A 258,546-nucleotide genomic window follows, 5' to 3' on the forward strand; every position below is an offset into this window, starting at 1 on the left:
GTATAAAAATGTTATATCTCGCAATTTATATCCCACAATTCTGACTTTTTCTTCTCAAAATTATGAGTTTACCTCTCAATTCTGAGAAAAGAAATTTTATTAATTGTATTGAATTGAATAACCTTGGAATTGCAAGAAAAAAGCAATAAATTCATTACATTTGTTAAAAACCTTCAACAACACAAACACTTTCCAAATCAATGCAGATAACAGATGAGACTCTGTGTGTGCGCATTTAATCTGAATGTAAACGTGTTGATGATCATGTTGCTATCAGTGCATGACAGGCTGCCAGTGTCTGCAGGTAAACCGGGAGTGTGTGTGTGTGTGTGGGTGTGTGTGTTTCTCTCCTCCCATAGCGAGGTGCATGTCAGGTGGACACGTGCGGCTGGCTGCCAACATACTTTTGGTTTGGAGGGAGGGCTGGGTGGGTGTGAACTTTTGTTTAGTGTCTCTCTCTCTCTCTTTCTCTCTCCCTGATTCACGACACACCTTCTGTGCAAAACGCAACTCCTCGGCTTATCTCTCTCCCCCTGTCGCTCTCTCTCTCTCGTCTGTGTTCACTTTCACATGTTTGAGTCGGAGGATAGCAGTCTGTTTCCTGACAAGCAGAGACTTCTCTCCAAGACGCAACTCCACCAGCAACACCTAAAGGTCAGCAACCACTACTGTCTCTCTCTCTCTCTCTCAGTAAGTTTGTTTCTATCGCTGCCTGTCTGACTGCTCCATCACTGTCTGTGGTGAAATGTAAAGGGTTGGCATTTGATGGCATTTGTTCACTTGTCTTGTGCATCTGTCACTTCTCAGAGTGCATGTAAAATACACTAGATAGCGCGGGACACCCCCACCCCCTCGTTCTCATCGTCACTTTAATTAGAAAGTCTAATACAGTAAAATGAGCTGACAGGTCAGGGACGGGAGTCTGATGCTATCGCAGCATCACTCAGTGCTGCCCTGCAAGAGAACTCGCGTTTTAGACACATCGGGCTTTGGCGAATCTCGCGACAAACATTAGCGATTACGCCATTATAGCAACTAGACAAAAAATGGATGAGAACAAAAATAAAACTGAAAGGTAAAGTTTATATAATAAGTCAAAAAATATTCACATTTGTTTTCGGTTTCGAGAGTGATTACTTTCAAATTTAATGTTTAAAACTTGAGAGTCTGATCATAGTCAATATATAACTACAAAATTAGTAAAGAATTGATGGTATTACCACAGTACTGTTTTGTAAAGGGACATATTATTGCATATTTATAAGGAAAAATATAAACATACATCAAAAACTGACTATATATATAAGTTACAGTAACTATAAAAGGCTTTATATCAATTTTAAAAAACACTCAATAAATATATGGATCATTATAAATGTAAAACTATTTCTATTTACTAGATAGATAAAAAAAAAAAAAAAAGTATGTTCCTGTTTGACCTGCAAATTAATTTAAATATAATAATATATTATTTACATTATATAATAAATATAATGTTTCCATATTTTAATGTTGCAATTATCTTTAAACATAGTATTTTCTACCTAAAATCAGCTGTAGGTAATTGGCTTATATTTGACCATAATCTGATTCAGAAACATTATTTGTGATGCTTTATAGGATATTAGAATGACTTGCACTGTTTCAGAATTGAAAAGATTCTTCAGAAACATTTCAGTTGAATTAAAAAAATTCTAAATTCTAAAAATGTAAATGTAAAGTAAACATTCTAATGAATTTTTTTTTAACTGCTTTGAAGCCTGATCAGCATGTTTTCACTATCTGCTGTGACTTTTAGTTTGCGTGAACTGTACATTCGGTGAGACTGTGAGCGGCGCCGGTCATGTCTAAGATGGAATACAGGAAACATCATTCATCTGTTCTCTTTGTGATCATAAGCCGAGACTCTATCACTTCAGCTAAACGCAGAATGAATCTGAGGGCTTAAAGACTGAAATATTCAAGCGTGTACATTCAATGCACTCGGGTAAACTGTGTGACTAATGTATAGACTTCTCATTAAAACAACACAGAGGGAGAGCTTTGTTCGGTGTGGTCAGGGACACAGTATATCAGGTGAATGGGCAGATGACCGCCCGTCTCAATTATTCATTCATTTTAATTGTGGCTGTGGCGGGTACCAGATTTCCTTTCAATGCCAAGCAGCTGCTTTCAGATCCATCACGGCATGTTGGAGCAGCACTGATTAACCCCACGCCAACAGGCCGTGATTACATAAAACTCCTGCGTCCAAAACTCACCATCACTCTTACATACTCGATAGAGCGGGAAAGAGCGGAGAGCAGAGCGAGGGAGTGAGGTTATGCCGGGATACGCACCACGCCTTTGTCTGTCGAGTCACTAGGACAAGGTTTATCAAAGTTGAACCTGATCCGAAGAGCTCTTTTGTTACACGCTGGATACTTTTACACTGCCGTGTTCTCAAACACTGGAGAGTGCGCTGTGCTCTGTGCGCTCTCACCGCGGGAGGGTGTGGGAACGAGGGAACCAGAACAATGATCTGGATCTCAGCGTGGTTCTAGATCACTGCTGGGTACGTTACCGTATGTCCTGCACACACACATGCTCAGAGAGACTCCTCCTACAGACACACACACACACAACTCAGAACAACATTTAGTGTTTAAAGTAACTTAACTACACATTTCCATAACAGTAGGACATTTAAAGGGTCAACATACACACACAGTGGTGAGAATGTATGTACACTACTGTTCAAAGAGTGAGATTTTTTTTTATGTTCTTGAAGAAGTCTCTTCTGCTCACTGAGGCTGCATATATTCAATATAAATATGGTAAAATCAGCAATATCTGGAAATAGTATTATTATTGAAAATAACTGTTTTCTATTTGAATACATTTTAAGATGTAATTTATTCCTGTGATGCAAAGCTGAATTCTCAGCATCATTACTCCAGTCTTCAGTGTCACATGATCCTTCAGAAATCATTCTAATATACTGATTTGCTGCTCAAAAAAACATAATCAACGTTTCTGCTTAATATTTTTGTTTAAACTGTAAAAAAATTTTTTTTCAGGATTCTTTGATGAATAGAAAATTCAACATCAAAAAATTACAAATTACTTTACTGACATTTTTGATCAATTTAATGAATCCTTGCTGAATAAAATATACATATAATTTATAATATATGAGACAATGTGGTGTCAAATAGAGACTCTTTACATCTTTAGCAGCTAATATTTTATAAAGTAATCTTTTGATTATTTTATTATTGTACAAAAGTAATTTGGACCCAAAGAAACCAAGTACTAATAATGATCAGAATGGTCAAATAAAGAGGAAAACTGTTCAGAATAAACAGAACGACTATGTGAGGTTAAAAAAGAAAGATAGAAAGAAAGAAATACAAGAGAATTTATCTGGCTTGCAATGTTTTAGAGATCAGAACTAAAATGTCAAAAAGAACAAATAAAAAAGAAAAAAACTAAACTATTAAGGTCAATTAATCATGACCTAACAATTCACTTCTGCTTTTTATATGCATTTCATATTTAACATTTAACCCAAGCAATTGATGTCCTACATATATGTGCTAGTTTCATTATTGCAAAAAAAGAGCCCCAAAAGTGCGATTATTTAATCACATCTATGCACCATCTCTATCGGTGCTAGTTTCATTATCACAAAATAACCCCCCTCCGGCAGATATAAACCCTCACATCCGGGTCTGGGTTAATTTTGTGATGATGATCATTGACCAGCCGATAAGCACTCACAAAAGAAAAGTATTTTAGTTCAGATGGACAAATCAGTTAATTTAATTCAGTTAGTGAGAGAAAAACAAACATGTGGTTTGTTACTAAATCATTTCCCTTCCAGAAGTATAACTTGGAGACACGCAAACCCAGCCTCTTCTATGAATGTGTGCATGTAAGTGTGTTAATAAGCAACCTAATAAGAAGCATTTGACCAGTTCACAACCCAAAGAGAAACTTAGGGGATTCACATCCGCTCACACAACTTGTTTCTGATGACAAAGATGCCCTACACACTCAAACAGAGAATCAAATACTGCCTGTCTATATGTCATTTTCCTTCCTCTCTCTTCATCTTCAAAAAAGCCTGTGTGGTGATTTGGGTAAAGCTCATGTTTCAAAGCCTGACTAATGTCCTGACCTCACCTTTAAACACACGGAGACAGTTAACACTCACTCTGACAACGTTCTGACATGAAAAACCAGCTATTAAACACCTCACATCTGATGGATTCAACAGTTAACAATGGATATTCACAGCCATCCACCACCTTACCTAATGTTAATGTCATAGCATGCTAATTTTAATAGCAATTCAGCAGGTCACATGGTCATGTCATTTCTAAAGTCCATCACTATGGCCACGGCGAGTGAGCCGAGCTGCTATTTATAAACTCTGAGCTCTGCGATTATAGGAACTTTCTTTAAGAATTCAACAGGTGTTTTTCTTTAGCTGCTCCTACACATCACATGACTAATCGCCCATCAAAAACAGGAAATTAATCACAAACTTGGGTCAAAGGCTTCAGAAAGAGAAAACGTTTTATGCTCATACAATGACTCCATACAGCTCATCCGTTCCATATAAACAAAACTGATGATCGGTTTGTCAGAATCATAATCTGAACTACAATTACTATGTTTAACTAAACTTTACTGTTCTATAACTAGACTTTACTTTACAAAAATATAACCAGACTTATTGTAATAATACTTTACTGTTCTATCACTAGACTGTACTTTATTATAACCAAGCTTGATGAGTGACTTGATTAGACTTACCAATAATTAGACCAATAACTATCAAATTTTATTAGATTATTACTAAACATGACTGGATTCTACCAGAACCATACTGTGCTGTCTACAATCATGCCTGATTATTTACTATACTATAAACTTTTATATATCAAGACTAATAAATACCTAGACTATAGCCATTTTTATTAGACTTACTATAACCAAATTTACTGTTCTATCACTAGATTAGACTATAGCTGTATTATACTTCAAGTTAATACTATAAACTATACAACTGTGCTATAACTACTCTAATAAGACATAATATAACTAAACTTTCTATTCTACCACTAGACTAAAACTAGACACACTTTACCAAAACTGATTTGAGTTTATTATACTATAAATGTTATGGTTCCATAACTATTACACCATCGTTTACTCAAACTTTATTCGATTCTATTATACTAAATTTAACTTTAGTGTAACTATGTAACTCTTTATTTTATATGGTAGCACTTTATTTTACAGTCCTGTTCTGCATGTGCATACTATGTACTTAGTATAGTAATTACAACAACTGGGTAATAACTAGGTACTAACCTTCAACCTAATCCTAAACCTAACCCATATATTTAGCATAAATTATCCAGTACTTTCTAACAGTAGAGGTAAGTGCACAACACTGCACTGTAAAATAAAGCGCAACCTTTTATCATAATATACAATACTATACTCAAACTTTATTAGGCTTCACACACTATAACAAAACTTTACTGTTCTATAGTTAGACTACACAACTAAGCATTACTATCTTGCACTGTCGTGTCAACTTTACTTTACTATGACTGTACATCTTTGTACGGTAACAGTTTATTTTCTTTTAGCTGACACATCTTTCTTTTCATTTAAGCCTGATCTGATGTGATTTCATCTGAACGCTTTGGGCCTGTGTGTGTGTGTGTTTGAGTGATTTCCTCTGGTCTTCTATGAAATGTGAGAGCAGCTGATTGGGGAGCATCTAAACTCCTGTAGGTGTTTCCTGTGTGAGAAGAGTCACTGTAACCAGTGGCAACTCCCAGACTCTCTCCTCTCTCTGTTGTTCAGGGTAAATTACAGAAACACACACACACACATGTTTGACATGTTCACACACACAGTACTGAGGGCGATGCACCACAACACACGTTTACGTAGAAAGACCGAGCTCAGTAAAACACACACACACACACACACACAGAGACAGAGGGAAAGCGGGCCGTTTTGTAATGTTGCTGTAAGATTTTGGTTTTGAAACTGGGTCCACCCACTGGTGTGAGAAAAGAGGAGAGGCACAGAGGAGGGGTGTAGGGAGAGAAAGACAGAGAGAGAAATTAGTGTGTGGGCTATCACTCACTCACTCTCTCAGTTTAAAATAAGGACACATTGATCCACCCACCCCAACATCACACACACACACACACACACTCAGACCGGAGCAGATACCTCAGCAGAAGAGTTTAGGTATCACAGCGGCCTGATGGACTGACAGTGTGGTTGTAATGTGTGACAGCAGGAAGTGCACATGATTGAGGAATCATCTCAGAGTTTGGTAGCTGCAGGTTACAGTGTTGTATCTGGATATTGTTGACTTTCAGTGGCTGATCCGATAGCTTTAGAGAAGTCTGGCTGATAAACAGCTAATAGACGATGACAAAAGTTAATATTAAATATATTAAAATTAAATAAGCACATTTTACACAATATTTATTCCAAAACAGAAGGAAATGTCTTGGCCTGATGGATAGTACACAGGCTGAGCAACCCAAATTAGTTCCAGCTTGGGCAATTTTTCAATACAGTTCCCCATTTTTGTCAATTTCTGTCTTATTTCAGTCTGACACCATCAATGAAATACAATGAAATGTATTAATGCATTTATAAATGATAAAATATATAAAATATTAAAATGATATATGTATTCATATTATATATATATACTCTCTGTATATATACACTCACCTAAAGGATTATTAGGAACACCATACTAATACTGTGTTTGACCCCCTTTCGCCTTCAGAACTGCCTTAATTCTACGTGGCATTGATTCAACAAGGTGCTGAAAGTATTCTTTAGAAATGTTGGCCCATATTGATAGGATAGCATCTTGCAGTTGATGGAGATTTGTGGGATGCACATCCAGGGCACGAAGCTCCCGTTCCACCACATCCCAAAGATGCTCTATTGGGTTGAGATCTGGTGACTGTGGGGGCCATTTTCTTAGCACACTTTGGGCCCCTTAGTACCAATTGAGCATCGTTTAAACGCCACAGCCTACCTGAGTATTGTTGCTGACCATGTCCATCCCTTTATGACTACAGTGTACCCATCTTCTGATGGCTACTTCCAGCAGGATAATGCACCATGTCACAAAGCTCAAATCATCTCAGACTGGTTTCTTGAACATGGCAATGAGTTCACTTTACTCAAATGGCCTCCACAATAATATTCTTGGTTTATTTTTATTTCTGGTCTCAAATTTTCTTCTTGTTCTTAATTTGGTGTATTAATATTTTGTTTATTTTTTCTTCCTGCCCTTAACATCAACCTGCCAAAAAGGACTACGGATGAAAATTAGCCAGTGTTGGCTAAATCTGGTGCATTTTACATATTGTTTGTGTTATTAATGTGCATTGTCCCTGATTAAATAAATGAAATTAAATGAAATGAAAGTCACCAGATCTCAATCCAATAGAGCACCTTTGGGATGTGGTGGAACGGGAGATTTGCATCATGGATGTGCAGCCGACAAATCTGCAGCAACTGCGTGATGCTATCATGTCAGTATGGACCAAAATCTCTGAGGAATGTTTCCAACACCTTGTTGAATCTATGCCATGAAGAATTAAGGCAGTTCTGAAGGCAAAAGGGGGTCCAACCCGGTACTAGCAAGGTGTACATAATAAAGTGGCCAGTGGGTGTATATATACATTAACACAAACACATATACATTTTTTTTTATAAAAATAAAAATAATTCTATAAATGTATTTTTATATATATATATATATATATATATATGTATGTATGTATGTATATACATGTTTTTATAAATATAAAAAAAATTGTTAAAAACTGTTAAAAAAATGTAAAAACTGTTTTTCCTGTTAAATATATTAATTGTCCTGTTATTTGTCTGCATTCCCTGGTAAGGAAAATTAATCAGACAATATTTTGATATTTTTACATTTTATGATTTATTAACAGCTTTCCTCCTTAAGTCTACATTGCTCTCTTTTTTAGTAAAAACAAAAAAACAAAAACAAATATATATATAACTACGCATATCATGGTTCTGTTCTCATGAGGACTTCACAGACTTCTATGAACCGTGTGTGAGAACACGTCTGTGATATGTGCTTGAAATTTTTGCATGAAGCGACATATGTGCATACAGTGTGTGACTGATCACTATGAAAGCTTGCATCTTGTGTGTGTCTGTGTGTGTGTGTGTGCGTGTGTGCGCGCGTGTGTGTGAGTGCGCTTTGACAGACATCTGTCTCCTGTGCCCTGCAGCCTGGTTGGTTTTAATTAGGTAGAGCCAGAGGGCCCGAGGGCAGACAGGGGCTAGTCATAATCACTCACACACACACACACACACAGGCCAGCCTCCCCCTCACAATCCTCCACAAAAAATGTCCTTTCAGAAGGAGCATCTCAAAAAACACAAAACACACACCCTCACACACACTCCATCTGTCTCAAACACAAGTGTGAGATGTGTGTTTTACATGCATGATTAGTTTGATTAATGACATGTACATTTTGGTCAATTTGAGCACTTAACTGCCTTCAATGCCAGTATTCACACATGAACGCCAGCACAATGCCATAACCATGAGTCCTGACTGTCTGTTGAAGGTGTGTCAATTACTGAATCACTGTGGAAGTTAATTGGTTTCGATGATGCTAATTTGTAATTCCTGCAGCTCAGACAGCCGGGCATGGGTATGATTTCCAGGGAATGCATGAAGTAATAAAATGTTTACCTTGAATGCAATGGATAAATGCATCTGCTGAACTGCACAAATGTACATTTTAATTGTACAATTTAGCTTTTTTTACATTTTGACAGGCTTGCAGAATGAAACTACATTTCCCATCATGCTCTGAGGAATGATAAAGTGTGTTTGTTTTATACTTATTATCTAATTATGACTTGTAAATATGAATAAAATAGTTTAATTTTAAAATGTGTAAACTTTTACACACACACTAGCACTAGCACAAACATCACAAATCTTGTTTGATATGAAAAATAAAAATAAATTGTTAAACGTATTCTAATTACATAATTACGAAAGAGAAATAAATTGCACGTTTGCTTTATTTTAATTACATAATTAAGACTTCAGCTCAATCATACACAAATATATTCACTTCAACTGCACTAATGCACATTATTTGCACTCTATTTTGTTGTCCAAAAATCTCAAATCTTTGCTGAGATATGAAAAAGAGCAAGATTTTGTATTTACTTTATTCTAATTACGTAATTACAACTAGTAAACATTAACAAAATAGTTCAACTTTTGAATATGTAAACTTAAATATCAGCTGCACTAATGCACATTGTGCTTCCCTTTGTTGCACAAAAATGTCAAATCTTTGAGATATGAAAAAGAAAAATGCATGCTTATTTTATTTTAATTACGTAATTAATACTCCTAAATATACACAAAACAGTTCAACTTTTAAATATGCAAGCTTTAAACGTATTTTAACCCAATAAAGCATGTGTATGCATGTGGACATCCCACAATTCTCTCTTTAAGTTGCTGCTAAATCACTAAAAAAAATCACACAAATAAAAATAAGGTGGCATTTTGACACATTGGTGTTGTTTTTGGACTTTGATCGGCATGAAGTGTAAAAAAAAGTCTCAAAATTAAAGTCATTATCGATATACAGTCCACCACACACACACAGACTCACCGAATCAAAATCACAGATAAAGCACCTTTTTCAAAAACGTCCACTATATATGTGTGCGTGTGTGTGTAGAAGATAGCACAGAAACACAGATGAAACTGTCCAAAAGACACAACACTTCCAGTAAAAACAGGAGTTGGAGTGTGGAGGGGTTCACTGATGACCTTGTCGCATATTTTGGGCTCTCTATGTGTGTGTGTGTCGTCCTTGGACGACTGTTTCCCACCCTAGTGGGTGGGTTTGTCTGTAAGTGGGCAGAGATGACAAATTTTTCCCACAAGCCCACACCCTGGAACACCAAAGCCCCCACTCCCAGAATACATCTGTGCATGGCATCCCACACTGCAGATCCTAAGGCTAAGAAAACGGAATATAAAACTGACGAATGCATGCATCAGATTTGATCACCGTATCAAGAGTTAAAAGGAATTAAAGTTTTTGGTGCTTGACTATGCAAAAGTAGTTGCGAGTTGTGAGTGCTTGCCAGATTGTTGCTATGCAGTTGATAGGATGTTTGTGTGGCTGCTCAGTGAAATATCACTTAATCATTTATTTAGTACAAAGCACGCCTCTCCTCAACAATCACTGACGACACAAACGCTGTAGCACTTTGTGATAGAGGTTTGAATTCATCTATACATCTATGAGCAACAGTACTAGATATGCTTGACTTGGCAAACTAGAAAGAAAGAAAAGAAGAAAGAAAGAAACATCTGACCGTACTTGAAATGAGACATCACATGGTCACCAAACACACAAGTCGAGGTTCTGAATGTGTCTCGTCTTCGTCTGGATCCTGCTGTAAAATAAATACATAAATAAATAATTCTAAATGCATTTTAACTGCAAAAGATTTCTGATGAATTTGGTCTTCATGCTAAACAGGGTTATTATAGTTAACCAAAACGATGAAAAAAAATAACATTTTGGTTCAATTTGATAACTTCAACATATTTTAGCAAACTAAAAACGAACGAAAACTAATGACACAAATAAAAATGACAAAAACTACAATTAAATGAAAGCAGAAGATATAAAAAATAAAAACTCAAAATATGAATAACTCATCTCAATTATACTAAAATATAGAACATAAAATAACAATTAAAAAAATCATAAAAATATTTTTAATTTGTAGTTATTTTGAAAATTATCAGTTTACTATTGTTTTAAAGATCCCACATACCAAAACACCACAACGACAACTTTATTAATGTCCAAAGCTAAAAATGGTATTTAACCTTAAATCCTACTGTGTCATATTTGATATGCAAGTTTCTAAATGAACAACATGATCAAAACTTTGCACACAATCTACTCCATGCCTTCTGTTGTCTATCGATCGTTTATCAAGTGAAAGCTCTTTCTGGTGCTTCACGTGTCTTTTTGATTTCAAATCTTTACTGATTTTTATCAAGTAAACATAAGAATAGCTTTAATATTGTTAGTAATATTTCAAGTTGAACACTTAATCATTTTCAGACTAATCATGTTCAAATGTGACAATATGATCATCAGGCATTTATTTGTTCATCTCTCAATCAGCATTGGATTGCATTGCATTGGAGATTTAGAGCATTTCATTCATTTACATCACAATCAGAATTTCATCACTTTTTGGCCAAATTGCATATTTTTGCTTGAGTCTGAGCTCCATATTCTCATTATATCAGACTATATGAGCCATAAAAGCCTATGATACTCAACATAAAACAAACATGCAAACTTTTTGTCTGAAGGTTCATTAAAGTGTTCCATTTTAAACAAATGAGATTTTTTGGACTATTATTTCATATGTCAGGCTTTACAGGATTAAAAGAAGGTTCTTAGCTGAAGCACTGAAGAACATTTATTAAGAATATTTCGGCTTGGTCTGAAACGTTTTATGTGTGTCTAATACAGGAATCTGTTTTAGGTACAGGCAGAATCACCTGTCTGAGGTTTCTATGACAACTAACCGAGAATACCTACAAATAATGTTGCATGTGTGTATTTAACTTAATAACAGACACGTCCAGCTAACTCTTCATCTTCGTCATGTTCACAGCAGGACAAAGAAGTCCATCGAAATCACATGTTACCCAGAATCCCCCAGGAAAACGCTGGCGTTGGTATTAAGTAACTGTGCTGGTTGAAAAGCAGGTCATGATGAATCTGTCATAAATTGCATAACTAGGTGGATTCTTGATGTTGTCATTTAGGATATCCTGTCCGTGTTAAAGCGTCGAGTCATGATTTAAAGAGACAGACACGGCGGAAAAATGTCACAGTGCCAAAAAACACAAACGAGGCAGAGAGAGACTGTATTCGTTTTATGGATTCTGAAACAATAGATTTTAAGGAAACACACTCCCTCTCTCTTTTTTTCGCACAAAGACGAACTGTTTTTGTGAAAAGGTACCATTTCTGAGAGTACAATCTCTCTGTCTGCTTACAGAAATGCAGACAACATTTGCAGTGAATTGATTGGCTGATTGAACGTTTTGATTTTGATTGTGGCATAATTTGAAAAATCTTTGATTATTCACATCGTTTTGAATTTTTAGTTCATTTCTGACCGGACGCAAGTAGCAAATCAGACATTTTTACTGTTATTATTAAAGTAAAATTGTCTCATTTCAAGAAATCTGAAAGGTTTTACATTAAACTACAAATATAAACTAAATGAAGCATGTTGAGAATTGAGTGTATTATAGAATGAGGCTGTTCATCTCCATGTCCAGCTGTAAAAAAGAAAGATAAGAAACATTCATTAGTAGGATAAATGCATGAGAAATGCCAACTTTGACAGCTAAAAGGTTTTGTGTCAAAAACTACAACACTGTCAGATGCGTCAAATCACACCAATCACAAAAAAAATTATACACTACTTTCTATTAATTGCATCTTTCTAGCTCTTTTTAAGAGTATAAAAATTATTTGTTTTACCTAGACATAATTGCTTTAATTATTAGCTTTTATGACTTTGATGATATTCAATAAAAATTGTATTTATATTTTAATATAATATATAAATTAATATAATTATATATATATATATATATATATATATAACTTTTAAGAAAATACTAATATAATATTAAATATATTTTTTCCAAATTACAATATTTAAATTACATTCAGAATAATTTTGTTACCCCCCAGTCTCTGGAAATTGAAGTGTCTCAAATGGATTATTATTTTTTTTAATGTACCTGTATTCACCAATAAATAGTTTTTTGGCTTTCTCCAGCAAGTGCATGAAACACAATATAGCATGTAGAAAACCACATTAAACCGTAATCTTTCATCTTTCCCTTTTACCACATTAAATGACAGTAAATAAAAAGTGGGAATCAGATGAACGAATGTACTCGTCACACAACTGAATATAAGTTTACACATTAACTAACTGATTAGCCGTCAACCTCTGGTTTCAGTTTCAACGAAGGGAAATTGAACAGTCTGAGCTGCAATATGGGTCAAACCGCACGTGTAAAACAATCAACTTCTAATTAACTAGAAAGTCTCCATTCTGGCATTATATAACATATTGTTTAATTAAACTGACACATATGAAAAATATAAGCAGCAAATCTGCACGGTGTGCCACATAAACAATTCAAAATACTGCATACTACTCTTACTCAAGCATGCTTTTGCACTGCAGTGCTATTTTAGAATCATTGATGTACTATTATAACCTTTGTTAATATTTTGAATTAGAATTTAGGTTTATATTTTCTTAGTTTTAACTTTAGTTTCAGTAATTTTGTGGCATTTATTATTTCGTTTTTTAATGTTTTTCAATATTAGTTGCAACTGTTATTTTAGTATATACATATATGATATGATTTATTATATGATCAGAATGCCACATGCATACATGAATATAAAAGAAGTTATTGTAATTTGTTTTATTCAGTTTAAGATGCCAACTGGACCCCACTAACTGAATTAAATGCGTTGAAATCATGTGAAAATGTTTTTTTTTTTTTATTATTGCCATGCAGTGTTTAGTAATAATTTTAATTTTTCTATATACATTATTTTAATTTTCTATATTTTAATACATATATATATATATATATAAGTTCTAAAGAGATTATTACATTACATTTTACAAGAAAACACTACTTCAGTCTTTCTACTTCAATATTTTTCGAGAGTTTCTTGCAGTTGCTGTGTAGTTCATTGTGAAACTGACTGGTTTCTACACTAAATTCTGAACTTCAGGTCTTCCACCTTGTTCCTTCGTCTAACTCATCTTCTGAAGTCACAGCACACACTTATATAGAACTGGTACTTTTCTCTCTCTTCCTTCATTTGTGCCCAAGTTCCGAGTTGCAAATCCTTCACGAATAAAACTAAAAATTCATTTTGTCTGACCCCAAATCAGAGGGTTTGTGCACCATGGGCTTTATTACATACTGAGCTTAAACTGTGTTGTGGAGGAGGATGGGTATTATTATCCTGAGCTTCCCACCCAGCTATAAAAACTACATCGCTGCTCTAGAGTAGATCCACCTCCTCTCTCTCTCTCTCTCTCTCTCTCCTCCTTCCTGTCAGCGTCCACACAAACCTCTCCGTCTGTCCGTGTGTGCCGTTGTTTGGGGCTTGTAGTTGGATGCTCGGCTGTGTTTTTTGTGAATGGAGAGGAGACGCTGGGGCAGACGGAATGGACAGACGTCTTTGCGTCCCTCAGAGACGGAGATGAGACAGGCTCGGATCTGAAACGACACTTAGACCTGGAATAAATCACACGTTCAGTAACACACACACCTGAGGATCTGGACGGGTGAGTGCGTTACAGCCCAGTTCACCTGTTTTCAAGAGTTGTGCATGTGGGAAAGTGTGCGTTTGAGTGGGACGTTTGCATCCGAGGTCTGTTTATGTTTGTTTGTGTGCATCTCAGGTATAGAGCAGCACGTCTGTGGGCAGCAATTTGATGACTCACGTAATTATTTGGGCCATTCTTTAGATGTCGTCTCCAGAAAATGAGCGTGTGGAGTTTTGGCCCGCTGTAAACGCAAACTAACACAAACAAGTAATGACACAACAAATCGACAATTACACCAGACGCCGCTGGCTCTGATGTGTGTGAAAGCAAAGTGTTATCCAAAGAGTTTCTAAAAAACAATTGGACGCTCACACTCTGCAAGAAAGTGGCAATTCATTTTTTGAGAGGTTGTTCTCATGACCTTTTTAATGCGGCCCACTGATCTAAAGAGGCGATTGACCCACATAGTCACACATAGTCATCTTCACAAACAGTTTTCATAATACCATTAAATATATCATCACATTTTTATGTTTTATGAAATTAGAAGAAGCCTGGGGTTCCATCTATGGACTTACATCTCTATTTTAAGCTAAACATTTTAACTGCTACTGTGATTGTTTTAAATAAGTGTCATTAATGTTATATAAAATATTTATAATATTAATATATATATTTATTTTCACATTGTGTTATTTATAAACTATGATTTATGAATAGTGTAAATCGATTACGGTCACTTTTGGGATGGAAGTTAAAAAAAAATCCACATTGACGTCACATCGCAAAAATCAGATTTATTTCCACACAAATCAGATATGAAAATGTCAGATTGTGATTTTTATAATCAAAAACAGATCTGTGTAACAACTGTGATGGGAACGCCACCTTACTTTATCTACATCCACCAAAAACACAAAAGCAAATGCAGCTAAATTCATTAGAATTGTTCATTTTTAGACAGTCATTAGATTACCGTTATGTTTTTAAAGGTTTTAAAGGGTGTCATAAGGTGACAGGTGAATGTGTGTGTGTGTGTGTGTGTGTGAAGAGAGCTGAACGCAGATTAAAAACAGTGTAAATTACTGTTTATAGCAGCTGAAGTGTGTGATGCAGGTGTCTGTAGAATCTTGCTTCATATATTTACCAAACAGATGAATTACAGCAGACGTTACACAACGGCCTAACGAGGCTCTTTAAGTGTCATTTATGTTTGTTCTGATCTGTCGCTGGGTGAATCAGTCTACGGGTAAAAAGCAGCTCAAATATACTATGCCGCACTTTATTATGTTTTCTTAAAACTTTGTTGAACAAGGTCCTGGTTTGAGTCTGCGGTCTGTCCTCAATTTGTATTAGGCTACTTGACAACTAACTAAAGTTCATATAAAGTAAAGTAAACAAAGTTTTTTTTTTCTCTGAAATCATAAATATACATACAGACACATAGATACATGCATATAGAATAAATGTAAAATAGATATCAAATTAGATATAATAGATATTAAAAACACTAAAAATAGATATAGAATATTTAAAATATATTTTACATAAAAAATAAAAATAAATAAGGTTTTATGATATTTATAATAAAATAATATATAATTATAACTATAATATATAATAAATAATATAAAATCAACACTAAGATAGATGATGTATATATATAAAATATATAATATATTTTATATAATTACAAAATAATGTTTTATGATATTATAATAAAATAATAACAATAATATTAAATAATTCTATTATATATATATATATATATATAAAATAAAATATTAAATAATTCTATTATATATATATATATATATATATATATATATATATATATATATATATATATATACACACATAATAGGAAATAATTCTAAATTGCTGCATATATCTATGTATACTTATGTATTTATTTTGTGTGTGTGTATATATAGCTTTGTTCATATATATATATATATATATATATATATATATATATATATATACACACATAATAGGAAATAATTCTAAATTGCTGCATATATCTATGTATACTTATGTATTTATTTTGTGTGTGTGTATATATTGCTTTGTTCATATATATATATATATATATATATATATATATATATAAATTGTTCAAACACTTAGAAACAAAAAACATTAACAAAAAACAACAACTAATAAATCTGAAAAAATTTAATTGATAAAACTATTAACATGACAAAATGCTTGCTGTGTCACTTCAGCTACCAGTTAAAAAAACTAACAACAAATTTCTAATATTTCCACTCAAAACTTGTTTTGATGTTTAAACCCGATGCCAGTATCTCCAAATGTATAACTCAGACTGTCAAAACAACACATGTATGTCTGAAAAATTCTAAACTGAAATGGAAATCAGGTTCACAGTAACCAAAACCACCATTAAACCGTTTACTGTGTGTTATATGCAAATCAGGCCTTCAGCTGTTCACATGCAGAGCGTTTATCATCTACAGCACCGAGACGAACCGTATTTAAATCCGCAGCCTTCTATTGGCTGATGGCTCGAGCGCACGGGCAGGAGGCACTTCTGTCTGTAAACAGGGCTGTGAGTCTCAGCGAAGCGCTAATAGACTAAAACCTACAGGTGCCCCTGCAGGTGAGGCCCCTAAATGATCTCCCTCAGGACCCACGAACCCACGGCTGGATTTAGCCAATTTAGCAGCAGTCTGAGTCGCCGTGAGTCTAAGCAGCGTGACACGCGCTCGCTCCTGTCTGAGACTCCAGCCCTGCCTCCCTGAAGAGGCCATGATGAAATATCTCTCACAAATGTGAACTGTTTTAACTTTTTGGAGAAGATGTTGTAACTTTACCCTATCAAGAGTTGGTCATCTTTGCATCACAAAGTCAGACGAGGCATCCGGCGTGCACCAAATGCATGCATTTAACCTGCAAAGCACAGAGTCAGTGCGCTCCGACTTCACGTTAACGAACAATCGCTATTAATTGACGAGACTTAAAGTCTTTGTCCCAGTTAAGACGATCATCAAAGCTTGTGTGTGTGTATGCATTTAGTTCAAACATCAAACACAGGTGTGTTATTTTGAATGATCAAAGGACTGAGGGGGTAGTTTGGGTTTTTACTCACAGCGTCATTTAAGTTTTAAGTTATGACACATTATGATTGATGTTGAACTATGAATTAGTAATGCAAAGAAGAAAATAGGAAAAAAGGTTATTATTCATGGCACTTAAATAACACCACATGCATTCATTTCTGAAAGATGCTCAATTCAGTCCAACTGATTCATTTAAGTCAAGCGATTTTGTGAATCAAAACATGTGAATTTTTGCATGCCGGCATTGAGGATGACGCAATATCAAAGCAACACATTTAGCTAACTTTTTGTTGTTGTTGTTGTTTGTTGCAGTGCTGCTCCTGAATAGCGGAAGCACTGATACGCACACGCATGCATCTTTTTTCAAATGGCAAACACGTCTCTGTGCTGAAATGAGTGTGTGTGGTATTTTTTTCACCTCTTTACACAAACTGTAGACACCAGAACAAACGCTCAGCATCATTTTCAGATCCTCAGATTATCTCTAAACATCCTTTACAATCAAACATGACATTTGATACTGCCGACAATGATCTGGCATGAAGCAAAATGCACCTTTTTTTTTAAAGCAACTTTTATTAATTGTATCAATTATTTTCATTAAATGCTTTACTTTTATATATAATTTAATGTCCTTAAAATAATCATTTGTTTATTTCAAATTGTTCAGAGCCTCCAAAAATGCTTCTTCAGGACATTTACTGAATAAAATTAAATTAAAATATACATTTTTATTATATATATTTAAAAAAAAAATTTTAAACTAAATTTGGCTACATGAATCTGTACTTGTAAAAAAATCTGGATTTGATTCTTCATGTCATTAACAGTCAAACTAATCGGATTTACTGAAACATTAATGAATGTCTGACTGCCAAAATTTGTTGACAGCAGCACGTGAACATTACGATTAAATATTTCTCAGTGGAAAATGACGTCTTCCTATCATTACAAACAACAAGCAGACCACAAAAGCAACCTAATACACATCTGCAGAAAACTCTACTGCATTCCAACTGATTATCAAATCACTTCACATAGAAAAGTGCAAACACGGATGTTCCACCTAGAGATGGACAAACTGAGCTGCGGTCCAGCCGAAGATACCCATCTGAAGCATTACTGCTTTACTAGCAGAGCCACATCAACAGTTTAGACAGGATTTCAGATAGCATCTATCACTGAGGCGTGTGTGAGTCAGTTTTTGCCTATATACTGGGAACAACATCTTAATAATCTCAATGAAAATGGCAAAATGCCAAAAAAAAAAAAATAGCATAAAAGTTTCACTGCAAAAACTGATCTAAAAATTCTTAAATCAAGATACATTTACTTGACTTAAGATATTAAGTCGCTTCCTAAATTATCAAAATTAAGCTTAAAAAAAGAAAAAAATATATTGTTTCAAGATGCATTTACTTTAGAAGGAAAATGACTTAGGATATGATGTTTTTTGAAAAAAAAAAAATTAAAACCAGATTATTTTACTGACCCCACTGACAGATATTATTCTTGTTTTAGGCATAAACTCACTTAATTGTTTTCCTAGAAAATAAAACTTAATATCTTACGTCATTTTCCTTCTCAAGTAAATTTATCTTGATTTAATCATTTTTAGATACTTGTATTAGAAAATAAGACAAAAATCCTCCAGATATGAACTGAAAAATCATTCAAATTAAGTGATTTTATGCTTAAAACAAGAACAAATATCTGTCAATGGGATCAGAAAAGCACACTTACTTCAAAGGAAAACAAGATTATTTTTATGACCTCATTAATAGATATTTTTCTTGTATTAAGAATAAACTCACTTAAATAAAAAGACTTATCGGTAACACTTATTCGCTATTAACTACGACTATTTCGTCAATAAATTCATAATTTGCTGCTTATTAATAGTTAGCAAGGTAGTTGTTAAGTTTAGGTATTTGGTAGGATTGGGGATGTAGAATAAGGCATTAAAATGAGCTTAATTACTACTAATAAATGGCTAATAATCTAGTAACATGCATGCTAATAAGCAACTAGTTAAGAGACCCTAAAATATTGATATAGTCATTTTGCTTCTCAAGTAAATGTAAATTCTTATTATATATATAAAAAAATAATCTGACAAAAATCAAAAACGCAAAAGAATTTCTTATAGATTTGCAGGTAGAATAATCAGTAGTATTAATAATTAGCTTTAAACAGAACCAGCAGAAGTCTGTGGTATGCATGTAGATTGCATCATATGGAGGGAGTATATTGTGAAGGTCTGACGGAGTTATTCAGTGTTAAGCGAGTGCGGAGGGGCCAGTGGGCCCTCAAACACACACACACACTGTAATTATGGGAGTGAGTGAGGTGTGGGGGCCGGCCGGAGAAGCGCATGTGCTCCCAGGGTGGGTGGGAGACCTCACTGTGTCTCTCTTCCTTCTTTTTCACTCCCTCCCTAGTGTTGTTTTTAGCTCCGAACGCCTATTTAACTTGGCTGGATTTTCCAGGGTGGGGCACCACTTTATTTTTTTCCTTTTTTTTTGAGTTTTGCCCAACCTGTCAGGGAACTTCTGGGGACATGAGATCTCATCCTTCCCTCTTCCTCTGTCTTTCTCTTTTTATTTTTTTGCGAAAAGTTTGCAATTAAATTGAAGTGTTTGTGTTGTTTATACACATTTTTTTTAAAAAGGATAAAATGTCACACATACCATTGTTTAGTATTATTGATATACTTACTTTTAGTCATTTAGCAGACGCAATAAAAAATATACTATACTATATATATTATATTAAATATAATATACTATTATAGTTTTAAACATTTTGAATCTGAATTTAAAAATTTTTTTTCTTATATTTTGTTATCATCTTAATTTTAGTTAAACTTGTGTGTTTTTGTCATTTTTAGTAGTTTTTCTCTCTATAGTTTTATACATGCCTATTTAGTTTTATTAAAAATATCATACATTTTCTACTAAACTTTAAGATAAACTTCTGTGTAATATAATCTTTAAAAACTCTCTCTCTCTATATATATATATATATATAATTTTTTATCCATTTTTGTTTTAGTTTTTTTTAATACATCAAGTTATTCTAATTTAAAATGAGAAATGTTGCTTTGGCAACTAGCTGAAATAATTTTTTTTTTTAATTCTATTTAATTTCAGTTTACATTTTTTCAAATAATGAAAAGTTTTCTAATGGTTTTTAATTTTAGTCTCAGTTTTAATTAACTATAATAACCCTGACACATACAAGGTTTAATATTATCAAAGAACAAACTAATCATGCATTTTATAAATATATATATTTATATATACACACACATCACAAATATATATCTTTACCTGAAGGGTAACATTGTTTGATAAACAAGGTTCTTAATTTAAAAGATACATTCCTTGTTAGTGGACTATATGTTCAAACTGTAATTATAGCAACCGTCTCCTAGCAACAGTAGAAGGGACATAAAAATGTTGATTGGTAAGCGCTGAGCTCAATATTATAGAGAATAAAGACAGACAATGGACAAGAAGTAAAACCCGAAAACACCAGTAGCTCATTTACTTTGGCGCACAGGCCATTTTTTGACCATTGAACGCCAGTCGACAGCTCCGGTGGCGGCAGGACGTATGAAAGCATCCATCCACATGCCTGCAGTGACCACGGGGACGAGACACACTGAGATTAAACTCTATTCATAGCCATGAATGAAGGACAATGCTGCCAAAACGCCTCTTAAAAAGTCACTATAAACATTTCAGGGAATCCGCAGGTACAATTCAGGCTCCATTCATGTAGGCCTGTAGTTTAAGAGCATCTGAACGGAGATCTGCAAAATACAGCTTTATTAGTTTTGGACAGTGTTCTGTAGAAGTACACTTCTAAACTAGACTTAAGCAAATTATAACAATAAGAAAAAAAAAGGAATTTCATGCATGTCAATTAAAGTAGCTGCAATTAAACCGCATCGGCCTCTCATGAAACACGAGTAAATCTGGGGGCGATGGGTGCCGTTTACTCATGCCCTGACACCTTTTTCCCGTGGAAAGCAGAAACTAGAGCCTGACCCCTTTTGTCTTCCTGTGCTGTGCTTTTTTCCGAATGTGACAAAGATAAGTGTCAGCTTTTCTCACAATGCAAACCATCAGATTTAATTCGCTATCTTTTGAGGCCTTCACGACAAAATAGCCTCTGCTATCAATGCATACGGCGTGAAAAGCAGAAACCAGTGGAGTTGTTGTTTGATCGCAATCACAGAGAGAACCAGAAACAGAGATTTGCTCCTCAGATGCTCGACGGGAGCTAATTAATTATCTGATTGTGCGACGCGTCTTCTTTAACCGCAAAGCGCACAGAGAAATGCACTTTTGCAGAAACAACCATCTTTAACTCAAATACCACTTTCTGTCAATTATTGTGGGGCTGGCCAAAAATATCTTTTGCTATCGATATTTATCATGATATTAATTTTAATGGGAAAGGAAATGCATTCCACATGTCTGTTAGAGATTGAAAAAGAATGAATACATCATTTGTTTGTTTATAAGGAAACTTCACAGAGTAAATCAATCCTTTATGCTGTGCTTTCTATTTTATATTTTCTGGATTCTGTTTTTTATGATTTCATATAAATTTATATTTAGAATCAATGAAATGAAAATATAATTAAACATCATTTTAATTTTTTCCGTTTTCTGTATTTTTCCGTTTTAAGATTTATTACAAATGTCTAATCAAAAACGGTGTCTAATTAAATTAATTTAATATTTTTTTTAACAATGAACATATAATTAATTTAAAACAAACTTTGCATTTTAGTTTTTTTTTTGTCAATTAAAATGCTGCCAAACACAACTTTTAAAACTTTTAAAAATATCTTGGTTGCATGATATCCCCTAAATAATAATAATAATAATATTAATAATTGGAGAAGCACACTGTAAAAAAAATTTTTTCAAAGTTATAATTAAAAAATATTGAAGTATGTTTTACAAAAATATTTCAGTTTTAAAAATTTCACATTTAATTCAATGTGTTACTAGCCGTTTCGTTGTATTTGTGAAATGCTCTAGCAATTTCTGAGTGAGAATTGTTTTAAACTCATTTTTTTCAGTATATATTTTACAATAGTAATACATTTCTGTCAAGTTAAAAGGCAACTTTTATTTTACCGGTTTGTAGTGAAGAGCTAGATGATCGTCTAGATGTAAGCTAAATATTTTACTTAAATTACTTTATTAATAAATCTATTCTTAATATTATAGAATTATTTTTCAATATTCATTTACAATTACATTTATTAATTTAACAGATGCTTAAGCATTTAGCAAACGCGACTTCATCCATGTTTCGATAAATGTGACCCTGGAGCACAAAACCAGGCTTAAGTCGCTCGGGTATATTTATAGCAACAGCCAACAATACATTGTAGGAGCAAAAATTATAGATTTTTCTTTTATGCCAAAAATCATTAGGATATTAAGTAAAGATCATGTTCCATGAAGATATTTTGTAAATTTTCTACCGTAAATATATAAAAATGTAATGTTTGATTAGTAATATGCATTGCTAAGAACTTCATTTAGACAACTTTAAAGGCGATTTTATCAATATTTAGATTTTTTTTACTCTCAGATTCCAGATTTTCAAATAGTTGTATCTCGGTCAACTATTTTCCTATCATAACAGACCATACATCAATGGAAAACTTATTTATTTAACTTTCATATTATGTATAATAGCATAAAAAAAACTGACCCTTATGACTGGTTTTGTGGTCTAGGGTCACAAATATCTATTTATTGCCCAGCCTTATTTTAATGCATGACAGCTCTGACCGATTTCACTTTTTTTTACCTGCACACAGATTCCTCGGAGAGGATGGCGCACACAGACGAGGACCTGATTGGAATCCCGTTCCCGAACCACAGCAATGACATCCTGTGCAGTCTTAACGAGCAGCGGCGGGATGGCCTGCTTTGCGACGTCATCCTAGTGGTCCGGGACCAGGAGTACCGCACCCATCGCTCCGTCCTGGCCGCCTGCAGCCAGTACTTCAAAAAACTCTTCACGGTGGCCACCGGCTCCAGCCAGGACTCCAACATGCACGCTGTCTACGAGCTGGACTTTGTGGCGCCGGAATCGCTGACGGCCATTCTGGAGTTTGCGTACACGTCGACGCTGACGGTCACGGCATCCAACGTCAAGGAGATCCTGAGAGCCGCCAGGCTCCTGGAAATTCCCTGCATTATAAACGTGTGTCTGGAAATCATGGACACGGGAGGAGGTGGAGAACAAGGAGGAGACGGACCTCCGGAAGGAGAGGAGTTTGAGGGGGATGACGAGGAAGACGAGGATGAAGAGGACGAGGAGGAAATGGAGGAGGAGGTCGACTCCAAAGATGGAGAATTTGAGGACAACAATAGCGAGAAATCCACACAAGGGGTTGATAACCAAGAGAAACTCAAAGTTTGGGAGAATGGGAGGACAGTCAGCCCACCTTGTAGCTCCCAACAAGGAGCACCGAACCCAGATGGCCAAGAATCCCAAAGACGCCAATCGGACACTCCGGAAGCCCAGAAGCCCAGAGGGCCGGAGGGATTGGAGGGCCGGGCGCTGAAGGACTTCTCGATAGAGTCTTTACTTCAAGAGGGACTCTATCCGAAAGTGCCAGGCCTGGAAAGAGGCACCGGATTCTCGCACCTTCTCCCAGGATTCTATCCTCCCATGTGGGCAGCAGAATTCCCAGGCTACCCTCAGATTCTGCAGCCCCAACGCCCTTCCCACCCTTTATCCAATGCTTCGCTAGAAAACGGCCCTTTGGACCTTGCGGTCAAGAAAGAAGTCATCAAAGAAGAGCTGAAGGATGAGCCCACAAACCCTATCCTGCACAGAAACTTCCTCAAAGACTTCATGAGTCCAGGGTTGGGAATAACCTCTGACCCCAGCCTCGGTCCGATCAAAGAAGGAGCGGAGCTGCGGTCCTACCTGAGTTTTCTTTCCACCTCGCATCTCGGGACGCTGTTTCCTCCGTGGCAGCTGGAAGAGGAGAGGAAGATGAAGCCCAAGGCGTCACAGCAGTGCCCCATCTGCAACAAGGTGATTCAAGGAGCGGGAAAGCTGCCACGGCACATGCGAACACACACCGGAGAGAAGCCCTACATGTGCACCATCTGCGAGGTCCGCTTCACCAGGTGAGTCGGGTTAAGGTCACACAAACTTAAGCCCTCGATCCTAGGTAAAGAGCACACAGTGACACTAGTCAAGTATACTTTACTACTTAGTAGTTTGTATTTTTTTCATAAAATAATTATTAAATAAAATTTTTGTTTTATTTGATTATTTTTAGTATATTAATTTTAAAAGTATTATTAAATTATACAATGATTGTATTATTATTATAACAATTAAATTAATAAGTACTTAACATTTAAATTGATTTACAATTTTGTTTTATTATTTATAATTGCATTTCATTTAAATTCTTATTAAATAACTATTAAAACTTTTCCTTATAGTGATAGTTGATATTGTATATTTTTATATACTTCTAAGTATTAAAATTATTATTTACCATTTCATTTTATTATTTACAATTTAATTGTTATTTTTCTTACATTTTATTAAAATTACTACTAAATTCCTATTTATTTTTGCCACTTTTAATTATAGTGATAGTGGCTATATTTTATATCTTTCTTTATATACACTTCTAATTATTAAAATTCACGTTTAGCACTTAATTTCACTATTTTTATTATTTAATATTTTCAATTGTATGATTTATGATTTTATTTCTTTATATTTGTATTAAATTACTATTATGAATACATCTGAACTTTTATTTAAAGTGATAGTTGATGGGAATGATGGGATGAAAAGGAGATTTGCATTAAAACAAAATGTAAATATTGTCATAATTTACTCCATAATTTTCCTTCCAAAAACGTTATGACTTTCCTTTATCTGTAGAACACAGAAGCAGATATTTTGAAAACTGTTTTTGTCCGTACAATGGAAGTCAATGGGTTCCAAAGCCACATCAGAATGTAAATTTTGGGGCGAACTATTCCTTTAACATTTCAGGACTGTTTTTAACATCAATTCAAGTAGAGTATAAGAGTATAAGAATAACCATTTAAAATGAACAGTCACTAAAAAAGGAGCAGACATACTGAAGAAGGCAAAGAATGTTTTACACAAGAAAGAATTCTGACTTGCTGTCATGTAAGCCTGCAAACTTTTCCCCTCAAACAAATTACACTGACTGTCTACTAGAATAAATAGCCTCTTTGAAGCTGAAGAGCTAAGCTTCAGTATTACAACAATGAAACAGCACATGAAAACTAGATCAGCATCATAAGGACAAACCTGCTGTGAAACACTTTATGCATCACTGTGGTCGGAGCCGCATGAGGTTTCCACACTGTAATAAAAGCCAAAGCATAGTGATGTTAATATAAGACCTACATTTCACTTTTGGGCTCAAACGCTCTGTAGAGGAATGAAATTTCGATGAGTGAGATCTAGACTGAGAAATAGATCAAACGAAGGCTTCTGGATAACTCATCTGGATACCACATAACAGGAACACTAAATCCGGTTTTCGTGTTTTTTGGGTTTTTCTGTTGAGCAACTTGCAGCTGTCTGCTTTTCAAGTACGAAGGCGTACACCTGCTTGTGTGTTTTTCTGCATGCATGTACGCTTTTCTGCGTGCATGGTGTGCCTTGAGGTTTTGCAGGGATTTTTACAGGTATGCAGAATAACCTCAAAACCCAAACTCAGACAAATAGTTCGCTCTAAAATGAAAATTTGCTGAAAATGTAATTGCAATCAGGCCATCCAAGACGTAGATGAGTTTGTCTCAACGTCAGATGCGGATAAATTTAGATATCACTTGCTCACCAATGGATCCTCTGCAGTGAATGGGTGCCGTCAGAATGAGAGTCTAAACAGCTGATCACAGTAATCCACACCACTCCAGTCCATCAATTAACGTCTTGTGAAGCGAAAAGCTGCATAAGAAACAAATACATCAAGATGTTTTTAACTTCAAATCATTATTGCTGTCCATAATCCATAACATTGCTTTCCCTATAGTGAGAAAGTCTGAATCAGGAGAGAAATCTGCACAGATCAAGTCTGTCTTTTGATGTGATAGACAACAGGAGATGGACTTTTTCCACTGGAGGAAGAGTTATTATGGATTATGGAAGCACATTTTGGCCAGAAGTGAGGCTTTGAAGTTAAAAACATCTTAATTATGGATTTGTTTCTTACAAACATGCAGCTTTCGTCTTCTCAAGATGTTAACTGATGGACTGGAGTGGTGTTGATTACTTGTGATGTTTTTATCAGCTGTTTGGACTCTCATTCTGACGGCACCCATTCACTGCAGAGCATCCATTGGTGAGCAAACATTAAAATTTTGGGGTGAACTGTTCCTTTAATTGCTGTTTTCTCTTTCTCAGGCAAGACAAATTGAAGATTCACATGCGCAAGCACACTGGTGAGAGGCCGTACATCTGCCTGCACTGCAACTCTAAATTTGTTCACAACTACGACCTGAAGAACCACTTGCGCATCCACACCGGCGTGCGACCGTACCAATGCGAGCACTGCTACAAGAGCTTCACACGCTCCGACCACCTTCACCGGCACATTAAACGGCAGAGCTGCCGCGTCTCGCGCCCGCGACGGGGCCGAAAGCCCTCCGCCTGGAGGTCCACCAACTTCCTCTTCCCTCCAGATCCCAACGCCCTCCAAGCGGACAGGACCATGCGGATTCCCGCCGCCGGTGGCGCCCCCTTGCTGGCGAAACAGCAGCCTACGGGAGGAACAACGCTGGAGGATATCGACGGTGACAGCCGAGAGACTGACAGGAAGCTCATCTCAGAGGATGTGAACAGAAAGCGGGGCGTGTTTGCTTTCACAGTGGCGACGGAGGACGCTCTGCCACACCCGCCTTTCTATTCGGCGACCTCTGACCCCTGGGCCATGACACTGCAACGAGCTCCACCCATTCCCGAGGCCGCAAAGTGACTTGTTAATTCCTTGAAACAGCTGCTCGCTTCGGACGCCACACAGTCTTTACGAACCGGGTTCAGACTCTATAATATTAAATGAGAATTACATTCTTTTTGTTTGTTTGTTTCATAAGTAAGCTTCCATATGGGATGACAGGGATTTTAAATGCTTTTTAAATGACTAGATTTGTTAATATCTTGGATGTGCATTTGTTAAAGCTGTTTTTGATGCTTCAGCGTTTGCTAACAAGGGTGATGCGCTCATGGACTGTTCAGTGCAATGGAGTATGTGAAAATCGAATGCAAAAATTTGACAATCAGGTATAGAGAAAGAAAAAAAAAAGTCCTGCTGAATAAGCTAGAAGCTTTGATGTTTGCATTATATTATCTGACAGGTTTTCTAATTAAACAGTTTTCAGTGAAGCTAAATTTACAAATTTACACATCGTAATCCACTATGCAAAATACAAAAGTGGTTCAGTTTTTTTAAATTGCCACAGAAACCACAAAGACAAAATAAATAAAAAAAACTCAGGATTACAAATCTTACAAATTTTTTACAGCTAAAATATCACGTGTGTTACACATAATAAGATGTCGAATCAATCTAATCATGCAATTAGACAAAAATTGAAATCCTGCAAGATATTTTTTTCTTAGAATTATTTATATTGTGCATTTCAAATTGATCCTTGATTAAATCGAATGCTGTTTAAAATAATCATTTGTATAGATGGCTTTCAGGTTCTACAGTGGAATGGTTTATTATTGTAAGTGTTTCTATTGTAAAACATCCAAAGATGTGTTGTTAAAGAACAAACTTGAAATCCAATCTGTTTGCAAAGCAGTCTTTTTCCCATATGAGGTGCTTGTCGAGTACAGGAATATGAAAACGTCCACTGTTCCTCATCTGAATGGCTAGAGTAATTCAGCGTTTAAACTGAAACTAAACATATTTTCATGCTATTTATGCATATTTAAATAAGCCTTGGCTATATTTTACTAAGATGTTTTATAAAGACACTAACGCATTTATGTTCCGGTTTATGTTTTTCAAGAGAGAATGTGTCAATGTACGATATTTGACATCAAACGCTCTGAAATCAAAACAATACGGTAATAAAAAAAGCATAAAATACCCCCTTCGAGATTTTAACTTCTAAAACACCCACAAAATACACAAGTACTCCAAATAATCATCTGAAATTTGAAGTTTCAGCACTTCACACAAGACATTTAAGATGTTTTTATCTTGGTGTGCAAAATGCAAAGATGTTTCAATAGCCATGTACAATGAAGGTGCTTAAAGATGTGTGTGTGTATATATATGAAGCCCTTCTGTGGCGACTGGTGGGAACTTACTTGCACTATTTGTTTGATGATGTTTTAATATTGGCTATGATATATTGATATTTCTTAAAGATTTAAAAACATACAAAAATCAAAAGAACGTGTCTGAGATATGCACTTTACTCCTCTTTAACACAAGAACAATTTCAAGTCATTTTTATAAATGTGTGTGGTATTTGTATATTAGATTAATCCCTGGTAAACAGAATCAAAGAACTGGAATAACAATAAAACAACAAAAAAAGCTTTTTTCAAGAACCCTGTGTCTTTTTATGGCTCATTTGTTTCTTGGAAATCTGACAAAGGCAGGTCATTTAATGAGGCTTTAATGTACAGTGATGAGGTCAAGTGCATTAAAGGTCTCTTTAGAGTATTTTAATGTTAAATGCCATACTCGAGGGTACAGCGAAGGCAGATTCATTCTCCCTCCTAAACGTCCAGCTTTCTGGATGATGGAGCAGATCCTTAACAGCTAGCTCACCTCAACCTAAAATTACTCTGAAATCATAGCATGTGGTAGTTTGTTATGACACAAGGAGTGAGGATCCAACACACAGCCCTCTCTGTGAGTAATCTAAACCCACACGCTTCAGTTTGAGCCAGTTTCCCAAACACATACTAATGCTGTTTTGGATTGTGAAGAATGTTTAAAGTAGGATTGCTATTAGATTCATTTACTCATTTAAATTAGAGTCTTTCTGAGAAGTTGATTTCCTGGCAATTAGTTTTAATGACTGCATATTAGTTTTGGATGAGCATCTCAAACTGACTGATCAAATGAAACCAGAAGGATGAGAACAAACTTATCTTAAATGACATTCTCTGAATGTATTGAATAATTAAAAGATTTTAAATTATGATTACTTCAACACAACTAGATTTGCATCATTGTTCAAAGTTAAAAATAAAAAACGGGGCATTAAAAATTACAAAAAATACAGCCCTAAAATTAAAACTGTTCATTTAAATACAATATGTATTTTATATACCACTTTAATATATGCCAGCTCTTTTATTGCTATGTAGCGCCCTCTACTGTAAACCAAGGTAAAATACACATAACAAAAAGTTCAAAAGTTTAACACATTTCTCCCACATAAATATATAATTAAAATGATTTAACATTTCTCACTTCACAAATAAACAAACGTATATCAATCAGTCCCATGCTAGTTAATTGACTCTTTAATGTATATCGCAATTATTTCATTATGACAGCGTATTGAACACGTGTTCTGAACTGTATTTTCCCATTATTTTACCTCACCTGTTCGTTAAGCTCACCTTTCTTTGGCGAAATTGAGTCATACACATCCTAAACCTCCTCTGGTCTCCATCCATAAACTTTCTGCTCTTGTAATTGTTATTTCTCTTCATGCAACTCAACTGAATCCAATGCCAAACTGATTCATTTGAACCGATTCTTTAGATGATTCGAGCGAACTGATTCACATTTCACCGGCACGAGCTTTGTTCAGGAGTAAAACTGTGATGTGCATGGTGTACAACGCAACATTTGATTTAACCGAAAACAGCCATTTGCAGCATTTAAAACGTGAATAAATAGCACGTAAAATGTAGACTTCTTGGAACTCTATTAAGAGATTGCTCAAATGAATCGATTCGCTCAAACGATTCTGACTAACTCTTACTACGTACTAAATACTGCATAGTGTACACTAAAAACAGTAAGTTGCATATTTTTCATCATTACGCTTTTAAAATAGTGATATGCTATATTAGGTCGTTTTTCCAGTGCAAATAGAGCAAATGATTCGTTTGAGAATAAAAATGACAAAATTAAAGTCTTGTTTTTTTGAGAAAATGGTCCAAATAAAATTTGATTGAAACAAACATCAGCCAATAGGGTCAGAAAAATCTACTTAATTCAAAAAGATTATATACTCCATTGACAGACTTGCTTTTGTCTCAAGCATAAACTTCTTGGAAAACAAGACTGCTCCTCTTTATTTTCCATCTCAAGTATTATATTTCAACTAGAGACAAAAATAGTAATTCTTTTGCAGTTCATGCAACATACCAGGACTTCATGAAGATTTAAGAAGGCCTTAAATTGTGGAAGGGCAAATTAAGACATTAACACCTACAGAATTCTTATAGCAGTATGAAATCCTGTTTGCACTGCAATTATTCCACTTTAAAAATCATACATTTGTTGCAGTTATACTGTATTTTGCAAGTTATTCCCTTGCAGCAGCTAATAAATCAGTCTCTCAGTCACAGAATATATAAAGCTTACTTTTGGACTTAATTGTGGACTAAGACCTTCAGACAATGTAAGCATCTGTCGTTTAACAAAGTAGTTAAGGCAAAGTTATCAGGGTTTTGAAATCAAAGGCGTTTTGGCAAAATCACCATAACTCAAAATTGGTCACAGCAAGAGTCACCATTTAAACCATCAAGATTGACAAATTAACATTAAATGTTAGCCAGTAAACGAGAACACTTCCAAAAACTTACAAATCATTTATTTCTACCAAAAACACTATAGGAATGAGACTTCAATGAGCAACACTGCTGGTAGCTAGCAAATATCCTAATTGACAAAAGATTCAACTTAAGCATTATAACAGAGAAAGAAAGTTAAAAACAAAGCAACAAAAGTGGAAGTGTCTAGTCACTATTCGATGCATTACCCAAAACGCTGACATTCACGGGACTCCGGTGTTTGAAACGGCCCTCCTACGCTACGCAACAGGAAGCAGAACAAGCATCTGGAAACATTGAGAAAAATTCTCAAAATTGTTTTATTTCAAAAGCTCTGGCAGCTCCCGAACCTCATGTGGCAAATCCAGTAGACATGTAAAATACAACCATACAATACATTATTCAAAAAAGGTACCAAAAAGTACAGTAAAAATAACACTTCCATCTCTGGAAATGTGGACAAAGGAAAATAAAATTAAAATAAAAGTGTGGAAGTGTGACACTGCTTCCCCTATTCATCAGTCCTGTACAAATGGGTCATGATCTCATAAAAGGAAAGAGCCCGCAGGTGTGTGAACTGCTGTCATCGTCACGGTCAGACTCCTGGTTTTTGGGAATACTTTAGTCCTGATGAGAAACAGATATGGTCAGTCGGCGGTTGGAAAACGTTGAGACAAATGCAAAGCAGAGTTCTGCATGCATTTTGAACAGATTAAAAGTAAAGCGAAATATTCCATCAATCATTTAAACCTTTTACAAGGATTTGTAAACAAATTCAAAATGTTACAAAAAAAAAAAAAAAAAAAAAAAAAAAAAAAAAAAAAAAAAACACGAACTTCTTAAAGGGAAAATGAGCTTTCATACCGCATTGAAAAGATTTTACCTCGTTTCAAGAATAAACTAATTTAACCGTTTCAGAACAAGACATCATATCTTCAATTTGCACCTCAAGTAAACGCATCTTAAGGATGTTCAGATATTTGTACTAAAAAAAAAAAAAAAAAAAAAAAAAAAAAACACTTTTGGCAATGTATGCCACATTTAATGCCAAGACTATGAACTTAAAACTATAATTTAAAGCTATAAGGCTATAAGATCTGCAGAAATCAGCTCTGAATAAAAGTGTCATCAAGCTCAACTCAAGTTCTTTCCTCATTTGATAGTGTCAGTGCAGTCAAATCAATATTTCTAAGTAGAGTTTCTTAAACCCCAAGCAAGCAAGAATAAGGAAACAAACACGTTTATCCATTGATAGTCACGCACTACCTGTTCTGCATGATCAGTACGGCTTATAACTCTGGTGGCCTCCACGTCTTGGTGTTTTCCCATAGCTTGCACCGCCCTGGTCTGGAGAAAATAAAGTGTGTAAATAAGAGAACATGGAAGTGATACCAGAATGATCAGAAGAGCATCTGGAAGCTGTCGACTTACTGTAGTCATAACCACCACCACCATATCCATAGTAGCCAGAGGAATAGTCGTAGTTGCCATAGCCTCCGTAACCGCCATAGCCCTGCTGGCCACCGTAGCCTGGGTTCCCATAGCCCTGGTTATAGTAGCTGTTATAGCCCTGGTTCCAGTTCTGGCCTGGGGCTGAGGAAATGGATGCCATTAGGTCAATGACGGAGACTGGGGTTTACAGTCATGTAATAAACTAAAGCACGCCGCTTACCCCCGCGACCCCTGCCACGACCTCCAAAGCCGCCGCGGGTGCCATACTGCTGCTGCTGGTAAATTTCCTTGGGCTGGGCGATTTTGATCTCGCACTGAAATCAAATCAGAGACAAACAGATGAGAGCAAGGCCAAAATTTAGCAGTATTAAAAAAACTCATTTAATTCTACACAAATCTAAAAAAAAAAAAAAGTTATGGTAATTGCCCTTTGGGGCATTACATGGACCAAATTGCGAGTATATCTAAACGTTTTAAATTTAGTGGACAAAAATCAGGGCTCGCAAAATCGCTAGCCCGACGTCCCGGGGCTTTCCAGTCGGGCTACCTTAAATACAGGGCTCCCGCAGGTCATTCAAAACTCAAACTTAAGGCCATAAGTTTTAAATGAATTAAATGGTATAAGAAATGTCAATTAAAATTTCACGCAGTCTTACAGTTGGGGGCGGAAAGACAAGAATGGCGATACGGCTGGATTAAACTTTAAAGCAATGATGTCATTGCAGCGTTTATGAGCGCGGACGGTGCTGCATTGTGTACTGGAAACCGCCATATTAAGCTGCTCCTAAAGCACCACCTGAATTTGCACTTCCAATAAGCCTCTCTTGTATGGTCAGATCAATGCAAATATCGATCCATGTTTTTAAGCAGCGCAAACAGTTGTAAATGAGAAATTTAATGTGCCTTCTAAAATCTAAACAATTAGACAGTAATTTATTAGTTTTAATTTAATATACTACTTTATATATGCTTGATTTATCCCCTTTTCATAACAATGGTCCAAGGCTGAAATGCTGTTGTATAAGATTTGTGAAAACCTGTATCTGAACCGCAAATCAAGAATTTTATGGCTTACTGTATGTTAACAGATATCGTCCAACCCGCTCATACTGGGTTCATTTTACTTGTGCAGCTCTTAAAATGGGTCATAAATCTGCAGATACCTTGTAAAGTGACATCAAATTCCTTCCTCTATATTTGTTGATGTGTATTGAAAATATTTTTGATTGACGATTAGACTTATCCAATTTTCTATATTATTTGGGCTAGTTAAATTCATTTCCGGGCTACTGTAATCTGAAGAGTACCTGCCCGAAGGGCTACCAGGGATTTAGAAATTTTGCGATCCCTGAAGAGAAATAAAATTCTACATTTAGAACATAAATTGAAAATGGAGAATTGTGAATTCATTAAGGAACAATAATTGTGTTTCCACCACAAAACAAGTAATGGGTAACTGCATCTCGTTCACAATTCTGACTTTTCCTTAATTCTGCATTCATACATTGCAATTCTGAAGAAAGGTCAGAACTGTGAGATGCTGCAATTACTACCCCCCCCCCCCCCCCCCCCCCCATTATACACGCACACACACACAACACACAGTAACTATGCATCTATTGCAAAAACAGAAAAGCACGTACAAGGTCTTCCTTTCCGCTTGTTACCTTGCTTCCACAAACGTTATGGTATTTCTTCTCCAGGATCTTTTTGACGGTAGAGTCATCCTTGAACGTGATAAAGACAAAGCCCCTCCTTTTGCTCGTTTTTGGATCCATTGGAAGTTCAATAGTTTCGATCTGCAAGCATCATAATCGTTACAGCATTAACACAAATCAGAAGACAAAAACAAATGTTTTCATGCTCAATGGATTTAAAACTCACCTCTCCGAAGGCCTCGAAGTATTCACGAATCTTCTCTTCTGTGGTTTCAGGGTTAAGGCCACCGACGAAGATCTTCCTGACGGGCTCTTTCTTTATGGCCATGGCTCTCTTGGGATCGATCTGTCGGCCGTCTAGCCGGTGTTCCTTTTGCTCCAGCACCTTTCAAAGAAAGAGACGTGAACGTCTGCCACCAAGAAAGCGTTTGGATTGAAGGGAAGCAAAAGCATACGTACCTTGTCCACACTTTCTGCATCTTTGAACAAGATGAAGCCAAACCCTCGTGACCGGCCGGTGTTTGAATCCATCTTTATGGTGCAGTCCGTCACTTCACCGAACTTTGAGAAGTAGTCCTTTAAGTCGTTCTTACTGGTGTCCCAGCTGAGTCCTCCAACAAACATTTTACTGCACAAAAGAATAACAAGTTGATGAGAGCCGGTATTGAACCACTAACTAAAAGCAACACCACAGACAAAAAGACTGTAACAGTTGAATTAAGTAAACTTTTAAAGCACCTGAAACAGAGTCCCAAAGAGCTGTACAATAACATAAAACATAATACAAAGATAAAAATGACAAATCCAATCACTTTCTCCATAATGGAATAAATATCTTATAAACTGTTAAAAACAGACCTACAAGGTTGCTATTCAGGGATGCACTCATTAAAGCCATCAGCACACATTTCAACTTATTTCACCGAGCAGTCAAAGAATTCCCTTGAATAACTACACTACCCATAAATCTGCAGAGATGCGCCCACCAAACTGAAAATCAAGCAAATATTTTGCAATCAACATTGACTACATAAACAAAAATAACCTCATTAAATCAAGTTTAACTCAATTGTTCTTAATGAGTTAATGAGTTCTTCCCCTCATTAAAAGCTGCCAAATAGACATGGTCAGATTTTACTTTATTTACATGACTCACAATTCAAAGCTGGTTGGTATGATTTATTGCCTGTAAGACTATTCCAAAATCCCTATGGAAAAATATTATTGAACCATTTGAAAAGTGGGCGGGGACTATTACGCGCTACAGGTCCGATTCTAAAATCTGATTGGACGAGCTCGTGTCAAATCAACTATAGTAGCTTGGCAACCATAAACAGGCTATCGGCTAATGTTAATGATGCGGGTGAAAAGGGTTTCCATTGTTGGGTTCAATAAAGCGACTTCACCGCTGTAAGGTCAGTTAATGCGCAGATCTGCTGCCACCCGCCAGCGACAGATTCAACCTCATTTCCAACAATGAGCACAACAACCGAACCAGAAACCCACCCCACCCCCCTCTATTGGCGCCAACAGAGACGCCTTAAAACAAAACGTCTACATGAAGCATGAAAACGTAATAAAGTGCTCAATCTTCTCACCCGGCATCTTCCTCGCCTTTGCTGGCGTCGATCTGTCCTCCGTTCTCCTCCTCAGCGAGTTCTGCTCCGTCCAGACTCTCCTCATTCCCGTTCTCAGAGGTCTCCATGAACTGATGCTCTGCGTCGGCCATTTTAGTAGCTTTAGGTTACCTTGGGATCAGAAGTGATTTAATTTAGTTTCACAATGCGAGATACTACCGTTGATGCTAGAATAATAGAGTAACGGCATGGCTACGCCATTGGATTCAACGCAAACGCTCAATTTCAGTCTTAGCCAACCAAAAAAAGCGAAATCAGGCTTAAAAGGGTGTTCGAAACGTATAAAACGCATGTGGCTCAAAACAAACAAACAAGAACTCATTCATGCCGCGTAAAGAAAGCTAAGGCAGCATGCGATGCTAAACTAGCTAAGCGATCGCGTTTGCATTCTTTCAGCTACGACGAACGCACAAAACAGGCTTTTTCTAAAACGGTGTTTTACAGGTATTCTCGTAAAACATAAACTAGCACAACACAACTAACCACTCGAATTAAATTCAAAATAACCGGCTTACTGTAAAATATTGGCGCTGAAAAGCCGCTTTCCAAGATGGGCTCTCGCTTACAGTAGCAACTCGTGGCCACCTTTATAGTACCAGAGGAGTCCGGTGGAATAAAACAAGCTGTGATTGGTCAACACTTTTTGACCGGGCAATGATAGCGTTCTTCCATTGGCCAGAGACGGTGAAGCACCGCCCACTATGGTTTCCTCCTGCGTACTTCTTTTCTGTTGTACGCTCGAGCGGTTTAGTACGAGATTTTCTAGAGCGCGTGATGATAAAGGTGCTGTGCAATTAAACACAACGAATATGTGTATAAAACGATATAATATCCAATTATGCTTTAAAAAAAATTGAACTTGTTAGGCTTCCCAGTCGTCGTTGAAGGACTGCACTCAGAGGAAATTCTAACAGAGCTGAGGATAACAAGAACATGATGCATTTATCTTCCGTGACCCTTAAACAATTTTCATGATCATTTTAGGCTTTTTTTAGTATCACCGTCTTGTTTTTTGTACATCATTACTATAACATAAATGCCACCCAAATTTGTTAATAAAACTAAATCTGCATCAATTGTTCATGTTTTTTCTCGAAAACAAGATACTGTAACAGTTTTTAATGGTTTGCAGACCAAAACCAGTTATTGCTTAATCCTAGACATAATATAAGAGCATATCAACAGACATTTTCATGAACAGATTCATCCCATGCATCATAAATACATTATTTAATATTCCCAAGTGAAAGGTAAATTATGTTATTATAACAAAACACTCCAAACTGAGGGTGAAACAAACATTCCTGGACCTCAGGTTGCTGAAATAGTAATATTAACGTGACAAATGGTTGGCTATCATATATTTAACTCAAAATCAGCAACATTTCATGTCACAAACATAATCAGGCAGCAGGTATATAAATGTGTCAAAGCTTTGCTCATTCACACATAAACTGATAAATAATTGCTACAGGATTCACAGAATCCAGCTTTTTCTTTCTACCTAACTGATGCAAAACCTCATGTACTGTGTATTTATTTTAGTCATTTAGCAGACGCTTTTATCCAAAGCAAATTACAAATGAAGACATAAGCAATCAAAACCTACAAAAGAGCAACAACGTGCAAGTGCTATATATATATATATATTTTAAATAAAAAGTAATAAAATTAAAATAGAGAGTGCTAGAGTTAGAGGGTCAAGTAAAGATGGAACCGATGAGTTTTTAGCCGTTTCTGGAAGATGGTTAAGGATTCGGCTGCTCGGATTGAGTTGGGCAGGTCATCCACCAGCAAGAAATGTCTATATATACATCAAGTAGATCATGATATTAAATCTTGAGTAATATAACACGTAAATTAACATATGACAGATTTTTATTAGATAAAGAATAATCAAAAGAATAGCTGTGTGATGAATTGATGTAGTACAAATTGGCATCAATACAAGAGAAAAATACTAACAAGGACAAAATCAATTTAATTGTATTATCTTTTTTCCATATTTTGCATTCTGTTCTTGGAAATGTACATCTTTATCGGGTTCCGATGGTCACCTGCCAAACTCTGATCAGGTTGTCTGTGTATCCAGCAAAGAGAGTCTGAGAAAAATAAATAGTGTGATTAATAGTGTAATAAACACCACTCTTTTTGTTTGTCCAATTGCTTTATATTTAAGATTATACATAGCACACAATGCCACCGATCACCCAGAGATCAAGCATCTGACGCTGATTATCTGCAGAATAAGCTCATCTCCCACACACACACACACACACACACACACACACACATGTTGGTTTTTGTGGTTTATGGGGACTCTCCATAGGCGTAATGGTTTTTATACTGAACAAACTGTGTGTGCTATTGCCCTACACCAACCCTACACCTAAACTTAGCCCTCACAGGAGACTTTGTGCATTTTTAGATTCAAAAAAACACCATTTAGTATGTTTTTTAAGATTTTTGAATTACGGGGACATAGTGTCCTCATAAACCACCTTCATATTGTAATACCTCTGTCATACCCATGTCATTATACAAATTTGTGTCCTCATAAACCACATAAACATGCACACACACACAGGTGACTGTGGCCCGTGGGAAGCTCTCACCTGTCCGTCTGCAGACCAGGCCAGAGACGTGCACTGGGGCGGCTCAGCCTTGCTGTTAGTGGTGATGACTTCCTGTCTGAGCTCATCAACGATGATCTTTCCCTCCAGATCCTGTGGAGAGACACGACAGTAATGAGAGAGAAGAGTGACTGGGGTGCAAATAAACACCAAATCAAACCCTCCGAAAGCCAAATATGCATATTCATCCAAATAGATTCCAAATGCAAGTAAAAATCTAGTTCAAAATCAGTGTTTCCACAGTTATTCACTAAATGATCAAGGCACTGATATACTTCAATCGAAGCTCGTTTTCATTGTTCGTTTGGGGGCAAAAAGTTTGAAAAGGCTGAGCGACGGTCCAAAACCCGCGCCTACGCTCTAAACACAACAACAATGCAATGATGAAATGTATCTAGGTGTGAGACAGATACCAATGGTCAGAATATTATAGACAAAAGAATAATGATTAGCAGCAATTCAGAGTCAAGTATCATGTTTGCAAAACAAAAGAAGCATCCATTTCCATAATCAGTCCTTTAAGTGTGAATGGATCAGTCTGAAAACTTTAGCATGATGTGGAAAAAAAATCTCAATAACACAAACCTGTTGGTTACTTTATTAAGGTAGTGTTCATTTATTTTTTTTAAACTGGATAAAATATTACACCTTTTTATATTTTATGTGGTGTCATGATTGGATAAAAACAAAGGTTTTAATTTTTTTTTAAATTTAGGTTTAAATACTAGCTGAACGTCCAGCAGTTCACAAACTACATATATAATTGAAACAGAGTTGTGATATATGAGGTAAAAAGAGCACAATAAATTAGAGCACGACCAAACAGACAGCATCCTGCCAATGTGTAAATCCAGTCATACATGGTGTGTTTAGGACTAGGGCTGGGTATCCGATTCAAATTCTTATCGATTCCTAGTTCGATTCCAATAAGATAAAGAAATCTGATAACAAAAAGGGAAATATTTAGATGTCAAACATACTTATTCTGTCTTTTTACAGTTTATGATGATATACTGATGTATCATAAACAGTGCTCAAGTTCTTTCCCTTCCTGTGCGTAAATGGTTTAAAATCACATAAAAAGTGTTAAGCGGAATCGAATTGCACGTGTGTTATCGAGTACCCGATTCTTGGATTCTTCTCCATACCCGACCCTATTTAGGACAGAGAGCTGATGTGTACCCAGATCTTGATGCTAGGTCCTGTGGCGGCACACAGCCAGTATCTGTTGGGACTGAAGCTGAGCGCGTTGATGGCATCGCCGCTGTCCAGCGTGTACAGATGCTTGCCTTCGTTCAGATCCCAGAGCATGGCCTGTCCGTCCTGAACACAGACACACAGAGAATGCAAAAATTCAACATCAGTTACTGGCAATGGAACTGTCCTTTATCACTATTCAAACTTTCAGATGCCACAGATCAGTATTATATTAGTATTACTGATATACCATTATGACTTTTGTTAACATATTGAATTAGATTATATTTATATTTTTACAAATATGATTAGAATTTTGTTGTTTTTGCCATTTTTATTTTATTTTTTTATATACACGTCTGTATTGTTTTTTATTAAGTTGTAGTTATAATTAATTCGGTTGAATTTTTTTTAACACCCCGACTTTAAATAAACAGAAATGAGTGTTGCAAAGTAAGTTTTAGGAGCTCATTTAAAAAATTTCCTGCCAGATTCTGGAAGATCAATTCTTCAAACAGTGGTACAAAAGCATTCAAGAGTCACTCTCACCTTATCTGTGCATTAAAAATTAGTCTTAATGTATTTCACAACACCTCAGCATGTTATTCTTATTAAGTGAGGATCATGTTTTAGGATTTTCTACCCAAGCAAAGTCTCTGAGAACCTGACACCTTGTAATTCTGGAGACTCCAGGAAGGTTCCAGTTCTGGAAAATGGTGACGCTAAATGTTTTCTGATGGTTTTGCACCTAATTGATTTTTCTTCTCCACCTGTTTTTTTTTTCTGACCCAGTGAGCATTTTACTGTCCAATGGTCATGTCTTAAATTTGCATTTTCTGTATTGCATTAGTTTTGAATATATCTCATGGGGATTTAATCATTTTTTACTTTCAGTCCGAGTTGAATCTCTTTTTTGGCTGTTCTATTTTATCTGTAATAGAAAACCTGCCTAAAAATTCCTGAATATAAGGAGTTTTTCACTTCCAGCCTTCATGGACAATTATATATCACTTATAAATAATTAAATATAAAATTAGTAGTAGTTATTAAGATTGATGTGGTTTGGAATTCGTAAAATGTGCTTGACAAAATATCAACATGCCTAATAATAACCATAATGGTTTTAGTTTGATCTAATAAGGGATACCCATCCTAAAATTTAAAAAGCAGTTATATATTTTCATGTATAAAGACCCAGAAGAATTCATTTATTTTTTTCTATGAACTTTTTTCATTGACTCCATAGTACTCCCTTCCGGGCCCCAGTCTAAAAAAACCTGGTCTATATGACTTTCTGCAAGAAACGTGTCTTAGGTTCAGATTTTGACCCTAAAACAATGAAACCGACCTTTCCACCAGAGGCACAGAGGGATCCATCAGGGGAGACGGTGACGGTGTTCAGGAACCCGGTGTGTCCGATGTGATTGGTCTTCAGCTTACAGTTGGCCAGATTCCACACCTGAAAGAGACAAAACACTACGAGTGAAAAGATCGCCCACGCTTACGTTCCTCAAGAACCTATGAAAACATGTTGATTTTAAGGCTGATGTTTGCATGCTTGAGTTTGATGTTGTAGGAAAAAAAACTAAACTGCATTTATATGTATGTGTGTCTGACCTCAGAATCTATCTTGATTTCAGAAGCTAAACATTAGGTGCATTCTGACCAATCAGAGGACAGTTTACTCATATGACTTGAATACAGACATTTTTGGAACACTTTGAAATGTTACCAAGGAGAAAACGAAACACTGTAACAATTTAAGTCATTGTTTCAGAACCAAGCAAAAAAAAAAACGCCCTTAAGCTCTCACCTTGACCATCTTATCCCAGCCGCAGGAGACGATGATGGGGTTACTGCTGTTGGGAGAGAAACGCACGCAGGAAACCCACTCAGTGTGACTCTCGTCCTGAGGAACAACACAAACATCTCAGACAGCAACTAACAACCCTGTAAAGCCTGACATATCAAATAATTGTCTGTTTTTGGAATAATTTATTGAAACTTTAGACAAAATATAAAAAAAGTCTGCATGTGTGTTTTTGTTGAGTATCATATTTGAAACATCAGGCTTTTATGGCTCATATAGCAGGATTTAATGAGAATATGGAGGAAAGAACAGCTCAGTTTTATTCATAGGCCCAAACTGAGCAAAAATATGCAATTTGGTGAAGATGATATTTATAATGTGATGAAAAACCGACAGGTTTAACAGCAAAGTTTTGATCATTCAGAAACTTACATATTAAATATGACACAGTAGGATTTATACGTTTAATTACTTTAAAACAAGATCAGACCTAAATATCACTGCTAAAACAAGCTCATTTTGAACAAACCCCAGCTCTCACCTGAATGGTGTACTTGCAGACGCCCAGCGTGTTCCACAGCTTGATGGTTTTGTCCCGAGAGCCGGACACAATCTGCCGGTTATCAGCGGAGAAGGCCACGCTCAGCACGTCTTTGGTGTGGCCCACAAACTGACGGGTCGTGGTTCCTCTACAAACGACATTTGAAGAGCAAAGTGAGTCTGTGCTCATAAACCCTGGCATTAAGGGAGTAGTATATTTGTATTTAACGCCATGTCAGCATCTTAGGCTATTTTCATCGCAAAAACTATTCAAAAAATACAAGTAAAAAAAATACAAAAACAAACAAACACAAGTTATATTACATTAATATGTGACCCTGGAGCACAAAAGCAGTCTTAAGTCGCTGGGGTATATTTATAGCAGTAGCCAACAGTACATTGTATGGGTCAAAATTATCCATTTTTCCTTTATGCCAAAAATCATTAGGAAGATATTGCTCCATGAAGATATTGTGTAAATTTCCTACCGTAAATATAATAAAACTTCATTTCTGATTAGTAATATGCATTGCTAAGAACTTCATTTGAACAACTTTAACGGTGATTTTCTCAATATTTAGATTTTTTTGCTCCCACAGATTTTCAAATAATTGTATCTCGGCTAAATATTGTCAGATTCTAATAAACCATACATCAACGGAAAGCATATTTATTCAGCTTTCACTTGACGTATAATCAAAACACTGACCCTTATGACTGGTTTTGTGGTCCAGGGTCGCATATGATAAAAATTCAAAACTTTTTCTGGCAAAATTATGCTAAATAACTCTTTCACTGAGTTCCCACAGCCTCCGTCCCGCACTCACGTGGTGAGGTCCCACAGACGCAGGGTCCCGTCCCACGAGCCCGACAGAGCGAACTGACCGTCCGATGAGATGACCACGTCGCTCACGAAGTGTGAGTGTCCACGCAGGGCTCGCTGAGGAATGCCGTAGTTGGTCTCATCGCGGGTGAGTTTCCACATGATGACGGTCTTATCTACACAAACAAGAGCACACTGTAGAGCAAGTGACAAACTACCAGTTAGTAGCCGTTTTATCCACCAAAACATCCCTCAAAATTCAAAAAGCATCATTAAAAGTCATTTCATAATCAACTAAAGCCAGAAAACATGCATTTAAAGTGACACCTGGCTAGGGGTTAATAGTTAATATTAAATAGTAAAGGAAGAACTGAATAGAATAATAGCCGTTTTTGATTTCTCAGTAAAATGAAGCATGAAAATTATTTTTAAATACTTATAAAATATACAACATATGAATGAATTCTGATGCCACATTTTTTAAATAATTATATATTGGTGTGTTTATATATATATATATATAATTTTTTTTATATTATTATTTGTAAAGTCAACATATGAATGAATTTTGAAGCTGCCATTTGTTAAATAATAATTACAATCATGAATATGAATAACTACAAAATAAAGAGTCACTATATAAAGACTTAAATATAAAAAAATTATTAAAATATAAAGATTTTCTGTATAAAGACTTAAAATATATTAAAAAATTAAAGTTTCATTGATTGCAGTTCAAAATCATCCGAAAACTTTGTACATTTAGTGAGGAAGGGACTTTAATCTTTATTAGATTAAAATTTAATTTATTACCAAGAACATGGTATTTCTTAAAGTGCCTTGGACTGCCACGGAAACCCATGGTAAATGATCTGTTTCTCGTGGTGTTATTATGGGATAGCGGCGCCGGACAGCTGCAGTAGCCGCGCGGGATAAACTGTATCATCTGTCACCTCGGGACGCGGACAGAATCATGTCCGGAAACTGCGGCGTCGTGGCGATCTGGGTCACCCAGCCGTTGTGGCCCTTCAGGGTCCCTCTCACGGTCATCTGCTCGGTCATCTCGGCGGTCGGTCCTGGTCGATGGCTGTAGATTGAGTCGGATGGGCAGAAGACACGCTTTACTCAAGTTTACAGCGCTGGAAAAGGACCGGATCCACTCCGGAAGTACATATTCGTGACTGAGCGACGGCGCAATGCATTGTGGGAGTTGTAGTCCTGGTGCAGCCGCTTGACGTTGTGTTTTTTTTTGTTTTTTTAAGCAGTTTTGGATTAGGATTTTAAAATAATAATTATAACAATAACATTTATATGTTACATTTATATTTGTCATCATGACAATTTTTTTGTTTTTGTTGACCGCAGTCAAAATCATCAGAAAACAAAGTACATGCATTTCTACTATTATATGACATATAAAACACTTTGGTAATGTTTCGTGTGGGTCCATATTTTATCGACTCTTATTTTCGTGTTTTCCGTTTAAGTGAGAAAAACGGACAGAAAAATATTGTCCGATGTTTCCGCCCGGTTTCGAACCGGGGACCTTTCGCGTGTGAGGCGAACGTGATAACCACTACACTACGGAAACCTGGGTGGAGGCGTTACATGGACTGCTGAGCTTTGAAATGCATTTGTGGGGAAATGGTGCCATCAAGTGGTGATTCTATGTCATTAATAAGTACTGATTATCGTCTGACATTTTTTTTTTTTAATAATTGTAAAAATCATATTTATAGTTTATTTTATTTCCTTTATTTTATTTATACAGTATCATTTCTGTTTCTTAAAAATAAAAAAAGTCAATAAGGAAATTCACATTTATAACAAATGTCCACAAGGTGTCGCTGAAGATCAACAGCGGCTCCAAAAATTATTTGGACGCTTCATTCACATAAAAAATGTCTGAATGTAATTGGATTAGCTACAAAATGTAATTCATTTTGAGGAAACGAAACATAATCATATTTTGTCAAGCAAAAAAAAAAAAAAACAGTTTGAAGTGATATGTAGTGTCGAAGACAAAAAAATATATAGTGGCACTTAATTTTATTTATTTTATTATATTCAAGAAATTGGATGAAAATATACAACCACCTTCAGGAGAACATTAACAAAGAAAAGAAGATAGAAGTAAGAAAAGAGGAGAAATAAAATACAATGAGGGGGTATGTAGCTTACAATAAAGGATAAATAATAATATCACAATCAGAATGAGCTTTATTGCCAGGTATGTTTGCACATAAGAGGAATTTGTTTTGGTGACAGAAGCTCCACAGTGCGACAGAGAGACAGCGACAGGACAGGACACAGACAGCCAGCTCCTTAACCTCCTGTCTGTAAGCAGACTCGTCACCGTCCTGGATGAGGCCGATCAGTGTGGTGTCGTCTGCAAACTTCAGGAGCTTCACATGTGACATTGGATGTGAATTTTCCCAGCCTCACTAGCTGCTGCCTGTCTGTCAGGAAGCTGTTGATCCACTGACAGACGGAGGTGGGCACGGAAAGCTGAGTTAGTTTGGGCAGGAGGAGGTCTGGAAGGATAGTGTTAAAGGCTGAGCTGAAGTCCACAAACAGGATCCTCACATAAGTCCCTGGTCTGTCCAGGTGTTGTAATATTATTAATAATAAAAAGAGCAATGAAGGAAAGCTATCTAAACTCAGTCAACAGAAACATATGTTTCATATAGTTCCAAAAACCTGACACATTTTTGATTGCAGGTCAAACAAAAAGATGTGAGCAGTGAGTCAAACTCAATCATAAAATGTGAAAAAGTAGGAATTGAGTCCATAATTTTTTGTTTATGGATGGCACTTAATTTGACTTCTTTTCCCCTTTTAGTTGAAATCCGTCATAACCCCTCCTTCCAGAGCTTTTTATACCCAGTCAGCCCTAATATAATTATACGTGTTTCTGGTGAGGCGCTTTTGTCTTTGCCCACGAAACAAAGCAGTCAGCAGCAGGCAGGAGCGCCAGCACATCTGCGTTGAGAGGGAGAGTTTGGGGCTCATGGAAACCACATCACTTTCATGTGCTGCTCTCTGCCTCGGAGACCGACCGCATCTCTAATATACCGCGGCCGCAGGCTTTCTCTAACGCTCAAAGAGATGTTCTCCTCCTCTTCCTGGCTTTCTATTTTGATTCATACCAGAAAACCTCAAAGGCAGGCTGGGCTTTACCTCAAACTCTCAGTGACTGGGACATCTGGGAGCTTGCTGAGTTCTCAACAAACGTTACATGTAAAGTTGTAATGAATTGCATTGTTTTTGATGATTAAAATCAAGTTGTTCTGCTGATTTATGCAAAAAAGGCCTAATATTACCTAATTTGTTAAGTAGTTATGAAAACGTTAATGTTCTGTGAGCGTCCAAAAGTTCAAACCGTTTTTATCTACACTGTAAAAAAAAAAGAAAAGTTGAGCCAACTTAAAATTTTAAGGCAACCAGCTTCAGCAGAGTTTTGAGTTTTCTCTGTTTTTTGGACTCGGCAGCTCAAAATTAGTAAGAAACACGTTGGATTTCATTCAAATAAGATGCAGGGTGGTGTTATGTCCCATGATGCATGACAGAAAGCATTTCACAGAGTTTTGAAATCTGGTTAGTTTTTATTTCTGGAACCAAAGAAACACGAGCGTAGACACTAGCAACAAAATGCATGGATGTTGATGCAGTGGCATGTGTTTTGACATAAAATTAGCTCTCAAAAGTAAAGCCAATACAGTCACATTCAAAATTCAGAAATGAAATCTTTTGTTGGGTTCAGGTGAGGTTGATTCTGGAGTTCTAGCCGCTGTGGTCTCCACCCGTTCTTTGGACCACACAGACCGTCCCAGTGTTTGTACCACAGTGGAAAACTGCACCGTTTCTCTCCCAGCTGACAGACCTCCACTTCTGCACGACTCGTTTTAAGTCCAGCTGAGATGCATGAAATCAAACCAGTGGCTATGTCTGGATTAGTACTGCAATATATTATATGCATGCTGTGCACAGTATGCAAATTTGTAAGAACAGGACTACCACAAAAGCACCGTATGCAACAGTATGCTGTGTTGATTAATATATCCCAGAATACAATGCACTTGACCTTGCATTTCCAATATAATGAAGGACAGCAATCATGACAATGACTCGTTATTTGATTTGACTGCAAAAATACATTTTTAAACATTGGATTAAAAATGCAAAACACATTTTCTAATGAAATTCTGTTTGAATTTTTATTTTCCCGTCAAAAGTCTAAAAGGAGACCACAGCTGATTTTACTTCCGGTTCATTCATCATGATGGAAATATAAGGTCAGGTTGAGCTAATAAGATCTCTTTATGTTTTTGGAAGTCTCTTCTGCTCACCAAGGCTGCATTTATTTGATCAAAAAACAGTAAAAATTGTGAAATATTATTACAATTTAAAATTACTTTTTGTTATGTGAATATTTTGTAAAAATGTAATTTATTTCTGTGATGCAAAGCTGAATTTTCAGCATCATTACTCCAGTCTTCAGTGTCACATGCTATTCTGAACTCTGTCTTCTAGCTTCCACTCACAAGCGCTCAAAACCTTCCTCTGTCCCTCATTACTCATCTCTATTGTGTTTGTGAAACACGCTGAGACAGTGAGTGAAAGTCAAACACGCTCTCTGAAAACATGACGCTTCTGATACAGCAGGTGCAATAGAGTTAACAAGCGAGAGGAAACTGATCTGACTATGAAATCAGCAAAACTACAGGTATGTCCAAAACCCCCAATCATCACATAAACCTCAAACCCACATAAAACATGCAACAGAAGGGTGATATTTCACTTGTCATAAATGTCATAAGATTTTTATCCAATCACTTGTGAGAGTGTTCTCTTTTAGATGTTCTTTGGCAGTAGAGCTGCTGTGAACAGCAGCAAGACTTCTGACCAATCAGATTTCTCTAAGTAAAAAAAAATTTCCTGACATTGCTCGCATCCTCTGAGGAAACCGAAGAAACAATGTAGAGCTCTGTGGGCTGCAGCCCATTGTGACATCATCAGTCGGGGACATTGTCGTCATGGGGACGCTGGTCTGAAGAAACCCCACACAGGAAGTTTCCTAACTATGACCTTTGTAATCTTATCAACTCCACCATATACACTCAGACCTTGAGTCACGAATCTTTTTAAAGTCTGCTCCCGAGCGTTTTCTCATTCTGTTGGGCAGGGAAGGGCTGGAAGAGAAGATCCCTGTGGGGTTAATTATTAGTTTGGATCTGACAGCACATTTCCTGAGTCAACTCAGGACAGAAAATATTCAACACCCTCTATTGTTTCACAACATAATGATAACAAATCAGCCTCAAGGTTCCTCACACATGAGCGTGTTGCTCAAGTGCTGATTTTCAGTGTCACAGACTGCGAATATATATCAATCACATCCAAATAAAACAAATGAGCATCAAAAGTGCTAAGATTTTAAAAGAAGAGAAATGCAGAAAAAATACAAATCTTTTCACCATGTTTGTGTGGTTGTCTGACATTGCACAGCCAAGAAAACTGACAAAAACATTCCACCACGATCAAAAAAAAAAAATTATAATAATAAACTTTATTTTATACAGTGCCTTTAAAGAATAGCTTCTCAAGGGGGAGAGTCACGTGACGTGCTCATGAACCTAGTCGCACTTGAGTAGAGCTCCATACGTTTGGCCTATTTTTGCTGATTTTTTCATTTTGTTTTAAGTTTTATTCATTGGTGCTGCTTTACCTGATGGCATGCAGTCGTAAACAGCAGGAGTTGTCTCTGTCGGCTTCTCTGATTAATAAGAAATCCAAGCCACCGACCGCGAGCGATATGATGGACAAGATGGCGAACACTGTTACACACTTTGAGGACAATCTAAGATTCTGTCAGTTGTTCAGTCGCTATGCTCTAAACCGGATTTTCTTACAGGGGAGACGAGAGAACAAAAGAAAGTTGTTGCAGATCACGATAGGTGAGTAGCTGTGCTCGAGCAACAGGTTGTGGACTTACAGGATCGCAATAGGCGCAGCAATCTGTGTCTGGTCGGATTGCCTGAAGGTTCAGAAAAGGACAACCCTATGGGCTTTTTGAAAAGATCGCTACCGACGTGGCTCCCGTCTCTGGCGGGCAAAGAGATTGAAGTGGAGCGAGTGCATCGCGTGTACACAAGGCTCTCCTCAGATCGCGCTAAACCACGGGTTTTCATCTTTAAACTGCTGCGGTACACGGACAGGGAGCTCATTCTGCGGGCCGCCAGACTTCATGCCCCGGTGAAAACTTCCGACAGAGCAACGCTGTCTTTCTTTCCAGATTTTTCTCCGGTCACCGCAAAAAGAAGAAGTGCATCTGCACCAATTAGGAAGGAGATGAGAGATGCTGGCATCCAGAATTTTCTTCTTTATCCTGCAACGCTGAAGGTAATTCTCAATCAAGGTGAACTTAAAATGTTATATTCCTCAGAAGAAGCAAGAGTTTTTCTCAGATCCCATTCATCCACCAACTCTCAGTGAACTTCAGCTGGACATTTGCTGTCTAATCGGAGAAGAGATGCTCTAAATGGAGAAGAGATGCTCGGGGAAGTCATGACCTAATGGTTAGAGAGTCTGACTTGTAATCCAAAGGTTGCGGGTTTGAGTCTCAGGCTGGCAGGGATTGTAGGTGGGGGGAGTGAATGTACAGCGCTCTCGCCCACCTTCAATACCACGACTTGAGCAAGGCACCGAACCCCCAACTGCTCCGTGTGTATTTTCACTGCTGTGTGTGTGCACTTTGGATGGGTTAAATGCAGAGCACAAATTCTGATTATCCTCGAACACTTTGGAATGCAGTTAAAGGATTTATAAGGAATAACTCAATTTCATATGCCTCTTTCCTTCAGAAAAACCGACACAAAAACGTTGAACTGGATTCACAGCTCCAGAATCTGACTAGAGATAATCAGCGTTGTTTGTCAGACAATACACTCAGTAAAATCATGGCGGTTAGGTCCGAACTCATTACTGAGATCCAGGGCAGAATTATTATTTTCAAGGGAGTAGACCAAGCCACCTTTTAGCCCTAAGATTACGCAACAGTGAAAAGTTTGCTAATATTTCAGCAGTGAAATCCCAATCTGGGCTCATTATGACAGACCCAAAAGACCTTAATATCGCCTTTCACTCTTTTTACTCTAACCTCTATACTTCTTCTGCTGATGGTGACCCTGATTCTTTTGCATCGTTTCTGTCCAACCTTGATTTACCTAGGCTGTCAGATTCAGATTCTGAATACCTGGCTGAACTGATCACTCTTCAGGAGCTGGAGTCAGTTTATATACTACTTTTTGGTCGGATTTAGGCCCCCTCATGTTAGATATGATAAAATTTTCAGTTACTCAAGGCTCATTTCACCCATCTATTAATATAGCTGTTATTTCTCTCTTGTTAAAAAAAAATAGTTAAAAAAGTATTTCAGTCACAGGAAATGTCTAGTACTGGTTCTGAGATTAAAAAAGTCTGAACAGGATGTTGAACGTGTGGCTCAAAAGTCAAATTTGAGCCAAATATAACTCTAAAATTTTTTTGTTTAGTTTGAAACTCCAAAACATTAAATATTTAACATTTTGAGCCATCAAAATTTTTGATCTCAGATATACAGTGTGAGAGAAAAGACACATCCACATTTAGACCAGGCTAAGAATGAATATAAATTATCTGCATAAAAGTGATAATTAAGCCAGAGTGACCAAAATACCAATCCAAGTGGAAATATATAAATAGGAAAAAGTAAAGGGCCTACAATAGAACCCTGGGGGACACCAGTAGGGACACAGCCAATCTCAGACCTGCAGCCACTCATGAAAACAAACTGGCAAAGGATCAGAGAGATAAGATCTAAACCAGGCTAAAACAGTGTCAGAAACACCAAAAGCCATTTCAAGACAATTGAGTAAAAGGTTGTGACTGACTGTATCAAAAGGAGCCTTAAGATCAATTAGAATAAGGATGGAAAGAGAGCCAGATTCTGAAGCTATCAGCAGATCATTGGTGACCCTGACCATAGCTGTTTCTGTACTGTGAAGTTTTCGAAACCAGGCCAAAGGGGCTCAAAGAGATTATTAACAGTGAGGGGATTGTGCAGCTGCAAAGCCACAACACATTCTAAAATGTTGGCCAGAAAAGGAAGATTTGAAATAGGGCTCTAATTGTTTAAATTTTCTAAATAAATGTTATTCTTTTTTGTAACAGCGGCAGTTTTCAGTGAGTGCGCAAAGAGTCATTTATAATACTGAAAATAGCCAGATTTAAATGAGCTTTTAGGGATGGGATTTAGTGTGCAAATGGTGACTTTCATATGTGAGACCATACCTACTTACTAAGTAGGTCAAAGTCAATTTGAGAAAAACTGAAAAAGATGTCACTTTCATGTTTTCGTAAGCTTCAAGCTTCAACAATGATACTTAACAAGTTTGCATTCCTTAACTTGATGCTGTAGCTTAACATTAGATGTTGACAGCCTCTTAAGGGATTTAAAAGTGCATTTAGACCCCATTAATGTGGGTCTATATGCAAAAGCACTAAACGTACTGTGCTTTCAAGGGTCAGTGTAATTGAACACTCACAGGATCTCATCACTGCCTTTACTTCAGGCCGTTTCAGACTCTGCGTCTGTTTGCCTGACACCAGACGGCAGCTGTACTCATGCCCGACATCTGAAAAACCCCCCCACAAAACAGACAGGTAACATAGATGCAGTGAAGATAATGGGAAATGTAACGTAATGTAGGTAACATGCCATCACAGGACTACGTGCATTACAAAATAATACTTGTATGATTTATTTATGCCTCTGCCAGTTTTGCCTCTTACATTTGTTGATGTATATAAATGAAAAATTGATGATCTGCATCTGATAACCAGCTTGAGTTGTTTGATTTTTTTTTATTGATGCACTCATATAGATCCACATATATGAAATAATAAATCACAACACACTAAAGCATTATGAATATCATAAACGTCACATACAATCGATTGGAAGAAAACAGATAGAGTTGAACAGATAGCTGATTGAAAAAAACCAAAAATCAGTGGAGAAAATAACATACATTATGAAAGATCAATATATGGCTTTTGAAGGCATTTGAAATTAATTTATGATCTTTCGGAGAAGTGAAGCTTGTGCTTGAAATAACAGATGAGTGCCGGAGGTACAAAGCAAATGTAAAGTGGAGGTGTGCCTCTCTTAAAACATTTTAAATGGTGTGTTTATGTGATAATGTTTGGCAAGATGGTTTAAAACCCATGTTTAAAATCAAGAAAACATCATTTATAATATACAATTATTAATATAAATGTATATATTGTTTAAATGAATACATTATTTATAAATACATTATAATAATAAATTATTTTAAAACCAAACAATACTGGTTAAAAGATTATGTATAATAAAACATATTTAAAATGCTAGTTAATACAATTATATATAAAATAATTATAATACTTTTGTAATTAAAATATATTTTTAATATAATATAAATATAATATAAAATAATGTATAATACAAATATTTTAAATACCGTGAATCAATCAATGAACTTATTTAATAAAATTTATCAATAAAATTATTTATAAAAATACTTTTAAATAAATTAACAAAATGGTTAAAAACAATAAAATAGGCATAAAATACATATTAAATAAATAAACTTGGCTAAAATCAATATATTTATATATATATATATTTTTTTTTAAATATAATAAATCAATAATTATTAAATAAATCTCTAGGTAGTAGCGGGAAATAACCTGTCAGAGAGAGGCTGGTCTTAACAGGAACACTAGTGTTAACCTCTGAGCTCCTGGTCACATTTCGTCATGTCTTAAACAGAGAAACAGAGAGAGCGGGAGAGAGAACATCTATATACGTAAACTTATTCTTTCAGTATCTCTACAAGGTCATGTCAGCCCTGACTCGCTTAGTTTGGCTCCAACTCAAGGACATGGACGTTACAATTATAGTGCGTCCAGGGAGTTAAGAGACAGAGACAGAGAGACAGTGAGAGAGAGAGAGAGAGAGAGAGAGACAACATCAGAATCAATCAGATTACTGCACAAATCAAACAGAGTTACATCACTCATTGGCAAACCCAAACACAACAACAGAGTAAAATGCAATGCTATTCGGCCCTAAAGAGAGAGTACAGTATGGCAGAGTATCTGTACACAGTGTCAGATAAGAAGCTGAGAAGCACATTGACCAGATACAGACTCAGCGGACACAAGCTGATGATAGAGACGGGCTGCCCCCGGAGCAGAGATTGTGTTCACACTGTGATCTGAATCAGACGGAAACAGAACTGCACTTCCTAACAGAATGCTCCAAATACACAGATATACGGACAGTGTTCTCTGATCAAATACAGCAGATCCATCCAACATTTAAAACTCTTTCAAACCAGGAGAAGCTACCCTATCTGTTAGGAGAACACAAGAACTGCTGTGTGTTTGTCTGCCTGTCACCACAGAAGAGAAAACACTCGATCTGCCCTGATCTGATGTTTCCAGCACATCTAGATTACATTAAACCATATTCCTCTATTATATTACTTAGATGCACATTTTGCCTCTGTAAATCTGTCTAAAAATTATTTTAAACTCTGCAGTAGTATTTTATATGAAGTAGACCAGCATGCACAAACAGGAAGTTGAGACATGAGAGCATGATCAATATGCATTTACAGGATATTAAACTCATGCAGGGGAGCGATGTACACTTACACTGAGTGCCATTACAACTAAATAACTAACGGACAAAATGTGACACAAATGTCTCTCAGTGATCTTCAGCTCTTAGATCACTTATTAACAAGATTTGAGGAGTCAAGCACAAATGCTGCAGGAAACACAGCAATACATGCAATTCATTTTAGCTCAGCTCTTTTAAAACTGGTGTTTGCATGTGGTCTGATGCAATGACATCTGCTCTATATGAGACGTGTCTGTTGCACATTCAAACACCTCTGTGCTACAACCAGCTTTACAATAAAAACCTCAGTATCACATTAATAGCTCAAACCTTCCGTTCCTGTGGTCATCAAATGTCTGACGTCGTTTCTGTGAACACAATAAGCGTTAAGTGTGGATTATTGCTCAAGATGTTAGTCTTTAGCTCAGCTGGTTTAACTGACTTATCCGCTTTGTATCATCTTAGTTTCAGATGTTTGGAAATGCCTAATTTTCTCAAGAATAAACCGATCTTCTGTTCAGAGCCAATGAGGCGTTTAAACCAGGAATCATTTGGCTAACGAACACTTGGCATGAAACAGTCTTCAGTCGGCACTGTTAAGAGCCAGTGCCCTGATTTGTGGCACCAAAGAATGAACAAAATGAAATTGTCATTATTGGATGAACTATGCCTTTAAGTTGGCCGACTTTATATAAAGTGTACACACAACTAACATGCAGTGTTGTGCAAGTTACTTCCAAACTGTAATACGTTACAGATTACTTGTTACTGTTATTTAAAAGTAATTCCTTACCCTACAATATTACTCTCTCAGAATTGTAATGCGTTACATGACTCCTGTATTACTTTTGAGTTTCTTTCACCAAAATAACTACAGAAGTAGAACTTAACTTTCTAAAATGTCTAAATGTACTAGAGCCCCCACATTTTGGGCTTAAAGTGTGTTGTAACGCAAGCGTTACTGAACATGTACCGAGTAAAATATTACTGAAAATTGATTAGTAATGCCTTACACTACTGTGTTACAGCAAAAAAGTAATCCATTACTGTAATGCATTACACTGCTAACATGACAACAGACCTCAGATAAAATTTCTGTTTTGTGTTTATATTGTGGTTTATCATTTGCACAACCAACCTGACCACATCTCACGACATTAGACTTTAAACCACCTTCAGAGAAAAGTGACTTACCAACAAGAGTGACGTTCACTTCCCAAAAATATAACCATGCCATTCATTTCATTTAATAAAAACGAACAAGTTGCATAATAATGAAACAAAACAACATATTTTCCTTTGCATATTTTTTTTTAAAAATTGACATGAGTTTAACTGAACTAACCTGGATATTAAAAGGAAAATAAATATCTTTTAGACTAAAGCCTTAATGACCTTGACAGGCAGGCCTCTCTGTGATGTCATTTCCTGTTTCATAGCTTTTTTGTAACATGACAACAACAGTCTTCCTGCTGAACATCCTCCCTCCCTGAATATGATTTAACAGACAATGTTTAGAAATATTAATTAAATATAAAATCAAAACTATTCCACTCATTTTTTAAATAAAGGCATTTTGCCAAACACAGATGCAAAGTGGGAAAAGTTGGAGTGAGTTAATGTGCGAGAGAGAGAGAGAGAGAGAGAGAGAGAGTAAATGAAAGGCTTTGGCTAACTGTAATTGCTCATGAGTTTCTCTCATAAGTAAATGAGGGGTTTTCATCTGAACTCCCCCAGATCTTGCTTTCTGAGGCCTGCAGTGAACCGATCCAACAAGTTTGGCACAGAGACAGACTGCTGCATCAGAAAAACCAGCAAAGACACAAGATTCAATGACCTTTAATAATGCTGCTCCTAAAATTCCTTATAGGAGAAATTAAAAACAGACAGAAATGAGCCAATAGTTATAAAATCACTTTTTTATTGTAGAAATCAGAACCTTGGCAAATCTGAGCACAGTTTGAGACATTCGCTCTAAGAAAAGTCCAGATAAAAATTTATGCATTTATTATTACTATACATTTTTTATCGTTTTACTTGTATTTTAAATTATGCATTGCATTGTGCTGTATTTTAAGGTAAAAGGAAATGTTCCTAAACTTTACAACAGAAACTACAAGTACCTTTTCCGTTTTGATACAGTTTTTCAGTTACTTGTGAGACTACAGAGGTCGTTTTCTGAGGAGCAGAAGCTGGATTCTCGAAACACTCTTAAGTGCTACAGTATTTTCACTCTTATGGATAAAAGTTAAGAGTATTTTGTATTCACAAAAGTACTTCTAAAGAATGTTCTTATCTTGTTCTTAAAACATAACTAAAGAAATCAAATTCTTCAAAAGAATCTTCTTAAAATCATTGTAAATAGAATAATTTTCTTCTTAAAAAAAATAAGATTCAGAATTTTTTTACTATTTATTTTAAGAACTTATTTTGCATTAAGTGGATTTTCGTGACCCTAGGAGACGTATGTAAAAGTCGCCATGTAAACTGCTATAAACAACACAACAGTTTCAAACAATTAAGGAAGTGAAAAACCACAAATACATTAGTGACGCAGCATGAACTTCAGAAGTCATGGCATGTCATGATGACTGAGAAAAACCCCCACAGATGCTGATATTTATACACTCAATGATTCAAATGATCTGAGTTGCATTCCATTTTAAATCAGGTTAAATTTAAGTTTAAATTTATTCATATTATATGACAATTACTGACTCATCTGTGACTACTTCAATAAAACGTAACGGATATCTCAATTAAACCTCAGAAATGAACATTTGCTGAAAATGTGCTAACCCCCAGGCCATCCAAGATGTCGATGAGTTTGTTTCTTCATCAGATTTGGAGAAATGTAACATCAGTGTCTCAGCAATGGATGCTCTGCAGTGAATGGGTGCCGTCAGAATGAGAGTCCAAACAGCTGATAAAAAGATCACAATAATCCACACCACTCCAGTCCAGTCCATAACATCTTGTGAAGCCAAAATCTGTGTGTTTGTAAAAATAAATCTATTTTTACTTTAAACCGTCGCTTCTAGCCAAACTGCAAGTCCATAATAACATTATTCGCTAGATACTGCTCTTTAAATATCTTTAAGTCTCTCTGAGCAATAACATTTCCTTCCAGGGAGCTCTTGAATCCTGGCTTTGTGGTTTTGCTGGAAGCAGCAACCTAAACTCAGATTAGTAATCCATGATGAGGATTTCTGTACAAATACACCTGCTGTCCAGGTGGGAACTGTGCAGACAGCGGTATAAACACCAGTGTGTCTGTGTGTATGTTGAGCTCTGAGGCTGTAATGAGAGGTTGTTTCTAACCTGATTCACAACAGCTCAGAAATCCCTCTATTTCCCCCTAAACTTTTGCCTGTATAATCTTTAGGAAATTATGTTTAAACTCAATGTATTTGGCTTGCTGTCCACTGATGAGGGGCTCGAGGAAGCAGCTTCAACTCGAACTTCGATATACCCCCACAGAGACTTAATACAGGTACATCTAACAATTAGAATATTGTGAAAAAGGTCAATATTTTTTGTCACTCATTTCAAAAAGTGAAAACCATATATTATATAGATTCATTACACATAGAGGGAAATATTTCAAGCCTTTATTTCTTGAAATTTTGATGATTATGGCTTACAGATAATGAAAACCCAAAATTCAGTGTCTCAGAAAATTTGAATATTACATAAGATCAATAAAAAAAAGGATACTTTAAACAGAAATGTCAGGCTTCTGAAAAGTATGTTCATTTCTATGCACTCAATACTTGGTTGGGCCTCCTTTTGCATGAATTACTGCATCAATGCGGCGTGGCATGGAGGTGATCAGCCTGTGGCACTGCTCAGGTGTAATGGAAGCCCAGGTTGCTTTGATAGCGGCCTTCAGGTCATCTGCATTGTTGGGTCTGGTGTCTCTCATCTTCCTCTTGACAATACCCCATAGATTCTCTATAGGGTTCAGGTCAGGCGAGTTTGCTGGCCAATCAAGCACAGTAACACCATGGTCACTGAACCAGCTTTTGGTACCTTTGGCAGTGTGGGCAGGTGCCAAGTCCTGCTGGAAAATGAAATCAGCATCTCCATAAAGCTTGTCAGCAGAAGGAAGCATGAAGTGCTCTAAAATTTCCTGGTAGATGGCTGCGTTGACTTCAGACTTCAGACTTCAGAAAACACAGTGGACCAACACCAGTAGATGACATGGCAGCCCAAATCATCACTGACTGTGGAAACTTCACACTGGACTTCAAGCAACATGGATTCTGTGCCTCTCCACTCTTCCTCCAGACTCTGGGACCTTGATTTCCAAAAGAAATGTAACTTTTACTTTCATCTGAAAAGAGGACTTTGGACCACCGAGCAACAGTCCAGTTCTTTTTCTCCACAGCTCAGGTAAGACGCTTCTGACGTTGTCTCTGGTTCAGAAGTGGCTTGGTAGCTCTTTTCCTGAAGACGTCTGAGCGTGGAGACTCTTGATGCACAGCTTCAGTCCACTCCTTGTGAAGCTCTCACAAGTGTTTGAATCAGCTTTGCTTGACAGTATTCTCAAGCTTGCGGTCATCCCTGTTGCTTGTGCACCTTTTCCTACCCAAATTCTTCCTTCCAGTCAACTTTGCATTTAATATGCTTTGATACAGCACTCTGTGAACAGCCACAGCTTTCAGTAATGAACATCTGTGACTTACCCTCTTTGTGGAGGGCATCAATGATAGTCTTCCCCATTATTGTGGTTTCAAAGAACAAGAGATACCCAGAATTTATACTGTAGGGATGATCATTAATTGAAACGCAAATGTAAATATTCTAATATTTTGAGATACAGATTTTTGATACATCTCTAATCATCAAAATTAAAACAAACAAAAAAAACCTTTGAAATGTTTTACTTTACATTTAATGAATCTAAAATATATGACAGTTTTACTTTTTGAAATAAGTTACAAGAATTTTTTTTTCACAATATTCTAATTCTTTGAGATGTAGGATAATTACAAAGAGCTAGGTGCCTAAGATGAAGGTGGAGATTTGGGGAGGTGGAGTGATGCTGGACCAGCTGAGACTGGAGAGAGGTAAGCAGCTGTTTATATACTCTGGCTGTTGACTGAAAGGTTAGATGGGCTCGCTCCTCCCTAACTTACGTTTAGGAATATGTTTAACATTTGAGCAAACAGAGTGACAGCATGAACATAAACCTTGAATCTCAAGAAAATCACCTCACAATATAAAATGGGCAATTCTAATTATTTTAATATATTATTTATATTGCATTAAAAATGACAAAATATTTATTACATTAAAACACTGAAGTAATTAAGATATATTATTAAATTGTAAAGTATTTCTGCATCATGGTAGCATTAGTTACTAGAATTACAGAAATTACATCTGAATAGTACTTAAATCGAGCCTAATGTTTTTGTTTCTATTGATTTTTCAAGTCATTATATATATATCATAGCTCTTTTGTTGATTTTAATTGCTTCCATTGTCCTCATTTGTAAGTCGCTTTGGATAAAAGCATCTGCTAAATGACTTATTACATATTTCTGCCTCATCATTTGACCAAAATCCACATTGGATCACAGTCAGAAGTTATTACAAACACTCAATAGTGAATGATAGTGACATTCAAGTAGAAATCTTGCATTAATCTCATTAATTGTCATGTGTAGCTTGAAGCTAATTGTAATTTCTCCGTTACCCATATATGATTATATTTCATTATGTATTTTATCAAATCACATATGTTTGTAAAAAACTGTTTAATTTTCCATAAAGATTTTTAATTATAGTAATATAATGTGCCATATGCTGATCAGAGGGATGTGGGTGGGATGTAATACCAGAGTAAAGTAAAGCCACAACTTACACAACAGTATTCAGATCATCTTTTTTTCCTGACATAATCAATATAATGCAATATTTCCATCTGCTGAATGTAAGCTTTTCCCTATTCCAAGCTTGCCTGCTGCACTGGAGACATCAAATGCATCACATCACATCGAGTCGTGAAAATTATGAAAATACATCTAGGAATTATTTGATTTTAACTAAGTTACTAAGCTGTTTTATGGACGGTAACTGTAATATTATTACTGAAATCTTATTAGTAATTATAGTTACACTACTAGTTACTGCAAAAAGTAATATTATTACAGTAACTAAGTTACTAGTAACTAGCTACTGCCCAACACTGTTAATATATATATTAGGGCTGTCAACGTTAATGTGTTAACGCATGCGATTAATCAAAAAAATTTATCACGTTAATATTTTATAACGCAAATGAATCGTTTGATAAGGTTTGACCACAACTTCTTGCCGTCATCGCAGCGCGGAAAGGTCTTCATTGCCTGCGTCCCAATATACACACTAGCCATCCTAAATTCTATGTGATATTAGTCATTTTCAATACTATTTAGAGCAGATAGGGTGGATAGTATGCACTTTGGGACGCAGGGATTGTGTGATTATGAGGGCTAGACAAAAGTGAAGCGAATGCAGAGAGAGAGAGAGAGAGAGAGCGAGTGTGTCCGAGAGAGAGAAAGAGAGAGAGCGCGGCAGTGCACGAGAGATATATATAGAGTCTGGGAATGTGTCGTCACAGCGGCAATGCATTCTGGGAATTTAGGTCACAGGAGCTACAGTGGAGACTGGAAAATATGTGAATAAATGCTAAACACACACACGTCAGCAGCCATCAGGCCTTCACCGCAGCACTGAACCAAACATCTTCATTTGAATGTCAGCTCACTGTATGTTTATTGCTCTGGTCTGCTGGCTGGTCATGGCAACGTCTCCCTCTCTCTCTTTTCTGGGATGTTTCCCTCTCCACGGTTCCATTACTCACCTCTGAAATCTGCCCGCTAAGTGCTGTGAGCTCCAGTTTAAATCTGATGTGGGCTGCCAGTCGCTTCTGTGATAAGATGGAAAATCTGGTTATGCACTGTAGAGTTTGCAGTTATTTTTAAATGTTTTATTTGTTTCTCATCAAGTCTAACATACCTCAGTCATCATGAGAGCTTTTCTAACTTGACTTGCTTTTTCTTGGATTTTCTTGTAAGAAACACTTGATTTGAGCAGTGATCCAAGAAAGCTTGTTGCTTTGGCTTATTTTCATTGGTGGATAAAAAAACTAAAAAAACTAGAGTAATTTTATTTGAAACATAACTATTGTTACGTTCCCAGTTAGTCTAGTGTTAGAGGAACAAGTAACAGAGTAAAAAAGGTGATGTGTGGAGGCAGCAAGGTTCAATTCCCAACCCTGGTGCTTTAACAAATGCAAACAATCAAATCAATGTCAAGAAACAAGTTCTTTTATTTTAAAGATATGGGAGGATGTCAAAGCGTCAAGAGGGGGCAACTAGCCATTTGGAGTCTTGTTGATCCAAATCTTGTTGATTACCACAGTAAATATTTAAATATCATCCCTCAGTATGACAACTTGAATTAAAACCCGTATTTACAGTAATAGTCTTGCAAAACTACTAAATAAAAATACATATATCAAACTTGTCAAAAGTTTAAAACAGATAAACCAAGGCCATAACCATGAACACTGGTTAAATGTTTGTTTAAAATAAAGAATTTATATGGATTTAGGGGAATAAAGAACAGTACAAGAAAGTGATTTTTCGTAATATATTTCAGTTATTTGCAAATAATATTTTTTTAATTTAAATTACAAATAAGACAATGTGTGTATAATATGCTGAAAAAAACGGCTAAATGTTTTTGTCTCGTCACGTTATGAAATGCATGAATTAAATGGTTCATCCTATTTGAAATTTGACCAAAAAGTCGAGATGTTTGCATCACATTCTATCGTCAAATGTGAAATATTGAGCGACGCCTTCTTAAGCCCCGCCTTCTTTGATTTGATTGGCTCGTTCATTTTTAAGTCTGAAAATGTTACTTTTTTAAATTTGTGTCATTCTAACAACAAATAGAGAAACTGTTCAAACTACAGTTGAAACATTTGTGGATCATTTTAACATTTTATTTTACAATTAATGGCTTCTTTAGCGGTGAAATAACAGGCCTCTAAATAAGCCATGATAATTCAAAATATAGAATATTGAATATAGTCTATCAGAAGTGCAGTCTCCTCCAGACAGTGGGAGGTGTGTCGTGGGCTGGACTGTCTGTGTATTGCACCGCAGGAAAACAGCAGCAGACTGTGAGAAAGGTCTTTCTTCCACTGCGCAGTCAGATTGCTTTCTTGAGGTCTGAACTTCTGCACATTAAAGATGGAAATATAACAGTTCCTATTTAAACAAAACTCGACACGAATGGGTCTCAGTGAAGAAACTCTGCGGTTCGTGATATCTGATGGTGAGTAATCAAAGACGAGATCTTGTCAGATGCATGTCAGATATTAAAAAATAAATAAATAAAAATCTATGCGATAGCCTAACTTTTATGGAGACTAAACTATATTTTGTTGTGCTGGTTTTTAAATGATTTCAAACGACAAAGTAAGTTTTGTGCATCGAATTATTCTGGATCATAGTAGGCTATATTAAATGTTGCATGCAATGCATGTTATATTACTCTAACAAAAAAAAAAAAAAAATAGGCTGTTAAAAATTCAGATGGTGTTTAATGTGTGAATATAAAGCATAATAGCTGGTTAATGGTTGCTGGTTGACCACCCACCCATTTAAACCAGCTACTATGTTATAAGAAGCTACTGCAAGTTTAAGATGGACTTTCTAAGAGAGTAGTACCATGTTTTCCTTTGAAATACAAAACCAGTATCAGTAAGATTAGTTTTTGGAAGAAATTAATACTTGTATTCAGCAAGGATGCATTAAATTAATCAAAAGTTACAGTAAAGACTTTTATAATGTTAAAAAAAAGATTTACATATATTTCAAATATTAGAATGATTTCTGAAGGATCATGTGACACTGAGTAATTATGCAGAAAAATCAGCTGCACATCACAGAAATAAATTACATTTTACAATATATTCACATAAAAACAGGTATTTTAAATTGTAATAATATTTAAAAAATATTTACAGTACTTTTAATCAAACAAACGCTGCCTTGGTGAGCATAAAGAGACTCAAAAACATTAAAAATACAGACCTCAGACTTTTGAACAGTATTGTACAGTACCTTGAAGTGCCATATACTTACCGTATACATTTTGAGGCACTATATTTTTTGTACTACTACAAAGATAATTTATTCTTGATAGTCATCTTAATTCTTTATTGTGACTTTAAGCATATTGGAAAGGTATCTCAGATGTTCCAGCTGTGTTCAAGTCAAGTTTACATGAAACACATTGGTGTGGATCTGACTGGATCATGGTGTCATTACAGTAGCTGTCTGGTTGACTCCACAGGCAGATGTGTGCCACCGACATGGCAGTCCAGGGTGATGATTGACAGATAAACCCTGAAGAAAGCAGTCGACCCGCTCGCCAACCCCCATCCGTGACCCATCTTACCTGTACGATCCGCTCCTGTCCGGAAGATCCAGTCCAAATCATCCCGCAATGATCAACCAACACATTTTCCTGCATTACAACTACACGGGGAAACTAAAAAATCGCAATGACACCGAAGGCACCCCGTTGGACCCCAAAACCATGGTGTTTTTGGTCGTCTGCAGCCTCATCGTCCTGGAGAACCTAATAGTGCTGCTGGCCATCTGGCAAAACCACAAATTCCATAACCGGATGTACTTTTTCATCGCCAACCTGGCTCTGTGCGACTTGTTAGCTGGTGGGACTTATATAGTCAACCTGCAAATGTCAGGACAGTGGACGTTACACTTGTCTCCAGCCGAGTGGTTTGTTCGCGAAGGGAGTATGTTTGTAGCATTAGGTGCTTCTATTTTCAGCTTACTTGCGATTGCAATCGAACGCCACCTTACTATGATCAAAATGAGGCCTTACGACGCAAGCAAAAAATACCGGGTGTTTCTGCTCATAGGAACCTGCTGGCTGATCGCGATCACGCTGGGGGCGCTGCCTATTTTAGGCTGGAATTGTTTAGAAGATCTTCCTCAGTGCTCGACCATCTTACCTCTGTACAGCAAGAGCTACGTTGCATTCTGCATCACCATCTTCATCTCACTCCTGCTGGCCATCTCCGTCCTCTACGGCCGCATTTACGCCCTGGTCAAGAGCAGCAGCCGCAAAGTCACCAAGCACAGCAACTGCGAGCACTCCATGGCGCTCCTGCGCACCGTCAGCATCGTGGTGGGCGTCTTCATCGCCTGCTGGACGCCCATCTTCGTGCTGCTGCTCGTCGACGTGGCCTGCGGGAGCAAAAAGTGCCCGTTTCTGCTCTATGCCGATTGGTTCGTGGCGCTGGCCGTCTTGAATTCCGCCATGAACCCAGTCATCTACACGCTGGCCAGCAAGGAGATGCGCCGGGCGTTTTACAGGCTCGTGTGTGGGTGTCTGCTGCGGGACGGCATGATGGGGTGCAAGCAGAATATGGACCCCAGCCGGAGCAAATCCAGCTCCAACTGCCCTCGGGCGGCCGAACAGGAAAACCCAGACGCCAACGCACAGAATCAGACTAACACAAGCTGAAGCACTCACTGTGTTTGCTGAAATGCACATTACAGCATTAGTGCATGCTATAGAATTTTAGTGTGCACTTTTTAAGTGCATACTAAAGTGCACAATAAAGCATCAGCACATGCTAAGTGCATATTGAGCAGCGGGAAAAATGTCCTGATCCCAAGTTCTTACACTGCAAAAAATGCAGTACTTACTCAGTATTTTTGTCATTTGTCAGTGCAAATAAACATTCTTAAATCAAAACACATTTACTTGAGAAAAAAGAAAAGAAGTCATGTTTTCTGAAAAATTTTGATGAAGTTTTTGGTTTAAACATGAAAAAAATAATCTGCCTATGGGGTCAGAAAAAATCATTTTCTCATTCAATCAGGGTTATTAAAGTCAGCTAAAATTAAAATAAGTAAAAACATTTTTGTTATTTGAAATAAAATGAACATTAACTGAAATAAAATATTTAACTTTTTATTTAAATTAGGCAACACTTCGCATTTTAATGTAGTTTAACTTGTACTAAAATAACTGAAATTAAAATTAATAGATCTATATATATATATATATATATATATATAGATCTATATATATAGATCTATATATATATATATATATATACACAAAAACACAAAAAATGCTAAAACTAACCAAACTAAAATGAAAACAGCAAATATAAAAAATAAAAGATTCAGAGTAAAAACACTATAATAGTATCTCAATGATACTAAAATAACACCGTTTTGAATTAAGTTTATTTTACTTGACGGATATTTTTATTTTCTTATTTTAAGCAAAAACTCACTTGAATTGGATGTTTTTCAGAAAACAAGACTTCATATCTTTAGCCCTGTTCCTCCTCAAGAAAATGTGTCTTGATTTAAGAATGTTTACAAAACAAGACAAAAAAATAATTTTTTGATTCAGTGTAGCAGAACTGTACAGACAGGGCATACAAAAGACTAATTTGCCAATATTGACAGTATTTATATAGTGCACGATGTACTGATATGTATACCTAAAGCCTTTTATGCCAGGTGTTGATATATTATACTAGCATGTTTGACACTTCAGTCTGTATGATACGTTGTATATAGGTTAATTTTTCTTGAAATAACTTATCAAACTTTTACCAAGATAAGCCTGTATGGAGTACATATACGCTGCTGGAAATATATTGTAAGAATACAATCTTAATGATTTAAACCAATGCAGCTGTTTATGGTACAGCATATAATTCTGAGTAAGTAAATATTAATAGAGCACTTGCGCCACCTGCTGGACATATACAAGCAGCACAAACTAAACTGGAATGCTCACGTTTATTTAATATTTTTGGATATATATATATAGAATTAATTTCCTTCATGCAAAACATAATTTCTTATTGCTTTCCTTTGAATTTGGGGTGAAATAAGACCTGAACGTGTTCAGATTCAGCCAAATAACCAGCATAATCAAAGAGTAATACACATGATTCTTTATTGCCACCAATCTTAAAGAATAGGAATAATTCATACAAGCAGAGACTGGACTTTCGTAGGTTGAATTCTGGCACCTGTTTTATGGCCTGCATGTGAACCGCTGTGATCAGTGCTTCGACTACTGCACTTTCAAGAGAAAAGCACAATAGTGCAAATAAAAGGCACGTTTTCCTGAACACAACTTGGGATGGCAAAGCAACACTTGTTTGCAAATCAGCTATATTTTAGTAAAGAATAATTCAGATTTGGGATTGTTTTGTTGCAGCATTACAAAAACGGTTAAACCATCACTGATTTTTTGGAGTCCGTTTAATGAGAGTAATATAATACAACATCTTTCCCTAACATTAGATAAACAAAGCTCTGTGAAATTACTCTGGGATTTGGCAGTTTACATTTGGGGGAATATGACCATCACTGGAAAAATCCTTCATTAATTTTACAAACTAGAAATTTGTGAAAAATGATGTAAAGATTTTCAAAGCTGTCTGTTGATTCATCATGAACTGAGATATAGTTTTAGCTAGAATAATGAAACTTTGACTCGCAAAACAGATGGTGATATAATATTTAGCAACAAAAATGTATATGCACATGTAAAAGTACTGATTTCATCTTGTGCTGTACATTTTGCAGTGAAAATATGAAGTATGAGATTATTTTCTTGTATTTAGTATTTAATAAATTAAATTGAAATAAAATCTCAAATTAAAATTATTTAAAACCAAATATACATTTTTTCATTCATCCTGTGCCTCCAAATCAATATTTCCACAGTTTAATATCACAAACTTCAGTACATAAATTTCACGTATTGTGTTTGTGTGAGAAAGACAATATTCATAGTGATGCAATAATGCAAAAGATATATTAAACGATCATATTGAAATTTAGAGAAAGAGATCCACATTTGAGGAAATATGAAACTGCACATGTCTTCATTCTAGACTACAAAACTTATTTCACATTAATGCAAATGACAATTTATGGATCGATCTCCCTAAGAATTCTGCCCCAAAAAATGAAGAAAATTATTTATATTAAGCATAAAGAAAATGAAGCCTGTTTTTAGGGACATTAATATTTCTTGGATTATTTGAATGACAATAAGCTTCACTGACAACTATAATATTTTGTTAATTTTTAGGTCAATTTCTTCACTTTTTTATGAGATTCCCTTTATTTATGCTGGATTATTTTACAAGTTTATATCTTTTTGCAATTTTCCAAACAGTAATTACATTGGATGAAAAAATGAATAATATAATAATATTCAGCATAAAGCCTGTTTGTTGGAAAATATTTTTTTCATGACATTTTGTCTATATCTTGGTGCTATTTTCCAAACAGTAATTGCATCAGATTGCCAAAAAAATAAAAAAAATAAACCTGTTTGTATGAACATGAATATTTTTGCATCATTTTCATGACAATTAAGCTTCAATGTCTTTATGAGAAAAATATAATTGTCTGTTGATTTTGGGGTCAGTTTCTTGAATATTCCTTATGCATGAGTTCATATCGTAGTGCAATTTCCTAAACCGTAATCATATATAAATAAAAAAAGAAGAAAATAAATTTTAACCAGCATAAAGACAATGCAACCTGTTTGTAGAAACATTAGCATTTTGTTGCATGACAATTAAGCTTCAATGTCTTTAAGAGAAAAATATGATTTTATGTTGGGTCAATTTTTATGAGATTCACCCTTATGCATGAACTTTATAATAATGTTAATATCTTCATATCAAATGCAAGTTTCATTTATCTAAAATGTGGATTTAAAAGGAAAACGCAACAGAAACATGTGACTCGTGGCTAAAATGGTGAAGAATTCAGTAATATTCCAGTTTGTCCAGTAATTAGACATCTCTCACACAGAAAAGCGTTGATTGTGCTATTCATTTAGAACCGTTTAATTGAAAATAATCATCATCAGAAGAATCATAATACCAGTGTGTGTGTGTTTGTGAAGCCCACAGTCAAACCATGAAAGTCAGAACCGATAGAAACATCCAAGGTATAAAGTAAAGGCCCGAGCCGAGCGACTACACACCTCTGACACGTTTAAAGAAGGAGCTAAACTCAAGGAATACTGGGAAAGCATAAATATTTTACATTGTGAGCACACAAAAGCACCTCCGCAGGGGCTCTGGATGCTACCAACAATGACCACAAGTACAATTAAGGTTTTAAGTCATGCGGGTGCCACAGGTTTCAACGTCATAGAAAAGTGAAGGTACTTTAAAGCCGTGTGTGTGTGTGTGTGTGTGTGTGTGTGTGTATGTGTGTGTGTGTGTGTGTGTGTGTTCGTGCAGCATGTCGGAGCGTGATTTCTGTTAAAGCAAACACATTCACGTCATCTTCCCTCTGAAAAGCAGTGAAGCTACCAAATGACCTCGCACACTAGCTGCAGTGAAGGACCAACTCCTAAAATAGGTCGATATAAACAGCTTTGTTTTTTTTGTTTTTTTTTCTCAAATATTAGTTTTCCTTCTATCTCTTACCAACGAACATGAAAATCCGGTTGTGCTTGATAGACAAAACTAAAACTTTTTTATTCTAAAATACTCTTTATCTAGTTTTCGTCGCATCCCTCTTGGAGACCGAGTTCGTCCAAACTCCCGTTTCGAGCGAAAATCCACCGCCGTCTTCTTCAAAAATAGAGATTCTCAACCAGCGCAATAAAATAACGGTGTCAGTTCTAGAAATCGGCTTTCGGTGAGAGCGCCGTCCCGCGTCGTCACGGTCAAGCAGTCGGACAAGCGTCACGTGTTCTCCGACGGAGATCAGTCATCTGAGCGTGTTTGTTTTCGTGAAAGAGCGGCGCCGTGAGCCTCCTGCAGGATTTCAGCCATCGTCACTGTTTTCTTTCCACCGGCTGCTTCAAACACAGTTCGCTTCCCGCCGACACGATCGGGAGGTTGTTGTCACGGTGATGGCCAATCAGGTGGCTTATGCTCTCGAATATGTGATCTTTCGTCCGGACCTTGAGGAGACATAGATTTGATTCGAAAGTTTAAGCACACGCGACAGAAAGATGCTTGCATATACACTACCGTTTAAAAAATTGGGGTCAGTAAGATTTTCTTTTTAAAAGAAATTAATACTCTGCAAGGATGCATTAAATTGATCAAAAGTGACGCTAAAGAATTTTTAATGTTACAAATTATTTATATTTTAAATAAATGCTTTTGAACATTCTATTCATCAAAGAATTCTGAAAAACGTATAATTTTCCACAAAAATATGAAGAGGCACAACTGTTTTCAACTGATATATATAAGAAATGGTTATTGAGCACCAGTGTTATTTAAGTATTTTTTCATATTTTGAGTTTTTATTTTAGTTAAAGTTCTAGTAATTTTGTGATGTTTTATTAGTTTTTTTTAATGTCTATATAGTTTTTATTAAGTTTTAAACTAAATGACAACTAGCTGAAATAATAATCATTATTTAATCATTTTCAGTTTAATTTTAGTTACTGATAATAAACTCTTTTGAGCAGCAAATCAGCATATTACAATGATTTCTGAAGGATCGTGTGACTAAAGACTGGAATAATGATGCTGAAAATTCTGAAATAAATTACATTTTACAATATATTCATATAGAAAACACTTACTTGAATTTGCAATAATATTTCACAATATTACTGTTTTTACTGTCTTTTTGATCAAATAAATGCAGCTTTGGTGAGCAGAAGAGACTTCTTTCAAAAATATAAAAGAATCTTTCTGACCCCAAACTTGAGGCAACTAAACGGTTTTAGGATTTGGAAATGTTTTAATAAAATGATCAAATGATCTATTTCAGATTCTGCAGTATCTCTACGTGACTAATCAAATATATCATGTGACTCTGTACAGACACAGATGTGACTTCGACAGATCTTCTTTTCCACTGAAGCTCAAGATGCTCTTTTCAACATCTCAAATCATGCTGGAGAACATGATCAAGTTTCTCAAATTCATGTTCAACTTTTGACTCCAATTGTTTTACTTTAAACTACAAAAGAACCTAAAATAGAAGCATTTTCTCAAGAGTTTGAATCCCACTATATTTACTTCAATACTTCAAAAACAGCTTTCAAAAAAAAAAAAACTGAAGTACGTTTTACAAGAAAATGCGATTTCAGTCTTTCTACTTCAAAATTTCATGTTTAATTCAATGTGCCATTTCTCTGTAATTATTTGTGAAATTTACAAGCAATGTTTGAGTCAAAAACCAGTGTCATTAATAAAAAGACTATGGGTGAAGGTGGCTCTCACCGTTCCCTCCGGATCGACCAGCAGCAGGTGTTTGGCCAGGCCGTTGTGCATCCCCGTCAGGACGTACGAGCCTGGGTTTGTGGTGCTCTTCCGCACCAGGAAGTCTCCGTCGTGGAGCAGCAGTTTCTCGGCCTGGCGGCGGCTCATCTCTCCGTGGTACCACATCTGGTCCTCCAGCTCCTCCTGAGCTCTCAGGGCGGCCGCACGCATCAGCAGAGGACTGGAGTTATCCACGGACGCCGCTTTATGCAGTTCTGAGGCTGAAGGAGCCGGAGTCTGGGTCATGATGGCGTCCTCAAACGGCTCTGATGGCACGAGAAAACAATGTGCTGATTGTTTATATCGTCACAAACTGTAACTATATCATCGCCCAGCTCTTCATATACAGTCAGTTGTTTGGTGTTTCAATGCCATGCCAGCTTCCCTGGCTATTTTCATTTGCGAGTAAATTGTTGAAATACTATAAATAAATTATCGAACACTTTTGAAGAAATGTTATAGGTTTTTTAATTGCACTTTTATTTTTAGTTCCTAAGAGAACTTAAACCAGCACAATTTAATAAAACATGTTTAAGAGATTGATATAAAGCTGGTATGGCCATCCACATACAAAGAGTATATATGCTAAATGCGACTATGAGGTGTGAAGATATTAAGATGTTATAAATATTAACATCATGATGAAACAATGCATATTGTGTAAAACGCTAAATTTGACTTGTGACAAAAGGGATTCATTATTGAAATTTTTTTGACTAAATTAAAGTGCTTTTGTCATTTTTTCCTCACATTTATGCTCTTTCTACAGTAAAACTGCTGATAGTCAGAAGTTATTTAATATTCAAATGAAGGGTGTTATTTTGGACCAATGAGATTTGACTGTGGGCGGAGCTAACACAGAAACAGAAGCAAAATGTTCAGCTTGTATATATTTTTGTTGCTTCATCACAATGTGTGTATTTAACCGTTTGAGCACAATTGCATATTGAAACCAACTGCATTTTTATGCACCACCTATTGATGGCGCTGTAAAACAGGTACATTATATAGTCCTACAGCATTGTTAGGAAAGAATTGCCTCTAAACTCTTACTCATGTCAAAGAGGTCCTTCCTCGGGCTGTCTTTAGCTGTCCCGCTCATGCCCGATTCAGACAGCATCTCTGACTCTCCCTGGAGGGCGGCCAACACCTGCGTGTCAATGTGCTGCGTGTTCACATATGTGGGCACTTCTCCTGCCTTAGCGGCTTGACCTTTGATCTCAGGGAGACTGTATATGTCACAGGACCCTATACGAAAGGCACAGACAGAAAGATGATGATATTTTGAAGAATTGTTTTTTGCATTGACATGAGGTGTTTTGGGCGATCTGTCCATCTAAATGTGAACTGTACCTTGTTGGATGAACATGGGTCGGCCCTGGTAGTACGTCTGGTCGACTCCAGCGGCCTGTGTGGACAGCAGTAAACAACATGTGAGTCATCAACAACAGTAATGAAACACCTCCTCATCATCACTGACCTGATGGAGTCCATACTGAGTCCACACTACAGGAAGTCATCTAAACAAATCATTTAATGCCACAGTTCTAAAATGCCAACATTTATACAAGCTGTTAAGAAGTAGATCATGCAGAATGTTTTTAAACAACTAAATATTGTTCTTTTCAATATTATCTATCTATCCATCCATCCTAAATTTAATTATATATGTTGGGATGGGAAAGTTGGAATTGTAAATTTTTTGTGTTGTTTCAACATGATAAATAAATATTACTTTTAAATATATTATTTATTTTAATCATTATATACATTGTGGGAAAGTTGTTTTGTATTGTTTCGATACTGTAACAAAATATAATATTAATCTCGCATTTTAATTTAATTCTTATGTATATTGGAGTGGGAAAGGTGTTTGTTTCAATATTATATCAAAACATAATTTTACATTAATTATTATATGTTGGAGTGAGAAAACTGGAATTGTTCTGTATTTTGTGTTATTCGTTTTGATATAACAAAATTTAATTTAATATGTAACATATCATTTTTTAAATATTATATGTTGGAGTGGGAAAAATTTAGTTGTGTGGTATTTTGTGTTGTCTTTTGATATTAAAACAAAATATAATGTAATATTTATTTAATTTCTTTTACACATTAAATGTTGGAGTGGAAAAATTGGAATTGTGTTGCATTGTGTTTTCGATATTATAAGAAAATGCAATATTTATTTGATTATTATTTTAATTTATACTGTATGTTGAGGTGGAAATATTGGAATTGTTTTTTTTTGTGTGTTATTAGTTTTGAGATTATAACAAAATATAATAAAAATACAATTGTAACAAAATGTATGCAAACATTACCATTAATAGCAGATTTATTTTGTTCCCTCAGTTTGACATATTCTCTCGATTCATTTCAGGGACCTGATTTCCAGTATCTACAGAGGTAGATACTATGTTTTATGAAAACTTCAGAATAATAGCATAATCTTTACTATCATTATTTACCAAAAACACCATTCATAAAGAGATATTGACAGAAACACATGAGTTGCATTTGCAGAAGCAGCTGAGCTGGAGTGATTATCGATCAGCGGTCGGGTTACTTCAAGAGTGTGGGCGGGTGATTAGCAGACCTGGCTGCTGTCTTGCATCTGATTGGTCAATCTAGCATCAATGAATCCTCCTGGTGGCGGCATCTTTCCGGGAATACTGTTGTAGTAGTGATGATCGGCAGACTCCTCTCCTTCCTCGGTCCACGGGGGCTCGTCTGTACTCATAACCCTAAAGACAGGACACAATGAGAGGCAGAAGTGGTCTCAGATCAGAATCCTGAAGGTGTAGATGAGGACTCACCTGTCGTGCATGGACGAGGGTTTGCTGGACGGACACTGCAAATAGAGCTGAAAGCGCAGGTCAAACGCCTGACCGATCGTACTGATCACATCCTGAGCCAGACCGTCAGAGCACTCCAGAATATGACATGCTAGAAAACACAGGACACGTCAGGATCAATCTGACAAAACCTGTCCACGTAATATTTCAACCCAAAATCAAAAGATAGAAGAAAATTTTAGGAATTGTCATTAACTGTAAGACAATTAATTGTATAGACACGCACGCATGCTGAAGTATTAGATATCAGCAAATGGGGAACGGATGCCGATTTGCTGTCTCACTCTGCTATAAAGTGTTCATTATGAGATCTTTCCTCTGACAACATCAAAAATGCATTAGAAAGTACAGCGAGAGTTTTAATACGTGGCCTCTGCGCTGACAGGAAGTTAAAAGAGACAGCGATACAACAGCAACAGAAATTGATTTTTTGATGCTAAATGCAGCTGTGGTGGACTGATCAATCACGCTTGTTTTTTGAATGCGTGTTACAGGACAGCCCAGCGTGGTAAACGCAATGAAATGGCCCTCAGGAGCCGTACAGCTAAAACTGTGGTTGACCAACAAGAACATCATGTTATGTAATTGTTATGGTTAGTTCTGCAGAGAAAATAGTTACAGGCCCTGTAATGTTTTCATAGTCACTGTGCTAGTCTCTTGAAGGAATAGTTCACCCAAAACTAAAAACAAATCCATCATTAAGGCGTTTTTAACTTCAAACTGTTGTTTTTGGCTAAAATACAAGTTCTCTATCCATAATATTGCTTTCTCCAGTGAAAAAGTAATCTCATCTGAATCAGGGGAGAAATCTGCACAGATCAAGCTCTGTTTACAAGCAAAAACAGTCCAAAACAGTTCTAAACAAATATGTGTGGATTTTGATGTGAGAGACAACAGGACATGGATTTATTTTGGCCAAAGTGAAGTTAAAAAGGTAAGGCAAGACAAGGCAAAGTTTGGACTGGAGTGGTGTGTAAAAACATTATTGTGATGTTTTTATCAGCTGTTTGGACTCTCATTCTGACGGCACCCATTCACTGTAGAGGATCCATTGGTGAACAAGTGATGTAATGCTACATTTCTCCAAATCTGATGAAGAAACAAACTCATCTAGATCTCGGATGGCCTGAGGGTGAGGACATATTAGCAAATGTTCATTTTTGGGTGAACTATTCCTTTAAGAAGTCAACCTAAGAAAGGATTACTTCTAGTTGGAAAGTATTTTAACATCCAAAAAATGACACACAAATCATCCGAGCATGCAGGAGAGGAAAAGACAGGAGTAATACCTCTCCGGTTAACAGGATCTTTCGCCACATAAGCGACGTAATCAGTCGTGTCCTGTTGACAGAAGACACAGAGAGTGATTCAAAGCTAAACTGAGCTAATTCCACTTCTACATGCTTTTATGAGCATGTTTCTTTAAAGCTGTCATTTCATGGCAAACAGGATATTTCTTGCTCTTTTGAAATGAGTTTGATGTATTACGTAGTTTGAAATGCACAACTCTTCCTCTATTTATTGAAATTGGACTACAAAAATGACTCATTTGTCAACGATGACATCACATCTATGAGCTCATTAACATATGACCATCCATACTTGAAAGACCAGAACATGTCATGATTATGACATTTACACAAAAAACTGACTCATTCCTGAAATCACAATCAAAACAATACATGAAATTGTTATTATGAAGACATCACCTCTATGAGCTCATTAACATATGACCGCCCACATTTACACATCAAAAACTGCAAATATAACTTAAGGTGTGTTCACGCCATATCGGAATTCCAGTAATTACGAGATTCCAACTTGTAAAAAGCGTTCACGTCCTCGTAGAACTCGTAATTACAACTAGTGAACTGGGAGTTTTCTAAGAGCTACGACTTGTACCATATGACCGCTGTACCACCTGACCACCGCCCAGGCTGTGTTTAGGCGTTGATAGTGTTACCATAGAAACGCATATTTCTAAGTCACGTGTCGTCATCTCAAAATTACGGTAATTGCGATATGGCGTGAAGGCAGCATTATTCATGAAATTGACATATTTTACACCACAACCATGAGCTCATTAACAGATGACCACCCATATTTACATATTAAAAGCCCAGAACATGAAGATTTACAGAGCCTTCCACTAATATTGGCACCCTTGATAAATATGAGCAAAGGCGGATGTGAAAATAGATCTGTATTGATTATTCTTTTAATCTTTTATTCAAAGAAATAAAAAAAATCTAACCTTTCATTGAAGTAAAACAATTGAAAGTGTGTGTGTGTGGGGGGGGGTCTCATTATGAAATAATGTTTTTTCCCAATGCATGTTGGCCACAATTATTGGCACCCCTAGAAATTCTTATGAATAAAATATCTCTGAAATATATTCCCATTCATATTTACATTTTTTTTGCACACCAGCATGAAATTATCCAGGCATGACTTCCTGTTCCACAGCATTATAAATATGAGGAACACAAAGGCCAAATTCCCTTAATCATCCATCACAAGGAGTAAAACCAAAGAATATAGTTCTGATGTGGAGAAAAAGATTGTCGAGCTTCACAAAATAGAAAGTGGCTTTGAGAAAACAGCTAAATTATTGAAAATCTTGGGGTCAGAAAGCCTAAAAAAAAATCAAACAGCACTTACATCACCACATGTTGTTGGGGAAGGTTTCAGGAAAAATTCTCCTAGCTCATCCAAAAACAAACTCCAGCATATTCAGTTGTCAGACACGACTGGAACTTCAAAATGGACTGACCTCTATGGTCAGATGAAACTAAAAAATGAGCTTTTTAGCAGCAAACACTCAAGATGGGTTTGGTGAACACAGGGATAAAAAGTACCCCATGTGTACAATGAAATATACTGCTGTATTTTTGATGTTGTGGGCCTATATTTCTGCTGGAGGTCCTGGACATCTTGTTCAGACACATGGCATCATGGATTCTATCAAATACCAACAGATAAAAAATCAATAAGTGACTGATTCTGTCTTATAAAGGGCCATGTTTTTATCTTCCATCAGGACAATGATCCAAAACAAACAACACAAAAATGTGTCACTGAGCACAAAACCAAGCTTCTGCTGGCCATTCCAGTCCTCTGACCTGAACCCTGTAGAAAATGAGTGAGGTGAACTGAAGAGAAGAAGCACCGTCATGGAGCTGTGAATCTAAAGGATCTGGAGTGATTCTGGATGAAGGAATGGTCTCTGATCTCATGTCAGGTGTTCTTCAAAATCATCAAACATTACAGGAGAAAACTCAGAGCTGTTATCTTGGGAAAAGGACTTTGCAATAATTGGGTGCCAATAATTGTCATGATTATGAAATTACATCTGTGAGCTCATTATCATATGACCACCCAAATTTAGACATTACAAACAGCAAAAATTACTAATTTGTGAAATTGAGATGATTATGACATCACATCTATGAGCTTATTAACATATGACCGCCCACAATTTTTTTTTTATGACAATACTACTATGAGGTCATTAAATATTAAATACTAAAAAAAGACCAATTCATGAAATGATCGTGATTATGACATGACAACTATAATCTCATTAACATGACTGCCTACATTTACATATTAAAAACTGCAAAAAGGCTTCAGTTCAGCCTACAGCTTTTTCGGGTAGATATTTAAAATTACGTATAATTAATTTGGAACAACTGAATTACTAATTTGTGAAACTGTCATGACTGTTTCATGCACCTATGAGCTCTTAAGCATATGACCAACCATATTTACATATAAACATCCATTTATTTTTCAGCAACCTGATAAAAAACGAGTATGCAGAAACTAGCCAATAATAAAGTAATTTATGAACACCCGCCTTAAAGGTACAGTAGCTTATTTAGTGAAAAATAATCGCTAAACGCTAACTTGCACTGCTTTTGGGGTAAAAAACATTACAAATAAGATAAAATACCACTAAAACATATTTATTATGGCCCCGTCCTTTATTAACAGAAACACTAAAGTTGTTCAACTGGATATGCCATTAAACAGCTTTGTTTTTTGGAGCGCTCTGAGATTTGCCATGAAGTGTGGTGAGACTGAACGTCAGCTGAAGAATGAATCACGGGTGTGATGTTGTAAAGCCTTACCGGATCTCCACCGGAGGCAAAGGATATGGACTGCATGTGATGATTGGCGATTATCTGTGGAAACAGGAAGGAGCATCATTCATCTGCAATAGAACACTGCATCCTGAGAATGAGAGAGGAGAGAAGAGTGTTTCTGGACCTGTTTGGAGTCCGGTGTCATCAGGTTTAAACTGCTGGTGGAGATGTTGAGGTTGATACTCATACCAGCAAACTGTAGGTTACTTTTGCCCAGAATACTGGAGAGGAGTTTCGAGGGAGGCTGAAAGAGAGCAACACAGGCTCATGTTTTCATCTTCAGCCTTTCTTAATTGCTTCTTAAATGTAATAAAGTTTGCAATACTTGATGATTGCTCATTTATTAGACTGCTTGATAATTATTAGTTTGGCATCGACACCGTAGCTTCATCCACACAAAATCATGTTCCACAAATTAAGATTAAATATCTTCTAATGACTTGACTTTTGTAATCTTTGTTTTTTTTTTCACTAATTCTTATTATATTATTGCAGTACTGCTATTTTAATTCATTATTATTTTTATTTTTTTCATCGAATTTTAGCTTCATCCACAGTGAAATCTCCAAAAACATGGTCCGCAAATAAAGATGAAATATGCAATTTGCAATTTTATTTTCTCTTATTTTTTATATTTTATTTAATATTTTGTTAATTCTTATTATAATGATGTTTAATTTGTAGTATTGCCATATTATTTATTTTACAATTTTTTGTCCTGCATTGAATAGTAGCTTCATCCACAGTGAAATCTTACTGGTCCAAAAATCACGTTCCACAAATATAGATTAAATACGTTCTAAATTATTTTATTTTAACTATACTGAGATTTCATTTGTAGTATTATTATCTTAATTTATTTGACTAATTTATTTTACTGTAAACGCTTTGCCAATTAAAATGCAGTGTTTTGCCAAACACATCAACATTAAACTGAAATTCAATTCAAATCACTCCAGTCAGTCTTCATTCATATATCAAAATGGAAGAACATTCATAAAATAAAAATCACGCATACAATGCATCATTCTGTGTTTGTTTGCTAAATCGATCCAATGTTGCGTCATTAAATCAGGACATACGGCATGGCACGGCACGCTTTAAAGCTTTCTTAAAATCCGCACGCACACGTCCCTTTCCACGGCTGCAAACGTGCATCACACACACACAGACACACACATGCACACGCACACACACACACACACACACACATGCACACACACACAGCAGGAGGGCTGATTACTGCTGCTCAGTACAGAATGAGTCACCGTGCTAACAGTATGCCCACACACACACACACACACACACACTGCAGAACGCCATTTCTCTTTCTCCAGCCTTTATTTAATCTCTAACTGTCTTCATCTCACTCCAAGCATTCTGATGCTCCTCTTTTAGTTTTTTCCTTATTTATTCCTTCCTTTCCGTCTTATATTTCTCCATCTGCATCAATAACCTCCACCTCTGACCACTTCCTGTTGTCATATGCAATAATTTATAACGGTCTCTCTCTACTCGTCTCTGGTGTTTTTTAATTAAATTCAATGTCATTTAATTTGCGTCATTCACGTTGTCTTAGAAAACTGTCAGTTTTCATGGAAAATAATAATTTTCCAGGCTTAAAAAAATCTGCACTTTTTCACATTTTCTGTGCTGATTTGTTAGGGAAAATATGTAGAAGTATGTGGATTGGATTTAAAAATGGTAAAATGTATGAGATCAGAGTACTACACTCTTACTGGTAGCTGAAAGCCATTTTAGTATCATTTATATTCCATTATAGTTTTTATTAATATTTAAAATTAGTTTTTATTTTTATATTGGAGGCATTTTCATAAATCTTTTTTTTTTTAAGTTTTAGTAATTTTGCTGTGAATTTTTATGAATTTTATTTTATTTGTATTAAATTTTTTGAATATAGTTTTTATTCATTTTATTTTCAGTTTTAGGTTTAGTTATTTTAGTAGTTAGAGTCAAACTCAAAAATGAGAAACACTGGCTTGTTGGCAACAAATAAATAATTTTATTTTAAATCACTTAAGAAATTTTATATTAAGATTGAATGCCATTTTACATTTTAATATTTTATTTCACACTTATTATATTTATATTTAATTTGTAGCAGTGTTATTTCACTCATTTTTGTCCTGAACTGAATGGCTTTTTCCACAGTGAAATCTCACCGGTCCAAAATCATGTTCCTCAAATAAAGATTAAGTATGTTCTGAATTATTATTTTATTCTGCAACTATAAGTATATAATTTTATATTAAATCACTTAATGTTAATTTTATTTCAAGGCTGAAAGCATTATCAAATTGGCCTAAATGCTTAATAACAAAGACACACAATCATCTCATAAAATCACTTGTGTAGTTTTTGGTTTCCAAGTGGGAAGTCCAACTTTACAAGGCTTTCTATTGTAGACTTTAAGACTTTTTCAAAGCTAGATGCATTGCAATATAACAAGTTTATGTTCAAATGCATTTATTATTTGCTTTAAGATATTTGCACGCATTCTCTGACTGTACCTTTCTCTTGCGCAGAGCTCCTTTGGCACCAGGGATGACTTCACACACCAGACTGATCGCCTCCCTGCCGAAGAGAAATTACAAAAATATGAAGACATGAGTAATTCTGAAGTATGTGTGAAAACAGTGGCACTCTGGAAACAAAGCAAAACTCTTCAGTCAGGGATACATTTGATCAGTTTCTATGAATCTGGCCCAAAGATCTTTCGCATATGAATCTAGAATGTTTTATTGTTCATGATGATATCCAGAGAACAGGGTTGCCGAAGGTTGATATTAATAAATATAAACAATAACAAATATACTAATACTATACACAAAATAGAAAAATATGATATAAATGGAATTAAGAAAAATGAGTGCAGATCATTATATTTTTCATATACATATATATAGTGGCCAAAATGATTAGAACACTAGTATTTTCAGCAGCTAAAAATGGTTTTAAGTCTGTTATTTCTATCTTTTGCTGTAGTGTGTCAGTAGGAAATATATACATACATATATAGTGGAAAGTATATTTTAATACTAAAAATGTTATTTTGCACTATGACTTCCTTTTCATAGCAATAAAGCACATCTTCCCCATTTTCTTTTCATGTGTAGTACATTATTGATTTAAGTAAGCATAATTAAACAAGCATAAATGCAATCAAATCAATTCTACCCTACTGAAAAAAATCTTTTTTTTATATTACAGTAATAATATTGGGAATTTAAAAAAATAACAGTACTGAAAAATGTAATTAAAATCATTTTGCAATGAAATAAATACGAATGCTCCTAAAAGCAGGATAAAATATAATTCTTTATTTTTGACAGATTCTTGACGCACTGATTTTGATCGACTTTTAATGTTTTGCACAATAAATAAAAACTATGTCTGAGGTGTAATATAGATAAACCTGTTGATCGTTCAACGTTCACGCTTTGTGTCCAGAGAGCAGTCGGGAACGGCTGGTGTGTTCCTGTGAACACTACAGCAGGAAGTGAGGCAGAAAAGAGGATATGACATGTCATCTCCAGCGCTGCTAATGCTAGCGGCCCACACAGCCCAGCGTTCAATAAACAAGCGGCGTCCGCTGGGACCCGATCTGCTGCCTCTACACTGATGTTACGCAATGACTCATCAGCACACATTCACATCTCACGCGCTCGTTTTAGCAACAATAAATGAGTGTTTGGCTGCGGATTCAACTCAAGAAAAAACATAAAAATGCCATGAAAGAGCAGTCATATAACGCCACACGGGGCCATGTGATAACTGTGATGTAACCATAAAGCAGTGTACAAAAGCCATTAACTGTGATTTAGCAGCAAAACAACAGACAAACAGAAATATTTTGAAATATATAAACATAAGAGTAACATATAATAGAGAAAACAACATCCGATTAGAAAGACCGATTCATTTTAGTGAATTTCTTCACAAAAACAAGTAACCAAATCAAGTCCTTAGGCTGTGTTTTATAGTCACAAAAAACAAACAAACAAATAAAAATGAATACAAATTAAATATAAATCAATATATATACAATTATCTGTGCCCTTTTTTATTTTATATAAATAATTTTATTTAAAAAAAAAAAAAAAAAAGAATTATCTGTCCCCTTTTTGTAAATGTTTTTCATTTTCAAATTTATAAATTGTTAAATAAAATAAAATCTAGGAAAATTAGGGCAGATAATTCAATGTTTTTCTTTTGTGATTATTAATAACATTAATCTATATATGCACTCAGAGTTGGTAAAACAGTAATTTTATCTAAATTTTACAATTATTTTAAATAAAATATATTTAGCAACAGACTAAATACCCTACTATTTATTTAAAATGTATTAATAATATACATAATAATATGTATGCACAAAATAATAAATAATATTAAATGTATATAAATAAAATTAAAAAATATACCTAATATAATAAATAACTTTAAATTTAGATAAGATATTATCATTTATTTCACTAACAGTGGAAACTTTATAAATGATCTTTTTTCGTATTAGATGGAAAGCATAACTGAATCCCAATTCACATAAAACTGTAATTTGAGATTCACAATACATTACAATGTTACCAAATTAACCATTATGATGAGAACTGTGCATGCTATTTCGGCTAATATTACCCACAATTCCTTGCACAAAATAAAATGAAGAAATTTGTGACTGTTTTAATTTGTAAAAAGACAGAGAGTTGTATTACCGTGTGATTTGTGATCGTGTGGTGAAGTCCAGGGATCTCATGGACCGGAGAACTTCAATGCAGCCCAAATACTGAAAAAGAAGGGCAGAAATGTGATTAGAACAGCTCATAATCATCTTTTCTTCAAAACTAGATAATGTTATTGCTCATTGTGTGATAAAAAAATATATAATTTTCAATCCAAATTCAACTGCTTACTTTAAAGTCAACATGATATCAAAATTAAGCCTAATTTCTTTATACAAGTCCGTAATCTTGTATTTTTCCAGGTGAAATATTGTGCTGTGTGAGTGTGTGATGTGTTGAACAGCACTGACTGCAACACAGCAACATACACTACACATTCATTCATCCATAAACAGGAACATTGTGTCCATTTTGGCCTTGTGTCTGTGCTAACATTGCACATCAGCAGGTGGTTTTGGTCCTTTAGGCAGCTTGACATGCTGTGGTTATAATGAACGGTCATTGTACAAACAATAATAATAAACACAGGTTGTGAACCACATGACGGTGTTTCATTAATGAAAGTGTCATTATTTTTTGGGTGAACTATTTAGTTAATACTTTAATCTGCTTGTCTACAGTCCCACACTATTAAACACACACACACACACACACACACAGACACACACCACCTCTGACTAATGTCACACACTGACACACCTGTTAAGCTCACATATATGCAGACATACAATTAAACATTTCTTCTGAAAAACAACAAAGTAATTCTAAATCATAGAGTGTCATTTCAGGTGTGATTTGGTCTAAACCACAGTATTATCGTGTCTGATCTGATCAAATGTCTTCACATAAACTCCCCTTTTTTGGTAAGAGTTAAAGGATGTTGTTATTTATTTTATTTATGCTATACATTTATGCTATAAATAAATAAAATTAACTACAAAAGCAAAAAAAAAATAAAAGAAAAATTGACACTGAAAAAATTCAGTTTTAAGGATTAATCTTGTATAGTATCTTTTAAAAAAAAGCTCAAAACACTTACCCTACACGAACTATGTAAGAAAGTATTAATTTAAATAATTAAAAATATATAAAATAAAAATTATTAATTATATTCATATATCATATTCATCTCATATTAATCTATAAAAGGCTCAAAATCCTAACCCTTCATGACCTAAAGTATTAATTACAATAAAATAAAAATATTAAATAAACTACAAAAGCCAAAAAAGGACACTGAAAAAATTACAAGCTTCAGCTTTAAGGATTATTCTCATATTATTTCATCTATAAAAATCTCAAACCCTAACTCTAAATGAACCAAATAAGAAAGTATTAAATTAAATAGACAAAAAGAAAAAAAGAGATTAACTACAAATGCAAAAAAATGGATTAATCTCATATTCTTTAATCTATCCACTATTCTATTCTAGCTGTAATTCTACTTTTAGCTGTACAAAATCACTCGTTTTGCTGCTTGATACTGCAAATTGGTGTGTCTTACCATATTATTTTGTGTTTATCTTAATTACCGTTTACTGCACGTTGTAATTCTTCTCGTTATTTCCCTACAGAGACTAATTAACCGGAAGTCTCGCCCATAAGGCTTACTTCTGCATTGAAGAATAAGATGGATAAAAAGCTCAAAATCCTAACCCTACATGAACTAAATATAAGAAAGTATCAAGTATTAAAGTAATAAATAAAATAAAAAAAGAATAACAACAAAATAAAAAAAAATGTGAGAGAAGACATTGAAGAAATGTATACTCCATCTTAAAGGATTCATCTCAAATTTTTAAATCTCAAAACCCTAATCCTACATGAACTACAGTGGTGTGAAAAAGTATTGGCCCCCTTCCTGATGTTGTTTTTTTTTTTTTTTTGCATGTTTGTCACACTTTAATGTTTCAGAACATCAAACAAATTTAAATATGAATCAAAGATAACACAAGTAAACGCAACATGCAGTTTTTGAATGACGTTTTTTATTATGAAGGGAAAACAAAATCCAAACCCACATGGCCCTGTGTGAAAAAGTGCTTGGCCCCTAAACCTAATAACTGGTTGGGCCACCCTTAGCAGCAACAACTGCAATCAAGCGTTTGCGATAACTTGCAGTGAGTCTGTTACAGCGCTGTGGAGGAATTCTGGCCACTCATCTTGGCAGAATTGTTGTAATTCAGCCACATCGGAGGGTTTTCGAGCACGAACCGCCTTTTTAAGGTCATGCCACAGCATCTCAATAGGATTCAGGTCAGGACTTTGACTAGGCCACTCCTAAGTCTTCATTTTGTTTTTCTTCAGCCATTCAGAGGTGGATTTGCTGGTGTGTTTTGGATCATTGTCCTGCTGCAGAACCCAAGTTCGCTTCAGCTTGAGGTCACGAACAGATGGCTGGACATTGTCCTTCAGGATTTTTTGGTAGACAGCTGAATTCATGGTTCATTTATCACAGCAAGTCTCCCAGGTCCTGAAGCAGCAAAACAGCCCCAGACCATCACACTACCACCACCATATTTTACTGTTGGTATGATGTTCTTTTTCTGAAATGCTGTGTTACTTTTACACCAGATGTAATGGGACACACACACCTTACAAAAAGTTCAGCTTTTGTCCCGTCAGTCCGCAGAGTATTTTCCCAAAAGTCTTGGGGATCATCAAGATGTTTTCTGGCAAATCTGAGACGAGCCTTTATGTTATTTTTGCTCAGCAGCGGTTTTGGTCTTGGAGCTCTGCCATGCAGGCTATTTTTGCCCAGTCTCTTTCTTATGGTGGAGTCATGAACACTGACCTTAACTGAGGCAAGTGAGGCCTGCAGTTCTTTAGATGTTGTTGTGGGGTCTTTTGTGACCTCTTGGATGAGTCGTCGCTGTGCTCTTGGGGTTATTTTGGTCAGCCGGACACTCCTGGGAAGGTTCACCACTGTTCCATGTTTTCTCCATTTGTGGATAATGGCTCTCACTGTGGTTCGCTGGAGTCCCAAAGCTTTAGAAATAGCTTTATAACCTTTTCCAGATTGATAGATCTCAATTACTTTCTTTCTCATTTGTTCCTGAATTTCTTTGGATCTCAACATGATGTGTAGCTTTTGAGGATCTTTTGGTCTACTTCACCTTGTCAGGCAGGTCCTATTTAAGTGATTTCTTGATTGTGAACAGGTGTGGCAGTAATCAGGCCTGGGTGTGGCTGGAGAAACTGAACTCAGGTGTGATAAACCACAGTTATGTTTTAACACGGGGAGGGGGGCAAACACTTTTTCACACAGGGCCATGTGGGTTTGGATTTTGTTTTTCCTTCATAAAAATACCCTGCATGTTGTGTTTACTTGTGTTATCTTTGATTAATATTTAAATTTGTTTGATGATCTGAAACATTAAAGTGTGACAAACATGCAAAAAAATATAAAATCAGGAAGGGGGCCAACACTTTTTCACACCACTGTATATATGAACTATATTTCTTGAATAAAAGACAATAAAATATAATAAAATGACAATAAAAAATGCATGCTCTAACTTACAGGATTCATCTCATATTCTTTTATCTTAAATTCAAAATCCTTCAAATAAAATCCAAAATCCAAATAAATAAAATACAAAAATCATTTTAGAAAAACAGCCAGCAGCAAACACACGTGGAGAACAGTGGTGATGACATCATCCATAGACCGTGACATCACCCATCAACACATCTCTGCTTTATTTAGCCTCTCACCTCACTGATCTCTCAATGCTGCATGACTCACTCATTCAGAGTCTCACTATAACTTTCCTTGACTAAATGAATGAGTCACCTGCAGTAACCCACCTGAGGACCGACGAACCCACCATCCGCGTCACATTCTTCCAGGAACACTGCTTAAGTTTCCTCGAGTGCTTTATGGAAAATTATCTCCTCACTGCCTCATTTTTATAGCCCAAATTAACTCTGGTGTACGACTCAAAACGAGGCCGGAAGCGGACGATGAGTCACTGCAATGTTTCGGCAAATAGTATTTGGCTGAAAACAATGACGGAGGCTTTGAGCTTATTGACTGATTGTATCAGACGAAATAAAGTTTGTTTCTGTGTGTAGGCATAATGTAACAATAATAATAATAATAATATTGCTAATGACATTAAATAAATATAGGTTTTCAGCAACATTTTTTTCAAGTGTGCATATCAACACATAGTAAAACGTCAAATCAAAAATGACAGAAAAGTAAATTATTTAATATATTTTAACATTAAATGCATATCGCAATATTTTTTGGCACCTATAGCTTTTCAGCAACATACAGTAAAATGTCAAGTTAATCAAAACACAGTAAAATGGCCAGAAAAGTAAATAACTTCAAATAAATGACAGAAAAGTTCAATAATTTAATATACGTTTTAACATTATACATATTTTGGAACTTTTATTTTTTTAATGTATGGGTTTTCATACTCTTGTCATGTTTTTGTAACTGCAATGTACATGCAAAATGTCATGATAATCAAAGAAACTTAAATAATTTTAAATAAATGACAGAAATTTAAAAATCAAACTCAATGCAAAGGTTTTTCAGGCTCATTTTCTCATGTCACCACGTTTTGAAATATATAAGTACGTGTTCTATTCTCAGCAATGCCAACAGAGGGCTTTTGCATAAACTGTCTTCTACGATCAGTTTCTACGCTCAGATACCGTCATGAAGTTAAGAAATGTTAAAGTTAGTTCAACAGCTGACATAATGCTATACACAAAAATAACAGCAATTTACTTTACATTCAAATTCACACTTGAGAACGACAACGGATCTTAAATGTGTTAACAACTACACAGAACAGCACAAAACACACATAGATAAATTGGCAAAAATATGAAATGTGCGGTATATATTCACAATACAGCATGACCTAAGTACATTATTGCGTTTAATAAAAATAGCATATATTAAGTGTACAAATTTTCACTTTAACCTAATCAAGCAAGGGCTGGATCTGTCTGTAGTCTGTCTGAATGCTGGTCGCGTGTGTTTGAAAAGCCGTCAATGTCAGCAGCTGTCCTTTTAGTGAAATGGAGCATAGTGTGTGTGTGTGTGTGTGTGTGTGTTCATGCACAGGTCACTCAATAAATGAACTGTAAAGAATAACACACATTCAGCCCTGCAAAGGGACGCCAAATGGGTTTAGTACGGACTTTTACCAACCAACTCTTACCAAAACACATCAAACTCAAACAAGGGAATAGAAATACTGTCCTTTTCTTTCTCCGACACTCTCTGTATGTTAAATGCTTAGAGAGACCTTCGTCACAGATAATAAAACACTTCAATTTAGTTCCCATCCATTGCACGCCGGTTTGGACGATCTAATTCAGTTGTGTTGGCGCTTTGTGTTTTGCCTCTACAGCAACTGACTATTCAGAAGGAAAAAAAAGCTAGAAAGGAATAATGTATGATTCATGCAGCACGAATCCGAGTCACCTTTAGCTCAATAGGGCCGAGAACATACTTATACGATCGTAAACACACTAGACGATACACTTAAAATACATGATACTGCAATATCAATCTCAATGTGCATTGTCTGTTATACAAATATGTTTGTTCAACGGAACTAAAATTCCCTTATTAAAGCACAAACTTCTCAAAAATGTCCACAAACGACCCTAAAAGGAAACAATGATGTTGGTATTTATATAGTGCATGTATAGAAAACAAATGTACATGCACAACAGAGTTTTCTGGAAATCCTTAATGAACGATATAGATATATATATTTATGCACAGAAAGCAGGTGCTACATGCATGCTAAACATGCATACAAGCACATATTTGCACGAATCAAAGCTGATCTTTTGACTGTTGAAGTTATCATGTTTGTCTATGCATATAGATGTGGACAAGAATAACTACTCTGTCCTGCACACGTCATGATCCCCGGAGACCATACAGTAACAGAACTGTAGCCGGAACAACATCCCCCTGGTCTGGTAACCGGTCGCCGTGGTTACGCGATTTGCATGCACTTCCCTTTTGATGTGATAAACTTGCAGTTAATTTGAATAGATCAAATCTGCAGAGGTAAAACATAAGTGGTCGCACGGACAACTGAACCACTATGTCTGTGATATTTAAGGAAAGCAGAGAATATATCGCAATAACAATGTACATAGAGAAGATGGATAACTGAACTTGTGTTCTATTACAAGGACAGTCAAAGTCTCTGAAATACACATGCGTGTAAGGCTGTGTTATGGTAAAAACATGCTATACTGTATATAATGAATTATATAAAGCTATGGTTGTACAGGACGGTTTTATTTGATTTATGTACAACATTGACACTTATTGAACTGAATAATTATACTGTTATCTTCTTTAGAGCTGCTTTACAGCCATTTTACAACATTCTAACATTATTTTCCTGTTTATTAATGTGAAGCAATTTTGAAACAATCTGTATTGTATAAAGCGCTATAGAAATAAATGTGATTTGATTTTAACGATGAGGAATATGAAAAATGTAGATTGAGACAAGTTTGATCAATTTAACTGATGTTTTCTTTCACTATCACTGGGATACTATTCATATTTCAAATTCGTTTTCTGTATTTGTTTTAAATTTAATTAAGTTGTGTGTTTTTGCCAATTTTATTTTTTTAATGTGTCTATATAGTTTTTCATTTTTATAGTTTATATTAGTTATCATATAGTTTATACTGGTTTTTATTTCAGTTTTATTTTTAGATATTGTAGTACATCAAGTTAAACTAAATGAAAATGTGGTGCCTTGCCAACTAGATGCTTTTTTTTTTTTTTTTTTTAAGTTTAATATTTTATTTCAAGTAATGAAGATGTTTGGTTATGGTTGGTTATAGTACTATAATAACCCTGGTTGAATCACAGGTGCTTATGATATTAATTTCACTTTTTTTGTCTTTAACTCGTGTTATAAAATATCAAACATTGGTTATGCATAATCATCCTTTTGATTGGTTTCGATCAAGTTCCAACAAAGAAAACAAATCCAATGAGATGAAGTATCCTCACTTGTTCTAAATTTGGTCGTTTATTCAAACAAGCATGATTATTTAGTTCATACTGTATGAATTAATTTCCACCTATTTTTTTAAATTAAATATAAAATCTGATTCGCCTTATACCACCCACCTCCACATGCATGTAAGACTCAGAGGAAAAAGACGGCATGTAAACATGGTACTGTATGTGGCGGAACATTCTGTACTTTTATGGTCACTTGTGAACATAACGGTGCCGTTTCAAGTCACTGGCGACCTGCATTATTCCAAACTGTACACATAATCCCTCTATACCGGCACATGGATGGAAAACAACAAGGGAAACGTAGAAGACAGAAAGCATTTGGATCTTACCTTAACGACGTAAGTCACTCCAGGTCCGGAAATCTTTTCGCTGGAGTGCAGCCATCCACGAGAGGGCTTATTCACCAGCCCGTCACAGCCCGTGGCACCCGTCCCTCCTAGGCCCCAGCCCTCTCCACCGGGCTGAGACTCTTCCATCCTGCCCTTCTTCCCCGAGCTGGCCGAGGCGGGCTCAAGCAGGGTGTGAGGTGCTCCAGAGGCCGCAGGGAGGGCAGACGAGCCTGGGCTGCCGGATCCGCCTCCTGTCGCTCCTCCCTGGAGCTTGGACACGGCCAGGTCCTTGACGGCGGACGGCAGGCCCTTGATGCCCAGCAGTCCGGAGGAGTTGGCGAATTTGAGGTTGGAGACTCTGTTGATGAGGGTGCACAAGGTGCCGGACTCTTCGGCGGGGTCGGGCGGCAAGACCTCGGCTGGCGGGGCGTACGGAGGGTCGCCCACGGGCGGCGACGGCGGGACGGCCGAGACCTTGGCGTTCATGGAGAGACCGTGCAGAAGCTCATCGACGGATGTCACTGACTCATTCCGGAATCGGTTGTATTTAGCACGGTGAAGCATTCCCCTCAGTGTGCCAGTCTACACGCGAACGGACACATCCAACTCCCAGCTGACCGTCCACTTCTTTAGCATGCTGGAGCCGAGAAAGCGTCCTCGAGGGTTCGAAGAAATGGAGCGAGCGGCCGTCAGGAAAATCCGACGCCGTACAGCAGCGGCAGCAGCAGCTCGGGGACCAAAAATAAACCACAAAACACAGAATCCATGGAGACAGAGGACGACGAGAGAGAAAAGCAGCGAGAGGTCGCTCCTCTACAGAGATGGAGGGCCAGAGATGGCAGAGAGAGAGAGACAGAGCTCTAGTGAAGAGATGTCTCTCTCTCCCCCCGCATCCTGGCAGATCCCTGAACATGCATGACTCACTCTGAGAGAGAGAGAGGGAGAGGGAGAGAGAGAGAGAGAGAGAGAGAGAGAGAGAGAGAGAGAGAGAGAGAGAAAGAGACTCTTCTCAACAAAAGACTCACTCAACACTGCAGAGCATTTTCCGTAAAAAAAAGCTCCCACTTACAGCTCGGTAGAACCAATCAATTCTCAAAATTCGCCCCTGTCCATAGGAACGCCTCTTGCTTTGATTCAGTCCGGATAAACAGAACAGAAAAGATGTGATAAACAGATCACTGTAGGGAAATCCGAGCTCCGTCAGAATGAACTATAATCAAAATCAGTCCACTGACATAATTCAATGCATAAACCACACAGGAGTACCGTGCGTGTTGTTGGATCACATGTACGCCACACAGAATGAAACTTGAGTCGGCGTGCACGGCGATCGCTAATTTTCCTCACATGCAATCGCAGTTTTACTTTAATTCAGAAGCAAGCCTCTCTACTGAAAAGGTGTGCTGCATAACCTGCTGTTGATTGAGAAATGATAATCTACCAAAATGACATGAAATATTTGAAAGCGTTCACCTTTCGCCTGCAACTGCATCAATCTGGTTAGTTCTACCTCACTTATGCATCGCCATTGTTAATGGCAAGTTTAAAACGTGCTTGAATTTAAACCACAAGACCGATATGGCTTTATCTATTTGTCACATTAATTTTTCCTGACGTACTACGAAACGTCGGCATAATTCCATCCACGCCAGCACTCGAATATCCCCCCCTACAGAAGGCAAAACAAGCTGAGCTTTGCTCCTCAATGAGCTTTGTTGAATAATTAAACATGCCTTTCAAACACAACGTCGAGATTCGATCTCACTAAAACGCCATCCAGATTTGGTGGGGATACGACCGTGAATAGTGATGTCAGATCTCCCGGCCCCATTAAAAAGCAGTCGACGGGATCAAGCCCGAGACATTAAGGCAGCAAAAAAACAGCCATTCATGTAAAATGTCCAGAAGAGCTCGTGACAGGGAAGCGGCAGTCATTCACAAGCTTCCTGTACCGCTGCGGCTAACGCACTGCAGTCCCTCCCAGCGTCTCGCTTTCCTGCCTGCCTGCAAATTGAAAAAAAAGAAGAAAAGACAGAGAGAGAGAGAGAGAGAGAGAGAGAAAGAGAGAGAGAGAAGGATTTGTCTTCTCTGCTGAGACAAAGCGTTAAAAGTGCTCCTCGCTCGTTGTTGTCACAGAGATGCGGAAAAGAGATGCTGAGGAGAGGACGAGAGGATGCTGGGCAAAAATGATTCGGGTTGGCTGTGAATGGAAAGGCAGACGGGCATACCAACGTTTCTGTGAATGAAGTCAGGCCTCGGCAGCTTTCTGCACGGCAATCCCTCAGGATGGATCCCGACTGCCCAATCAGGTAAGAGCAGGATGACTCATTCAGGGTAGGCTGGCTGAATAGTGGGGCAAACCACTTGAAGCACAGGTGATGGGAGAAACCATTCTCACCCGACAGCACTGCGTACTGCTGGCTGCATCGCTTCTAAACTCCTGAAAGCACGCAACCCGCTTCTAAAACATGTCTTGGCGAGATGCATGGCCTTTTTCAGAAGAGAACAGCGATGCTCAATTGTACTATCTGATAAACTGGCCCCTCCTGAGTGCACATTTTGCGCATTCATATGAATGAAGGCTGATCAAAGAACATAGACTGAACTGAATCGACTGAATTATATGATGCGGCCGGCACAGCTGAGCCGTTTGCTTGCAGTATGTTGATCTGGAAATTAAAAACAGGCAGCAAAAACAAATAAAAGGAACTAGATTTGTGCATTTCTTGAGGAAAATTTCAGTGGTGATTCTTGGGGAAAAAAGTCACCACCAGGATGCACGGTTTGGCTGTCAGTAGTTGCTATACAGTTGCTAAGGTGTTCTGAGTGATATTTATTGTGATGCTATGTGGTTGCTAGGGTGTTCTGAGTGGTTTTTATTGTGATGCTGTGTAGTTGCTAGGGTATTAGGATGGTTGCCAGAATATTTATTTGCAGTTGCCAAGGTGTTCTGAGTGTTTTTTTTATTGTTTCTTAGCTGTTACGAGTTGTTTTTATTGTAATGATATGCAGTTGGTAGGGTATTGGTTGCTATGCAGTTGCTAAGATGTTCTAAGTGATATTTACTGTGATGTTATGCAGTTGCTAGGGTATTTGGACAGTTACAAGAATGTTGCAGTGTGGTTGCTAAGGTATTAGAGTGGTTGTCAGACTGTTTATATGCAGTTGCTAAGGTGTTCCGAGTAATATTTATTGTGATGCTACAAAGTTGCTAGGGTATTTGGATAGTTACAAGAATGTTGCTAGGGTGTTCTGGGTGGTTTTTAACTGTTGCTAGGGTGTTCTGAGTGGTTTTTATTGTGATGTTGTGCTGTTGTTAGAGTACTTGTATGGTATCCATGATGTTGTTATGCAGTTGCTAAGGTGTTCTAAGTGGTTTTTATTTGTTGCTAAGGTGTTCTGTGTTTTTTACTGTGATGCTGTGCAGTTGCTAGGGTAATAGAACGGTTGTCAGAAGGTTTATTTGCGGGTGCTAAGGTGTTTTGAGTGGCTTTTATTGTAATGCTATGCAGTTTTGTTGTAATAACATGCACTAATAAAAAATAAATAAAGTTAACAGGGTCAAATTACTTCACACTGACTTTTAAAATTCAATATATTCAATATAAAAATCTGATCAATAACCTTCAATAATGAATAAGCTTCAGTGGTGTGCATCTGGATCAGGATTTCTCTTTCTCTATGAACACTACAGCTCTTCTCAGGCAGTTTACTCACCGTGAAAAAGAGATCATCAGGTTCATCTTCCTTTCATAATACACCTAAAACAAGAAAAACACAGAAAATCTGTTACAAACATATAAGAAATCAAACTGTTTCACTGTAAATGTATGCATTACACATTATGCACTCTATATGTATATATTTATATGCATAGAGAGAGTAGAGTTAGTGGGTGGCGGACTATGTGTGTGTGTATATGTGTGTGTGATTTTCATAGTCGTGACTGAAGTGTGTCAGTTCACTCCTACACACATGCTCATTAAAACAGCAGGAAGTATAGAAACTGAGAGAGAGAGAGAGAGAGAGAGAAATAACACAGAAGTCTTTCCTTTTCAAAGTCCAAAAATCACATCACATGATCACATGTCTGTTGGGACACATATGAGGTAGGGCTGCACAATTATAACAAAAATCATAATAGTTGATTATTCCCTTTAAATTGTAATTGCAATTATTAATTACGCTTATTACAATTTACTTTGAATTACGTTTAAACCATTGTTTGAAGCAACTGCATGCCATATTTTTAGATGAAAATAAACAAGCTGAAAAAACTTTTATTGCTTTTCTACTAAGCCTCAAATATGAACTATACAGTGGATTGGTTTCTTATTTAAATAAAAAAGTAAAAATAATATGCACGGTATTATAATGTTATACTAAAAATAAAACCATGGAAATACCCTTAAGATAACCTGTAGGAAAAAAAACATGCAGAATAACATGCGTGAATTTTGAACGACTAATTGCTGCTTTGAACGATTACGTAATTTTGGCATCTGTAATTGTGATCACGATTAGAAATTTAGAAATTTTATTAATTGTGCAGCTGTAGGTATGTCACTCTTAAATGGCAGGCTAAAACAAGACCAATTTTATTCCAGTGACTAATAGTGAGGTTTAGCGTCCTAAAAGCATTTTTTTAACTAAACTGCAGATTTACAATAGACTATTTTTGTGATGTGGAACTTAAGGACCCTAAAAGATTTGAATGAATGTCTACATACAGTATAAAACATGTAAATACAGAAGAAATAAGTAATATTCACAACATATAGATTACATTTCATTGCAGCACTGCATTTAGCAGAGTAAACGTTCCGACTGCATCCAGACACATGCGGTAAGAGAGAGAGATGCTGCCTACAGGAACCTTTACTGTAACCATAGTTTCAAAGACAGCATAGCAACAGGAATGAGGTGAGGGGGCCGGCTTTAATGATTGGCAGCTCACATCCAGCGGATGCCATTGGCTGCTGCCAGTGAGTGTAGCACGGCATATTCGAGTGTAGTACACTACATGCCACTACATGCATTTGCAGGATGTTCTATTTGTATCCCAAATAAGGACCAGAAAACATCTAATTCACATTCCTAATTTTCATAAGAAGCTGCAATATATTCGCCCTCACCTCTGAGATCAGGAAATGTGATTAGAAGATATGAAATCCTTCCCCGGTGTCCGAATCTGCTCTTTCAGTTTCAGAATAATAGGTTACCAAAATAAATTACTCAGAGACTTGTTTTAATAAACGTTTAACGCATCAACATTTGTAATGGTTTCGCTTTATTAGTAAACAATAACTCATAAGCAATAAAATGAAAGTAACAGCGAGTAAGTCTTCACCATCGGAGTGCTGCCCCGTCTAGAGCTCTCCTTTAGCTTTTATAGCCTTGCATACAATTTGCATTAATTTCATAAAATCCTCCCTGCATTCTTCCTTAGTAATCCTTTTTACACACACACACACACACACACACACACACACACGACCTTTATCCTACTTAGTACAGAGTGCCAAAAGTTCAAATGGAAGAATTGCAAGGGCTCTAAATACAACATGAATATCTTCATCTCTGTTTAAGCCTACAAAAATATATGTAACACCTCTAAAAGCATGGTCTAAGTATACATGTCTTAGCCACAAAAGTAACACCCATATACAGATATAAAAATTGTACGGTTAGAAAGAGATTTCATCTCACATCTTTAATGTAAGATGCAGTCCATCGTCTTAAAAAGCCAACAAAGCATATAGCAACCAAACCACCAGCCTTCAACACTTATAGATTTGGGAACAAAATGTATAACCAGACATATTTCTATAATTTTAGAGATGGAGCTTTGAGTTTCAATGATTCAATATCACTAGCTAAGGTTTGTAACTCAAGATTAAAATGATTGCATTCAACCATTTCCCTTAACAGTTTCATTATTTTCTTATTCAATGTTTCTTGTTTTCACATCAGTCCTCATCTTAAAATGTATGTTCCTCAGGTCTTTTCTAGGTCTGGCGGTGCCGCTCCGCTTTCTTCCAACTGCAACCCTTAAATGATCAAATCATCAATATTCACCTTACTTGGGTCATACTGTTTCCACTAGAGAATTGATCAGGGAATTGTGTATTTATAGGCCCTTCTCTCACAAGGAAAATGAAACACTAGACACTTTCTATAAACACTCCCTGCTACAAAGACTCAATAAGATAATGTTTACTTGAGCATTGCACTACAAATCTTTTTGCACTATGCGCTGCTTCCCACAAAATCTCTCTTTAATCTGCACAACAATTTAATGTACAAATATCTCTTTTGCATAATTTCATGTACAGTATTTATGTAAAGTTCTTGTACAGTCTCAGTTTGCGTATGTCTAGGCAACTAGGTATAGTAGTTATAGTATTTATGGTATATATATAGTCAGAAGCTCTATTGTTTTTCTCTCTTATACTTGCATTGTTGTATGTTTATCTTATGTTTAACTAGTATGTAGCACCGTGACCATGCGACCATGTTCCACTATATGTCCACACATGAAGCAGAATGACAATAAAGCTCAACTTGAACTTGAATTCAGGTGCTACTAGGATACCACTACATAAGATCCACATTTGTTTTCGTGCAAACAATCTCTGATGCAAATACCCGAGGACAAGTCACTATAATTGACTCATGAACAATATTGATTGTGATGGCTGGTGTTTTTTGTGTGTGTTTTAAATTCTGATGCATTTAGGACGATGAAGATTAAATATTATGCATCAGTTCACAACTCAAACAAATGCATATTTAATGTGTAAATCTTTTGGTAGTTTAGTAGTTTGAGTTTATTCAGGTAGTTGAAATAATAAGGATGCATAAAGATTTTTATTTTTATTTTTGAAGCTAAAATTACTGATTATAATTTTTGACAATACTTTTTAAAAGTGTTTCTTGTGAGTTCATGAAAACTGCTTGCATAATATAAAATTAGAAATTGTTGTTAGAAAGTTTTAGATGATTGAAAGACACAATTTTGTTTATTTCTGTTTTTAAAACATTTCAGAAGATTTTATTTATTTTAGTTTGGGAAAACGTCAAGCGCTGACAAAGTTTCATGTAATAAAAAAAATGCTCTAATCACTAAAAAAATAAAAACAAAAAGCTAAACATTGTTTTCTTTCGGTTATAACTTACTTTTTTAAAGGGTTAAAGTTACTAAGCTCTCAAACGATGAACAAACCGTCGAGCATGGATCAAAACAGCATGACAATGCAGTAGTAATATTTCACACTTTACCTTGAGCAGATTTCTGAGGCAAAAATACATTATTTTTATATTTACAGACGCATATTCTTAATAATATTCACATTCTGTTGACACACGACTCGTCTCTGACCGGTTTCCACAGCAACCGCGCTTTCCTCCGCCTTTCCGACGTGCTCACGCTGCCTCCAGTCACATGACCTCTGTCAACCAATCAGAAGCGGCGGCTCCGGTTCAAAACTGTATCGGCTAAAGTTGCGAGAGCGAGTTTGATCGAATCCTTCTTTCACGGATCAATACATCTGAATATTGTCAATCTAGAATGGCTCATAAACAGATCTACTACTCGGATAAATACACGGATGATCTTTATGAATACCGGTAAGATGAAAAACGAGGAGGATTGAGGCCTCGATGCGGCGTGTTTGTTTGTTGAGTCGTAACGTTACATCAAAGCTCTATTAATTGCTTAGTATGTTAGTTATTAATGTTTTTGACCATTCTAGAGGCATGTTTGGACGTGAATTCAAAACTAATGGTTGGAGTTTCCCCCATGTGCTTGTAGTGGAGTGACGTCATCTTCAAGCGTCACATTCATATCTGATTGAAATGCAATTAAATATTGTTTGGTTGTCATTTGTGATGCAGACACGTGGTCTTACCGCGAGAACTGGCCAAACAAGTGCCCAAATCCCACCTGATGACCGAGGACGAGTGGAGGAGGCTGGGCGTGCAGCAGTCTCTCGGCTGGGTGCATTATATGATCCATGAGCCAGGTCTGTATACAAAACCACACCATCATCTGCTCTCTGACCATGGCATTTACAAACTGTCCTGAATAGTAGTCATGACTTGGTGTTTTATTTTTTCAGAACCTCATATTCTGCTGTTTAGGAGACCTCTACCAAAACAATGACAGTCAGGGACACCTGTCTCTTCCGGAAGATTCCTGTGGTTCTCAGTGAATACTGGAGAACTTAACCAAGTCTCTGGACTCCTGTGACCATGATGATCATGCTCCAACAGAATCAAGGGATTGTGGGAAATGTATTTTCAGTGAAAATCAAACAAAACCATGTGACTCAAGTGCCTCTCTGAGTGAAGCTAAAGATTTGTGTTGAATAAAAGTCTGTGCTGCATCATCATCATCATCAGTGTTTAGAAACCTAAATCAGTGTTGAAGTGAGAGCTAGATTAATTTGGGGGATAAATGATGTACTGTATGCTAAAGGGAGATCATGTAGTTCATGCATTGGCCATTCTCAGTTTGAAATTCTTCATTTGCATTAATTCTTCAGGGAAGGTGATTGTAATACTGTACAGATGCTTTATAATGTGCATATATCACGTATAAGACTTTGTTAATAAGGTAGTTGTAGACGAAGAGCCATCATGAAAGCACTATCAGCAACTGTGCTACTTAAGTTTATATATGGAGAAAAAAGGCTTTGACCCTTTATCACAGATTACTTTTGAAAGAATAAAATGATGACTGTAAACTTATTTTATCCTTGCTGCTCTTTATAATAAAAAATATTAAAATGCCATCTCATATCTGCTTTGTGTATTGATTTTCTATCAACACTTCAAAACTTTCAACACATGATGGAGCCACATTGCAACTAATGCTATGGTTCCGTTTGAAAAACAGTTTCGGTGTAACTGGACTTCATTTTTAAAGGGATACTTTACGGCTGGTAGATAGGGTTTTAATAAAATCGGTTGTCTGTGCAGTAGAAACGCGGTTTGAAAATCTGCTACACGACTAGAGAAAAAAAAAACGAGAAAAAAAAAAAAAAAAGGTAGGAAAACTTCAACACCCATAATGCATTGGGCTCGCTCAGACTATCCGTGAGCGGGGATACAAAAAGGCGGAAGTACGATCTGTAGTTTTCACAAACATTGTTAATTTATTTGCTCTAGAATGGAATATGCTGGTTGAAAATCGGCGAACTTACCATTTAAAGCAAAACTATTTAAAGAATATATATATTTACAACACTTTCATGTTATATCCCTCATATGTTAAATTGGATAAATACAGAATATTTTACGTGCTTTATCAGATTTCTATTGTCGTCGTTTTTATAAATTTACGTAAATTACGTTTTATTGTTTGCAATACAAGTCCTGTTTGGTTTCTGCAAACAATACAGATATAAAATATTTGATGCAATGCTTAACATCCAGGCATCTTTCCTGATCTTACTTAATATATAAATTAGACGAAAATCACAGCATTTGCTTGTTGTATGACTTCGATAGCTGTCAAAATGACAAAAGCCACTAGCTTTGCCTTGTTTGGACAGTGAAACATTAAACAGGCCTGTTCAGTGATCATAAATGTGCCTGGCCTTTGCTGGATCAGGACCAAATCTACTTACAAATGCTTATTTATTAAGTCTTTTTTATGAAAGTGTGTTTTAATTCAATTAACTTTGCATTACATTGACTCACCTGTGGCTGGATCTCGATCATTTCCTGTTTCTGAAGGAACCACATCCAATGAATAGAGGTGGTGAAAGTCTCCAACCACAATATAAAACCACAGGGATTTCATTTGCTCATATGTACAACCATTGATGTAAGAATCTTGTGGAAACATGTACTGAACGTGCATTGTGTGACAGCTATGCTGCATTATACTGTTGCATATGCATACAAAAATGCATGCTAGTTTTCAGAACACTGGTTGCTGATCTATAAAAGCTTAAATGAAACACTTGTATGTACTATATCTGTCCACTTTTGGTTTTATGCAGAAGGATGAATGTTTTCTAAAGCAATAAAGACTGAGAGGTCACCTACCCTTATTTAGAGGTTTATGACTTGAATAGGTTTGCAAGAGTCTGTCTGTGTGTGTGTGTTTTATAGAGGTCTGGATCAACTGGTAAAGCAGCAGGACTTGATATACAAGTCTTTTTTTGGCAGTCGATTGTGAGGGTTAGTTACAGTTGTCACACTGTCTCAAAGTTCATATGGTCGTCTCACAGGTCAGAGGTCTCAGGGAAGTGCGCGCTGATCTTTGGATAAGGATAAGCGACGACAGCATTGACCTTGGTTATTATCATTAAAACTAAAACGAATTAAAAATTAATCAACTATATCTATATATATCTATACACATACAAACACTAGTACAAATGCTTCAGATGTTTAGAAAACATGGTTAAAGTCTCTCACAAATGATAGAAATATTATTTATTGTGGTTGCAACCTCTATTTTGGAGGACAAAAAATATTCTAGCAACTTCCTTGAAATAGATCTGCTCAGATATACACACGATTATTTAAATAACTCAGAAGGACTATTATAAGCACAAATCTTGCTTTCACTAACATGAGCCGGTGTCATTTGCTCTCGAGGATGGAGGGAGTATAAATAGAAGTGTGCGGACGGTCGAGGAAAAGCAGTTGTTATGAGCCTGAGAGGCCCGTCTCTCTGCACTCGTCCTTCACAGATCTCTCAAACAGCCTGGAATCCTGACGGGATCCACGGATCAGGAACAGACTCGGAGCGCCTGTGAGCGAAGAAACCACCACACACCACCAGTGTGACATGAGCTGTGTGTGCTCTCGTCCAAGCGTCTGTCCCTGGAGTCAGAAAATGATGCCACGATGAGCGATAATGAGCCGCTTCAGAGAACACCCTGTCCATCACAGCTCTCCTACAGGACAACAATGAGAAACGACAGATATCAGCATCATCACAAACATATGATGAGCTCTTCAGCCCACACAAAACTATAGAGAGCATATAAAACATACAAAATACATCTAAAATAAAAAACTAACTAAATAAATATTGAATTAAAACAAATCTAAAAAATAAAATGCAAATAAAAAATAAAATAAATATAAAATATAAGTCAATTAAATAAAATATACAACTTAAAATAAAATATTTGAAATATAAAATAAATATAAAAAATAAACTAAAACAAAATAAGTACAAATATAAAGTAAATAAATATAAAAGTAAATTAAAATAAAATATATGAAACATAAAAAATAAGTATAAAATAAATTAAAATTAAATAAAATTAAAAATACAATTAAATTAAATTCAATCCAAAATATAAAATTTTTCAATAAAAGGACATTTTTATTTGTTCAGTATTTACTGGAACTATTTTAAAGAAGCTTTTCTATGTTTAACTGACCTTACTACCAACCTGACGAGGCGGCATTTTAAATGTGGAAATGCATTATAAATAAATAATGCATATGTTTTTGCGTAAGCTGTTGTAAATACTGAATGAAGGCACTTTCACCTTTAACTAATATGTGCTGTGAGCCCAAATGCATCTGAAATCAAACATTCAAAAGTTTGGGATCAGTCTCTCATGGTCACCAATGCTGCATTTATTGCAACAAAAACACAGTAAAAATTGTGAAATATTATTAGAATTTAAAATAGATGTTTTGTATATTAATATCTTGTAAAATGTCATTTATTTCTGAGATCAAAGCTGTATTTTCAGCATCATTACAGTCTTCAGTGTCACATGATCCTTCAGAAATTATTCTAATATACTGATTTGTTGCTCAAGAAATATTTCTGATTGTTATCAATGTTGAAAACAGTTGTGCAACTGTGAAATATCTCCTGATGATTCACATATTTTAATTTCATTCAGGAAATGTGTTATAAAATCTCTTGTGTTTGTTTGTGTGTGTCCCTCACCCATGCTTTCTTCCACTGCTGCAGGAGTGTGTTGTGGTCGGTCAGAGCAGTTCTCCAGCGCTCCACGGCCTCGTCTGAGAACACACAGAGACACGTTACACCACCACGGCACAGGTCAGAGTCAGACTAACACAGCAGTGCAATGACACGCTTTACCTCTGCTGTCGAGCCGAAGCTCCACTCTGGATGCATCGCTTCCTGCTGCAGACACCGCCGTACACTCGTACTGGACGTCTGCACTCAAAGCCTCCTCCCTCAGCCAGCTGCTCACCAGCACGGCATCATGGGAAACCACGTGTCTGTATTCAGTGACGGGAGTCTCGAGCTTCTGCCCGTTTATGTGCCACTCAACACTTACATCTCTAGGACCTGAAGGAAAACTGCACTTACATATGGATCCTACAGGGTATTTAGCACTCACTCAGTGTGAACAAGACACGTCCAATCATCTTCATCCACAGCTGCAAGCAGCATCATGCTGTTTGTGTTGTCACACTCTCATACTACATGCATAAACTGTAGCTTCAGATCAGAAACTGACAATAATCACATACATGTTTTTGCTTAGGCTGGATGATCACTTCAGAAACATCTCCAATAAAAAAGCATTCCCATATTATACAACAATCTTTAACAAATTGCAATTTTTCTCTCTCTGTATTCCCACACTTGTTTTTGTTCTCAAATGTTGTATTTTTAAGTTTGAAATTTAAGTTTTGCAAAAAAAATAAGATTTTAAAAATGCATTAATTAATAAAAATAAAATGTTTTTTCCCTCATGTTTTGATCCAGTCATTGTGACCTTTTTACATTTTATTTTGATGAAAATGCTAGTTAAATATTATTGTATTGGACTAAAAACAACTTAAAACTACTATTTACAAAAAAAAAAAAAAAAGTGCTTTTTTGGGGATTTTTTTCTCATTTTATTACACTTATGTTGTTCCTGGTCAAAATGACTGGCACACAAAATCGCTTATAAATTTCTAATGAACATATTGCCAAATACTGGATCTTTTTATCAATTTGTTTTGTTTCAAGTAACACTGAAAAAGCTGATAAAATTATTAGATCCAAGTTTTGGTGATAATATAGCATAAAGAAAGACAAGCCATTTTTAAAAGTCTGGTTATTTTTGACTAGAAAACCAAATGTGGTAAAGGATTTTCAGCAGCACAAGGGTTAAATGAGTGTTTCCAGCATCAGTCAAATACTGTTGATCACCACAAGAAACTTTGACATCCCTCAGTTTGTAAAAACTAAAACATTGCACAAAAAAATACATGCTTTAACACACACATAAGAAAAAAAATCACTTGTGCAAAGTTATATCCAATATTTCACACTATTACTCTGTAAAAGCAGTAACTTTCATCAGTACTTGGGAGTACATGAAGAATGCACATGGTGACAAATAACACGAAGTTCATCCACCAAGAAATGAGTTGATCTCACATGCTGCAGTTTTCAGAAGACCGACAGATCTCTCTCTCACGGTTAATGCCACCACAAATGACTGATATACTGTCCTCTCCTGATGAGAATGGACTAGTGTAGATTCAAAGATGATAAACATTCATTATCCATTAGTACATGACCATTCAAAGGTTTGGGGTCAGTAAGTTTTTTTTTTTAAAGAAATTAATATTTTTATTCAACAAGGATGCATTAAAATGATCAGCAGTGAAAATAAAGATTTATAATGTCGCAAAAGATTTCTATTTCAAATAAATGCTGTTCTTTTGAACTTTCTATTCATTCATTAAAATGTGTCACGGTTTGCACAAAATTATTGGACGGCACAACTGTTTTCAACATTGATAATAATCAGAAATGTTACTTGAGCATCAAATCAGTATATTACTATGATTTCTGAAGATCATGTGACACTGAAGACTGGAGTAATGATGCTGAAAATTCAGATTTGATCACAGGACTAAATTACATTTTGCAATAGTCTCATGGAAAACATGAGAAATTTTAATTTTTACATTTTTTTTTTTTATCAAATAAATGCAGCCTTGAGGAGCGGGAGACTCTTTCAAAAACATTACGAACAGCAAACGTTCAAATAATAGCATAAATAACACTTTAAACTATTTTTGCAAATAAAAAGATATGTAATTCCTCACTAAGATTCTGTGTGTCATGAGTTTGCATGTTAAAACGAGTTATAATATACAGCTACAACACAATAAACAGTGTTTCAGATGTTTTGCCATTCAAAAATTTATTCAGGCTCTCTACCTAAAACAAATCTGAAGAAACTTTGTACATCTTTTTCATATGTACATATACTGTATTTACACTGTACACGACTGGAACGTCCATCAGTCCTTCAGCCAATCACCTTCATTTACAAGAGTCCACGACTCACATCAGCAGGTAAGACAAAAGCAAAGCCATAATCATAAATTAGGATCTGAAGAGAATTTTGAAATAAAAATAAAAAAGGAAATTCTAATTCTATTCAGTGTAAAAATAAAATTCAAAAACATTTTAGGCATCAGACGGTGTGCAGAAGATCTGGATCATGCAGACACACAAACACTGTCTAAATACTCTTCAGTGACTTCCTCTTTCTCTCCTCTACTTCCTGTCTGAGTTCTAGCTCCTCGGCCAATCAGAACACTTAGCAGTGCAGGAGGAGCGAAAGGAAGTCACACTTCAGAGTACTGAGACGAGACTGATGAGTGAGAGAGAAAGGTCAGAGGTCAGAGGCAGCACTCACCCAAGGCCAGGCAGAAGAGCAGAAAGGCCTGGTGAGGGTGAACGCTCCAGGACTGCTCCCTCAGCAGAGGAGGAATCAGACGAGCCCCGGTCAGAGACCAGGAGGAAGATGAGGAGGAAGAGGAGGAGGAGGAGCCGGGCAGGGGCGGAGGGGAAGGAGGAACAGCCAAGGAAGCTGAGCAGGACACAGGAAGTGGAAGGAGGAAATGGAGGGAGAGAGACAAACACAAGAGTGTGCTGAGAGTCAGAGGAGGACAGGAGATTCAGAAACGCCACGCGGGAAAACAACCACCAAACAGACAACGGCCAGCTCACATGTCACCCCAAATTCAAAAGAAAAATGTGTATTTTTTTCATGAGATTTAAGCACATTTTTTCTTAACATTATAATTTCCATAATGCCAAAAAATGCTTTATATGTAATACAGTCATGAATATTATCCTGTCAGGATGCAATTTATCATCATCTTAATCTTTATTATTATAATTTATATTAAAATCACTGTCATAAAGTACTGTCAAAATGCCAAACAAAAGTCCTAAAAAATATTTTTTACATTACAGCCCAAAATCAAAAGTTATTCTTCTATATAGCATAAACATATAGCATAAAGAAAAAAACTGTTTTTGTGACATTTAGGGGCAGATGTCTTCTTAATGTAGTAATTAACACAATGCCAAAAAAAATTATGTATTATGTATGTGAGTTATTACACAATTTAATCTATTTTTGTATTAAAATCAATGCAAAAAAGGTCCTAAAAATGGTCCTTTTATGCAAAAACAAATAATAATAATAGTTTTGCACCAAAAAATAGCTTTTATGTACTACAATCATGAAAATTACCCTGTCAGGATGCAATTTATTATTTTTGTGTAGTAGTATCACTGAAATAGATGTCAAAATATGAAATGCACAATGCCAAAAACAAAACAAAAAACTCAGTTCTCTTTAAAATCAGTCATGACATACTGTCAAAACGGAGAAATTTACATTTTGGGGTTTCTTGACATTTTTTTGTGATATTTACACTATTATTGCTGACATACTATTAAATAATATAATATCTTTAAAAATATCTGATACATAAAGCTCACGTTTATGGACTAGAGTTGAAAAGTCTCACGGATCAAATGCATTGTTATGTGAGACAGCGGCCCTTTCTCAGGTTAAGTGTGTTAGAACAACCACAGGAAGCTGTGCAAGAGACACATCACAGTGTTTTTGGTCTGATTTATATATTCAGTCTGGCTCCATGTTTGAGCTCTTCCAGAGCAGTTCTTCATCACGAGATCCTGCGTGTGTGACACTGAAAGCATCCCTGAGATTCAGACAGAGCAGAACACCTTCAATCCCGACTTCAGCTCAGACCCAACACTGCAAGAATGATTTACTCAGAATATCAGTCCTTTTCCATTGTGAATATCTAAACATTCTTTAAGAAGGAAAATTAAGATATAAAGTCTTGCCTTCTGGAAAAAATCTCAAAATCTCAAGTTTATGCTTAAAATGTCAATATATACATGCATGCATGCATACATACATGCGTGTGCGTGTGTGTGTGTATATATATATTGTGTGTGTGTAAATGTGTTATGAAATTACGTCAAAATGCAAAAATAAATAAAAAGAAAAGGAGACGTTTTATGCAAAAAAAGATAAATAATATTAATTAAAAAAACAATTTGGGGCTTCACCTAAAAAAAAAAAAAAAAAATAAAGAAAAAAAAAATAATTATAATTTGCTAAAAGAAAACGACAGATTTTTTTAATTTTAAGCAAAAGCTTTAAATGAAAATTTTAAATAAAATGTAGAAATAAGAATATTTAGAATAAGAAAATGTAGAATAAGAATATTTAGATATTTTTAATAGAAAACATAAAAAAATTCTAACCAAGAAATACATTTTTGCAGTGCGAGAACACGCCCCACAAATATTCAAAAACAGTCCGGTGCTCCAATTTGGAAAACATCACGAAACTTACCAATTTGGTAAACAATGTTTCCAATTTGGAATCTTATTTGGAATTCTGCGTTTGTTCTTGCAGAGCTACGGTGATTCTGCAAATGCGAGTGAAAAACGGCACATCAGTTCGGCGCGTCGGCATCTGCGTATTCAATCGGCTGCGATGTGCAGTCGACGTCGAAGGGCTGCTCTTTCGAGGGACTGTCGTCGGCGTCCTCGTCGCTGCCGGAAGGAACTCTGCCGTTCCCGCATTCTGGTTCTGTCTCGTAACCGGTGTCTCTGAGCGCGCGCAACGGATGCGCTCCGTTCTGATTGGCCAGATCCGGTTTTTCCTGCATTGGCTCCATCAGGCCGGCCTCGCATGCTGCATACTCTGGCTGTGGCTTTTTGCTGGAGCCGAGCAGTGCAGATCGCAGGCGGAGACACGGCGCCGGCAGGTACTGCATGTAACAGTTGTACACCAGAGCGGCGAGGAAGAGCAGGAAAAAGAGCAGGAAGAGCAACAGCAGGGCGACGCTGTTGTCGTACTGAATGTATTTAGCCGAGGGGTCGAGCGTCTCGGTGCGTGTGGGTAAGTTGCTGACCTCCAGAGGGATGTAGGGTTTGGATTTAATGGCGTTGCTGGGAGGGGTTGTTAGTGAGGGCGGGTCCGTGTGAGTCGGTGTTAGTCCCAAGCCGTTACTGGTATTACCTTCCTCCGGCGGGACCGTAGACGCGGCACTGGACGGACGCTGAACGGATATTGATGGCGCGCTCTCAGGAAGCTCCAGTCGAATCGCGTATCCCGCCACCAGACGGGTGAAGTTCTGTCCCGCGGACGCTTCGACGGACCAGCACTCGTAGCGGCCGGCGTCCTCCGGCGTCACACTGTAGATCAGCAGCCCGTTCTCGCTCAGCAGGAGGAAGCGTGAGGCTTCGGTCAGGACGCGGCCGTTGAGCTTCCACAACACCTGAGCCAGGTTTGAGCGCACCTGACACGGCAGATCGGCAGAGCCGCCCGGCTTCACCAGCACCCGCTGATAGTCGCCCACTGCCAGAGGAGCGACTGCAACACAGAGACAATTAGGGGTCAGCTGCTACATCAATACAGTCACAATATAGTTTAACAAGGAGAAGTATGACTAGGGTTTGGAATCGAAAATCAATTCCAATTCCAGAATCTGATACTTAAGGTCAGGAATCGGATACTTTCAATTCCACCTATCAATTCCTGTGCATGCATCTTTTATTTGGGTGGCAAAAAGGGGCTGATAAAAATGTATTTGTCTTTGAATGATTCAATCAAGAGATTCATTCAAAAACACTGATTCATCCAGTAATGAAACAAGTAAATCCTGAGTATTTGAATCATTCCATTCATAAATTCCATGAGATTTTTGTTAGCTAATTTTTTCATCAGAATTAAGAGAGAACTATAACCATTTATCCAGAATCTTGCAGCACTATTTTGCACAAACAGCTCCTAATCGAGTCCAGTTTTTATGTAGCCTGCTCATTTTTGTTCATGGTATTAATACTGATGACATTTCTGACACACCTGTAGGGCATATCCCAGCATCCCCTTTGAGACTCTGAATCAACTTCCTGCAAAAACACACACAAAACACACAGATCAGAGTAAATACAGACACCTGGCCATCTGGCAAACATAATCCAGAAAATACATTCAAAAGAGTCTTTAAAAGACTTACACTCTCAAATTAAGAAATATAAAGTAGTGAAAAAATACTTGCAGAAATGAAAACCAAAATGGATAAATTATGATTCCTCCAAAATTTCAAAATAAACATGCAAATATTGTTTTATAAAGCATATTATAAATATTAAGTATTAAGAAGATAGATATTATATATATATATTATATTAGAAAGTTATATCAATACAAAAAAATACAATAATAAAATACATGAGTCCTCTGACTCTGATGTTATTTCAGAACAAATACGGAAGTATAGATACTTTACTATAAAAATTATGAATTACAAAATAAAAATAAAAATCTATTTAAATAAATTATGATGCTTGACCTGACTCTAAAATGAAAAAGTACATATACTGAGAAATACTTGCAGAAATTGAAACTATACATAAATATGCAAATATTGATTTTTATAATAAAATCACATTAATTAAAAATATATAATAAATTCTAAAAGAAATACATAAATGATGATGATGATTCCTAAAAGTTATAAAGCTTATTATATAAGCATATATTATAAAAGTATTAAGAAATACTTGCAGAAATTAAATGTAAAAATATACAATAATAAATGCTAAAAACAAAACACAGCTAAGAGTAAATAAAAGTCATCTGGCTTACAGAAAATATATTTAAAAATATTGATAAAAATCTTTACTAAACGGACTGCACAACAAAATTACACAATGATCTGACTAACAAATAAGATGTATACTGAACGAGAGCCGTGTTCCTGTTAAAGCGCAGTGTGGAGACGCAGTGTCTGCTAATATTGGAGAAGTTCTGACTAAAATCCTCCATGTGACAGAGACGGACGTGCTGTCAGTCACACTGGCCACGGACACACTGTTAGTTTCAGGAGTGACTACCGCATTTAAATGCAGGAGTGCATCCCCTAAATTATCGTTACATGTATGGAACAACTCACTCTCGAAACTGCGATGATTGACAACTTGGAAACCATAGCAACGTTATGGCATCTTGTGCGTTTAGTATCCGTAATTGTGACCAAAGTAATATCGCAGAGACAAAACGCTCGTTATTTTCAGCAGTTTAACTGAACAACAGTGGACGGAGGCATTGTGTTTTGTTTATGCTTGTACAGGCTGCTTCACATGCTGTCCGTGTTGCCATGATCATAAATGCTTTTGGCTTGTACTGCTCTGGTACTGCTTTCCCTGTGATTCACAGCACATACAGAAGAGAGACACATCTACAGTATGCACGTTAAAACCCTCATTAACAACTAGCTGTTCAGTTCAGTACACACTACATATAATTTCTGCAAATGTGGTTATCACTAAATGTATTTTTCAGGAGTTCATTTGGTTGATGAATGCGGTTGTCACTCCCGTATTTTAGCGAATTATGTGTGTACAGAACGCAATTAAGGAGTAAAAGGTGAACTGACGAGCGAATTTAGCTGCAGTGTGAACGCAAGTTGTCATTTCTCACCGTGGATCAGCATCGTGCTGGAAAATATTGACGCAGGAGGCCAAGTGCGAGTCCCAGGCGCAGTACGGGTCCCGTGCCAGAACACAGTCCACACAGGACAGGTACTTCTCACAGAAAGCTGTGGGAGACTGAACCACACCGGAGTCCGCTCCAGCGTACAGGAACTGGCCCTGAGACGGTCAAAACACACAACACATGAGAAACCAGAGAGTCTCCAGCACACAGAAACTTCCTCCCTGCTGACAAATCATACAAATGTGTTTGAGGATTTTATTCCTCATGATTCATGGCTCAAAGGTCACGGCGATGATGAGATGAGTCTCGGCTCACTGTTCTTACCACTTGTGAGGAGAGCAGAAGTGTTTTAATTGGCTCTGCGTTCTTCAGCAGCTGGACTTCCTCCACCGTGTGAACCTCGCCCTCCAACACCAGCGATTTGTGCAGCAAACCTTTATCTAGAAACACATTCACAGATTAATATAGCAGCAAGATGAGATCTAAATTACCTTCATGACACTTCAGTGTGAAGAAACAAATCAAAGCCAGACTTTCACATCCTGTGGTTTAGCGCATCCTTTCACACATTTCACCGCATACACTCACCGGTGCCGGTGAAAAATATATATCATGAAAACATAAAAGGTAAATATTGCTGTTTATTCAATTGTACTGCTACACTGGTGGTTTTCACTAGACAAACACGTCATGATTATTTATAACCAGATATGTACTGTATTTCATTTCCTGCTTTATGGAACGTTATACTGTTATATTATAGTAAAATTGTATTTAAAAAGTTATATAAAAATAAATAAAATTACACATTACACTAAAATGATAAAATTATATTAAAGTACATTAGAAAGTTTTGAGAAATACTTGCAGAAAAATACCTAAACAATATGTATGTATGTGTATATATATATATATATATATATATATATATATATATATATATATATACACACACACACATACATACACACACACACACATACATTACATATACAGGTGCATCTAAAGAAAATTACAATATCGAGAAGTTCATATTTTTTGGTAACTTATTTCAAAAAGTGAAACGTTCATATATTCTAGATTAATTACATGGAAAGTAAAACATTTCAAAATGTTCTCAATTTTCTCTTGAAAATATCCCATAGATTCCATATGGGGTTCAGGTCAGGCATGCTGGCCGATCAAGCACAGTAATATCATGGTCAGCAAAGCACTTGGAAGTGGTTTTGGCAATGTGTGCAGGTGCTAAAGTCCTGCTGGAAAAGCAAATCAGCATCTCCATAAAGCTTGTCAGCAGATGGAAGCAGAAAGTGCTCCAAAATCTCCTGGTAGACGGCTGCATTGACTTGATAAAACACAGTGGACCAACACCAGCAGATGACATGGCAGCCCAAATCATCACTGACTGAGGAAACTTCACACTGGACTTCAAGCAGCTTGGGTTCTGTGCCTCTCCGCTCTTCCTCCAGACTCGACATTGATTTCCAAATGAAATGCAAAATTTACTTTTATCTGAAAAGAGGACTTTGGACCACCGAGCAACAGTCCAGTTCTTTTTCTCCACGGCCCAGGTAAGATGCTTCTGAGGTTGTCTCTGGTTCAGAAGTGGCTTGGTAGCTCTTTTCCTGAAGACGTCTGAGCGTGGAGACTCTTGATGCACTGACTCCAGCTTCAGTCCACTCCTTGTGAAGCTCTCCCAAGTGTTTGAATCAGCTTTGCTTGACAGTATTCTCAAGCTTGCGGTCATCCCTGTTGCTTGTGCACCTTTTCCTACCCAAATTCTTCCTTCCAGTCAACTTTGCATTTAATATGCTTTGATACAGCACTCTGTGAACAGCCACAGCTTTCAGTAATGACCCTCTGTGACTTACCCTCTTTGTGGAGGGAGTCAATGATTGTCTTCTGGATCATTGCCAAGTCAGCAGTCTTCCCCATTATTGTGGTTTCAAAGAACAAGAGATACCCTGAATTTATACTGTAGAGATGGTCATTAACTGAAACTCAAATGTAAATATTCTAATATTTTGAGATACTGGATTTATGAGATTTATTTAGAGCTGTAAGCTCTAATCATCAAAATTAAAACAATAAAACATTTGAAACGTTTTACTTTACATGTAATGAATCAGGAATATATGAAATTCACTTTTTGAAATAAGTTACCACAAAAAAAAACAAAAAAACACGATATTCTTATTTTTTGAGATGCACACATATATATATATATATATATATATATACACATATATAAAAATTGTAAACTATATAAATAAAAATGTACACATTTTTCCTTGAGTTGATGTAATGAAAACAATGAGGAAAACATGCTGTGATTATGGCAGTGGCTGTTTTTTATTTTATTTGTACAGCATTATGGTCAACTGCTGTTTGTTTATCGGTGCTTAATAAATAAATGAATGAAATACATGAATGGATATTATAAAGAATCAAGAAATCCTAGCAGAAATAAATTGAATAGACTCTATGCTTTGGCACTTGTCAGACTCACCGGTGCCGGTGAAAATGACGTCGTGGATGTTCCCGTCGAGGGCCTGCACTCTCTGGACGGCGATCTGTGTGTAGTTGATGTCTTTGGTGATGAGGCACGGGCCGTTTCCGATGGGCAGCACAGGGTCCTCCAGCAGCGGATGGTCCTTCACAAACTGCAGTGTCTTATCGGGCAGCTGGAGGGACGAGTTGATGTTCTGCATGCGGTTCAGGTTGTTGATGCACTGAAATATATAAATCAACACATCATGATAGAGCAATTGATCTGTGATATTATTAGCATCAACTCTGAATAACAAATATAAGTCTCCCGATATGTCAATCTAGCAGCACATTTTGTTTTATACAAATATTTATGTAAATTAACTTTGAGTTATATTGTGAAAATAAATACATTTTATATGTATAAAATGTATTTATTTTATTTTATTTTTTTCCATTACAAAACTGCTCGTCCTGTGTAGGGTCACAGGCTATTTTTATTGTAAAAATGTATTTATTTTAATACAAGTTTTAAATTAGTTTTTTATTTTATTATTTTTATTTCATTATTTAGATTTTATTTACAATGATTTTTATTTCAGATCTATGTACTTTAATATACCATTTTTATTTTGGTATTTAGTTTATTTTCATGTTATTTGTTTTTATTTATTTTTTTAATATTATTTATTATTTATTTTTATTTCAATCTAATAAATATGTTTTTATTTTATTTCACATCCATATATTTTCCTATGTTTTAATTATTTCTATTTGTTATTTAGTTTATTATTTTATTATTATTTTGTTTATTTCATTCTAATATTTTTATTTATTTATTTTTTAATATTATTTGGTTTCTTTTTATTTCAATCTAATATATTAATTTTTTGTATTTTATTTCACATCCATATATTTTCCTATGTTTTAATTATTTCTATTTGTTATTTAGTTTATTATTTTTATTTTATTATTATTTTGGTTTATTTCATTCTAATATTTTTATTTATTTATTTTTTAATATTATTTGGTTTCTTTTTATTTCAATCTAATATATGTATTTTTTTATTTTATTTCACATCCATATATTTTCCTATGTTTTAATTATTTCTATTTGTTATTTATTTTATTTATTTTCTTTCATTCTAATATTTTTATTTATTTATTTTCATTTTATTTCACATCTACTCATTTTCCAAAGTGCTTGTCCTACATAGGGTCACATGCTTATTTTTCAGGTATTTATTTATTTGATTTAGTTTAATATTTGATTATTTTTAGTTTATTTTGTTTTATAAATACTCTCATTAACATGAGTAATTCCCTTCCCAGCACCCTCTGATGTGAAGGATCCTGTAAGCACATATATACCACTGAGTTCCATGTTTTGTGGAAATACTAACCGCTCCGGGTCTGGGACTCGGGGTGATGCCATTAAATCGGACCCACTTAGTGTGGGACTGTTCCACCGTGGCCTTCTGCATGTACTTCCCTTTGGAGAAAACCTCATGCACCGAACTCATGTTATACGCACAGACGGCGGACAGACCCACATTCCCCCTGAAACACACAGAAACATTTCTGAAGAAAAATCCCTTATGCATAAAAAAATAATCCAGTTGTGCCACTTCTTTTGATTTGCACCAAGTCCAGTTCCTCACATGCAGGCGATTCTCTGACTCACAGACCGTCATGAACCCATGAATCAAGACAAACTGGAACAAGTGGTTTCAAATAGCACAAAAGCTTTTATTCTCGTTCTTCCACACACACACACACACTCACCACTGAGATGTGAAAACCCCATAGATGACAGTGTCTCTCCAGTGCGGTGCTTTCAGAATAAACACGTCATGAACCACATTGAACACAAAGTTGAGCTCCGGCATTGAGCAAACCAGCTTAGCCTTCAGAAACGACGTCCACTTCTTCTGCAGCGTCCGCTGACCTCCCAGATCCCCCTGTTACAGTGAGAGATACAGTCATGTACTTTAGAGAAAAACAGTCACAATATATTACATCTGCATGCTGTCATTTACATATTTTATGTATTTAAATATATCTGGAACAAAAACCAACCACAGTTTCAAACGAAAAACCAAAACCAGAAGTTGTGTGGTTTTCAAACTATTGTATGAAAGTTCAATAACTTTCATCATATCATACACTTTGTGCAGAGGTGAGGTTTTATTCAGTTAGTTCATCAGGGGTTTTGTTGATAACAGGACGGTAAAATTAGGAATAATAGTGATATTAAATATAATAAAACAATTATTAATGTCAGACTCAAAGCCAGGTTCTTATCATAAACTCTGAAATTTCATTTATTTTTATTTTCAGAGTTATGTCTCTTAATTATTTAGCACTATAGTACAATTTAATACCAATATTATTAATTATTAATTTTGTTATGTGCTTAATTTTTTCATTATTATTTTTTTGTATTATTTCTACATTTATTTATATTTTTTTATATTAAGATTTATTTTTATTTATTTAACTTTTTATTTACTTTTTAAAAAAAAATTATATTTTTATTTTCATTTTAATATTAGGTTTATTAATGCTAATAATAAATACTAATATGTCTGGAAATTTTGTTGCGTGTAATATTTTTAAAGTTTTTGTTGATTAAATAGTCAATATTAATATTTTAGTATTATTTACAAGTATTTTTATTAATATTTTGAATTAGCTTATATATTTATATTTAGGGCTTTAATTTTAGGTTTATTAAATATTAATATTTTTAATTATGTGCTTTTGTAATTTTATTAGTTTTTGTTTTTTAAACATCAATATTTTTGTGATTAATACAGTTTTTAACATTTTCAGAAAGCTTTTATTTTTTATATTTTCAGTTCTCATTTCAATACTAGGTTTATTAATACGTTTTAAAGTAATTTTGTTAGTTTTTTTAAATATTTTAATATTAAATATTAATATTATTTTAACATGAATAGTTTAGAATTATTTATACACCAATATATATTTATAAATATATTGAATTAGCTTTTATTTTTATAAAAGCTTCTAGACTGTCCCAGAATAAAGATCAGTATGATTGCATGGTCACATTCGCACCCTGATTATACATGATCTAAAAATGTTGACTCTCTAGCAGTAAACTAAAAGCAAGATGTTGAAAGATAAAGCAGGAAGGAAAAACAGAAAGGGAGAGAGATTAATCAGATATAGATGAGAGCTTAGAGAAACATCTGTCAAAGGTGACGAACAGGGAAGTTAATAGTTTTTTACTGGAGAAAAAAAAAAACCCAACCACGAGGAAACAAATTACCAGGAACAAGATCATTTTTCTGCCCTTAAAAATCTCACCTTACAAACGCGAGCGATTCTGGGGATCAGCAGCTTCCCGAAGAACTCGTACTCCACCGACACCTCCGTGAAGAAGTAGTAGATCTTATCGTCATCTCCTTCCGGGCTGTTCTGCCCTTCTCGGATCACATCAGCGAAGACGAAACTGGGCTCTGAACACAGAACAGAGTCACAACTGAGCTGCATTTTTATAGAATTATTTATATGAGATTAGGGTTTATATTACAACTTTTATTTTTTGTTTTAGTTTTAATATGTTTCGTGCTTTCATCATTTTATTAGTTATTTATACACTTTTACAGTTGTATTGACATTCTGAATTAGCTTTCATATTTCGTTTCATATTTCCAGTTTTCATTTTTCAAGTAGTAGTATATATATTTATTTAATGCCATGTCAGCATCTTAGGCTATTTTCATGGCAAAAACATACAAGTATAACAAATACAATAAAAACCAGCAAACAAACACAAGTAATTACACAAGATTTTTTACTTATTAATATTAGTAAAATAAATTCAGTCATTTTATGTGCTTCAGTTATTTTTATTATTAAATATAATAATATTTTACACTATATATATAAATAAATTAATAAATAAATATTATTATACACTATTTCAGTTTTTATAAAGGTTTTGAATTAGCTTTTAATTTAATATTTTCACAGTTTTTGTTTTAATAGTTTTATTAATACTAATATTAATAAAAACTGTTTACATTACAGTAATGTGCTTTTGTCATATTTAAAAAAATCATATGCAAATAATATTTATGCATTATTTACACACTATCATAGTGTTTACTAATATTTTGAATTAGCTTTTATTTCTATATTTTGTTTAATATTAGGTTTAGACTAATATTAATACATTTTTGTGATTTATGCAATTTTGTTGTTAATGATATGAATATCTTAGTACTAATATATATATATATATATATATATATATATATATATATATATATATATATATATATATATATATATATATATATATATATATATATATATATATATATATATATATATATATATATATATATATATATATATATATATATATACACACATACAAATAGTTTTTATTGATATTTTGAATTAGCTTTTATTTTTAGCTTTTCAGTTTTTCACTTTAATATTAGTTTTTTTTATAAAAAAAACCTTTTTTTATTGATTTTGTGCTTTTGCCATTTTATTAGTTGTATTAGTTTTCAGTATTTTTTTAATATTATTATTTACGTAATTATTTCAATTTAGTAATTCCAGTGTATCCACAAACATATTTCAATTTTCAACATTTTTTACTTTTTCATCTAATAGTCACCCCCCCCCCATCTTTATTTTAATTAACAAAATAATGTTTTAATAGTTTTGGTTTTCAATAACAATAACTGAATTCATAATGCTGATGATTTTGATGTTTTTGCTTTATTAAATGGTCTGGATGGACTTGTAAATGTGTGTCGACATCAAACTGTTCTCGCTCCATACTTAAATATTCATATGTGCACTGTGTTGTTTTATACCGCGGTGGACTCATTAGCGTCGTACCGTTGAGCCAGGACGTTGAATACTCTGTGCGCAGTAAACTCTGAGACGGAGAAGATCTGGAGATGATCGGCTCGCTGCCCAGGAAGTTATACGCCGTTCCCGAGTATAACTCACCATCTAAACAACAAACAGCCAGTAAGTACTACTGGAAACACAGCAGACAAACACTGAGACTGTCCTGCAGAAGTGCTTTAATTCGTTAACTCACCAACCATCACGGTGGTGAAGCTCTGGGCCGGGTCGAAGGAGCATTTCCCCCGGCCGTCCTCTGCTCTGTCCTGCAAACGGAAACTCTGCAGCGACTGAAGAGAAACGAGACTGTGAGAGATGAAGACACGTCTCAAAGACTTTTGAGTTTTATTATAACTTAAAAGCAAAGAAAGACATATAGTAGATATAAAGTTCAGATTACAGAGTCACATGATCACGCAATCCGACTTTGTGGCGACAGAAAGAGGAAATTATTGCATTAATAATATCCAGAAAGGTAGTAACAGAGCCACTGTTATCAAACTATCAGGGGAAGTTTTAACAATATAGAGACAAACCAAAATGTCACATTGTTTGAAATTGCTAACAAAGCATGTGTGTTGCGGAACAACTAGTTCCTAAAAGTAAAAACCCAGGCAGTGTTGTTATTGTCAACTAATGCTGGGTACACACTAAAAGATTTTTTAAATCTTCAAAATGTGAAAGACCAAACATGAGGGAAAAAAAATCTCCAATAGTGTGTGGTGTCCTCGGGGTTCCCCACCACACCGAGCAGATTCAGTCACTCTTAACACACCTCACACCACGGGAAAATCTGATAAGATAATCTTTAGAACCACTAAGATAATCGGGACATTACCTCGGATTGCCGGAAGTGGAAAAATCGGCCCAAAATCAGCCCGATTATCTTGTGGTGTGTACCCAGCATAAAAGCAGAACTTAAAAATTGTTTAAAAAAATATTTAAATGAAATATTTACTATAACGAACCAACTAAATAAAAAGAACTTGTAAAAAATAATAAATTTAAAATACTGCCAATGCAAATAATTGAAACAAGTGTAAGTTAAAGTACTAACATTTCTCAAATAAAACATACAAATATTTGGAAAAAAATAGTAATAAAAATAACAAAAGCCTATAACAAAACAACAAACTTAAAAACTAAAATTATATATAAATATAAAAAAAAAAAATGCAAAATATTTAATAATAAATATAATAGCATATAATGTTAAAATAGCACTGGATCATACAGAAAGTGGGTTTTTTTTAGCTCAGATGTTAAATGATTATATATTCTTCTGCAGAAGTCATGAATCAGAAAACTTCATAAAAAACTATTTAACAGCTGAATTTTCAGTGTTATTGTTGTGGCTGATTTGACTGTTATTCGGGCTTTATGCAAAAAGTTCAAAAATGGTCTTTTTCAATACTTATTGCATCAAATGTTATTCAAAATGTTATAATGTAATTTATCTAGGAGCTGGTTGCTTCAGTTCAGGATTTAAAATCACTGAAAAATGTATGGAAAATGCTTCCCAAACTGAAGCAGCTGAAACAGTGAACGCAGTCTTATAAAGATGAGTGTTTGTTGGCGAGTTTGGGTGACACTTGAAATGATTTAAAGGTTTATGAAGTCAATACTAATGCTTGTACACACCAGATAATCACAGAGGGGTTGAAACGCGTGAGTCCCACAAACATACAGAGTGTCTTCATCCAGCACTTGCAAAACTCGAATGTAGTTTCGACAGTCCGTCTGTCACGTGCACAAAAACTGATTTCAGTTACAGATAAAAACACAAATATTTACAAAGAATCCACAGTCAGTGACAGAATAAGCAGATTAAGGTCACACTGAGTATTTTTCCACATTACCTCTTTAGATTTCCCCTTTAAAATACACATGGACATGTCGTTCTCTGGAACTTTCCACAGCAGCTGAGAGACCAATACAACATCACATGAGGGGAAAACATCGCTGTGTGAGAGTCTTTAAAAGACGCTTCAGCTGTATTAGGAATCAGATGGCTGGAATCATTCTCACCTGGTTGCTCTTGACTGAGACGTTGCTCATGTTGAGCTGGTAGACGGCCTCTCGAGCTCCGACATACAGCACGCCGCGCTCCTCGTTCAGAAGGAGAGTCGTGTAGTTAAACACGTCCGGCTCCCAGAACTCCAGCACATTCACATCTACACAAACACACACATCAGCGCACATCAGACGGGCTTTGTGGGTAAATCAGACATAACTGAAAATCCTAAGAGAAAAATATCCGGAAAAGAAATATGAAGCATATAGTCTTATCTGCTCACCAAGGCTGCATTTATTTGATCCGAAATACAGTAAAAATTGTGAATATATGTTAAAATGTAATTCATTGCTGAGATCAAAGCTGAATTTTCAGCATCATTACTCCAATCTTCAGTGTCCCATGATCTTCAGAAATCAGTTGAATCTGCTGATTTGCTGCTCAAGAAACATTGATTCACATTGGTTATTATCAGCTGTGCTGCATTTGAAGTGAGATTTAAAAAGATTTATTCAACAAGGATGCTTTAAATTGATCAAAAGGGACAAAAACCGGTAACACTTTACAATAAGGTTCATTAGTTAACAACATTAGTAAACATGAACTAAGAATGAACAATACTTCAACAGCATTTATTAATCTTAATGTTAATTTCAGCATTTACATATGCATCATTAAAATCACAAGTTAACATTAGTTAATGCACTGTGAACTAACATGAATAAACAAACAATGAACAACTGTATTTTCATTAACATTAACAAAGATTAATAAATAAATGACACCTTATTGTAAAGTGTTACCCAAAAACCTTTATGTTGTTACAAAATATTTATATTTCAAGTAAATGCTGTTCTTTTGAACTTTCTTTTAATCAACGACCCCCCCCCCAAAAAAGTTCCTACAAAAAATATTGTGCAGCACAACTGTTTTCAACATTGATAATAATCAGAAATGTTTCCTGAGCAGCAAATCAGCATATTATTATGATTTCTGAAGGATCATGTGACTGAATACTGGAGTAATGATGCTGAAAATACAGCTTTGATCACAGGAATAAATTACATTTTAAAATATATTCACATAGAAACCAGCTATTTTAAATTGCAATAATATTTCACAGTTTTTACTGTATTTTGAGTCAAATAAATGCAGCTTTGGTGAGCAGAAAATACTTATTTTAAAACATTAAATAATCTTAATTATTCCAAATTTTGATTCCAAATCTTTCCATATTTATAGAGATGTGGAACATTTTCTGAAGAAGCAAAAAGTTAATTTATAGATCTGGAATATTTGCTTCTCTTTCTGTCTGCTGAATGAATACATGAAATGAAATTGAGCTGTAAAAATAGAAATCTCCAGCTGGTTGTGGTCGAATCTCTTCCAGAGGAGATCCTGAACTCTATGAAGGCAGCAGATGATTTACTGCTCCGAATAAAGCAGCGGTCAAACTCATGAGTCATTCATTTCATCTTCAGCACAATAAAACTAACGTCTTCATCCAAACTGGGTTTGTCTTTCAGGCTCAGCAAAAGACGTTTATAGAATGACATTACAGCATTGCCACATACGCCAATGTTACTGCTTCTTTTTAAATCCTTTTCTGTTATTATTGCCATTAAATTAACATTAATTAACATTAAATATCATGTATTAAGAAAGTACCACACATGACTTCCTGTGCTGCTGAAACATGCTTCTGAACTGTACTATATACTGTACAAAAGTCTAGGGTTGTCAGTTTTATAAATGTTTTTGAAAGAAGATTTTTACGCTCATCAAGGCTGCATTTAACAAAAATACAGTAAAAACAGTAATAATGTGATATATTATTACAACTTAAAAGTGTTTTCTATGTGAATATGTTAAACTGTATTTTATTCCTGTGATCAAAGCTGAATTTACTCCAGTCTTCAGTGTCACATGATCCTTCAGAAATCATTCTAATATACTGATCTGCTGCTCAAGAAACATTTCTGATTATTATTATTGAAAACAGTCGTGCTGCTGGATATTTTGCGGAAACCATGGTCAAAAGTAGAGCCCTGCACGGGCCTCAAATTTAGGCCCTAGCCCGGCCCGTGTCCGACAGCTTATCAGAATTAACGGCCCGAGTCCGACCCGAGCCCGTCTTCCCCCCCTAAATATTTAAACGTTAAACCTAGATAAATGTGTGCTGTATCCAACAGTTTGTGTGTGATTTATTATCAATGTTAAAAAATAATATATTTCATCCCAAATAGCATCAGCAAACACGTGACACCTGCAGAGGTTTCATTTTTGACGAGAAACTTTAACCCTTCACTCACCATCATGCCTCCATGAACTTCTGGGAACGCTGGAGGGTCCGTGTGTAGAAACTTCCAGAAGCAATCCCAGAAACACGCCTAACACGCTCAGAGCCATGTTAGACTCTGGGATCTTCGGCAGCGTGATGTTTCCTCTGTGAGAGCGACAGACAGAAAGAAAGAGAAGACGGCTGTCAGTCGATCTAGAGCTCCGCTGACACATTCTGATACAACAAACCACAACTGAACATGAAGCTGACCGCATGAAGAAATCATGCATGATCACACTGACACGTGTCGTTTAGTCATCCAACTGGCTTTTATTAAATGACATCTCAGTTCACTTTTTACACAACAAAAGATTGTCATATCATATTCATACTGCTCATTTCCACACAATGAACGTGAATGACGATACCTTGGTGCTTTATAATTACCATATGCATGCACTATGGTATTAATATGGTTCTTCAGAGTATTAAAATATTGTATTAAAAAACTTAAATCATTATTGATCCAAAGATGACAGAATTTGGGCTGCAATATGATTATCAAATTGCAAAGGCTGTGATGTAAGTACTTCGTGAGTGAAGTGCAGCACTGTGTTCATTTATTTACATTTATTTGATCAATGGAAAACCGCCAAAATAAAAACGCCATTACTTAACACATGAAAACAAATAAATTAATATAAATCATTAGCATTTTAATTTGCATATAATATAACATATTAGTCTTTACAGTGTGTGTGTGCGTATTAATCTTTATTTTTGCTTTTCATAACAGAAAACCATTGATAACAATAAACAATAAGTATTAATATTACATGTAACAGAAATTAATCCTCAATATGGAAGGTACACTCTTAAAAATAAAGGTGCTTCACGATACCTTTTGTCTAAATGGTTCCATAAAGAACCTTTAACATCTGAAGAACCAAGAGGATCTTTGTAGCGAAAGAAGGTTCTTCAGATTATAAAAAGATATGAAAAAGATGGTTCTTTAAAAGAACCTTTGACTGGATGGTTCTTTGTGAAACCAAAAATGGTTCTTCTATGGCATCGCTGTGAAGAACCTTTTGAAGCACCTTTATTTTTAAGAGTGTACAAAATGAACCCAATTAATATTTAAGATTGAAAATTATAATAAGAATCAGATAATCAGACAGTATCACTGATAGACACTGATTTACGATTTAATAAATAAATTAAAAATATTAAATTATTTTCTTATTTTGATTAATATTTTATTCAGGCTAATAATAATCAAAGTTAACATCATAATTATTTTAATCATATTGAATGCGTCAGAAACTGCGAGAATGTGAATTGACTTTTTTTTTTTAAAACTCCGTTCACTTGATTTACTGAAATAGTTTTAGTCAAAAATAACTTATAAATATAACTATATGTTGTTTTCAATTGTTCAGCCCTAAAAGAATGGACTGCAGAGTAAATTATTAAAAATTATTTTCTATTTATATTTAGGTCAAAATTTCAGTTTTATTTTTTTTTCAGAAGTTTTTCCAATACTGTGTCTTTCTGAGTAAACTGTAGTATTTGTATTCATTCATAGTACTTTGCTGTGAGTAAAGAGCAGTTAAGCGGTGTTTACGTAACGCTCATATCGAATGACCACAGCTTCAGGCCAAACAGCCTCTCTTGGAAGGAGAGAAGAGAAACGCGATGACAAGCGACCAACATTAGCATCGGTGAGCGAGAGAAAGCCCAAACATCCTCTATCAGCAACAGAGGCGGCCTGTTAGCAGAGCTTGAGATTACTGTCCCGTGTGCTAAAAACACTTCAGATTCAGGTGCTCGAGAAACACAGAAACCACCAGTAATTAGTGACATCAGTGCCTGACGATGACTGAAAACTGGTTTGGGACCTGCTGGTTTTGCAGAAATTCCCCTGATCTGATATCTGCACCCACGGGGAAGTGAAACCGGGACGGGTAATATAGAGGCATCATGAGCTCAACGAACCACAGCGAACTCTCGGGACAGAAAAATGACACCTGACATAATGGTTTCCATGACAACTCAGATTTAGAGTCTGGAGATTCACCATTCCGATCCGTCACATTAGATGCATGGTCTGTATCTGCTTACAGAGACGCGGAAAACTGGATTTTGGCTTCTTTTTTTTTTTTTTAACACGTGAGCGACTTTTGCCTGTGCAAATCTTCCCACCATTATGCTCGGGTGTTGCTGTGCAGTTGCTAGGGTGTTTGTTTATAAGAGGTTGCTGAGGAGTTATGGACCAGTTCAATACTATATTATTAGACTGCTGAAATCAACTGAGTGTGAGAAATAGTAATAGTGATGCTTGACAAATCATGCTGCAATGTGTCATTTCAATTCAAAATCAGTCAATAAGGAATCACTGGTTGACAAAAGCAGCTCTGAAATATCATTTAAGCTGGATTTTGTGGATCTTGTATTTATTAATTTTTTTTTAAATGCCTTTCCTTTTTTATTCAATACATATGTATTTTAAACTCATTTTACTTGACTTTGTGAATATTGAACTTTATATTTAAAAAAATATATTTTATTATCTATTTATTTTTATTGATATGCATTTTATTTTAATTTGATTATTTTTCAATATATTTGTTTAATTTCAAAAAGTTTTACTTGACTGCGTGAATCTTGAACCTTACACATTTAAAAATATATTTATATTTAAAAAAATATATATTGTATATATTTATTTGTTTATGTATTTTATTCACATTTTATAATTTTTTATTTACATTGTTATTTTAAACACATTGTACTTGACTGAGTATCTTGAACTTCACACATTTAAAAAAATATATATATATATTTATTTTTTTAATTTTATATATTTATTTTTTACTGTATTTTATTTTCATTTTAAATATTTTAAGACATCTATTTTTAAAAACATTTAACACCTTTTGAATCTTGAACTTTACACATTTAAAAAAATATATTTATTTGATATATTTTGTATTTATGTTTAACACTTTTAAAATATATTATATCATTTTGTGATTCTTACACACACACACACACACACACAGTGCTTTGTATATAGTATTTGTTATTTTTGCAAACATTTTACACAAACATATAGGCCTATATAAAAATTAAAACCATAAAAGCAGGATAACACTTCTCTCTGATCTTAAATATATTAAAATGAAATGCATTAGTATTGGTAGCTGATATGTTCATATGCTCGGCAGGTGTTCAGCAAAAGCTTTTTTTCAGATTCCTAGAAATGATTTCCATACATGCTGCACTTTATTGTTCTGTGGAGTAAAAGTGCAGAGAGATTCAAAGACGGAAAGAGAACAAATGGAGGAAAGAGAGCGGAATGTAATAATAAGACACAGGAAACTCAACGGAACATCATTTCAACATGTGAAGATCACAGGAAACACTAAACGGCCCCAAGCAAAGACAGACTGCAAACTTCAATGTGCAGCTTATATCAGCTCTTCAGATACATCGGTTTCATTTCATTCGTTCTGATCGGAGAGAGAAAAACTTATAACATGAGAGAGGAAACTTATCGTATCCTTAGAACATAGATTTAACAAGAAACCAAAAAAAATACACACAGTACTTTTAAAAGTGGAACATCACTGGAAAACAGACTGTTCTTCTGACTGATAATTTTAAATAAAAAGAAAATCACTGTTCAATATAAATAACCTAGATAACTTATGAAAACACTGCCTGATGATAACTGTTCAATAATAAAATTAAATAAAAAATATTAATAAACCAAAATAAAATAAAATGTTTCTTTGCATTGCATTTATTCTATATTTAAATAACTTTTATATTTAGAAATCAAAATCAAAACGCAGTGTTTATAGGTTCTGGCCTTCATTGTCTATTTCTAACCATATTATATGCAGTTGTAGCAGTACTAACTGTGTATTATTATTATTATTATTTTACATTCATAAAATTTTTATATATTTCCATTCAAAATATCAATGAATTTCTGCAGGAAAAGTATTTAATTTCAACTGATTTTATCTTAATTTTACTGTTGCAGTGAATGAGCATCGACAACATAACACATGACATGATGGAAGGGTCAGATAGAAGGTGGAAACTGATCATGACTAATTAAATCCTGACTGTTTTTGGTGCCAAAAACCATCAGATATCTACAGAAAAGTTTGTTTGGACAGAAACCCAAATGAAATCAAAGCGGCATGACTGACCCTTCAGGACATCAACACCAGTGAATGATGCACTGGAAATGTAATGTAAATAACAATCACTGATCAACAGGCAGATGATATTTTACAGCCTCAGGGTTAAAACAAACACACACACACACAACCAATGATCCTTAATGTACAGAAATGTGCTGTCGAAGCCAAAGTCACCAACTCGAGGGTCTGCTGAAGGAGCTCACGCAAACACAAAGAGCCTGTTGTGTGTGTGTGAGGAGAGAATTACACACACAGTAAACAATCAACAAAGACTGGGCCTGAGTGTGTGTGTGTGTGTGTGTGTTACGTGGCCTCTCACACACTGCACTTTCCCAGAAAGCTTCATTCACATGTCAGACCTGATTAGTTGAGCACTGATTCGGTTCTACCCTGATCCCAATCCATCAAAATGAGTGAGTGACTAAACACTGTGCAGGGAAAAACAACAAACTAATACATCTGCACTATCCAGTATGCATACTATAACAGCATGCACATTTAAATGCATGACATTTTCTAAAATGAGGAAAATGAATGTGGATGTGAACATAAAATGACAACACATACTAAATAACAAAAAATAGAAAATTATATATACACACACACACACACACACACACACACTCACTGGCCACTTTATTAGATAGACCTTGCTATTACCGGGTTGGACCCCCTTTTGCCTTCAGAACTGCCTTAATTCTTCGTGGCATAGATTCAACAAGGTGTTGGAAACATTCCTCAGAGATTTTGGTCCATATTGACATGATAGCATCACGCAGTTGCTGCAGATTTGTCGGCTGCACATCCATGATGCAAATCTCCCGTTCCACCACATCCCAAAGGTGCTCTATTGGATTGAGATCTGGTGACTGTGGAGGCCATTTGAGTAAAGTGAACTCAATGTCATGTTCAAGAAACCAGTCTGAGATGATTTGAGCTTTGTGACATGGTGCATTATCCTGCTGGAAGTAGCCATCAGAAGATGGGTACACTGTAGTCATAAAGGGATGGACATGGTCAGCAACAATACTCAGGTAGGCTGTGGTGTTTAAACGATGCTCAATTGGTACTAAGGGGCCCAAAGTGTGCCAAGAAAATATCCCCCACACCATTACACCACCACCACCAGCCTGAACCGTTGAGACAAGGCAGGATGGATCCATGCTTTCATGTTCTTTACACCAAGTTCTGACCCTACCATCTGAATGTCGCAGCAGAAATTGAGACTCATCAGACCAGGCAACGTTTTTCCAATCTTCTATTGTCCAATTTTGGTGAGCCTGTGCGAATTGTAGCCTCTGTTTCCTGTTCTTAGCTGACAGGAGCGGCACCCGGTGTGGTCTTCTGCTGCTGTAGCTCATCTGCTTCAGGGTTTGACGTGTTGTGCGTTCAGAGATGGTCTTCTGCATACCTTGGTTGTAACGAGTGGTTATTTGAGTTACTGTTGCCTTTCTATAATCTCTAACCAGTCTGCCCATTCTCCTCTGACCTCTGACATCAACAAGGCATTTTCGGCCACACAACTGCCGCTCACTGGATATTTTCTCTTTTTCGGACCATTCTCTGTAAACCCTAGAGATGTGCGTGAAAAAGTTTTTGAAATACTCAGACCAGCCCGTCTGGCACCAACAACCATTCCACATTCAAAGTCACTTAAATCCCCTTTCTTCCCCATTCTGATGCTTGGTTTGAACTTCAGCAAGGCGTCTTCACCACATCTAGATGCCTAAATGCATTGAGTTGCTGCCATGTGATTGGCTGATTAGCAATTTGTGTTACCAAGCAATTGAACAGGTGTACCTAATAAAGTGAGTATGTATGCATGTATGTATATAAATACTAGTGCTGTAAAAATTAGCACGTTAAATGCAGGCGATTAATTTTTTCAGATTAACACGTAAAAATTATTTAACGCCGTTAACGCAGGGGCGGAGCCTAGGGTTGGCCACCCCACTCATAACTGCTGTTTCTGTCTGTTTTTTTCTTGACAAGAAGTGCATTTATTAAGTCGCAGAACATCTTTACGATCACATCAATCCGGAGACGTTTCAGACGCACGCTCCAACTTCACTTCAGCGCCAGACGCGAATCAAACGAGTGCGGAAACCGAGGTGCGCTGTAGCCCGTCTCTCATATCAAAGTGTGAAATAAATTACGTGCATGCAATGTTGTGATCAGTTAAGGCATGAAGTTACCAAAAAGGTGATTAAAACTACATGCCTTAAAACTGTGCGTGCATGTAATATTTTATATGAGTTACATTAAGAACATGCCTCTGAAATGGTTTTCAAAACTGTCCTGGAGCAGCCCAGCACTGTCTCCCTCATCTAACACACCCAATTCAACTCATCAGCTGATTAGAAGAGACTGAAATGGGTCCGACCTGAAAAGGGTCAGAAAAAGTGATGAGAGTTTAAGAAAATACAGTGGGTGTCAGATCTGCATCACGTTTAGCAGCGGCAGCTCTTAAAGCAATAGCAGCCAAAAACCAGCTGCTGTGATGTCTGTTCAACAATAAAAGAAAAATGAGGAAATCAATCACTTTTATATAGCTGTAAGCATTGTACTGTATTTAGTTTAAAATTAAGTGTTTGATAACTTTATTCATATATATTTCTGCTGAAGGGCACAGGTAGCCTAGCTAAACATAACATTTATTATAATGGGTTTATGTGAAGATTGTTTTAAGTTCACTTAAATTAGAAGTTATTTTTAGTCTAATAATTGTTAAAATTGATAGCTCTTAATTATAATGTAATGTTTAATGGGTATCTGGCTCTGCATTTAACCCATCCAACGTTCACACACACACACACACCGTGAACACACACCCGGAGCAGTGGGCAGCCATTTATGCTGCGGCGCCCAGGGAGCAATGCAGTGATTGCACATGCAGCGTAGGGAGGTGATTAGATACAGGGACACAGTATTTGATGAGCAGTACGGCAGCATGCTACTTCAAACACAGCCTTCTTTTCCTGTATTAATGCTCTTGATGCCTGCAGTATGTGCAGCAACTGTTTGGCGTCCGCCGCACGCACAGCCTCAGAAACTCAGGGTGGGTTTAAAGGGTGGCGTCCTGCCAACTAGGCAAGCATGTGTCCGCTCTCAAACATTCAGCGTCTGCCAACTGTGTCCCTCCTCTCGCTCTGGCACAGCCATCGATGCCACTCACTGCCGACCCACAACACTTTTCTGCCAGAATCAGCTTTCCCACTATGCCCGCTCACAGCTCCGACAATCCCTTTCTTTCTCTGCAGCCTCTCATGCTTCAAGAGCCCGTGTGTGTGTGTGACTCTTTAGGTATATGTGTATATATATATGTGTGTGTATATGACTTGTCAATGACATGACCTCACTATGTTGCATATGTAATTGTGGCATCTATTATTTACAAAAAGTTTTTTTCCATATTTTTGGTAACAAATTTCTTTAGGCATTCAGATGAAATAATGTGATGTATACAATGCATTTAAGCCCAGTAAGGTGATGCATTTCTGAGCAAAACTATAAAAATATGCAAGGGAAAAAGTAGGACAGGGACTAGTTTTATGCTGTATCAGGATTTGATTGGATCTAAAATGCATTCACATTACTGAAGTAAAACGGGTTGCAAATGCACTTGCATTTTGCGTGCAATTGTATGTTGAGTTTAAATCACACAGAAACATGTCTACTACCAATCTGCACATGAACAGTCCTGTAACCGCAGCAGCATACGGTTACTGACAGAACTCCCCAGAAATACTGCGGTGGTTTGGCATCAGACGTGATGAATCTTTCATGACATCACGGCCCTGCGGAGCGGCAGCGTGCAATTAATGCCCACATACAACCAAACTACAAAAAACACTTGTTAAACTATCTAACAGTTCACATAAATAACAGGAAGAACCAATGATAAATGCATTAACATTTTAAGACATTTCAAGCATCTAAATAATAGTTTTTGAGGCCACATATGTATTGCATATGAAGCTGCAAAAGGCTTTAGAATATCCTTCTAAATAAAACTAGCTGCAGCACCGCTACGGTCATGCCTTAAATAACTTCAGGACAGAAACTGTAGGTAATAGAAACCCAATGCAAAGGACAGAAAATAGCAGCTTCACATGTAATTACAGCCGTCCATCTGTGCAGCGCTGACGCGACCACACCAAAACCCGATGAAGGGTCAGTCCCTGTAAAAACTTATATTTAGGCAGAGCTACGGAGACCTTTATAATACACACGCTCTTCATGAGCTGCAGGACCGAGCACAAATGACATGTGAGGAAAGTGAGGTGCATTTAAGAGGATAAACACACACACACACACACTCATGTCACTGCGCTATAAAATATAATGACTACCTCTGCTGCTCCATCAAAAGAGTCAAATGAAAAACTTCATTTTCAACATCTGCGTGTCTAAACTCTTAAAAATAAAGCTTCCAAAAAGGGTTTTACACACTGATGACATAAGAGAAGCTTTCTAAAAGAACCTTTTTAATGCTTTAAGAAAACATAAGTTCCTACAATGATAAAGAAACTAAGTTCCTACAATGTTATAAATGAAGCTGTATTGCCATAAAATAATATTTAATGCCATGAAAGAACACTTAAGCTCCTAAAATGCCATAAAAGAAACTTTAAGTTACTAATTAAGTTCCTAAAATTCCATAAAATAATCATTAAGTTCCTTTAATTCCATAATGGAATCTTTGAGATCCTGAAACGCCATAAAATACCCTTTAAGTTCCTAAAAATCCATAAGAACCTTTAAGTTCCTAAAATTCCATAAAAGAACCTTTAAGTTCCTAATTAAGTTCCTACAATTCCATAAAATAACCAATAAGTTCCTAAAATTCCATAAAAGAATCTTTAAGATCCTATGATATCATTAAAAACCTTTAAATTCCTATGATACTACAAAATAACTTTTAAGTTCCTCTGATGTCATAATGTAATTTTAAAAAGTTTTCATGATGCTATAAAATAACCTTAAACTTCATATTATTCCACAAAAGAATCTTAAAGTTCATATGCTATAATCTTTCAGTTCCGATGATGTTATAAAACATTAACATTTTATTCAGCAAAATTTAAAGTTAATTTTAAAAACTTTAAGTTATTATGATGCCATGAGAGATAAGTCGTCGTTTTGGTTTATAATGCAATGATATTAAGATATGAAGTGTGACTAAGTGGGGAAATGAGGGTTTTTGTGTGTTGATTAGCTGACTGGACTCTAATCTACATAACTTTGACTGTTCAGGAGCTACTAATGACTGAAATACAGCATGAAAGTTCTTCAGAAGAGGAACACTATCTGTAAAACAGAGCAGAGTGAGAATAAGGGAGGAACTGATCTTAGATATTCACAGGCTATAAATATTCCCCAGCGGCAGAGATCAGAGGCAGGAGTCTGGACTGTGATGTCCAAACGCAGGTGCTGTGAGAAAGCCTTTAACCTTGACAAGACTGGATTGTTTTCAGTGAGTGGTGGTCATCATCCGTGTGTGTGGTCGAGTGTGTGCCGTCATGGGCATCATTAACACTGTGTGTGTGCGCGCACATAAGCAGGAATCTTCAGTTTCTCTCGGAATATAAATAAATCTCACACACAGTGGTGCGATCAGGTTTAGGGGTGGCTTATATTACAGCCCGTCCTTCCTCACGACACGAGCAGAGTTTCAGATGAACAGCAATAAACCAGACTGACAAAACCTGAAACCAGCAAAAAGATTCGGTTTCCGTCAACATTTCTGGATTCAGTATCTATCTGTCGAGCAAAACAGGGTTTTTCTTACCGTTTTATAACAAAAGAGCCTCATTTACTGTGACATAATCTTACATTCACAACTCTCTACCCAGTCCACACAGACTATTTACTGAAAATTAACTACAGCAATTACATATATACACACACATATACACACACACACAATTTGAATATAATAATAATAATAAATGTATATTTATATATAGTCTAATTCAAAGAGTAAATGATGATGAAAAATGGTCACAAAAACTAAATTGATTGCTATTTAAATTGAATGTTATTTATAACAACAACATTATATATCGAAAAAACAAATGCCACAAATGTTTAGAATGACCCTTTTTAAAATAACAAGACTTAAAATGAACTCAAACCCCATTGCAGACAATTAAAGAAAAACAAAAGTCTCAATAAAACAAAACCAGTCTCTCACAGAGAGCTGACAGTGAATAAAGCCGCTCACGGCGGGCCGCGCTGAAGCAGCTCCACAAACACAGCGGTTTTATTGTACAATACATCAGTCTGTTTCCTGTTAATTAAGGTGCCTTTTTCTGCCCTGACGAGTCTTAAAAACAAGAGTAAAACCCCATGACGCTCCTCACTGTGACACTCCATGCTCAGTATTGTAACACGGCACCATCTTTAGCATGGCAGCGATTTCACGCTCGGATTTAAGGTTCAGGATGGACAAAAAGCCCTTCTGGGCTCTTTTGTGAAAACTCCCAGCATCCTCCGGCTCTTCCAGCACCTCCGCAGTGTTCGCCTGGGACTTGGCAAACATGAGAGTAAATGCTCATTTTGACAGCCAGACAGTGATACGTTTCATTCCAGATTTCTGACGACCCACAATGCAATGAATTTTGGCCAAGAACTGCTCTTCAGTTTAAATGCTCACGTCCCACTAACAATAAACTACCACATGATCACAGCTCGCTCTGATGAACACAACGGCTCTCATCGCATCTCTGAACTCTGGATCGAGTTCCACTGAAGAATGTGCTGCAAATCTCTCTTGACTCAAATCCAGAACATAAACTGGGCGAGACAGTCCAAACCTGCTGATTGTGTTGATCTGATGTGAGCTGGTGCTTTACTTTAAGTCATCAGATGCACTGTTTTCAGCTGTTGGACCAAAAAATTAAAAAATTATTATATATATATATATATATATATATATATATATATATATATATATATATATATATATATATATATATATATATATATATATATATATATATAAATAAAAAATCTCACCAAAGTACATTGAAGGACCCGAGCCATAGGCTATCTAGAGACCAGAAGATCTCAAAGGTGAAGGACTCATTTCATGCTAGACAGGAAGAAAATACCTAGCAACCATTCAGAACACCCTATCACTGTGGAGATGAGTTTTGCATGGGCAATACAACTCATATGTTCTTTAAAAGATGTAAATAAAAGATAAATAAAATAAATGCATATAAATAAATAAACAAAAGTAAAAAAACAATCAAATAAAATAGATACATATAAAAATTTCATAAACATTATATAAATATGAAATACATTTATATTTAATTAAAATAAATACAAATAAATTAAATATAAATTTGGAACGTACATAATTAAATATAAATAAACAAAATAATAACAAATAAAAGTAAATAAAATAATTAAAATAATCCATAGTTAAATTAAATTCAATAACTATAAACAAATAAATAGATAGCTATTTTTCACAAGAAAAAAAAAAAAAAAAAAACTTTGACCACTTTGTCAAAGCAACATTTTTTTACCCCCCCCCCCGTTTAGTTTAACTTAATGTATTAAATTAACTAAAACTGAAATAAATAAATAAAACTTTAAAAACAATAGATATTAAAAACAATTAGTAAAACCAAAATTAAAATGAAAAAAAGAGATAAGAATAAGGAAATTATAAAAATAAAAACATTCAAAATAAGGAAATTACTGATACTAAAATAAGATTGCTGTCAAGCACATGCATGATATATGAGAGCGAGAGAGAGAGAGAGAGAGAGAGAGAGAGAGAGAGAGAGAGAGAGAGAGAGAGAGACAGAGAGAGAGAGAGAGAGAAACTGAGGACTCACAAAAACAAACTCAAACACACATCATGGAATCAAAGGCAAAGAACAATGAAGAAAAAAAAAAAAAGATTAAACAAACACACTTTGTGGACTTTTGCAAATGAAGAAAAGAAGGTAAACTGCAGGAAAAGTGAGGGAAAAATCTCAACACAACCAAGGAGAAAAAAAAAATCACTTGGGATGGACAAGCAGGATTTCCAACTCAAGCAAAAGATCAAGATGAGGAAAAACAAACATGCAGGTTTAAAGCGACAGGGGGTCTGTCCATCGGGTTCATGCAGTGATGTCATCGCATACAGCTCAGCCAATGAGAGCGAGTGAATGCCCCAAAGCACATGGGACAGAGGAGGGATTTCTGACCTGTAACTCTCCCACGATGCTCGACTACACCTGAAGATCCGTCCTTCAGAGAGAATTACAAAATCCGCCGGCTGAAGAGAGACACAGAGATGAGGAGAGGGTTATCATGGAGTCACACACTGACGTACAGACGGATGAATGTTAAAGAGTGAAAACACAGAAGTTGTGGAAATACACAGAGACAGCACACATGAGAGCATATAAATATCAGCATAGAAACGGAGATCATTATTTCTCAAGATGCACAACCTATGAAACACTAGCAATCATTTTTAACCGATATGATGCTAAATATTAATGGCATTGGTCAGATAATAAATCATAAATTCTAAACTGTATTTCCAAACCATTAAGCAGTTATCCATCTTTATCTACTTAAGAAACAATATAACACTGTCCAGATTGTCAACTGAAACAAAAACAAAAAGCACAACAAAAATGAATCAAAAAAAGCAAAATGTCACATTTATCATACATAGATTAGATGACAGGTCAGCGTGGCGCGAACTCTGTAACATCGCGCTGTTACGTCCCACTTTCAGTGCATTTGGCTCCCCATATCTACGGCTAAACATCGGTTCTCCCGCTCTCAGTTATGTTGCTTCTGCCGGCTGTTTATTGCTGTAGATATGCAATGCAGAGAGACATATACGCAACACCCTCTTCTGGAGACGGGGCGGGAATATGCAGCTCATTTGCATTCAAAGTGATACACTCCAAAACAGCTCTTTTTTTTAGACACACCCCAATATCTTTGGGGTATTTTGGGCTGAAACTTCATAGACACATTCTGGGGACACCCAAGACCAATATTACATCTTGTAAAAAGACTTAACATCTTAACCGTTATAAAACACTCAAGCGGACATTAAAGCGTGTCTCGGTTTGGACTGAACTGCAGTGAATCTGTCTCTGTTCACACAATCAACAGAGGAAACAATGTGTCAAATTTGAAGCAAAGCAATCATAGAGATGTGAGAATAGATGTGGATAGATGCAAGATCAGACATAAGATGCTGTATGCTCTTCAATAGCTTGACATGTTTATAGCAGTAAAACAAATCCATTACAAAATTACAGTTTAAAAAAAAAAACAGTACCATAGTACTGTAGCATTTTTTTTTAACAGCATGGGTGTGAAAGCAAATGTCATGATACCATCCACAGATACAGGTCATGATTCACTTCCGTTCACTTAAAGTCACAGGAAGATGGGTTCAGCAGCTTTACACATTAATTTAAATTTAGATTTGATAACCTGCAGCAATTTCCTTCAGCACTGCAAATACTTATCATCCAGTCAATGAGGCATGCAATTTCTGGACTGTTTCTGACTGTAAAACACTTACAATATAAAAGAGCCATTAAAGCATAAGCGGTAGAGAATTAGAGATTGACCGATACTATCTTTTTTTTTACAGATACCGATTATTTATATATGTCTGATAACTGTCCGAACTGACTGCACTGTATTTTATGTATAATAATTTTCTATTTTTAACTGTTTTAAATTAATTTTAAACCAATTTCTAAATCATTTTAAAAGTTTTATTGTTTTACTTCATTTTATGTAAAGCACTTTCAATTACCATTGTGTATGAAATGTGTTATATAAATAAACTTGCCTAGCCTTGCCTTGGTGGTCGACCGATATGGGTTTTTTGACAGCCGATGTTGATATCTTGGAAAGCAGGGTGGCCGATAATTTTATTTTAATTAATATTTAAGAAATTTGAAATCATTTGAAAATAAATAAATAAAATAATAAAAAATGTAAAATATAATACAAAATTAATAATTCATATTTTTTCACTTCAGTTCTTTAAATTTTCTTATTTCTTATTAATTATTTCTTATTTCTATATGGCACCCTATGAAGCACTTTGAGTTGCATTTTATGCATAAAAGGTGCTATACAAATAAAAGTATGTTATTATAAGAATATATTATTATTAGTATAAATTACGATTGTTATTATTACTACTACTACTATTAATAATAAATGTATACCTATTATTATTATTATCATCATCATCATCATCGATATATAAATCACTAAACATTTTCACCACATTTTGCAGCCCTACAAACAATTGTAATATCAGTAAAACCGATTATCGGTCAATCTTTATTGGGAATAAATTGAATTGTCCATTTATTTCTGATGTGTGGTCAGTTTCCCCCTCCATGTGCTTTTAATCACCAGATAAAACCACCACAGAGACAGACAAGCCTTTAACAAACTACTACATGCTTCAAAATCAAACTAACACAAGCTGAAAACCAACAAGTAGCTACTGTGTTCTAGATTAGTTCTGGTTCTAGTTAATATCACCGAGATCATTAACCTTTGCAGAAGAAACAATCAGCAATACACTTTAATGTAGGTCAGAGAGAAAGCGCTCAAGCGTCTGTTAACGGGACTTAGTCGAGGGGTGAATAAACCAGCCAGAGACAATCATAGCAAGTCATGCGGACGTAACGCCAGCGCACACAAACACACAGAGCCCGTCCCAATTACCCATTATGCTGCATGCTAATTTCTTCCTGATGTCAGTCTAAATTAGATTCAGCACTTCGTTTGAGTGATGCATCCTCACAAACGTCTGTTTATCTGGTCTGAGAAGAGTCACATATATCAGCATTAACCTCAGATGGATCAGTAGGAACACAACAACCGGAGAAACTTGTGGTTTAGATATGAGTGATGATATTTAGGTGTAATGAACTCAGACCTCATTAGCTGAGCATCAGAGCTACTAAAAAGCTACTTCTTCCAGTTTAGAGAAACACAATTTACATCACAGTTTATATATAATCACAATGAAGTCATCGAGAACACTCTCCTAGTATGTGGCATGTAGGGCTGACTAATTTAGTTTTTAGCAAATTTGTTTTTATTTTATTTTTTTTTTCACAAATTTTTCAAATAATCAATTCACTTCAAAGGCTTCTCAAAAGTATATTTTACATTTTTTGTAACAAACGAATCTTCATTTAAATACTGCTGTTTATCATTATTTCAATTCAGTTATATTAATATGCGGCAACAACAACAATAATGGCTATAATTATGATTATTATAATTAATAATAATAATAATAATTATTATTATTATTCCAGAAAAGCATTTAAAAGAGAAAAATAGGAATTAGCAAGAAAAGTCATAGAAAATAAGGTAAAAAAATAATATTTTTGAATAAATACATTTAGAATTCATTAAAATAAGTAAATAAATAAATAAATAAATAAATAGTATAGCTCCTTTTGTACATAAAATAAAAGTAATTCACAGGTAGGCACATAAAAAAAGACTGAAAAATAGCAATAAACAATATAAATAAATATAGAAAATAAATATGAAATATATAAAGAAACTATTTTTTAATGAAGAAAAAAAAATTATATAACACTTAGGCCTGGTTTCACAAACAGGGGTTAAACTAAGCCAGGGTTAGCCATAGTTCAATTAGAACATTTAAGTATTTTTTATAAACGTGCATTAGAAAAAAAACCATTACTGGTGTCCATCTTGAGACAAAACAACGGCAAAATAGAAACATTATAAATAAAACAAATAATTTTTTTAAAGAAATTAAGAAAAAAAAGGAATAAAATTAAGAAACTAAAAAATAAATTACTCAAATAATAATAAAATAATTTATAATAATAACCTTTCTAAATTATAATTATTATAATAGTAACAATTCTACATTATAACAATATACAAAAGAATAAAAATATCCATTAAAAGCTAACTTTAAATGACATTCAGAGCGTCCTTCCGCTGGTGTTTCTCGTCCCGCTGTGGCAGGTGTCGGGATCTCCTGTCAGATCACTGACAGCAGCCTAAAATTGATGAGCTATGAGTCAAAGGTCACGTCTCTTTACAGCGAGAGGAAACGGCCGCACGCCGCGTCACACACAACATCCGGCGATAGAGCCGTCAGTCACGCTCAAACAGAGCCGGAGGAAGTGAAGATGTCACGGGTTGCCCTCTTCATAATGGGGGACTGCTATTATTCAACACTGCCACGACTATTCGATTGTTAGCGAGCAGATCGGAGAACAAACGCGTGTGATTGATGAGAAGACAACTGTGGCACTACAAAACAAGAGCATGATATTGTTATATTTCAATATCTCACGCAAAGAGCAGACAGAGATGAGTTAATAATCAACTTGAGTTTCCTCGTCCATGAGAAAAGTCTGAAGAGTTTGCTCACCCTCATTTGAAGACTTCCTTCTATTTTAAATTAATATTTCTGCTGAAAATCTTCCCTTCCAGCATAAATCTCAAAGTTTGCACATGATTTCATTAAAAAAACTCAAACATGTCGTGTCTATTGACATCAAACCTGGTCATTATACCTGTTTTCATGACATGAACCAGATTTGAGGGCTGTAGTTGAGGGTAGAGCTGCACGATTAATCAAAATATTACCAAATGGCTTGGGGTTTATTTCATTTTCGGCCAAAAAATAAATACATAAGTATTTCCCACCAGAATAAAAACTTTGTTTCAGCATTTAAAAATGAAGACATTGACTATTAGTATTGTAATACATTTATCATAATGATTATATTTTTGTCTTATGAATAGTCTATATTTTACAGTGAAATTACAATACACTTCTTTAGTTTAATATTTTTATGCTATTATTATTATTATTTCAATTAATGTTTTAAATATCATTATTATAATTAATTTTAACTATGTTTTTTATTTTTTACTTTCTTAGTACTCGCTTTCTATATTTTTCATATGCCACCCCACACTTTTGAGCAGCATTTTATTTATAATGATTTTTTATAATTATAATTATATTATTAAATATTCTATATTTTACAGTGAATTATCACAATATGAATAATCTTAAGATTATTTTATATATAATTTATTATTATTATTATTTTACTATTTTTCATATGCCACCCTGTGAAACACTTCGAGCTGCATTTTATTGTACTATACAAATACAATTATTTTGGACATAATAACATATTGTATATAATCATAAGTTTTTGGCTAAATTGTGCAACCCCAAACAAGAAAGTGTATTATTTTTATTTTATTTTAAATTGCTATTTCAAGAAATCATGCAGTCCTAGTGGATGGCACAGATTTTCAGTGAGCAACTTAAATTTAACTCCGCTTCTCATACAAAGTAATCATGTGACACTGAAGACAAGTCATGTAAACTACTCTTTTTGGTCTTTTTTAAAGCTAAACGTCAGCCAAAGTCCCCATTTATCTCCATTACACAGATAAAAGCAGCATGAACGATCTGTCTAAAACCTCCTTTTGTTGTTCCACAGAGGAAGAAGTGATTCAATAAAGCAACAAATGACATTTATTATCTTCCTCTCGAGCAACTCCAGATTTCCTGAAGAATTCAGGCAACAATTCATATCTGTAAATGATTCAGTCTCACGTCGCAGCTGCTTGCCGTTTGTTTGCACTGAATCAGAGATGTTACGGTAGACTGGAGCTGATGGGTCAGAAGAGCTTGACCTTTGACCTACGCCCAAATCAGGGTCACATGATCTCGACTGTTCATGTGCTGATCAGAACCATCCAATAAATCCTTTAATAACTCTCTTTTGAATGCAGATCTGGATTATTTTATGATCTTTGATGGACACTGATGAGAAAGTCTAAATCTAAGCTCCCAAAACAACTTTTTGCATAGTGATGGGATTTATGTTTACTGCGAACAAGAAGCCAAATCTGGATTTACAGACAAACACAACCAAACCCTCATCCACTTCCTCACAACACACATAAAAACCATATGATCCATCACAAAACAACACGCTCAAACAGCAGTGTGTGTTTAATAAGAGAAGAGGGCCATCTGAACTCATCAACCCTTGACCTTTTATCATGATTTTGTATAGTAAACAACTAGTATTTGTAGAAATATCAGCAGATAATTCTCTTCCCTTTCTAGTAAACACTGAAGTGTCAAGACCTTGAGCACAAAGGCTTGTAATGACTAAATCACCTCTTAAAGTGTCAACCCTATTACTGCTCTTCTGTTCAAATATGACCATTACACAATATTTTTATATAGATTTTAGATTTTTTTATATTATTTATATTTATTTAAATTTTATTTTGATATTTATCTTTACTTAGATTTTCAAAATAAAAATGATTTTGAGATGCAAAATACAGTTTAGTTTTTTTTTTGGTGACACTTGCTGTTCCTTTAATTTTGCATTCAAATATCGATTCATTTTTTTAAATAATATTATAATTTTTTGAGATAGCATAATGTAATTAAATTTTATTCAATTAAATTTTAATTTTATTAATTAAATATAGATTTTTTTTATATATATTAAATAGCACCATGCAATTTAATTTTTATTAAATTAATTGTAATTTAATATTTATCAATCAAAATTTTATTAATTTAATATACAATTTAATTATTTATATATATTTTTTTTAAATTCAAAGTTCAATCTTTTTGAGACTACACATTGCAATTTAATGTTTATTCATTTTCAAATATTACATTTTTCTGAACTACATTTTTATTAATTTGTGAAATATGCATTCATCACATTTCTAATCATTTTAGAAATTTGATACCATTTAATAACTCTTACTGTCTTTAAGAGAATATATTTACAAAAAACAAAACAACTCTAAAATCACCTTTTTGAAATACAAAATGTTTAATTACATATAAATTATTTTCTGAATTTAACAGTCTTGTCAAATCCAGGCAGACAAAGTGTGTGCTGACTAGTATCTGGGTTTATTTTGTATAAATTATAGACATGCATGATTTATCTTCTTTCTTGGTACACAAAAGCAGAATCTCCAACATATTTTTGTTGTTTCTCACACCTTAGAAGACATGGAGCGTTTATTGTACACTTATTATGGTTTCCTGTCCTTTAGGATCTTGACAGCCCATGCTCACTACACTACATCACATCTGTATTTGGAGAAGTTCAACTTGTGCTGGAAATGTGCTTGACTGAACAAATTAGTCACACAGGTTTAGAACAAAACAAACTAACCCGACAATCCTCCTTGTTTTACAACTCACATTCAATAACTGAACTGTCTAAACTAGTACGAGTAGAAGAAAATTACTGTCTTCTGAAAAATCCCTGTCAATATTAACTCAGAAACAAGACAGAGAGAGAGAGAACGAGAGAACGAGAGAGAGAGAGAGAGAAAATGGGAGGAAGACAGAGACACATTCAGACAGACACGAATCTCAAGTAGTTTTGTGTAGAGCGTCTTTGTTCCGGAGCCGGTGACAGCGAGCATCTCTCATTCTCGTACTCTGTGTTTTCTTCACTTCTTTTTGACAGCACATTTATCATTCCTCCACACAAACAATTGTGCTGAAAAACCCACGAGCGCAGGCAATACAAAGGACGGCTGGATCGGGGGTCTCCGATCAGACGCCTGCGCCGGTTGCTAGGTTACCTTAGATCTTTTTCAACAACTCGTCAACAAGTTTGGCGCTTTCAGAATCTCAGAGGAAGGCATGATAAAACTTCTGCATCTAGAGCAGTCTTGACACCTCAATTCTTTTCATTGTAAAGTGTGAAGTAATTACACAATATATAATAGTCATTAAAACATATAGAAGTCATTAAAATAATACTACATTTGTTTAATAAATAATATAATCATAATAATACTGCTAAATATTATTTTAGTTAATGATACTCAATAATGCTAATAATATGGTAAATAATATGAATAATAATTAATATTAATAAAATTTATATTGTGATTTGTAATATTAATCATTGTTAATACTATTCTATGAATATATTAACTTTTTGATAATAATAAAAAAATAAAAAATAGGAATAAAAATCTATAAACATGAAAAACTACCTAAAAAGACAAAACACAACAAAATTACAATTTTAAAATCAAATTACAAATTTTAATATAAAAATTAAATATCAAAATATATATATATTTTTCAAAATATTAATAAATACAATTATAACAGTATCTCACTAATACTAAAATAACACTGGAATTTACCCCAATATCTAATAATAATAAATAGATTTAAAAAATTTGTCGAGAGAGAGAGAGAGAGAGAGAGAGAGAGAGAGAGAGAGAGAGAGAGAGAGAGAGAGAGAGAGAGAGAGAGAGAGAGAGAGAGAGAGAGAGAGAGAGAGAGAGAGAGAGAGAGAGAGAGAGATAGAGAGATAGAGAGATAGAGAGATAGAGAGATAGAGAGATAGATAGATGCTAAGGACCTCAGAGTGGTGTCTAGGGTATTCTAGGTTGTTGCTAGGGTGTTGATAAGTGGTAGCTAAGGTGCTCTGGATTGTTGCTAGGGTGTTGCTATGATGGTTGCTAGGCTAACCGGGTGGTTGCTAGGGTGTTGCTAGGGTAATTGGGGTGGTTACTAGGGTACCTGGGGCGGTTCCTAGAATGTTGCTATGCGGTTGCTAGGGTACCCGGGGTGGTTGCCGATGCAACACTTTCCACAGAAAGGAAACAGCTGTGAAAGTCTGACATTAAGAGCCACTCTGCACTTTTACGAGAGACTCTAAAATCAGCATGTTTGAGAAGCACTTGAGCTGCATGTTTCAGTGAAATACAGCATAGTGTTCATTTACACACGAGCAGCTCATGATACAGTGTTTCAGCATCTTAGTTTAAAGTTTGAAAATGAAGAAATTCTAGCAAATTTTAGTTGCACAAAAAATAATAAAATTATTACATTTACATTTACATTTATTCATTTAGCTGACACTTTTATCCAAAGCGACTTACAATTGCTATATATGTCAGAGGTCGCACGCCTCTGGAGCAACTAGGGGTTAAGTGTCTTGCTCAGGGACACACTGGTGTCTCACAGTGGATTCGAACCCGGGTCTCTCACACCAACGGCATGTGTCTTATCCACTGCGCCATTTAACATTATTTAACAAAAATTACAATAAAAAAAATCATAAAAATCTAACTGTTCAACCCTGAAAGCATGGGTTATTTTATGGTTTATTATTTTTTAGTTGATATACAAGAAAAATAATAAAAAATATAAACATATGAAAACACGACTTAAAATTACAAAATTAACTAAAATCTAACTTTTAACTAAAATTAAAATAAAACAGAAAATACCAAAAAAAAAAAAAAAAAGTTTAAATTTTTTATTTAACAAAACTCACAATAAAACAAAATCATAAAAATCAAATAGCTAAAAGTATGGAAAGTTTTTGATTTTTTTTTTATAGCTTTTTTTTTTCAATATTTTTATTTTCTATGCAGATACACTCTCTTAAAAAAAAAAAAAAAAAAAAAAAAGTATTTTTATATTTTATAATTATTAATTAAATGTAGCTATTTAACTAAACTGTTGAAAATTCCTGTATGCAAAAATATACATGTGATATCATGAATTCAGCCCTACTTGATTCCACTGCACTCCTTTGCGCAGAAACAAACCAAGCTTATACTTGCACAGCATTATGAATTGTGGTTCCGACACATTTCTGAATGCACCAATAGAGAATGCATAGAGAACATTTCAGCCCATAGACTACAGTGCATTGTCAAAAAGGCTCTATTTGAGTGTCAAACTCTTTCAAAACAGCCTCATCTGACTAACACCTTCTGAAAACAATCATCTTTTCCATTCCTTATTGTCTTCTAACTGGCAAAGTCAAGCAGGAAAGAGAGAAAAAGAGAAATAAAGAAAGAAAACAGGAATTTGGGCCAAACAAGTGAGAAAAACAAGAGAGCAGCCAGCAAGCATCCAGCGTCAGAATACTCGACTCCGCCAAGATGGAATGCAAATCAGCTTCCAAGCGAATGCCAAACATCTCCGAGGGGCCCTCGGAGAAAAGACCCTTTTATATGCCAACGCTTTCCATGCATTCGCCTGAAGACGTAACCCCGCATCCCTGCTAACCTGATGATAGGGACTGAGATCATACAGGACGACAGAGGATGTATTCAACAGATAGATGCAGAAAACAAAACTACTCACTTGAACGCCATGGCATCGAGCGGCGAATACTGATTCATTAAGAGTCTTTCTGGGGTTCACGTCTCAGGCAGCTGAAGATGGAGCGGAGAGCTCTTCACGGATCTGTGGAGAGGACACAAGGACTTTCACATTAGGAGGGGGAGATATTTGAACTTGCACACACAAAGGCACAGAATACAATCCTAACATCCTGCTTACTGCACAGTATGTACTTCACACTGCATGCTATTGCACATAAAACAGTATGCAACGCTTTCAAACAGTAGTATGCTGCATTGTCTCATGAACTCATTATGTTTAATTCAATAAGTAGTGTCTAGTTAACTTAGAAACATGGTTATTTTGTCATTTAAATGCCATTTGTCTCTCAACTTTTGGCAGGCTGGTCAAATAATGAGTCTATAAAGAAATAATAAAGAGATGGTAATATTACTTCTGGTTCATTCACCTCACTTGAAATGGAAGGTCAAGTTCAGTGCATTGCATTGTGGGAAACTAGTTCTGTAGTCTTGAGTGCATTTCATTCACTTCAAATGATTCAGTGCATCAACATTCAGAATGATTCAGTTGGCTTTGCTTACTCGTTTGGCTCTACAGATTCCAACACAACTCCCAAAGGGCAATTCAACCCTACTACCAAAGAGCAATTCAATCCGACTCCCAAAGAGCGATTAAATCCATATCCCAAAGAGTGACTCAACACAATCCCCAAAGGGGAATTAAACCGTACTACCAAAGAGCAATTCTATCCGAATCCCAAAGAGCGATTCAACAAGACTCCCAAAGAACGATTCAAATCCAATTATCAGGAGCGATTCAAACCGACTCTCAAAGAGAGATTCAACAAGACTCCCAAAGAGCAATTTAACCCGGCACCCAAAGAATGACTTAAATCGAGTCTCAAAGAACAATTCAAATCCAAGTTCCAAAGAGCAATTCAGCATGACTCCCAAAGAGCGATTCTACAAGCGATTCAAATCTGACTATCATGAGCGATTCAACATGTCTCCCAAAGAGTGATTCATACCGACTTAATTCGACTCACAAGAGCAATTCAAACTGGCTCCCAAAAGCAATACAACCAGACACACAACAGCAATTCATTAAATTAAATTTATTTACTGAATACTTCACAGCACAACTCTATTCTCGCAACATATTTCGTATAACACTTATTTAACCCCCACTCCCAAGAGTAATTCATTCATGAATCACGCATCACTAATTCAGATTCAGCACAGCCAATAGACACCCATGAAACCCAAAACTTGATTGCTGAAATATTGCCAGTGAAAAGTAACATTGAGTTCGTCATTACTAACCTGCTTTTAACAAATATATTAGCCTTTGTACTAAAAAGCATCAAGCAGTTACACTGAGAAATGTAGTTAAACAGATCCCTTTGTAGACCAATATTTACAAGTACAAAGCTATTTATAGCAACAACAATTAATATTGTATTATGGTAGATATTATGATTATGACGGTAAATTGTAAAGAAAATAAATTTAGAACTGCTATGAGTTCTCCGGCTGTTCTTGCCAACAAAAGGCGCTCGGAGCGAGCGACACAGGGCCGATACACACAACCACGGCTGACTCGCTCTCAATTAGCCTCAGCTGAAGGACAGAGGGGTTTCCGCCAGCTTGGTGGGGGATTCCGTCGCCATGGCAACGGCGGAACCCCGGAGAACAAATAGAACACGTTCAGGAATCCAGAGAGAACAGGAGAATCCGATCTCATTAACGACAGGAATATCAGGCACATTCACCAGCACAACGGGACGAGCATTTCATTAGCAAAATATAGATTAATAGAGACCCTAAAGCAGAGAACCCGAAGAGAAAAACAAACAAACAAACAAACTGTTGAATAAATCATTGGTGCTAAAAATAGAGCCATATCTTACAGGGCTTACATATCTGTTTTTCCCCTTCATATGATTATATTGGAACAGATATGAGTGCAACAGGATGATTTTACAAAACAGATTAAAACTACAGCATGCTGCCAGCTTCATAAATTATTCAGTATATCAACATCAAGCCTATAAAAGAGAGTAATTTCACCAGGTACAGGAAGAAAACTAGATTATTACACTACCATTAAAAGTTTGGTGATTTCTTAATATTTTTGATATTCATTTATTTGATCAAAAATAGAGTTTTTTTTATTATTATTACTATTTAAATAACTATTTTCTATGTGAATATATTTAAAAATCGAATTCTAAAAATCGAATTACCGAGAATTAGATTTTAAAATATATCCACATAGAAAATAGTTATTTAAATAGTAATAATAATAAAAAATTGTATATTCTATTTTTGATCAAATAAATAAAACTAATTTTAGCATCATTACTCCAGTCTTCAGTGTCACATGAACCTTCTCAAGAAACATTTCTGATTATTATCAATGTTAAAACTAGTTGCACTGCTTCATAGTTTTCTGGAAACTGTGATGCAGTTTATTTTTCAGGATTCTTTGAGAAGTAGAAAGTTCAAAAGAACAGTTTATATTTGAAATACAAATCTTTTGTCACATTATAAATGTCTTTGATGTCACTTTTGATCGATTTAATGCATCCTTACTGAAAAAAATATTGATTTCTTTAAATAAATAAAAAGTGTGTGTGATTTTATTAACCAGCATATGAAAAATCATAACTCTGATCACTTCGTGAAGTAACAAATACCACTAATAAAAAGCCACTAATTAATTGCATCACTTTTCTAATTGGTTCTTGGTGGCTCTAGAGGATGCATCCGAGTGTTTTGATGTGGTTTTGTCTCCAGACCGCCTTAAGGCTTGAGTCTGAGACGTCGCTGAAGTCCTCTGGGAGACAAACGTATGGCAGGCGTCTGGCCCACTTCTCCTCATTAGGGTTTATGCCTGTCTGCACTCTGAAACCCACAACACAACCACACATGATGCTAAATACCCTGTCATAAATCATATCAAGTCACGGTTTAACATACAGGTACAAAGAATGACCATCAGGGATTGAGACATTTTGACAATTATGCATAGCAGCATTACTGCTCATTTGCATGTGTCAAACATCTCTGCTTTGAACCACTGGATTGGAAACAACGCTGGATTTCCATACAGACAGATTCCTTCTCACCTCAGAACAATGGCAGCTAATAACCCAAACGTTCATTGATCCCTGCAGGGCTCTCCCAGAATGCAATGGGCCACTAAAGGTCAAATGCTTTTTTCCTTCATTACACTGCTTCAGGAATGAGGAGACGCTCGGAATGGAACATTTACAACACGCAAACATTCCAGTTCTGTGGATTTCCGCAATATGGTCAACGACCCGATTGTTATATTTCCAAAGGTTTCCAATGAGGGTATGAAATTCCTCAACGATTCCAAGAACCTGAGGTGCTTCGACTGGGATATAAATCTGCAAGCAGACGGAAAACACAAGCCATAATCAAATTCTCCCAATACATCCCATATGAATCACAAAGGTATTCATTTATCATATATATTATTCACATTTAAAACTTGAGATTAAATTCCATTAGGAAAAGGTTACAACCAGGGTTTCTACAAAAAAGCAATTTGCAAACACTTAAGAAGTGCACAAACTCAAAAATATTCATAAAGCATTTAACATTTTTATGATTTTATTCAAAAGGATTTGATTGCATCTTGAATGCTTGACCATGAAATTATTATTGCGGTTTGCAACAATAAGCATGACTATTATGCGAGCAAATCTCTAAGTATTAAAGTTCAGCACGTGCTTTGATTCCTCAAATCAAATGTTTTGTTGAGGTTTTTCCATATCAACAGTGCAAACACACATATGCTGCATCTACGATCCCATGTGCACTTTGAAGTTGGACAGATTGGGTCCTGAACGCGTGTGTGCTTTGATCTCGGCCCTCACACACACTCTCAACTGAAGGGAGTAAACGCTGATTACAGTGGAGGATCACGGCTGAAGGAAACTACATCCTACTAAGTCTGACAGGAGGATTTCACAGACAATGCAAGACAGGATCTTTTCTGGTGTATTTTGAGCAATGCTTGCTTTATGTTGCAAATGTCCTTGATTTGATGTATCATGCATGTATGAACATTAGTAACAGTGATGCTTGACTTGCAAAACAAAACCAAGAAACACACACAAATCAGACTTAAGCAATTAACAGAATCTGTAAAATGTGAACGGTTCTAAACTAATCTACTGTCTGTATGTTATTAAAATTAGCAATATGCATCCAATAATATCCAAAAACAAGAAATATTACTTAAACGGACCAAATTTTTTCAAACAATCAACAGAACCTATAAAATGTGCAACTAATCTATTGCTTATTGAAATGTGCAAAATGCACCCAAAAACATCACAGAAACATTATTTAAACTCATCAAATGCCTTCAATCATCCAACAGAATCTATAAAATGTGCAATTAATGTTAAATTCGCAATATGCATCCAACAACATCCCAAAAAAACATTACCTAAACTCGCCAAATGCCCTAAAAGAAATAACTAAAAGACCCCCAAAAATGTGCAAGTTCTCAACTAATCTGTTGCCAATGTGTTAAATTAGCAAAATGCTTCCAATAACATTAAAAAAAAGCAAGAAACATTAAACTCACCAAATACCTTCAAACATCCAATTAATCTACTGTCTATATAAGATCACAATATGCATTTGGTGAAAAAACAAAAAGGCATTACTTAAACTTACCAAGTGCCAGTAAAGACGCTCTGAACCTCAAAGACGACGACCACAAAATCCACAAAGATGCAAAAAAACAAGTGAGAATCATTTCAGAGTCTGCTGGTCTCCTACGTGTCTGTTAGCTTCCAGACGCGTGTATAATTTAGAGTAAATCTGCAATTTTCTGGGTGTCATAAAGGTTGATGGTTGTGTCTGGCTGTGGAGGTCTGACTCTGAACTGCAATGAGAAGACATTCAGACCTCCTCCTTCCCCTTTCGTTCTCTCCCCCACTCTCTCTGAGAAAAGCATGTGCCAAACATCACAGTCGTGCAGAAACGGCTCTCAAATCAAGACGGTTTAACCTCAACGTTCACTCTCAGTCAAAGCAACAATTAAATATGAATGTCAGATAATAACATGCTCACACACACACCGTTTGAAGCCTCTGTGACAGGTGCAAAACAATAACGGCAGATCAGCTGGTGAGCTTGCATGCGTGCGTGTGCATCGTCGTGCACTCTTGAGACGGCTGACAGCAGAATTTAATCAATGCACATGCAGCACAGAGGGGGCTGGGTCAGTGTTTGCTGTGTTTCTATTGTTTACAGGGTCATGTTGTGTCCTCAATGCACTGAGATGGACCGGTCGGCTCTCTAACCAGGGCTGGGCAGAGTTCTGGTTTCAAGCTGATCCACTCTTTTTGCATTTCTCTCCTAAATTGAACCACTACACAAGGGACGACAACACAGACTCCTGAACAGAACGCAAAACTTGAGCTGATCTCACAAACTGCTCTGTGTGGATTTAGCAATTAAAATGAGTCTGGAAACACACAGAAAAGAAGAGAAAAATTCAGATTAGCAGAGCACAGTATAGATATTTCAGTGGTGTTTTGATTAGATATGCGCAATCTCATTATCAAACTAATTATTTACATCTGAAGCAGATAAATGCACTTTTTTCCTCTCAGTTCAAATTCGTTTTTAATGCCAAGTTTTAGAAAATAACATTGAACAATGAATAGAAAAGTATCAAATGTTAAATTATTTTGAGCTCAGTTTTAATTGAAGCATGAAAAGTTCAATGTAAATATCATCATGAATATCTTTACAGAATTTAAAAAAATATAATAATTTTATGTTAAAAATGATAATACAGATTTATAAAATCGGTCATCTACACTTTTAAAATTATTTTCTAAAGTTGTAAATAAAATAATATTCCAGTCATTTTCTTTCAATGTGATAGTGCCCATTTCTTTGTAATTTCTATAATGGCACATGCCTAGATTGAATAAAATTAAGACTTTTTAATAAACAAAAATGTTCATGTTATTTCACAATAGATCATTTGAGGGCGTTATGAAAGAATGACAAACAGTCTTTGCACTAAAAAAAATTCAAAAAAATCGTTTAACTGTCTCTCATCTACACGCCTGTCTTTCCTTATACCTGCTGGCTCGGTCTGAATTAATAACTTCTCTCTCCGAAACCGCTGTTCTGGAAGAATGGATACAGATTGTGACTCCTTGTTTTGATTTTAAAGGGAGGTGTACCTGTGAAATTACATCAGTTCTGCAATTCACAAGCCCTCAGACAACAGACTTTTGATTGAGGAGTGTAAAGCCACAAGCTACAGATATGTGATGTGTGTCTGAATGGACTGGGAAGCTTTGAGTTGTGAATGGGACAGTGTGTCTACAGCACACTCTTCAAACACAAACATTACAAAACAGCAAGAAAAATCCTGTTTTTATTGCAAGTGCAAGCGCAAATATGCATAAACATGTTGATATTAATGTTTTGATGAACAATGTTGCACTCAACATTCTAAAATGCTGGATAATGTTACAATGTAACACTTAAGAACACACTGGGCCCTAAACAGCCTGAGTGACCATGAGTCAGTGTACTAGAGTAGTTGTTGTTTGTGATTGGGTCCCATGTGTCTTTCTGGTAACATCACCACACATGGTTTAACCGTTCGTCATCGTCACCACCCCAACTGGCAAAGTCACAGGATTCTCATAAAACACAAGCAAAGATCCAGATCCTGCCAGTTTTCAATCAAATTCTGACATCATATGATGGAAAAAAGGACGTTTTCACTCAGAACTGGCTAGCAAGTAATTAAAGAAACGTTTTATAACTAGTGAAGCCAACTGTTACAGGTATAATAATAATCCAATCTATTACTCACTTCAGACTCTATGGAAAAAAAGAAAGAGTGGATAATCTTTTTAGAGTCATTGCTGTCCACAGCTCTTTTTCATTGATTTATATTTAATTTACAAAAACATTTTCTAATGTTTTACTCCCTTGTGTACAAATTTATTAGGCCACCACCCATTAGGTTTGTGCCACAGGTGCCCTAAACTAAGTTTTGGTGTATTGGTGATAACCAACGACCATTTTTATGTTTCTGTAATGGTTAATCCACCATTGTGTGTAAGATCTCTAGTCACAGTAGTGTTTCTAATGCTAAAATATAATTATTGTTGGGATTGAACGGATTCGAAGATAGATTGCACAAAAGTTTAATCAAAAGCCTTTATCTTTAGGAACAACTAGAAACTATTTCGAAGTCAGTAACAACACTGTAAAAAAAAAAAAAAAAAAAAAAAAAAAAAAAAAAAAGTTGAGCCAATTTTAAATTAAGGCAACCAGCTTCAGCTGATTTTTGAGTTCTCTCAACTTTTTAGGAAATTTCTCAACTTGTTGTAAACTTAAAACAAAAAGTTGAGAAAATCTCAAATCTGCTGAAGCTGGTTGCCTTAAAATTTTAAGTTGGCTCAACTTTTTTTTTAAAGTGAACAGAGACTGCGGAAAAGTGCATACAAATTATGCCAGCAAGAATACAAGCTTTTATCAAGGCCAAAGGAGGCCATACAACCAGTTTTTAGGTTATTATGTGTGAATAAAAACTATTTAGTTGTTTCAGTTTGTTATTTGCCCAATGATAATACTATTTTTAGTTTTAAACAAGTTTTTGATGGACGGTCTAATAAATTAAGCTCTGTATATAGCTACATATAGTTTTGTGAGGATTTGAACTGAAAATAAAACTTACAAACTCACTCGTTTACATTTTGCCCCTTTCTTGATTGCCAATGGCTACAAAGTACAACGTGAAAGCTCCGTAGTGGATTCACACATCCATGAGCAAGGCATTTCAGTTGAAGAGACGGGAGTTGCGCGAAACCACACAGCATGCTCCTAAAATCTGTTTGAGTAATATATGGTCGTCGAAACAAAAGCGCACGGGTTCACGCAGTAGGCTAGCCTATGTTTCATGCACGAGGAAAAAAAAAAAAAAAACTTTCTGAGAGCTTAGTACGTTCTGAGTAAAGGGTATGTATAGGCCACGCCATTTGACGTTTGAGAATACATCGCTTGTTTTACCGCAGAAAATGTATTTGCATGGTGCCCCTGGGCCCAATTGCCCATATGGTTAATCCGCCTATGGGAATATAATGCACTTAGAATGGAGCTCACAAATTAAAAAGGTCAGTGAGAGGGCTGAAAATGATCATGTTAACCTAAATATGTTTTGGTTTAAGAGACCTTGACGAGCTTCAGGGAGAAAGAAAAAAAATGCTAGATGTGTAAAAAACAGCCTCTTTGACACAAGATGTTTTGTACTGGCCCAAGAACACATTTAAGGCGTGGACCGCTCTTTCCTCTACAGATCTGTTTCTTTTCAAAAACTCCCTTCAGAAGTATTTCATCTCTAAATTCTTGTTTTACTGCTCAACTCCCTAAACACAGAAAACAAGAAATAGTTCACCCAAAATGAAAATATAAATTTTCTTGAAAATTTGATGTAGATGAGTGTTTCATCACTTGCTCACCAATGGATGCTCTGCAGTGAATGGGTGCCGTCAGAATGAGAGTCCAAACAGCTGATAAAAACATCACAATAATCCACACCACTCCAGTCCATCAGTTAACATCTCGTGAAGCCAAAAGCTGCATATTTGTAGGAAATTAAGACTTAAAATTAACTTCAAACCGTTGCTTCTCCATTGCTTCCAACTAAAAAATTAGTCCATAATAATGATTCTTCCATTATAAAAGTCCATCTCCTGTTGTCTCTACAACAAAATCCAGCCACATATTTGTTTAGAACTGATTTGGACCGTTTTGGCTTGTAAACAGTGTTTTATCAGTGCAGATTTCTCTCCTGATTCAGACAAGATGACTTTTCACTGGAGGAAGCATTATTACGCATGATAGATTCATATTGCAGACGGAAGCAACGGTTTGAAGTTAAATGTGGATTATTGTGATGTTTTATCAGCTGTTTGGACTCTCATTCTGACGGAACCCATTCACTGCAGAGCATCCAATACTACATTTCTACAAATCTGATGAAGAAACACCCATGTCTTGGATGGCCTAAGGGTGAGCAAATGTCTAGCAAATGTTCATTTTTGTTTGAACTAGTCCTTTGAGAACGCACAAAGACCAGAAGATGTTTCCCTGGAAGCTCTAAATGCAAATAGGGAATAATCATGATCATTTCCCAAGAAAGAATTTGCTGGCATTAGTCTTATCTGGTCAAAAACAACACCCATGTCCGATAACTCATGGCACGCAATAGAAATCAAGTCAACCCGACACAATGAGTGCTTTGAAATGTTTCAAAACAGCCAGAACGGCCTTCCCATCAGCCAATAAATCGATTACCTCTGGAATGAGCCTGTTTTAGGAATCTGAGGTTAAAAATGATTATCCCACACAAGCGTTGAGTCTCATCCTGTGACCCAACACAACCTGACTCTCATTAAAACCAAACTTACTCGATTTACTTTCATATGTTTCTGGTCTCACTGCAGGTCTTCATATTATTCCATCAACTGTCTGATTAGCTGATGGATCTCTTATTTTTCAATCACCTCACATAGAGACACTTTTTCACCAACCAAATCAAACCATTCAGCCTGTTTTCCATTCAAAGAAAACATCTAAAGTGGTTCAAACTGATTGGTTTGTCAAATCTCTCTGTCTTTAACAAATGCATTCCACTACACAGACCACAGATTCCCACCTCTTAACCTCCAATTACCAGGAGTTTCTTCACATGCCAAGAAATACATGGAAACCACAAGATAAGGGTCAATGAAAAATAAGACAAATGTGTGTGGGCCTTAAAACAACAGACGAGATGAAGAACAGGGAGAGAAAAATGAATTTTTTTAAAAGTAGGAGAAACACAGTAAGAAGCAAAAGCATCAGAGAAACGTGACCATTTGACCAACACATTACCCTACATTAAGGCCTATTAAAAAAACAAGTCAGTTTCCACACAATATGAAGCAGCAGAACTGTTTTCAACATTGATAATAATCAGAAAGATTTCTTGAGCAGTAAATCAGTATATTAGAATGATTTCTGAAGATCATGTGACACTGAAGACTGGAGTAATGATGCTGAAAATACAGCTGCGCATCACAGGAATAATTGACATTTTAACAGATATTCACATAGAAAACAGTTATTTTAAATTGTAAAAGTATTTCACAATTTTTCAGTTTTTACTGTATTTTTTTTGGTCACATAAATTGTATTTTTGGTCAAATAAATACAGCCTTGGTGAGCATAAAAACATTTTTTAAAAACTTACAGAATCAGAATGAGCTTTATTGGCCAGGTATGTTTACACATACAAGGAATTTGTTGTAGTGACAGAAGCTATACAGTGCAACAGAGAGACAGCAACAGCACAGGACACAGATAATAAAATAATAATATCCAAATAAAATATAATATCCACTTACTGACCTAAGTGTGTATACAGTAATGCACAATATTTGCAATAATAGCTGCAGATTATACAGCTGTAACTTAACTATGTCGTCTATATATAAACATGGTTTCAGGAAAGTTGTTATACGGATATGCATATGAATTCATAATTGTAAAAAAAAAAAAGTTGCCTACTTTTACAGTACTGTCAGTAGAATACCAACCCATGTGTTATTGCTGACTAACACTATTAAAAATAATTTGTTACTTGAAATAAAGCTGAAATAAAATATAAAATATATAAATATAAATAATAAATTTAAGCTAAATTGAAATTTAAAAATATATATATAAATATAACAATATGTGTTACTTGAAATAAATCTGACAAAATAAAATATAAACATTAGATAAGAAAAAATATTGACAAACAAAATTGAGATATTTAGCCTTGACAGCAAACTTTGACAGTTTTTACAATTACTCAAACTTAAATTAAAATACATTTAGGCTACACTAAAATAAACAAATGACAAAAGTACATAAAATTGCAGCATTTAAATTAAATAAGCTGGTCCCAACAATAGCATTGAATACAAAACTAATGATTTGAGTTTGCAAGGCATAAAAACATATGTGCATGACCAACATGGTAAGCCGCAATAACACACAGCACTGGCCTGTCAGCTGAACCGTGATGCTCTAACTGGCCTCAGGCCATCATTATTATTCAGCCCTGTTATCGATGACCAAGCACTGCTTACTTGCGGTGTCTTTTCAAGAGAAGAACCAGAAACGGCAGCCATCTGAAGAAACTGTTACTGCTCCGAGACCTGTGCAGGTGTTGGGGGCAACATACACTAGCCCTTGGTCAGATTAGACGTCCTCCTATCTGTCCATATCCTTCTCTCCGCACTCCTCTGTGAGACGGAGGGATGCTGGCAGAGGGACACAATGCACGACTGTGTTCGGCTCACAAATCTCGAGAGTGGCACTTTTGTGAAGTGAAGGAACATTAGACCCAGTGGACGGGTCTTTTTCAGCATCCACAATGTGGACGGAGCGTTAAATCAGGGTCGGACATTCTCATCAAGATGGCGCCGGTGAGATCGGCTGCCGTCACGACTGCTCCGACCAAACGTTGTCTTTTTTTGTTATTTTTTCGTATTGTTAACTATAAACACCGGTTTCTTTTTGTAAGATGGCCATTCTTACATACGACAGGGCCACTCTTATTTCTATTGGTGCACAATGCACTAACCTTTCGCCGATTTTGAACCCGGACCCATCCTGGCCAAGCGAGATCCTGAGGAGGAACAAAGGACGCGACCCGTACCGGCGTCCTCGAGGGAAACGAGCCGGCGTCAGGAACAGCCAATGTCCAGTCGCTGGATAACAAACTCGATGACCTCAGGGCAAGAGTCAGGTTCCAGAGGGACATTCGGGACTGCAACCTTCTCTGCTTCACCGAGACATGGCTGAACCCAGCGGTACCAGACCACGCCATCCAGCCGGCCGAGTTCTTCTCGGTTTACCGCATGGACAGAACGCTGGACTCGGGGAAGACTAGGGGAGGTGGAGTATGTCTGATGGTGAACGAACACTGGTGCGACAGCGCGAGCATTGCTCCCCTCTCACGCTCCTGCACACCGAATCTTGAACTTCTGACCATCAAATGTCGCCCTTTTTATCTCCCTCGGGAATTTAGCTCGGTCATCGTCAGTGCCGTTTATATTCCACCTCAAGCGGACACGGACACTACGATATGGGATTTACATGAAACACTACACCTTCACCAGACACAGCACCGGGACGCCGCATTCATTGTTTTGGGAGATTTCAACAGTGCCAACCTCAAGCGTGCACTGCCGAACTTCCATCAGCACATCAGCTGCCCCACCAGGGGCGAAAGGACATTAGATCACTGTTACACCCCATATAAGAACGGCTACAAGGCACAGTCACAACCACCGTTTGGGAAATCGGACCACGCCGCCATCTTCCTCATGCCTGTTTACAAACAGAGGCTGAAACAGGAAGCCCCGGTGCAGAGGGAGGTCCAACGCTGGACGGACCAATCGGTGGCCGCTCTGCAGGACGTGCTAGATGACGCAGACTGGGACATGTTCCGGCGCAGCTCTGATGACGTCAGCTTGTTTACGGAAGCGGTTGTGGGATTTATAGAGAAACTAATGGATGATACGGTGCAGAAAACCATCATCAGGACGTTTCCCAACCAGAAGCCGTGGGTGGATAAAACCATCCGCGACGCCCTGAGATCCCGCTCCGCTGCCTACAACACAGGGCTCATCACCGGGAACATGGATGATTACAAGGCTGCATCTTACAGCGTGCGCAGATCGGTGAAGGAGGCGAAGCAGCGCTACGGGAGGAAACTAGAGTCGCAATTCCAACATGGCGACTCTAGGAGCCTGTGGCAGGGACTTAGAACCATCACGGACTATAAAACACCACCCTTCAGATCTGGGAATGCGGACGCCTCTCTGGCTGACGAGCTGAACACTTTTTATGCTCGCTTCGAGGCTGCAGCTAATCTCGCTAACGGCGCTAGCAGTGCTAACTGCATGCACGCTGAGGAAGCCGGTGAGGACAACGTATTCACCATCACGGAGCATGACGTGAGGAGGGCATTCAAGAGAGTGAACATCAGGAAGGCAGCAGGACCAGATGGCATCACAGGTCGGGTTCTGAAGGCCTGCGCTGACCAGCTAGCACCGGTGTTCACCGAGATCTTCAACCTCTCCCTGGAACAGTCCATAGTCCCCTCATGCTTTAAGCAGTCCACCATTGTTCCTGTCCCCAAGAAACCGCAGCCCACCTGCCTAAACGACTATCGCCCTGTAGCCCTCACATCAGTGGTGATGAAGTGCTTTGAGAGACTGGTCAGAGACTTCATCATTGCATCACTACCAGACACACTGGATCCACTACAGTTTGCATACAGACATAACCGCTCCACGGAGGATGCCATCTCACACCTCCTCCACACCACAACAAGTCACCTGGACTGCAGAAAAGGGAATTATGTAAAAATGCTGTTTGTGGACTACAGTTCAGCGTTTAACACCATAATTCCCTCCACACTCACCTCCAAGTTGGAGGTCCTTGGTCTCAGCACATCCTTGTGCCAATGGATCTCTAGCTTCCTGAAGGACAGACAGCAAGCCGTACGGATGGGTAAACACACCTCATCCTCCATCACCCTAAGTACTGGAGCCCCTCAAGGTTGTGTTCTGAGCCCCCTGCTGTACTCACTGTACACTTATGACTGTGTGGCCACTTCCAACTCCACCACCATCATTAAATTTGCTGATGACACTGTTGTGTTGGGCCTGATCTCAGACAACGACGAGACGGCCTACATATAGGAGATTAAGAACCTGGAGAGTTGGTGCCAGGTGAATAGTCTACACCTGAACATCAGCAAAACTAAGGAGCTGATAGTGGACTTCAGTACGAAGCAGGAGCGGTCATACCAGCCGATCACGATCAGCGGGACTCCAGTGGAGAGAGTGGACAGCTTCAGATACCTGGGTGTTCACATCACGCAGGACTTGACTTGGTCCTGTCATACCAGCACCCTGGTGAAGAAGGCCAGGCAGCGTCTGTACCATCTGAGACGCTTAAAGGACTTTAGACTTCCCTCTCGGGTGCTTAAGACTTTTTACACCTGCACCATCGAGAGCGTCCTGACGGGCAGCATCACTTCCTGGTTCGGGAACTGCACTATGCAGGACAGACGAGCCCTCCAGAGGGTGGTGCGTTCAGCGGAACGTACCATTCACACCGAGCTCCCTAACCTGCAGGACATCTACAGCAAGCGGTGCCTGACCAGGGCCAGGAAGATAGTGAAGGACCTCAGCCATCCCAACAATGGACTCTTTTCTCTGCTGCGTTCAGGGAGACGCTTCCGCTCCATGAAGGCGAACACAGAGAGAATGAGGAGGAGCTTCTTCCCGCAGGCCATTCGGAGTCTAAACCACTCTCCACTCTAAGCACATCACCCCACACTTCCACTTTGCACATTTTTCAAGTACAATCTGCACTAATTTGTAGAAGGTTACGTAAGGATAAATGAGTGGGACTTACATACCATTTGTCTTTGTCTTTAGTATCCTTTTACTCACTTATACACTTTACTGCACTGCACAGCACAGCACACGGACACTTTATCACTGACATACACTTTACTTTTTATAGAATCTATATAGAATCATATTCTATTTTTTATTCCTCATATCTTTTTATTCTCATATCTATTTGTTATTTTATTTTATTGCTAGTTTATTCTGTATATATGTTTACTGTACTTTTTCTATTTGTATTTTTGTAAACTTGAGGTTTTTCTTAATTTTGTTGGACAATTTGTTGGACAGTCGTACAATACATTTCACTACATGTCGTACTACGTATGTATATGTATGTGACAAATAAAATTTGAATTTGAATTTGGTTAGGGCATCCATGTACGGTTTGGGTCAGATTGCATTTCACTAGCATGCAGAAAGCGATCGAAACTAATGACAGACCCCTGCTATTGCTTCAATTCAAGTCGAAAGACTGATTGATTGATTTAAAGCAAGATGCTACATGCAAAAAAATTGTTTTTTCATGCATTGGTCAGTTTTGAAATTCTAGTGAAAAGAACATTCAAAATACACTTTTAAGCGTTTATTTTATCTACTTTATCTATTTGCATCTGTAGATTTCAATTTCAGTAGGCTACATATCTTTAAGGCTACGAGTTTTATTTCTATATCTATATTCCGTATAAGGCTTTTACTGAAGGGTTTGTTCATTAATCATTTCCCTGGTTTTATAAGTAAAAGTAAAAGTAAAGTAAAGTCGTGACGTATTGTCAAGTATGGTGACCCATACTTGAAATTGGTGCTCTGCGTTTAACCCATCCAAGTGCACACACACAGCAGTGAGTAGTGAACAAATGCACACACACACACACACACACACACACACACACACCCGGAGCAGTGGGCAGCCATGCTGCGGCGCCCGGGGAGCAGTTGGAGGTTCGGTGTCTTGCTCAAGGGCACCTCAGTCGTGGTATTGAGGGTGGAGAGAGCGCTGTACATTCACTCCCCCCACCTACAATCCCTGCCGGCCGGGGACTCGAACCCGCAACCTTTCGATTACGAGTCCGACTCTGTAACCATTAGGCCACGACTTCCCCTTTTATACAAAACTTTTATACAAAACTTTATTAAAGTAAAACATTATTTTCTGGCTGTTGACGGTATTTTCTGTCCCAATGATGAAAATCCCATTAAGTTTAAATTCAGGTCTACATTTGGGTCCATTCACCCAAAAATTAATAATGTTCATCATTGAAAACAGCCGTCACTTACAGGTGAACTGTTCCTTTAAAACAAGTGAGTAAACAGGTCTGAATGTCGGTGGTTTTGTTCTGAAAGGCTGGTTGTGTTGTGTTTATCGACGGGCCGCTGGGGTTGGTTCACAGGGATACTGGGTGCCTGTCTGACCCAGCGCCCGCTCATCTGGGTTACGTGATTCTATCATTCCATCTGGACCATGAAGGCAGGTCATTGTCAGGCTGTGCATCGACATGAACCGTGTTTAGAAGAACATACGCTATATGACCCATTCATAAAATCATTTCCTCATTAAAAATGTCCCGAGGGACTAATTTAACACCAATGAACCCATCGAGGGGCAGGCGAGTGATGGCAAAACAGTATGTGAAATAGCATACAGGCATTTCAAATAGTAGTATGCTACTCTGTTGTCACATGACCTCATTACTTGCATGCTTAAAATAGCAGTCTACCAAATAATTCTCAAATAATCCAATCCAATACTGTAGGTCATCCGGATTACATAATAATATGCATTTGTAAATTAATTAATGTAAAATGCAAAAACAGTACATTTACTACAAAGATTTTTTTTCTTCTAACCATTAATCTATAAATTCTCTCTCCAAGTTATTTGACTGTTCATTTGGTAAACTTACCAATAAATACTTTTTATCTTATATATTTTATATCTTTTTATCTGCATCTTAAATTTTTTAAAGTTTTATTCAACCAACCTTTCTCTTACTTATTTCACAAATAAATAATAAAATAATATTTTATTATTATATAATATTTTTAAAATAATAATTATTATCATTATTACAATTAATAATTTTAATAATTAGGGTTGCAAAAGGGCAGTACATTTCTGGGAACTTCTGTAAAGTTTTCAAAAAAAAAAATCTCCAAAATTGTCAGAAAGTTTCCAAAAAATAAAGTTTTCGTAAATTTACCTGAAACTTTTCATAACTTTACAACTGTAATAATATTCACCAGTAATGTAAATGTCTATGACAACATAAATTAAGCTCAATGCACTTAAGTATTAAGTTACATGTCAATCTTTTTTAATGTGATTATGCTAAGCTTAAAATTTTGTTCTAACAATAGTGATTTTTTTTAAAAATAACATGTTCTTTTCAAACATATTCACAAAACTATTTCAGTTTTTACACAATTTACAGCAAAATACCAAGTAGTCCTGATTTAAAGAATACATTCTGTTATTTCAGAGGTCAGATTTTAGGCATTAGGGGTCAAGAGGTCATGGACACACAGGCGTTTAATGATAACCCTCTACTGACAGCCAACAATTCACGTCAGGCTATATTCTTCCACTTACGAGCCACTTTTACCTGCTTCTATTTTAGACAGGCTTCAGGCACCTGCTCTGAGATACGAAAGAGTCGCTCTCTGTGTATCTACGAACAGGTTTAAAAAAAAAGAGGAAGATTCATGCAGTTTAAACAAGAGACAAACAGACAGAGATACACAAACTGTGTTGGAAAATACTGGATTTCTGCATTTAGCTGACACAAAGCATTGACATTTTCTATTTTAAACACTATTGTACATGCAATTATGAAGCCATATTATTAATTGAGACACTGCGTGCATGTGATATTTTATTACAAATTACTTAATGCATGTCAAATGACATTTAAATTAAACTACAAAACAACAAAAACTTTAACCTTAAATTTTGATGCTTCATGTCCATGTTGTCACCAAATACTTTAGCATTGCTTACATAGATTTGACCAAGTTTGAACAACCTTCTCCACTAGCAATCGAAAATGCACAAAGAAAATGTGATCTCATTTTGAACTAGAAGCCTCTTTTGTTGTTCAGATGAAAAGTCTGGATAATTTATGCAAGTTTGACTGCAGACCTCCACATGACCCTAAAATGCCAGACTCACATTAAATAAACACAACTAATCAAACAGTACGACCCAAGCAGGTTAACCGTGTTTGAATGAACTTATGCAAACAGTTAAAAGAAACAAGAGAAGACAGCAGAGTCGCTGTCAGCCAATGAGCCTTTGTACTTTAAAACAAGCGAACATTTCCCTTTTACTCGGTTGTTTCTGAACCAAATATAAAGTAACACTGAATAAAGCAGCAACTAAACGCGTTCAAATAGCTGTGGAGAGTAAAACTGACGTGTATTGTCGTGTAAAGGAGGAATAAACCTGCTGTAAACGATCCAGGCGCGGAGGAACAAGTGCAGCTCAAAGTCCTTAAACCTCTCGAGAACATAGAAACCGGAGAAAAACAATCGTCAAACCCCGAAAACACAGCGAATGAATCCCGAACAAACACTCACCCAGGCGGCGTCGAGGGTTCCGCTCCTCCGCGCTCGGGTTAAACGCTTAAAGTTTAAAGAGCTTGTGAGAGCTGATGCCACGACCTGTTCTCGCTCTCAGCAATGGTGTGTGTGTGTGTGTGTGTGTGTGTGTGTGTGTGTGTGTGTGAGAGAGCAAAATAGGCGTGAGATGCTTACAAATCACACAAAACACGTTTGATATATTTTTTTTTTACTTTATTTTGTGATATTTTAATTTGATAAATAACCCTATTTGAATTTAAAACATGTTTTTTTTTTTTTTAAATGTTCATTGTTTTAGGATTTTATGTTTTTTTTTTGGAAAATATATATATATTTTTTATGAAAGAAACTAAAGAATAAAATATACATTTAACATTTATTAAATTTTTGCAGACGCTTTTATACATCAAGCGATCCATCTTAAAGAGGCTCAGGAAGTGCTTGTACCAAGTTTCAAGCATTGACAGGAAAAGATTAAAGAAAAGAGAAAAAGTTGTAACATCATATGTTAGAACAAAATAGGAATAATCTAAATGTTATTTGATATTTAATTTAATTTAATCTATGTTATGTTGTTTATGAACATTGTTAAATATAGTGAATAAATAATAAATAGAGTGAATGATTCAATGACTCGTTCCTAATGGCTGTCACTTGTTTTGTTCATAAATAAATCAGCGTTTTTGAACAAATCGGTTGAGTGACTGATTCAGTATGTACTTGTAATGCACTTGTTGCCACCTACTGGTGTAACTGTGAAATCTACAGCAAGTGGCTCTGAAAATACATTAATACATAGACAGAAAAATCATATTTTACAAATATTTAAAACATTTATGTTTTATCAAAATTAAGTATTTTAGTCAGCCTTGTAATAAAATTATCTATTTTAAATGTTAATTTTTTTTCAGCACTGACGTTGACAGGATTTACTACATAATTACATATTGGTTCAAGACATAGACCGAGCCAGGCAAAGACAGTCTCTGTAATCATCTGCATAAACATCCTTCGCTGAAAATATTGTCTTATCAAACTGGGAGGTTTTATAAACACGTGTCAAAATGAATTATGAAACGCCTCATTATAAACTTAAATGTGTATAAACTGCTGCCTTCGTATCATCTTCAAGTCATGATTGATGACAGATGCACTTTACTTACAGATTTATCCTAATTATCTGTATTTGGAAAATATACAATATAGAGAGAGTAAATATAGATATATGGATTTACTGAGAATATAGAGTAAATTATTTAAAGTTATTGCACCTCATTGTGTTAATGTAACCTGCATTTAAAAGCTAACCTGTGGTCATAGTGTTACATAACCTCAGTATGTGAGGATCCGTGTTACACTGTAACCTAGATTTGCTTTAATCCTGCAGCTCTGAGGACAGAGGAGGACAGAAACCTCTCTGTCTCAACTTTTGGGCCTCGACATTACAGTGGATATTTATAAGAAATAAAAAGAGGAAAAAGAAACATTTGTCTCTTCGCAAGCAAGCTGGAAGAAAAAAATGAAAGGCCACTTGTCAAAAGGTCAAAGGTTATGTGACATTTTCTGCTTATGGAGGAGTGAATCCAAAACATGAGTGTAGAGGACAGAGCAAGCATTGTCTTTTTCCTCCACATTACCAGGCAAAAGAAAGACACAAAAAACATTCTTTATTTGCATTATTTAAAATTGATAAATAAAATGATATATATCAAAGCATATGTGTATATATATATATATATATATATGTATGTATATATACTGTATATATATATATATATAGGTACATCTCAAAAAAAAATTTTTTTTATTTTTTTGTAACTTATTTCAAAAAGTGAAACTTTCATATATATTTTACATTCATCACATTTAAAGTAAGACATTTAAAAAAAAAAAAAAGTTTTAATTTTGATGATTAGAGTTTACAGCTCATGAAAGTCAATATCTAGTATCTCAAAATATTAGAATATTTCCTAAGATCAATCAAAAAAAAGGATTGGCAAAGCAGAAAAGTTCAAGTTCTTTAAAGTATGTTCATTTCTGCACTCAATACTTGGTCGGGGCTCCTTTAGCACAAACTCCAGCATCAGTGAGGAATGGCATGGAAGCGATCAGTCTGTGGCTCTGCTGAGGCACTATTGAGTCTTCAGCTCGTCTGGATTGTTGGATCGACTGTTTCTCTCATCTTTCTCTTGAAAATATCCCATAGATTCCATATGGGGTTCAGGTCAGGCATGACTGGCCAATCAAGCACAGTAATATCATGGTCAGCAAAGCACTTGGAAGTGGTTTTGGCAGTGTGGGCAGGTGCTAAAGTCCTGCTGGAAAAGCAAATCAGCATCTCCATAAAGCTTGTCAGCAGATGGAAGCATAAAGTGCTCCAAAATCCCCTGGTAGACGGCTGCATTGACTCTGGACTTGATAAAACACAATGGACCAACACCAGCAGACGTCACGGCACCCCAAATCCTCACTGACTTCAGAAACTTCACACTGGACTTCAAGCAGCTTGGGTTCTGTGCCTCTCCACTCTTTAACTTTTAAAAAGTTAATTCTCATAACCTGTGTGACCCATGCTGTTATCCATCAAACCTTCCTCTGGCCACTGGACATTTAGCTTTGATGATCCATGCTAACTGTTTCAATATGTTTTCATGTCTTTTTTTCATAGTGACCTCTTTATCTGTTACACCCTGATCGCCCGAGCTGGAAGAATGTTTATGAGAGTGATTTGAGGTAATGACACTCCTCACACAGATACAGTACTCACACACAGAACTGATAAATCCTCTGTAGTTCAGCATGTGTTGGAGAACTGCTCTGGAACAGATAACATGTTTGTGAGAGCTGTACGTCATGCTCTGAGTGCTGCCTGTAATGTTGATCAGTCACTGATCATAAACATGCATTCAGAATGTGAGGCATTTTATCATCAGATCTGACCTACTGTATATAGACATGAACTACATGAATCAGATCAACTAGATTCTGACATGTTATGAAGAAAAAGTGAGTAGTGCTTGTCTGTGCAAACTTCTATGATGGTTGTTAAGGTGTTGCTATGTGGTTGCCAGGGAGTTGCTATGTGGTTATTAGTTTGTTCTAGGTGGTTGCCGGGGAGTTGCTATGTGCTTGCTAGGGCACAACGTTACTATGTGGTTGCTAGGGTGTTATAAGGGGTTGCCAGGGAGTTGCTATGTGGTTGCTAAGATGTTGCTATGTAGTTGCTAGTGTGTTCTAGGAGGTTGATAGGGCACAGAGTAGTTATGTGGTTGCTAGGGTGTTCTAGGTGGTTGCCATGGTGTTTCTATGGTGTTATGAGATGTTGCCAGGGTGATGCTATGTGGTTGCTAGGGTGTTCTAGGTGGTTACCATGAAGTTTCCATATGGTTTCCAGGGGGTTTTTAGGGTGTTATGGATGGTCGCTGGATAGTTGCTATGTGGTTAAAGTGGTTGCCAGGGAGTTTCTATGTGGTTGCTATGTGCTTACTAAGATGTTCTGAATAGTTGCCGTATGCTGCCAGGGAGTTACTATGTGGTTGCTATGGTGTTATGGGTGGTTTCCAGATAGTTGCTATGCGGTTGCAAGGACATTCTGAGTAGATGCCATAGAGTTGCTATATTGTTGCCAAGGGATTCTGGGTGGTTGCCAGGGAGTATCTATGTGGTTGCTAGGGCATAGTTTAGCTCAAATGAGGTTTGTTTATTATTAATTAATTTGATATTTCTCTTTCTCAAAACTCTGTACTTATGTGATGCAATTCAAATGTGATCCCAGCAGTAAAAACAATAATCCTTATCATAGTGCAAATGATTATGTAAATATATATTTTTTTAATGTAGTGCACACAAGCACACACATGACTTCCGCATACAGTTCTCTCTATTTTACATCATCCAGTAGATGGTTGTGGCCCTGCTGATTGATCAGTTCATATATGTTGTGAAACAGCTACTGTGTATGCAAACTAATAAAGATCCTCTCTCCTGTTTCCATTTCAGCTGCTCTTCTGAGCGGCTCAGGGTGGAATGGATCCGCTGGGATGCAGAATTATCCTCAGACACGCCTGGAATCCAGATCATGGAGATCACAGCAACAATCAGGCCTCCGGAGTGGAGTTGTCTGGTCTGAATCCGACTTCAACAACTCCAAATCCTGGTTTAAACCAAAAATCCAGGACAAAACTGATTTCATATCAGCCGTGTTTTAAACCTGTGACCATTATAAGCAAAAGAATGGTTCAGTAATATTAATTAGTTATATTAGTTTTTAAAAAAATAATTATATAAATAATAAAAACGCATTAGTTGTAATTCTGATAATGAATAATTGTTTTTTATATGTAATTATTTGTTAAAATAAATATTTATTCTATTTAGTATGCATATTATTTATGTATCAAGTATGTATCAAGTATTTATTATTAATAATAATGTGCATTATTATTATTATTATTATGCAATTTGAGGATGTTGAGCCGTTTTAATAAATGTAATAATTAATGTAATAAAAATAATGTAAGTTTTTATGTTAAATGTAATAGAATAATAATAATTATTATTATTTTTATGCTGTGTATAGAGGATGTTGTGAGCTGTTTCTCACCAAAAACAAATTGAAAGACAGTGACAGAGAGACAGACAGAGACAGAGGCGCTGGCATCTAGTTTCAGTGTAAGATTCCTGCAGGATTAAACTGTCCTTGAGTCAGTCAGACATGAACAGATTCAAACCTGCATGACATTACAGAATTACACAGCACATTTCAACACAGTCCAGGTCCAATAAAAGTACAGGAGTCTAGTTCGTATTTCAACACTAACAAAATGAGAGATGTTTGGAGCTCATGCTCCATCTAGCGTCGAAGCATGTGTTCAGCATATTCATTAGAAAATATTTTATTTTCTTTAGACATCTTTCACAAATTATAAGCATGTTTTTCTAGCTCTTTTTTACGTGTTATATATAACTATTATTATTATATATAATATATTTATACAACTTTTATATATTAATATTTCAATTAGATAATTTTAGTGTTCATTGGAAAATATATATATATTTAAAAAAATCTTTAACAAATTATAAGAGATTTTATAGCTATTTTCTGATGTGTTATATATTACTATTATTATATATAATATATTTATGCAGTTTTTTAAAATTATTTTTAGTTTATTTTATTGTACTCACATTCACCACTAGATGTCACAATATTTATATTTATATTTGTATTTTTTTTTTTGCAATTCAAGATGGTTTTGTGTAATTGATTAGTTTCATATACTTCAGATAACATATTATGATTAATCTGAGTTATTATTTTATGTGGTCCAGAATGTCAGTTTATAGGGTGAATTCAGGTAAAGTAAATTCAACGTGTAATTTAGACACCCAGAGGTATCTAAAAATATAAGCAGACACTCTGTAGAGTCTTATAATGAAACTCTTTAATAGCAGTACATCTGGATCCAAACCGAATCCACCTCAGTTTCCGTTCACACTGTACATGGCACTTTTTTCTCTCTTTTCAAAATAAAATCAGATATATCAGAGATATTTGGCCAGTGACGTCACAAACACTTTGACAAAATGAATTTGACGGCAGACGTGTCATTGGCATGCCAGATCCACAACCAATCAAAACCCATTTCAGAACGACATCACACGCTCACAATAATAATACATTCATCTTTCAAATCAGAAAATAAACTGATGGCGAAAAGCACAACAGACAAAATCACTGCAACACAAAGTCTCAATATGCACATGCAGCACGGGTGTATTGAACCACAAGATATCACGCTTCATTTGTATTTTTCAGATAGGCCACTTGAATTTGTTCATAAATTAATATAAAAACAAAACAGTTCAAATAAACAGATGCACCAAACCAACATTTCCTAACTTTGAATGTATTCCTCCCATTAACTCAATTTGTTCAAACTTATAAAATAAAATCTGCAGAAAAATACCTGTATGACACTGAATCCTCTTGTTAGCTCAAATAACACCCCAGAAATCACACAACCAGCCAAAATAAACATCTATAGACAGAAAATAATGTTCATATAAGATATCTACACATACACATGAGAAGACATTTGCATACACATCTGACAATGAAAAATAATGTTTCAACTCAACAGGCAACACTTTACAACATTTAGACGTGTACAGCAAATGTTGTTGCCTATGATAAGTTCAAAACAAGCTTATCTTTACTTTTCCGACATACACACAATAAAATATCATTAAATTAGGCCAGAAACATATCTATACGCAAGTACGTGAATGTAGACTCCATCTGCAATGTCTCAGCGTTGACGCAGCAGACTAGTGTACTTGTGTGGAGTATGTTTCTGGTGTTTAGTGTACTTCAGTGCATGTAGACAGCAGCAGCAGGGCCTGTGTGGACCAGGCTGAATGGCTTTTATTATTATCTACGATGCGGCCGTATCATATGCCTGTTTCCACCACTGAATAAAAAAAAGGTAATTGTGGCTTTTTATCTCGCAATTCTGACTTCAGAATTGCACGATATAAAGTCACAATTGCAAATTACAAAGTCAGACTTGCAAGAAAAAAAACCTGAATTTCCATACAGTCACAATTGTGAGATACAAACTCAGAACTGTGAGGAAAAAGTCAGAATTGCGAGAAAAAAAATCTGACTTTTTCTCAGAATTGTGTGATATAAACTCGCAATTATGAGAAAAAAGTCAGAATTATGAGATAGAAACTCGCTATTATGAGAAAAAGTCAGAATTGCAAGATAAACTTGCAATTATGAGAAAAAAAAGTCAGAATTATGAGATAGAAACTCGCTATTATGAGAAAAAGTCAGAATTGCAAGATACACTTGCAATTGTGAGAAATAAAGTCAGAATTATGAGATAGAAACTCGCTATTATGAGAAAAAGTCAGAATTGCAAGATACACTTGCAATTGTGAGAAATAAAGTCAGAATTATGAGATAGAAACTCGCTATTATGAGAAAAAGTCAGAATTGCAAGATACACTTGCAATTGTGAGAAATAAAGTCAGAATTATGAGATAGAAACTCGCTATTACGAGAAAAAGTCAGAATTGCAAGATAAACTTGCAATTGTTAGAAATAAAGTCAGAATTGTGAGATAGAAACTCGCTATTACGAGAAAAAGTCAGAATTGCAAGATAAACTTGCAATTGTTAGAAATAAAGTCAGAATTGTGAGATAGAAACTCACAATTGCAAATTACAAAGTCAGAATTGCGAGAAAAAAATCAGAATTGCCATACAGTCACAATTCTGAGATATAAACTCACAACTGTGAGAAAGTCAGAATTGCGATATATAAACTAAGAGTTTCTGACTTTTTCTCAGAATTGCGTGATATAAACTCGCAATTAGCTTACGAGAAAAAAGTCAGAATTATGAGACAGAACTTCGGACTTTTTCTCTCATAACTGTGATATAAACTCACAATTGTAATTTATTCAATCAGAATTACGAGATATAAACTAACAATTATGAGAAAAAGTCAGAATTGCGAGAAAAACTAGCAATTTTTAAAAAACATTCTAAATTGTGAGTTTCTATCTCTCAATTTTGAATTTATTTCTTGAAATTGCAAGTTATAAAGTCAGAATTGTGGTATATAAATTCTCAGTTGCAACAAATAAAATATATAATGAGATAATAAGATATAGACTCGCAATTAAGACTTTTTTTCTTGCAATTCTGATTTTATGCCTGTCAGATAAAAAGTGGGAATTACCTTTTTTATTTTTTGTTCTTTGGCGGAAACAAGCTTCCACAGTATCACGTCCTGTCATATTGCACAATTGCATGTACGAACTTCCAGTGGAATGTGATGAAATGGCAAAACACGACATATTTCCACCTACTGGAGCAGTAGAGCATTCCAAAAGAAATCGGGCACGCGCTCAGTTCTGCTGCACGATGGATCGCTACAACCTACGAGAAGCCGACGGCAGGGGTTTTAGAGGAAGGAGGCACGGAGAGGAAGCAAAGGCCATTCAGTTTTCCGAGGAAGAGTTTGCACATGGACGCGTAGCAGCTAGAACTAGGGTTATCAAGATCTTTAACCCTTAAACCCAGAGAGACAAACACCTAATGAAGTCCGTTTCGGCTACATCGATGACAAAGTTCACAAAGGCAAGAATGAAGTCGAAGCGTGTCGGTGTTCTTCTGCTAGCTAAATCATTAGAAAAAGCAGAAAATGTAAACTGGATAAGCTTTATCGCCTTGTTTAAGAAATGTTTCGGTGGAAGTCACCAGAGAATCGGACCTATGCTAACAATAAAAGCTGTTATCGCTAATGTCTACATCTCTAAATGGCCTTTTTTACTCTCGTTTGAGTTTAAAAGCATCATTTCAAGAAAATTAAAGTGTTTTAAAATTAATTTAAAAAAAAATATTAAAATCACCTGAATTTTTCTTTTTGTATTCAGCTAAATATATACAGATAAAATAATAAAAATGTAAATAAATAGCTGAATAATAAACAAATAAATAAATAGTTTTAAATAATAATTCTGCCCACCCAGATTAAGTCAAAAACTCACAGTCCAAAAACAGATTTCAACACATTTTTGTTTTTACATTTCATAACATTTGATTTACAGTAAAGGCATCAAAATCTAGTTTTAATCTAAACTGGGCAAGTCAAAAGAGAATAAACCTCTCTAAAATAATAAATAACACACTTTAAATGAATAAATATAGCAAACATGTCGTAGTCGCCTCCACCTGCACCCTGAGCGTGTCCTGCGTGTTTCCGTGGTGACTCAGGGTCAGAGGTCACAGTTGTGGTGGGGTCACATCAGGACGTTGTAGCGGGTGTCAGGGAGCCGCAGACCCACCAGGCCTCCGGCGACCAGCACAGACGACGCCAGCAGGATCGGGATGGATTTCGTGATTCCCACCAACGACCCAAATATTAGATTCCCCAAAACTGCAGCCAGCTTACACATGGCATTACAAAAGCCAAAGCCAGTCCCTCTGCAGGAGACAGACACAAGCAGTGTCAGCAGTATTAATAGTACTAGCAGTTTTCTAGAAAAGTTGTAGTAAGCTTTGACATCTAAAGGACATAAACTGATCATTTCAGCTATAGCCAAGCTACACATAATAACACATAAAGTTGTTTTTATGGGGCATGTTATTTTAAATTATATAATTATCAGTCTAGACCTTTCACTTAAGCAGAGCAGTGTTTATTTAGCACAAAATATAGGCTATTATTACATAATATTATGTTTTGTAGGATTTTATGTTATTGGGATGACAGCATCAAATATAGTAATTAATATTAAACACAACAACAAAAAATGGTAAAATAAACAAGATAAATAAAAATAAATCACAGAAATTATTAAATTAAATGAATATAAAAAATGATATATTTAACAACTGACAAAACTGAAAAATAAACTATAAATAAAGTGTAAACTATTAAATTAAGTAAATACAATAAACTATATTAATTTTATATGATTCTATTATATGTAATTACATCAAAAACAGCAGTATTTATCTACATTAAATGCAGCTTTGGGTATAATTATTTAAATAAAAACCATTTTTTTAAAGCTAATAGTAACTTTCATTACTTTTAATTTTAATTAAATTTTAGTTGATTTTGTTATGTGCTTTTGTCCTTTGTATTTGTTTGTTTTTTTCCAATATATATTATTACTTTTTTTTTTTTGTTTAATTATTTTTTTATTTCAGTTGTAGTTTACTTTTTAAAGTTTATTTTCCAGTAATTTTTCATGTGCGTTAAGTAAAGTTGATATGAGTCAAGTGAAAGCATCTTGTGATCCGTGTTTATTAGTGACTGCATGTGTATTTGTCCATGTACCTCCTGTTGGTGGGATACAGTTCGGCCGTCACCACGTCCAGTGAGTTCCAGGCCGATATACTGAGTCCGTTATAAAGGCAGAGCATTGCTATCATCATGGACTCACTGGTGCCGAACCACAGAAAGAAACAACTGATGCCGGACAACACCATCGAGCCGCCTGAACACAAAAAACACAGTCAACAATATAATATCAGACGAGTTTATTTATTTAATTTAGTATTTGGAGAATCTAGTGAAGTGACTGACCTAACATGCTCAGACGGCCCACTTTATCCATGAGGAGGGCGGAGACTATGTTGCCTGGCAACACGGCTAGTGTTCCAAGGAAGTTGATGAAATACACCCAGTATGCGCTGTAGTCATCATCAAACGTCATCTGACAGCCGGTCTTGTTGTGTGCAAACGTGGAGTTGATCACAGAGGAACTGATGAATTTCGAGTCATCGATATCTGAATGAGACAGACGGGAGACGGTGAGTTACATGACAGATGCTCAACTTACAAATCCATTCAAAAAAAATTATATCTTTAAAAAATTATTTCAAACCTACAGCAAAAAACAAAAACAAAGTGCTGTACAATTAAGACAGACATTTAGAATGATAGACAGAAAGTCGGACAGACAGACACGACAGATAGATAGATAGATAGATAGATAGATAGATAGATAGATAGATAGATAGATAGATAGATAGAATGACAGACAGACATTTAGAATAATAGACAGAACGACAGAGAGATAGACATACAGACAGACAGACAGATGTTTAGGATGATAGACAGAACGACAGACAGACGTTTAGCATGATAGACAGACAGACAGATAGACAGACCGACAAACAGACAGACGTTTAGAATGACAGACCAACAGACAGACAGACAGACCGACAAACAGACAGACGTTTAGAATGACAGACAGAACAACGGACAGACAGACAAATGTTTAGAATGATAGACAGAACGACAGACAGACAGACAGATGTTTAGAATGACAGACCGACAGACAGACAGACCGACAAACAGACAGACAGACAGACATTTAGAATGATAGAACGACAGAATGACAGACAGACAAATAGACAGACAGACGTTTAACATGATAGACAGACAGACAGACAGACACACATACGGTTAGAATGATAGAACGACAGACAGACAGACAGACAGACACATACGGTTAGAATGATAGAACGACAGACAGACAGACAGACAGACATTTAGCATGATAGAAAGATAGACAGACAGACAGATGTTTAGAATGACAGACAGACGTTTAACATGATAGACAGACAGACAGACAGACATGCGTTTAGAATGATAGAATGACAGACAGATAGACAGACAGACGTTTAACATGACAGACAGACAGACAGACAGACGTTTAACATGACAGACAGACAGACAGACAGACGTTTAACATGATAGATAGACAGACAAACAGACAGACAGACAGACAGACAGACACACATACGGTTAGAATGATAGAACGACAGACAGACAGACAGACAGACACATACGGTTAGAATGATAGAACGACAGACAGACAGACAGACAGACATTTAGCATGATAGAAAGATAGACAGACAGACAGATGTTTAGAATGACAGACAGACGTTTAACATGATAGACAGACAGACAGACAGACATGCGTTTAGAATGATAGAATGACAGACAGATAGACAGACAGACGTTTAACATGACAGACAGACAGACAGACAGACGTTTAACATGACAGACAGACAGACAGACAGACGTTTAACATGATAGATAGACAGACAAACAGACAGACAGACAGACAGACAGACACACATACGGTTAGAATGATAGAACGACAGACAGACAGACAGACAGACACATACGGTTAGAATGATAGAACGACAGACAGACAGACAGACAGACATTTAGCATGATAGAAAGATAGACAGACAGACAGATGTTTAGAATGACAGACAGACGTTTAACATGATAGACAGACAGACAGACAGACATGCGTTTAGAATGATAGAATGACAGACAGATAGACAGACAGACGTTTAACATGACAGACAGACAGACAGACAGACGTTTAACATGACAGACAGACAGACAGACAGACGTTTAACATGATAGATAGACAGACAAACAGACAGACAGACGTTTAGAATGATAGAACGACAGACAGATGTTTAGAATGACCGACAGACCGACAGACCGACAGATAGATAGATAGATAGATAGATAGATAGATAGATAGATAGATAGATAGATAGATAGATAGATAGATAGATAGATAGATAGATAGATAGACAGATAGACAGATAGATAGATATTTTCTGTACTGCCCCCCTCTGGTCACAGTTTGAACTACATTCTGTCTCTCTCACACAGGAGGGTCTTTAGGGAGTTTAACCTCTGAAAACCTATTAGTGAGTTTGAGTGTGTGCAGCATATCTCCAGCTCTCTCACGCTTTCAGTCGCAACTCATTTCCAGCTCATTTAATTTCTGTAGCAGCTCTGAAACGGCTTCATTAGAGACATGAACTCAATTTCCCATGAGGCCTCTGCTCTCTCTCTCTCTGCCGTCTGTGTTTGTGTTTGTTCTGCTGAGTTGTGGAGTTTGTGGAAGTGTGCAGGGTGGCTTTTCCTGAGTCAGCCAGACCCCGAAATAACCCGACCGCTGTCTGCTCACACACACACACTTATAAATCAACATCAACAGCCTCAAACAAGCTCCATAATTCAAACTCACAACATTTAACTTTTACAAATATCAGAATATTCTTAAATAGAGATCCAAACCGAATTTTAAATTTTATTTGAATTTGAAAAAAAAAAATATTCTTGTTTCTATGGTAACAGTAACTTTCAGTGGATCGCTCTTCAGAATTATGGAGAGTGAAGCCATTCACTGGGAATTTAACAATTAGTCTATGACTAAAATGATTTGCTCCATATAGATAACGCATGTCACTGACTGAACCCTTGAGCTCCAATGTTCTCATGCTTGAGGGGTTCTGGGTAAAATCATTGTTCTGCTGTTACTGTGGCTATTTCAGATAATCGTTGCCCTCGGCTTTTATCTTTCATCCTGTTTTTCATCTAATGCATCTGCTTGTCTTTTTGCCTTCAAATGCATATAAATTAGAATCAATTTCAGCTTCAAAGTCTGTGGTTTCTTGTCGCTGCAGTCAGATATTTAAACATCAAACATCTCACTGTGAGTCAGTGAAGCTCTCGCTCACATCACTGATACCTACAGATCTCACACAGAGCCGACTACAACAAAGAGCCTTTTCCCTTCTTTTTCTTTGCTTTTCTCTTGCTAAAATGGAAGAATAGTGGAGTTTCATGCCCCAAATAATTAAGATCCCACTGTCCACCGTGTCTATGGGCCAGTAACACTTTACAGACTCCCCAGGAGCCAATCAGAGTTTCCATCAGCCAATTAACTTCTGCCCTCTCAAACACACAGACAGCCATTAATGGCGGCTGAACAGGCCTGAACTTTCAGTGAAACACACTGTTAATGAGATCAGCAGTGGACGGCCAAGGCCCAGGGAAAAAATATTTTTTTATTCAAGAACTGAATTCACTACACGTGGAAAGCAACATGTCACTTAATTTTAAAATTATATATGTACACATCAACATTCTAACATTATTTCATATTTTCATGTATTTTATTAAAATTAAAAATTACACACACGCACACACATAAAATTTAGAACATATTGCAATTGAAAATGTAAAAATGTCAAGAATATTTATTTTAGATATTTATATTTATTATTTTTTAATATTTATTTTAGAAATGTCAAGAATATTTATTTTATACTTATTTTAAATATTTATATCACATGTGATTGTTTCAATCAACTGACAGCCCAAAAAATTAGGTAAGTCGATTTCAACAAACTCGTACCTGTATTATAGAAGAACGCTTCTATGATGGTGCAGTTCTTGAAGAAAGAACCGATGGAGCTGACATCCTCAAAGTAACAGCTCTGAAAGGTGGAGTCGATGAAAGTCACAGACTTAAACCTCATGCCAATGAACCTAAAAATAAAGGACAGGACTGATCAGGACACAACTAACCAGCTCAACGAACAGCGTTCAACCACATCAAATGTTAAAATATTAATGAGAAAGAATCAAGATCAGCTCAATCTGACATTTGCCACAAATAAGGAAATAATCAGCAACAAAAATCAAAAATGAAATTTCTTTTACATCTCAGTTGCTTTTCTTAATTAACAATTAAATGGAGGTCAACTGGAGATGTTTGCTGAACATTGCTGTTTCTCCATCCAGTTTTCATAATCTAGTAAATTCTGTCATTGTGATTCATTTGTGTGTGTGTGTGTGGAGTCGGATCTCATCTGCTCATAAATGAGTATCACAGGAGATGGATGCTACAACAACATGATAAGAGCTTCATCTCCAGGAGAGAGGGATGAGGGAAAGAGGAGTAGCGGACAGAGATCATAAACAAAAAAAAAGAGAAAGAATCAGAGCGAAGCAGAAAGAAAAGGAGGAGAAGAAGAGATAAGGGCATTTTAATTTCCTGGCCCTGCATCTGGATGAGACATTACCTCAACGACGGATGTTATTTATGAGCGAGAGATCAGACCGCTGAGAACAACACACACGCACACGCACACACACACACACACACACACACACACACACACACACACACACACACACACACACTCGCACACACACACACACACACACACACACATGTTGGGTTTCCATGTTTTATGGGGACATCCCATAGGCGTAATGGTTTTTATACTGTACAATCTGTATGTGCTATTGCCCTACACCAACCCTACACCTAAACTTAGCCCTCACAGGAAACATGCTGCATTTTTAGATTTTCAAAAAACTTTATGCTGTATGATTTATAAGCTTGTTTCCTCATGGGGACCAAAAAATGTCCCCACAAGATTAAGATTTACTGGTATTACTATCCTTGTGGGGACATTTGGTCCCCAGGACGTGATGAATACCAGGTGCACACACACACACACACACACACACACACACACACACACACACACACACACACACACACACATTTACTTAGCTATCTTAATGGGGACTCTCCATAGGCGTAATGGTTTTTATACTGAACAAACTGTGTGTGCTATTGCCCTACACCAACCCTACACCTAAACTTAGCCTCACAGGAGACTTTCTGCATTTTTACAATTTCAAAAAAACTTTGTTTAGTTTATTTTTAAATCCGTTTTACAAATGAGGACGTCCCCAAAGGGAGGTTTTTGGAGATTTTGTCAGGTTTACCTCACTTTTGGGTACAAATTTGTCCCCAAAATATGGTTAAGTAGGTACACACACACACACACACACGCGTTTGTTTCTGTGAATTGTGGGGATTTTCCATAGACTTCTATTAACAAGTACACACACACACACACACACAGAGAGAATCTATTTCTGCTAATCTCTTCTGCAAACACATGTTTAGTTTCAGGATTTAATTTCACACAAAGGAGCTGAAGCAGATAAGATGAGAACATGGAAAGGCCTCTCAGAGTTCACTGGTGTGTGCAATCTCACTTTTATATCCAGGGAAAACCTGACTCTTCTTGCTCTTTTGAAATTAGAGCTTGATTTCTAACATTCACAACCCAAAACTTCCCAGTGCCAGCTTCAGTTACTAAAAAGAAATCCCAGGAAACCTCCACGATTATGACCTTACAATCACGAGCTCATTAACATATGACCACCCACATTTACATATCAGCACTTACAGCCAATCCCATTCCAAGTGAATAGCACTATCCTGCAAAACTGAATTGTTCCAGCATAATTCAATGAAAAACACGTAACCTTATTTCGCCATGAAATAAGAACGAATTACAACTTTTTAACTCTCCATTCTGACTTTTTTCTCAAAATTCTGACTTTTCCCCCCCAGAATTGTGATATAAACTCGCAGTTCTTTTTTTTTATTCTGTGGCAATAACAAGTTATTTAAATAAAGAAAGCAAGAATTGTGGGATTTAGAATTGCAACAATTACAAGATGTAAACATAGAGTTCTAAAAACAGTCATAATTGCCATATGTAAACTAAGAATTCCAAAGAAAAAAGAATTCTAAAAAAAAGGCTTAGGATTCCAAGAAAAACAGTGAGAATAGCAAAATATAAACTAAGAATTATGAAAAAAGTGATCATTGTGAGATGTAATCTCAATTCCAAGGAAAAAGTCAGAATTGCAAGAAGTAAACGCAGAATTCTAAAAAAAAAAAAAAGTCAGAACCGTCAATGTTCATAACTTGGAATTGTGAGGTACTTATACGCCAACAATTGAGGGCTTTAAAATGTTTTATTATTATCATTTATAACAATTCTACTTTGTATAATTCAAAAAGATCATATTATCATAAAAGCACAGCAGAAAAACGGCCTGTTTATTTCTAAGGAGGGTGGAAAAATGTCATCAAAAACTAAATTATGACCGTTTTTGGTGCAAAAAAACCTTAATGGAGATAATAAGAGGAATTCAACATATAAAATGCAGAATACGATCTTTTAATATGAGAGCACAGACATCCTGTCCCACACAGACTGACCTGTCGTTAATAAACACTCCGTTTTTATGGATCTGGTTCTCCAGGGTGAAATTAAAGGTGAAATCTTCGATTCTCTCGTTGTTGTGGAGCTTCACACGGGACGCATAGTCGTCGGCCTGCAGGTGCTTTATGACGTCGGGGAACCAGACAGACAGACCGTAGTACCTGTGCACAGGAAATGACATCATCAGAGTGCTGACGGGTGACGTCTGAGTGACTAACAGGGACTGAAGCTGGCTGAAGTGTGTGTATGACATAGGTGGTGACACCAGCGCTTAGTTAATTAATTTCTGCTCCTCAGCGGTGGGCTGCAGTCTGACAGAGAGCAGCAATAGAGGCATCTGTTCACTCTTTAATTAGTGTGTGTGTGTGAGTGAAGACACAAATTTATTACTAGACTAAAAACAAAAGAGACGAGGGTGGAAATAAGACAAGAAAAGAGAAATTGAATAGAACAGACATAAAGCAATAAGTCACGTTTTACAGCGATTTTACTAAAGTTTAGGGGTATTGTTAACCTGAAACCCCCTTAACCCCGGAATGACTAAATAAAACAGTAAACCTGATTATGCTCTGAAGGTTAATAACTAAGGTTAGGACCAATGTTGTTATTGTAAATTAAAACTATTAAAAATTGTTGTTATTCATTGAAATAAATCTGAAATAAAATATAAATATTACATAAAATAAACTTAAGTGAAAATTAGAAATGTTGCCTTAATAAAATAAGTTTAAGATGAAGCATTGCAATTACTACAACTAAAAACTCATCCCAACTGGGTTTAGAGCTGGAACTATCGGTTTTAGACTAGACTAGACTAGAATAGAATATGTCCAGAAAAGCCAGGTCAGAGGAGTTTTAGTGTAATTTCATGAGTAAACTGGGCTTTTACACATGAGTGTGGATATAAGGCCTCCTGCAGAGGTCTGTCTCTGAGTCCGTCCATCCAGGCTTAAGTTCCATTAAATACAGTAATTAAACAGTGACTGGTCCCCCTCATGCAGCTCCACCCCTGGGCCTAACCACTGCAAGACAGATACTTAAGACATGGTGATTACAGGGACAATACTTCATTACAGTACCAGAGAGCAGCAGAGAGAGATTGAGAGGAAGAAAAACAGTGTCTACTGATTGGAACAAGGCCAAATAGAATAGAATAGAATAGAATCTGATGATATTGTACTCTAAATGGCATGCAAACAGTGTTTGATCACTATAATCATGGCTCCGCTGGGTGATAATGTGTGTAACTACAGGGGTGATGAATCAGGGGTCGGTCCAGCCAATCAGACTCAGACATTAGAGCCAAACAGTCTCACCCGAACGACAGCGAGAACCAAACCACGGCCAACTTCACAGTGTTGTCCTTGACGGGGTATTCCCAGCACTTCATGAACGTGAGCCAGATCTGCACACACACACATACAGAGTCAATCTAATGCATAAAGTACTAATAAAACACCTGCGTATAATGGGATCTGATTTCATCACAGCATTAGGAAATGCAAAGGCAAAGATGAATCAGCAGAACATTTGGTGCATCTGAGTCCCAGCTGGACTTTAGTGTGACTTATTCGTCTTAAACGAGAAGCGTTTATGCAAACGGTTTCACGTTTCAAGCTGCAAATCTTTATCTGTGCTCAATGTCAGCACGGAGATTTCGCTCTAAGATGCAAATCTTTTTTAGTGGCCAACCAGTACAAGTTTTTAAAAAAATTGCAAAAATATAATATGAAAATACATCATATAAAATATATAATTTTTTATAATATATAATTTTCATTTTTCTAATAGATTTTATGCATATAAATACAGTGGTGGCCAAAAATGATTAGAACACTAATCAGCAGCTAAAAAATGGTTTTAAGTCAGTTATTTCTATCTTTTGCTGTAGTGTGTCAGGAGGAAATATCAGTTTACATTTCCAAACATTCATTTTGCCATTAATTGTAATAATCCAGTGAAATTTTTGTCTGACAACAGCCAGTGCTCCACACAAAGATCTGATCATCATCCAGTCTGTCTGGAGAGACATAAAGAAACAGAACAAACTGAGACAGACTAAATCCAGAAGAACTGTGGCAACGTCTCCAAGATGCTTCAAGATACAGTACTATTAAGAGCTTTAGGCACTTGTGTAAAAATGCTGTAAAATGAGGATGCTGTCAAGAATAATGTCATAAATAGATTTTCTTTATCAATTAACTTCTATTAACTAAATTAAATCAACATTTGGTGTGAGCATCCTTTGTGTTTAAAGCAGATTTTGCCCTCGGTGCACTTGCGCAGAGTTTTTCAGGGAGCTTTGTCAGCATATTAGAATGATTTCTGAAGGATCATGTGACACTGAAGACTGGAGTAATGATGCTGATCACAGGAATAAATTACATTTTAACATATATTTACATAGAAAACAGTTATTTTTAAATTGTAATAATATTTCACAATATTACTGTTTTTACTGTAAATTTGTGATCAAAGCCTTGGTGAGCAGAAGTGACTCAAAAACATTCAGAAATCTTACTGACCTCAAACTTTCAAACAGTAATGTAAATTTCCTAAAATGTGAGGATGTGAGGCGGATGTGTGAGATCTATAGGAGATCTGAGGGTTTGTTCACTCACTCCGCGCAGTTCGCTCTTGATCCTGAATAAGACTTTTGCCACGGGGTTTGCCGACTCCGACTGCATCTCCACCAGCTCATCCAGCTGCTTGGGGATCTTTATACGGTTCACCTGCAGGGGGAGACAGAGAGACGTGACGTTACCAGCACAGTTTGAGCCAGTGGGGTCAAGAGGTCAAGCTGGTTAGCTCTGGCTGACCGGTTAACCACTGCTGGTTGTGTGTGTGACTCACAGTAAAGACTTTCTCTGGCTCTCCGCGCGCACGCATGTTTGTGTCATGAATCTGTTTGAGAACCATCCACGCTTCATCATGCTTTCCCACCTGGAGATGAGAGAAAACACAAATAAAGTCAGGCTTATTTATACAGCACTTCTCACAATACGCATTGTTTCAAAGCAGCTTTACAGAAAATCATGAACTTAATGTTTATAATATCTCAACGTCTTTATATCTCGTAGTTGCATTCATCAGATTAGAGCTGGATGATAATATAGTTACATTTTGCGATGATATAAACAATCAACAATATAAACAATTTGCCATCACAGGAATAAGTTACATTTGAAAACATATTCAAATAGACACCACTTGTTTTAAAATGTAATAATATTTCACAACAACTTTTTAAAACCCACAACAAAATTACCAAAACACTAACTAAAGTTAATATAAAATTTTATATAAAATGTAACTAAAATATAAAAATAATACAAAAATAAATATATAAATAAATATAATAAAAAATTAAAATAATATAATAAAAAAAAAATATAATAATAATGAATGTCAAGTAAAATGACAGTTTCACACATACACACACACACACACACACACACACACACACACACACACATACACACACACACTCGTTACCTCCAGGTAGAAGCGTGGACTCTCTGGCATGAATGTGAGCGCCACGACCGCAGAGACGCAGGGCAGCGCACAGACAACCACAAACACTCGCCAGCTGTGGAACTGATACGCTGAACCCATGCTGAAACTCCAGCCTGCACACACACACACACACACACACACACACACACACACACGCACACACACAGGTAAACAACCACAAACATTCACCAATACTGAAGCCTGGAGTAATGATGCTGAAAATTCAGCTTTGATCACAGGAATAAATTACATTTTACAATATATTCACATAGAATACAGCTATTTTAAATTATAATAACATTTCTGTTTTTACTGTATTTTTCATCAAATACATGCAGCCTTGGTGAGCAGAAGAGACTTCTTTCAAAAACATTACAAATCTTAGTGATCCCAACCTGTTGAGTGTTAGAACTGACAACCTCAAACATTCACCTACACAAAACAGAATAAATGTTAAAAAAAAATTCATTTGCTTTTGCCCAAGACCACTTACATATGATGTAAAACTTATTTTTGAGGAAAATGTAGGTTTCTTATTGACCCAAGTGAAAAATGTGCTTGTTCTGTTTTACACATGGCATTCAAATTTAACCTGTTGTTTGAAATGTATGGAGACTAATAAATTATTTATGTACAACAGGCACAAAACGTCTATGACAAAAAAGTCAAATGGCATTACTGGTAAAATGATGGTATCATAATATTATGGTATTTTGATTTTGATAATTCATAATTATGTACCCTGGTATTTGTTATACTCTGAGATACTTAAAAAAATAAAATGGTGATACCATTAAAAGTTTTACTATGGTACCTCATAAAAAAGAACATGGTATTACCATAGCAACATCCCCAAAACAAAGGTATTTCCATGGTACCATGCCCAAAATGCTGTACTTTTAAATTGTATCATTGATATACTGCTATAATTTTTTTAAAGATTTAAATTACATTTTATTTTTCTGTTTTCATTTCATTTTTAAGTCAAATATTTTGTAATTTTGTTGTGGTTTTGCCATTTTTACTATTATTCGAATAAAAAAAAAAAGAAAGTCTATATTTTTTTAATTAAGTTTTACTTTATTTTGTTTTAGTTATTTTAGTACTTCATCTTAAATTAAATAAAAATGGGAAATGTTGCCTTGGCAACTAGCTGAAATAAAATAAGTTTGAGGTTTTTTAATTAATTTTATTTCAATGTTAATGTTCATTTTATCTCAAGCAATGAAATGTTTTTATGGTTTTAATATCATTTTTAGTTTTAGCCTGAACAGTACCATGGTGTTTTTTGGTGTTGTTTGTAACACAAGCAAATGCAGTTCAGTACGCAAATGGTTTCCACAAAAGCCTTTTAGAAGCCTCTGCGACTGAATTTCACAGTGAATAAGTTTGATTGTGTGTGTGTGTGTGTGTGTGAGAAGAGGAGTCGATTAAGAATGCCTGCAGGAGTAATACTGCTGAAAAAACACACTCTCACTGAAAAATAATCATTAAAGTTGGTATCATTTTCCACATGGCTGCTGCTCTCTGACGCTGCGCAGAATGTCTAGCGGCACCATATGGTGTGTGTTTGTGTGTTTGAGTCAGACACAGGGAAGCAGTGAGCGATGGAGCCGAGCGCGATGCTTACAGGACAGCTGCAGGGGAACGGAGAGTAAAAATTAAGATGCCTTAGAGGACAGAAGGGCCTTAGACCAGAAAAATGCTTTAAAGTTAGATTCTGTCATCATTTACTCACTCTCATGTCACTTCAAACACTTTAGCAGAATGTTCACGCTGCTCTTTCCAGTGCAGTGACAGTGAATGAGGCTGTTGAGCTCCAGAAAGGACACAAAAGCACCATACAAGTAGTTGATATGATTTGTGTAATATATTTAGATATTTCTGAAGATGACTTTCTCATGTGTGTCAAAAGTTTACTTTTCTTGAATTTTGTTCAAAGTCTGCATATGCTGAAGAGGAAATATTCACTTTTAGACGAACATCCTTTAAATTCCCTTAATAAATGTTTTTTCTTTTCAATATTCAACATATACTGTGTCAAATTCATGAATTGTATAGAGAACCAAGCTGGCAAAACAAAATGCGTGCAAAATATAACAATACAAAAAAAAAGAAAAAAAAAAAGAAACAAAACAATTTTTTTTTCAGAGTTTCACAGTAGAAATAAATAAATGAAAAAAGTAAAATAATAATAATAATAATATTTAAATAATAAAATAATTATATACAGTGCACTGCAAAAGTATTGGAACAGTAAAGACAAAATTGCTCTGTTGGCTGTGGAGTCAAGACATTTGCAAATATGATTAAAAGATGAATATGAGAGAAAACTACAGAATGTCACATTTTATTATTGGGTGATTCAAGACATAGATGTTTTACCAGCTAAGAAGTTCAGCACTTTTAGAGTTCATCCCTCTATCTGATGTGAGCATAAGTATTGGAGCAGTTGCCTCACAGGTCTTTCTAAGTGATCAGCTGTGTCCTGTTGCATTAATTCTTCAGATATTAAAAGCAGGGAATGTGTCGTATCAGTTATATCCATTACTTCTGTATTCTGAATCTTGCATTCATTGATGACGCACACAAACCAGGATGAAGATGAGGGAGCTGACTTTGAGAGAAAAGCAAGCAATTTGGATGCTAAAAGAAAAGAGGAAGTCAGTTAGAGCTCTAGCAAAAACAAAGGGCATGGAGAAATCAAGAGTTTGGAAACCACCAGCGACACCAGCAACCAACAACTACCTGATCGGCTGAGAAAACAACAGTAGTTGATGACAGACAAATCATAAAAGCTGTGAAAATGAACCCTAAAAGACGTGTCTGTAAAATCACCAACAACTTCCAGAAAGCTGGGGTGATGCTCTGACAATCTACTGTCCTCAGGAGACTTTGACACAGAATTACAGATGCTACACAGCAAGATGCAAACCTCTGACCAGCACCAAAAATAGAAAGACAAGAGTAGAGTTTGCAAAAAATCACAAAGGTGAGCCAGAAGAGTTTTGGAGCTGTGTTTATGGACCGATGAGACAAAGATTAACCTTTATCTAAGTGATGGGAAAGCAAAAATGTGGAGAAAAAAAGTGAACCGCAGTGATCCCAAGCATACAGCCACATCTGTAAAGCATGGTGGAGGTGGTGTCATGGCATGGGCATGCATGGCTGTCTCTGGAACAGGCCCTCTCAACTTTACTGATGACTTAATGTATGATGACAGTAGCAGAATGAATTTGGAAGGGTACAAAAACCATCTTGCCTACCAATATTCAAGAAAATGCCACCAGATTCATTGGGAAGTGCTTCATATTGCATCAGGACAATGACCCAAAACACCCTGCCAGTTCAGTCAAGGATTTATAAGGGCAAAGAAATGGAAAGTGTTAGATTGCCCAAGTCAATCTCCAGATTTAAATCTGATTGAACATGAATTTCAGCAGCTGGAGAGGAGAGTAAAGGCAGAAACTCCCCAAAACAAGCAACAATTGGGATTGGCTTCATTAAAGGCTGGGAAAAGCATTTCAAAGGATGAGAGCAAGAGTCTGGTGATGTCTATGGGTCACAGACTCACTGCTGTGATTGTGTGCAAGGGATCTGCAACTAAATAATAGCTTTTAATCTTTTATATCTGCCTTATGTTCAACTGTCCCAATACTTATGCTCACATCAATGAGTGGATGAACTCTAAAAGTGCTGTTCTTTTTATTTGGTAAACATCCATGTGTTGAAACGGCTAATAATAAAATGTGACATTCTGTAGTTTTGTCTCATATTCATCTTTTAATCATATTTGCAAATGTCTTGACTCCACAGCCAACAGAGCAATTTTGTCTTTACTGCTCCAATACTTATGGAGGGCACTGTATATACACATATATATATATATATACACACACATACATTATCTCACAGAACATTACATTGTAGCAAAGTGTCATTTCTTCAGTGTTGTCTCATGAAAAGATATAATAAAATATTTACAAAAATGTGAGGGGTGTACTCACTTCTGGGAGATACTGTATGTATGTATGTGTATATATATATATATAAAATTTTTGACTAATTATATATACTTTATATGTATATATAGTTACAAAAACATTAAGGAATGATTAGTAATTTAATATAAAACTTAATTGAGGCCTAAATTGTGAAAATTGAAAGAAAACGTTTATTTCATTGAGTATTTTTTTTTTTTTTTTCAGGTTTTGATCTCCACAGTGCCAGTCCAAATGAGCACATGAAAGACTTTACAGTTTAGCTGATGATGCAAGAACGCACTATATGAGCAGTAATATCTCACACACACACTTGTTTCACTATCCTTGTGGGGACTCTCTTAGGTGTAATGGTTTTTCTACTGTACAGACCGTATATTCTATTGCCCTACACCTAAACTTAGCCCTCACAGGAGACTTTTTGCATTTTTAGATTTTCAAAAAACTTCATTCTGTGTGATTTATAAGCTTGTTTACCCGTGGGGACCTCAATTTAGGTCCCCACCGTGACACAAGTCCCCATGAGTCTGTGTGTATTCAGGTTTAAGTCCCCACCGGTATATAAAAACAACACACACACACACACACACACACACACACACACACACACACACACACACACACACACACACACACACACACACACACACACACACACAGAAAGCCCTGTAGTCTTTGAGCACTAATGTCCTAAGGATTCTAATGCAATCACTCACTGTTGGCTGTAAGTGGCCATCGGGGACACAGAAACATCACCACAGAGACGAGAGTTAATATTACATCCTTAAAGCTACTCATTTACTCTCACTCCATCTGTATGCTATCCATCCTGAACAATATACAAGATCACAAATACCGTGTGCCAGTGAGAGCACACTGGAAACAATGAGTCAAAGCTGCCTTCAAGTGCACTGACGTCTCAAAGGCTGCTCTTCCAGAGCTCAGGAAAAATAATGGCATACTCAGCTAAGTCTCCTTTAAATGTGTCATGTTCATCTCAGACGTTTCTCCTAATATTCTGTAGGGACAACACTCATTACAGGACTGCAGCACAGCAGTGTGTGTGTGAGGAATAACCCCGTGGGTTTGTGTTTATCAGTCACCATAGAGAATCTCATTATATATATTGTGTGTGTAATGGAGTGTGTTCATAGACCAGAGAGTCTACAGACATACATACACCAGCACGAAACACACAACCGGTTCAACCGTAATTTTATGAAGCTAAGAGAATATTTTTTGTGCGAAAAGAAAACAAAAATAACGACTGTATTGGGTCAGAGAGCTCTCGGATTTCATCAAAAATATCTTAGTTTGTGTTCTGAATATGAACAAAGGTCTTACAGGATGGGAACGACATGAGGGTGAGTAATTAATGACAGAATTTAAATTTTTGGGTGAACTATCCCTTTAAGCTGGTTCAGAAACAATTATTATCTTGCAGCAAAAGACTAGCATTGCCTGTCTAAAACCAAATCTAAGCTGGTCTAAACTGATGAAATTGTGAAAATATAAAATATATATCTTTTCTAACTTAATCTGATAAAGTACATCAGTTTGAACATTAATATTGAGGTCATGTTGCAGTGAGTCGTCCAGTTAAAGCTAATTCCACACACTAGCTTATAGATAGTATCTCACGTACGCAAAATCAAGACGTCCTGACAGTGTTCATTTCTACTTGAGAACAAAAGTTGGAGGTAGTGTCTGAAATTTTAACCAACTTTGCATTTGCACGCGCACACACACACACACACACACACACACTTAAGCGGTATCACGGGCACTAAAGTCCTTCACCTGCCTCTCGCCGTGTTCCTGCAGTGATGGAGTCATTGCGGCAGAACCGTTCGGCTACACGCCGCTGCCTCCTGACCACAAAAAAACTGCTAAACAAGAGACGCTAATCAATTGACCTCAATTACAGCACAGTATCTGGCAGAAGAGCAGCAGCGCCGTTATTTCTGCTCCTGTTTACACTCGCTCTCAGAAGATCACCCATCATCCGCTCATAATGAGATGATGAAGGATGCAGAGGCTTCCCGTTAAACACCTCCCGCAGGATCAGTTATGTGAAATCAGCACAAACATTTGTCTCATTCTGCACAAACTGCATCATGTTTGGTGTCGATGTGTAATATTATCTGCTACCAGGATAGCAGAATCTCATGCGTTATTAAAATACATATTTCTGAAAATAATTTACAGGAAGAAATCATCTAGAATCCACTCAGCACCCGCTGACCCCAAACTATATTATATTATATTACAGGTATATTATATTATAACTTATTATAAAGATATTACAAATAATACAATAATATATTTATGGATATAACATAAATATATTACAAAATGTAATATGTATAATATATAATATAATGTATTTACATTATTTATAATAATAAATAGAATGCACATTATTTTATAAAACATATTCTTAATATTTTCTTTAAAAAGCAATATCATAAGTAATATATTTTTTTAAGAATTTATATATAGTTTTTTAGATCAAGAAAACATACATGTATACATATGAATGCACTCATGTTGTTTATATCTGTAAATGCACACACACACACACTTGTTTTTTTTTTATTGTGTTATCATGTTTTTATTGTGTTAGTTAGCTGTAATTGTAGCTATTATTATTTAATCAAAACAACCCAACTGCAGTTTGATTGATATTAATTGGATGCAGGATAAAAAAAACAAATTTTTTTTTTTTTTTTTACATTTTTATAAACAGAGTTATCTGTTTTTGAAAATGAACTCTTATATATATCTCATGCATTAATTAAATTTATGTTATTTAAAATAATTTATAGCACAATACCACTTAGCAACCTCTCAGAACACCCTAGCTACCATTTAGACGCAAACTAAAAAAAACACACACACATTGCACATTTGCAATAAAACACCACCAAAAAGCTCCAAAAATGTATTTTATAAGTGCATTCTGCATGCACAAGTACAGTATATAAATATTTATTTATTCATACATGCAAACTAAGCTAAAGCCACTGCGCTTTATGAATCTGAAATGATGTCAGTATAAAGGAGTCTCTGCTCAGTCATTGGGTGATACGAAGCGGAGCTGTCACCCACCGTAGTGTGGAATGATGGCCCAGGCCATGGCTGAGGCGTAGATCCCGCCCACCATCCAAAACATGCAGAGCCAGCTCAGGTGTTCACCGCGCTTCTCACGGGACAGAACCTCCGCAAAGTACGAGAACACGATGGGAACCGTACCGCCAATCCTGCAAAGATATTATAGCATATTAAATTTTAAATGAATTTTCAGCATCATTACTCCAGTCTTCAGTGTCACATGATCCTTCAGAAATCCTTATAATATACTGATTTACTGCTCAAGAAACATTTCTGAATATTAACAATGTTGAAAACAGTCGTGCTGCACAATATTTTTGTGTAAACTGTGATATATTTTATTTTTCAGGATTCACAGATGAACAGAAAGTTCAAAAGAACAGCATTAATTTGAAACAGAAATCTTTTGTAACATTATAAATGTCTTTAATGTCACTTTTGATCAATTTAATACATTCTTTCTTTCTTTAAGGGCCCCAAATGATTTGAACAATAATGTAATTAAAATGATTTAAATCAAATAATTATTCAGTTATTTTGTATCAATAATATCAATCAACAGCATCATAAAATCTACTTAGAATTGAATATTTTGACTACAGAATTATATTTATATTTATACATATCTATAATTTATTTGAGACCGAAATCTTTTGAAACATTTTAAACACTTTTTTTAATCAATTTATAGCATTTTATAATATATTCTTAATCTTGACCTAAATATAATAATGAATAATAATTATTTGCTTGCTTATATGGATACATCTCATCTAGTTATCACCACGTAAAACAAGCAAGTATCAAAAATGAATAAACTTTTTGGCATTCTAAGATGTTCACATTCCTCTGTGTTTTTTAGGGTGAAGTGTGTAAAATCTGTTTTAGCATCTCTAGCACCACCAGACTAATAATACTTATAATCTTAACAAAGAATAAGTTAAACAAACAAATATATCAATGTAAATAAATTATCACATAAATTCAGCACAGTTGAAAATGAATTTAAAAGCATCTTCCTTTGTGCTGTATCTAGCTATTTTTGAACACAGTCTGTTGCGGTTGGTCGGTGTGACCTTTGACCCTCTGTTTGAGACGGACCGCAGTGACTGTGCTGCGGCGCTGATTCAGTCTGGAGTCACTGCACTGCTGCAAGGGCAGGAGACCACGCTGAAATTCAATTAGCAATAAAACCCACTCTCTCTCTCTCTGCTCTTAAGTTATGGGTCTGTGCCAGGAGGTTAAAACAACTGTGACATTGCAGAAGTGCTTGAAGAGAGACAGAGAGAGAGAGAGAGAGAGAGGGATGACGTCTGTCTGACTGAGAGCAAGTGTGTGTGTGCGTTCAATTCTGTGTTTTATTATAGTTTCTATAGTATAGTTTCTATATGTTTTGAAATATTTGAATTCTTATTCAAAAAGTGTGAATGCTGGGAAATTCTTTTACAGTACAGAAAATGCATTCATTCAAAATTATAATACATTCAATGCATATTTTATGCATAATTCCTTAAAAATTCCATGCATAAATAAATGCATGCATAAATTTAAACTTCATATGACCAATAAAAATTGATTGCACCAGGATTCTTTAATTGACTCATTTGGTGGGTTCATGTACGGTCATTTCAACAGAATTTAAACACAGCAAATGCTCAATTTGAGTGGTCTGACATGTCAGCTGTTTCTGCGTTTGATTTTTGCCCTTAATTTTACTTTGCATTTTACTATTTTACTTTGCCCTTAATGGTGGAGAAATTACAGAATCTACAGAAAAAGCCTTTTTTTCATTCACTGTTCAATTTTGAGATTTTGGCCTGTTAACGAGTCTTCTTTCAGACTAGTGCAAAAACATCTAAAATACACATTTAAGTGTTTATTTTATTGCACTTTATCTATATGTGTCTGTACATTTTGAGCCTGGCTTTATCCCAGTGCTATTTTAGTATCATTGATATACTATTACAGTTTTTGTGAACATTTTGAAATTAGATTTTATTTCTAGATTTTCAGTTTTCACTTTAATTTTAGTTCAAGTTTCAGTAATTTTGTTGTTTTTGTCTTTTTTTATTTTATTTATAAATATTCAGTTATGTCTTTTTGGTTTTTTATTAATTTGTATTATTTTAGTTTGTTTTGTTTTAGTACTCTAATTTAAACTAAATGAAAATGTGAAAATATGAAAATGTGAGTAAAGTTTATTTCAAATAACAAAAATGCTTTTTTACGGTTTAGTTAACTATAATAATCCTGCTTTAAATGAGTGCGTATTTAATTAGATAATGCCTCATTTGCATACTTATAACATTTCAGAAAATGTCTATCTTAATGTACTGTGATTAATCAGCTGGGTAAGTATGGTGCCATCTATTAGTTACATTTTTACTCGATTCTCTTGTCTTAAGGACGCTCTGAATGACCTTTCCCGCACGTCATCGGTGATCGTTCCTCACGGAGCAGTTAATTAACCTGCAGTCATTAGCTAAGTGAAGGAAAGCAGAAGACTGATGGATGGACTATGAACTCACCCGAAGCCCGAGAGCATCCTGCAGAAGAGGAAGGTGCTGTAGCCCTGAACGAAGGACGACAGGAAGGCGAAGAAGCCGTTGACTGACATACAGACCAGCAGACATTGCCGTCGGCCCACTTTATCTGACAGACCTCCCCAGAAGAACGCGCCCACCATCATTCCCAGATACACCACACTGCCTGCAGACACACACACATACAAATACTGTGAGCTCGATATGAAACTGCATTTTAAGTTTTTCCATCTTATATAATTCAATTTAATAAAAAATGTTTTAATTGTCTCAGATGTTTCTCATGCAATTCCTTTGAAGAAATAAAGCGAAGTGAGCTGTCATCCAGTCAGAGTATAGAACTCTATGAGGAATTATGAAGACTTATGTGAGATAATTGAGTCTTTTTCTCATCTCTCACAGCAAGTCTTCATTTAACCTCATTGCTGTTTAGGAGAAACGACTGACATTTCAAGAGATCTCATGTCCTATAGTCATATGGTGACTGTAATATTGGCAGCTATTGTTTATTGATCAGTATTGATTGCAACGGAAAGCTTAGCTGTTCAATAACGGACTGTGACATAAATAACACACACTGCTTTTATTAGTTTTATTGATCGGTTTCCTTCATCACAAACCACAGTCCACTGGCACATTTAAAGGGACAGTTCACCTAAAAATGTCAACATATTTTTTGACGAACATTAACATTATCTAAATATCTAAAAATTTTTATACTGGATTCAATATACATGGACAAACTAATGTAGAAATTAATTTTAAAACAAATTTCACTCAGAAACTGCTTCATAAATAATTACAACGAAACAGCAACACATTTAAATAACTGCTAAATGTTAAGAAAGACTAAAATAGTACATTAATACAATAATATTTGTTTTATTTACACTATAAAAAAGAATATGCATGATGTTATAAATAAAAGAAAGACTATTGGAGTACTTTTTCAAGAAAATACTATTTCAGTCTTTTTACTTCAGAATTTCACATTTAATTCAGTGTCGCTTTTCGTTTCTTTGTAATTATTCATACAATTTACAAGCAATTTTTGAGTGAAAACTGTTTCTACATTTTTTTCAGTGTACAACTTCATAAACACACAAAATCATCTTTGCAGTGTATGTTCTTTTGTGTTTTGCTGAAAAACTAAAGTCATACTTGTTTTGAACGGCAGGAGGGTGATTTTCGGTAAACTGTCCCTTTAAGAAGAAAGATTAGCCAAAAAATGAAAACTCATTGGCTCATCATCAGTTATTGTCTAGTTACACTTATTTTGCTCGAAATCAGCAACTTTTGGATTAAAATACTCCTGACGACGTAAAGAACTAAGATGATGTACACATGGCTTTTACATTTACATCATTTGGCAGACGCTTTTATCCAAAGCGACTTACAATTGGGGAATACACAAAGCGATTAATCTTGAAGAGGCAGTCAGACAGAGGAAGTGCTCGTAACACCAAGTCTCAGTCATTGTTCAAATAAGTACAAGCTAGTAAGGGAAGGAGAGAAAGATAAAGAGAAAGAGTACGTTTTTTTCGGATGAAGTCAAGTACTGCCGAAAGAGATGAGTTTTCAGTTGTAGCTTGAAGATTGCCAGGGATCCGGCGTTCCGGATAGGGGTGGGAAGATTATTCCACCAGCCAGGAATGGTGAACGAGAATGTTCTGGAGAGTGATTTTGAGCCTCTCTGTGATGGTACCACAAGGCGTCGCTCACTAGCAGATCTCAGACTTCTGGAGGGGATGTAGGTTCGTAATAGTGAGTGGAAGTAGGAGGGTGCTGAGCCTGTGGTAGTTCTGTATGCAAGCATCAGTGTCTTGAACTGGATGCGAGCTGCCACTGGTAGCCAGTGCAAGGAGATGAAGAGAGGTGTAACATGCGCTCTTTTGGGCTCGTTGAAGATCAGTTGTGCCGCTGCATTCTGAATCATTTGTAGAGGTTTGATTGTGTTTGATGGCAGTCCAGCCAGAAGAGCATTGCAGTAGTCCAGTCTAGAAAGTTACTTTTAGTTACTCCAGATGTGCAATGCTTCAACAGAAATGATAAAAGGTGTATTTCGCTCATTGTTTATATTGCGCGTTAAGAAAGACTGATTCATCAACACTAATTCAGACACACACAAATATGCTTGCAATAAATCCAGTTCTGTGCGCTCACTCAAGATATGGTAATGAAAGCGCTGATTTATGCGGTAGTGTGTAAGTGAAGCCCATCTGATGAGCAGAAGCTGGACCAATGGAAACCCAAGCGTCGTCTCTTTCTATCTCTGTGTTCGCTGTTCTCTCTGTGAGTGTGTGTTATCGCCCTGTGCAGACGTGCCGGGATGCCCCGCTCATCTATTACTGTCTGACAGCACTGAATACTGCGGCTCGCTAACACCAACACAGACCTGGGTGCTACGATCAGCAAAAGAGCTGCTTTCAGAGACACACATTTACAGTATTACACTCACTCTGAACACACACACAGAATAATAAACTAATATTATAAATAAATATTCATATCAAGGTTTATTCTAAGAAATATCTTCTAATTTCTTATTGATTATATCAATTTAGAAAGTATTTCTGTAACTTGACATTGAACTTTTTGATTAAAATACAAGTTCTATTAATATATATATATATACACACACACACATATAATTTTTATATATATATTTTTGTTTTTTTAAGGTGTGTTTTTTTTCATGTGTTTTCTCTGAAAATATATTTTAAAGATATTTTTTAAAATAAGTTTTTTTTTAAATTACAAATAAAGTTCACAATCAAGTCAGAGAAATCTCTTAACTAATTAGTTTATCTATTTTAACAAAAAAAAAAAATGAATGTACTTTAATAGTGTTTATCTCACATACTACGCAGCTCTAGATTACAAGTTCAACTAACTTTGCTCTGCTTAACAAACCACGAATGGAGCTTCATTGGGAACATTATGTCTTTTTCAACCCAGAAGCTGCTTCATCAGTGGACTGTGCTGCTTTATCTGGGAAACACAGCAGCTCCAGCCACTGAGGTTCTTCTCTCTCCAGGTCAGAAGCTTCTGAGGGACTGAAATCATGAACCCGCTTCAGCTGATCAAACAGCGAGGGACCCTTTGAAGAATCAACACAGATATGCTCAAATATGATGCTTTAGCTTTAGCTTATTACATGTGCATATTTTATAATATCATACACAGAATGTTCCAAAATGGTGTAGAAAGCACCATTTTTCGTTCATATTTTCTTTTGGTTGTACAGCTGCGCCGTCTTCCCCTCCTTCGCTGCGTAATCTTTCCTCTCATGTGTGATTATGTTAGTGAATTGAATCTACATGTCAAAGCTCTTGTTATTAATTTCCCAGCATTCAGTGAGAGTAATGAGCTCCTGTGGCGTGAACTTTCCTTTTCTCTCGTTCCCTGTCTCCGACTGATTTCAGCTCAGAGAATCGCTCATAATTCCCCCAATCCATCAGAAAATCCCTGCGGAAACCCGTGCGAGTGACAACCGGAGCGAGACGGACGACTCCAGACACGGGAATGCGGAAAACAGGGACTGGAAAACATCTGGAAATCTTCTGAAAAGAGTCTTGGGTCTAAATACCCATGATAAGGTCAATGTGTGTGTTTAATGGGTACGATTTACAGAGATTGATCTACATAACTGTATATTAAAGAGTAGATATGGTCTGATTGGCTCGACCAATCAGAGCGCAGGACAGGATGAGTGTGGGCGGGCCGGACGTCCTTTATGTTTTAATTACAGAAGCTCCGGACAGATAAAGACTAATCAAGCATGATTACACAACACACAGGGACAGACAGACAGACATACACACACACATTTACACAGACGGACAGATGTTTGTTTTTCAGATCTGATCTGTTGTTTCTGAGGCGGTGTCATCTGATCTGTGTGTTCAGACTGTTCTGTGGTCAGTATCTGTGATGAGAGTCAGCACGATCAGGGTGGAAAACTGAGCATTTTCCTCAGCTGATGTATATGATGACGTCTCATCATGCTGAACACATCATGACACAAAGTTCACTTTATGAGGAAAAATGATGGAATAAATACTTTATCAACATTTTAGAATGTTTTACTCGAGACATAATAAAAAACAATTTGTAACCAGGCTGTTTTGGGGCACCACTGACTTCCATAGTATAGGAAAAAAATACTATAGAAGTCAAAGGTGCCCCAGAACGGCTCTGTTTCCCACATTCTTCAGAATATCTTCCTTTGTGTTCAGCAGAACAAAGACATTCATACAGGTTTGGAACTACTCGAGGGTGAGTAAATGATGACAGAATTCTCATTTTTGGGTGAACTATCCCTTTAACACACCATATATGTGACCCTGGGCCACAAAACCAGTCATAAGGGTCAGTATTTTTAAATTTTAGATGTATACATCATCTGAAATCTGAATAAATAAGCTTTCCATTGATGTATGGTTTGTTATGATAGGACAGTATTTGTCTGAGATACAACTATTTGAAAATCTGGAATCTGAGGGAGCAAAAAAATCTAAATATTGAGAAAATCTCCTTTAAAGTTGTTCAAATTAAGTTATTAGCAATGCATATTACTAATCAATAATTAAGTTTTGATATATTTACGGTAGGAAATTTACACAATATCTTCACGGAACATGATCTTTACTTAATATCCTAATGATTTTTGGCATAAAAGAAAAATCCATAATTTTGACCCATACAGTGTATTTTTGGCTATTGATACAAATATACCCCAGCGACTTAAGACTGGTTTTGTGATCCAGGGTCACATATACCAAATAATAATTGTTCCTATCTACATATTATTATACATAATTATACACTAAAAGTCTGGGGTTTGTAAGGTTTTTTAATGTTTTTAAAGGAAGTCTCTTCTGCTCACGAAGACTGCATTCATTTGATGAAAGATACTTTAGAATTTGTGTAATATTATTACAATTTAAAATATCTGTTTTCTGTGTGAATATCTGTTAAACTGTAATTTATTTCTGTGATGCGCAGCTGTATTTTCAGCATCATTACTCCAGTCTTCAGTGTCACATGATCTTCAGAAATCATAATAATATACTGATTTGCTGCTCAAGAAACATTTCTGATTATTCTCACCACTGATTATTCTTCACATATTTTAGTGGAAACGGTGATACATTTGATTTTTCAGGATTCTTTGACGAATAGAAAGCTCAAAAGAACAGCATTTATTGGAAAAATAAACCTTTTGTAACATTATAAATGTCTTTACTGCCACTTTTGATCAATTTAATGTATCCTTGTTGAATAAAAGTATTAATTTCTTGATTTATATATATATATATACACACACAACACACACACACACACATCAGTTTGATCTGTACAACATCTGATGTTGCTGATACTGCAGTGAGAGAGAGAGAGAGAGAGAGAGAGAGAGCAGTAAAGTGTGAAATCAGAAAGTGTCGGGCATATTACAGACGCCTCTCTGGGGTCTTTTCAGCAGAAGAGCGTCTCACCTCTCAGAGTTCATTCTGCTCATCCCTCCATCACTCCATCCTCTCTATCTGTCCAACATATGAGCTAACGACCGCGCTAAATCACCAGCATCACATCCTTCTCTCTTTCATTCCTTCTCTCTGTAATCTACACTATTTCTATAACAATGTCTGAACCTTCTGGTGCTCTATTTCTGACTGAAAATGTTCTTAAATTTTTTTTGTTGTAATATTTTACTTCATCAGAATGGTACGAAACTTGGTAAAGATTTTGGCACTTGTTATGTAACACACACACACACACACACACACACACATACACGCGCACACAAAATAAATAAATCATAGACATGATTTAACAAGGTTAAATGGTCCTGAAAAATGGTCCTGTATCTTTAACAAATAAGTCAAAAATAACTGCATTGTAAACCAATGGGGAACAACGTTCATCTAGTGGAAACGTTTGGTACTACGCTCAAACTAAATCTGGCTGAACACTCATTTTTTGTGATATTAGCCTCAAAATTAGAATACAACTTGTTTAGATTTATGTCTTTCATTTTTCTTGCAGTTTTAGAGTAAAATATGTTTTGGAAAATATATATTGTACATAAAATTATTATTTTTTTTTTTCATTTTTCATCATAATAAATGTAGACTTCTATAACCTCTATAAGGCTGCATTTATTTGGTAAAATACAGTAAATATATGAAATATTGTTACAATTTAAAATACCTGTTTTCTATGTGAATATGTAGTAAAGTGTAATGTAAATGTAATGTATATTTATTCCTGAAATCTACATTTTTTGAGATATCAACCTCAAATTTGGAACACAATTTATTCATATTTATCGCTTTCATTTTCTTGAAATTTTAGAGTAAAACATTTAGAAAAAATATATTTCATATAAAATAAAATTACCTTTTTTCATAATAAATGTCAACTTCTATAATTTTTTTAGTTTCACCTTTTAAACTTTTTTATTTCAACTATAATCCCCTACGACCATGGATTTACTACATATAATTACATATAACCATAGTTTAACCATGCTATTTGCAGTAAAACTGTGGTAATTCAAATACTAATCAAGAAGCCAAAAACAATGGTTACTACAGTTTTACTACAATAAAGCCATGGCTAATTTTTGTAAAGGATGCACAAGTGTTTTCTTTAAAAAGAGACCAAACTTCAGTCTGTGCTCCAAAGCATTTAAGATTTACCACAGTTTCTAAAGACATTTCATTTTCAGGTCTATGCTCAAAAAGTGTAATAAACAGATCATCACTGTTCCATAAATATAATTTAGTACCACAAAATTCCCTAAAAATATTAAATATTAAATTTTAAAACATTATCAAACCAAAGTACAGTATATTAATTTAAATCAGTCATTTTTGACCGCCACACAAGCAACACCAAGGGTTAATAAAAGTCAGCATGATCTCTTCAGCTCGTGTGTGTTTCACAGTCAAATTACGTAACGTACACTCGATGGCATCTGTGATTGACAGCTCTCTTTATCCGGGACTACGGAATATCTCCATCCGCTCCACCTGCCATCTAATTGATCGATCAGAGTTATTGATCCGACCGCAGGCTGACTGTGTGTGCTTTACGTGATTGTGTTAGTTCCTGTTGCTAATGCATGTGTGTGTGTGTGTGTGTGTTGGCCGTTATCGTTGCAGCGTCATTAGGAGGAAAGGGTCGTCCTGTACGATGGGCACAAAGAGGACAGGAGGAGGAAAAGAGCAGCTGATTACAGAGAGAGAGGGTAAATAAAGCAGCTTTACTGCAGGGGAAGAAGAAGAGGAGAATGGAGGAAGAAAGATAAGAGATAATGGAAGCTCTGCGGCAGGCGGACAAATGAAAAGTGTCTCGCTGTGGCTGTGAGGAGTCATTTCTGGGCTGTTCATTACCTGCTGCTGAAGCTACAACTAACCTCCAGACACGGCCCACACTTACACAAATTACCAAAGCAACCTAAAAACATGATAAAAGACCCCAGTGTTCAACTAATAATTGCATTTACTTCTAAAATGATCACAATAAACTGTAAAGTAATATTAGTAACATTAGTAACTTTAGCGACTTAGTAGCATTAGTAACTATCCCTTTTATGAAGTTTATTAAAACTAAAACAACAAACCTAAACCAAAACTGAAACAAACTAATTATTATAAACACTAAACATGACAGTGTTCTGTCACAACATCCAGAGAACTTCTCCAGAACTTCAGCTCTTTAATTTGATTTGTGTCTGTTATATTGTATGTATATACGGGATCTGCATATAATAGATAAATATAATTGTATATAAGAGACAGACTGAAGGAAACACACACACACACACACACACACACACACACACACACACTCCTCTTAAATATGCTCAAATCTACCCACACATGTGCTGCTCTACCTGCTGCCAAAACAATAAACTCATCCAGACCCAGAGAGATCATCTAACAATACCACGACAATCTCTACCCACACACACACACACACACACACACACACACACACACACACACACGCACACACACACACACACACACACGCACACACACACACACACACACACACACACACACACACATACACGCACACACACACACACACACACACACACACGTACACACATATAAACCATCAAACAAGCACGACAGGACGATATCGCTGGCAAACGCCACCCAACCACCCACATTACACACCAAATACAAGCCCTCAAACACACACACACACACACACACACACACACACACTCATTACAAGGAAAAAACCCTCCATTACATCAAAGGGCGGAAAAAAAGCAGCTTGTCGTCTTTAAAGCATGTGAGTACAGACAGAAACGTGTGGGTACAAAGACAGAGATGAATAATAGCGGCTCTGCTCCAGAATCCAGTCAACTCCTACAGACTCCAGTGTAAGACAGCAGAGGTGCTTCCAGTACAAGAAGCGCTAAGATACCTTCAGCTGATTATTTTCATATTTTATATTTATATGCTTCATATTTTAGTGGAAATCATTATGCATTTTATTTTTCAGAATTCTTTGATAGCAATCTTTTGTAACATTATAAATGTCTTCACTGGCACTTTTGATCAATTTAATGCATCCTTGCGGAATGAAAGCATTAATTTCTTTAAAAAAAGTTATCAATCAATAGTATCATACAGCTACTCAGAGCTGACTATTTTACCCAATATTCATGTTTTCTGTGTATTGTTATGCTTATTAAAGTAATAAATGTTTTTTTGCAAATTTTAATGTGAGATCAAGTGGCATTAATAAACTTACTTTTTTAAACTGAGAGAGAGAACAAAAATTTCTGAAAAAAAAAAAAAAATTCATAGGGACCTATAGACCAATTTGATGTAGACGTCACAGTTACGTCACTCGCAGCTGCGCTCGCATTGTGGTGGCAGAAACATACTGTAACAAGCGGAGTGAAACGGGAAAAATTCACAGAATAAGAGATCATATGTATTGTTGTGGCTTTGGATGTCAGATTCGGCATGCAAATCATTTTTATAGAATACTCTCATCAAAAACACCATTTGAAGCCAAACGCAGACGTTTAAACGGACAGACTAATGAATGAAACCGGCTGATTAATCTACTTTTAAAGCATAAATTTGATTTAAACAATGGTCTACATAATATTCACATATGTAGTTCATTTGGGAACATATTATATTTGCCCTACAGTTACAGCATGAAATACTATTTAAACCTATAACATTTTACATTTAACGTTACCTATTTTGTCTCGCAATTTTTTTTTTGACTTTTTTTTCTCGCAAATGCTACTTTATATTTCGTATTTCGGACTTTATAAGGAAGTCGTTGGACTTTTTTCGGACTTTTTGGGGAAGTCGTGGCCTAATGGTTAGAGAATCGGACTCGTAATCGAAAGGTTGCGGGTTCGAGTCTCCGGCCGGCAGGAATTGTAGGTGGGGGGAGTGAATGTCCAGCGCTCTCTCCATCCTCAATACCACGACTGAGGTGCCCTTGAGCAAGACACCGAACCCCCAACTGCTCCCCGGGCGCCGCAGCATGGCTGCCCACTGCTCCGGGTGTGTGTTCACGGTGTGTGTGTGTGTGTGTGTGTGTGTGTGTGTGTGCATTTGTTCACTACTCACTGCTGTGTGTGTGCACTTGGATGGGTTAAACGCAGAGCACCAATTTCGAGTATGGGCCACCATACTTGACAATACGTCACGACTTTCACTTTCTTTTTCACTTATAACTCCATTTAACTCAACAATAGCGAGTTTGTCCATTCTGAGGGGGAAAACGCCAGAAGTGTGGGATATAAACTCAAGAGTGAATGGCTTATCAGAATTTTGAGATATAATCTTAAATCCGAATTTTGAAATATTGAAATTTTCAGATCGTCCATCCTTTGAGTAAAGTGTGTGTGGGTCGGCCAATCTGGTTTCGTCCGTTAAAGTTAACCTTTTCAAATTACAATCGCGGTCCTGGACAGTGCATCTACATATGCAGGTAAAATCAGAATTTCTCCAGTTATTGTTAAAAAAACAAGCTAACAGACTTCATAGCTACCATCAGAGAAGCGGTCAGGGGGATCTTTCTGCCTCCAGCTAAGCTCCGCCCACAGAAAAACGTATTATTGTAAATATTTTAATAAATTATCAAAGTTTTATGAATTTAACTGATTAGACACACTTTTTGGTTATTACGGTTTAATTAAACCTTTAAAATTGAATCTAGAAAAAATTACAACAGAAAGCATGAAATTTGGGAAAAAATTTAAACGGATTTCAAAGGGCCCTAAAACTGTCCTTTTTGTTTAACTTTTAATAAATAGGTGCTAAATTGTAAACGTGTTGTGAATGCAATTAACTAGACATGCTTCTGATCACTAATTAATTTTAACTATTAAAATAAACCTAAAGCCGAAAAAACTTGGGGGGAAAAAACTGAATTTGGGGAAAAAGTACATACATAATGTGGCAACTTAAAATATGATAAAAGACGACAACTTTCAACTAATAGTTTGCTACTGGTCATGATAAACAGCATTTTTTTTTTAAATATTGTAAATAGAAATACTGTAGTTTAATATCACTGATATTACTGTAACGGGGTGTATTTTCTCCTGCTTGGCAATGTGGCGTCTTTTGAACCTACTTTAATTTTTCTTACTTTTCAATGTCATGAAATGAAATGTTTTCAGGGCAGACTTCTCTCATGACTCACCCAGCCACCCGGCTCCAGAGTTGGGCACACACATGTCGGTCTCAGCACTGGGCAGCACGAAGCCCACCACGAACACCTCCACCCCATCAGACATGAGCGCCAGGCCGAGAACCAAGAACAGCTGCCACTGGAAGCGTCCATGTCCGCACTCCTGGATGATGAGCTCGTACTGCTGCGCCAGCTCCTCCTCATCCGCCTCTCTCTCCTTCTCCAGCTCTCGCTTGTCCTTCATCCCATCCACCGGCGGCAGGCCACGCCCATCAATGGCCCCGCCCCCTGCAGGCACGCCCTGATACTCGCCCTCATAGATCTCGTCCTCGTCGTCGTGGCCCTCGGTGGCATCGCTGGACCCCTCGTCATCCTCTCGCTGAGCTTGGCCGTCCTGATAATGGTAACCGTCTTCGACGGCGCCCTCGTCTTCATCATTTTCGAAGCGGCTGTAGTTGCGGCCGGAGTGTTCGTCCGAAGCGCGGTCCACCACTTTGTTGACCTTCTTGACGGCGTGGCGCTTCGCCTCCCTGGCGATGTCGCGAGCGCCTTTGACCAGAGACGTCCTGTCTCTGTAGGGGTCCTCCATCTGTGCGGAGGTTAGCTGTTTGATGATGGTAGATGTTGATTCCAGCAGTCAGGAATCAAACGTGAGTTTCAGAGGATGAGATCAACGGTTTGTGTGGTTTAGAGACAGGTTTTGAACAGGAGATGTGTGTGATGTCTGCGGTTCCTTCTGACGGACAGCTTCATTCACTCAGAAGAGAAGGGAACTATGAGAGGAAGAAACAGTCATATTTTCATTCGCTACAGCAGGAACAAACTATGAGCATGCAATATAACATGAATAATAAAAAATGTGTGTATATATATATATATATATATATACAGTATATATATATATACACTGACTCCAAGCTTTTGAATGATATAGTGTATAATGTTACAAATGTTTTTTAATTCAGATAAATGCTGATCTCTGGATCTTTCTCTTCATCAAATAATCCTGAAAAAATTTACTCAACTCTTTTAAATATTGATAAAAAACAATTAAAAAATAAAATGTTTCCTGAACAGCAAATCAGCATATTAGAGTGATTTCTAAAGGATCATGTGACACTAAAGACTGGAGTAATGATGCTGAAAATTCAGCTTTGATCACAGAAATAAATGACATTTTAACATATATTCACATAGAAATCAGTTATTTTAAATAGTAAAAATATTTCACAATATTACTGCTTTTGCTGTATTTGGATCAAATAAATACAGGCTTGGTGAGCAGAAGAGAATACTTTAAAAAACATAAAAAATCTTACCGTTCAAAAACGTTTGACTGGTAGATACAGTATATATAAATAAATTTAGAATTAAAAATGTGTAAATAAAATTTTTTTTTTTTTTCATTGTCTGTATCTATCTATCTATCTATCTATCTATCTATCTATCTATCTATCTATCTATCTATCTATCTATCTATCTATCTATCTATCTATCTATCTATCTATCTATCTATCTATCTATCTATCTACCTACCTACACACACACACACACACACGCCCTTCAAATAAAAAAATAACAACTTTGAATTAGTATCAAACGCCAGTCTACTTCAGATCTGAATTAGCTGGGTATTTTTGGTTTTAACTGAATAGCTGTAAAAGTGAAAGCGTTGCAGATCTCAGGTGTTCCTGCTCATGTGCCCTGAAGAAACACAGGAGAGCCATAAATCAGGCGGGCACAGCAGGCAGAGGACAGAGAGCCCAGTTTAACTGCATCCACACTGTTCACCTCCACAGGAAGAGATGTGGACATGAACAGGACAGAGTCAAAGAAAAATGAAGAAGAAGAGACCAGCACATATAGACATTACAGGACACTGACAGTGTCTGGAGGATCTTCTCAGGATCTCAAACACAGAAGAGCCCTGCTGCATTGCAGCACCATTCCTCTCTCCGGCAGAAACATACACACACACACATACACATTAATCTCATTTTATCTCCTCACATCTGAAAAATAAACACAAACACAAACACACACACACACACACACACAAGCACTCGCTTTCTCTGAAACTCAGCAAATCTCTTTGAAAATGATCAGTCGGTCTCACAGATACCAGATATCCCTGAGAATGAGAAAACCATAGAATATGACAGAGAATATTCCATCTGTGATGAAGACGCCCACAACAATTCAATTCAATACCACAGTAAAGTACATCAATACTATAGTATGGTCTCATCTGTCCTATCCTTCCACCCCAAACACTTCCAGATGGTTTGGTGTATCACTCAAAGGCTCTATTCTATTCTATTCTATTCATAAGATAATTATGATTACAGTAAAGATTCCATAGAACCAGAACATTCTAAATCGTAGAATCTTTTGAAGTTCCAGAAAGAACATTTTATTTCCACTAGTTGTGGTGTTTTAGACCCTGAAACCAAAATGAATTAAATCCAGAAACATTAAGAATCATACAGAAACTCAAGAATAATATACAGCCAAAAATATTTCCTGACAAGAAAAAGCTGAACCCAAGAATGACTGAACAGCCTTTATTTTGCAGAATGTTTTGTGCATCTTAATTTGAGTTGACATTTGATAACCGCGGATGAATTTCAGTCTGGCCAATATGCTGATCATCATTAGAATATGATTAATATTCATTAACTCTGGCATTTGTAACCCAAATATCTGAGACACGCCAGAGAATAACTGCAGACTGAAGACTCCAATAATAAAAAAAACATTTACAGAATTTTTTTAATTAATTCAATTATTATATATTTATTTATGTATAATATAAGTACATTTATTTATTTATTTATTATTATTTTTTTAAGTTTATTATTTTATTCATGAATTCTTCTTTCACCAAGATAAATTCCTTGTGCATGCAAGCATACTTGGCAATGCATCTCATTCTGATTCTGAGTATTAAAAAATATGGAGAGATCTGATTCATCAACAATTCTCTTTTTTTTTTTTTAAATGAACCGGTTCACAGACTCTAAATGCATCAGCATAATCTTGAGTATAATATTCAGCACAGTCATTTATTAAAACTAATTTAAAATGTTAAATCACAAGATTTGGGAGCACATGAAGACATAAAACAACTAATTAATCCAATTCTCAGAAATGATTCACTGTTCAAGAGGAGTCGTGCATTCGGCCTCTTTCCTGAAAAATCAGTGAAACCTTCGCCTGTCCAGATTCAGCCGAAACAAAACCAATGCTTCTCTAAGAGTTGTGTTTCACGGGCCGCTGATGCTGTCAGAGAAGCCCTCATTAATCACGGAGTGGAACACACTCGCGCTTTCCCTCTCACACACTATTCAGTGTGCACTAACTTAACATACTGTAAGAAGACGTGACGTGACAGATTTGACCCGTAACACGCAACAACAGATCAATCAATCAATCACAAATCTGGTCAAACAAAAGCAGCATTTTCATTAAAACTATTAAAAAAAACTCAAAACAGCACGTCCGGAATGCTGCGGCAACAGCCAGACCTAAAAACCAGCAAAGCATGACATCATTTCCTCTTTGACCAAATAAAGGCAGTCCCTGACGTAACTATGACATCATTGGAGGGCTGATGTAATCAATGCGACACCCGTTTTCCTGCATTGACCCCGATGTGAGCGCGGGAGGGGGAGGAACGAGACGCTGCAGAGCGCTTTGACCCTCCACAAACGGGGAATTGCTCTAAATACAACACACACACACACCTTCAACTCTAAATGACTAGTGTTCCACGACGTGTTGGAGTGAGGAATTATAAAGTTGAGTGAGGAAGGTCGCGCCGTTTTCCACTGTCCCTGATTCACCTTGCGCAAAACAGATCTGTGCTTCATCAGACTCGGTGGTTTGGTAAAAAATAGCTAACTTCTTACACAACTGAAGACCACACACACACACACACACTGCAGTAATGTAATGATGGATAGCTGAAGGCTTCACTGGTCACTGGGACTCTCCAGCAGCTGCGAGGCTCTCTTACTGGACGCCTGCACAGATTGGATGAAGGCAATGGGGTGTGTGAGTGTGTGTGTGTGTGTGTGTGTGAGTGCCTAATGTAGACACATTCCTACAGTTTGATCTATAACCTATACAGTAAAAAGCGTACTTACAGAAAAAAAAAAAGATTTTGTTGAAACTGCATGATGTAAGGAGTTAAAAGGTGCTGTTACAATCTAGAAGATATTATAGGCTTAAAATACTATTAAATTCAAATCAATTTAAGTTTATTTCTATAGCGCTTTCACAATACAAATCGTTGCAAAGCAGCTTTATGGAAAAAAGATAGAAGAACATAAAGACACAAATGACTAACCTTAAGTAGTTAGGTGGACTGAGTCATGTTATTAATATTCTAAATAAAACTGGGATATATTAAAAGGATAAAGAGAAATAATTTAAAGATTTAGACCGATAAATCAATCTAGAAAGCATTAATTTAGACATTGATTATAATAAATATTATATAATATTTAGAAATTAGACAAATCAATCTAAAAAGAATTCAATAACACATTAATATACATATATATATATATATATATATACTGCATGTGTGTGTGTGTATATATGACATATGACACTTTACAAATGCATTCTGTAAAGACTTAAAAAGTTATAGTTGTTACATTATAGAACAAAAAAAGTTGATATAACCTAAAGTAGTTCTGCGGATTGATATGTAATAAATAATATTTTCATCCTGAATAAAACCAGGATATATAAAGTGGATAAAGAGAAATAAGATTAGAACAGAAAACAGAACAGAACATTCTTAATCATAGAATTTTAAAAGTTTTGAGTTTAAATAACTTTTTATTTCCTTTAATTTTGGTATTTTAAAGTCTCTGAATGCAAAACACTGGTCATGAAAGATCAACGATCATACAGCAACCCGAGAGCAATATACAGACTGTACACACTGTGCAATTTATTCGAGAGGATTTTATCGTTTACTGAAAAAAAAAATAATAATAATAAAATTATATATATATATATATATACATTATACAGTGGGGCAAATAAGTATTTGATACACTGCCAATTTTTTTAATTTTTCCACTTACAAAGAATTGAGAGATCTGTAATTTTTATCGTAGGTACACCTGAACTGTGAGAGACAGAATATTTTTTTTAAATCCCGAAAATCACATTGTATGATTTTTGAATAATTAATTTCCATTTTAATGCATGAAATAAGTATTTGATCACCTACCAACCAGCAAGAATTCTGGCTCTCACAGACCTGTTAGTTTGTCTTTAAGAAGCCCTCCTATCCTCCACTCATTACCTGTATTAAGTGCACCTGTTTGAACTCGTTACCTGTATAAAAGACACCTGTTCACACACTCAATCAATCAGACCCCAACCTCTCCACTATGGGCAAGACCAAAGCGTTGTCTAAGGACACTAGAGACAAAATTGTAGAGCTGCACAAGGCTGGGATGGGCTACAGGACAATAGGCAAACAGCTTGGTGAGAAGGCAACAACTGGTGGCGCAATTATTAGAAAATGGAAGAAATTCAAGATGACTGTCAGTCTCCCTCGAACTGGGGCTCCATGCAAGATCTCGCCTCGTGGAGTATCAATGATCCTGAGAAAGGTGAGGGATCAGCCTAGAACTACACGAGAGGACCTGGTCAATGACCTGAAGAGAGCTGGGACCACAGTCTCAACGGTTACCATTAATAACACACTACACCGTCATGGATTCAAATCCTGCAGTGTGCGCAAGGCCCCCCTGCTCAAGCCAGCACATGTCCAGGTCTTTTTTGGTATAAACTCCACTCGCCGTGTTTAGAGGAAGAAGGATGAGTACAATCCCAAGAACACCATCCCAAAAGTGAAGCATGGGGGTGGAAACATCATGCTTTGGGGGTGCTTTTCTGCAAAGGGGACAGGACGACTGCAGCGTATTGAGGGGAGGATGGATGGGGCCATGTATCGCGAGATTTTGGGCAACAACCTCCTTTCCTCAGTAAGAGCATTGAAGATGGGTCGTGGCTGGGTCTTCCAGCATGACAGTGACCCCAAACACACAGCAAGAGCAACTAAGGAGTGGCTCCGTAAGAAGCATTTCAAGGTCCTGGAGCCAGTCTCCAGACCTGAACCCAATAGAAAATCTATGGAGGGAGCTGAAACTCCGTGTTGCCCAGCAACAGCCCCAAAACCTGAAAGATCTGGAGAAGACCTGTATGGAGGAGTGGGCCCAAATCCCTGCTGCAGTGTGTGCAAACCTGATCAAGAACTACAGGAAACGTCTGACCTCTGTAATTGTAAACAAAGGTTTCTGTACCAAATATGAAGCTCTATTTTTCTATTGTATCAAATACTTATTTCATGCAATAAAATGGAAATTAATTATTCAAAAATCCTACAAGCTGATTTTCTGGATTTTTTTAAATATTCTGTCTCTTACAGTTGAGGTGTACCTACGATGAAAATTACAGATCTCTCCATTCTTTGTAAGTGGGAAAACTTGAAAAATCGGCAGTGTATCAAATACTTATTTGCCCCACTGTATATATATTTTGGTAAGTGACAGAATTCTGTAGTTTTGGTTAAGGTGAACCTGTACACTGTAGAGTTAAAAGTTGCAGTGGCTGCGTTATTTATCTATCGATTATAAAACACATTCAATAATATTTTTATCCTAAATAAAATCAACCTGACATTTTACTTTACATTTTTCCATTTATTTTACCACTATATATGCAGTTTGTAGAATCTCAAATTAATTGTGACTGCATGTTCTATTGTTACATTTATAAACTCATTTTACACCACACAAGACACTATTTAAGTGAAAATGAAAACCAGATGAAAATGGTTGCTAATGGAAAGATTTGCATGTTATAATACGTCATTTGCATCTACAAAAACAAAAAAAGTGAATGTCTGTGCTTTACTCTCAGTGGCTCAGACTACAGGTCAAAAGTCACCGCTCTGTGTTCTGGGGGACACTTTGTCTGATCCACTCCACTGATCAGCTGACACACTCATATATAGAGTGTTTGTAAAAAAAAAAAGAAAGAAAAATCTGATGCATCTGAAAGCAAGTCCATAACCCGGAAACACAATCTACATTAAAAGACCAATTGATTAAAAACTGACAGAGCAACTGATTTAAGTGAGTTAACTGAAGCTTCTATATAATTGTATTTATTATTATATGTAATATATAAATATTTAATTTTCTTATTTCATCTTCATTATTTATTATATCTTATTATATTTAATATACATATATCTAAATAAATTTCATTTCATTTTTATTACACTTTTTATATTTATACACTGTAAAAAATGATTGTGATTTTAACTGAAAAAACTGTGAAAATGCTACAGTAAAAACCTGTTAACGGTAAGTTACTGTAAAATTTACAGGGAAAAACCATAAATGCGTTGCATTTCAAAATATTTCAAATTTGTTACATCTAATGTTGTTAATTTTTATTGCATATTTCAGTTTAATGAGTCTCACCATGATGGTGTTTAGTGCTTATGTGAATGACAATATGCACCTTATATAAGTTATTATTTAAAAGCTGCTTTGATTCATCATGTGACTTTCTCATGCATTTGGTGGTAATCAGTGTATTTCAAAGGTACAAAACAGATTTCAGTCCTTCAATAGGTTGGTATATTAGCATTATATCAGTTAATGAAATTACGGTATTTAACTGTAAATTTAAGTTAAAAATATAAAACCTAAAATGTTGTTACCGTATTTTTATGTTAGAATTCCGGCAACTACAGCTGTATTTATATAATAGATTAAATTAAAAGTCTATAAATATAATTTAATATAATACAATACTTCCTAAAGCACACCTAAATAGGATATATTTGACTTAAAATATATGTTGTTCACCTGAATAAAATTTAATCATTCTGCGTCTCCTCATAAAAATGGTAAATGTCAAAGGAGCAGTTGAAGCAAACACGCAGGCTAATGCAGATGTGCAGGTTAAAACCAGTCATCACTGTGAGATTCCTACTAAAACCCCCTGCAAAAGGTGCAGTTAAGGTATCAGATGGTTATACTAGGGGTTTCTGAGGAATACCGTGGTACTGAATGATTGCCATATACTGTGTGTTTTTTTGTATTTTCAGTTAACAGTTCTTCAAAAGAATACCTTGGTACCATCATGTGCAAAAAACACACAAAAAAACAATATTATCAGATATTATCAGTACAACACTTTAATATAGCAAAGCTACATTTCCAGTTACATGACAGTAAACATTTGTGTATTCAGTGCATCTCTCTTTCTCTCAGGCAGGTTGTTTCACGCACCGCAGGCTTCACCCTTTTACTACCACTTGGCAAAACGTCATCGTCTGCGTGCGAATCGCCAGCACAACCGGGAAAAGGCATCAATCATGGTCCGGCTCTGACGCAAGCTGCGCCCCGTAATGAGATTTCGCCTGTCTTGACATTGTGCATGGGAATCAATCCCCTCCCTCTCCATTTTATCTTTCCGTCACACACACACATGTGCCTCCATGACTCATTTTCAGGTTGATTTCTGTCTGCTTGTGACAGTCACATAAATTTTGCTCTGTCAGGGAACAAGTTCCTAAAGTGACTCTCTCTTTCCACAATCCAGGACACCACCGGGAGCCCTTGAGCAACTTAACACACACACACTCGTCTTCTCCAGTCTCCAGAATAATGCTTGATCTTTATGGGTTTTTCAATGCTTACTGCATAAAGGAATAGTTCAAGCTCTCTCTTAACACAAAACAATAATTTTTAAAGAATCTTATGCAAAATGGCTGCTTGCATCTGTCAAGCTCCAATAAACCAGTGAATTTGTTTTAAAAGTGATCCATTCAACTATATTCCATGTCTTCTCAAGTCTTATAATGTTTTGCATGAGGAACAGAACCAAACCTAAGTCGCTATTTACTAGTAAACTTCTCATATTGTTGCCAGTGACGTTTGGTGTCAAGAACCAATGATGTTGTTTAATGTCACTGACGTCACTTGTGGTCTGTTCCTCACACAAAGCTTTTAAAAGGCTTAGAAAAGGAACTTTTTGAATGAATTATATGGTTTTTTGGCCCTTTATGGAGCTTGAAAAAAAGCTTTTCTTCTTTTCCACAGAAAATAAAATACAGCATTCAAGCTTTAAAATATTGAATATTTGCTCCTGAACAAATACGTATGCCTCTCAAGTACAAAATGAATTTATAATGACTCACAAATAAGACTTTTATCTTTTCTGGTGCATATCAATTTTGCAATGGTAAATTCCTGATTAAAAACTCAAATTCCCCCCTAACACTATCCTATTTAATTTGTAAAAACCTCAAACACAAACATATGTGTGTTTGCATGTTAATTAGTACCTCCTAACTTCATTCCCTTTTATCAAAACCTTTTTTTTTTATCTGACTAAACTGAGTGATTACAGAAATTGTTTGATGCATTTTGCATGCTTTGCATACTTTCACGTTACGATCTTCAAGTGAAAAACATAAACCACAAGCGAAACGCCATAAATAGCTATAAATCAGGTTCGACAGCGCTTTTAATTAGCGTTCACACGGGATGCGTTCTGCTGGTTTTAATTATTCATTCATGTACACAAGCGCTGCATTCGTAACATGGCACGTTATGTTAAAAATACTAACTTTTTAAAAATGCAAACGCATCAACGCGTCGGTGTGAACGTTCCCTGTGCAGCTAAAGTTGATTAAACGCTTTAGACTCGTGCGTAAAGCTACAGAAAAACTCAATCACTTACCGACTGTATGCGACTCCAGATTTCTGAACGCGTTAACGTTTTTCTTTCTCTCCTCACAATGCAGCAGCAGCGGCCGCGTCTCTCTGCAGCACTTGAGGAAAAGCTGAGAAGAAGTGATGGAGAGAGGGAGTGAAGGAGGGAGGGAGAGAGATTAAATCAATAGTTGTATCGCGGGCAGCCCCGCTGAATGTGACGCGACGCGGGGCGGGGGAGCGGAATGAGCGCGTTAGGATCACAGTGAGTACAAACTGTGACTGTATGCGTGGATACGAACACGAACACCCCCACCCACCCGTGACGCATTGCTCTTTCTCCGCGAGTCACGATTCTCTGGAGCCTCTAAGGCTTTTTCCTGCTTTTGTTGGAGTGACTCGTGTTTCAGTGTTTTTAACTTTCTGCGCTTCCCCCGACACTCACGCCTCAGTCAGAAAAAACTGCGGCACTGGTGTTCTGCACGCGACTCGGGAGAGGACGCTCGGAATGGAACTCTCCATGGTGCTGAAGAAAACACATAGAACAGAAACATGCAGAACAAACCCCACAGATCAGATCCAAATGAAACAGACACTAGAGAACTAGACAGAACCCTGTAGAACCACCTCAGATTAGAACAGATCTGCTCAGAACCACAAAGACCATCCCATAGAACCACACAGTCACAGATGCATAAAAACACACCCCATTGAACTACATAGATCATTTACACTAAATAGTTCTACCAAGAACCACAGAACATCACACAGAGAACCACTTAGCTCAGGTCCATATAAAACAGACCCTACCGGATCAGATTTGCACAGAATAGATCTTCACAGATCATCCCACAGAACCACATGGATGCATAAAAACAGACCCCATAGAACTACATAGATCAGATTTACAGTACACTAAATAGATCTACTAAGAACCACACAGAACCACACAGCTCAGATCCATATAAAACAGACCCTACAGAACCACTCAGATCAGATTTGGACAGAATAGATCTACTCAACCACTCAGATCAGATTTGGACAGAATAGGTCTACTCAACCACATAGATCAGATTTGCACACAATAGCTCGCAGAACGTCCCACAGAACCATATAGATCAGATTCAAATAAAATAGACCCTAACCACACAGTTACACAGAATAGATCTACTCAGAACCACATACATCAGATTATTGTAAAACATACCCGAAAGAACAAATCCTACAGAACCACATTTATAAGTCAGATTTGCACAAAATAGATCCATAAAACAAATCTTACAGAACCACACAGATCCATATAAAACAATACAGAACTACACAGAACAACATAGATCAGATTCTCATAAAACAGACCCTGCAGAACCACACAGATCAGATTTATACAGAATAAATCTACTCAGAACCACATAGATCAGATCCATATAAAAGACCTTCTGAACCACATAGAACAGAACCAAACAGAACAGACCCCACAGAACCACATAGATCAGATGCATTAAAAACAGATCAAACAGAACAAACCCTATACAGAATCACATAAATCAGATTTGCACAAAACAGATCTACTCAGAGCTAAACAGAACCATATAGATCAGATTTAAGAAGAACAGATCTACTCAGAAATACACAGAACCCCAAAGATCCGATCTGTTTAAAACAGACCTTGTGGAATAGATCCACTCAGAACTAGTCAGAACAAACCGTACAGAACCACATACTGTAGATCAGATTTACACACAATAGACTTACTCAGAACCACACAGACCATCAAACAGGACCACATAGATCAGATTTACACACAATAGACTTACTCAGAACCACACAGAACCATATATCAGATCCATATGAAACAGATCTACTCAGAACCAGATCCATATAACAGATCATATCCAAATCTATTTCATAGATCAGATTCATATAAACAGACTCTGTAGAACTACACAGAACTGATCTTAGAGAAGCAGAAAGACTGTAAGCACACAGAACCCTAACCACTACGAACAGCAAGCTTCCCCTCTGACCCATGATGTCAGCTGGGACCAGAAGCTCCAGAGTTTCAGCTGGAGTTCACACCACTGACTCTAACAGGAGTTCTGATGAGTTTTCAAGTCAATGTCCATTAACATCACAAAGACATAAAATGAAGACGAGAAGCATGTGTGAAATGAGTCCCTGCCTCGAGGAGGGTTTTCTCTTTTGTTTAGAGCTAAAACGGTTCCCTGGAGAGCTGTTGGGAGAGAAATCCATCTCACATCCTATCCGGCCTCTCCACCCGCACGGAAAGAACCACCCCGAACTCTCTGAATGATCCTCTCCTCTTGGAAATCTTGAGAATGAAAAGAGGGATGAAGATGCAGGAAGGAAGAGTGCAGGGTTCCCTGCTCATTCTAACGGCCTCAATAAATATGCTAATGCACTCGCATTCGCTTCCAGCACCAGCTGTTTAGAGTTTTTCAGCTGAAATGGGCACTAATAAAGTTTCCTTCTCTCTTATCATTCAAGAAACTTTACTGGCACAGTAAAAAAAAGCTTTACATTGCCAAAGCTTTAGTAAGATTACAACGTATACATATACAGATTAATAGCTGAGCTTTTTTCAGTGACTGATTTAACAAAATAATGTATATATAGTGCAGTAACTGCATTATATATACAGAGATCAATTAAATTAATTATTTTTATAAAAAAATTAAATATAAAATATATATAAAATATTTACTTTTTTATAAAAATAATTATTTCAGGAATTAAAATATAATTTCAGCAATATAAATTGTTGAAATTATTTGTGAATCAATCACTTCTTAATGATTACTTTAAAATTGTAACAAATAAAAATACCATAAATGTACAAATTAAAAAACATATAAAATAAAAAATATATTTTTTCTAAAAAGTATATATATATATTCAATTTCATGAATTCTAATTGTTAGAATAAAGAATTATAATTTCAGCGAATTTCTGAACACACGCACATATAAATATTTAATTAATTAATTAAATTAATAATTATAATTTCAGCATGTAAATTGCTGCAGTTATTTGTTAATAATTTCTGAATAATTCCTTTTAATAATAAAATATTTTTTAATAATAAAAATATATTTTTTAAAGTTTTAAAAATCCATATTTTAGAAATGTATATATAGACACATTGGTAATAATATATTGGTCTATCACTACACATAATTTAATACTGCACACGGACATAATGTGATTCAGTATATGCACATGGATATTCAATATAATTCAATAAACTTAATTGTGCTCAATATTGTGCTCACATGCATACATATTTCCAGATGACCCTATTATAATTAACATGCTCTGCTTGATTTGAATAACTCCGCCTCTAATACACTTTAGACTTTTCCTGTGAGTGTGAGAGGGCAGCATGTTGCCATGGAGATGACATATTGATCAGAGCCTGGAGCAAAGGTTTGTGGGACAGAAATCAGGCGGTCCCTTGAGTGAGAAAGTGATGATCAGATCATCTACAAACATCATTTGACTGAAGGAAAACTAACAAAAACATCTAAAAGGCTCAAATTAGCACTGAACATCCACATATAGGTAGATAGATATGCATATATCATGGTACATTTTCCAGCACTGAAAAGAGTAAAGTTTTGTAAATGTTCTGAAATCTCTCTACATTATTATCTGGACAGGTAATATTGGTTTTAATTGATATGCAATTACGTGCATCAGTGGGCGTCTAATTTCATGCAAATAACCTGGAAAACAGGGAGCTGTTAGTAATGTGTGTGTGTGTGTGAGAGAGAAACTGTTCCTGCTTGCTGATAAAACACACACCTGCGGGTGATGCTGAAGACCTCTGTGGGTGGGTGGGAAGGGTATAATTGGTGCCTGTTTAAATTCTCCTCTGTCTGCCAAAACATTCACTTTCTGCATGCAAACTTTCAGAAATTATGCTACTCGTTACAGCACAATCAAAAGCAGTTTTCAGAAACACAGACCTGCTTTGAACTTCAGAACACGTTACTTAACTTCTTTGATAACTCCTCACTTAAAGGAATAGCCTAGTTCACGCAAAAATGAGAATTTGCTGAAAACTTAAGCCATCCAAGATGTAGTTGTGTTTGTTTCTTCATCAGTTTTGGGGAAATGTAGCATTACATCAGTGCCTCAGCAATGGATGCTCTGCAGTGAATGGGTGCCGTCAGAATGAGAGTCCAAACAGCTGATAAAAACATCACAATAATCCACACCACTCCAGTCCATCAGTTAACATCTTGTGAAGACAAAAGCTGTGTGTTTATAAGAAACAAATGCATCATTAGGACATTTCAACTTTTAAACGTTTTCTTCTGGCTAAAATATGAGTTCTCCAGTGAAAAAGTCCTCTGGTCTGAATCAGGAGAGAAATCTGCACAGATCATGCAATGTTTACAAGCCAAAACAGTCCAAAACTGAACAAATATGTGGCTGGATTTTAATGTGAGAGAAAACAGGAGATGGACTTTTTCTTTTGAGGAAGCCTTATTATGGATTATGGATTCATATTTTAGTTAAAAGTGTCTTAATGATGGATTTGTTTCTCAGGAACACGCAACTTTTGTCTTCTCAAGATGTTAACTGATGGACTGGAGTGGTGTGGATTATTGTGATGTTTTTATCAGGTGTTTGGACTCTCATTCTGACGGCACCCATTCACTGCAGAGCATTCATTGGTGAGCGAGTGATGGAATGCTACATTTCCCCAAATCTGATGAAGAAACAAACTCATCTACATGCTGGATGGCCTGAGAGTGAATACATTTTCAGCCAATTTTCATTTTTTGGGTGAATTATTCCTTTAAAACTTGCTGTTGGTATAGGCAGAGAACCTAAAGCCTCCTTAATGGCAAAAACCACTGTAATTGTAGTCTTGGTGACTTATTTGCTTTATTATAAATATAGAAGAAATATGAAACGCTGACATTGGCTGGACCTGGAGAAAGGACTTCTTACTGTGAGCCTCCACACATGCTCTATTTTTCTCTGGGTGTGTAATTAACCTTGCCATCTCCTCTATCTCTCTCAGTCTGACCCAGAGAGCGGCTGATTTTAGCCTCTCAGTCAGCGGTAACATTTCCCATTGTCCTCTTGCTGTTCTTAGTGTGAGTGTCTGTCCCCAATGTTATCTGTGAAACACAGAGCTGAGGTTTAGTGTGCCAAAGCTGTAATCAGTGCAGCACGAGTCAAAGGTCAAAGGAAAAATGAGATGTGTGAATTATAGTTAAATCAATGGAAGGCAAAGTGTGGAGCTAAATGGGAAATGGGAGAGGTATTTATTTGAAAACCTGTTTGGAAACCAAGGACCTCGTTAAAAAACATGCGTTTAAATGATTCTAAATGTAAATGTATGACAATTTCCTATAATTAATAAAACAGCCGTATACACAAAAATCTTTATAAATTGCAGTTCATTTCTGGGGTCAGTAAGCGATAAGACATTTATATTACTTATTATTTAAGATTTATATTTCAAATAAATGCTGTTCTTTTGAACTTTCTATTCATCAAAGAATCCTGAAAAATTAAATGTATCAAGGCTTCCACAAACATTGATAATAATCAGAAATGTTTCTTGAGCATATTATAATGATTTCTGAAGGATCATGTGACACTGAAGACTGATGATGCTGAAAATTCAGCTTTGATCACAGGAATAAATTATATTATAAAATAAATTTACATAGAAAACAGATATTTAAAATTGCAATAATATTTCAAAATTTGACTGACTTTACTGTATTTTTAATCAAATAAATGCAGCCTTGGTGAGCAGAAGAGACTTTAAAGCGTTTTAAAAATCGTACAAAGCCCATAGTTTTGAACGCTAGTGTATATGTGTGGTGCTTAATGACAATCATGATGGATTTGTGTGGGAATTCCCTGTCTTTGCCTGTGGATTTTATCTGGCAGGGAAACACTCAGAGGAATCGTTTCATTCAAGGCCGAGAAAGCCGATATAATGCCGAACTGCCCTCTGTGAATTATTCAAAGGACGGATTTGCGTCTCTTTCATCATTTGAGCTTCCGACAGCGTGTGCAGACCTGCTGTTGACCGTGCGTGTGTGTGAAAGAGATTCGTGAGACACACAGACGCTTTCAGAGACGGAAATGCGGCGTGAATGTGTGTGTGCTGCAAAAGCCTGAAAGCCCTAATGAATGACATCCATCGGCGGATGTTATTTTCAAGTGCCGCCCCGCTTGAACTAATTCACTTCAGACTGTAGGAAGAAAACAACCTCTTCAATATCTCAGTTGTTTCTCCTCTTTATTCTGGACTATAGACTATATTTATCTCCATTTCTGTCTCTCGGTTGTGTAGCTCATGAATAGCATCTGTTTTCACCTCAGGGTTCGGCCGTCATGCTTACAGCTCTTAACTGAGCATGAATAGACAAGCGAGCGGCCCTTTCATAGTCCAGCCGTGCAAACGCTCACGTGAACATCTCCACATTTCCACAAATGACCTGCCTTGTGCTGTAGCGACCCAGCGGTCACATGACAGGTGTGACAACACGAGCGGACAGGAGTGGGCGGATGTTGTCCTCATGTGTCTGTCATCGCTGTGATGCCTAAACTGTGACTGTGTTTCTGTCGCATGTGATTTTTTATTATGGTAAATGAAGCGATCATAGTTCGGTCAGATGCCACACTGACATGCTTTATGGTGAAGGACAATTAACTGCATGTCGTTTCAATGTTTTCAGTTCGTCAGTCTTACAGTACCAGTCAAATGTTATATAATATTTAGTGCTGCCAAACGATTAATCGCATCCAAAATAAAAGTTTTTGTGTACATATGTGTGTGTGTACTGTATATTATATATATACTGTAAATATACATGCATACAGTATATATTTAGAAAATATCAACATGTATATATTTATATTATACATTTATTTAATATAAAATTATTACATATTTTACTTATACGTGCATGCGTGTGTACTTATACATTATAAATATACACAGTACACACACATATATTATGTAAACAAAAACTTTTATTTTGGATGCGATTGATCGCAATTAATCGTTTGACAGCACTAATAATAATAATTTTTTTTTTTTAGGTTTGTTAAAAGAAGTATCATCAAAGCTGCATTTATTTGATCGAAAATGCAGTCAATTTTTGAAATAATATTAGAATTTAAAGTAGCTATTTTCTATGTGAATATATTGTAAAGTTCCAACATTGCTAATAATCAGAAAGATTTCTTGAGCAGTAAATCAGTATATTAGAATGATTTCTGAAGATCATGTGACACTGAGTAATGATGCTGAAAATACAGCTGCGCATCACAGAAATATATTACAGTTTAACAGATATTCATATAGAAACAGTTATTTTAAATTGTAATAATATTTCACAAATTTTACAGTAATTTAATTAAATAAATGCAGCCTTGATGAGCAGAAGAGACTTCTTTCAGAGCATTAAAAAATAATCTAAATTATTCAAAATTTTTAACGGTACAGCGTATCCTAATCCTTATCCAGTAATCCAGAACAATTAATACTATTTATAACTATTATATAAAAATAACAATATATTGTCAGTCAAAGCTTCTGTAAATAAAAATGTAGGAACCAGAATCACGTTATTTCTATGAAGATTCGATTAGTTCACTCGATGACAGATCTGGTGTTGTCAGACGGCTGTAGTCGTCGTCTCGGGACAGGGACGTGCCTTCAAACACCTGGCACAGGTGCGGGTGTGTTTTTGCAGACATCAGGTGCGGCTCTGTCAATATAATGTGAGATCTGAGGAACAATGAGCTGGAAAAGCCGCCAGCATTCGGCACACAAATGTCTGCTGCATCACAGGTGAGGAGAAGAGAAACAGAGAGAAACGGAGAGAAAGAGTGAGAAAGAGTGAGCGTTAGAGGAGGTAGAGCTTCCTCTCGCTGTCATCTCCGTTTACCTCTGCGGATAATAAATGACTGCTGACATTGATGTTAATTGGCTTTTTTCTCCACCAAGCAGAAACCTGTGTGTGTGTGTGTGTGTGTGTGTGTATGTGTGTGTGTGAAGAGATCAGAACTATAATGCTCTCTCTTCCTCCACAGCGTTTGTAAATCCCCTCAAGTCATGTTTTACTCTACTAAGTGATCAGATGCACAATTTTCACCAGAAAACAGGTGAAAAAAAATCAATGAATAAATATTGAAGGACACAAGTCATGTTTCCAGACCATAAGATCATAGCAAACACCTAGCAACCACCTAGCAATACCATACAAACACTCATAACACCTTAGCAGCCACATAGCAACACAATAAAACCACTCTGAATACCTTAGCAACCACAAAGTAACACAATAAAAACACTTAACAACCTTAACAACCACATAGCAAAAATAAAAACCCTTTGGAACACCTTAGCAATCCCATAGCAACGCCCTGGCAACCACTCAGAACACCTAGTAACCACCTAGCAAGCAATGAAAAACTCAAAACACATAGCAACCATATAGCAACGCCCAGGCAGCCACTCAAAACACCTAGCAACCACACATAAATGCCCTGGCAACCATTTAGAACACCTAGCAACCACATAGTAACGCCCTAGCAACAATTTAGAACACATAGAAACCACATAGCAACAATAAAAACACTCTGAATACCTTAGAAACCACAAGGTAACACAATAAAAACACTTAAACACCTTAGCAACCACAGAGCAACAATAATAATAATAAAAAAAACCTTTGGAACACCTTTTCAAACACCTGGCAACACAATAAAAAACAATCAGAACACCTTAGCAACCACATAGCAACAATAACACCCCTCAGAACGCTTAGCAACCACATAGCAACACCCTGGCAACCACTCAGAATACCTAGCAACCACATAACAACACATTAAAACACTGCAGAACACATCGCAACCACACAGCGTCTGGCAACCACTCAGAACACCTGGCAACCACATAGCAACACAATAAAACCACTCAGATCATATAGCAACCACATACCAATAAAAAACCTTCAGAACACCTAGCAGCCACATAGCAATGCCCTGGCAACCACTCAGAACACCTAGCAACCACAAAGCAACACAATAGAACTACTCCTAGCAAAAAATAATAATAATAATACCATGGATAAACGCTAGAATCAGAATTCTGGATTCATAACATGTAATAATATAGTTTTTATTCTCCAGAATAACAAAATATCCTTTATTTTTATCTGCATCTTTTCTTTTCAGATTAAATACTGAAATATTTAGTATCTTATCTGCAAAAATATGTTAAAGGTGTTTGCCTGTATAAAAGTTTCCAAGGTGCTGAGGGTGGTTGCCAGGGCGTAGCTAAGCAGTTGTTAGGGTGTTCCAAGTAACAGTATGCGTCGCTATGGGGTTGCTAAGGTGTTCTGTGGTTGCTTTGTGTTTTCCCAAGTAAAATGGTTAAAGACTTGTTCCAACCCTGAGTATGAGCATTGTGTTTTGTGTTTATCTCAATATGCTACCCACATCATCTTTAAATAGGATTTGATTCTGAGCTCCATTTCCTCATGTAACCGTATATGGAGGTTAATGGCGAAGAGCGGTACTGCTTTAAGCTCTAATGTGTCATTTAGCTGAAGCTTTTACTCCCCCACACACGGAATCCCCGCTCTGCAGTGTCTGATTGGCCGACTGGAGACACATGACAGGTTTGCGGCGTGAGTCGTGAGTGGAGGATGGAAACCCACCCTGAAGGGGCTGACACATCTCTGTGTGTGTGTGCTTCAAACACTGATGGGTTTCTCAGTGATGACACATAGTTTCTATCATCTTTGTGCTGATAGACTGTGGTAATATCGCTTCTCTTCTTATGTTTAGAGGCAGAACCATCATCTCTACAGAGAGCTATAATGATGGGACAGAGAGATTGCATTCGTATAAAAGGAAATAGCTCATCTGAAAATGAAAATGACCGTTATTTACTCGTTTCAAACCAATGTGGCTTTCTGTGGATCACAAAAGGAGACGTTTTGACGAATGTTCACGCTGCTCTATTGATTGTGGATAGACCATGTGCTCAGTTCATCTAAATCTTTTATGTCCCAATGTGTTCCAAGTAACATTTTACATGATTTACACACATTTTAATAAACGTCCATGTAGTCCCGTTAGTTAACATTAGTTAATCCATAGCTAATAATGAGCAATACATTTGTTACAGTATTTACTAATCTTTCCTATAGCATTACTTAATAAAAATAAAACTGTTCATTGTTCATGTTAGCTCAGGAACAATAAATAACAGATACATTTTTTGCTTTAATGGCGTATGAGTAAATGTCGAAATTAACATGAACTAAGATGAATAAATTATTGAGTGTTTTTATTGTTAGTTCATGTAAACTATTGTAGGGATCTACCTTTACATCTCGCAATTCTGACATTTGTTCCTCCTTTTTTCTCAGAATTGCGAGATATAAACTTAAAACTGCAAGTTCTAAAATCACAATTGCATGATGTAAAGTCATAGGAAAATAGTCAGTCTTTTCCCCCCGAATTGGACTTTATAATTCACAACTGGGAGTTTATATATCACAATATCTCAGAATTGCAAATAAAAAAGTCAGAATTGCAAGAAAAAAGTCAGAATTGTGAGATTGAAAAAAAAAAAATCACAATTTACTTTATTTTTTATTCAGTGGCAGAAACAAGCTTCCATAAGTATCTATAATGAAAAGTGTAAAGCGTTACCAAAATCTCTTTTAGTCACCAATTTTTGGTTCATCTCAAATCAGACATGAAAGAAAGACCGCTTACTCAAGACTAACTATGAAGGAATCGACTAAAAACACTAAGCAAAAGAAAAGGACTAAAGTTCAGAAGAATGAATTCAGCTCGTTTTATTTCTGATGTGTTTCATTATGAAACAGCACTATGCAGGACAGATTGTTTTATATTCAGCACATGCAAACAGAGTCAAATGTTTTAAAGCTGCTAGCACACATCACGGCACACACGCACCTCACATTAACTGTGTTTTTGCAGTGCAAAAATGCTTTTAAACTGTCACAACATGCTTGCTGAGTCTCAATAAACACTGAAAAAAACACAATACAGATAGAAAACAGAAACAGTGTTTATGAGCCACCTGTAGAAGAACCAAAACCTCAAAACCAAAAACCTATAATATTATTTAATCCCTAAAAAGAACCATATAGCCAAGTCAAAATAAGTCAAAAGGTCATTTGCCGAAACTTATCAACAAGATATTTAAGATTGTGCTTTTGTATGAAACCCTATATATTCTAAACACAAGGTGGCGCTGTCTTAAAATTTCTCAGGTAACTTCAATACATGTTGTTGATGATCTCTACCAATTTTTGACCCAATTATTCAAAGCATGACGAACAAATGATTTGTTTGATCCAAGCAAAATCAATGCATTACCCCAAAAATCCGTACACACCAAATATTTTAATTTAGTAAATGTCTTTGACTTCTTTCAGGGTTTAATCTAGAAAAATGAAAAAAGGCCACATTTAGTTCTTGGTTGCTTACCAGGGAATCCGGGACTGTCAGGCCCAAAATTACCATCCAGATTTGTCTCACCACATTAAAAAGGAATAAACAAAGGCACAGTAACAATTCCGGAGGACTAAGGGTCTGGCTGCCATGTTTTCTGGCTGTCTGCTGTCAAACAGAAGTCTAATTACAGAGCTGGAACACAAACGCTGACGGACCGGACCAGACCGGAGTGGGTGGCAGCGTCTGCAACGGTTTTTGTATTTTCATCAGCTGAGTTTGCAGACGTTTTTAGATGCTACTAGAGAGTCAGAAAACTCTGATAATAATGCCATACGCTGCCAAAAAGTTTGTTAAGATTAAACTTGGCAGAATGAAGAGTGGATGCAATCAAAAATTGTTTAATAGAGAGAGAAAAAAAATAACAAAGAATAAAAATAAAAATTGTCATAATTTACTCATTAACCCTCATTGTTATTCTTCTGTCAAGCACAAAATCTAATTCTTTAAAGAGTATCCTGACCACTCTTCCATATAAACTCCCAAAGCATTATAAAATTATCATATTTTTATCATGGATTTATAAATATAATTCAATTAAAAATATTATGCATAGCAATTTGCTTTTTGCATACAGACATCTAATAGCTTACTGTCTACTAATATTTACATTTAGTCATTTAGCAGATGCTTTTATCCAAAGCAACTTATAAATTATGATCAAAACCAACTAAAGAGCAATAATATGCAAGTGCTATAACAAGTCTCGTTTAGCCTAACACAGTACACAGCAAGGTTTTATATATTTATATATAACAAAACAAAAACAAATAGAAAAAAATTGAGAAAGCTAGAGTTTTTAAAGAAAACAAGCAGTTGGAAAACGAAGCGAGAGCGCAAGTGTTAGAGTGTCAAGTCAACAAATAGATTAAATCGAATAAGAATAGAGAGTGCTAGAGTTAGAGGGTCAAATAAAGACAGAAATAATCTAGTTCATTACATATTTGAAAAGAAAAACTATTATTTTAATTACAAAAACACAGAACAGGAAACAAAAACGATGAACTGTCAGATAAAAACGATGGCATCTTCAGACAGTCATTAATATCAAGTGTTTTTTTATACACTATAGATAATATTCATTTATTAGGAACATGGAGGCGTGTTGGTGACCTACTTGGCGTTGAATCTGTGTGAAAGAGCGAGAAATGCTGATCAATATGGCTGCAACACAACAGATGATATTATCCATCAAAACCCTCATTCGTGTGAATAATGACCTGATACAGACACACAAACGCTCTTAATGATGGATAGACAGACTTTAATATGACCTGAACTCATTGTGAAAAACATGCTAACCTCATTTGTTCATCAGCTTTTGTTTGTTCATTTTTAACATCATGTCTTATATTTCATACCAGTGTTATTTTAGTATAATTGAGATATTATAGTTTTTTATTAATAGTTTCAATTAGTTTTTATTTCAATATTTTCTGTTTTTATTTGAATTTTTGTTCGCTTTGTTCATTTTTATTATTTTTTTAATTGTTTCAAAACATAGTTTGGATTTATTTTTAATTTTATATTTTCTGTTTAATTTTAAAGTTTTAGTACTTTTTGTTTGTTTGGCATTCGTTTTTATAAATATTATTATATTAATATTTTATATTGTTTTTATTCATTTAGTTATTTTAGTACATCAAAATAATTTGTTTCTTGTAAGGAAAACAAAGATTACTGGAGTATGTTTACGAGAAAATACTGTTTCAATATTTCATTTTCAGTCTTTTCTACTTTCTATTATTTTGCAATTATTGTAATTATTAGTGAAGTAAGCTTAAAATAATAGTGGAAAACTGTTTCAAAGTACATTTTTGTTCAGTGTAGTAACTCATTTGAGTTTATTATTTAATGTTTTTATTTCAGTTGTAGATTTAGTTATTTTGTGTTCTTGGGGACTAGCTGAACTAAAATATTTCTGTTTATATTTTCTCAATTAACATGTATTTTATCGCAAGTATTATGATTATTTCAAGTAAAATGTTTTTTTATGGTTTTAGTTAACTATAGAAACCCTGGCACAAACAATGTGCATCTTGTAAAAAATAGTCCAATAATCTTTATTTAATTTTTACAGAGCAGGTCAGTCCTACTGAGAGAAATGGAGAACCTGAGGGAAAAAACAGACAGAGGGAATGAGAAATAAGAGACAAAAGCAAGCAGATGTTGAAGTGCACTGTGTTCACGGTGTGTTTGAGCGACGCGCTGCCGCTGGCGATTGTGATGCCACAACACACTAAAAATACCTTCATCAAAAGAAAATTCCCATGGCCAGTATGTGTATTTGAAGTGCTATATTTGATGTGCGTGGGCTGCAGAGGAGTCACGATGAGCACAGGAGAAAGTGAACTCTTCATCTCTTCACATCCACACAGTGCTGCTGAAGGCCGCTGGTGTTTCTCAGCAGGTGAGGATCGCTTCTGTTATTGCACGGCATAAAAGACTCAGACGTGGGAAATATCAGAGCAGACGAGGCCTGTTTCTTCAAGAAGACATCTGTTATTTCTGTTGCTAAGAGTCTAATAGTGGATGCCAAAAATAAACATGCTGGAAAATAAAAATAAAAAATGTGTTTGCATCATTATTGCTCATAATTAAGATTATTGATGTGACTGCAGAAAGGAACCATTTAGTAAACAATATACAACAACTGCATAGAAACACACTAAAACAACACTAGCAACCATCTAGCACAACACAAATTAATCTCAATGACTTATCTTGAGAGTAAATGGTGAAAAATGTTGTTTTTCAAAGTTGTCAAAGTCTTTTTCCTACAAAATGTCATGTTTAATTCAATGTTACATGCCATTTCGTCTGAAAATTGTTTCAAAACAGTGTTATACTATTATAGTTTTTATTCATATTTTGAACATATTGTTTTTTTTTTTTTTTTTATTAAGTTTTTATACATTTTTATTCCAGTTTTATTCAAGATAAACTAAATGTAAATGAAAAAAGAAATGAACTTTTTTATTTATATTTTTTTATTGCAGTTAAGTTTATTTATTTCAAGAAACAAAACTTTTTAATGTTTTTTTTTATTTTTTATATATAACCCTGTTTCAATATAAATCCTACACCAAAGATTATAGGAGAATATTTACAAGAAAGCACTCTTTAAATTATTATTTCAAAATGTCATGTTATTTGCAGTTTCTTTGTATAACTGGTGAAATAAGTTTGAAGTAATAGTAGAAAATTGTTTCAAAATCCATTTTTGTTGAGTGTAGTGACTCATTTGTGTTTATAATCTTCTAAAGGAATTTTAGTCTAAAGAAACATCTGAGAAATTGATACTTGAATGAAGCATGACTAAGAATTTCCAATAAACCCCAAAGTATTATAAAAGAGCAGAGTCTGAGTTTTAAAATTCTCCTGTTTCTATCGGGATTTTATTCCCTCTTTCACCCTCTCCTCATCCATTAGCAGATGACTCAACACACACACACACACACACACACACATGCACGCACCTCTCAGTTTATATCAATTTCAAATGCTTCCTGAAAACATCTATCTTTGGTTTTCACTGACAATCAATGTTCAAAACAATCTGAGTGAACAAAATTAGCAACAAAAACTGTTTACCGTTTTCATGAGGGCATCAACAAGTAGCTCCGTACTGAAGACTAAAAAGATCTCCATGGCAACCAGGCATGAGGGAACGTTCTGATTCCAGAGGGATGGATGGAAGATGCTAATTCTGATGATAATTCAGTGTGCGGCTGAGGTGTGATGATCAGAGCAAGATCTTCACCTGCTGGACCAGAAAAAACCCACAGACACACACATATGAAGGAGGAATCATGTGTTGTGTTTTGAATATGAATACAGAACGAAGATGCCAATTAATGATTTCTGAAGGATCATGTGATACTGAAGACTGGAGTAATAATGCTGAAAATGATCACATGAATACAGTTTTTTTAAACGGTTTTTACTGTATTTGTGATCAAATAAATGCAGCCTTGGTGACTTCTTTCAAAAACATTAAAGTTTTACTGACCCAAAACTTGTATTATATATACAGATTAATTTGTTCAGTTTTTATAGTTGTAAGACCACCAGAACACTTGAAAATATAAAATATATAAATTCAGCTGATTTGCAAAAAGGCCTAATATTACCTAATTTGCTAAAGTCGAGTTAAAAAATATGAATTAAATACAATTTTTTACCACATATATTTTTTCACTAAATAAAAAATGAAGTTTTTATTTTTTAATTTTAAATAGGTAGCAGCTTTAATGCACTTTTTAAAATAAGAAAAGCAGTCAAATGCCAAAAAGTAATAAAAAACGGTTTCAAAAATAAGGATTCAAAATATCTCATTTAATTTATAATCTGCAAAGTAGTGGGAAAACATGTTCAAATACTCCATTTAATGTAAAAAAACAAAAACAAAAAAAAAACCTTTACATAAACAAATTTAAATAAATGAATATTTTTGTTTCCATAAAATCTGTAATTTTCTGCAACTGTTTGGATGCAGTAAAACAATGTAGAAAACTGTTTCATGTTTGCATTTTTTTCGGTCACTGGCCATAATCACCAATCATAATTCAAGTTAATCTAGTCAAGGATATTGAAACGATTAGGTACACCTTGCTAGTAAAGCATCGAAAGCAAAAATGCTACGAAATGCATGATATTTTGTGAGAAAGTGTGAATCAGCCACTATTTTTGTAATCAGCAGCTCAAAATGAGTAAGAAACACGTACTGATTTAATTCAGCAGATATGACACAGAGCAACAGTTGAGGGTGGGTATGTGTATGCCAGAATCACAGCAGGGTTCCTGACGGTGTTTGGGGTCAGAAGAGCGTATGTGATGAAGTGGGGGTGTTTGACACGGAGCCCAGGGCCACACACACACGCATGATCACGCTAATGCTGCAGTTTCACTCGCAGGAATCTCCAGAGGTCTGTGCACTGTCCACACGCATTAGGAAAACCAGATCACTGCGGGAAAACTCAAAGCCTTCAGCTCTGGAGGAAACACTGCATGAAGATCAGCCACAGGAAGTGAGAGAGAGAGACGGTGATACCATGGTACTGAACAATTACAAAAAGTACCATAGTATTATCATAGTATACGTCCTAAAACATATACTTTTTGTGCTTTTTCCTTTTATTTTCATCTAAGTTACATATAAATTACATATGTTATATGTAATAAAATGTTATTCTAAAATAGAATGTAGGCTATTATACAGTATATAAAAGTTTGGAGTCAATAAGCTAAGAAATTAACTTTTTTTTTTTTCATAAAGGTTGCATTATTTTGATAAAAGGTGACAGTAAAGAAATTTATAATGTTACAAAATATTTTTTTTTCAAAACAATGCTGTTCTTTTGAACTTTATATTCATCAAAGAGTCAAATAAAATGTATCACAAAAATATTTCAACTTTGAGAACAGTCAGAAATATTTCTTGAGCAGTAATTCAGCGTATTAGAATGATTTATGAATGATAAGACTGAATTAATGATGCTACAAATTCTACTTTGATCACAGCAATAAATTATTCATTTTAACATATATTCGCATAGAGAACAGTTATTTTAAATTGGAATAATATTTAACATTTTACTGTATTTTTGATTAAATAAATGCAGCCTTTGTGAGCATTAAGAGACTTAAATTACACACACTTATATCTCTCTATATATAAATAAATAAAGGATAGAGATGATAAATAAAAATATATAGAAATATAGAATCTCCATCAGAAAAATTTAAATATATAAAATAAAATTTTTAATGTTCAAATCAATTTTCAGTTCAAATAAGATATAAAGATATATATATATATAAACACACACACACATACACACACACATACATATATACACATGCACACATATCTTTTACTATATATATACATATATGTATATATATATATATCCACAACCATCAGTCTGCTTATCTCGAAATACCTGAGCACATGACCTGCCTTAGAGCGGCTATAAATAACAGCAGAATTTATATAGCCTGGAAAACGATGTTAAAAAGCGCTCTGGCCTCTGTGACCGCATGTCTTGTTTTTTAATTTCATTAGTGTCTGGTCTTTTACTGAAAGAGGCTCATGGCTCTATAATATCTGCACCTCCATCAGCTCAGTCAGAGGGGCTGTAATGGGCTGCCATCCCAGAACACACACACACACACACACACACACACACACACACACTGGAGGTAAATGTGAATCTCTTGATCAAGTTTCTGCTGGGTTTGCACTACAGTGTTGGCGTCCTGCAGGAATGCCATATGGGAGCTACCGCAGATTTTAGCTGCTCGCAGCGTGTGGGTCATCAGAGCACTGTCGACTACAACACACATCATATGTGATCATTAGCACAAACAGACCTTACGCTGACACTGCATCCACAAGCCTGTGTATATAATGCATTACACAAATATTCAAATGCATTCATAACGACTAATAATCAGTTGCATGTTCCTGTGAATAACTGTCACATAGCTTTAATGCACAGTACTTCATTAAAAAATATTAAAAACACAATTAACTCACAAATTTTTGTTATCATCAAGTTTTATGCACTATATCATATTAAAGGATAGTTCAGTGAAAAACATAATATACCTTTACATTTTCAAGCATTATGCAATTTGTTGTCAGATTTGTTGCTATGAGAACAGATGACCCTCGTTTGTGTTTCATGCCCCTAAAAAGGAAGTACATATTTTACTTTCTTTATCACTAAAAACACAGGTTTAATTCTGTCTCTTATGGCTGCTCGCGGCTACATGACTGACCAAACGCAATGCCATTAAACTTTAACGACTGCTCATCTCCCTGCTTTATGCTTTATGCTAATGCAGAGAAACGAAACATCAAGCCAAAAGAATGAACACAAAGAGAGGAAATGAACATTCAGCTTTGATTTCCTGACATTCGACTTAATGTGTGTCCAAGAGCACAAAACATTCTCCGGTTCATCCATAAACATGATCCTGCCCAAAGCTTTAGAGACTAAATGAAGACCTCAGATGTTTCATTATATATAAATCTATAAATACATATATAAATGCACATCTAAAGACCCCTCTGTCAAGCTCCTGAAGTTTGCAGACGACACCACACTGATCGGCCTCATCCAGGACGGTGACGAGTCTGCTTACAGACAGGAGGTTAAGGAGCTGGCTGTCTGGTGCAGTCTCAACAACCTGGAGCTTAACACGCTCAAAACTGTGGAGATGATCGTGGACTTCAGGAGAAACCCCCCTGCTCTCCCCCCACTCACCATCATGAACAGCACTGTCATTCAGATTCCTGGGCACCACCATCTCTCAGGACCTGAAGTGGGAAAAATCACATTGACTCTATTGTCAGGAAGGCCCAGCAGAGGTTGTACTTTCTTCGCCAGCTGAGGAAGTTCAACCTGCCACAGGACTTACTGAAACAGTTCTACTCCGCCATCATTGAATCCATCCTCTGCACTTCTATAACTGTCTGGTTCAGCTCAGCTACCAAATCTGACCTCAGAAGACTACAGAGGGTAGTCCGGACAGCTGAGCGAATCATTGGTACAACCCTCCCCACTCTCCAAGAACTGTACTTATCCAGAGTGAGCAAAAGGGCTGATAAAATCACTCCGAAGTTCTGATCTACATCATACAGTACATGCTCCGAAGTCTCAATCTGAATCAAATGATTCACGATACACAAAGTTCTGATTTAAATCGAAAGATTCGCATTACGCAAAGTGCCGATCTAAATTAAATGATTTGTGAACCTGCTCCAAAGTCGCAATCTAATTCAAATGATTTGCAATACATGCTTTTAAAGGTGCCATAGAATGGAAAACTGTATTTACCTTGGCATAGTTGAATAATAAGAGTTCTGTACATGGAAATAACAAACCGTGAGCCTCAAAGACCTTTGTTTCCTCTTCTTATGTAAATCTCATGAATGCAAAAGACCCCTGAAAAATAGGTGAATCAGAACATAACACTGACTGTGACGTTACAGTCGGGATCACTAATAGTTACGCCCCCAACATTTGCATATACCCGCCCATCTTCTAAGCCAGCCGCCTAGAAGAACCATCAGAAGTTCTGCAGAAATTGTGAAGAAACAAGCGAGGACAACAGCGAAAATGGTAGATCATGGAAATAACTGTTATGTTCCAGGCCGTGCAGGGGAAGTGAAGTGCAGAGATGGGCTGGTGTCTGTATTCAGAAAGGCACGGAAAGCAAATAACGCGTTCTAATAAAATAATGCGAGCCACTAAAGCGACATGGTTAGCTTCTTGCTAGTTGTAGCCTGTTACAGTACATAAGATTTCACTTACCACATAAACAGAGTAAGGAGAGATGACTGAGGATGATGGCGAATGATTTACAGATCCTCAGCACCACTGACAAGCATCTGATCTTGTAAAATGTGTGGTAAGTACTGCTGCTAAAATAAAATGCGATCATGCATTCCAAAGTAGTTTGTTCAGTTTATCAGTATTTTATTATAATAAATATTTGAGAAATTGTTGTATCTGATTGTATTAGTCATTATAGAGTGATGGAAAAAGAGCAAATGGGAGAAGCAGATGAACACAAAACAGCATAACAACAAAGTTAAAGAAGGTAAACTTTATCTTTATATAAATATATGTGTGTGTGTGTGCGTATTAATATCTAAAAATAAATACACTTATTTGTAATTATATAAATAAATGTGAGTGTGTGTGTGTGTATACATAATGTATACACACACACACACACACACAGTGAGTTTAATACATTAATTTTGTTCTCCACTAAACCTGACTTCACCAGGAGCTTTGTGGCCCCTCCCACCACAGGAAGTGCTTGAGCAGGTTTGCTCTTCTCAGGAGGTGCATGGAATATAACTGACAGCCGTCAATCAAAGATCAGAGAGTGCAAAGTCTGTGCACGTGTCTGCTGGGACAGGAAATCATCTGTGATGAACGGCTGACAGCTGGAGAGAGAGAGAGAAATAACAAGCAAGACACAAGCGCGTTCATCATAAGAACAGACACAGCAGAGCGTCACGTACCTGCTAGTCTCGTAAATCCCTGTCATCTCTCTCTTATTTTTATGACCATTCGGCGTGTCCAAGAGCAACAGAATGTATGAGACAGTCTGTACTTTGTTAAAGCCCCACAGAGACATAAAGCCTGGAAATGCAGAGACAAAGAGGGACGGAGAGAGATGACAGTACAGGAGTGCAACCTGCCGGCAGGTCACAGCGAATGTAGAAAACCAGCTTTACTTAGCTAATAGTGTGCTTATCTTTTAGACTACATCTTTTATCATAGATTAGTATTAAATCTGTGCAGACAGATTATGATTCTAGAATAGCTATTTTAACAACCAAAAACTACTAATTAGACATTCAATAATGTATTTAAAGCATGAACAATGTTTTGAGGAATAGTTCACCCAAAATAAAAATGTGCTCACCCTCAAGCCATCCAAGATGTAGATGAGTTTGTTTCTTCATCAGATTTGGAGAAATGTAGCATTACATCACTTGCTCAGCAATGGATGCTCTGCAGTGAATGGGTGCCGTCAGAATGAGCTGATAAATACATCACAATAATCCACACCACTCCAGTCCATCAGTTAACATCTTGAGAAGACAAAAGCTGTGTGTTTGTAAGAAACAAATCCATTATTAAGACATTTTTAACTTTAAACCGTTGCTTCCGACTAAATTCCATAATCCATAATAACGCTTCCTCCAGTGAAAAAGTCTATCTCCTGTTGTCTCTCACATCAAAATCCAGCCACATATTTGTTTAGAATTGTTTTTGCATATAAATGGTGCTTTATCTGTGCAGATTTCTCTCTTTATTCAAACAAGACTTTTTCACTGGAGGAAGCATTATTATGGATAGAGAACTCATATTTTAGCCAGAAGTTGAAGTTAAATTGTCTTAATGATGGATTTGTTTCTTTTAGCTTCTCAAGAAGTTAACTGATGGACTGGAGTGGTTATTGTGATGTTTTTATCAGCTGTTTAGACTCTCATTCTGACGGCACCCATTCACTGCAAATGATCCATTGCTGAGCAAGTGATAGAATGATACATTTCTACAAATCTGATGAAGAAACAAACTCAACTACATCTTGGATGACCTGAGGGTGAGCACATTTCAGCAAATGTTCATTTTTGAGTGAACTATTCCTTTAAGGATAATCAGAATAGCTATTCTTCTAGAGAGTAATACAGTCGGACTGTTGGCTATTTCATCCACTCATAGTATTATAAAACTCATAGCTTTGTAATATAACCCGAGCTGAAAACATCATCCCTCCGTCTGTAACAGGTCATTACCGTACGTCTTGCGGTTTCACTTCTATATTTGCTCCATTAATGCTCAGGAGTCGTTTAAAGAACATGAGAACATATTCAGATAAACACGCACAGCTTGAGCTGCTCGTAATGGGCAGGAAAAACACTTCACAAAGATGACATCTCTATGTGTTTTCGTCTGCTTATTCAAGGCAAGTGGATGTATGTGCATGCGTTTCTAGTCATAAACTCTTCAAAATGTTCCATTTAAAACCAACACGAGTTTTATAACCTCATATGAGAAGATTTTAAAGTTTCACAAAGAGCTTTTTTATTCTCTAGTTCAAACTGGGGTTCACTTAACCTCTTAACTGCAATCATAATTCATTTAATCATAAACAAATTAATAATTTAAAAATAAACACAATCAAAAATTCACTTGATGAAATATTTCATTTGTTGACTTTGATGTCATGTGACCATTAACACATAAATGTGTTGTTAAATTACTGAAATATTTACTTAAAATTTCAGAGCGACTTTAAATAAATATTTTTAGATCAAATGGGTTTGGCAGACAAAAACGTTTGGGAAATAATCATTTTCAAAATGGCTTTATTCAAATCAGTATAAATCTCTGAAAACGATTAAATGTGTTCAGTTAAAAAGTATGAAGATGGCAATGCTCAGTTATCTATTAAAACATATGAGATTGAAGCAAGTTGGATTTATTGATAAAAAAACACACATGCTTTATTTAAAACTCGATTTCTATTAGAGAAATCATACCTGTTTCTCTTGTATGACTGACAAATAAGCATCACATTAAGTTTATTGGGCCATTTTTGTTTATTTTAAAGCTGTAATCCAAATGGAAGGTCATTTTATATGCATGTTAAAATTAGGCCTAAATATTGTTTTGACTGTACTGGTGCTTGAAAGAACCCATAAATTACTGGAAAACACTGATCTGAAGAACACTTAGCAACTGCCTAGCAACAGCAAAGAATTTTGGAATCCTGCTGTTGCAACTGCATAGCAACACCCTGGCAACCACTCAAAACCCTACTGTGCAGAATTCAAGACTTCAATAACCAAACCCTGTTCAGGAATATAAAGACAAGTCTTTTCATTAAAAGTGCTTGTCTTACAATGTCATTTCATCTGCAGTTTGATTGTGTGTGTGTGTGTGATGCGCGGCTGATTTATTGGAGCGGGGGGAACAGATTCCACTCATGCGGATGATGATTGTAATTCCGTTAGGTAAAATCGCTGAGCTGGCTTCTCCTGTCACACAGAAGGTCACAACATTCCTGCAGATGGCTGATGAACACGCAGCATTCCAGATCGGAGAGCTGCAGTTATACTGGCTCATTCATTTGACATCAACAACATGTTGTCTCTATTTTTATCATCTCAATATTATCACCTTCTCTCTTATGCAAAGTCACACTTTATACCCGTCTAGTGCACTAAGACATACAGTATTATATACTAAACTCTAAATTAGTTTAACATACTAAAGCCTCTGTGTTTGGAATCTTCTTCCAGTCAATGAATGATACGGCCATTCTGAGTAGCCTAGCCTCTTCCTGCATATATCTGAGTAATAAAAGCTTGATGGTTTAATGTTTGAAAATGAAGAAATTAAGATTGCCAAAAAAATGATAAAAATGAATTATAATTAATTATGTATACATTATACTTTATTTATATAAATAAACATTTTTAAATAAATAAAACAAATAAATAATGCAAATGTATTTTAAATTAAATTTTTTCTCTGAAAAATGACACCCCCACCTCCGCACTTTTCCAAATACAGTAGGCCTAATGCATTTTAAAAGAAAACTCACATACTGTGCACAGTCATACTGTGAATATAATACAAGTAGTATGCCAAAGTGTTGTGTTAAGCACTGCCAATAGCTGATGCGTGAATAACGCCTCGTATTACACACAAAATATCAAATGAACAGCAGTCACTTCTCTTGTGGATGCAGTCTGTTTTATCGCCATTAGAGGGTGTAACACACACACATTCACCCACAACAACCTGCCTTAAATAACACTCAACAGAGAGCAGGAGTTCCTCTGATAAGAGCTGAACACACATTACCGCACGTACACACACACACACACACACACAATACAAACACCTTCCTTTGTGCAGTGGCTTTACAAACGCAGGGTGTTTCCCTTGTGCACCTGTGTTTGTGTTAAAAAAACACAATGATCCATTAAATCTCATTCCGTCCTGGAGCAGAGGGCCACGGATGGGTGTGGGGCACATGAATCAATCAATAAACATCTGAACTGAAACTGTTAGGGCTGTTTCGTAGGACAGAGCTGTTTCAATGCGTTTGGTCTGTAGGACAAACACCGGCGTTATTTTAACACTTCTGTATCTCAGAGTTCCTGAGGAGGCAGTCAGGATTCACTGATTGTTTTATTGATGTGCCGTTGAGATCAGGCTGTTCAAACACATGAAATGGATTTTGTTGATGAGGATGGCCTGCAAATACAGTCTGATTGAAAACAGATTTTTATCACACTATGCATAATAAACATTCACTACAGTACCTACAGAGAATGGATTATCTGTGCTATTCAAGAGGATTCAGGATTATTTAACAGCTATGATGAGAGCAAATCACTCAAAACCTGTCTGGGACATATTTTACCACAGAATGTGAAGAAACAAACTTATTTTTGCATTAAAAAAAATAAAGGCTATTTTAGGACCTTTACGATGTATTGCATTGTGATTTTATTTACTACTAGGCACCCCAATTTTCATTATTTTATTCGAGGAATTTATTTTAGTGACAGAAGCTCCACAGTGCAACAGAGAGACAGCAACAGGACAGGACACAGATAATAAAAGAATAATATACATATATCCAAATAGGCAATGTACAAAAGAGCAAAAACACAATATATAATTTAGACAATTATGTGTGTACAGGTCTGATATGTGCAAATTTGAAATGGATAAATAAGTATGTGTGGTGAATGAATAATGTATAATAGTGTTGTGTATTCCATGTTTTATTGTCAAGTGTTCATGAGATGGATTGCCTGAGGGAAGAAACTGTTCCTGTGTCTGGTCGTTCTGGTGCTCAGAGCTTTGTGACGTCGACCAGACGGTAACAGTTCAAAGAGGGAGTGTGCTGGATGTGAGGGGTCCAGAGTGATTTTGTCAGCCCTTTTGCTCACTCTGGATAAGTACAGTTCTTGGAGAGTGGGGAGGGTTGATGTGCAGTCGTTGGCGTAGAGGGAGAAGAGCAGTGGGGAGAGAACGCAGCCCTGAGGAGCTCCAGTGCTGATGGTGTTGGATGTGTATTTTCCCAGCCTCACTAACTGCTGCCTGTCTGTCAGGAAGCTGGTGATCCACTGACAGACGGAGGTGGGGACAGAGAGCTAAGTTAGTTTATTCTGAAGGGTGTCCGGGATGATGGTGTTAAAAGCGGAGCTGAAGTCTACGAACAGGATCCTCACATAAATCCCTGGTCTGTCTAGATGTTGCAGTGTGTAATGCAGTCCCATGTTGACTGCATCATCCACAGACCTGTTTGCTCTGTATGAAAACTGCAGGGGGTCCAGTGATGTCCTTCAGATAAGCCAAAACCAGTTTTTCAAATGACTTCATGACCACAGATGTTAGAGCCACGGGTCTGTAGTCGTTAAGTCCTGTTACCTTGGGCTTCTTTGGGACAGGGATGATGGTGGAGCGTTTGAAGCATGAGGGGACTTCACACAGCTCCAGTGATCTAAGATCTGTGTGAAGATGGGGGCCAGCTGGTCAGCACAGGATTTCAGACAGGCTGGGGACACACCATCTGGGCCTGGTGCCTTCCTTCTTTTGTTCTTTTTGAAGACCTGGCGCACGTCATCTTCTCTTATCTGCAGTGCAGGTGTGGGGGAGAGGGGGGTTACAGGAGGTGTGAATGGTGTTTTTTCAAACCTGCAGTAGAACTCATTCAGGTCGTCTGCCAGTTGTTGATTCTCCAAAGTGCTGGGGGATGGTGTCTTTTGAAATTAGTTAATTAATTTATATAATTATAAATGAATTAATTAATTTATAAAGCAAGATTCTTATTTTAACAAAAAATACAAATATACAATTTAAATCTTGAAGTAATAAATGTAATGAGAATGAATGAAAATCAGCATTAAAAGTGAAAATTACAAATAAAGTACAATAGAAAATATGTGTGTATATATACAGTATATATATATATATATATATATATATATGTGTGTGTGTGTGTGTGTCTGTGTGTATATGTAAAATTGATTTAAAAACAAATGTATAATGTACATAGAAATTAATTATACGAATTATGAAATATTAATTATACATCATTATAAGTAAATAATTGATTGATTATTTTAATAATAAAATAATAATATACTATTTAAATTGTAAAGTAGCACTAAAAATCAGAATGACAGAAAATAAATTATATTAAAATATATATATATTTCTAAATTAATTTATATATATGTATGCGTGTGTGTGTATGATTTTTTTGCCTTCTCTCTTATATGTGACCCTGGAGCACAAAACCAAGTCTTAAGTCGCTGGGCTATATTTGTAGCAATAGCCAAAAATACATTGTATGGGTCAAAATTAATTATATTTATTTCATTCCAAAAACCATTTAAGTAAAGATCATGTTTCATGAAGATATTTTGTAAATTTCCTACTGTAAATATATCAAAACTTAATTTTTGATTAGTAAAATGCATTGCTAAGAACTTCATTCGGACAACTTTAGCTTTCAGATGATGTATAAATCTCAAGTTTGAAAAATTGACGCTTATGGCTGGTTTTGTGGTCCAGGGTCACATATAGCATGCATAATGGTGCATTTCAAACCATATCATAAATAATAGTATGATAGATATGACAAAGGTATCAATGAGCTAACACCTGCAAACTCAAACCATATTGATCAAGAAGCTGTAGTGTATGTCTCAGTACTCAAAAGTATGTAGTGCAGAAATATTACAGGATCATTTAATCGCAGCTCTCAGATCTCAACAGCAGTTCTACAAGGGCAAAACTTCAGACAGTAAATCTATACGATTCCTCCAGGACGGTGAAACACACACAGTGGCAGAGTCAGGTTGAAGTGTGTCGAGGACTGAGAATCAATTTCAGGCCGTTTCTCTCTGCACTGAGAGCGAAGAAAAGAGCAGGTCGATATCTGCAGTCAGCAGTCCCTCTGACAAGCTCATCATCAGACGAAAGAAAACGCACGATAAACGATTTCTCTGCAGCCGGAGATCACCGTCACACAGAATACAAGAAAAGACCTCAAGCTTTTAATGGCTGTAAACGCTCAACACTGAATCTGTGAACAATTTCTGCTCAGATTAGACATCTGAACCAGAGATATCAAATACTCCAGTGACTAATAAAATACTTTTACGGTAACTATGAACTTTTACTGTGTGGATAAGAAAGACTCTATGAGGACATTCCCTCCCCAAACACCTGAAAAATGAAAGAAGTCTCTTTTGCCCAAGGCTACATTTATTTGATCAAAAATACAGTAAAAACAGTACAATTTGTGAAATATTATTACCATTTAAAATAACGGTTTTCTATGTGAATATATTGTAAAATGTAATTGATTGCTGTGATCAAAGCTGAATTTTCAGCATAGAATGATTTCTGAAGGATCATGGATTACAGGATTACAATTTTTGCCTGGTAGTTTACATAAGACAAAACTGATAACTGTAATTTCTCTTTAAGCAAACGCTCTTTCATCAAGTGAAGTTTAACAGTGTCCTGAGAGCTTACATTACCATAAAAAACAACCTCCGGACAGAAAGAGGCAGCAGTGTGCTAAAGAAAGCTCTGTGTTTGTGAACATTTTGGGTGGTCTCCTCTATCAGAGCCACACCAGCCCACAAATACAGCTTGCTTTAACAGGCCGATTTGCTTGAGTCGAGGAGTTTTTCCTCACAGCATGTTCTGCCAGCAGCCAGAGGGAAGATAAACTGACCCTGGATCAGAAAACTGAACGTTTGTGGAGTAAAACACCCCCTACTGGATGGACAGAGTAACAACAGACTTACAAAGAAGTGAGATATATTTTTTAGAAATGTTGCCTTGGCAACTAGCTGGAATAACTTTTTATTTATTTAATTTAATATATAAATATATATATATTTCATAAACATATAATCTTTTCTGGATTACAATCCGCCATCAAAATGATACATTTAATTATTCCAGCTGCTGTGAGTCACCTGCAGGATCCTCACGTGCGATAGCCTACTAGCCGGGACTTTGCTTTACTTTTACTTTTAGTCATTTAGCAGACGCTTTTGTCCAAAGCGACTTACAACAACTTCTTTATGTTTACAGACGTGACGTAATGACGCAGCAGCATGCTCGAATTTCCCGCGAAAACCTACCCGTACCACTCAAATTAGAACACATTATTATAAGCTAACCTTTGTGAATCGGGCTAAAGTAAGGAGATAGTTTTGAACACTGGCTGGTTATGTACTTGCTCAAATATTGATTTCGGATCATTTTTAACCAAAAAAAGTTATGGACTGCAGCTTTAAATAGTCCTGTAATGATTTCAGCAACTCATATGTATGTGTTTGTGTGTATGTTTGTTGTGTGTGTGTGTGTGTGTGTACTTGTTTATGCTACATTGTAAGGACCAAATGTCTCCACAAGGATAGTAAAACCTGAAATTTTTGACATTGTGGGGACTGGCCTCCGGTCCCCACGAGGGAAAGAAATATTAAAAATAGTAAATGATGTTTATCTGAAAGTGTAACAATCCAAACAGGTTTTCTGTAAGGGGTGGGTTTAGGTTTAGGAGATAAAAAATATTGTTTGGCCAGTATAAAAGTAATAGAAGTCTATGGAAAGTCCCCACAATTCACAAAACAAATGTGTGTGTTGTGTGTGTGTGTGTGTGTGTGCGAGTGTGTGTGTGTGTTTTTGTGACATATGAGGACACAAATTTGTGTAATGACATGGGTATGTCATAGGTATTACAAGGAGAAGGTGATTTATGAGGACATTTCCGCATGTCCCCATATTTCAAAAGGCTTATAAATCATACAGAATGAGTTTTTTTGAGAAAGTAAAAATGCACAAAGTTTCCTGTAAGGAGTGTAGGGCGACAGAAAATGTGGTTTGTACAGTATAAAAACCATTACGCCTATGGAATATCCCCACAATTCACAAAAACAAACACGGCATGTGTGTATGGCAATGATGTCGTCAGACTGTGGCATCATCCTGTCTGAGCCGGTTAACGAAATGTTGAGAAATATCATTCCCACAAACCCCCGAGATCTGCAATCCGCACAGACACACACAGAGTGTTGTGTTGTAAGGTTGGACTGTTGAGGCCTGTTTGTACGGCTAGAGAAACTCTCACATACAGTAAATACAGTACAGTCACTGCAGAGGAATGATGACATAACTATAACCGCTTTCCACCAAAATAACTGTGACAACTGAAAAATTATGTAAAATAATAATGTAAGTAATATAGTTTTATTGCAGTAACAATATCTTCAGGTACAAACTATGGTTACCATGGTAAATTTGTGTTCTTTAGAGCAATCAAATTCACATGCAGTTACACATGGATAAATTAGTTACTGCATGTGAAAACATTTTTAGCCATCTGCAAAATATGCTATTTTAGTATTATTTATATAGTATTACAGTTTTTATTAATATTTTATAACTTTTATATTTAGTTTTATAAAAATAATTATATAAATAATAATTTTATAAAAATATATTTAGGTTTTTATTTTAGTTTAATTTTTAAATGGCTTTGTCATTTGTAATATTTTTTATTAGCATTAAGGTTTCATTTATTTTTATTTCAGTTATAGTTTAGTTTTCATTTATTACAGTTAGTAATTTTAGTGCTTCAACTTAAACATATTTCAATTTGCTGCCATGGCAACATTTCTAATTGTCATAATTTATGTTTTTCATCTAAAATTTATATTTTATTTCAGCTTTATTGCACCTTTATTTCAATGAAAACATGTTTTAACATGCTTTAGTCTTAGTTTATAAAAGCCCATGCTCCAACCCTTTAGACATCTTTGGCACACCTTAGCAACCACTGAAAGGACTGCTCCACAATGTCACAGCAACCTCTTAGAACACCCTAGCAACTTCTTAGCAACACCCTAGCAGACTACAGACAAGCAAACAGATCATGAAGACTGTTTTGGCACACCTTAACCCCTATGAACAACCTAGCAACCATCCACAATGTCTTAACAACCACCCTGAACTCCCTAGCAACCCTCCACAATGTCATAGCATCCTTTCTGACCAGATCACCCTAGTAACCACTTACAGCACCCTAGTGACCATTCACAATGTCACAGCAACCACCCTGTACACCCTAGTAACACCCTATCAACCATCCACAATGTAATAGAAACCTCCTTAAACACCCTAGCAACCATTCACAAGGCCTTTGTCATGAATCCTGGCCATGCTCTTCCGTTAACTCGCCACCAGATGTCACTCACTCACCACATGGACTCTTACACCACACAGCACACTGGACTACAGTTCCCACAATCCATTGCACTGACGATACACACAGCTGTTGTCACTGATTACACAGCTGATCTCACTAATCACACACACTATTTAAGTCATGGACTTCCTCAGCATCGGGGCCGAGTAATGTATAGCACTTATCACTCTCCCAGGGATAGCTACTTTACGGAGCCTTAGTCATAGTCTTAGTCTTGCCTTGTTTTTCTTGCCGTATCTGACCCTGCCCGTGTTTCCTGGATTTACCCTTCGCCTCTGCCGTTTGGACTCTGTTTCGCTCCCCGTTTGGATTATTGCTCTCGTCTCTGGATTATCTCTCTGCCTTGCCCCTTTGGATACTGTTCGCCGATCGTCGACCCACGCTTGCTCCACGGATTGCTGCGTCTTGCCCTTGCCATACCTGTTTGCCACTGTCTGACCCTGCCTGTTTTCTGACCATGTTTTATAATAAAGCTTTGCATATGGATCCGCACGTCTCGCGTCTCGTCAGCCCCGTAACAGCCATAGTGTAAATACACACACACACACACACACACATATACAGTACATATATATATATATATATATATATATATATATATATATATAGACAGTGGGGAAAAAATTATTTGATCCCCTGCTGATTTTGTACATTTGCCCACTGACAGAAATTATCAGTCTATATTTTTTTTAGTTATTTTCCTCTGCATGGGACAGATTTGAACAGTGAAAGACAGAATAACAACTACAAAATCCAGAAAAACGCATTTCAAAAAAAGTTATAATTTGATTTGCATTTTAATGAGTCAAATAAGTATTTGATCCCCTATCAATCAGCAAGATTTCTGGCTCCCAGGTGTCTTTTATACAGGTAAGGAGCTGAGATTAGGAGCATTCTCTTAAAGGGAGTATATAAAAGACAACCTGTCCACAGAAGCAATCAATCAGATTCCATACTCTCCACCATGGCCAAGACCAAAGAGCTATCCAAGGATGTCAGGGACAAGACTGTAGACCTACACAAGGCTGGAATGGGCTACAAGACCATCGCCAAGCAGCTTGGTGAGAAGGTGACAACAGTTAGAGCGATTATTTGCAAATGGAAGAAACACAAAATAACTGTCAATCTCCCTCGGTCTGGGGCTCCATGCAAGATCTCACCTCGTGGAGTTTCAATGATCATGAGAACGGTGAGGAATCAGCCTAGAACTACACGGGAGGATCTCTCAATGATCTCAAGGCAGCTGGGACCATAGTCACCAAGAAAACAATTGGTAACACACTATGCCGTGAAGGACTGAATATTTATAGCTTATGCTTTGGGGGTGTTTTTCTGCTAAGGGGACAGGACAACTGCACCGCATCAAAGGGACGATGGGCATTGAAGCCAACCAGGGCACTGAAAATGGGTCGTGGATGGGTATTCCAGCATAACAATGACCCAAAACACACTGCCAAGGCAATAAAGGAGTGGCTGAAGAAGAAGCACATTAAGGTCCTGGAGTGGCCTAGCCAGTCTCCAGACCTTAATCCCATAGAAACTCTGTGGAGGGAGCTGAAGGTTCGAGTTGCCAAACGTCAGCCTCGAAACCTTAATGACTTGGAGAGGATCTGCAAAGAGGAGTGGGACAAAATCCCTCCTGAGATGTGTGCAAACCTGGTGACCAACTACAAGAAACGTCTGACCTCTGTGATTGCTAACAAGGGTTTTGCCACCAAATACTAAGGGGTCAAATACTTATTTGACTCATTAAAATGCAAATCAATTTAGAACTTTTTTGAAATGCGATTTTCTGGACTTTTTTTGTTGTTATTCTGTTTCTCGCTGTTAAAATAAACCAACCATTAAAATTATAGACTGATTTTTTTTGTCAGTGGGCAAACGTACAAAATCAGCAGGGGATCATAAAGCGTATTTTAGTCACGCTTTTAGATGCTTTTAGACAACAAACTGCATGCTCCATCTAGACTCATGCATTTAATGAACACTTCAGCTACTTCAGCTTCTCCATATGCAATTTCCTTTGACATTATCAGTGTGATTGTGTAAAAGGAAACTGCATATGGAGAAATCATAGGATATTAGCTCACAAAAATCAAATTGTTGCTTTCAAATGTTTAAACCACATAATGGGCCATTGCGAAAGAAGGTACAGACATGCACACACAGTGAAAACCGCTGAAATTAGATTACAGTGCTGCATGGTGGATATGTGAGGGTTTAATACTGGTGCAGTGCGGAGCGGATCACTCCACTGCACCACTGAAATACACTAATAAAACACTCAACGTGTGTGCCGGTGCTGCATGACTTCCTCCCTCCTCGCTCGCGTTCGCTCTTTTTGTCTCTATTTGTGCTCAGCCGACCGTTATCTTGGAGGAAATGGAAACCCTGAGGGAGAGGAACTCTGTTAACCCGACGCTGTCAAATCAACAACTGCCTTTGTTTTCTGTCAAAGATGTTCAGCCTCTTCACAGCCCAGATTTCAGCTCATTAGACGAATATTTCCTATCATCCCCCAGAGCTGCCCGAAGCGCTGTCTTTGATAAGGCTTTGGACATGTAATACAAATGTTGTTTTTCAAAGAAAAAAACCACATTTAATACCCTACCAGCAAATACGCAAACACACACACACACACACACGCACACACACACAAGCACGTACAGCGGCCCTGAAAACTAATTGTAGAATCTTGTCTCACTTCATCAGATCAAGTGCAGAGAATCACATTAACATTATCATTATCCACTTAAGAGTTTTATAATCTAAAACTACAATTAAAACTAAAACTTTTTTTCACTAATTGAAATGCTAAAATAGAATAAAATCTAAATATTAGAAAAACTTCCAACTTATTTCATCAACATTTCAGTAACACTTCTAATTAACATCTTTTATGTTTAAGTTGAAGTACTAAAATGAATAAAACTAAAAATATATTAAAGCTAAATATAAATATTTAAAAATATTGTACATTTAAAAAAAGAAAATGACAGGACAAAATTACTAAAATTTTAACTAAAATTAAGATGAAAACTGAAAATAAAAGATATATATATAAAAATATTATATACACGTGGTCAGAATTGTTGGTACCCTTGGTAAATATGATCAAAGAAGGCTGTGAAAATAAATGTGCATTGTTAATCCTTTTGATCTTTTATTTTTAATCACAAAAATCTAACCTTTCATTGGAGAATAAGAATTTAAAATGGGGGGGAAATATCATTATGAAATAAATGTTTTTCTAAAATACATGTTGGACACCATTATTGGCACCCCTAGAAATTCTTATGAGTAAAATATATCTGAAATATATTCCCATTCAGATTCACAATTTTGAGCACTCCAGGGTGATTATGAACATGAAATTATCCAGCCATGGCTTTCTGTTTCACAGAAATATAAAATCGGAGGGAAAACAAAACAAAGGCCAAATCAATCACTATATGTCTGTTACGGGATCTTGTGGTTGTAGAGAAAACAAACGACCAGGAGAACAAAGTAGCATCAACACACTATATCCATTTAATGAGCATTAAGCTGAGACAAAGACTAAGGGAGAACTGAGGACTTATAAATGAACGGAAACAAAAGGAACAAACGAGATGATTAATATAACACAGGTGATGAGAATGATGACACCGGGTGTCACCGAGGGACCGGAGGGCCAAGGCGGAGCCGGCGGCTCAGGTGAGTGAGGTGGAGGCGGGGATCCCGAATGACGCGGTGGAGCCGGAGTGACCGAGGAGCCAAGAGCCAAGGTGGAGCCGATGGATCGGAGGGCCGAGGTGGAGTCCGGGTCTCGCAGGCTGGAGGTGAAGACTGGGGATCCTCCAACCCCGAGGTAGCTGGTCGCAGGGAGTCCCGAAGCGCAACCGACCCACCGGACATGGCGTGCTGAGGGTGAGCTGAGGGACCTTCAAGACATTCTTCGAGGAGCTGGCTGAGCAAGGGGTACAGGACGGAACCAGCAGAGACACAGGAGATTCAGGACTTGGTAATACCTCCCCAAACCAGTCAATAAGATCCCTTTCAAAGATGTCCAAAAGTTCCTCAAAATGGTTCCCAGAAACCAGTTGCAGCTCACCCTCAGTGTGAGGGTGGACTGGGAATTCATTCATTCCCTCGATCTCCAGTAAGACTCCCACGACGCACGATGTTGTTGCCTCACACACCTGGTCAGTCGCATTGAGTTCAGTTTCCGGGGCGATGAGTGGCTCTGTCACTAAGTGGTGACGGCTCGATACTCGCGGCCGGCTCGGGCTCTGCGGCTGCGGTGGGCTCTGGCGAATACTCCGTGCAGCGAGATGGTGAGGGCTGGCTGGGCTCTGGATCGGGAGTGGGGCTGGAGCTGTTCTCAGCAGGGCCGACGGAGAAAAACAGTCCATTATTCTCCAGCACCCACTCCACACAAGCGGCGAAATTCTCCTTGGGACCGTTCGCTGGTAGGCATGCCTTATGCCTTCTGCTCCAGGCACAGGAGTCGGACGGCGGGGAGATCCATACCAGGAGAGGGAGAAAACAAAAATAAACAAAAGAAAAACGCTGCTAAATATACTGTTTCGGTCTGCTATTCTGTTACATTTGTGCTCCCAAGAGGGAAGACAAGACAAGGCAGGCAGGCAGATATATCAAATAATAAGCTTTACTCACGACGACAAGGAATGGTGTAACACATACAATAGCAGACAAACTAAACAGGGGAGAACACAGGCTTTAAAGGCTGAACGTAATCAAGGAAGAACAGAAACTGGTGTGAAGCTATTTAACTAATCATGGGATAAACTAGGACGGTAGACAGAGACATAACTAAACCAAAACAGATCATAACTGTGACAATCACATGCATGTGCGAGTCATGAAAATTATGAAAATAAATCTAGGAATTATTTTATTGTTGGATTTTAAATCAGTGGCATTGAGGCATCAAAAGTAACTAAGTTGTTTTATGGATGTAACTGTAATATTATTACCGAAATCTTATTAGTAATTAGTTACACTACTAGTTACTGCAAAAAGTAATATTATTACAGTAACCAAGTTACTAGTAACTAGCTACTGCCCAACACTGCTGAGCACAAAACCAAGCTTCTGCTGGCCATTTCAGTCCTCTGACCTGAACCCTGTAGAAAATGAGTGAGGTGAACTGAAGAGAAGAAGCACCATCATGGAGCTGTGAATCTAAAGGGTCTGGAGTGATTCTGGATGAAGGAATGGTCTCTGATCTCTTGTCAGGTGTTCTCTAACCTCATCAGGTATTATAGGAGAACATTTAGAGCTGTTAAACTGGCAAATGGAGGTTTCAAAAAGTATTGAATAAAAGGGTGCCGTTAATTGTGTCCAATGTGTATTAGAGAAAAACATTTATTTCATAATGATATTTCCCCCCATTTAAAATTCTTATTCTCCAATGCAAGGTTAGATTTTTGTGAATTTTTTAAATAATAGATCAGAAGGATTAACAATGCAGATTATTTTTCACAGCCTTCTTTGATCATATTTACCAAAGGTACCAACAATTCTGACCAGGTGTGTGTGTGTGTATATATGTATACATATATATATATATATATATATATATATATATATATATATATATATATGTGACCCTGGAGCACAAAACCAGTCTTAAGTCGCTGGGGTATATTTGTATCAATAGCCAAAAATACATTGAATGGGTCAAAATTATTGATTTTTCTTTTATGCCAAAAATCATTAGGATATTAAGTAAAGATCATGTTACATGAGGATATTTAGAAAATTTCCTACTGTAAATATATCAAAACTTAATTTTTGATCAGTAATATGCATTGCTAAGAACTTCATTTGGAGAACGTTAAAGGCAATTTTATTTATTCAGCTTTCAGATTATGTTTAAATCTCAATTTCGAAAAATGTACCCATATGACTGGTCCAGGGTTACACACACACACACACACACACACACACACACACATATATATATATATATATATATATATATATATAATGTATTTCAAAAATAATAATAATAATATAATTATTATTTAAAAATAAATTATATAATAGTAAATAAACAATCCTAAAATAAACAATGATCCAATAACCACTAACAAAAAGTCACATACAGTAATACTATCTTCATTTTCAACACTACATTTATTAGTTATCAATCCAAGCCATACAAATGAAGTATAAAGTGTTTTTAAGCATCTTTTTTTACAACCACTAATACTTGCTTTGATTTTTTTGTGAACTAATGCAATGATATACAGACATTTTTAAGTGTGACTCGAGTGTCAAAATATGTTTTGGGGCCACTGTGTGTGCAAAGACACAAAACTCACTTTCAAATGCACACAGTCTTGGGAAAGGCAAATGTGGTCGCTCTGTATTATTTGCTGTCTATCATAGTGCAAATACACAGGGAAGATGCTTCTGACCATAGGAAAGACAAATCATCAAATTATATTTATTTAAAGCTGCAGTCTGTAAGTTTTGCCTCTTTGTCGCCATCTCTGTTTGAAACCTGGAATTGCAGCTCTGTGCGGAATTATCTTCCGTGTGTGGGGTTGTACTCTGGCACGGCTCCAGCGCGGATTAATCTAATGTGTAGCTGTCAGTCACCGCACTGGTGGTGATACTGTTCTTAGGAATCAAAGATTCTAGCCTACGTCTTGGAATATATGACCCAAATAAGAATTTTCACCATATATTGCCATCTGAACAAGTAAGTAATAAATCTGCCACATTTGTTCTGACCAACTGAGGAATAAAGAATTACAATAAATCGCGCTACCAATGGTGATTAAATCTAACGATCGGTTAGCTCATATCACATCAAACCGTGCAAATTATTATTATTGCTATACTTTATTCTCAAATTATTAATGTTAACAACATCAGTATTGCATGAAAATGAGTATAGTGTGTATTAGCGTGTAGATATCAATTTCTGTACAGTCTAATCTCTAATTGTCATGCCATTCGAATTTCATATTAAGAAATTCTTTTAACCCAAATAGCAAACTATGCTCCCTTAGAACTGGTTTTCTTTAGAATACAAATCTTGTGTAATTCCAGGCTATCTGTAATCAGAAGCATATTTAAAACTGGAATATAATTTCATTCACATGTGTTTCATAAACATATAATCCTATTTTGGATTACAATCCGCCATAAAAATGATACATTTAATTATTCCAGCTGCTGTGAGAAAAGGCTATAAACCAGCCGTCACCTGCAGGATCCTCACGTGCGATAGCCTACTAGCCGGGACAACTTCTTTATGTTTACAGACGTGACGTAATGATGCAGCAGCATGCTCGAAAACCTACCTGTACCACTCAAATTAGAACACATTATTATAAGCTAACCTTTGTGAATCGGGCTAAAGTAAGCCGGTAGTTTTGAACACTGGCTGGTTATGTACTTGCTCAAATATTGATTTTGGATCATTTTTAACCAAAAAAAGTTACAGACTGCAGCTTTAATATGGTCATCATTTCTCCTACAAAACAATGAGATTAAAGGAATAGTTTGCCAAAATAAAAATCTCGCCCTCAGGTCATCCAAGATGTAGATGAGCTTGTTTTTTCATCAGATTTGGAGAAATGTAGCATTCCATCACTTGTTCACCAATGGATCTTCTGCAGTGAATGGGTGCCGTCAGAATGAAGGTCCAAACAGCTGATAAAAACATCACAATAATCCACACCACATTTGTCTTCTCAAGACGTTAACTGATGGACAGGAGTGGTGTGGATTATTGTGATGTTTTAATCAGCTGTTTGGACTCTCATTCTGACGGCACCCATTCATAAACTCAAACATTTCTCTTTAAATGATCTGAGCTACTCTACATTATTTTAAAGCTCTATGCCTTTATAATGAATGACAATCTGGGTCTGTTTCAGGGGAAACATCTGTAACAAAGATAGTTAAATGAAACCCCGTTAACTCTCCTGAGCTATGAAACTGAAATCTTCTTTCACTTCTGGACTATAGCCAGGTGCAGAATCACACGCTGCTTTGATTCAGTGAGCAACAAGATGCCTGCAGCACTCAAAGACAAGAGACAGAGATCAGTGCCTTTAGAAACAGAACAGACTGAGAGAGAGAGAGAGAGAGAGAGCTGAGTGATTATCTGCACATACAGCGGTAAAGAAAATTCAGTTCTGTCTCTCCTGTAGAGGCAGTGACTTGTCTGATCTCTCAGTGTGAGGTCAGGATAGTGTTATTGTGCAATAGAAGGGTTCCATGGATGTTAAATGTTCCTCATGGAACCATTGATGCCAATAAAATAATAACTATTTTTGAAGGTATATAAAAATTATTATTTTTTTAATTAAAAAATGAAAGAAAGATCATTGGAGTAGGTTTTACAAGAAAATTATTTTTCAGTCTTTCTGCTTCAGAATTTCAAGTTCAATTAAATGTGCTACTTGCTGTTTCTTTGTACTATTTGAGAAATATTCTACAGCATTATCTTTCTGTGAAGACAGACATTAATTAGTCTGGGAAGACACAAACGTTTTATCAAATTTAAAAATTCATTATTATAAACATTTATTTTATTATACATTGAAATATATATATATATATATATATATATATATATAATTGTTTATGTTTGTTAAAAAATTTGTAATTATATATCTGTTAATAATTAGTTTTTATTTTATAGATTATTTCTCATTTTACTTTCTGTTTTATAAATATTTTTGTACATTTTATTATTTAACAAATAATAAATTTAGTCATTTTTTATAATAACTTTTTAATAAATGGAATATTTCTATTTGTGAATTTCTTTTAAAAAGAATTATCAATTGTTTTATTTCTTGTATTATAATTTAATTAAAATTGAATTTGTGTGTGTGTGTTCATTTTTGTGTCATTAAAATTCCCATAGGCAACAGTCAGGCACTGCATTTCATCTATAAATGTGTCAAAGTGCAGCAAATGCCTTGCGGTTTACAGGAAGGTGTCAGTTGTGCCGCCCAGACAAGCATTTCTGATACTCGCCCTCTCTTTACCATTCATGCAGCGTCTCATGTCATCACAGTCTCTAACGCTTTTCATTCATTTGACTTTGGGAACAGTCTGTGTGCTGAAATAGGTTATGAGAACACACACACTTCCCCAGAGATCCTGCTGAATCTGTCAAAATCATAATGTAACTGCTACATCTGCTGAACAGCACAAAGATAGAAGTCTACTGCTTATAATGCCTCCTGTCTAACTCTGCTTTATGCAGTATGCAGTATGTACAATGTGCACAGTATGCTAATTTTCTGCATGACAAACCCACTTCATTTGCCAAATGTGGAGCGTACAACCAGAGGTACTGTATTCAACAATGCATTTCACCCAAACTGAACTTCCGTTTACAGTGTGACAAATAAACTATGATTTTATATACTTCTTGACCAATTACATAGCAGGCAAACATTAAGACATTTTAACATTGGATTAAAAATGAAAGTGCATGTATGATGCTAGCTGCAGATAGATTTTATAGGTTTTTTTTCTTCTATATTTTGTCTTTTATATTGTATTTGTTAAGTTTTAGTAATTTTTCCTATGTTTTTGTTCATTTTTTAATTAGTTTTCCTTAATTTAAATATCTATATAGTTTTTATTATTTTTATTTAAATTTACTTGCTATCGAGTTAATCAAGTTAAACTAAGTGAAAATGAGAAACTATGAATTATATATATATATATATATATATATATATATATATATATATATATATATATAAATGCAGTATAGGCTACTCTATTTCCAGTGTAACAACTGCTTTTCGTTATGTGAAAGAAATAGAGGCCCTTCAAAAGTTAACGTGAAGTCAGTGTTGTGCTCTTCATCTCCAGTAGGAGGCAGATTTGATTCAGGACCCCTGAACCCCCAGCATAAGGAATCATTTAGGGTGGGGACGGAATTTCTCCTGCTTAAGAGCTGGTGACTCACTGAGCTGAGAGAATTTGAGTGGGAAAAATACACACACACACACACACACACACACACACACAGAGACAGGAGAATAACAAAGTGAAGTAATTTTGAATGACTGAGAGAGAATGTTTCACCAAACAAGGCGTTCAGCCTGAGGGGAGTCAGTGCATGGATTTAACATGCTGTGGCAGCCCTCTGTGTGTGTGTGTGTGTGTGTGTGTGTGTGTGTGTGTGTGTGTGTGTGGGTGGACTGTGTAGGTGTGGTGTGTGTCAGACACAGGATTGTGATCAGCTGGCTGGTTGTAAAGTTGGTTACAAGCAACAAATGTTTTCATTCCAGTCGATTCAGGGAATAGGAAGTGTAGAAGATTTTTAGTTTTTTGGTTAATCAATTAAATGAAAAATTTTAATTATTTATTATTTTAATGCCTCAACTTTTTTTTTTATTAAGTAAATTATCGATGATAATCATTAGTGATAAAAATTAACAATGACGTTTGTGGGGCATGATGATAAAAATAATTAAATAAATAAATAAACAATTACTTTTATTCTTTTTTTAAAGTTTCAATAAAATATATTTTTTTGTAATGATTAACAATTAAAACTAATGGTCAAGAGTGTAGGTTGTGTTGACAATTTAAAAAAAATTAAACAATGTGATTTGTTTTATGCTTATTGCTTTTTTATTGCTTCAATTAAAAAATATAAAGTATATAAAAATATAAAGTTTATAAAGTAAGTTCATTGTTTGAAATCAGCAGTGAAGCATGGGTATTTTGACAAAAATAAAATAAAAAGATCATTAAAAATACATGTGATTTGCTTTACTTTTATTTTTTATTTTTTAACGCTTTAATTACATATTATATTAAATAAATGATTAATGATTAAAATAGCATGCAGGGCCGTAAAAATAAAAAATAAAATGTGATAAAAATAATTTAAACATGATTTGTTGTATTTTTTTCTTTTTAATGTTTCAGTATTTTTTTATTAAGTAAATTCATTAATGACAATTATAAATTATATTAAAATTAATGGTAAAGTGTGGGGTGTGTTCAAAAATAAAAAAGAAAGAAAGAAAGAAAGAATGGAAAAGGAAAAAATAAGAATGGAAAAATAAAATAAAATAAAGAATGGAATAACAAACATTGTAAACACACATGTGCATAGTATACAACACGCACGCACTTACACACACACACACACACAGTCCACCCACACACACACACACGTTGGTTTTTGTGGTTTATGGGGACTCTCCATAGGCGTAATGGTTTTTATACTGAACAAACTGTGTGTGCTATTGCCCTACACCAACCCTACACCTAAACTTAGCCCTCACAGGAGACTTTGTGCATTTTTAGATTTTCAAAAAAACACCATTTAGTATGTTTTTTAAGCCTTTTGAATTACGGGGACATAGGCAGTGTCCTCATAAACCACCTTCATATTGTAATACCTCTGTCATACCCATGTCATTATACACATTTGTGTCCTCATAAACATGCACACACACACACACACACACACACAGCGGTAGCAACTCTTGGAACTTGACATGCTTTTACTGCTGACAGTAAAGTTATGGAAGATAAACCTTTATAGCCAAACACCCATTTAATTACACAGCATCCGTGCCTAGAAGCTCAAACGCCGCTCTGTTCTACAGTTTCTCCACGCTGATGAGTCTCAGTTGCAAACCGCGCGTTTAAATCTAGCGAATGATTCGCATCGAAGAGTCACCATGCATAATTTACGCCATATAGAATTAGCTAAACATAAACATTCAACTCTGATGAGTCAAAGCAGCTATTTTGCTTCGACAAGCCCTTCATTGCTTTCCCATGTCAGTAGCACCTTTGTTTCAGGTTATGCAAAACTTGAGTGCCTTATTGTGCAAAAGAAAGAGGAAAAGGCAGCGCCACTGATTATTTATAGCCTTTTCATAGCTAAATCAGTTACAAACCCATATTGTGTGCATACAGACTGATAACTTTGTTTAACAGTGAGAATTCATACAGAACTGAATTCACACCACTGAGCCCCGTCAACACAATCTCTCAGATTAGCATTAGCCCTGGCGCTAATCTGCGAAACGTGAGTCCGTGACTCTGTTTTAGTACACTTATTAGCCAACAAAACCACAGAACGCTCACGTCTAGAGTGGGATTTCACCGGCATTCTAGAACTCTGGATGACCCTTTGATTGGCCAGGCGGGAAGTGCTGGAGTATTCTGGAAGTCTGACACTGACATTCCACGACTGCAATACAAGAACAGATGGCAAGATTATTCTAGAATAGAACCTCATACCCGCCTCCATTTAAAACACTCACTGCTGGATCATTTAAGTCTGGAATAATAATGATTTTTTTATGTTTTTGAAAGAAGTCTCTTCATTCATTTATTTAACAAAAAATACTGTAAAATTTTTGAAATATTATTACTATTTTAAAATACCAGTTTTCTATGTGAATATGTGTTAAAATGTAATTTATACCTGTGATCAAAGCTGTATTTTCAGCATCATTACTGCAGTCTTCAACAGTCACAATATTTTTGTGGAAATTTTTATTTTTCAGGATTCTTTGATGAACAAAGTTCAAAACAACAACAATTTATTTGAAATAGAAATCTTTTGTAACATTATAAATGTTAAATCTTTAATGTCACTTTTGATCAATTTAATGGATTTAATGCATCCTTGCTGAATAAAAGTATTAATGTATTTTTTTAAATCTTATTTACCCCAAAGGTTTGAATGGTATATCTCAGTTTCCACCAAATAATAAGCAGCAAAAACTGTTTTCAACATTGATATTAAAATTAAATGTTTCTTGAGCAGTAAATCAGTATATTAGAGTGATTTCTTAAGGATCATGTGACACTGAAGACTGGAGTAATGATGCTGAAAATTCAGCTTTGACCACAGTAATAAATTACATTTTAAGATGTATTAAAATAGTAAACAGTCAATTTAAATTGTAAAAATATTTCACAATATTACTGTTTTATTTTATTGGTGATCAAATAAACACAGCCTTGGTGAGCAGAAGAGACTATAAAACTTGAAAAACATTGAAAAATCTAAACATTTGACTGGTAGTATATCTATTTTTATTCAACTTCAGGATCAAATCACATGTCTCGTTGAGCAGATGTTACTTTACAAAGCAATCAGATTCAGTTTTCACCCGGGGGGCGATAAAAGCAAGAAGGAAACCATTTGGAAAACCACTCTTTCAAAACAGAAAGGTCACAAAAACCTTAACATCTCCTGTCCATACTGAGTACTGTAAAACGTCCCACATCTGAAATTGCTTTTTTTTGTCTCTGTGACGTATTTAATCTCACATGATGGTTTTAACTAGCCAGGCAAACAGACCTAAAGCACTTCACAGGTCTCCGTCATCTCATAGTTAAACATCTCCGACTTCCTCATATGCCTCAAGGTCCACAGGCTTTGTGATTATGTATTATTATCATCAGTCACATGCTATAATCCATGCTAAACCGAATTAAACCAATCTAAACCGGATGCCATGCCAAACGACCCGTTCGGCAGAATCGAGAAACATGTGTCTAATTCCCGGTCGCCTGGCTTTCCGAGGAACGCCGCTAATCTGGAGCGTGTGGGGGAAGAGGAGGAGTCCTGCTGGACTAATGGAGGTCCTGATGGAAGTCTTGTGGTCTCCTTCATGGGTCTCATGACTGAACCAGGCTCTCAGCCAGAGTCAAACACATGACACTGCTGCAAGCTCCATACAGCCCTGACTGAATTCAGTGTGGAATACCATAAAAAGCCTTTTTACAGGAAATGGAAGTGCACATTTGTGAATTTCCCCTGGGTTTCTATCTGAGAAGAAAGGGTTGGAATCAATTATATTTCTGCTGAGGCCAAGAACTTCAAACGGCAGGAAAATCTGATTCATAGCAAAACAAATCTATGTCTAAAACCTTCATGGATGAATCATTCATCATACATAACATGCACTATGCATTTACAAAATAAATAGAGTGATTTTACAAGTCATGCCCTCTTTGAAGATAAATAGTGCAACTTCCTGTGTGTTTTGGACAGTTCAAGTCAAAGTGAAACTCATGAATTGAAAGGAAGCCAATTTTTTTATTCTGTATTTCACCCACACTACAAAAATGTTTCTTAGTATTTTTATCTTGTTTTCCAGTACAAATATCAAAACTTTCTTAAATCAGATACATTTATCTGAGATTCAAAATTATTTAGCAAATGAAGTCTTGTTTTTGTGGAAACCATGATACATTTGGTTTCAGGATTCTTTGATGAATAGAAAGTTCAAAAGAACAACATTTATTTATTTTTGTAACATTATAAATGTCTTCATTGTCACTTTTTAATTAATTTAATGCATCCTTGCTGAATTAAAGTGTTAATTTCTTTTTGTTTAATTTTACTTAGCCCAATTTTTTTACAGTATGTCATGGTTTCCACCAAATATTAAGCAGCAAAGGCAGTTTTCATCATTGATAAACCATCAGCATAATAGAATGATTTCTGAAGGATCATGTGGCACTGTAGACTGGAGTAATGATGCGGAAACCTCAGCTTTGATCACAGAAATAAATTACAACTGAAAGATCATTTTTCTCACCCCATTTTTTTCTTGTTTTAAGCAAAACTCAATTAATTTTGATACATTTCTCCGAAGACAAGACTTTAGACTATATATTTGTACTGGAAAACAAGACAAAAACTTCCCAGAAAGACACGAGAAGCACTTTAGGAAGGATATGTGACAATGAAAGTGAGCTATTGATCTGTTTTTAGTAATCGATATGATGCTTGACATTGGAGGTCTGAAAAAGAGTTCAACAGACATTAACAGCTATTGGGATTTTAATCAGTTAGTCAGGAAGTGAATTTGCAGAGGTTAGGACAATGTGGGTGCGCCTGCGCTCTAAGAACCGTTGCTATAATCATGACTAATAAGATCATGTTCCCTTCATTGCCAACAGTGTGTGAGTCATGTTCACATGCATCCTTCAATCCCATGACTAAGACAGACGGACAGTGGGATGCAATGTTCACTGTGTGAGAGGTGAAGAAATACAGACAGAGATGAATACTAAATGAATGGCACTTTTACGATCTGTCTAAATAATAAAAGACTGAAAGATTCTGACAAAACAGCAGTATATTCTGCTAAAGAACAGCCCACTTAGACTAAAAAAGCTCATCATTTTTCTTTTTAATGAAATTGTGTTACGTTTTTTTTTTTCATTTATATTTATTAATATAATAAATATTATTAATATAATTTTATCAGTATCGTATGTATGATTTTTCATATATTTATATTTTTATACAATTATTAATACGCAAATAGCATTGATTTTATATATTTATATATATATATATATGCTGTCTTTATACATTATATTAATATATATTATATATACTTGTGTATACACACACATGCACGCACACACACACACTGTTTTTCATACATAATATAAATAAAAAAATTTAAAGATTATAATTGATCATAACATTCCTACAGTTTTTTCCTATATTAATTTTTTTCAGATATTTATATTTCATATATATGAAAGAACAGAATGGATTATAATGTTTTATATATATATATTATATATCTCGCTCAGGTCAGCTATGACATAATTAGACTGCTAAACGTGCCTATCCATCCATGCCCACATCTTTTTCAGCTTGACATATACGTTCAAATCACCAAACCTCCATAGTGGCGCATCCACTGGTTCACCTTCATCCATCTATAACATCCATCCATCTCCCTTTCTTCTTCTTCAGTACAGCCACAGTGAATCAGATGAAGGCAGTTCACCCAGATCTGTCAGACAAAACATGTGGAAACCAATGGAAAGTGTCAGGAATATTTTATGGTGGGGCACTAATGCTTTGCTGTTGATATGCATGCGTAACCTTAATGGCAAAACTAATGAGGTGGTATTGTGGTCTATGGCATTATATCATAGACAGACTCCTCTTTCTCCAGTTAGCAGAGCTCAGTGGAGTAAAGTGACCTGAATTTCTGAGCTTCAGTCACAGGGGAGTGATGCACAGCTAATGGCAACACTGCTATGAATGAGAGATACCGAGCACTGATCACAACGACTGTATAAAGACATTCAGCAGTCATTTGCAAGATGCACACTAAAATCCGTGCATCCATTATTAGGCTAAATGCAACTTAACAAAAATAGTGTGTGAGTATAAGCACTCTTTAAATCAACACCAGCTGCCACAACTGTGAAAATGTCAATATACAAATTATTTGAACGATTTCATATCATAATGTCAATATTATATCAACAATTGTCAATTGATCTGAGTGATTTTAAATATATATATATATACACACACACATAGGAAAAAAAACACCGCCTAAAATATTTGATTGTGTTACATTTGATACATTTCTTATACATCATCTTATTAAATTATGCCATCATGACCACAACCTTGAAGTGAATATTTCACACATATAGTTCATATCTTGTTTTGAAAATTGCAAGTTTTTAAAATGAAAGGACAATTGTGTTTGTCTGTCTGTTTAGCAGTTTTATGAATCTACACTAAAGGATTCTCCCACTTAGGTAATGCTTTTTCCCTAGTCTGTGTGAATTTGACAATAAACCTGCATTCATATTGGCACATTTCTTTTAAAACTCAACCTCATAGAAATCAGATAAAACAATGCAAATATAACAGTATGTGTTCCCTAAACGATCTTAACAAAGCAAAAAGGAAAAGGTCAACGCAAAACTA

The 258,546-nt window shown here is 36.0% G+C and overlaps 8 protein-coding genes across 13 annotated transcripts; 3 read left to right on the top strand and 5 right to left on the bottom strand.

Moving 5' to 3' along the window:
- Positions 1–478: 478 nt before the first annotated feature.
- LOC306856345 (zinc finger and BTB domain-containing protein 7C-like) lies at positions 479–29,184 on the top strand. Its single transcript, XM_079395578.1, has 3 exons — positions 479–654; positions 23,428–24,754; positions 27,033–29,184. The coding sequence occupies exons 2-3, from the start codon at positions 23,442–23,444 to the stop codon at positions 27,601–27,603; spliced, it is 1,884 nt and encodes a 627-aa protein (XP_079251704.1). The 5' UTR covers positions 479–654; positions 23,428–23,441; the 3' UTR covers positions 27,604–29,184.
- Positions 29,185–30,756: 1,572 nt separating this feature from the next.
- Positions 30,757–36,949, bottom strand: LOC306856349 (heterogeneous nuclear ribonucleoprotein D-like). 2 transcript variants are annotated; one of them, XM_079395586.1, is made up of 9 exons: positions 36,648–36,949; positions 36,094–36,243; positions 34,955–35,123; positions 34,722–34,880; positions 34,505–34,636; positions 33,058–33,151; positions 32,817–32,978; positions 32,652–32,732; positions 30,757–32,012 (listed from the first exon to the last, which is right to left on the bottom strand). In XM_079395586.1, the coding sequence occupies exons 2-8, from the start codon at positions 36,222–36,224 to the stop codon at positions 32,665–32,667; spliced, it is 915 nt and encodes a 304-aa protein (XP_079251712.1). In that variant the 5' UTR covers positions 36,225–36,243; positions 36,648–36,949; the 3' UTR covers positions 30,757–32,012; positions 32,652–32,664. The 2 variants fall into 2 exon arrangements, with proteins under 2 accessions (XP_079251712.1, XP_079251711.1); XM_079395585.1 differs by having other exon boundaries at positions 30,819–32,012; positions 34,481–34,636; positions 36,648–36,945.
- Positions 36,950–37,989: 1,040 nt separating this feature from the next.
- Positions 37,990–44,333, bottom strand: LOC306856348 (small ribosomal subunit protein RACK1-like). 2 transcript variants are annotated; one of them, XM_079395583.1, is made up of 8 exons: positions 44,089–44,333; positions 43,140–43,311; positions 42,314–42,461; positions 41,776–41,871; positions 41,311–41,421; positions 39,948–40,088; positions 38,748–38,858; positions 37,990–38,234 (listed from the first exon to the last, which is right to left on the bottom strand). In XM_079395583.1, exons 1-8 carry the CDS (start codon positions 44,195–44,197, stop codon positions 38,169–38,171), a joined length of 954 nt encoding a protein of 317 aa, XP_079251709.1. In that variant the 5' UTR covers positions 44,198–44,333; the 3' UTR covers positions 37,990–38,168. The 2 variants fall into 2 exon arrangements, with proteins under 2 accessions (XP_079251709.1, XP_079251710.1); XM_079395584.1 differs by having other exon boundaries at positions 37,994–38,234; positions 43,140–43,330; positions 43,949–44,318.
- Positions 44,334–62,027: 17,694 nt separating this feature from the next.
- LOC306856346 (sphingosine 1-phosphate receptor 3-like) lies at positions 62,028–64,787 on the top strand. Of its 2 annotated transcripts, none has more exons than XM_079395579.1 (2): positions 62,028–62,186; positions 63,210–64,787. In XM_079395579.1, exon 2 carries the CDS (start codon positions 63,363–63,365, stop codon positions 64,407–64,409), a length of 1,047 nt encoding a protein of 348 aa, XP_079251705.1. In that variant the 5' UTR covers positions 62,028–62,186; positions 63,210–63,362; the 3' UTR covers positions 64,410–64,787. The 2 variants fall into 2 exon arrangements, with proteins under 2 accessions (XP_079251705.1, XP_079251706.1); XM_079395580.1 differs by having other exon boundaries at positions 62,034–62,186; positions 63,187–64,787.
- A 2,976-nt stretch (positions 64,788–67,763) lies between these two features.
- Positions 67,764–96,675, bottom strand: LOC306856344 (SHC-transforming protein 3-like). The gene is made up of 13 exons (XM_079395577.1): positions 96,547–96,675; positions 89,266–93,026; positions 81,931–82,001; positions 79,723–79,786; positions 77,316–77,435; positions 77,177–77,230; positions 74,333–74,384; positions 73,005–73,134; positions 72,785–72,932; positions 71,536–71,590; positions 71,236–71,430; positions 70,144–70,448; positions 67,764–68,861 (listed from the first exon to the last, which is right to left on the bottom strand). The coding sequence occupies exons 2-13, from the start codon at positions 89,827–89,829 to the stop codon at positions 68,733–68,735; spliced, it is 1,887 nt and encodes a 628-aa protein (XP_079251703.1). The 5' UTR covers positions 89,830–93,026; positions 96,547–96,675; the 3' UTR covers positions 67,764–68,732.
- A 54-nt stretch (positions 96,676–96,729) lies between these two features.
- Positions 96,730–98,064, top strand: LOC306856350 (cyclin-dependent kinases regulatory subunit 2). Its single transcript, XM_079395587.1, has 3 exons — positions 96,730–96,894; positions 97,162–97,289; positions 97,386–98,064. Exons 1-3 carry the CDS (start codon positions 96,836–96,838, stop codon positions 97,427–97,429), a joined length of 231 nt encoding a protein of 76 aa, XP_079251713.1. The 5' UTR covers positions 96,730–96,835; the 3' UTR covers positions 97,430–98,064.
- A 1,631-nt stretch (positions 98,065–99,695) lies between these two features.
- Positions 99,696–161,419, bottom strand: LOC306855540 (semaphorin-4D-like). 3 transcript variants are annotated; one of them, XM_079394298.1, is made up of 21 exons: positions 161,307–161,410; positions 143,186–143,287; positions 133,188–133,258; positions 120,789–120,922; positions 118,491–118,636; positions 118,322–118,384; positions 118,104–118,202; positions 116,659–116,752; positions 116,451–116,567; positions 114,897–115,048; positions 113,346–113,521; positions 112,964–113,120; positions 111,580–111,802; positions 109,395–109,510; positions 109,056–109,225; positions 107,436–107,482; positions 106,590–106,943; positions 103,932–104,105; positions 101,357–101,569; positions 101,201–101,274; positions 99,701–100,181 (listed from the first exon to the last, which is right to left on the bottom strand). In XM_079394298.1, the coding sequence occupies exons 4-21, from the start codon at positions 120,883–120,885 to the stop codon at positions 100,152–100,154; spliced, it is 2,502 nt and encodes an 833-aa protein (XP_079250424.1). In that variant the 5' UTR covers positions 120,886–120,922; positions 133,188–133,258; positions 143,186–143,287; positions 161,307–161,410; the 3' UTR covers positions 99,701–100,151. The 3 variants fall into 3 exon arrangements, with proteins under 3 accessions (XP_079250425.1, XP_079250424.1, XP_079250426.1); XM_079394299.1 differs by lacking the exon at positions 103,932–104,105 and having other exon boundaries at positions 99,696–100,181; positions 161,307–161,419; XM_079394300.1 differs by lacking the exons at positions 99,701–100,181; positions 101,201–101,274; positions 101,357–101,569; positions 103,932–104,105; positions 161,307–161,410 and having other exon boundaries at positions 105,888–106,943; positions 143,186–143,245.
- A 7,667-nt stretch (positions 161,420–169,086) lies between these two features.
- Positions 169,087–202,222, bottom strand: LOC306855906 (synaptic vesicle glycoprotein 2C-like; the record flags this gene model as incomplete). Its single annotated transcript, XM_079394857.1, has 12 exons — positions 169,087–170,312; positions 171,175–171,334; positions 171,424–171,627; positions 175,079–175,212; positions 177,761–177,925; positions 179,081–179,169; positions 180,386–180,496; positions 180,618–180,707; positions 181,260–181,393; positions 188,393–188,544; positions 190,924–191,104; positions 201,646–202,222. The coding sequence occupies 12 exons, from the start codon at positions 202,220–202,222 to the stop codon at positions 170,129–170,131; spliced, it is 2,181 nt and encodes a 726-aa protein (XP_079250983.1). The 3' UTR covers positions 169,087–170,128.
- Positions 202,223–258,546: the final 56,324 nt, after the last annotated feature.

Source organism: Barbus barbus (genome assembly GCF_936440315.1).
Source record: "Barbus barbus genome assembly, chromosome: 36".
Taxonomy (NCBI): Eukaryota; Metazoa; Chordata; class Actinopteri; order Cypriniformes; family Cyprinidae; genus Barbus; species Barbus barbus.

What these genes read in the sequence shown, in the direction of transcription:
- LOC306856345 (XM_079395578.1), top strand. Translation starts at nt 23,442, where the DNA reads ATGGCGCACACAGACGAGGACCTGATTGGAATCCCGTTCCCGAACCAC. An exon ending in TGCGAGGTCCGCTTCACCAG is followed by an intron (nt 24,755 to 27,032) that starts GTGAGTCGGGTT and finishes TCTCTTTCTCAG; the next exon opens with GCAAGACAAATTGAAGATTC.
- LOC306856349 (XM_079395585.1), bottom strand. Translation starts at nt 36,224, where the DNA reads ATGGCCGACGCAGAGCATCAGTTCATGGAGACCTCTGAGAACGGGAAT. An exon ending in TCGTGGCAGGGGTCGCGGGG is followed by an intron (nt 32,979 to 33,057) that starts GTAAGCGGCGTG and finishes CCATTTCCTCAG; the next exon opens with CCCCAGGCCAGAACTGGAAC. An exon ending in TGGTGGTGGTTATGACTACA is followed by an intron (nt 32,733 to 32,816) that starts GTAAGTCGACAG and finishes TATTTTCTCCAG; the next exon opens with ACCAGGGCGGTGCAAGCTAT.
- LOC306856348 (XM_079395583.1), bottom strand. Translation starts at nt 44,197, where the DNA reads ATGACCGAGCAGATGACCGTGAGAGGGACCCTGAAGGGCCACAACGGC. An exon ending in GATTCTGTCCGCGTCCCGAG is followed by an intron (nt 43,312 to 44,088) that starts GTGACAGATGAT and finishes TTGTTTGTGTAG; the next exon opens with ATAAGACCGTCATCATGTGG. An exon ending in TCTGCAAGTACACCATTCAG is followed by an intron (nt 41,872 to 42,313) that starts GTGAGAGCTGGG and finishes GTTGTTCCTCAG; the next exon opens with GACGAGAGTCACACTGAGTG.
- LOC306856346 (XM_079395579.1), top strand. Translation starts at nt 63,363, where the DNA reads ATGATCAACCAACACATTTTCCTGCATTACAACTACACGGGGAAACTA.
- LOC306856344 (XM_079395577.1), bottom strand. Translation starts at nt 89,829, where the DNA reads ATGCTTCACCGTGCTAAATACAACCGATTCCGGAATGAGTCAGTGACA. An exon ending in TTGCCTCCGGTGGAGATCCG is followed by an intron (nt 74,385 to 77,176) that starts GTAAGGCTTTAC and finishes TTCTGTCAACAG; the next exon opens with GACACGACTGATTACGTCGC. An exon ending in CCCTCGTCCATGCACGACAG is followed by an intron (nt 72,933 to 73,004) that starts GTGAGTCCTCAT and finishes TCCTGTCTTTAG; the next exon opens with GGTTATGAGTACAGACGAGC.
- LOC306856350 (XM_079395587.1), top strand. Translation starts at nt 96,836, where the DNA reads ATGGCTCATAAACAGATCTACTACTCGGATAAATACACGGATGATCTT. An exon ending in GATGATCTTTATGAATACCG is followed by an intron (nt 96,895 to 97,161) that starts GTAAGATGAAAA and finishes TTTGTGATGCAG; the next exon opens with ACACGTGGTCTTACCGCGAG. An exon ending in TTATATGATCCATGAGCCAG is followed by an intron (nt 97,290 to 97,385) that starts GTCTGTATACAA and finishes TTATTTTTTCAG; the next exon opens with AACCTCATATTCTGCTGTTT.
- LOC306855540 (XM_079394300.1), bottom strand. Translation starts at nt 120,885, where the DNA reads ATGGCTCTGAGCGTGTTAGGCGTGTTTCTGGGATTGCTTCTGGAAGTT. An exon ending in CTTCACCACCGTGATGGTTG is followed by an intron (nt 116,568 to 116,658) that starts GTGAGTTAACGA and finishes TTTGTTGTTTAG; the next exon opens with ATGGTGAGTTATACTCGGGA. An exon ending in CGTCATTTTCACCGGCACCG is followed by an intron (nt 109,511 to 111,579) that starts GTGAGTCTGACA and finishes ATGTGTTTCTAG; the next exon opens with ATAAAGGTTTGCTGCACAAA.